Genomic DNA, 241651 nt, shown 5'->3' on the forward strand with positions numbered 1-241651 from the left:
CTATCTGTTTTTGTGTTGTATTCAGTCAGATGTGTTAACATGTAGAAGGCAAGCTTTTTTTGGGGCATTACATCTTGTTTTTTTACGACTGCAAAAAATTTTTTGCATCAAGTCGTTGTCGTCTGAAGACACATTTAGTTTTCGACAATAACTTTAGTTTAAGCGAATGGATTTCTATAAATATTTACCAGAAGTTTCATTACCACTAAAAAAAGGTTGGGATTGATTTTGGGAGTTATAGTCCCAATAGTTTAGGAATTGGGGGCCCAAAATAAGCATTTTTGTAATTTTCAAACAATAACTTGTTTTAAGTGTATGAATCTCTTTGAAAATTATACCACAAGTTTTCATACCATAAAGGGATGGTTAGTATTGACTTGGGTTGGGTTATGGCTCAAAATGTTTTGGAATTTGGGGCAAAAAAAGGGGAAAAACTTGGTTTTTCTGGTTAATGGACAATTAAAAAGCAGTGTGAGGGAGGTAACTTAAAACATTTAACATACAATGTAAGGTATGTTTCGCATTTACCTCCTTTACACTACTTGTAAATTATGTATAAAGAAATGTCAGGTTTTGGACTAATTGGGAAAAAAGGGGGGTGTAGTAGTTTTCAATTTTTTTTCCCCAAATTTTTGAAAAGTTTGAAGAAAAATCTTTAATTGCACAATATTGCGCAATAGATTTGTAAAATCTTGACATTTGTTTTGTGATAGAAACTCATATTATGTCAAAAATTTGATCACAATCCAAATTCAGAGCTGTATCAAGCTTGAATGTTGTGTCCATACTTGCCCCAACTGTTCAGGGTTTGACCTCTGCGGACGTATAAAGCTGCGCCCTGCGGAGCACCTAGTTTGTGTTGTATTTAGTCAGATGTGTTAACAGGTAGAAGGCAGAGGTTTTGTCCGGCATTTTATCTTGTTTTGTGTTGTATTAGGTAAGATATGTTAACAGATAGAAGGCAGAGGTTTTGTCCAGGCATTTTATCTTGTTTTGTGTTGTATTCAGTCAGATATGTTAACAGATAGAAGGTGGATGATTTGTCCAGCATTTTATCTTGTTTTGTGTTGTATTCAGTCAGATATGTTAACAGATAGAAGGCAGAGGATTTGTCCAGCATTTTATCTTGTTTTGTGTTGTATTCAGTCAGATATGTTAACAGATAGAAGGCAGAGGTTTTGTCCGGCATTTTATCTTGTTTTGTGTTGTATTCAGTCAGATGTGTTAACAGATAGAAGGTGGAGGATTTGTCCAGCATTTTATCTTGTTTTGTGTTGTATTCAGCCAGATATGTTAACAGATAGAAGGCGGAAGTTTGTCCGGCATTTAATCTTGTTTTGTGTTGTATTCAGTCAGATATGTTAACAGATAGAAGTCAGAGGTTTTGTCCGGCATTTTATCTTGTTTTGTGTTGTATTCAGTCAGATATGTTAACAGATAGAAGGCAGAGGGTTTGTCCTGCATTTTATTTTGTTTTGTGTTGTATTCAGTCAGATATGTTAACAGATAGAAGGCAGAGGTTTTGTCCGGCATTTTATCTTGTTTTGTGTTGTATTCAGTCAGATATGTTAACAGATAGAAGGCAGAGGTTTTGTCCGGCATTTTATCTTGTTTTGTGTTGTATTCAGTCAGATGTGTTAACAGATAGATAGCAGAGGTTTTGTCCGGCATTTTATCTTGTTTTGTGTTGTATTCAGTCAAATATGTTAACAGATAGGAGGCGGAGGTTTGTCCGGCATTTTATCTTGTTTTGTGTTGTATTCAGTCAAATATGTTAACAGATAGAAGGCAGAGGTTTTGTCCAGCATTTTATCTTGTTTTGTGTTGTATTCAGTCAAATATGTTAACAGATAAAAGGCAGAGGTTTTGTCCGGCATTTTATCTTGTTTTGTGTTGTATTCAGTCAGATATGTTAACAGATAGAAGGCAGAGGTTTGTCCGGCATTTTATCTTGTTTTGTGTTGTATTCAGCCAGATATGTTAACAGATAGAAGGCGGAGGTTTGTCCGGCATTTAATCTTGTTTTGTGTTGTATTCAGTCAAATATGTTAACAGATAAAAGGCAGAGGTTTTGTCCGGCATTTTATCTTGTTTTGTGTTGTATTCAGCCAGATATGTTAACAGATAGAAGGCGGAGGATTTGTCCGGCATTTTATCTTGTTTTGTGTTGTATTCAGTCAGCTGTGTTAACAGATAGAAGGCGGAGGATTTGTTCGGCATTTTATCTTGTTTTTTTAAATTTTAAATCGTTTACATTATTTGGAATTTTGATATTTTAAAACTTTGATCAAAATTCCAAAAATCTAAAATTTCAAAACTTTTAAAACGTTGAATTGATAAGTGTTACACGGACCGGTTGTGCCGCGATTCTAAAAACAGTATATGCTGCATAATTTAACAAGCAACCCTCCTTTTTGCGTGGATTTCACTGCTACTCGAGATAGGTCCGATGCATATTTATATATTTATATATATGCAGCCTATTCCATCCTTGATGTCATTTTTCAAATACAAACCCATATATGTAAAAGAACACATTTTTGCAGTCTTATTTAATTTTTCAATAACTTTCACAAAATGTAAGTGATGTGTTGTTATTCTTAAATTTAGGTTGGGATTCCACATTTATTTATTTAAAGTTTTTAAATTTGATAGTTTAGAAATTTGATCAAACTTTAAAAATACTAAACCGTCTAACGTGCAATTTTGATTATTTCACTTTTTGAAAGTTTGATTTTTTTATATTTTTGATTAAGATATCAAAAGTTGAAATGGGCGAAAAGAGGGGTACCTGTAAACAAGGGTCTGATTTCAATCATTCTTAGTTAGGAATAAATAGCACGAAATATATCGAATCATTTTTAATTACAATATCCTAACATGCCGCCATTTCCCATGCAGTGGTTGTGTTAATCGTCCACCTTTCATTTCGTTCGATCCATCTTGCAAAGGCTGGATTTATTGATTTGTTCATTCTGAACTTGGAAGTATTATATTTGGACATTAGAATACTTCCATGTTCGAAAAAAAAACAAGAATCTAAGAAAAGACAAAAAATAAAATCAGTGACATATATGTCCAGAGGGACCCCCCCCCCCCTTTTTTTCAGGGAAAAAATAGTTGGGTATATAGGGAATCACTGAATCATGACCGGAGCGGGGCCCCTCTTAGGCAGTCAGTGGGCTCCCACTTGGGAAAATTGCTGGATTCGCCACTGATGTCTCTGATAAAATGTCTATAAAAATGAAAGTCCGAGGTATAATTATCTATAGCTGATGTTAGTAATATGAGTCAATCAAACACAAATACAAACTCTAATATAGAAAGTGAAGAACTACACGTCTGTCAAATATAAACATAAATAAACATGTATTTATGAATGGTTATGACATGGATCTCATTTTCACAGTTCTAAAGATTGCTTTATAAAGTCACCAACTTCTGTCAAAAGCTCAGATTGGGGATTTAAAGGTTGTTTTAGCTTTAAAAGTGGTTCATAATTTGTATAATCAGGGTTTAATATAACTAATCTTTAAAAATAGCAATCTCTTAAAGTATTAGTCAATAATTTAGTATAATTCAAAGTACTGTTATAATATTAGTGGGTTTCTTGAACAATGAACAAAATTGAATAACTTATTAACCCGGCAGAACATTTTAACTTGTTTATTCCATAATATATTGCTGTCTAAAAGTGTAAGCTAGTAATGCACAGGAAACATATTGTGTCCGATGAAGAACTAACACCAATTTAAATAAAACTGAGTTACTAAATATATGAGCAATGATTGTTGAATTTGTGCATTTTCACTATGATGCCACTTTCTGGAAAATTCTTCTTCATACTTTAATAAAAAAAAATATGCCACACCTTCATTCGCAGATACCTCTCTATGCAACCATGCATATCAAAAATCGTTAAATTGGAAAATGTTTAAGATAAAAGACTGAAGTGTAAATACACTTTATAGTACACCTTCTAAAATTGTAATTTTTAATAAATTATAACCCGACTGTTTCAAGAAATCATACAACGGCGCTTTGATTTGGTATTGTTGACTAGCTGAGCAATAATTGAAGACTTAGAATTGACTACAAGGAAAACGTAAACTAAGCCCCTTGTACATGTGCTCGATTATCGCTAAACTAGTTTTCTATGTTGTGTTTTGTTGACTAGTGTTTGCCTTTTATTAATCATGGCGTTGTCTGTTTATTTTTTCGACTTATGGGTTTGCATGTACTTTTGCTGTACTTTTTAGCCTTATAAACAAAGTATACCTTTTATAGAACATCCGTACCAACCTGAGACCCAAGTGGAATCGCACGCAATACTATGCGTGATATTTAAAAAGCTGTATCATATACCTCAAGTAGTTGAAAAGGCCCCTCGAGTAAAAGTCCTCGTGGTAAATACTCTTCTTTAGATGAGCATGTGACTTCGGAAATATACAGACGACCGTATAGGGAACTTAACAACAACAAAGACTGCTAGTCAGTGGCTACAAGATGACACGGATACTAAAGGGTGACATGGGTTGAAAATCGGAAAATTACTTTCCCACCTCTCAAATGCAACACCATAGAACTTATGTCATGTATGTTTATTTGAAACTTGAATTCAATGTATTGTACTATACAAATCTTTACTGGAAGTGACTGAGCACCAATAATGATTTACGTTAGGGATAAACATTTATAGACATATGCAACAAATATTATATCTCTTGATATCCCTTAATTAAAACGAAATAAGTCATCATGCCCTGCATGATTATAGACTAGTTTGACATGTGCTATAATATGGTCACACGGACCGGTATGGGCCCCTCATATTTTTTTGGGGGGAGAGGGGGCTCGATGGCCGAGTGATCGAAGTAGTTTATCTTATTAGACAATGATTTCCTTGAAAAATAATTGTCTCTCAACGAGGACCGTGATTCGATCATAAAAGGGGGTACATCTTCAACACAGTTATAATTACATAAATAACCCCATAAATTACACAATTACTTAGACAAAATCAAAAAACCAACAAAAATGTAAACCTGTTCTCACAAATTGTTACATGGTCCCAAATTGTAAGTATAAAACATGAACCATAACACACGCGCGATGACGTAATGTCAAAGAACGTGATATCAATATCAATAATGAATTCTTTTTTTTTAACCATGCAATCTCGTTGAGATGATCAACGATAATCTATAATTATAGATATAATGTTCCCAGTTCTGCCTCGGATTACCAGGAACAGCAGGCAGAGAAGCAATGGAAGTAGAGGCAAATATGCAACCAATCGACCTCCGATTGGAAGAAATATCAGTCCGAGAAATAGCAAAAATTCAATCCAAAAATATAGCCGAACCAATTAAACAACAGCTGGAGGAGTATCTTACCAACAATGATACATATGAGCGCCAAGAATCTCCATTTGGTAAGGCTATTAATCAGGCTATGGATATGCTAAAGAAATCCAGGACCTTGTGGAGCAGGAGCGTTTATTTATACTGAGAACCAACAAGGAACTAGCCTAAAAAGACCAATAGCTAGCAGAGGCTCAATACTCTTAGTGAAACTCGTAGCTATCCTTATGGCCATAGAACACTGCATTTACACACTTAGAGAACAGTTCACTGTAATAAAGATCCTATCAGATAGCCAGACATCTTGACTCTTAACTGGAAGTCATCGAACTATATTATTATATCATAGACAATATTACAGACATCAAAGAAAGCATCAAGTTCGGACCCTCCTAAGAGGTGGCATACAAACGACCCTATCTTGTGAATCCCAGGCCATGCTAACATAGCCGGGAATGAGATAGCGGACCAGTTAGCAAAAGTCAAGATGCAGTACAGGAGGCCTCAAATCTAAATGACCAGTACAACGTCATAACAATGTCGGATGTGAAAAGTGCAGTGAAGATGTCAACCAAACTAAAATGGCAAAATAGATGTACTAGAAGTGAAACTGGGAGACAACTACACGAATTAGTTTATATGGTAGTCCATTGTAGGCAAGACCAATCAACTTTATTACCCGAACCCAACTATTGGGACTGAGAACTTCATGTCTGAATTCACTTAGATTGCAGAACCGGCTACAATAGGCTAAATAAATATCGCCATCAGATAGGCCAATCCCTCGCGCCACACTGTGAATGTGGTGAAGAGGAAAACACTGAACACTACATATTTAACTGTCCGATATACCACTAGGAAAGAGAACAAATGGAACGACAACTGGAAATACAATTAAAACATCAAAATAGATCTGCAAACTCTATTAGCACCAGCAAATAAGGAGACATACGAAAGAACAGCAGATATAAATGGAGAGTATTTAAAAGTTTAGGGCGATTTAAAGATTCATTTATCCCTAAACCCCCCAGATCCTGCGCATAACAAATTAACCAATTAAGTACCGTGTGAAAATACTAACCGAGAAATTTAGTACCAGGATGAAATAATCCAGCACAAAGAGAACAGTTGTGTCATAATATTGACCTTAGGATCAGGACCAGTTCCACCTGATACTACTATAAAACACGTATACCGTATGTATAGAGATCTAGTGTGGGTTTTTTTTTCTCGTTTTCATTTATTCAAATATTTATTTACTTTGTATACGGTCGCGTCGTATCTTTTCTTCTTTAAGTTTACCAGTCTTCCATCTGAATAAAGATGATTAATAACTGATCTTTTCAAGTTTTGGAAAGTACTTGGCAATCTTGTTGATTGGATAAGTAACGTAGACCTCATGTTTATGATAATAATTTTATAATAGCTTCCCCTGTTCACGAGAGGGCGCTTATAAAACCACTTCCTTCATGACATCATTATGGCGTCTGATTAGTCAAGTTACAACCCGTAACCACCTACGGCACATGAAGACCGGCTTAAAAAAGAAGTTTTGGTTGGTTTTAAGAAAATGTCAGTTTCTACAGGAATGGTAGAAGAGAAGTTAGACCTTCTCAGCTTAACAGACGATGAAGAAAACGAAGATTCGGACTACGAACCTGGCTTACCCGAGTTGCAGGGTGTTCTGTCAAAGTGGACTAACTATTTACATGGTTGGCAAGACCGATATATTGTGCTAAAAGAAGGAACTTTGAGTTATTATAAATCTGAAAATGATACTGCATTTGGTTGTAGAGGTGCTGTCAGTCTGTCAAAGGCTAATGTCACGGTAGGTTTACAAATTTCTCGATCACAAGACATGTTGTCATTTGTGATTTGGTTTGTTTACATGACGAATACACAAAAGAACTGAACTTTGTTTTCATTTGGAGGTCTTTGACCTGTTCGCACAAACCAGACGCAAATCACTCATTAATGCACATGATGCATAAGCTGAGAAATATTTTGTATGTTCAAGGGTTATTAAGTTTTGAAGCAGTTAAAATAATTATAGCTTCTGGCCCTTCTAAAAAGTAAAAGGGTGTGTAAATTAAGGCAGTGTCTGCACGTACCCGCATGCAGTATGAATAGCAAAATTGTCGTTCGTAGGCTACGCGTACCCACATCCGGTTTTATAATAAATTGCCATCGAAGCGGGAATTAAACGTAAAATATATACAGAAATTATCGCAATTAGTGAATAAAATTTATCAACTACTTATTTTAAATATTTATATATGTGTAAGTGAACAGTTTTTCTCGGTTAATAAATATTCTTAAAATGGGAAAAGAGTGATATACGTGTGGGGCAGACATTTCAAAGTTATCATGAATTGGAACAATTTGTTCAAAAGTATCAGTCGATTAATTTGATACAATTGTATATAAAAAAAAACTCGGGGTCAATTGCAGCTGCAGAGAAAAGAAGAACTTTAAAAGTTTTACAGAATAATTTTTTCCTGTATTCACGGAGGCAAAAATTCTAAACAAGTTCGACAGGAAAAATTAAGGCCTAAATATACATTATTTCTGATAAACAAAGGCCGATGCCAATAATCTTCTAAGAAAGCTTCGTTAATAAATAACAAAATGTTTGACGAAAATGTAAACCTTCAGCGCATCAAAAAATATTTTGCCTCTGAGGCGTGGAAGCAACTTAAAATTCGGATATTATATATTATAGGACTATAGTTTACAGGGACTGTATATTTCATTTTCAATCAGTGTGCATTTAATTTGCAAGATTTATTATATATTATTAACTTATAAATACAATTCGAAAATATTATTTGTCATACCCTTCACTCGTTCTACTCGAAATCCCCATATTATCGATAATTTCTGCATATATTTCGCGTTTAATTCCCGATTTGATTGCATTTTATTATAAAACCGGATGTGGGTACGTGTAGCCTATGAATGTCAATTTGACTATTCGTACCCACATGCATGTACGCGCAGACACTGCCGTAAATAAATCAGTCACAATTTGGTATCACAACTTACTCTGGATACATGTGTTTTGCAGTTACATTTATTACAGACAAATGTAAAAATTAAACAGAAAGTTTAAATTTGATTAAATTACAAAAAAATGTAAAACAAGATAATTTATTATGGGGACAAAGTCCCCAATAACAGTAGAAAAATCAATAATAAAAAAAAAAATCGGGGAAAATTTTCCCGAAATTTTCATTGTACTAATGAACTCAAAATCGGAAAATTTTGTCATGTTTTTAATTCCCACATCTGCGCAGAAATCTACAATGTACTTCCTTTTTCCGGTCTCGTTTGTGTGAAACTTTGAATAAATTATATATTTATCAGTCTAGTATAAGATAGGAAGGAACGCAATACCAATTTCATTTTTAATATAAATTCCTTGATATGAAAAAACGTTACCTGATGATAGCGTTTCTTTGTTTACATTGCATATGACGTCATAACTTAAATAACGTCACAACTAAAATCCCTAACAACAGAACCAAAATCGGAAACGTTACGGTATTTCCGTTTCTTTTTTTCAACAAATATTTAAGTTACAAAAAAATAATTCATACAGACTTCGTCCCCATTTACAGGTAATGCCTGCCTCATATTAAAAAAAGAGGCAAATTATGAGGGGGAGGACAGGGGTAAGGGAGACAGGGAGAAAGGGGGTAGGAGAAAGGAGAAAGGGGGTGGGAGAAAGGAGAAAGGGGGTAGGAGAAAGGAGAGGAAGGCTGGGAGAAAGGAGAAAAAGTTGGAGAAAGGAGAAAAAATAAAATATCTCTCCTTTTAAAAAATTTTCTAATATTTCAAGAAAAAATATCTCAAAAGGAGATGTTTTATTCTAATGGGAGAAAGGAGAACGGGGGTAGGAGAAAGGAGAAGAGGGGTGGGAGAAGGGTACCCCCCTGTCCTCCCCCTCAATTATTATATTAAAATTAATGACAGTTGACTTTTTGGCTCCAATTCTTTGTTGCTTTATATATAAAAAATCAAAGTTTTTATTCCTAATATAAACTATGTACCAATTGCAATTTTCTGGTAATTATTGCACTACAGATTTTCTTTTTAACTCATGATGACAAGTTTAATAGGCCTACAACAAACATAATTCATGTGTTTACACTAGGAATGTGCTGAAAAGGATAGGTATTATAATTTAAAAACTTTTTTAATCAGGTTGCTAAAAGGGAATCAGTGACTTTAACAGTGCTTGTTCCAAAATGGCATTAAAGTGTTAAGAGTAGGTAGGGTTAGCGAAAACTGAACATGCTGAAGCTAAATGTAATTGTTTTTAGTTAAATTCTGTTGACCTGTACAAATGATTTTTACAGGCCTGTGGCTAAGTGTGAAGACTGCTATCAGCTGAAATATGAAAATTACTTATAATACACAGTGGTACATGTTTATTTTATAAGAATTATTCTCTTTTTTATTGTTTGAAATAATAATTATTTGATTCCCAACTGCTGAATAAGTCATCTTCTTACTTCTTGCTACTAATTACTGAGAACCAAATAGTTGTTGTCATTGATGTCATTCTGCAGATAGTCCCTTAGTAAGTACTTTAGATTTTTGGCCTAATATCATGAATATGGTGTTTTCAATTTTTGTAAAAAAAAAAACTTTTTCACCTAAAGTAACTGACTCAATAATGTTACATGTACGTGTATACATCAACCAAAAGACTGCAGATGGAAAGTCCTTTAAGGGTAGTCTTGCTACATTTACACATTATGTTACACTCCCTTGTCAGAATCAGCACAATAATATACAAAACCCAGATGTACATCTACATAATATATATATATCTTAATTTTACTAAGAAAAAAAATAATTTATGTATTGTATATCAGTTAGAATGTCTGTTCTTTACAACACTGCCCATAACATGCATGTACATTAGAATTTTTAATGTCCAAAAGAGGTGATACAAAAATACAAATTATGTTGAAAGGTGGTTGTTACAGGGTGCTGATGTTAAAGTTTGGATATAGTTGAATTAAGGTTTGTTAATCTCCGGTACAGGTGAGAAACTGATCTCCAACTCATACATCAAATATACATGTACATTTTATTGTAAAATTGAGAAAGGAAATGGTGAATATGTCAAAGCGACAACCACCCGACCATAGAGCAAACAACAGCCGAAGGCAACCAATGGGTCTTCAATGTAGCGAGAATTCCCGCACCCGTAGGTGTCCTTCAGCTGGTATATATGTATTACTGTTAGATCTCATTCTGTATACATTTACTCTGTCACATTTATAATTCATGTGTGATTATAGATATTTAATGGACAGATAACAGATATATTGGTGTCATTTTATATCAGCATTGTCCATGTTGTCAATTACAACAAAATGATCACAGTAAATCCATCACCATAATAAAAATAATACATTGTTTTTTGAAAAATGAAACATGTTAAAAAAATTAAGGAATGTCATATACAATAGGTCATATGCATATACATTATCGGTAAATTAAGGCAAATGATAATGGTGAAACTTCAAAGATCCTAACGATTTTTTCATGTATACAAGTTGGAAACTGTTATGTTTAATAAATAAATGTATAAAAGTTAAAAGAAGTTTTAATGATGTTAAATAGGTTCCTTGTTGTTTACAAGTACAAATGTACAATGTATATGATTTTCAATGTGTTATTGTATACCTAATTAGTTCTGCAGATATTATGCATGAAGTTGTACTCATCAGTCGGTCAGTTTGGTTTTAGTAAGCGCTATGCATTAGTCAAGGAAGATTGATTACAACAGTGTCTTTTACTAATATGTATAAAAAATATATGAATATACAGAAGCTCAGTTAATGAAAAAAAACAACTCTTGATCATTATTTGTTTTATATAAAGTAAATACCCACTGAATAAAACTATAAATGGCACAGATGTAAATTTATACCCACTCAAAAACATTGTTTGCAGTTCAATAAGTTTAACTTTAAAGACTTGATACACTACATGAATGTATGTGCATTTTGTATTTTAAATCAAATCCCACACAAATAAAATTAAAAGACAACATTACAACATTATGATTTAAGTATTATATTCACCTTGAGGGTGTTAGCCTGAAGGGGTGTTTCTTATTTACACCAAGATATTATTGTCAATGCAGAACAATATTTTTCAATAATTTAGAAGAGGGTCTTTCAGTGATTTGACCATATGTCATAGAATTCAAAAAGCATGATAAGACAGTGTAATAATTCTTTTGAACGACTTCTTGGTGTTAATTTGAGATTCTAATATATATATCAAAATCTGAAAAGGTGTTAGTTTATATATAATTAAAGTATATCAAAATATAGGTTTTTTAAAAAGAAGTCTTAAAACATCTACTAAATAATTATGATTTACAATACATTATTTTATTTTGTCACATGCAGATATACTTATAATGTAAGTAAGTTTTAATAGGATACAAGTTACATTGTTAAATTTATTGTAAATGTCATTGAACTTGAGGTTAACCTCTTATCACTACAGCTGTTTTTGTGTGGGAGATTCTGAGTCACACTTGAGTTTGATAAGCAATTTTTTTTTATCTCAATGAATTTGAATGTACATTGTCATTTACCTTATGTTGAAGTTATGTTTGGTTCAATGATTGATGGAAAACTATGATGGTATCTGTTAGATTTTCTTAAGTTACACATACAATGAACCTACACACATACAATGAACCTACACACATACAATGAACCTACACACATACATGTACTTTCTTCCTTTGATGATTTCATAAATTCAGTCATCAAATTGATATGGGTTCTTAATTTAAAATAACTGAAATTGTTATGTTGACAAGGGCCTTTTATTTCCCATGTGTATATATTATAATTTTGGCAATATTGACAAGTCATATTTAACAACTTTCATTGTATTTACCTATTTCCATCAGTGCTTCAATTAATATTTTTTAATCAGAGATTATGACAATCCCAACTAGAAACCTACAAGACTTTCAGGCTTTAAGTGTCCTTGTGAGCTTGTAAAAAGTAAAATGTCAAAGCAAAATACAGATCATTGTAAAAGCTTGCTCAAACTATATTTAATTTTGGCACTATTATCAACAACTATGTCAAACTGTTTTGACTAGACAGTATGACTTCAAGCTTCAAAAACTTTGAAACATCTTCTTTGTGAATGAAGATAACACTGACAGAGGAACAAACTTTAACAGATTATCATTATTGATGAAAAAGATGTTGCAAAATGTCAGCCACTCAACACAGTATGAATCTTTGTACATGATTGCTCAAAAAGTATTCATATTACACTCAGGAGTGATATCTTTAAGGAGAAAACTGAATAACATTTATATTTACATGTAATATGCAGATATTATGTTAGATTACATACTCTTGATAAGTTATTACATCTTGTACAAACAAAATAACATTTAATCATTTAAAAATACATGTACGTGCATATGATGACCATGTACAATGTACTTGATATGAGTTTGTGTATAGGAGTGAAGAAGGCAGTTTAGAAAAAAAATTGTAATATTTTTGTTATCTCAACTGAAAAAAGTAGCCAGTCTTAACTTTTAACAAATGGTTTTGGTTTAATTTAAGGGACTTTCAGTTTGATTATAGATTGATTTATTAATATTACAAATTCCCTTCAAAAACGTTGTCTTGTGAATCACATTATTTTACAAAATAAGTTATGTTTTATTAGGCTTTTCATCTTACAATACGTAAGTAAATATATTGTTTTAACCCACTCAAATTGTCTCATGCAGTATATGATGTCACAAAGTCATGGAAGTGTAACGGATAAAAATTGTCAAATTTTAACTTTGTAAACAAACAATTAAAATGAAAGTACAAAATGTAGGATAGAAGTTTAATGATGTAAAAAACAGTGAACTTATATTTTTGTGTTACTGTATGATTGACAAATCCTTTTTTGGACCTAGTATTGTGGGGATGCTTGACAAATCTTTCTTTTGACCTAGTATTTTTGTGTATGATTGACAAATCTTTCTTTTGACCTAGTATTTTTGTGTATGATTGACAAATCTTTCTTTTGACTAGTATTTTTGTGTATGATTGACAAATTTTAACTGGGATTTTTTTTATATGATTGAAAAATCTTTCTTTTAACCTATATATATTAAAAGAAGATGTGGTATGATTGCCAATGAGACATCTCTCTTCATTATCCATTGTATTTCTTGTGTGATTGACAAATCTTTCCTTTAACCTATATGTATATATATATACAACTCGTCTAAACATCAACCCAACAATGTTAGGTCTGTAAATTTACTTTCGCAAATTTTTTGTTCTTCCCTCGCCGGGATTCGAACCCATGCTACTGAGATATCGTGACACCTAATCACCTGCACTGTAGCCGTCCTGCTAGACCACACGACCACCTGGGCTTCACAATTATAAAGCTTTGGTGGCCTTGTGTTACCTTTCCTCGTCAGTTTTAATCCAGCGTCGTACTACAGTACATGACATATAAGGCATGGAGATGTTATTGTTACAGATTAGCTCAATTATCTATAGTAAAGGATCCTACAAATTAATGCAAGATACAGTCACAGAAAATAATTATATTTATAAGTACGTCTGAGTCCTTGACAACTCTACAACAGATTTATTCATCGGATCACCAGCAATGATGGTGATACATGGCTGTGTACATTATGTATATACAACTCGTCTAAACATCAACCCAACAATGTTAGATCTGTAAATTTAAATTGTCCCGCTAGACATATATTGTATATATAAAAAAGAAGATGTGGTATGATCGCCAATGAGACAACTCTCTCCATAGTATTTCTTGTGTATGATTGACAAATCTTTCCTTTGTGATGTGCTCATAATGGAACAAATAACACATTGTAACACACACCAGTACAAAATTTTACATTGATCTGTTTTGAGTAATAAAATGACTGATGTTACCTCTCTATAAGACATGTTAGAAGTAGAATCTGTATATATACAGTAATCACCTGTAATGATATGTTTATTTAGACAAATTCTCTTTAATTTTCAGCCTCACCAGTTTGATGAGTGTAGATTCGATGTTAGTGTAAATGATTGTATGTGGTACCTGAGAGCTGCCAGTGAAGATGACCGTAATCGATGGATCAGCGCTATTGAATTACATAGGGTATTTTGTAGTACTGAGGTATTATAATGGGGACTCCACTGTCAAAGGAAAGCTTAACATAGATGTGCAACTAATGTGCTTTGATTGTATAAAAATCACTTGTTTGTTTCCTGCAAGCAATCTTTTTTTAAAGAAGTAAATATTCTTTCCAATATTCACATGAAAATTTCTGAAATTTTTACTCAGTGAATTAAAGTATATTAAGGAAAATAAGATCCCATAAGAACATTTCTGTTGATTTTTAGGGGCATAAAGTTTTTCCGTTCATTTGTTCGTCCGTTTGTTTGTCTGTTTGCCCCTATTCAGGTTTAAGTTTTTGGTCAAAGTCGTTTTTGATAAACATGATAAAGTTGAAGTCCAATCAACTTGAAACTTAGAACACATGTTACTTATATATGCTACATGTATGATCTTTCTAATTTTAATGCCAAATTAAAGTTTTGACCCCAATTTCAACTGATTGAGATATATAGTATTGAAGGTTGAAATGAAAGTTTAGTGAGATAAAGAGATAATAAATAATTTATTATTTATGAAATTCTTCCCTGAGGACAATACATTAATCAAATCTCTAAAGGAAATCTTAAAATTGTATGCTTGTTATAAGTTTCGAATCAATTTTCATTTAAGTATAATGTTAATTGGTCTTTCAATTTAATGAAACAACAAAACTGATTCTTTGTTCACAGAATATTTAAATGTTTGTAAAAAAAAGTATTTAACTGGACGTACACATTCCAAATATAATTTATTGATTATTAAAATCTTATTTAAGACTTTTCAAAGCATAAGGAAGTACAAATGAACCATTATCTTTGCTAAGGAAATGATTCTTATTCATTATGAACTAAAAGTTATTTTTAAATATGAGGCAATAAAGAATTTCTTTTAAAGTGGAATCTGTTAATTAACAGACAAAACCATAACTTTGACTTTAATCCCCAAGATTTCTGCCTGTTGCTTCATATATATATTATTTGATTTTTGTACTTCTTTGTATAATTGAAGATTAGGACATTTGGACAATTAACTGGTTGGTTAGTTATGAGAAAAACATCTAGAGTAGTTTGGACATAACAGGCTAAACTCTATAGTAAAAGCATGCCAATAAAAACTAAGATTGTAATAGGCTTTAACTTCATGGTCAAATGCTTTTTGAAATTGACAGCTATTCCCCTACCTTTTACTGTCTTTGTTCCTAATACACCAGTACTTATTTATATTCACATTTGTTTGGTTTTTTTTTGTACAATTTGTCAATCAATTTATGAGATATTGAAAGGATAGTAGGAATCACAAAAAATAACTGACATTAAGGATTATGTTTTCCAAAGTTTTGGAATCCAAACTGTGCATCAATCTGTCCTTTCTAAGTATAGAGTTGGTTAAACGTTGTTCAAGATGAAGCTGTGTTCTCGTCAACTTGAAAACAGCACAATATAAGAAAAACCCGGTAAAAATCAGTAGGAAAGGACTTGACTTATCAGATCAACATGAAGCACAACAAAACAAAAATTACTCAAATACCATTATAAGAATGCTTGTGTTAACTGAAAGCTAGTTTGTAAATGATTTCAAGATAAACAATTTATTCTTTCCCAGCTACAAATATATCAATGCCTGATTTAATAATATACATCACATACTTTCATTGAAACATCATCAACGTACAGTCAGGGCATATCAAATATGTCAAATGAATTGGAAAGTATACATCTTAGAAGAAGGTTTTTGACCCAGATTTCCTAGTTAACTGACCATTGAAATGTGATAATGAGAGCAGGGCAGGGTGTACTATGAACAAATATTCTTTGTTATGAAACTTGATGACGAAGAACAAATTTCTGTAACATTCTAATGAACCTCCTGTTTAAAGAAGTGTAGACCTCCCTTGTCAGAAATTATATAAACTCAACACTGCTCATCTTCTGACTGTTTCAGTAATGAACTATGTAAACCAGAATGGGTATTCAAACTACATTATATTCTTAATAAACAGACACAAACAACATCATTTACAATAATGTGGACTTTTGTATTATGTTTTTCAGCTCATGTCATTTCATATTTTTGAAATGTTATGCGAGATCATTGTTCAGTACCTTATGTCGATATTTTTTTTCAGCAAGCTGAATCTGGTTATGGTAGTGAAAACAATCTTCGAAGACATGGTTCCCTGTTGTCTTTACAATCGGGTACCAGTTTATCTACTTTATCAGCATCATCTTTTAAGGTATGTTTTTCAAAATTAAAACATTCTTGATGTAAATGAAACAAAGAGTGGTTTAACAAGACAGCAACCCAACAACCCAACAAAGCAAAAAAAATTACAATCAATGATCAAAACAAAAAGCGAAAAAAAGTTACTATTTGCTTGCATTAACATACAACGTATATTAAGAAAAGCAAACAAGATCATCTTTAAAAATGAAAATGTGTCCTGGAAGAAATACAAGTGTTTTTGTTAAATTCCCTATCAGCTAACACAAAATGTTGGGCCAAGCTGTCAGTATATGAAAGAATGTATATATGAATACAGGGACATCTTAGAGTAAAAAATACACACTCCAACAGTAGACTAGTTTTCATACTAAATACATTTTGTACTGACATGATTGAATTCTAATATCTTGAGTCTAGAAAAACTTTGTATAAATTTTACAGTTTCTTAAGTATTTGATAAAACTGTTCCCATTATGAATTTTGTTGAAAAACCTTCCATGAAGATGCAGAAAAATATACAGAACATGAAAAGTGTGTTGAAAAAATTCACTTACATGACTTACTGTTTGAAAATCTTATGACAACTGAAGCCAAATGATAATACACAGTAATCCCCCAAATTATAACCTGTATAAATATCCACTTTTACTGTACACAACTTACCACTGATTTGTTTCTAGAATCTTTGATTTTATTTTTCAGCGTGGAAGAGGTTTAAAAGAAAAATTGGCTGAAATGGAAACGTTCCGTGATATACTTTGTCGACAGATAGACACGTTACAGAGTTACTTTGATACATGTGCATCTGCAGTGACACATAATGTTGTACATGACTGTAAATATCTTTGGAATTATACGTGTTAGAGTTGGAAATGTTCCTTATGTGTTTTTAATTCAAGCATATTCAATTCAATGCAAATGGTTAAATATGATTCCAGGCATTTAGATGTGAAAACTTCAGAGGATGTAGGAAATGTGTTCATTTTACACATGGATAAGAAGTGTTGCTTTAAAGGAGTCTGTTCGATAAGGTCCTAAAATGGCCCCCTTTTTTAGCGTAAATTTCAAATTCGAATTTATTGACCAATATCACGATTAATTATAGCTAATACATTGACTAGATAGGATATAAGCAATTTTGTTGAAAATTTTACGTTTCTGCGTTTCATTATGACGTCACAAGTTGTACTCATATTGATTTTTCACGAAAAAATCAATGAAAATGGGCAAATTTCCAAAGATTATTTGACAGGAAACATAGAGCGCATACGTCGACAACAAAGATCTTTTAAAATAATGTTTGTGAAGACAATTAACATGTCTTATTTGAATATTAAGCTTGTCAACGCCTGCGCTCTATGTTTCCTGGTCCTTTATTTCATTAAAATCCAGCTGATTTTGTCAAATTTCACCAAAATCCCTTATCTTGACCTTTTTGGGATGTAAAAATCAACGTGTTAGAATAAAATTTTGACAAAAACAGCTCTGTTTAATTTTCTCACATGTTTTTAAGGCAACTTAAAACAATTATTGTCTTGTAACCATGAACTTTATAATTGGGGCCAAATATGGCACTTACCGAACTTACTCCTTTTACTCAATATCCATTATATAAATTCACATAAATAGATAAACAGAAATTTATATATAATTTAAAACAATTTCATATGACTGCCATTATAGTAATAATATAACTAAAAAGGGTGGTGTAAGTTATAAAAATTAATCGTTTGTTGAAAACATTAGAAAAGGTAATACTAAGATTTCCAATTAAAATAGCATTGGAGTTATATATGATGAAAAAAGAAACCTTGCTATTCTTTTACAAAAATATGTAGTGACGTTTAAAATGATGGTTACCTTCTCACTAGTTTATTAAATGTTTTTGATGTGTAAAAGTGATATGAAATAAAAGCATCTCAACTTTAAAGACAAAATACCTACTACTTGTTAACTGATAGCTGTGGGACCGTAGCTCATAGGTCCTTATGTGATTTTTGTAGAGCCTGCGACTTTTGTCACAGAAAGCTCGACATAGGGATAGTGATCTAGTGGCGGCTATGGCGTGGGCGGTGTTAGCCAACTTCTTAAAAGCTTTATATTTTAGAAGGTGGAAGACCTGGATGATTCATACTTTGTATATTGATGCCTCATATTACGAAGTTTCAGTCAATCAAATGTCCAATGTCCTTGACCTAATTTTCATGGTTCTGTGACTACTTGAAAAAAAAGTTAAAATTTTTTGTAATGTTAAATTCTCTCTTAAGTGATAGGATAACTATATTTGGTATGTGTTTATCTTGCAAGGTCCTCGTGCCCATCAGACAGTTTTCACTTGACCTAGACCTCTTTTAATGGATCAGTGAACAAGGTCAAGTTTTGGTGGTCGTCCATATTTCAGATACTATATGCAGTATGTCTAGTATATTCGGTGTATGGAAGGACTGTAAGGTGTACATGTCCAACTGGCAGGTGCCATCTGACCTTGACCTCATTTTCATGATTCGGTGGTTATAATTAAGTTTTTGTGTTTTGGTCTGTTTTTCTTATACTGTATGCAATAGGTCTTCTATATTTGGTGTATGGAATGATTGTAAGGTGTACATGTCTAGCTGGCAGGTGTCATCTGACCTTGACCTCATTTTCATGGTTCAGTGGTCAAAGTTAAGTTTTGGGGTTTTGGTCTTTTTTTTTCTAATACTATATGCAATAGGTCAACTATATTTGGTGTATGGAAGAATTTTTAGCTGTACATGCCTGCCTGGCTTGGTTCATCTGACCTTGACTTCATTTCATGGTTCATGCATTGGTCAATGTTTAGTTTTGTTGGTTAATATTAAGTTTATGTGACAGTTGTAATAAAGCTTTATATTTAGGACTATCAACATAATATCAATGATTAGTAAAGAAGGCAAGAAATTTCAGCGTGTGCACTCTTGTTTGACTAGTCCGCAAACAGTCAAAAAATAACATAAGGACCTATGAGCGACAGTTCCGCAGCTAGTTAACTGATGCATGAACTTAGAATTTTCAAATTCGGAGTATGAACTTATAAATTTTCTTCACACATTTCTCCAATACTTTTGAACAAAACAACTTCATATTTCATAATTAACAATGGTGAGTTGTAACTTGTGTGTGCTTTCAGAATCTGTCAGTTTTCCTATACTTTAAAATTATAAGTGGGGGTATGCAAGCATGACAACACATGCATTCTTGTTTTATTTAAAAAAAAAATATACTAGTTTATCATTGTATGAAGTGTTTGAATTAGAAAAAATACAAAACAAAATATAATTTGATACTGTAAGGATGTAAAATTTTGAAAAGTTTTATACATTTATAGTATCAGAAGAAGACATTGGTGACCCAGATGACATCAGTGACACTTCCTCTGAACATCCACCTAGCCATCATCATCCACATCATTTTAATGGACCAACAGGCACAGATTTAGGTAAGATTGCTGTTAACCTAGTAGGCTTTGACCTTCAATTAACCAATTACTGTAAATTAAGAAATTATTGCGTGCATTTATAATTGCGATTTTGTCATTTAGTCTAATATGCTATTTTAATTTTGGCGATATTGTGAAAAGTCCTGTTTAATTCATATAAAAAAAATCAAAATGCGAGTTTAAATTATTGCGATTATAACCCTGTTGCATTTCACAATAATAAAGACATTGTAATAATTTGTAAATTTCTAGTAGTGAGTTAGGTTAGTTACAGTTCAGGCCTTGCGGTCATAAAACTTTCGAGCACGGTTTTTGTACTCAGACTCAAGATTCAACCAATCAAAATGCCGGATTTTGTGTTTCGAGCATGATTTTTGTGCTCCGAGCACTGAGCAAAGTTTATATGACTTCAACCCCAGATTTACTAAGTTATTATCACCAATGTTTTAATGGACATTAATCAATTGCAGATTTATGCAAGATTTTGGCCTAACTAGCCATCTCCACAACATCTAAAAAGTAACAATTTTCCAGAAGTCAGAAAACTTGAAAGATCAACAAAATGTTCTGTTTTCTTTTCAAAAACAACGCTTAAAATATTACATAGATTTCAGATTGAATATTGAATTCAGAAGTTTTAGTATATGAGAATCTTGACCTCTACAAATCATATGTTGCATTACATTATTATAAAGAGTCACAATAATTTCATGTATAGCTTTTGTTTAAAAAAATAATGAATTGATAGATCATTTTTGGGTTACACTTTCTCGCATGTTTTAAAAACAGAGGTTGTATGTTTATATCAGAAAAAACACAAATGTACTTGAAGAAGAAAGTATAAGTTACTTATTGAGGATCCCAGCAATTTTTTATACTCGAATTATAGCAAAATTAATTGTTTGTATTGATTTGGTTTCAGCTTCCATATTACAGCAGCATGGAGGCCATTCTGTGGATTTTAAAGGAGAAGCCTTTACATTTAAAGCCACTACGGCTGGAATCATAGCTACTTTATCTCACTGTATTGATCTCATGGGACAGAGAGAGGAGGCGTGGAAGAAAAAACTAGACAAGGCAAGTAAAGGGCAGAAAGGTTATAGGAATCAGTATTTGAATACATCAGTTTGTGAATTATTCATTTATAGGTTGACTTCAATAAAAAAAAAAACAGATTATATTTTTATGAGACTTTTTTACTTGTCATCATAATTGCCAAAATTTACAGTGCATTTTAAAGCAGAACATAGCCAGTGTTCTCCCCAGAAATTTTGGATAGCATCACATTTTGCGTACATAAAAATAACTGTATTTTTTTTAATTTCATTCGTCGCGTCGCGTTGATGCTCTATTTCTTTAATATGTTTTAGTTTATATTGTTCAATTCATAACTGAGAATACAATTAAACTATAACCACAAAAACAGTTGTTTCAGTTTATGTTTTCTTTATTCATTTATAGTTACAGAATTATTTTTTTCCTCTTGTGCCAAATAAAAATAAATATGTGGTTTCAGTTACCCAACAATAAGTCAAATGAATGAATGGTTCATTATAGATCAACCTGTATATATACAAAACTAAATATCTAGTACACAAAATTAACTATTTTTTATAGTATATCAAGTAAAGATAAAGTAGCAAAAGTAGCAAAAAAAATCAATTTAAAAACTTTTTTTTATCATGTTTATGAAATTCATTGTTTCATGGCACTTAATGAAGTAGTTCCAGTTGTTTCTTATTTTTACATTAAAATGATATGTATTTTTAACAAAGTTATCTAACAAATAGTCTGTTAAAGTGTAGTTTTCTCTCTTGGTATATTTTTTCTGTCTACTGTCCATCTGTTGTCATTATCGTGAAAATGCGGATTTTTGTCATATCTGGTCCGGTTCCGATCCGTAGTTTACACAAAAATTTGCAATGGCGGCCGTAGAAAAATTTACGAAAATGAGTCCGAGAATAAACATTGTTTGACAAGAGATTGTGAATGAATAAGACGCTTTTAATGCATTAAATGGATTAAACATAAACTTCATCCAATTATGATAACTTTTTAAAGAAGTATTAAACTTATTTTAGCTCTAAACCAAAATCCTCGCTCTCATATTACCGGAAGAGAAAGAAAGTAATTTTTGGAGAGTTGCACAAATAAACGACATTTAAAAAAAAAAAAAAAAATCATTTCAATCTTTGAAGTTTCGTAATACAAAACGTAGATTTCGAATTGTTTTGTGATTGCATTTTTCCATGTTGAAATTGGTTATTGCAGACAATGTTGTATTAGTCGTGTCTCAAGTGTCAGCTTGGGATATTCGCATCCAAACAGTTATCACCCTGAGGGCAATTAACACCTAGCTATTTAATCTCTTAATTACCTTTAGTGTCCGACTTAAAGGGATTACAATTAAAGGTGATACAATTTTTATGATCATAATCGATAATAGATGAAAGTTCAAAATTGAGGACAAGTAAAATAGCATCTTCAAAATAAATATAGCGTTGCGGGAATTATTAAAGCATCACGGTGAAAAAATATAGCGTCGCGGTACCCAGCGCTAAAACGGCCTGGGGAGAACACTGATAGCAACTAACTCGTATTAATACAAGTGACTTTTACTTGTGCTTAATGTATTGTAAAATATAGAATTATAAGTATTTAGTTAAAAATATTACAGGAAAATGAACAACAGAAGAAAACTGAAGGATAATCTAAAACATTATTAATTATGAAATAATTAGTATTTTGTTGAATATTACAGGAAAATGAAAGAAGGAAGAAAACTGAGGAAAAATTTAAGGAACTCTCAGCAGAGCAAATGAAACAGCCACCGAGACTTGTAATAGGGGGACCAGATTTTGAAGTAAGCTTTAATTTTAACAAAACAAAGAAAGATAATCCATGATATTTTCATTTTACCTAGATACTCTGAAAATAGTATACTCTTTCAATAATGCTTAATACACTCTGCAAACATAGTTTGGGCAATATATACATATTAGCTGTCTATCGGTTCAATCTTTTGGTGTTAATTCAATATTCCTAAAATTTGCAAGAAAAAAGATCAGAAAATAAAAATAAAAACATTACCACATTTGTATTTAAAATTTTAACTCTTTTGAACCCACCTTGTCATTGCAAGTCCTTGTACATAGTTTATTATAATTTCCAAATAGGCACTACAATTTTGCATTGCAACCCTTCTTACATTGTTTTATTGCATATTTTCAGCTAACTATACTTGTGTTATTTGATAGTCTTTTAGTGAAATATTAAATAATAATATAAATATATGCATGCGAGTAGGATATTCTTGTTTACAGGAATTTTAGCCTGAATTGTGGATATTAATATAGCATATTTGACAGCTCTATTTGGGTATAATAAGTATATTGTCACTAATTTTAGGAAGGACCACACTGTCAGATAAAAGAAGATGAATTTTATGATGCTGTTGATGCTAGTCTTGATAAACTAGAACAGAAAGATGATGAGAAGGTACACTAGTTGTTCTGTCTATAGAATACAAACTTGTATTATATGTTTATATCAGCTGTCCGTAGTTGTTTCATTCACAGTAATTAGTGTGTTTTTTTGCAGATTTAATTACCTTTGAGAAAAGATTCTATGTACCATGTATATTTAATTGGCAGGCAGAAAAAATAATACCAAGTCAGAATCAAATAGGGATTTGGAAATTTTTTTTTCTTTATTCTGTAATTTCAATTTTAATAAAAGTATGTTTTGTCAATCTACAGTTAATTCTATATGAGATAAATTAAATATAAAATAATTTATTGAAGTTTCTAACTCTTAATCTTTGACATTGGTGGCATTATTAGTTATTATAGCTGAATATGGTCAAGAAACTATAACTTTGAACAAATAATTTGCGTAAAAATTCATACAATGATGAAAGTGAAATAAAAATTCAAATTTACCCACATAACAGGGAAAAAAACATTTATTAATGTTTCATACTTATGTCTAACATGTTTAGGATTGCACTTGATTCCTCTTGACATCTTATTTTAGTCATTGTTGATATTTTGAAGGTACAGATAGGACTGGTCAGTCAACCAAAGATATCGTTAGCTCAAAGTCACAGATTATATGATGAGGTATGTACCAATATTGATACAGGAAATCAAAGGCAAAAGTTTCTAAGATTTCTATTTCTGAGTTTACAACTGTTATAAAATTGATATAAAAGATTTATTTAATAGTCGTTGATAAATTTTATTAAAAAAAAAATATATATGTTTAAAGTGTGGAAATAGTCACATGGCCTGAATATTTTCAAGTTAAATGTTGTATTTTTTTAGAAACAGTAGCAAATATTACAAAAGTATTTTATTATGAAACCTGAATGTATCATTTCAGCTTGATGTTAGAAATTAAGGACAATATTATAACACTTTATTAATTCAGCAGACTCAGTAAATCATAGAAAACATATCAGTTAGTCCCGACTATTATATATTTCTTGTGTCTGGTATTCTTCAGATTAATAAGATTACAAATGAACATATAGCTAGAATGTCTGACCAATCATCAGATGGAGACAGCCTATGGAGATGTATAGCTGAGGACGGAGAACTAAAAGTATATACTAGAGAAATAGAAATAGATGGTGTAGTGTGTGATCCACTGAAGGCTTGTCATACTGTCAAGGTATGTTGGGAAAAAGAAAGGATACACTCATTAAATTAATCTGTAAGTAAAATAGACTATGCTGTACCAGAGGAATTTTTCTTAAGAATGTTGAGTGTAATGTCGATGTAAGCACTCATGTTTAAGTATATAGTTGTTTAATTAGTCTTTGTAAAGACAAAAGTCCTACTTTTTAAAAGTTACTCAAACAAAAAGAAAATGTTAACCCCCCTTTTTGATCAAATCCTGTACAGTGTACCTTATACACCCATCAATGTTAATCCTGGTTGTTTATTTCAGGGATTTACTGGTCATGAAGTCTGTCACCATTTCTGGGACATTGATGTAAAGATGCACTGGGATTGTAAGTTTATATTACAAAGAACTAGCTACAAGAAAGAAAACAATATATTTTATTCAAACATTCACTAATTTATCAGTTTTCTACATACTTGACAATTATAGGGAATATTTTGAAAAATATGTAAATAATACACATCATAGTGTCAAAATGTTTGAATTCTTTTTTTGAAAACTTTTGGTATTATCTATAAAGCATACCTGATGATGGTTTTTCTGGAAACATGTCCTGCACACACAAATTATAATGTCTGTTTCTACACAATGCTTTCGAAACAGGTTAAGACACTAGGCAGAATTAGAATAGGACATCAACTGGGAATGTAAGCTATATACCAGTAAAGATTCTTTTAAGTATTTTGGCCAATAAATTAAATAAAACAAATCTTAATTTTAAAGACTAAAGAATTATTAGCCGAAGAAAGACATAATTATGGTATGAATGTAGGGAGACATGGAGTTATCTTTTTGACCATTGTACTTTTACAGTAACCTTAGACTCAACAGTAGCAGTAGAATGGCCTTCAGAAGATACAGTCATTTTACACAATGTTATTAAACGGGTGTGGCCAGCCTCACAAAGAGATGCATTATTCTGGTCTCATAAACGACATTTACCTGGACAAACAGATGAAACACCAGATAGATGGATAGTTGTTAATTACAGTACAAAACATCCTAAAATATCTGTAAGTCTTACACATACTATAGTACATTCTAGAATAATATACAATATAGTACATTCTAAAATATCTTTCAGTTCAATATACATTACAACACATATTTAGATACCTTAGTACATTTATACAGTACAACACATTCTAAAAAAACTGTAAGAACCATATACTGTAAAATACATACTAAAATACCAATAATTGATATTGAGACAGAACAATAAGTAATTGTCATTTTTAGTCTCTCAGTACACTTTAATAAGATGCATCCACTGCAATAAATTAGGTACAGTTGCTTGTGTTCAATTAAGATCTGTTTAATCTATTTTTAGACTGTTCAGTAGATGTTATTTTCTGTGCAAAACTATAAATTAATTACCAGTTTGTAAATAAGAACAGTGCTTAATTGACCAAGTAAAATATCTGAATCTGTAAAAGACCATATTCAACATGTTTTTACTATAAAATACAAAATATTTAACAAAAAGATCTGTAAATAAGGATTCAAAGGACATATTGGTAGCAAATTTTGAATTCTCAAACATTTTAAAGAACAGCGTTTGTTGTACACTCTTAATGTCACCAGTTGCTACCTATTAGAATATCTCACTGTAGCCTTGCGGTGATGATGTGAACCATAGAAAATATCATTTAACTTTTGCCCTGATGTGCATATATATATATATATGTAACTTCTTCATTTTCACTTCTGTTTTTAAGGATGGAAAATATGTGCGAGTTACAATGAATGTTGGAATGATTTGTCAAACCATCATAGAGCCACCGTCAGAAGGGGAGATAACCAGAGATAATATAACATGTAAAATAAGCTACACAGCTGATGGTTAGTATTATTGTAATGTTTTGTTTTAGAAACATGCGCCTTAATATTTTTTCTAGTTTTATTCAGTTCTTTTAGTTTTTCTATGACCATTTTTTGCGGTCTTATATTGGTATCAAGTCGTCCGCGTCGTTGCCCGAAGACACTTAGTCTCCAGACATAACTTTAGTTTAAGTGAATGGATCTCTATGAAATTTACACACAAGGTTTGAAACCACAAAAGAAAGGTTGAGATTGATTTTGGGGGTTATGGTCCCATCAATTTAGGAATTAAGGGCCTAAAAAGATGTCCAAGTAAGCATTTTTCTAGTTTCCAGACAATAACTTGTGTTTAAGTGTATGAATCTTTATGAAATTGTACCACAAAGTTCCATTCCAAAAAGGAAGGTTGGGATTGATTGTGTGGTTATGGCTCTAACTGTTTAGGAATTAGGGGCCAAAAACAATACATTTCTAGTACTTTGTATAAATTGCTTATTTCTTGACCAATTTCAATTGGGTTCTTTAATATGCTAAATCTAACCATGTATTTTGGGCCCCATTTTTGATTGGTTCACATTGATGTCCAAAGGATCTCAAATAAAACTTTGTTGATTTCATCAAAAATTGGAATTATTGGGGTTTTTAGCTCACCTGGCCCGAAGGGCCAAGTGAGCTTTTCTCATCACTTGGCGTCCGGCGTCCGGCGTCGTCGTCGTCGTCGTCCGTCGTCCGTCGTCGTCCGTCGTCGTTAACTTTTACAAAAATCTTCTCCTCTGAAACTACTGGGCCAAATCAAACCAAACTTGGCCACAATCATCATTGGGGTATCTAGTTTAAAAAATGTGTGGCGTGACCCGGTCAACCAACCAAGATGGCCGCCACCGCTAAAAATAGAACATAGGGGTAAAATGCAGTTTTTGGCTTATAACTCAAAAACCAAAGCATTTAGAGCAAATCTGACATGGGGTAAAAATGTTTATCAGGTCAAGATCTATCTGCCCTGAAATTTTCAGATGAATCGGTCAATCGGTTGTTGGGTTGCTGCCCCTGAATTGGTAATTTTGAGGAAATTTTGCTGTTTTTGGTTATTATCTTGAATATTATTATAGATAGAGATAAATTGTAAACAGCAATAATGTTCAGCAAAGTAAGATCTACAAATAAGTCAACATGACCAAAATGGTCAGTTGACCCGTTTAGGAGTTATTGCCCTTTATAGTCAATTTTTAACCATTTTTCGTTAATTAAAGTAATCTTTTACAAAAATCTTCTCCTCTGCAACTACTGGGCCAAATTAATCCAAACTTGGCCACAATCATCTTTGGGGTATCTAGTTTAAAAAATGTGTGGCGTGACCTGGTCAACCAACCAAGATGGCCGCCACCGCTAAAAATAGAACATAGGGGTAAAATGCAGTTTTTGGCTTATAACTCAAAAACCAAAGCATTTTGAGGAAATCTGACATGGGATAAAAATGTTTATCAGGTCAAGATCTATCTGCCCTGAAATTTTCAGATGAATGGGTCAATCGGTTGTTGGGTTGCTGCCCCTGAATTGGTAATTTTGAGGAAATTTTGCTGTTTTTGGTTATTATCTTGAATATTATTATAGATAGAGATAAACTGTAAACAGCAATAATGTTCAGCAAAGTAAGATCTACAAATAAGTCAACATGACCAAAATGGTCAGTTGACCCCTTTAGGAGTTATTGCCCTTTATAGTCAATCTTTAACCATTTTTCATAAATCTAAGTAATCTTTTACAAAATCTCCACTGAAACTACTAGGCCACAATCATCTTTGGGTATCTAGTTTGAAAAATGTGTCCGATGACCTGGCCATTCAACCAAGATGGCCGCCACGGCTTAAAATAGAACATAGGGGTAAAATGCAGTTTTTGGCTTATAACTATGAAACCAAAGCATCTAGAGCAAATCTGACAAGAAGTTAAATTGTTAATCAAGTCAATATCTATCTGCCCTGAATTTTTCAGATGAATTGGACAACTGGTTGTTGGGTTGCTGCCCTCCAATTGGTAATTTTTAAAGAAATTTTGCCGTTTTTGGTTATCTTGAATACTATTATAGATAGCGATAAACTGTAAACAGCAATAATGTTCAGCAAAGTAAGATCTACAAATAAGTCAACATGACCTAAATGGTCAATTGACCCCTTAAGGAGTTATTGCCCTTTATAGTCAATTTTTAACAATTTTCATTAATTTGGTAAATTTATGTAAATTTTTACCAAATATAGTTCTCTGTTACTAATGGGCAAAGTTCATTATAGATATAATTGTAAGAAGCAAAATCGTTCAGTAAAGTAAGAACTTCAAACACATCACCATCACCAAAATACAATTTTGTCATGAATCCATTTGTGTCCTTTGTTTAATATGCACATAGACCAAGGTGAGCGACACAGGCTCTTTAGAGCCTCTAGTTCGTAAATCTTAGTAATCTTTTACAAAAATCTTCTCCTCTGAAACTACTGGGCCAAATTAATCCAAACTTATCCACAATCATCTTTTGGGTATCTAGTTTAAAAAATATGTCCGATGACCCGGCCATCCAACCAAGATGGCCGCCATGGCTAAAAATAGAAGATAGGGGTAAAATGCAGTTTTTGGCTTATAACTCAAAAACCAAAGCCTTTAGAGCAAATCTGACAGGGGGATAAATTGTTTATCAGGTCAAGATCTATCTGCCCTGAAATTTTCAGATAAATCGGACAACCCGTTGTTGGGTTCGTGCCCCTGAATTGGTAATTTTAAGGAAATTTTACTGTTTTTGGTTATTATCTTGAAAATTATTATAGATAGAAATAAACTGTAAACAGCAATAATGTTCAGCAAAGTAAGATTTACAAATAAGTCAACATGACCGAAATGGTCAATTGACCCCCTAAGGAGTTATTGTCCTTTATAGTCAATTTTCAACAATTTTTATAAAATTTGTAAATTTTTACTAACATTTTCCACTGAAACTACTGGGCCAACTTCATTATAGATAGAGATAATTGTAAGCTGCAAGGATGTTCAGTAAAGTAAGATGTACAAACACATCACCATCACCAAAATACAATTTTGTCATGAATCCATCTGCTTCCTTTGTTTAATAGTCACATAGACCAAGGTGAGCGACACAGGCTCTTTAGAGCCTCTAGTTTTATATGCCGAAACTAACCAGGTATTTAGATATTTAATTTTTGGTCCTGTTTTCAAATTGGTCTACATTAAGGTCCAAAAGGGTCTTAAATTTTAACTTAGTTTGATTTTAGCAAAAAATGAATTCTTGGGATTCTTTGATATGCCGAATCTAACGGTGTATTTAGATTTTGGATATTGGACCATAATAGGTAAATGTCTAATTTAAAATTTGTAAGTTCTTAGAGTTGTATATCAAGCTTGAATGTTGTGTCCATACTTGCCCCAACTTGTCAAGGTTCGACCTCTGTGGTCATATCAAGCTGCGCCCTGTGGAGCATTTGATGAGATACATGTCCTGTAGAAAAAATTGTCATTTAGATGAAACAAAGATGAATACACACACAAGATACCCTATTGATAGATTATGGTTGATATTTTGAATGAGATGGTGTTTCTCAGCTATATTTGAGGGATAAATTTTAAAGTACCGATAGTCTTACAATAAAAGACATTTATTTATTGCAAAGTTAGAAAATAATATAACTATTATGATGTTATTTTGTAAGACATTTGAAAGAACCTTTTATTTTAGAATAAAAGCCATTTCTTTGTTGTGTAGTTGAAACGCTTTAAATTATATGGATTATCATGATGTTAATTTGTTTTACAGTAAATCCAGGTGGCTGGGTACCGTCTTCTGTATTAAGAGCAGTATACAAGAGAGAATATCCAAGATTTCTAAAGACATTCACAGAATATGTTAAGAAAGCAACAGCTAATAAGCCTATCATGTTCTAACTCCACTACACCTTCATGTTTGGTGCCTTTTTAGAGAATATATTTTTATGGACAATGTCTAAATTTTATCAATGAAACAAATTGTTAATCTTAAAATGGAGTTATCATCATTCATGAACTTTATGTATTATTTTCCCTAGTAGAAATCCTTGAATTTTAAATACATAGTAAGTATTTTTGCTTTAAAATGATTCCTTATGTTTCCTGGTTAAACATTTTAGTTGTTGGATATATGATTTGATAATGACATGATTTGTTGTTCATTTCCAATCTTTAAATATTTTAGTTTGGATAGATTGTTGAAATGTATGGCATGTTGGTGCAATTTTTTATACAGCCTGGTATATATGTTGATAATCAAGCTATTTACTTAAATCATAGTAAAACAATCGTTGTTAGACAAAAGTTTGTAACTCCTGGTTTTACAGTAGAGAAATATGTTGTGTTAAAAAGTCTAATTGAATATTATGAAAGAGTGCAAATTACTAATTTTTATGAATTCTAGATTTTAGATTCAGTTTACTTTAGAAATTCATAGAACAGAAAAGAATAAATTGTTTCTATTTTAAGGTAAATATTGAATTGTGTTGAATTTTTCAGCCATATATTCTACTTACAGGGTTTACTATTAAATACTTAAGGAATATGAAGGCAGATGACAACAAAACATTAGAAAAAAAATGTAATGATATTCAACAGTTACTGTAAAGTATTTTATCTAATGCACAAATGGCTTTAATATTTTTACTGTGATTTAAAGTTATAAAAGCAGAGCACACATTTTTGGTCTGAATGCATGTAAACATATGTATCCAGGCACATGTTATACATGTAGATCTGGATCCCTGTTGTATCTCTAGGTTAGGATACATGTTAATCTGGAAAAATGTTATTCATATGGAAACAGTGATTGTGCAATAAAAATGCTACCCTTAATTGATTGAGTGAAATTATAGAAGTTTTGTTTGTTAATGGATATTTGTTAATGATAGGAGGAGATGTTGTGTATATGAGTATGTGTGTAGTTGTGTGTTATAAAAAGGTGTGTGTATGTATTATTGGATGTACATGTATGATTTGTGTATTCAAATAACGGCATATGAACTTGATAGTGTATATACAAAATTTTATTAGCTATTCCAATCTTGTACATTATTTAAATTCCTTTACTTGAGGTGGCATTAAGTTTGACAGGAAAAATATGACTGACAAATAAGAGAATATTTGTTATGAGAATGTCAGGATTGCATAATATGAAAATTAAAACCATTTACCATTAAGATTTCAGACTGGTATATATCAAATTAAAACTAGAATGTACTACTTTGGTAAAACTCGGTCCTTGAGTCATGATTTAAAATAGTTATGTTATTCTACACATTTATTTTTTTTAAAGGAATTTGGAAAATTGGAAACCGATAAGTCTTCAAAAATTAGGAAGATTATAAATCAATAAACAGAATTGTTTAAGATTGTTGCAGTATATTTAATATTTCTTTAAAATTTAAATCTAATGATTGAACAAGATTGTTTAAGCAAAATTACTTTTAAAGAAAGGGAGGGGTGTGGTATATACTAGTCTGAAGTTCCATTTATACTCATTGTGGTAGCTATACTGTGATGGTCCATATACATTATTAAATTAATATATTTATTTAATCATATGTTTATACTTTTGTACATAGCCAATATTTTCTACAATGCAATGCAATTTTATTTTTATTGTATATTTTGTATATATTTTATTTTGACTGCTTCATTGTAAATACAGCATATAAAAAGTAGTTTTTTAGCTGAAACAAACCTTGCTCACTTTTCATTCCTTTATATTCATGTCGCCAGATTTAGTCCTGATATTTAATGCAAAATTCAAGTGTTAATATAACATGGTGTCGATACTTATTTACTGGAAAATCATCTTCATTATCAGACAACTCTTGGGTATATTTAATACTATTTGACGATAGGATTGAATATATTCAGGGGATTAATCAAAAAGAGTTTGTTTATTTCTTACTATTTTTCAATTATCGTTCACATTTGTAATAGTTTTTTCATTATTTCATTTTGATTGAAAAACACTGACTGGGCATAAGTTTTCTAACATTAAAAGATTTTCTTATAAATATATATAAACTGATCTAACAATATGATAATAAACCAACAGAGAATTGCAAAAGAACAGCATTGTTTGAATACATAAAGAAAGTGTTTCATCAAAATCAAAATTAAACCCACCTGACATTTTCTCATATTTTGTTCATTTGTTCTGTAATAAATGTTAAACAGGCATGATATATTTGACATGTTTATTCCTTTGTCATTTCTGAAGTGTTGCCTACATGCTAATTTTATTTCTAGTCCAACCAGTTAAAGATTTGACAAATAATACTTGTATTTATTATAAAATTTAAAACTTTTAGACAAATTTCTCAAGATTTATTAGGTCACCTTAGTAACTCTTTTATTACTCAAAGGATACACTTTATACATTGATGTTAATTTACTGATATTAATTGGAAGAAGCAGACATGAAAAACAAATTGTGAAAGGCAGACTTTTTTTGTTAATTATTAAAATGAGGTATTTTTTTAGCTTGCTTTTTTTTCCCCCATATAAGTAATTGAATTAGTACATGTTTATTGGTTGCCTTTTCATATTGCAAAGTAATAAGTTACAAAAATGTAGATATGACAGGAGAATAATAGATGCATGTGCTGAAGGAAAAGTAAAAAGTGAACAAAACTTACCTAAAAATAAAAATAAAAGATATAACAAAAAAATTTGATTTGATAGATTTACTATACCATCCTACAAATTGCAAATATTTACATGTTTGAAGACATGATAATGCAAATTTACATTAATGAACATGTAGTATCAGAAAGATTAAAATTAAGAATTTTTATACAACTTACCTATGACAAGTTAAGTCAGAATAAATTGAAAATTTTGATCAGTTAGAGCGCCTTACGATGAAAAATACTAGACAAGTAGGACAGTTGCTGTAATATGTAGTGTCAACATTGCATAATTAAGGTAAATAATTCGCTTTGTGGTCAATCCTTTTATCAATGAAATATTATAATCAATTGGAAACAAAGCTTTCAATAATTCATGATTCATGTCTTGTTCTACAAGATGACTGAAAGATACATTTATTTCTCTAAAATAATGTAAGAAATAAGTGTGGTCTTTTTCTCCTATGTTGGAATATGTAGGTAATCTATATAGATAAATGGTTATCCTGCCAGTTAATAAGACAAGGTTGTTGTTGACTGGATACAGACAGTATTCTATACATCTAGTCCAGAAGTCAAAGATTTGTGATTTCTTTAGTTTACATTTATGTGAATATGTGTGTAAAAGATGTGTGATGATTCTACAGTAGGTAAATTTTCTCAGAAACTTGAAATTGAGTATTACTGGTAAAAAAAAAGTTAGTTCTTCAGGTGGCAAAATACTAAGTTTTCTTCTTTTTTCATCAATATATTAGTAGAGTTCATACATTTTTATATTTTAATTGGCATTGATATGAAATGAATGAAAAATATTAATTTATAAATGTCTTATTTTCTTCTTAATAATAGAAATCAAATTTTATCTCCAATTAAAAAACAAATCTTCAGTTATCATGAGAAAAGAAGAGCACCTTTTTAACCTTCAATTAATAATGCTGTTTCCAACAATAATTATTGAATAGGTTAGATGAAATCTATTTCAATGAATTATAATAAAAACAGGTATTTGTTTAATTTTTTTTTCAATCTACAAGCCACCAGATTTCAAAAACAGACAATTTAAAGACAGGGTATGTTTTTTACATGTATGTCATAAATAAAATGCTTTAATAATGAAGTTTTAAACATTTTTGATTTTTATAGAGTTATTGCCCTTGAACATTATGTAAAACCCTAAATATGTCAGCTTATTTAATGCACAAATAAGTAACTAACAATGAAATTATTGCTGCTGATTATAGAATGTATTATCTTTTATGTTATTTTATCTGTCAAAAAATAAATGATCAGATTTCATGAAAATAAAAGTAGCAAAAAAAATAACCAACAATCACTAGAATTTTTCTTAAATTTTAACTAAAATAAAATGATATTTTAATCAGCATACAATCTTAGCTAGATCTTTTATACATTGACAAGTCTAGCCTTATTGGTTTTGTATAACATACAGAACATTGGGCTTGTTATTTTGCTTTAAATTTCCTGTTGAATGAAAATTAAAAAATGTAAACTTTTAAGTTTGTAAGAAAAAGGATCATGTACATATGGGAAATAAAATAATTTCAATCTGAACAATATTCATTTTCTATATTCTCTACAATTTATTTTATAGTTTTAGATATATCCAAGTCCAATACTTTTACCAGGTCTGTACTTAATCATATTATAGAAAAATCTTCTTCTGAATCTGTGAAGAAAATCTCTAGTATAGTTTTCTTAAGTATTCCAGATGAGTATTTAATTTTGGGGTATCTCATAATGGCCACTTACAGAGACCTATGTCTTCACAGAAGTGATCAAGAGCATTTCATGGCTGTTAATATTTGTAAGACATGGAATTCTATTACAGGCTAAGTTGCTGTTATTATGCCACTGTGACAAAATGTATGGGGAAATAATCCATTCAACAATTTGTATGACATGGTATATGGTATTTTCTGCTTACTTCTAGTTTCATTTACACAAAATTTTATATCATGTAGGGTGTACATATATATACTGATGGTGTAAATATATAAGGATTTGGATTGTCTTTATACATTACCACAAATGATGGGTTGTTGAACTTTCTCATTTTATCGTAATATAAGGTGTACAAGGTACATGGCTTGTCCAGCCAATTCCTTCAACAATCTGTAAACTATTTGTATAAAACTTGATATCTCAAGGTATAGGAGTAAGTAAGTAAATTTTATTTATAGTCCGACATGATATGTACAATTCAACCAGGTAAACATGAGCTCCGTAGAGCTCTTAACTGACTTGATATTTAAAACAAATAACAAATTATCAGCACTTTTGACAACAAAACTACACACAAATAAACACATGCATAATATAATAGCTAAGCAAACATGCATAAATCAAAGAAAGTAAAAGCAAATTTTGCTTTAACTGGCTCAATGACATAAGCTAAGCAGATAAATAAAACAAAAGCAAACAATAAACAGAAGATTCCAGCTCTGAAAACAGCAAAGTAAATGTCTACATGAGCTACAGAAGTAGTTTTCTGAAGAACACCATGAATAAATAAAATGTTTGAACTGTTCCTAAGTTGAGAGGCTCCGTGCATGGTTAGGCAGGGAGTTCCACAACTTTGCTGCCTCAAAGCTAAAACTCCTTATACCTTGTAGTTCTTGGTTGGGATAAATCAACTGAGTTTATATCTAAAATTATACGAGTTATCTTTAAAATTTAATATATTGTGTAAGAACTTAGGACTGGATTTTGTCAAAATTTTGTAAGTTTCTAATGCCATTGTTCTCATGTGTCTGATTTTAGGAGTTGGTAGTTTAGATTTTTCAAGTAGTTGTTCGTATGAGTTATTGTAGTCATTACAGATGAATCTGAGTGCTCGTACTTGCAGTTTTTATGCAGTTAAGCTGCATTATGCGAGCGCCCTCGATTTGTGTTCTACCCAATAAATGCTGAAATACTTGCCATTGTTATTATCTAGCTCGCTACTATGTTATATATAACTAATTGAACACTTTTTAAATACTTTTTATTCTGGATTACAAAAAATATGACCAGAAAAACCTTAAATGATCGTCGATTTATCCAAAAGTTTTGAAGTTACACATAGGAAGTAGTGCTTATTAAGAATCCTTGTGTAGTTCATTATGACTTGTGCTTTTAGCTAAGATGTCAAAGAACAATTGTATGAAATATTTAATCGCCGAAAATCTCTTAAGGCAAGAAGTTTAGATTTCCCAAATGACAAAAGTCGTAGGGATATTGTTTGTTATCAATACGTAGTACAATTACGTCAGTAGTCTATTATAAAATAAGTTCAACTGTTCATGCTGTTGGCGGCAATTTCAAATTAGAAAAAGAAATTTTCGTAGCTTTTCAATTTGGAGGCAGGTGTGCAAATTAGCGGTGGTCCGAGGTCCGCGACCTTCCACTTTTGCAAGCGGAATTTCGTCTAGGATAGTTGGTTTCTAGCTACGCCCGACGTAGTCACCTTCCACTTGAAAGAAAATAAGAAGTTACTTTGCAAACCTTCCATGCAAGTCACCAAAGTCTCCAATTAAACGAGCTAGAAACTTATTTTTATCATTATCATTCATGACAGCGATGTTCATTTTGTTCAACCGCTAGCTTGATACAGAAAATCGCCGACAAATATTGTATAAATTCGAGTAAAATCGTATCTGATTGACAAAAATAACATTGTAAACACATAACAATGGCGGCCGTGAAGACAAAATTTTACAATATCGGATCCGATTCCGGAAGCGGATAAGGATAATTCCGGGTTTGGCGATCATTTATAAAATAAACCAAAGCAGGTGAAAAAATAGATTTATGCATGGTAAATGAATATAAACACTAGAATTGTAAACCAAAAGATATATGTAAAAGAAAGAAAAAGCAGAAAAATATTTTATACAGAAATTCAAAATTACTTTTTGACAAATTTTAATTTAAAAATCCAATACAACATGACAGCTGGCAACAGTATATCTAACAATATACATGTTCATGGTCACAGTCTAAATTTTCTTTATCAGTGATAAATGATGATAATACATGTGAGATGCGTTTAAAGTGTAAACATATTACTGCAATTTCGAAGGGTTATTAGTTTTTCTCAATTTTGAAGGGTCAATTAAAGTAGCTGAAAGTTTCTTTATTTTCACAAATAATGCAACTATATTATATATACCTAAATGTAAGTAAATCTTATGATATATAGGTGGCATTCTTTGGGCCACTCTACCCCCTCCTGTTTGATAACTTGGAAACGGTCGAGCTCCCCACCCCTAAACCAAATGAGGGGCAGATCCAGGATTTTAGGTTAGGAGGGGCACAAACTTAAATTTTCGCCGAGCAGAGCGAGGCTAAAAAAACATTTGAGGTAAAATTATCGGAACAACCCATGCTTTGCAAATTTAAGGGGGTGCAAGCCCGCAACCCCCCCCCCCCCCCCCATGAATCCGCCCCTGCATATATTCAAGTATAGGACAATGAAATATAGGGGGAGTCCCTGGAGTTACCCCACCCCCTCCTGTTTGACAACTTGGAAACGGTCGAGATCCACACCCCTTAACCATATATATTTATGTTTGTGACAATATGAAAAATCAAATGAAATATAGGAAGAGTCGCTTGGGGTCACCCCACCCTTCCTGTTTTAGAATTTAAAAATGGTCCAGATCCCCACCCCTAAACCATATATATTCATGTATGGGACAATATAACAAATCAGATGAAATATAGGGGGAGTCCCTAGGGTCACCCTTCCCCCAGTGGCGGATCCAGAAATTTTCATAAGTTGGGGCCCGCTCCAGTCACGCTTTAGTGATTCCCTATATAAGCAACCAAATTTTTTTTCCTAAAAAGGGGGGGCGGCCCCGTGCCCCCCTAAATCCTCTGCCTACCCCTACCTGTTTGAGAACTTGAAAACCGTTGAGAACCCCACCCCTAAATTAAATATATTCATATGTATGGGACAAAATAACAAATCATTTACATTTACTATGGGCAGGTCAGTCAGACCTTACCTTTGATCCCTGTTGTAGTGAAAATTTGTCTGATTCGTGTCTCGTAACTTTTGTTCTATAGAACACAAACTCAGTTTTCTTTCCAGGGAAACCAGTCCATTCATACTATTACATGTTCATACTAAGTCAACTTGAACTTCTAGCAGTCAAATAAAAACCAAGGTTAACTACCAAGTAGAACAACTGCAATCATTGGGAACTTGTACCACTGCAGACTCACCATAAAAAGATATACATTGATATATGCATTGCTTTTGAAACCTTGATAACATATAAATTATTTGCCTTAATAAATAAATCATTAGATAAACATGAATGTATACTATATATGAATGTTTAATGTTGACACAGTTTTCATAATTACGGTTGCCCTGGTTTTTGGTTAACTGCCTTCAGCGCTTACAGCGCTTTGATTCAATTTTTTTGGTGTTGCGCTCGCCACAAAAATGCCATGTGAGTGGACAGTAACTTAAATTTGACATAATAAAAGAATGGTAAATTGTAATTTTTGCCTGTTTGTTCAAGTGTGATCCAATTATTTTTAGAACATTTAACTGTCTTGCTGCTTTTATACGAAAAATTTGCGTTCGTATATTGGTATCAAGTCGTTGTCAACGTGTCCGAAGACAGACGTTGACCAGATAATAACTTTGGTATAAGTAAATAGAAATCAATAAAATTTTAACACAATGTTTATAACCACAAAAAGAAACTTGGGATTGATTTTGGGGGTTATGGTTCCTAGGGTTTAGGAATTAGGGGCCATATGTATTTTAATTGTTCTGAAATTGAACCACAATGTTTAATACCATAAGTAGAAAGTTGGGATATATTTTAACGGTTATGGTGCAAACAGTCTAGGAATAAAGTGCAAAAAAAGGACCAAAAACGCATTTTTGTAGTTTCAAGACAATAAATTGGAGTTATCTTTCTTCGTCCAGAATGGTTGTTGAACCACCTAAAACCAATGCTTTATGGAGTCTTCTTTTTGAAAATTGGAGTTATCTATCTTTATCCAGAATAGATGTTGAATCAACTTAAATCAATGCTATATACAATATACAATGAAATATTCACTTTACTACGAATTAATAGATTAAAGCAAGCTTAACCATTCAGTGATTACAAGCACTTTGAATACCATTCTAGGGTTATGCCCCTTTACAAGTTGAAAATTGAAGAATTCTTTAGTTTCTGTTCTCTTAAGGGTGTTCGCGGGTCTAAATCATTTATATAGGATTTCTCTATATTTTTCTATAAATGAACTTTATCTTATAGTAAATAGAAAAATAAAATAAAAAAGTGGGGTCACCGTTCATTTGCGCTCACAATCTGCCTTTGAAAGAAGCATACATTTTTGTAAAGGTGTTTTTTTTCTGTTGAAGTAATAGGAGAAATAAAGGTAATATCGAAATAAAAAAAAAGAAATTTATTACAGAAATCGCTAAAATTTTACAATAATTTAGTTTAAGTACAGCTTATATGGAAATTATCTCAAAAAAGATAGGTCACCGATGAGTTAAAAAAGATATTTCAATTTTAGAGCCAAAAAATGGCATTTTTCCACCAAAGGGAGATAATTTGGAACTTTTTCAATGATGTATTCATTTTGAAAGTCATCTGGGGCCAACACGAATTGATTGTTTTGAATGATTTTTGTACCATATGATAAAGTAACAACTACAAAAGGAAATGAATAAAATTTGTAATGAAAAACAAATGTTTGATTAATTTTAACAATGACTGTATGACATTTTATATATATTTTATGATGTATTTAAATAAGTAGTTATTGTTGCAAACTCAATTAGAAATTTTTGGAATAAGGGAACAGGGGAGGCGAGAAAAAAAGTTGGGGGGGGGGGGGGAATGTTTCATTTTTTCTCATTTCAGAATTCAGAAAATTAAAAGAAAATTTCTTCAATATTTTTTTCTTTGAGAGGATTAATATTCAACAGCATAGTGAATTGCTCAAAAGCAAAAAAAAAAAATTTATGTTCATTAGACCACATTCATTCTGTGTCAGAAACCTATGCTGTGTCAACTATTTAATCACAATCCAAATTCAGAGCTGTATCCAGCTTTCATGTTGTGTCTATACTTTCCCCAACCGTTCAGGGTTCGACCTCTGCGGTCGTATAAAGCTGCGCCCTGTGGAGCATCTGGTTTGCATATGTTAGATATGTGTTGGTTAAAGTCAAGTTTAAAATCAATGGTTACTCCAAGTAGTTTTACTTCATCATCGCATTTGCCTATGGTGTTTCCATTTAAGTTAAACACTATGTTGTTTTATCTGTTTTACTACCTATCGCTATGGCTATGGTAACCTGGATGTTTCATAATTCTTATACAGGTATGTAATGCTATGAAGTTTCTGTCTATTCATATGTCGATAATCCTTGAGCTGATCCCATTTCAATGGTTTTATTTGAATTTCTCACTTAATATGAGTAGTAGGATAATTATAGTTGGTATATGGGATCCTTACAAGGTCTACTTGTTCATCAGATAGGGTTCACTTGACCTCAATTTCATTTCATGGAATAGTGATCAAAGTAAAGTTTGTGAGGTCAAGTCCATTCCATAAGCAGAAGGACCTTTATTTGGTCTAGGAATTATTGTAAAGATTTGAATGCTACAAGTACGGCAGAATTCATCTGACCTTGACCTCATTTTCGTGGTTCATTTGTCAAGTTGTGCTTTTATGGAGACATTCATTTTTCAGATACTACAAGCATTGAATAGAATAATTTATTTGGTTTATGGAATGATTGTAAGGTAAACATGTCTGTCTGGCAGAGTGAATATGACCCTGACCTCATTTTTATTGTTCCATGATACGGTTTCCTTGTTAAGTATACATATAAAATGTGGCATATGATTGCCAATGAGACAACATTTTACCATAGGACAAAATGAAATAAAGTTAACAACTATAGGTCACTGTACAGTCTTCAACAATGAGAAAAACCCATACCACATAGTAAAGTATAATAGGCGGCCCTGTCACTGTACGAAACAATAAACGAAAAAAAAAACATGAGACAACCACTGAATTACAGGATCCTGTTTTGGGATAGGCAAATACAGAATCTTGCGGGGTTAAGCTTTGTTTGCTGGCGCCAAACCCTCTCTTTAATTTAGGAAAGAAGTGTAACAGTACAACACAAGACATGAACATACATCATTATTCATATGGGATCAAACAGAGGGTCATTTTCTCTTGGAAAGGCAACCATTAATAAAAACTTTAACTTATACAAAACAGTATGAAGAATAGGATTTATTAATTCTGAAGTGATTCAACGCATGTTGACAGAATGATAATAGCGAAAGGAAAAATACCCCGATATACATGTTTTATATATGAAAGTACAGTTTCATGAGCTTCTTGAAAGCGTACTAAACGTCACGCACGCTGTTCCTACAACCCCTATGATTTAAAACAGAATCTTCGAAATTTCCGCCGCAAAACAAAATAAAATGTTAACAAACACTAACCACTATAAAAACTAGTTCAGTATATGTTTTCCTTTATGTTCTTATAGATCTTGGTCATATGCTTAGTAATATCTAGTATATTTGAGGATTAATACAACAAAGCTATGTGAAAAAAACGGATGTCCAACGTTACATTTTTAAACAACTGTTTTATCTCTTATGTATAGTGATCTATTTCTTATTCTCTGATCTTCCCGAAACTTGGCAGAAGCAACGAAGTGTGTCGGTTCTCGGTTAAAGTAAAGCCGTTCTTTTGTCGAATTTCGTTTGACTCGGTGGCTGCATATTAAGCTGGAATAAGAAAAATGTCCAATGACGTTTTTCGTTGACTTAACGGCTGAAAGGTAGTTTTATAAGTAGACATAGCTAAAAATGACTAAAAAATGTGAGATAATTATAACATCTACTGAAAGAACAAACATTTGCCTCATTGTTCGTGAGTTCAAAAATTGTATATTCTATTAAACCATCTCTACACAGTCGTTTTCAAGCGGTAGCCATTTTGTCCAAGTTGATATTTCATTTGTCCAAGCAATTAATGCGGGTTTTTTACCTGATATTTCAATAAGTAATTTATAATTTACCAAAACAAAAGTTAGATACACGAAAAGTACATAAAGTCTTGATTCGTTTTTTATTAACTGCATGTTTGGGTCTTACAGGAATAAAATGCTACGAAACATTACAAAACGGTAGCAATTTTGTCCAAACGTCGAAAAACGTCGAAAAATCCAAACAAATTAACGCTTTTTTTTCGACGTTACATGTGTTTAAAAATTTGTTCCATTGTATATTCCTGATACTTAAAACTAATCGCATGGTGAAATTTGAGGTAGGGCCAATTTGCCGATGATTTTTTTCACAGAAGGGCCAATTTCAAAAAGTGCCGAAAGAATAAAATTTACTATAAAAACAAAAAATAAAAATGCTTTTTGATCAATATCTCGATTTACATATATCATGACATGTGTGATCAAAAGTTAATTTGACCCTAAAAAAGGATGAAAGTCCAATATGCGGATTTTCAGGTGTTTTTAGGTGTCAGACCACCAATTACTCCCTCAAATTTAGAACGTATGTAAAAGTAGTCCTACTCGGGACACAAAATAGTGCGTTTGATGTCATTGTTTACTTAAACTAACCAACAAATTTGCAGAAATGAAACTTTTGGTGAAAGAGAAATATATTAAGACCATTTTGAGCCCAAATTTACTTGTCTATGAGTTGAAATTAAAAATTGAGGATTAATGCGCTCCATAGTATACTAATTTAAGATTTCAAGAAAACCAGGGGTTATTTTTAGTGGTACATCCATTCGGAAGGTCTCTTCTTTCTTATATGGCTTTAAAGGTATGTCGAAAATTGGCATGAAGAAAGGTGATACATGTACGATTCAGGACATACCTGGTTTGTAAGAGGTTAAACTTAAGATAAAAAATTTAGAAAGCTATGAAAATTGCAAAATTTGGTTGAACAGATAGGGACTTTTAATTGGTGGTCTGACACCTTTAGGTGAGAAAAACAGGGAATCCCCTCAGAAGGACATTTTAAACCAAAAAAAAGTTATGCTTTTTATGACTGTTGTTATTCATACTACTTGTTCCCTCAAAAATGAAATTGGTTAAGAGTGTCCTTATTACATAAAAAACAACTTTTTAAAGAAAAAATTGTAACATCGATAAATTGCACCGATATAGCTGCTTAATAAGAGAGATATGTATAAGCATCGCCGTAGCTCCATTAGTAGAGCACAGAACTACTAATAAATGATGGTTTGAAAGAAAGGGTTAGAATCTCGCTCAGAATATTTGCATTTTTGTGTTGTTATATTAAATTTTAATGTTTCTATCATATTTTTTCGGATGTTTGCTTAATTCATAGTCATTCTGGTTCATTTTGACTATATAGTTTACTAGTTTATCATTTTACATGTATCAAAAAAAAAATAATGTATTGCTTTTTGTGTGCATTCCTAGACTATCCATACTCTTGACTTACTTTCTATCCATGTGGTTACATTTATTACATATATTCAAGGACCAACTGCCGTCAAACTGATGTAGGGGCCTGTACATAACCAATAACACGATAATTAATTCTATAGCAATGAAACCTACATGTTGCGGGTGTTATATACACATAACTTAAAATAAGGCCATTGTATACAAGTTTCAAAACAACACAAACTATTTTTCGAAACCTTTTTTGAACATGGTATTATATGTAACAAATGCAGTCAACAACAATTTTGTCGCCAATTTACAAACTGTTTAGATACTAGTACTGATATATTTACCACCGTCCCTACACCGGTACCTAAGTCATCAGAAAATAAAACAACACAACAGAACAATCAATTACACTACAAATCGTGATTGAAGGTAAAACATCAAGAAGCTGTTGCATCTGTATCACAACGAAGGTCCGATTTGTTAAAATGACAGAAAAGGCAATATAACATGTGTAAGTAACACAGGGTGATCTATGACCAACTGGCGGTAAAATGTTCTCAGGTTAAAATATATACATGTAGTATCTTATCTTATCTTATAGGCGATAAAACCTTAAAAGACCAGGAAAAGTACATATATACAGATATTTAGAATGAGAAAATCAAGATTTGAATTTGTTCCATGTTATTTGGCTCCTTGGCATGTTACGTGGTATGGCACCTTGCATAAAGGATGTTAATAATAAAATAAAATCAATATTAAAAAAATCAATAGCCTTGGCCTTGTCTTTGTAGGAATACCTGTTCAAGGTATGAAAATAAATGATGTGACGTATTTTCATGTACTATAATTAACATCTATCGGGCTATTTAAAGCATGATTTACCTATCTAATCGAATGAAACAAATCGCCGGCAAATTGGCTCTACCTCTTTAAAAAAAAATGCTGGTTGTCGAAAAAAAACACGGTGCATGTTGTGCATGATCGGAAGTAACTGAAAGACTTATCGGAAACAGCGACAAAAATAGTTTCATTGAATTAATGCAACCCCGTATTATACGGACGATTCAGGAGAAGATTAGTACATTTTAAAAGCAAGCAACTTCAAATGACTGGGAAAATAATTTTCAAGATCGGGTTGTAGTAATTTTATTATATTTTTTCGACAAGTTATGTGTCAAGCAAATTTTTAATACAATTCAATTCCAATTAATCAAGGGTAAATATGTTTTTATTTACTTGCAGAGTGTCGGATATATTTGTATCATTTAGAGTTGAATCAAGATATGAAAAATTTACAATAACAGATGATATGCACCATGCAATTTTAGCAGCCTGCGATTAAGTTTTGTTATAATTCATTTATTGAAAACCGTATACTTCTGTCCCATTTTGCCTTCCTTCAAGTTCATTATTTACGACAATACAACATTTTAAGGTGAATTAAGGATAAACATTATTTAATCGATTTCCACAACTTGAGGTAAATAAATTATTGGTAAATAGACATCACAAAATTAATAGAGACAGATTTAGAATCAACCAACAACATAAAAAAAAAGCAAATGAAACTTACAAATTGAATAAATGTAGGTCAAAAGTTTCAGAAAACAACGTCGTGTTGTAGGAACATCGTGCGCAACGTTGTTACTGCGAAACGGGAATATATGTAGCGTATCAAAACGTAGTGATCTTTTCTTCAAAACGGGACGTGCCCCGTATGTTTTGAAAACTCAACAACAAACGTAGCGAAAATTGAAACAAAGTAGAAACCTAGTTAATACGTATCAAAGCCTAGCGGAACGTCACAAACATCTATCTAATTTAAATTCTAAATTCAAAAAAATTTTCAAAATTATCTGATGAAATGAAATTTGTTTGGATTCTTTCATCTGAAGATTTGTTTGTTACTTCAAACTTATCTAATTTATTGCACTCCCCTTTTGAAGAACGAAAGAAAATTATAGAAAATATTGTTGTTAGATATATATATATAGGAAATAAAATTGATCAGGAGTTGTCTCCCATAGAACTAGAACTATCCTAAAGATTTATGTAATTTCTCCAGGTCACAGTGGCACCCATAACAACTATATTTTGTCAATAACTTGGTTTATATCAGGTTAATTAGTGTAAATGTGTATTCATGTGGTGTTTTTTGTTTAAATGTACTTTAATCATTCTAATCATTTTCTGTACTTTATTTTGTAATTCATTTGATTGTATAGCTCAAATTTTGGGCACCATGATTGGTTAATAAAATTATCTATCTATCTATCGAAACGTATCAATGCATGGTGAAAACGTGGTTCTACACGTACTAGTACGTAGCAAAACGTGATAAGAACGTAGCACAAACCTAGTTAACCATAGCTTTCAAAATAACGGGACATTTTTATTCAAAACGTAGTTGAAACGTAGCAATTTAATACGGAATAAAACGTGACAGTGTGACTGGGGCTTTACGTGTTATATATATATATATATATATATATATATATGAAAGTACAATTTCTAATGAAATTTGGTGTTGCATGCATATTGTGATATAATTCACAAACGCTTAAAGTAAATCAGCCAATTGTTTCATGGTAGTCCATTGTCAATCCTATTTCGAGTTAAATATATAAATTTGGAAAAAGAAGATTTGAATACTTGAATAAGAGCTTATTACGTCTGCTGGTTTGTAATGGAATTATAGTTACATCATTCACAGATAACAATCAAATCGTATAGCACATCTCTGGGACCAATACATATATCTAAGCACTATGCGTAATGATTGAATTATAGTTCTGTTATCGTTAACATCAAAACAAAAACAAAAAAACGCAAAAAAGAACTGATTTGATATTGATATATCATGCAAGAAATAACCAAAATAATATTTATGTTGACTACACGGAGATTTTGAAGAAAACGCAAACAATAAAAACACATCGGTATGACAGGATTGATGCTTAAAACAATTTAAAACAATTCAATTTTATTTATGTCATTAAACATTCACAATGTCAGTGGCAATACAAAAAAAATTATTGTACACACAAACCAACGACAACCACTGCGTTAAACATGCTATTGTATTGTATTGTATTGTAACAACTGTAAAGCCACGGTCCCGCGTTTTATGCTATTGTATTGTATAATATTGCAACAATTGTATTAAAAGCCACGGTTCCGCGTTTTGTGTTATTTTTGAATATCTTGCCTGCGATCGAAATTCAAAATATTTTGAAATATTTCGTATTCACGTATAAATTTATGATATTCCAAGTAAGGGACATCGTTGGTGGTTGCCTTTTGTTGTAGTCTCGATTTTTGTTTGTTCATTTACACAATATGATCTGAGTGCATGTCTTTGATAGCCTAATGACGATTAATAGGGCTTGACATGGGTTTTTTTCTGTTGAAAATTACATTTTGATACATAATAGACGTCTTTGAATTTTGTTATGTCGTTGAGTTGTCGTCTTATTGACATAAACTACATACACTGTTGTTCATACTATAAAGAAAGGAATCAAAATCAAATTAAGACGGAATACCGAAAAAGATAGATCGTCATAGCTAAACTTGCAACCTGAAATGTATTTGGATATTCGTCTGAGGACCCATTCGAGCGACAATGTTGAGTCCTTTGTCGACGTGTCGGAATACACAATTTAAGCATCACGGTATCTTTATTGTTTTTTTCTCTCTCATATAGACCCACTCAAATTTTAGTACATGTACTTATACATACTTTCAAATTTTTGGTTTTGAGCGTCATGGTATCTTTGATGGGTTATTTTCTCATGTAAACCCACAGTGCCACTCGAGTTTTAGTACTTATACATACTTTCAAATTTTACGTTTTGAGCGTTTATAATAAAAGCGTTTTGGGACAATAGATTTATAAAGGGTTCTTTTCATTATTAACATAAATCAAATACACAATAAAAAAATTAAAAAGTGATAAGCGAGGGCTATTCACATATAGTTTTTACCCCTTTAGTCGGCGTTTAAAAGTCCTACACCGCAACGTCATGCCGAATAGCCCCGAAAGACCACTTATACCGAAAGAACTTTACAGTATACTTTATCCAATTGAACGTTGAAGGAGGAATGCATGGTCATTACAAGTAGTGTATTGGACTATTTTAGTTACAACTCATTTTATATCCATACATTCAGTAAATGGGTCCCTAAATACCATATATGATTGATCAATTCACAAATTATCTTATAATTTGAGGACGGAACATTAAACTGGATAATTAAGATAAAATATATTTTCCCCGCCAGAAATTAGCTTCAATTTCCATTCGAGAACTTAATTCCCCTGATAATCAATTATACCGAAACAGACAATAAATAAACCTCCCTCCTATTTTTAATGGGTAATTGTTATTCCAATCAATGTGTCCAGTGTAATCACTATTATCATAGCCTTACATCCAGACGACAAGCATATGCCATCTGCAGCAGCAGTCAATATCCAGTGATGATCAGTGATTGGCTGAGGAAAGTGGATATGCAACATTATACACCTGCAAGATAAATACTTTAATCTCCTCTTAAGAAAACATCGTTAAAATTAGATTAGCATTTCCACTTACAGAGATGGCCATCTGGTGATTGGAGTACATTGATTGCCAGGATTTAAAGAAGTGTTTCATACCTTTGCGACCATGGTGAAGTTAAAAACTTTTGAAATTATTCTTTCGGCATCAAATGGATTTTATATGGCGGGAGAAATTTTACAAGGGTATGTGACAGTTGACTTGAAATACCCAATGAAAATGCAAGGTAAGTTTAATATTATATTTTAATCAATTTATTTGGCATGTTTTGGGGTTTGGTTTGAATCCAAACTTTACAATGACACGGATTCTATTACGATTATGGTGATTGTTTCATCTAAATTAATACTTTATATATAATAATCTAAAATAATAAAAGTATTATTTAATATATAGCCCAATTTATAAAAAAAAATCATCCTAAAATATCTACAATATATATTTATTGACCCAGCTCATACATTTTTGTAAAACGCCATCATGAATGTTTACTGTAAAATAAACACATTTAAATTCTTTCTGTTTTAAAACAATGAAAATTAACCCTGACGGAAAATGTCTGGACCAGAAATTAATTACTCACAAGGGGGATAAGAAAACGGTTGTACGATATTATTTATATAATAGGTCGCGTTGGTTGATCTTTCACTTTTAGTAATACTGACAGTTTGTCTTACACAAAGGGCTATCGTTTGACCACAACGTTAATAAAACCATATTTCTAAATTCAAATTGACAGTCATAATATCTTCTGTTCATAGTAGACATTTTTGCATGAATAGTGAAAACAAGTTATGTGATGTTATCAACACACGTCAGATATTGAGATCGTATCTAGAAATCCCATTGGTGGTATAGCCGTTAGAGTTTTACTAAACAGTACAAATATTGAAATATTTATACACTAGATACCGTAAGTCTGTTGATGGAATTTAATTCCAGTAAAACCAGAGATCTGGATCAACATGATCAATGTTGGGTTTAAAGGTGGAGAGAAATGTAAACGACTACAATAACACATACTTTTTAGATACTGTCTGCCATTGATAATTATATTTAACAACCAAATGACTTGATTCGAGGAGGAAAGACGTAAAGGTCGATGACATGACAGCAATAAAGGAAAAAAGGCAAAAACATCAAAACCAAGTAAAATTTTAGAGCAGGTTCATACTCAAAATCTCAAGGAATTCCATAAGAAATTCAGAGTAAAAAAGAATAAATTAAAAAATGCAAGAAAACATAACACAACCACCCTAGTTTGCATTGAAGGTTCCAAAAACTGAAATCGACATTTGAAAACATCCGATCTTATTTTATTCTCGAGATTTTATTCGTTGATGTATATAAAATGTTATATATTTCGTCCCATAGCAGTATTTTCATGCCAGTACAGTTTTTACTATACTGAGTGATGACGACTTGTAAACTAGTAAATACATTTATTTATTATAGATAGAAATTGCAAACTTAGTTTTCAAATAAATTTATGAATTAATTCTTGTCAGATTGCCCTGGAATTCTAACTTATTATACCGGTAGCATGTAGTTTCAAAATTGCTTCAAAATGATTTTAATTTGACTAATTTTCAAAATTATTGATAAAAGTTGTTAAACACATTACATTTAATTCAATTGATCTAGCTACTAAACACATAACATTTCATTCACTTGATCTAGCTATTAAACACATAACATTTCATTCGATTGATCTAGCTATCAAACACATAACATTTCATTCGATTGATCTAGCTATTAAACACATAACATTTCATTCGATTGATCTAGCTATTAAACACATAACATTTCATTCAATTGATCTAGCTACTAAACACATAACATTTCATTCGATTGATCTAGCTATTAAACACATAACATTTCATTCGATTGATCTAGCTATTAAACACATAACATTTCATTCAATTGATCTAGCTATTAAACACATAACATTTCATTCAATTGATCTAGCTATTAAACACATAACATTTCAGACAATTGATCTAGCTATTAAACACATAACATTTCATTCGATTGATCGAGCTATTAAACACATAACATTTCAGACAATTGATCTAGCTATTAAACACATAACATTTCATTCAATTGATCTAGCTATTAAACACATAACATTTCATTCAATTGATCTAGCTATTAAACACATAACATTTCATTCGATTGATCTAGCTACTAAACACATAACATTTCATTCAATTGATCTAGCTATTAAACACATAACATTTCATTCAATTGATCTAGCTATTAAACACATAACATTTCATTCGATTGATCTAGCTATTAAACACATAACATTTCAGACAATTGATCTAGCTATTAAACACATAACATTTCATTCAATTGATCTAGCTATTAAACACATAACATTTCATTCGATTGATCTAACTATTAAACACATAACATTTCATTCAATTGATCTAGCTACTAAACAAATAACATTTCATTCAATTGATCTAGCTATTAAACACATAACATTTCATTCGATTGATCTAGCTATTAAACACATAACATTTCATTCGATTGATCTAGCTATTAAACACATAACATTTCATTCGATTGATCTAGCTACTATTAAAACACATAACAATTCATTCGATTGATCTAGCTGTTAAATGCATAATAATTCATACTGTTAAGCATATAACATTTTATTCAACTAGTCTAGCTGTTAAATACATACATTTCTTTCAATTGGTTTAGCTGTAACACACATATTATTTACATTCAAACAATCCTGGTCACCGTTAAACATACAAACATATGATAGTTGAACGATTTACATTGATATGCTTAAGGCAACTTTTACAAAATCTTCTCAGAAACTACTGGGCAAATTTAACCAAACTTGGTCACACTCATTATTGGTGTATCTTATTTAAAAATGTGAATGATGACACCGTCTGCCAACCAAGATAGCTGAAATGGCTAAAAAAAATAGCATAGGGGCATAGAGGTAAAATGCAAGTTTTGTCTATCATTATGAAAACCGTTATATAATGAATAAAGAAAATCTGACAGGGACAAAAATAAATATATCAGGCCGGTTAGAATTGTAATACAATTGTCATTTTGGGGCCTTTTATGGCTAAATAATCTGTATAAGTTTTGCTCATTGCTAAAGGTCCGAACGGTGACTTTGGTTGTTAAAGTCTACGTGTTATTGTCTCTGATTTGGAGTTATCTCATTGGTAATCATACCACTTCTTCTCATCTTTATATCGCTTTGCATCAACACGCAATAGAACACCCATGGTCATGCTTATATTATACTTACAATAAATATGAAATGCTTATATCACATTTTCTGTTTATCAAAGCTATACTTTTCGTGAATCAAATCAGTTTATTCGTAAAAGGCGCATTGGCGGATCCAGGGGGGGTCCGGGGGTTGGAACCCCCCTTTTGTTTTGGACAATCAATGCATTTGAATGGGGACATATAGCTGGAACCCCTTTTTTTGTCCTGGGTTGGGACCCACCTCCCCTTTTAAAATTGCTGGATCCGCCCCTGAGGCGTACTATATATATACAATAACGTTAAAAGACATAAAACAGTATACTATTAAAAACGAATTTTGCGAGTAAGAAAGAGAGAAGAACAATAAATTCCACAACTACGTTACCAATTAGAATTAATAATACTTCTCTCTAGATCTAGACATAATAACCTAAACCTTTTAACCCAGAAATTACTTATTTCGTTTTGCTTCATAAAGCTTCAATTAAATGCATATTTACCGTCTTTGCTAAGCGTTCAAGCTGTGTTTTATACAGTTACATATAAACGCCGGACAGGGAACCTTCTCTTTAATTAGACTGTTACATATCGTGACAATCAACGCATAACGATCAATCTGTTTTTTACGTTATAATGTCAGGAACTACTGTGATATTATACAAATCTACATGAATCTAACATGAACAGACAGTATACTTTAGATATTGGGTATATTTTTTACAAAAATAATAAATTGACAAATACTAGCTGTTTTTCTTTCAAGTTGGTGGCAATATGCTTTCAAATGTTTGACATGAAGCCGATGTTCTCTAGATACAATAACACGAAAAAGACATTAATTAACATGTAAACAAGAGGTGAGAATCATAAAGTTTCACTTTGGAACACCTTAATATGTTAATTTTAAACCAAAATTTAAAAAAAACTACAAATTCTGAAACAGGCGATATTTTTTGAATGGCTTAGATTTAAAAACAAGTCAAAGTGAGTTTTGTAATTTATGATAAATGTTTACTTTCTACCCTTCGCTTTGGTTTATGACTGTGTTAAAGTTGAATAAAACATAGTATAAAGACAGTTTACAAGATACAACACGTGCATCGCACGCGATGTTGTTGATTTAAATCACAACTGTCAATTTCTTTTGATCTACAGATACTCAGACCAGAGTAATCCTTGTTTATTCTTCATTTAATTAACTTATCACATTTCCTGAGAGAAGAACAGGAACAAAAAGCTTTATATCTGATTTTGAGGCAATAGTATCAGATTCTACATACATTTTTGGTAAACCGGTTCGCCAGTCGTTATTGTTTGGCAGTAGTGACGTTTTACTACGACCCTCTGTCTTGGCATTTATGTTTCATCACCCAACCCGAATTTCCCGGGTATCATTCATCAATGGAGAACACTTTTTATACTGTACTTAACCGCCTTTAGCAAACATTCTTGGCGTACATTCAATCCTCTTTCTTGTTAGTTATGGGTTAATTTTTGTCCCGTTGGTGTACATACCCAGATACAATTTTATTAATAATTCTTTATTTACAAAACAGACAAAAACCTTGGTTATGGCAAATACATTGACAAAACAAACATGATCAAACATAATTTTATTCACATCTAAACGTGAATAATTTTTTTTTATTAAAGTTCAATATTTTTTGTTGACATCATCCTGTCTGCTTTGCATTGTAATTTCACATCTCACAAATATATATTTTTGTAAATAAGTATTACTAGGAGAGAATTGCTTATGTCAAACACGTGCTTTTGTAAACAAACTAGTAATTATTTGACCGTTTATAAGTCATGTAAGTAGATCAAACATCTGGAAATTTTCGGTAAAACAAAACCCAAAGTTTTAATAAAACACAGGTTGGTAGCCACTGACATATACACCTTTTGTGTTGTGTGCGAGTTGGGGAAGGGGCATTTGTTTTTTCTCGGTACAAACTATTGTTTCGCCTCAAAAACAAATACAGAACAGGAAAAATCATTTTGAACATGGATGTATCCTTTTCATATCAAATCCATTTTTGTTTCTGTCTCAAGAATTAAAAAAATAAATCTATTTAAAGAAGTATTATCATAAAAAAAAGAGAAAAAGTTAATACAAATTTAATTATGCCAACACGTACTCTTCCATCCGCCCACCAATAAAATTTGAATTTAATCTAGATACATTTCCAGATAGCCGAGAATGTTTTTACAATCTTTACAGATGTAACCTTGAATAATCAAGACATGTGGGTCTCTCATGTCGTCATAACCTAATATTATTCTCGTTCACAATTGTATTCAAATTTCTAGGCAATTGTTAACGTACGAGCTTGGCGAGACCGAATCCATTATTTTCGGGGCTAAAAATTGTCTTCAAAATGAAAATCTCATTGATGTAAACCCTTCCCCTTCTTCCTTTTTTGAAAGATTTTTTTCTATCAATCTTCTTCTACAATTCTACAAAAAGCCAAACTTCTTCGTTCACTATGGTTAACACTGCTTTTGTACCAGTATTATTGCAAAGTTACCATAATAGCGAATGTTGCATGATCTTACAGTCTTGTCCTGAAAACTCGAACACCAAAATCTCCGCTCCATAGACTCAGTATTCCAGGAACTATAACGATTAAAATGTACTCGCTATATCGACACATTAAAAGTCGATAAGAATCTACTCCGTATCGACACATTAAAAGTCGATAAGAATCTACTCCGTATCGACACATTAAAAGTCGATAAGAATCTACTCCGTATCGACATATCAAAAGTTGTTATGAATGTATTTCCTATCGGCATATTAAAATCCGACCAGATGTATTCGCTATCGGCATACTAAAAGAAAGGACTGAGCAAAATATACTTTGTATTGGCACACTAAAAGGAGCAAAATATCCTTTGTATTGGCACACTAAAATGAGCAAAATATACTTTGTATCGGCACATAAAAAGTCTGTAAGTACGTACTCGCTATCGGCAAACTGAGAATCGATATGAATGTACTTGGTATCGACACATTTAAAGTCGATAAGACTGCACTCTGAATCCATTCGGCATATCAAAAGTCATCAAGGATGTATGAATATACTCGGTATCGGCAATTTAAAGTCGCACACTTTATCAAAAAGACTGAATTACCCATGCAGCCTAGTCAGTACAGCACATATTTAAATCAAATTATATGTAATTTATGAGACAACAGCTGCTTACTTAATATAAGCAGTACATCTGTGGATTCAGTTAAAACTTTTGATGCTTTCTCCATAGCCATTTTAGTATGACAAAAGAATATCGATGAATAGTTTTTTTTTTGTGTGAGAAACATCTGCCTTAAATACGACGGGAATTTAGGTCAATATATCTGTCAAGACAATACAATAATTGACTGTTAAATACAGGAGGGATATGGGTGTCAGGGTAAAAAAAACATAGTTATTACATGGTTTGGCAATATTTAAGATATCACCAAAGCATGAAAAGGATTTCTATATTTCCGATTTCTAACTAATACTGAAAAACTAGTGGTCCTGCTTAACCCCTCAAATCTGCACCAAGCCTTCAGAGTTACTCAATATTGTATTTATGTTTCAACATGTTTTGAGTCTTTTTATACGGCCGCAAATATAATGGTATGAAGTTGTTGCCGTCGTCGTCGTTCGAAGACATATGATCACATTTGGTTCAGTACACATTTATTCTATGTCAAAAACCTCAGCTGTGTCAAATATTTAACCACAGCCAAAATTCAGAGCTGTTTCAAGCTTGCATGTTGTGTCCATACTTGCCCAGATTATCTATGGTTTTACAAATATAGTCTTATCAAGTTGCACCCTCCAAAGCATTTTTTTTAAATTTATATATTTGCGCTACCCTATTTTTGTGCTAAAATTACAATAAAGACAAATAATCTAAATTTCAACAAATTTCCTTTTTTGTCGTTGAGTTGCTGCATGTGTAGTTTTAAAGATAAAATTTCTTATATATATGTACTAAAAGGTTTCTCAGGAAAATTGAAAGAACCTTACATTATCTATAGAGATGATGTAATCTACTAATTTAGTGAATAGTTCAAATTTAGTGACTTTTTAACCACACTTATCCGATTGAACATAAACTTAAGGATATCGCATATACATCTCGTCTATTTATTTTCTTTCCATTATATTCTAACATTTTTAATTGATTAAAAGTAAGTGTCGAGTTAGACCTGGAGAGTCGAATTAGAACTAGACTTATGACACAAGAGATTACTTCAGATGTCTGAAGTATCAAATTGGTGCAGCACCTGCATATTGAGATTTTATCCTTCAGTTTTTTCGGTATTCCTGGTCTCAAATTTCCTGTCATTACGTGATTTGAACGTGAGTTGCTGTCTGCAATAGAGTCATGTCTTCGATAGTTCCGAGGACACCATCAGGACTTGGTTGACTGTTTTTCATATCACTAAAATATGCCACAGATTGACATGAACAACTCGACGGATGCCGCGAATGGACTGTCCATTCTTCCGGAGCACCTTTATTCCCCATGCAGGTTTTCGTCGGTTTCTTATTCTTTATTGTTTACTGTTTAGATTGATTGATTGATTGATAAATAATGATGTGTTTGGTTGTTCGCATAATTATCGTCCAGTTACAAATGCATTGACGTTACGCACGGTATTGGTGTCTCTTTGGAAATCATGCAAGCGGAGGTATCATTCATATATGGGTCCCATAGACACAACCCATTTATTTATTATGATCGTCACACTATTTAGATACAAAAGTTTTTGTTTTCTATATTATGTTTCTTCAGTTCGAACATTGTTATTATGGTTATAAAGAATAACAGACTGAACATAATAAAGTTTTCAATATGTTATGATGATATCTTGGGATTTGAAAAAATGTCAATATCGGAATGCTAGAAACTGTTTTTGAGCTTGACAAACGCAAAAAGAAGAAAATAAAAGCTGACATTGTCACAAACTATTAACGTTCCGTGTGCAACTAATTAGATTACAATTAACTATAAATCAATGAATTTAGTTTAACAGTAAACTGACGCAAAAATATATGACTACTTGATCGTACAAAGAGATGTTTTAGAATGGACCTGCGATAATCCTGGTGCAATTATTTATTGATTGCATTCGGCACAATTTCTTTCTTGAAAATAGATATTCCTAAAATATACCATACTCATTACTTCTCAACAAAAAATTTAATAGGCGATGGGTGGCGCAACATATAAAATCATGAAATAAGAATTAGATAGGTGAACATTTTTCAGAAAATATCCTTTCCCGTATAAGGCTATTATTGGGCTATATAGAAATGAAGCAGATATACAACTTTTTCTTATTTATACTTTCAAATATCACAAATTAAGCATTACACACAATTCAGATTTGTATATCTGATTAACAGTGAAATAACTTTAAAAATCTCTACCCCACCAGCTTGATATCCAGTAGAACTTATTATTTTTCCGGTTGCTGTTTCAATAACGTTAGCAACCCTCATTTTACTTAAAACTGCACAGTAGCTTGAAAAGTCTTCACAATCCGAACAGCGACATAAATGTTTCAAGAACTCTAAAAATATTAAAAACAAATCCTCGGACTATTTTCATTCCCAGTTCTTTGTTTGTGTACTTTATGACTTTGTAACTTATTATATATTTGAGTTATCTTATGTTACTTTCAAATCAAATGAAATTTTCAGTCTGAATTCTGTTACTTGTGTATCAAGTATTATTTTTCTTCAAAAACACTGCCTTTATATACCAATGTTTAATAGGGTGTATACATACGACTTGCTGTGTAATTTAAAAAAAAAGTAGTCATTAGGATTTTTGTTTTGTATAAGATAAGATAAGATATTTTTATTCCAATTAAAGGGCCCATGAAGAGCAAAGTAATTTAATACAGTGATTTTTAACCGGATTTTTGTGACAAAAATGTCGGTTATTGATTTAGGGATGTACGGCGGGCGGGCGGGCGGGCGGTCGGGCAGTCGGGCGGGCGGGCGGGCGGGCGGGCGGCAATCAAATGTTGTCCGTGCATTAACTCATGAACCGTTCAACCAAAGCTTTTAAAATTTTAATATGTTATTACTGACAACTATTCGAAGGTCAAGTTCAATAATGGCGATTTTGACTTTTACCGTTCAGGAGTTATGGTTCTTGAAAGATTGAAAAATGGAGTTGTCCGTGCATTTACGCATGAACTGTTCTACCAAAGCTTCCCAAATTTTAATATGTTGTTACTTATGAAAGAATGGAGGTCAAGTTCAATAATGACGAATTTGACTTTTACCGTTCAGGAGTTATGGTTCTTGAAAGATTGAAAAATGGAGTTTCCAGTCGTGTCCGTGCATTTATGCATGAACTGTTCTACCAAAGCTTCCGAAATTTTAATATGCTGTTACTGATGACAAAATGGAGGTCAAGTTCAATAATGACGATTTTGACTTTTACCGTTCAGGAGTTATGGTTCTTGAAAGATTGAAAAATGGTGTTTCCCGTCGTGTCCGTGCATTTTCTCATGAACCATTCAACCAAAGCTTTTGAAATTTTAATATGTTGTTACAGATGACAAAATAGAGGTCAAGTTCAATAATGACGATTTTGACTTTTACCGTCAGGAGTTATGGTTCTTGAAAGATAGTAAAATGGCGTTTCCATTCTGTCTGAGGTTGTTGCATTTACTCATGAACCATTCAATCTAAGCTTTTCAAATTTTTATATGTTGATACTGATGACAAAATGGAGGTCAAATCTGATATTGACGATTTTCACTTTCACCATTCATCAGTAATGGTTCTTGTGATATTGCCAGGACACAAATAAATGTTAATAAATCCGGTTTGCTGTCGTTGTGACAGCCTCTTGTTATAATTTTTACAATATTGTTGACGTAAATCATAAATATGAATTTAACTATTTCGAATCTACAGCCAGATCAGAGCCATACACATTAAAAAAGGCATAACGATATATCTATTATTAACAGGCAAATATTCTAACGTCTTAAATTAAACAACTATATTGTATATGTTATACCACATGGTACAAAATAATAGTGAAACAAACCAGATTGACATTTAATCAAGCTTGTTAGAGTAATTTGCATTCGAATAGTCAATCAAGTTATATACCAGAATTACTGGGGACGAGTAACAGCAAGATAAATTGTTATGCCATCGTTCTTTTGTTAAAGATGTAAGTTGCTCTCTTGATGTTTCCTTTTTATACGACCGCAAAAATTGAAATTCTTTTGGTCGTATATTGGTATGACGTTGGCGTCATCTTCGTCATCGTCCGAAGACATTTGGTTTTCGCACTATAACTTTAGTATTAGTGAATAGAAATCTATGAAATTTAAACACAAGGTTTATGATCATAAAAGTAAGGTTGGGATTGATTTTGGGAGTTTTGGTCCCAACAGTTTAGGAATTAGGGGCCAAAAAGGGCCCAAATAAGCATTTTCTTGGTTTTCGCACAATAACTTTAGTATAAGTTAACAGAAATCTAAGAAATTTTAACACAAGGTTTATGACCACAAAAGAAAGGTTTGGATTGATTTTGGGAGTTTTGGTCCCAAAAGTTTAGGAATTAAACTTTGTTTGATTTCATTAAAAAATGAATTATTGGGGTTCTTTGATATGCCAAATCTAACCGTGTATTTAGATTCTTAATTTTTGGTCCTGTTTTCATATTGGTCCATTATGTCGTTGGGTGGCTGTCGGATTGATTTGCAACCTCCACCCCACCACTCCTCCTTTAAATGATATTATAAATGCCCTTCTTGTTGATCTGCACCAGGAACATGTCGAACAAAGCGTTTGAAGCCTTAAAGATATAAAAATAGTAAAGGTAATAAAAGAAAAACAGGCAAAAAAACAAACAAAAAATAGAAAAGGACAAAGAAGAAACTTCTCAAAATCCTAAAACAGATGTTATGAAGTTATGTCTGGTAAATTTAATCATGTTTATTAAACGTTGAGTTTTCTTTGTATTACAGCAATTCGTGTTTTTGCCAAAGGAAAAGCTTTTGTACATTGGACAGAACAGAAAATGAGGGGACCAGGGCAATCTCGGTACAAAGACATTAAACATCACCATGCAACAGAGGAATACTTTGACTTCCATACCACCGTCTTAAAAAATCATGGTAAGAATACGTCAACTTCCATACCAACGTCTTAAAAAATCATGGTAAGAATAGGTCAACTTTCATACCACCGTCTTAAAAAATAATGGTGGGAATATGTCAACTTTCCTACCACCGTCTTAAAAAATCATGGTAAGAATAGGTCAACTTTCATACCACCGTCTTAAAAAATAATGGTAAGAATAGGTCAACTTTCCTACCACCGTCTTAAAAAATCATGGTAAGAATAGGTCAACTTTCATACCACCGTCTTGGAAAAATCACGGAGAGAATACTTTGACTTTATCTTAAAAAACACGGTAAGAATACCACTTTGACTTTCATGTTATTATTTTAGAAAGTCAAGGTGAGAATGCTTTAACTTGCATACCACTGTATTATAAAATCACGATAGGTCAACTTTCCTACCACCGTCTTAAAAAATCATGGTAAGAATAGGTCAACTTTCCTACCACCGTCTTAAAAAATCATGGTAAGAATACGTCAACTTTCATACCACCGTCTTCAAAAATCATGGTAAAAATATTTTGACTTCCATATCATTGTCTTAAAAAATCACGGTAAGAATACTTTGACTTTCATACAAACGTCTTAAAAATCACGGTAAGAATACGTTGACCTCCATACCGCGGTCTAGAAAAAAATCACGGTAAGAATACTTTGACTCCCATATCGCGGTCTTAAAACATCATGATAAGAATACTTTGACCTCCATACCATAGTCTTAAAAAATCACGGAGAGAATACGTTAACGTTCATATCACCGTCTTGGAAAAATCACGGAGAGAATACTTTGACTTTATCTTAAAAAACACGGTAAGAATACCACTTTGACTTTCATGTTATTATTTTAGAAAGTCAAGGTGAGAATGCTTTAACTTGCATACCACTGTATTATAAAATCACGATAAGCTGAATGCTTCGACTTTCATACTATTGTGAAAGATTGAAATTTCACAATTGGTAAGCTGAAATCATGTTTTCTCGCATAGCATTGTTCTCATCCGACCTATATTGTCAATTTCAAGATATGAGACAAACCTGGCTGTTACAGTATCTATGGAACTATTTATTAGAAGTTCTATATTAATCTATAGATGGTTTCAGCATACCGACCAAACTGAAGTGTTTAGGGAGAAGCCATCATCTACTTTTATATAATGGAACGTAAAGCTAGAGGGCGATGCTGTTTTCTTTTCATTCTTCCATTGAAACTCTTATATAAAGTTTGTTGGGCCCCTTCATTTAGCCAAGGCTGTGTTGAAGACCGAACTTTGACCTGTAATTGTTTACTTTTACAATTTGTTACTTGGATGGAGAGTTATCTCTGACATTTGCACTCATACCACATCTTCTTATATCTATATTTCAAAATCAAAGCAGTTACATGTGCCGAAAGGCAGGAATTCAATCAATGTTTCAAATGTATTAAAACATGAAAATATTACAATCTCATTTAAAATAGATTATTTTATCATTTGAATGGCAATAAAATAATGCTATTCTGGTATCATTTTTGTCTCTCACCTCAAAAAATGTTTATTTGTATATTAGACGTTGAAAATGCTAAAAAAATATATACTATCTGTAGCATTCAGCATACGTTTTCCTAAAATTGTTTTTAAATTGTTTTTCAACATCGGTTCAAGAGAATAGTTTTATATGTCAAACATCAGGGAGTATCAAAGATAATATGTAGTTCTGTGTCAAGTATCAAATATTAATGCTGTATAAACTGGTGACAGAATGTTGGCATTAGTCCAATACCCACAGCTAACACGCAGTGCCCTCAATGAATAATTCAAATAACATTCAAAGTGACGTATTTCATCAAATTAATCACAGTGGAAGACTATATTACATTGAAAATAGAAACAAAACATAAACGAAAGCAAAACAAAACAAACACAGTTTTATAAAATAAGCTAGCGTCACATACAAGACGTGTGGTATAATTATAATTACAGACTACATTGAGACGTTAAAAACATTATTTGATATGACAACAATGATGTTCCTTGATGGCAATGCTAATCTTGCATGAAGAAAAAATAGTTCCCTACATATGATAACAATTAATGACGATAGTGGTGTTTCTTGTATGACGACAACGACGATTCGTGTCTGACGACAATGGTGGTCTTTGTCTCACAGGCACTTGTCTCAGAATTTTTTTCCCTATATACCTTAATATAATACAACTCAACCCAGGTTATACCAAGATACTGAATACTACGACTGGAAAGCTATAAAACAGGTTACACCAAGATACTGAATACTGCGACTAAAAAGCCATAAAACATACACGTAGTTACTGAATACTACGGCTAAAAACCCATAATACAGGTTATACCTAGTTACTGAATACTACGGCTAAAAAGCCATAAAGCAGGTTATACCAAGATACTGAATACTACGGCTAAAAAGCCATAATACAGGTTATACCTAGTTACTGAATACTGCGTTTAAAAAGTCATAATACAGGTTATACCAAGATACTGAATACTACGGCTAAAAGACCCTAATACAGGTTATACCAAGATACTGAATACTACGGCTAAAAAGCCATAATACAGGTTATACCAAGATACTGAATACTACGGCTAAAAAGACATAATACAGGTTATACCAAGATACTGAATACTACGGCTAAAAAGTCATAATACAGGTTATACCAAGATACTGAATACTACGGCTAAAAAGACATAATACAGGTTATACCAAGATAATGAATACTACGACTAAAAACCCATAATACAGTTAATACCAAGATACTGAATACTACGTCTAAAAATCCATAATACAGGTTGTACCAAGATACTGAATACTACGTCTAAAAAGTCATAATACAGGTTATACCAAGATACTGAATACTACGGCTAAAAAGCCATAATACAGGTTATACCAAGATACTGAATACTACGGCTAAAAACCCATAATACAGGTTATACCTAGTTACTGAATACTACGGCTAAAAAGCCATAATACAGGTTATACCAAGATACTGAATACTACGGCTAAAAAGACATAATACAGGTTATACCAAGATACTGAATACTACGGCTAAAAAGCCATAATACAGGTTATACCAAGATATTGAATACTACGACTAAAAAGCCATAATACAGGTTATACCAAGATACTGAATACTAAAAAAATCCCGTTGACCGACTTCTGAGACCTGCAATGATAGTCGTGTCATATACCATTGTGTAGATAAATCAATTTAAATTTACGGCATATTAAGTTTAAGTAGGTTTGACAACCGAGAAATCGAAAAATAACGGGAATTCGGGACTGGGTGTCATTTTTCAAAAAATTTAGTTAAGTACCTTGTGTTATATTAAGGTATATAGGAAATTTTTTTTCTGAGACAAGTGCCTGTGCTTTGTCTGACGACATTTGTGGTCCTTGTCTGAAGACATATTGTTCCTTGTTGCTGACAAAATTATGGGCATTGTATGGCGACAGTCACACTGGTGTTCCTTGTATGACGAAAATGGTGTTGTTAATGTCTAGTTTCCATTTACATGCAAATAGGGTTCCTTATAGTTGAAAATGGCGTTCCTGAAAGATGACAGTAAAATTCTTGACTGGCAACGATGTTCTTTGTAGCCGATAATGTACGTGTCTATGTAGGCGACGAAGGTGTTCCTTTTATGTAGATGACTATGTGTGTCCACCAGTTGCACGACAACAATGGTGTTCCTTGAAGATGGTAAAATCTATAAGAGAAATAGAAGTTAAGCGATTAAAACTAAATGATGTTTGGTAAGACTAAACTTACTAGTAATAAGGGACTTAAAATATAAAAATTTTCGATAGTAATTTCGTTTTAGTATATAAACTTCTTATATGTATATATATATATGTCAGCTTGTAAACGACTAAAACCTGACCCAATTAAAATTATTTTATAGATAAATGTGGAAAAAAGTTTGTTTTACCAGCTGGGAAATATTCCTATCCTTTCCGATTCCAACTTCCCTCAAGTCTTCCGTCGTCATATGAAGGGGAATATGGATACGTTCGATATTATATCAAAGCAGCCATAATGAAACCCTGGAGAATGGACCATGTGACGAAAACAGCTTTCACAGTTTCAAGTGTTCTAGATTTGAACTCTTTGCCTCAAGCAAGTGTGAGTAAAATAATATATAGAGACATAACTAGTATTCGCATCTGCATGACAATGCAGTTCGACAAATTGTTTTAAAGACAAAATCGAGTGTGCAAATAATTATAGGTATGTTAAATTAAAACTAAAGTGATGCTGATGAGGTTTTTAATTTATGAGTTATTTTTGGAAGAACTATATCTTTCTATATTTCCTCGAACGCAGAAGTTTTTGGGGTCGTTCCCTGGTCAGATCGAACCGGAGATTTAAACATTGGTAGTTGCCACTTCGCTGCTTAGCCAGAGAAATTAATTGTCATATATATGTATGTCGGTTAAAAGTTGAACAGAGCTTATGTTGTATTGCTATATGTATACCCGACTTTTTTGTGAGTAAAGGCAATTTGTCAAAGACGGGTCGACTCGGAGTTCCGATAATGTGTACGGGTAGGCCGTGACATATCTTCCTGCGGACTATTACTTTATAAACCGTTAAAAATGTTGGTGTTGCACAGAGCAGGTATCACATATATTCATATCACAATACGATGTTTTTCTAAACCTAAAACAATATTTAGCATAATCATCATCGTTATCACCATCATCATCCGTTTTTCTTTTCTTATTCACATTTAATACAAAATAATAACTGTTAGAGAAAACAAGACCTTGAATTTAATGGTCCATGTTCATTGATTTACTTTTCTACATGTATTCATTATTATTTCTTTCAGAAATCCATTCAAAAAAGTGCTACAAAACAGTTATGTTGTTTGTGTTGTTCGAGTGGACCAATCACAACATTCCTTTCTATTGATCGCCATGGTTTCGTGCCAGGAGAACCAATCACAATAAACGCTGAAATAGAAAATTTATCTGGAAGGAAAATAAGATCTTCATCTGTAACCCTAAAAATGGTATAAAATAACGCTGAAAAATGTTAACATTCCTTTTCTTCAAATAAGTCGGTCGAAATTTCCGTCTTTCTGAATTTTTCCTTGTTCGCCTGCTTAAAGTATTTCAGTGGCATAGTGGTTCAAACTTGTCTTTTACTTTATTACGCAAAGTTGAGGTATTTGGGCCATATTTCGAAATTTGGTGGAATTTTGTGAACATTAACAATAGCATTGTTCAACTACATCTGAATATATTGAAAACAAGAATATTTGTAACATTTTCGCGTAATTTTAGAGATACAGGATATAAAAACATGTGAAATAGATCAATAAATGTATTCTAATGTACTTTAAAATAAGTGTGCTGTTTCATTTTTATTCAAAACTCTTTTGACGGATTTCCGAGAAAACGCTCTTTGAGGGAGGGAAATAAAAATACGCCGCTTTTTACGTTTATTCTATATTCATTTATAACCCTGTAACATTTATCAACGAGTTCTCAGTGTGAATTCATTTATATCCTTCTCTATTTCTCAAGTTCTCGATTTTTTTACAAATTTCATTATTTTCTACTTTCAGAAAACAACCTTCAACACGACCCAACAAACAAGAACTACATCGTCAGTCATTACACAGCTAAGACATAGCTGTATTGGTAAGGGACAGACAGACACATGGAATGGAGAACAGATGTTTGTACCCGCTATACCTCCCAGCTATCTATTAGGCTGTAATATCATTGAAATCAACTATGTTTTAGAGGTATATATTGCATGGTTATGATGATGATAATGCGATTACTTTTGTTTGCTTATAATTTCGTAAATGAATTGTTTCTCTTATGCTTTAGGTGTGTATATTTCAAATAAAGAAATGTGCATTTGAAGCGATATTGAAGATTGATTGGTTAATATAGCACAAACGACTCCAAAAAAATATTTCAAAGTGTATTTTGAGTTTTCTTTTCACTGGCAAAACAATATGTTGGATAATGCTTTTATTCTTTGTTAATAAGTCTACTTGTTTTTGCAGTTAGTATATTGTTGGTAAATTTTTATAGATCTCGCTTAAATTGTCGTCATTTGAAGACATGACTTCAAGATTTGGCTGATATTCTAATTTTCAAAATAAACCACTAAATGTACCTCGTTTTTTTAATGTGTGTGTGTGTTTTTTGTTGTATTTTTTTTTTTGCATGTACGTGATTGTGTTATATGTATCCTGTACATAGCATTAGTCAAGTTTGAACAGCAGTAAAAATGTGAAGCGAAAGTGCAGCTGAAAAGGAGCTATTGTGTAAATATATGCTTATGAAAACGGACTATTGTGTTGATATTAGCTTATGAAAACTGACTTTTGTGTAGATATAAGCTTATGAAAACTGACTTTTGTGTAAAAATTAGCTTATGAAAACGAACTATTGTGTAGATATTAAAGCTTATGAAAACGGACTATTGTGTTGATATTTGCGTAGGAAAACGGACTTTTGTGGTGGATATTAGCGTATGAAAACGGACTATCGTGTAGATATTAGCTTAAAAAATAGGACTATTGTGTTGATATAAGCGTCTGAAAACATGCAGACTTTTGTGTAGATGTTAGCCTAAGAAAACGAACTTTTTTTTTAGATATAAGCTTATGAAAACAGACTTTTGTGTAGATATTAGCGTATTATGGAAGGCAGTATGTTGTCATGTAGATTCCTATGAATTAGTTTTGCTGTCTCTTTGCCGTATTTATAACATCTCATTTACTTGTACTACACAATGTTTTCATTTTGTTTCAGTTTCGAGTTGATCCCATAGGACCAGCACTGGAATTATACATTCCTGTCAATATAATTGTAGGTACAATACCACTTAGTTCATCAGTCAACCATTACTTAAGGTTCCAACAGCCACATTCGTCAAATGGTTATGGTGCCACTAATAACATGCCAATGAATCGATTGAGTTGTAAGTATGATAATAGATTGACATTTGTAATTTACTACACAAAGAACTAGCTTGATTTAAAAAAATGTTTAAGCAAAAAGTGTGCATGGATCTGTCACTCCGGTCATGACAACGGGAATAGTTTCAACCAAGTTGTATAAAATTAAAAGTAACAGAAACTTATTCCAAAGCTTACATGCTTTCTGTTATTAATTAACATAGAGGCAAAAGAATCATACAACAAAACAAAGAATGTACATAAAGCTAGACAGGATGAAACGAACACTGTTTTCTGCTTTGCGTTTGGGAAATAAGACCTGATTTTAGAATAAATCAATATAAGATTTTGAAAGTATTGATAGCCTGTACAACGTCATTTTTGTAGTCAGTTTATTGTATAGCTTAATTCTTAAATTTTTAAATATTTTTTTATACTTGGTTGTCCAATATCCAATAACCAAGATTGCATTGACATCCAGACGTTAACCAATCAAATTAACTAGTATTATTTGAAATACACGATAACACCATCGTAGAAAATTATATATTAGAATTGAAATTTATTAAAAAAAACAAAAATCATTTTGCCATGGCGTTGTCAGTTTATTTTCGACTTCGGTATCTCTCTGTAATGTTATATCATTACACCGCTATGTGAGAAACGTCATCAAGTTTAACTGATATCAATTTACTATTGCAATCTAAATTGTTTTACTTTTATAGTGCAAACAGTTAATGCAGAATATATTCTGGGAAGTGTAAATATCAAGGAAGAAGACGATCCCGAATATACAAGAGGTCAACTTAATTATACTCCGATTTATACTTACTATATATGGGGAGGATGAAAGAATTATCACGCAAAGACAAATGTAGACGAGCTAAATAATAAAAGGGGCCAAAGTACATGATATAATGGAAAACGTCACTTTATTTCTTATATATATTTACTTGTACTATACTATTTAACAGATGAAAAGACATGTCAAGGAACGGTGAATTTCCACGGACAATTTTAAAATAAGTCCTTTTAGAAAATGATCTATGATACTTAATGAATGGCTGTTATTTATTTTGAATTTATTGAACCATAAAATTAATTTTTGACTCTTCACATTGAATAATCCGCAAAGCGGATTATGTTAAATGTGAAGAGTCAAAAAATAATTTTATGGTTCAATAAATTCAAAATAAATTATTGCCATTCATTATAAATAAATTTCTATCAAAAATAAGGCTCAAAGATATGTATTTAAATACGAATACGAATAACAACGTACACAGATGTTTGCGTATGAATACACAACGTTAGAGTGGGCGTGTCTCCATAAAAATTGATAACATTGAAAATAAAGCTAATTCTTTTAACCAATCAGAAGACAGTAAATACACCAAATTTATTTATTTGTTGGTGAAACACAGACGTTATTTGTTTTACAAAGCCATAGTTTTTAATGTGAAATGTTTTAATATTACGATTTCTTATACTTTGTTATGTATATTATTTTTTTTTAAATAAATCATATAAGTTAAATTTTGTTACCTACTTGGCTATCAGAATTATTGACAAAGACACATTCAATGACAATGAATACCTCGACTAAACAGACATAAAACAGGTAGTACCACGATACTAAAGTACGACTAGAAAGTCATTAGACAATACCAATTAAGTAACTGAAGGCTAAAAACTCATTAAACAGGTTATACCAAGATACTGAAGACTACGACTTAAAAGTCATAAAACAGATTATAATACCAAAATATAAAAACCCAAAAAACAGGTTACACCAAAATTTTGAATACTACGGCTAAAAAGCCGTAAATCAGGTTATACCAAGATACTGAATACTACGGCTAAAAAGCCATAATACAGGTTATACCAAGATACTGAATACTACGGCTAAAAAGACATAATACAGGTTAAACCAAGATACTGAATACTACGGCTAAAAAGCCATAATACATGTTATACCAAGATACTGAATACTACGACTAAAAAGACATAATACAGGTTATACCAAGATACTGAATACTACGGCTAAAAAGCCATAATACAGGTTATACCCAGATACTGAATTCTACGGCTATAAAGCCATAATACATGTTATACCAAGATACTGAATACTACGGCTAAAAAGCCATAATACAGGTTATACCAAGATACTGAATACTACGGCTAAAAAGCCATAAAGCAGGTTATACCAAGATAATGAATACTACGGCTAAAAAGTCATACTACAGGTTATATCTAGATACTGAATATTACGGCTAAAAAGCCATAAAGCAGGTTATACTAAGATACTGAATACTACGGCTACAAAGTCATAAAGCAGGTTATACCAAGATACTTAATACTACGGCTAAAAAGCAATAATACAGGTTATACCAAGATACTGAATACTACGACTAAAAAGTCATAATACAGGTTATACCAAGATACTGAATATTACGGCTTAAAAGCCATAATACAGGTTATACCAAGATACTGAATACTACGACTAAAAAGCTATAATACATGTTATACCAAGATACTGAATACTACGACTTAAAAGACATAATACGGGTTATACCAAGATACTGAATACTACGGCTAAAAAGCCATAATACAGGTTATACCAAGATACTGAATACTACGACTAAAAAGTCATAATACAGGTTATACCAAGATACTGAATACTACGGCTTAAAAGCCATAATACAGGTTATACCAAGATACTGAATACTACGACTAAAAAGCTATAATACATGTTATACCAAGATACTGAATACTACGACTTAAAAGACATAATACGGGTTATACCAAGATACTGAATACTACGGCTAAAAAGCTATAATACATGTTATACCAAGATACTGAATACTACGACTTAAAAGACATAATACGGGTTATACCAAGATACTGAATACTACGGCTAAAAAGCCATAATACATGTTATACCAAGATACTGAATACTACGGCTAAAAAGCCATAATACAGGTTATACCAAAATACTGAATACTACGGCTATAAAGCCATAATACATGTTATACCAAGATACTGAATACTACGGCTAAAAAGCCATAATACAGGTTATACCAAGATAATGAATACTACGACTAAAAAGCCATAAAGCAGGTTATACCAAGATATTGAATACTACGGCTATAAAGCCATAATACAGGTTATACAAAGATACTGAATACTACGGCTAAAAAGACATAATACAGGTTAAACCAAGATACTGAATACTACGGCTAAAAAGCCATAATACATGTTATACCAAGATACTGAATACTACGACTAAAAAGACATAATACAGGTTATACCAAGATACTGAATACTACGGCTAAAAAGCCATAATACAGGTTATACCCAGATACTGAATACTACGGCTATAAAGCCATAATACATGTTATACCAAGATACTGAATACTACGGCTAAAAAGCCATAATACAGGTTATACCAAGATACTGAATACTACGGCTAAAAAGCCATAATACAGGTTATACCAAGATACTGAATACTACGGCTAAAAAGCCATAATACAGGTTATACCAAGATACTGAATACTACGGCTAAAAAGACATAATACAGGTTAAACCAAGATACTGAATACTACGGCTAAAAAGCCATAATACAGGTTATACCAAGATACTGAATACTACGACTAAAAAGACATAATACAGGTTATACCCAGATACTGAATACTACGGCTAAAAAGCCATAATACAGGTTATACCAAGATACTGAATACTACGGCTAAAAAGCCATAATACAGGTTATACCAAGATACTGAATACTACGGCTTAAAAGCCATAATACAGGTTATACCAAGATACTGAATACTACGACTAAAAAGACATAATACAGGTTATACCAAGATACTGAATACTACGGCTAAAAAGTCATAATACAGGTTAAACCAAGATACTGAATACTACGACTAAAAAGACATAATACAGGTTATACCAAGATACTGAATACTACGGCTAAAAAGCCACAATACAGGTTATACCCATATACTGAATACTACGGCTATAAAGCCATAATACATGTTATACCAAGATACTGAATACTACGGCTAAAAAGCCATAATACAGGTTATACCAAGATACTGAATACTACGGCTAAAAAGCCATAAAGCAGGTTATACCAAGATAATGAATACTACGGCTAAAAAGTCATACTACAGGTTATATCAAGATACTGAATACTACGGCTAAAAAGCCATAAAGCAGGTTATATTAAGATACTGAATACTACGGCTACAAAGTCATAATACAGGTTATACCAAGATACTGAATACTACGGCTAAAAAGCCATAATACAGGTTATACCAAGATACTGAATACTACGACTAATAAGTCATAATACAGGTTATACCAAGATACTGAATACTACGGCTTAAAAGCCATAATACAGGTTATACCAAGATACTGAATACTACGACTAAAAAGACATAATACAGGTTATACCAAGATACTGAATACTACGGCTAAAAAGCCATAATACAGGTTATACCAAGATACTGAATACTACAGCTAAAAATCCATAATACAGGTTATACCAAGATACTGAATACTACGGCTAAAAAGTCATAAAGCAGGTTATATCAAGATACTGAATACTACGACTAAAAAGTCATAATACAGGTTATACCAAGATACTGAATTGTACCACTGATAGAAAGCCGTAAAACATGTCATCCCAAGATACTGAATATTACGACGAGAAAGCCTTAAACAGTTTGGTATTTCAGCGTTATCTGTCGGAGTTTTTTCCGACATCAAAAAACCGTGTGCCATGGAAACATGAATATTATTTAAATTTGTTTTACATTTAGATTTGTTGTCTTGATTTTACATGGAATTCATGTAGCGAAAGCGCTTCCAAAAATCAAAACGGCGTTGAGTTTGAAGACGATTATGCCATTTTGTGATCAAATTATCTAGAAAATTAAACACGAAGTTCGCTTAGTTATCTTTTGTAGTCAGCAATTTATCTTTAATTATGGTCATTATCATTTCTGTTTGTATAGATACCAGTCTTGATTAAAATCAAATCTTTCACTTTGCTCAGTTGGATTACAAACCTAAAGCAACAGAATGAAAGTTTTAATTTTAATATGATAAGTAAGATATAAATATCTTTAGCGACTGTTTTATGTATGACAAAAGTAGGGACCTTGCTTAATTTGTTTCAAAATTTGACATAAAACATGATAAATAACGTATTTAGAACTCTGAAATTAATAAATATATCAAAAGTAATCGACTTAGTACGACATTTTATTCTACGGCATTATTACTGTACGAGACTTTGACAGTTGTTTATAGCAGATATGTCAGAGATGTGTGTGAACGTCTGCTACAAAAGGTCAATAGCTTTTAAAGAAATTATTCTGTCAACAAAGCCTGAAAGGGAATATTGTCTTGACATCCTAGTGATAATATGTTTTTTTTTCTATGCCGTGATTTTATACATTATAAAGATAAAGAGATGTGTAATGATTGCCAATGAGAAAAATATCCCCCAGATTTCAGATGAAGTTGATGTAAGCAATTATGTGCCATCAGGGTTGTTTAAAAAATTCTTACTTAGATACAAACGTATGGTGTGGAAGTGTTGCTGTCCTTGCAGAATTATAAACTGGAGACCACATCCTCATTTCTACGGTGATGTTTATAGTGAATATTTATTTAGAAAAAGAATCAAAAGAGAAATCTAACGTCTCAATGAACGAAAACAAATACGACAGATAAGAAACAACAACAAGCACTGAATTACAGGCTCCTGACTCAGGACATTGAAAATGTTGCGGGGTCAAACATGTTAACCCTTTCCCTATCCTGTGACAGTGGTGACACACCACACTGTAATAATCAGGCTAAACACAATAGATCAGTACGAAGCACAAAAACAACCAAGATAAAAACAATAGACACAAACACTGTCATAAGAGTAATCACAGTTTCTGAAAGCAATAGGTAAGAGTCAATTACAACTAATATATAATTAAGTTCTCCCAGACTAAAGTATCAATTTAGGCGATTTTACAGAAGTTTCAACAATTTATTTCATGTTCCTCTCATTAATTATATGATTCAGTACAACTTAAACTGCCGAAAAACGGAAATAAGCACCATCTGGTACCTCGTGTGGAAATTATCTGGTGTGTTGGGATATATATTTACCAAAGTATTTGTTTCCGATGTAGCCTTTGACTTACAAATAGTAATATCATGTTATTAAATCTACCATCAGATGATAAGTAAAAATAACACAATTGTCGTAAATTGGAAATGAAGGTAAAGGCAACCTCATCTCTAAAACCTACTTAGTTAAAATTTGTTATCGTTTTACTCTCTTTTTGGATGGCAGAAACAAATAGGTACCTGTCATTCGATCATCAGGATCAAAATGTCACATATGTCAGAAGGACCACTGTTTGACTTTTGCATCCATCAAACTGGATTCAGAATATCTGGCTCTTTGAACATGAAACAATTTAATCAATGTAACCACAATCACCGAATTCCCTTATTCAAAAGTCTTAGTCATTTGATTAAGCATATTCAAAAGTCTTAGTTATTTGATTAAGCATATTCAAAATCTATTCCAATCAAATAATCACTCAATTTTTCATATTTCCAATGATCTTCCAATGTAAACTTCCAAACATTCAGTACAAGACGCCAAGAAATGTTTTTAAAAAGTAGTATCATTGACTCTATTTTTATCATCTCAAAACAATACAACGAGACAATGTTGGAATAAATCCAATGCCTGCAGCTTTTTTGGTTCATTAAAATTATATTAAACAGTCGTGGCTATGAATAATTGAAATAACATTTAAACAAAACCAATTTCTAAAATAAATCACCAGAAATGAAAATAAAAACGAATCTTTCCTGAATAGTTTGACAGAAAAGAAATTGAACTAAATTGAATGTAATGGCATTTTTGTGATATCTTACTTTAGGTACTTAAAGTTAACTTCCAATAAATGCCTCATTTTCTTTCGGTTAAATCATGATTGTTCCACAAATTTTTTTTAAATTTAAACGCAAACAGCGTAAACTGGTAATTAAGAGGATGGAGTTTGGACATTGGTCCTAAAGATATCATTCGGAAACAAAAACCATTCATAAATTCCATTTTATCAATAGATGTTGTGACCTTGACCTTTGAACCTTATTACTCAAATGCAGTAGGGATTTTTTTTTCCAAAACAGGTTTGGACGAATTAAATATATGATTTAAAAGAATATATCCGAGAACCAGAGTATTGTTCAATTTCAGCATATCAATTGCTGCTGCAACCTTGACCTTTAACATAATGCCTAGTAATCATTTAGGATGTTTCTCAACGCATGGGTCATTATCAAACCATGCAGGATACAAATTAAACATTTGGTTCAAAAGATTATATACAAAAAACCAAGTTTTATCCAATTTTCAGTCAATTCACAGCTGATATGACCTTAATCTTTGTAATTTATCGGATCTCTTATTCTGTTAACAAAGGGTCTTTCTTGCACAATGAGGCATTACCAAATAAAAATTTGGTAAAGATTATTGTTTACATCCCAAGAAGAAAGCAAAATGATGACATGTTATTGTAGCTATATCTACTAAATTTTTCAAAAAAGAAATTCTTTCCCTCAAGACATGGTTATAATTTCAATTCAAATTTCTAATGGAGTTAGTAACCGTAATTTAAATACATCATAACAGTCTTAAAATAAAAAATGACATACTTAGTCATGGCTAAAATTAATATTATTTAATAGTGACAGCTAATCACCTCAAGACAATGCAACATTTCTAAATACATGATTTACAAGCACTGTAAGGGAGGTAATCAAATATTTATAACATTGTTCTCTAAATGGATTTAGATTACCTCCCGTACACTGATTTTAAATTGTCTTAATTGTCAATTAACCAGAAAAAACTTTGTTTTTTGAGCAATAACCCCCCAAAGTCAATCCTTACCATCCCTTTGTATTATAGAAGCTTGTGGTATAATTTCATAGAGAGAAAATGCTAATTTGGGCCCCTTTTTTGCCCCCAATTCCTAAACCATTGGGACCATAACCCCCAAAATCAATCCCAACCTTCCTTTTTTGGTTATAAACCTTGTGTTAAAATTTCACAGATTTCTATTTACTTATATTAGTCATTATTTTCCAGAAACCATCCGCCTTCAGACGAAGCAGACAACAACTAAGTGATACAAATATAACAATTGTTTGCAGTCGTATAAAAACCAAGTTCAACAATCTATACTTTTTAATATATTTTTGAAAAAGCACATAAAAAAATAAAAATAATTAGAAAAAGTTTGAAAATTCAGTAACTCTGATTTAAATTTTATACATGTACCTCTATACTAACTTCTAAAGGGCCTTAACTCCAGTAAGAAGCAAAACTAACAATATCCTTTTTAATTCATGTAAAGATCATATTTTACTGAACACTTTTGTTATTTAAAATGTTTCTCTTTAATAATTTAGAAGATAATAGCCAAAAGGGGTAAACAATTCTTCATTAAAGGGCAATAAAAAAAAAGTTGCATAACAATTTCATTGATTTAACTGATCAAATCTTGTTGAGCAATTTTTGCTATGTGTTTTTTCTTTTTCTATTGTAGCTTTCAAGTAGCTACCAGAAATGCAGAAGTTGTAATTCAAGGGCAATAATTGGAGTTTGTATTTTTGTTTTGAAAAGTCGACTTACAAATGTAATTGTAGATCTTGGTTTGTTGCTCCATAATAAACATATTGAATCCAGGGAATGCACTTTGAAATCTCAACAATATGTAGGGTCAAGCAAAGTGAAAATGTTAGTGAATTATTATTTGCCTCCAGATGTGGTTACCTCATTAAGAAAATGCCTTCCCTTGGTACAATGTCAGTGGAACATAATCATTTGTACCAAATATGCTTTCTCTATAATAGTTTTCAAGAGAATTGCAAAAAATAGGTCAAACTTGTTATTTAAGAGAAGATTTGTTTAAAACATTCAAGATGAAATATTCCAATGCAATAGTGCATTTGGTCCATAAACCCAGGTGAGCAAAAATCAAAGTGAACAATTATTTAAGGATACTTAGGAGATACTAAAACACAGTAAACACTGCGGGACTCTATATTAACCTTTCAGATAAAAGTATGAAAAGCATTATGTGTATAGAGAGTAATTCTTTATTCTTTTTCATTTGAGCTGAGTATTAATGAGGAAAACTCACAGAGTCTAAATTCTGACATAAGATTTACAGTAAATCATTTACTAATTTCAAACAAAATGTATGAACCACTTCATCTGTTGATGTGAATGTCTACAGCAGTTTGATCATGCTGCATTACAATAAGATATTTTATAGTGTGTTTTTAGTATTGAGCTGTCATACTAAATCAATTCAGTATCATATTGTATTAGGTTATGAAAGTACATTTATTATTTGTATATGACAGTACTATCTTATAACCTCTTTGCTATTGTTGAATACCATAACTTGACATCAGCAATTTGAGGATACTCTATTAATAAAATTGTTCAAAACCAAAAATAAATTCATTTTTAACTTTCAATAACTTATCAAACACACTAGTATAGGTATCCCCTATGCTCATCTCTTAATATCTAATGAAATGATAGTGATCAAACAAGTAACTAGAGGCTCTCAAGAGCCTGTATCACTCACCTGACTCTACTCGGGTTTTTGAAATCATATAAAAAAAGATAAAATTTGGCTACAAATACAAAGTAACAACACTTGGCCACCACCTCATTAGGAAAGGATCATTTGTGCTATGTTTGATTTCATTCAATGCAGTGGTTCTCTAGAAGAAGACTTTTGTATGTATTTCCCATAGGGTCCTAGGTTAAACTAAGTCCCCCGCTGGCAGCCATCTTGGATGTTGGATCGGCTACAAAGTAACAACACTTGGTCATCACTTCATAAGGAACATTCATACAATGTTTGGTTTCATTCCATTTAGTGTTTCTTTAAAAGAAGTCATTTGTATGCATTTCCCATAGGGTCCTATGTTAAACTAAGTCCCCCACTGGCGCCCATCTTGGATGATAGATCGGCTACAAAGTAACAACACTTGGTCATCACCTCATATGGATCGTTCATACTATGTTTGGTTTCATTCCATTCAGTGGTTCTCTAAAAGAAGTCATTTGTATGCATTTCCCATAGGGTCCTATGTTAAACTAAGTCCCCCGCTGGCATCTTGGATGATGGATCGGCTACAAAGTAACAAAACTTGGTCATCACCTCATAGGGAACATTCATGCTATACTTGGTTTCATTCCATTCAGTGGTTCTCTAAAAGAAGTCATTTGTATGCATTTCCCATAGGGTCCTATGTTAAACTAAGTCCCCACTGGAGCCCATCTTGGATGATAGATTGGCTACAAAGTAACAACACATGGTCAGCACCTCATAAGGAACATTCATGCCATGTTTGGTTTCGTTCCATTCAGTGGTTCTCTCAAAGAAGTCATTTGTATGCATTTCCCATAAGGTCCTATGTTAAACTAAGTCCCCCGCTGGCGGCCATCTTGGATGATGGATCGGCTACAAAGTAACAACACTTGGTCAGCACCTCATAAGGAACATTCATGCAATGTTTGGTTTCATTCCATTCAGTGGTTCTCTAGAAGAAGTTCAAAATGTAAAATGTGAACGAGGACGACGACGTACGCCAAGTGATGAGAAAAGCTCATTTGGCCCTTTGGTCCAGGTGAGCTAAAAGGCTGACACTGCAAAAATTGTACATTTAATGTACAATGACATTTATATTTCATGGCTTAAAAAACTAGCTTGGAGTTTCAAAATGAGTTTTCCATATTTGTCTTTGTTTTGTAACAACGACCTTGACTTTTCGTCTATTGTCAGTAAATTCTAAGACGTCTTTAAGCAAGGGGAGGTCAAGTTTCAGTGAGCATAATACTAACAACAAGATACTGTAAATAGCTTTATTCCTTTATTGTTAGCACATGTACAACCCAATTATTCCTTTTCCACAAAAAGGTCAAAATTTACACAATAAATTATATTATAAATATTGCACTATTAAATGTATCTGCGAGATTCAGTCATCCTATGATTTCTGTTTGGCCTTCTCTACTTTAGTAACCATCTGGTCCCAATGTATAAGTTGTTTGGAAACTAAAGATACCTAAGTTTTAGTTAAGGAAAATGCTTTATTGTTTGTAAGTTTGAAGTTACCTCCTAGACATGGCAGTGAGTTTAAACAATTAATCCAGGCACTATGGCTTCCTCCACCAATAAAAACTGGCTGCCATGAAATAGCCCAAAAGTGGTGCTTAAAAGTGGCGTTGAAACACAACCAGATGCTCCACAGGGCGCAGCTTTATACGATCGCAGAGGTCGAACCCTGAACAGTTGGGGCAAGTATGGACACAACATTTAAGCTTGATACAGTTCTGGATTTGGATTGTGATTAAATAGTTGACACAGAATGAAGTGGTTTAAAAACTTAAACTTAAAAACTGAAAAAATATCTAATTTGACATTTATCTATTTATGGTCCAATATCCAAAATCTAAATACATGGTTAGATTCAGCATATCATAGAACCCCAAGAATTCAATTTTTGATGAAATCAAATAATGTTCAATTTTAGACCCTTTAGACCTCAATGTGGACCAATTTGATAACCTGGCCCAAATATTAAAAATCTAAATACATGGTTAAATTCAGCGTATATATTGAAGAACCCCATATATTCAATTTTTGTTGAAATCAAACAAAGTTTAATTTTGGACCCGATTTGGACCAACTTGAAAACTGGGCCCATAATTAAAAATCTAAGTACATGTTAAGATTCAGCATATCAAAGAACCCCAAGAATTAAATTTTTGTTAAAATCAAACTAAGTTTAATTTTGGACCCTTTGAACCTTAATGTATACCAATTTGAAAACCGGATAAAAAATTAAGAATCTAAATACACAGTTAGATTTGGCATATCAAAGAACCCCAAAAATTCATTTTTTTATCAAATCAATCAAAGTTTAATTTTGGACCCTTTTGGACCCTAATTCCTTAACTGTTTGGACCAAAACTCCCAAAATCAATCCCGACCTGCCTTTTGTGATCATAAATGTTGTGTTAAAATTTCATAGATTTCTATTTACTTATACTAAAGTAATTGTGCAAAAACCAAGAAAAATGCTTATTTGGGACCTTTTTTTGGCCCCTAATTCCTTAACTGTTGGGACCAAAACTCCCAAAATCAATCCCAACCTTCCATTTATGGTCATAAACATTGTGTTTAAATTTCATAGATTTCGATTTACTTTTACTAAAGTTATAGTGCGAAAACCAAATGTCTTCGGATGACGACGACGACGATGACGACTTCAACGTCATACCAATATACGACCAAAAATTTTTTGAATTTTTGCGGTCGTATAAAAAATCAAAATCAAATTAAAAAATAAATTAAAGTGGATTGTATGGAACAAAAAAAAAAAAGGTTATTGGTTTTGATCACTTGGTAATATAATGGAAGTAGAATCCTAGGTTTTTAGATTCAAACCTTTACTGGAACACCTGGTGTATGTTTTAAGGTTCAATGAAAGTTTAATTTATATGTGAAAAAAAATTCTTGCTGTTTTCAGTTGATTATACATTTTGTTTTTATTTTGAATTTTCCTAGAATATGTCTTTTCCCCAGAAATAATAGACCTTATCACTATTTTTTCGCCATTACTCGACATCACACAGGTTTCTGTAAAATTTTGATGTCATAAAAACTCATAATACAAAATATCTGACACCACAATGGAAAAGTGATTGATCTATGTATGACATCAATAATTCAAGCAGGACAGATTCTCGGGTCAGCTGGGAATAGTGATAAGGTGTATTATGACTAATTTATTAATGTATTACTCAAAGGCAACCAAAAATTTGAGAACAGGTCAGCTACAAATTGTCTTCTGATCCTAACCTCCGCACTACTATTTCAAGAAATGCAATAACTGCCAAAGTTTCATGGAGGCTGCATCCAATTAATACACAAATGTAACTTGTAAGAAAAGTAAAATAACATTGGACCTAAAATCATAATCATGAATTGGTCAGACACTTTTTAACTTGGCAAAAAAGCAATCACAGGCTTATATGTCAAAGCAGCACATAATAATGAATTTTCACTACTTGAATAGTCCTGGAAAAAATTATCCTTGCTGTATTTGGCAAAACCTTTTGGGAATTTTGGGTCTTCAATGCTTATATATCTTATTTGACCTTTTAATTTGTTGATTCATGAGTCCCTGATGACTCGTTTGTATACTAAATTCTCATCTGGCACAAAATTATGGGCATGGGATCATGTAACAAAATGTTTATAAAGGATACAATAGTATTATAATTCTCTAGCAGACCTCTCACATCATCTGTGAATAATCCTGTCTTATCCTGTAATGTATAATACAACAATATCTACTATCAATATGTAATGTTAAGCAGTTTACTAATCATTACTAACAACATGGATTTATTTGACACGAAATCAATTTAATTCTTTATAATTATAAATCTATATTATTTACTGATAAAACGAGGATTTCAATATTTACTGAGCTGAACCTTATGATCCTTATCTAATTTTTTTTTTATAATATTTATAATTCACTCAAGCCTGTGCTAGGGGTCCTCTTAAACTAGCAGTGAGGAAATAGTTTTTTATTTTTTGCCTCACTGTGACTTTAAGATGAAGATCAGCAATATATGCTGTTCCTTTGCTTTTTATTTTTACCAAAAATATCTTTTACCTAATTCTTTTAAAGATACAAAAATTAAGGTTCTGAAGTTTGTTTGTACCTGAACGCAGTACGCAGTACAATTGTTTGTATTCACTTCATTTGAACATTTGTGGATGGTTGCCTCATTTACAATCATATCACATCTTCTCATTTTTATATTATAGATATCGTTCTTGATTTTTCAGTGATGTTTGTAGTGCCTGTAAATTTTTAATAATTCCATGTAAAATCATAATTTAAATCAACTACACGGATTTGGCTATACTTTTTGGACCATTTGAATTATAGCTCTTCATCTTTTATATAAGCTTTGGATTTCAAATATTTTGGCCACGAGCATCACTGAAGAGACATGTAATGTCGAAATGTGCATCTGGTGCAAGAAAATTGATACTGTTAATTTTATTATTCCTATTCAGGAATCAGCAATCCAGTGGTAAACAAATTTAATTTCTTTACATCAGCACTTGTTTGATAAAAAAGCAGCAGTCTTTTGAAAAACTACCAGACTAGTGTCATTATCTAACTGTTTTTTACTGGAATAAAAAATTCTGGACTATAAATAAGAAATGTAAATCTAAACCTACCTGTTGGTCAATCTGGATTTTACTCAGTTCTTGCAGTTTTGATGAATGTGAAGGCATGCCTGTAAACAAGTCAACACAGTTGAGTATTTACAATAAACATTATTGGATTGTATGATGTTTTAGGTCAAATAGACTATCTTTCAACAACATTCAGAACAAAGATTTTGATAATCATGCAAAAAGTGAGATATTAACTGAAGAAGCAATTACTAGTAGTTAAAGGCCAGGGCTGACCTAGATAGAAATCCGGTTGGAGAGCAATTAAGCCAATAAGGAAATGGGAGGGGCCTAACTATCTAATCAATTATTTATAGAAGTCAGCATGGTTAAAGAAAACAAACACATGTGGAATTTACCTTTGTGTAGAAATTTATAATCCAAACTAAAATTAATAACTAAGAAATAACAAGATTATGATGATCAAAAATATTTGCATGATAATAGTTAACACTTGTAAATTTATTGCATTAGTGTATTATTCTGTTTTTAATAGAAACTAGAAATGTAGCGGTTCCAAATGTTTATCCTGTAATTATATGTTAGTTTTTTGTACATTTTCTTTCCTTTCTGTGAGGCTGGTGCATTAGGATTCCTTGATTTCCACACTGATGTAAAGCCTCTGTCCACATTCTCATTCCAATGGCATACTGCCAAATTTGATCTCAATTTATATTGATCATCACCAAAGCAAAATCTTTTGTCTTGAAATATGTTCACACCATTATTGAAACTTTCAACATAAAATATGTCTTTAGCAAGAATGTAATCTTGAGGATATTTATAAATAGTTGAACTTTTTATAGCAATCTCTAACATTTTTCTGGCTTTTAAATTTGTAAGTACAATCCTAGATGGCTCATAGTTTGAATCAAATCTGCACCTTGATGAATGATGACAATTTTCATGGTTATCACAATAGTGGTTAACAATGTTATCCAAACTTTCCTTCAGTTTTAGAGAATTTTGCTCACAGTTATGGACAGCCCAGTTTATGTGTGTTGCTAAGGGTTCAACTTTATCTCCTAGCTGTACACTCCAACTTATACCCTGTGAACGTTTGATACCTTTGGAAATCTTGGTGACAGCTTTTTTTACAGCCTTGACAGCATGCCACAAATCATTCTGATTGACAGTAAATTGAGTGTTCCTCACAAATTTATTTACAGCCAAATTTCTATCATGTGCATGAATTTTTATGGACACATTTTTATTCTCCATCAAGACTATATATATATATATATGTTTAACTCACCCTTTATATGAGCACTGTCTAAAATTTCTTTTAATCCTTCCATTTGTTCCAATCTATTTGCTTGCTGATTCAGAAAATCTTCCTCTGAAATAATATGATCATAGCTGTAAACGTTTTAAATATGATTTATTGTTACTTCATATAAGTAATACCACAATTGATTTTCCCCTATTACTTTAGTCTAGAGCTGTTAAATTGGCACTTTTCAAAACATTTTACATAAATTATCTCTGTTTCAAATAAAGAAATACTTGGCATCATGAGTAAAGTTTTTCCCTGTCCAGTACTAAAGTAAAAATTTCACATAACATTTCACTGCATATAAGATAAAATTACCGCACCAGAATAAACCAATCAAATTTTCACCCATTTTTTCCTCTTAACAAGTTTTAGAGACCATGTTACCTGAAGTTTCAAAAATGTTTTAAAGAAACTGTAAATGTACGTTTCGGACATATTTTCTGCAATGAAATGCAAGAATAATTTCCTACAACTGTCATAAACAAGGGAATATTTTTTTCATCCCCTTTTGTATGAAACGGGATGTGACATACTATGATTTGGTGGTATTACACCTCATTTGCATTTGCAAGTATAACATAACAGTTTAGGATGAGTACATATAACATTGCATAAATATGATAAGAATCTATCTTAATGTTTTATTTGATCGCCAACACTATGGTGAATATTAAAAATAACTGATAACATAGTATAAGAACACATCACCTGAAAAATTGGAAATCAGGATTTATAGGTCCCAGTCAGTAAAAATGATAAATTCATAAACACAAATTAAATGAAAAATTGTGCACAAACGGACAAAATATAGAGGATAAAATACTGTGAAAAAAGAATATTGGAACTTAATTTGGGACTGTGATGTCAGATTCAATGAAAAGTGTATCAGTGACCAAACATCGAGACTGGACATCAATCGGAGCCTCACTGCTAAGGGATGGATAATTGATGCTTTGTAATAGGCTGTGCCTAATCCTTAGTTTTACTAATATTACAAGTTAACATTGTATCATGTGTGTATTGTAAATATATTTTGATTGGTACAGCATGTAAATTTCTTCATTGATAAGACACAGTCAAGTTTGTTCCATAATTTCATTGTACTTTTGAAACTAAACCTACCAGCTAATATAATATCTGTAATAGCTTCATCTGACAAGGTCATTTCATCTGTGTAACCTGGATCTAAATACTTCCTCAATTCTGTCACTAAAATGAAAACATCTAATATTTTAAAAATGTTCTATTGCATGATTATCATTGCAACAATATGGCATGGCATTGTATGTATCATTTTTCAACAATACATGTCATTTTATGCATTCATTTGCAAAAATTATGTGTGTCATTCTGTGAATCATTTTTCAACAATACAGTATGCCATTTTATATACAATGTATATCGTTTTATATACAATGTATATCATTTTATATACAATGTATATCGTTTTATATACAATGTATATCATTTTATATACAATGTATATCATTTTATATACAATGTATATCGTTTTATATACAATGTATATCATTTTATATACAATGTATATCGTTTTATATACAATGTATATCATTTTATATACAATGTATATCATTTCATATACAATGTATATCATTTTATATACAATGTATATCGTTTTATATACAATGTATATCATTTTCACTCTTAAATACATATATATTTCCCCTACAGTTTGAACTACAATAGATATAAGAAGATGTTGTACTCATACAATTTATGAAACTACAAAATATTTATCTACATAATAATGAAACTTCATATTAAAAACATTTCTGAAGGAAGTTTGTCATGGAGTCCACTTGGATGTTTTTTGTGATGAATTATTTATGTTTGTAATATTTCTTCAATCACATTCATTACTGAATTGATTAGTTAAATAACCTTGTTAGTTGTAGCCTTTGTTAGTTGAATTGTAAATTGGGTTATTAACCAAACAATGTTTAAATAATATTCTGTCATTAAATACAGAAAATTGTACCTCTTATCAGAGAATAGTCTTCAGATGGAGATTTTCATTTTTTCTCTCAATTTTTTGTTTGTTTATAAAGTTTGATTACATTCTCCCCAATACCAGGAGAGATATCACCAACATCATATGGCATGTAGGTAACTACATGTATATGTTAATAAAGCATCTTTCATAGAAGTGAACTTTGATAGATGCTAAATAAATAAATCCTGATTTTTCTATGCCATATTTTAAAAAAAATTAAGGTTTTAACATTATTATATGTATAATCAGATTCAGTAGGTAGCGACCTCTGAATTTCAAGTCAAAATTTAAAATCATATGTTTGCAATATAAACCAGGTTTAATACGTAGCAGTTTTTCAAAACCCATATTACTACATGTACTAGTATTTCCTATATCTTACATCTGTTGTAGACTTTAGGAATAGCCTTCTTCCCTACTGTTGCTTTCTTTACTTCGGCATGAGCATTCAGTAGACTGTGTATACACTGAAATATCAAGAAAATTATATAATTAGTCACATTAATACTTTATCATGTTTATGCTATCAATATTCAACCACACTCAATATTTAGAATTAGAGATTCTGGTTTTTTTTTTAAATCAATCACATAAAGCAATGGTCAGCTAACTAAGAACAAGTTGAAATATAGAGGCTTTCAAAATCATAACTTGATAAAAGAAAAACTAAACAAAACAAATCAGAATATATATGGGCCAGTCCATCGAAAATTGCATATCAACATAAAACAAGAATAGGTGTTTATAGGATAACATACCATACTCCCAATATCACATTTCTATATTCAGGGACCAACAATTCTGGGTCAAAACTATAATTTGGCTAAGAAGTTTACATTATAATGAACATGATGAACATAATATTATGTTCTGTTCCAAGTTGACGGTAAATTTCTTAAAAACAAAAGCTTTAGTCTTACATGTAAATGGGAATAATGTTGAGAAAATATTTGATGTATGATCAGTCCTCATCATGCTGAGAAAAAATTACAGGGCAACATTTTTAACCTTTGACAAAACATAAATTTGATTTCATTAACACATATATTTAAACAAAACATGTACTAATTGCTAATGACATCAAAATACATGTTTAACCACTTAAACGACAGTTTAATTAAGTTTTTAAGTAATAGCTACATGTGTGCATGTCATCAGTTTGTATATTTATCACAGTGTCCTTTTATAAACATACCATACTTGTTTTAATATCATATATATTATATGTGGTATGTGGTTTTCTACCGGTTCAAACAAATATATAACATTTATTGTTGTGGTATATATACATGTATAGTGAATAAATTATAAGTTAAAATCAATACAATACCAAGTTCATTATAGTACATGCACTTTTCAATTGTAACATGATTATAAATGAACTACTGTGGCTTCATTATTATTTGTTAAATACCAATTTTCATGGATTTTGTAAATATTCAGTGAAAACAAATTATATATATGCTGGTATGCAGACTTTGACCAGCAAAACCCTGAAATTAAATATCCACTAACATGCAAGTTTCCTTAATCCACGAAAAATTGGTACCAAGTAAATGTATGAATGCACAGTATTAGCTATTTTACAAATATAAAGAGGCAGTTTTTCCCTCAAATATAATAACTGATAACCAGGTGCTCCGCAGGGCGCAGCTTTATACGACTGCAGAGGTCGAACCCTGAACAGTTGGGGCAAGTATGGACACAACATTCAAGCTTGATACAGCTTTGAATTTGGATTGTGATTAAATAGTTGACACAACATAGGTTTCTGACACAGAATGAATGTGGTCTAAGAACTTAAACTTTAAAACTTTTAAATTGAACATTTACCTAATACGGTCCTACATCCAAAATCAAAATACACGGTTAGCAAAATGGTTAGATTCAGCATACATTGTATCAAAGAACCCCATGAATTCAATTTTTGTTAAAATCAAACTAAATTTAATTTTGGACCCTTTGGAGCTTAATGTAGACCAATTTGAAAACATGACCAAATATTAAGAATCTAAATACACGGTTAGATTTTGCATATTGAGGAACACAGATAATTCAATTTTTGATGAAATCAAACAAAATTTACTTTCGGTCCCTAATTCCTAAACTGTTGGGACCAAAACACCCAAAATCAATCCCAACCTTCCTTTTGTGGTCATAAACCTTGTGTTTAAATTTCATAGATTTCTATTCACTTTATGATAAAGTTATTGAGGGAAAACCAAGAAAAATGCTTATTTGGGCCCTTTTTAGCCTCTTATTCCTAAATTGTTCGAAACAAAACTATCAAAATCAATCCAAACCTTCATTTTGTGGTCATAAACCTTGTGTTCAAATGTCATAGATTTCTATTCACTTATAATAAAGTTATTGTACGAAAACCAAGAAAAAAGCTTATTTGGGCCTTTTTTGGCCCTTAATTTCTAAACTGTTCTGTTCAAAACAAAACTCCCAAAATCTCCCTTTTGTGATCATAAACCTTGTCTTAAAATTTCAAAGATTTCTATACACTTATAATCAAGTTATTGTGCGAAAACCAAGAAAAATGTTTATTTGGACCCTTTTAGGGCCCCTAATTCCATAACTGTTTGGACCAAAACTCCAAAATCAATTCTTACCTTCCTACCGTGGTCATTAACCTTGTGTTTAAATTTTATAGACTTCTATTTATTTATACTAAAGTTAGTTTGCAAAAACCAAAAAAAAATGCTTATTTGGGCCCTTTTTTGGCCCCTTATTCCTAAACTATAGGGACCATAACCCCTAAAATCAATCCCAACCTTCCTTTAGTGGTATTGAACCTTCTTATACAATTTTATAGAGATCCATTCACTAAAACAAAAGTTATTGTCCGAAAACTAAATGCGTCTTCGGACGATGACGACGACAACGCAGAAGACGACATCATACCTTTATACGACTTTGCGGTCATATAAAAATTTCTCAATTTAAGGACCTTATGAAGAATGATATGCAATTGTATCTTTGAGTTGCTGACACCCAAGAGGCCCTTCATTCATTTTTTTACTGCATGAATAGATAGCTGTAAGGTTAGTGTTTGTTCAGCATTTATATCAGAATTAAAAGTAATAGATGGTATAAGCAAAATAAAGAACAAAGGATAAAAATTTCTCTAATTCTTACACACTAGTGGATAAATATAATATCCCACTTGATACAGTGATAGAATCTATATATATTTAAAAGGTTCAATGAATAATAAACCAGATATTTTCTGAAAATGTGGTACATATACATTTGTTTTCACTCTAAAATAAAAATATTTTCTGAAAATGTGGTACATATACATTTGTTTTCACTCTAAAATAAAACTATTCAAAATGTTTAAAAAGTATGTTTAAAAGTTTGTTAGTTCACGTTTCTTTAATGGAAAATTATCATATCTCACTACATGTAGTGGCAGAATCTAAGAATTACTAAGTTAAGTTCACCAACCACCACTGACCAACCATCATAAACTATTGTTTTCACTTTTGCTATTTGTTGTCACAGATATATGTTCTATCATGTCTATATCAGGTTATAACTACTTAATAACATGTAATATATATAGGAAAAACTGAACTATGATTATATTAAATTTTCACCCAAACCAAATGATTATGTACATGAACATGTGTTATAACTCAACAAGATTATAAAATATGCTTGACCCGATACATTAAAGGTATTTCACCAGCCACCAGATATTTTGATTATAATTTGTAACTTCTTGTTATATTATTTACCTGGTCTTTAGATTTTGAGTCCTGTGGAAAATAGAAAGACAAACATTGAATAACAACATGCAGCATGCAGAACATCTAGCATTCATGTGCTCAAAATATACATCATAAATAAAACATGTCATTTTGTAGTGTTTGGGGTAACTGTCAAGAAGACTTTATTATTAAGCATTATATTTTAGCTGGGGAAAATGTAAATCTATATAAATCTGTAATCATTTAATACATACAGTTTACATTGACTATGTTTCTGTATAACATGTATTCAGAATTTCAGACCATCTATTATTATTTTTAATTTTAATATAGTCAAAAACAACAGTTTCTTCCAAAGGTCAAATTAAAATATAAAATGTAAATGAATGTGCATAATGAGTGATAAACTACTAATTATATGAGCATAATAATGATATTAAAGAAGATTATCAGTTTGGTCATTTTGGTCAAATCTTAATTCTACATGTAAACCCTTTCATTCTGCTTTAAAAAAAAAAAGAAATCAGAATTTTTAATTTAAAACCCATTAGGCCACACCAATTTAAGTACTTGTTCGACGGACCCGCCCGCACCTATTTTTTTCTAATCAGATTTTTTTTTTTTTTAATATTCTTGCTTCCCGCATCCTAAAATGTAATCATGTCCATTTCCCGCACCTTTATTTTTATAAATATTATAAAAAGGTATTAACACTTGATTTTAAAATTCACAGTCTTACCTGTATATGGGCGTTTTTCAATAAAAACGTATTTTCTTGTCCTAGCCACTTAAAAAAAAATGTGTTTGGTCTTTGCAAGTAATTTTTTGTGCAGTCAGTACATTGAATTAGATTTAACATTTTAAGCAAAGAAACAGTTAATTTTTTGAAGAGATTGCTAATTTATTGATTTCTGAATGGTCCAAAACAACCAAAATGGCATATTCCTAGACCGCCTGTTCAACATTCATACTCTAAAATATCGTAAAAAAATGTAGAAATAAATGTTATTTTTACTTAATATAAGTTCTTTAATAATTCAAAAGTATGTTTAGAGCCAACATATTATAATAAACAGCTTTTAACATAGGATTTTTAAATTCAGAAGGTGTGTCCCTAACAAAATGTCCACTACGAAACGAAGTCATTAAAATTTGCTAATAAACCGTTTTATAAAATCAATGTAATTTTTGTTTGCAAGAGATATAAACATTAGGGTCTTACAAAAGAAGTGATGCTTTTATAACGGCAATTAAATTGTTGGTAAAAAAAATTGAGCACATCAAATTGACCAGAGTGATACCGTATTTTTGTAAATGTCCACTACAAAACGGGTCAAATCTCCGTCAGTATCTGGTTTTAAAATTATGAAAAAAATATCAGTGTACAGCTTAATACATGCTTTGATGAATACAATCAGTCTTGTTACTTTTACAATAAAGGGATTGTGGGAAAAAAATAAAACATGTGAATACGTCCCCTACGAAATGGTCACCTACGAAACAAGTATGGGAGAAAAACGTTTCGTAGGGGACACTACCACTACCATGCAGTCTTTTTGTACTCTTTTTTCAATTATATTCGTGCAAAGCAAATACCAAGGGTTAGTTTCATGTAATTTTTATTATGTTTTTATTAACATAGAATAGGGTTGATGTCAACTACGAAACTATTTGTCCACTACGAAACGGATTTGTCACCTACGAAACGCATTAAAATTTCCACTACGTAACACGAGTTGTACCCTCATATGTGAAGTACTGTCTAATCTTTATCGATAAAAAATGGTTCTCCAATTCAGAAAAACAATAGATTTTCCTAGTATACAAAGTAAACAAACATGAATGTCTATAGGTAACATTTAAAATTACAAACATATGCATGATATGTGTACTCAAATTTTGAAAAAAAAATATCATTTTAAGGAGTATTTAAGATTGCACTTTTTGTTTACAAACAGGTCTATAATAGAGGTGTTCAAAATAACTCTTGAAATTAAATTTTAGACATTGTTAGACAAGTTGATTTTCCATTTTTTTTAGGTCTGAAATATACGCTTTTATTGAAAAACGCCCATATAATGTTTTTAAACCTATATTAACTGCAAGGGTCCGGAAACGGTCATATATGCCAGTCTTGACCTAAACTGAAAGTAGTTTGTCCTAAATGAGTAATTGGGATTTAGGACAAATTTTATTTTTTTACAGAAATAATTTCGGTCATTCAATGTCATTTCGTTGAGATCGAGTTTCTAACATTGTCTAAATCGCCATTTTGAACTTATTTTTTGTTATTATCCTTTTCCTGTGATAAAACTGCCACTCCAGTAAAGTGTTATAATCCTGAGGGCCCTCCTAATAACTATAGTAATGCCTCCGGGAAATATTGGCTAATGATCACTAATCTCTTTACCTGTGTTTTTAATTAATTTTTTTATTGATCACCAGCTCAGAACTAATATTTTAAAGAAATCAAAAGTTCATAACAACTGTCTGCATTATTTAATTACTTTTCTCAGCCTAGACAATTGTCAATTCTGATTTAAAATTAAATTAAAATTAAATTAATTTACGTAGAACAAAATATTGTTTCACTACAAACACACGTGCTTTGTTTACTAATACGCATGCTTGAAATTCTCTTCCGCAAATTAGACACTAAATCGTAAATTAAAAATGATTTCATGCTAAATTAAACAAGTCCAACTATTATAATTAATATTCAAACACTATTAAAGGTAAAACAGTTAAAAAGCCGACGATTTCCTGTGAATTTGATAAACAAAACTAATCCCGGAAATGAGTCCGGAATTGGTCGTTTTACTATTGTCGTAAAACATCCGGTTATAATTTTGTCTTCAAAATCGAAACAAACGTAAGCGAAGTTTAAGAAATTTATTGTTTTGCGTCATTAAAATCATTTCATTTTTAAACTGGTGCCTTCCTTTTATTGCTCAAGATCGATTTTAAGGAACATGGTAGGGAAATTTCTGAAGTAAATGCGATGCAACAGTTAAACAAGTTCATTGATGCTATGAGTATGACTGTATGAGTATACACACAATCTTTGTTTAAAAAGGGCACCAACTTTTAAGCTATCCAAAAATGACCGAAATTAGGTGAAAAAATTTCCGGATCCTTAATAAGCACCCCACCACACTTTGTAAATATTTGATTAAGCATTACACCTATATATCCCAAGACGTAAGAGTGCTCCGATATTTTTATAACAGAGGAAAATACCTGTAGAGAACAGAACACTGGTTTTCCTCCCCCTTACTTACATTCCCCATCAAAATCATGCTGATTTTCGTTGTTAGTATAAAGTACACAGAACTTCTGAAGGAGAAGAGTTGCCTTCAGCTGCAATTGTATTGTATGTCTGTTGTTTACTCAAGATTGTTCAGTAGTTATCGTTTGTTGATGTGGTTCATAGGAATCAGTGGCATATATATCCAGAAATTTTCATAAGTGGGGGCCCACTGACATAAGAGGGGACCTGCTTTGGTCATGCTTCAGTGATTCCCTATGTAATCTACCAATTTTTTTCAAGGGAAAATATGAGCCCTTTTGTACTAAAAAATGTTTTTACAAAAAAATATATACCTTAAATTGAACCCTCATTAAAGGGATATTATAATATTGAGGGGTTGTTTCCAACCTGATTATGACTTTGATGGAGAATTGTCTCATTGGCACACATACATGTTCATGTACCACGCATCATGTACCACATCTAAATATTCATTTTTTAATGGTGAACAGGGCAAAAACACTTCATAAATTAAAGAAATGTCAAAGTACAAGTGATAAATCAAGTTATAAAATGTAATATATTGCAAAACCTGTTATTTTATGTTTAAATTTTAATTATGATCACTTGCCTTTACTTTTCAAGCTTTGCCTAAAAAATTCGCAATTTAAATATTTTTTTATGTATGTATGTATATTGAAAAAGCTCTTGATTTGAGAGACCACCATACCGTTTCATCAGGTAATAATCTTTTACAGTAGTTCTGCATATACATATATATTACGGATTACAAATGTGTCGAGGTTTGTGATTGGATAACAACACAGAGATGTCAGTATATATTCAGGAAACTGCCGGGGTATATACGACGTTTTTATCCCCAATTGGAACCTCAAAAACGTCATCATAACACCGGTTACTATGTGACGTAGTCAAAAGCTATCAGACTGTTACAGGCTCACAGAGGGAAAATAATGACGTGCTTCAGTCAATAATACATTTTTGATACAAAATCACGCATTTTACACTTTTAATACTTAAATTGAATGTTAAAAGTGTTATTATAAATTATTACATACACGATAAAATTATGTTCACAGCAAATTAGAAAATCCTTCACGTATGCCGAACATATCAGGTTGGGTTTTTCAATATATGTGTTGTCAACAAATACCTGCACTGGAAAATAACATTAAGTCAGGGGTAATCCGTAATATATGTGTAATTCAGGTCTCAGAAAGGGTATATACTGTGACATTCCCGGCTTAGGGCTTATATCCCCTTCGCCTTTGGCTCAGGGGATATAAACTCTAAGCCGGGAATGTCACAGTATATACCCTGTCTGAGACCTGAATAACATATAATATCTTATATTGTGTGTTTTTAAGTAAATTATGAAAATCTAGAATAATACTGATGTATAAGTTTATGGTATCAATATCAGTTTATAATGTAATGACATACATAGAATTGTCTTATGACTTGCTGTTACATGCATCTTTATTTCATTTATATGTTGTTTTAATATTACAATTGTCTGTATTTGATCACGCCTCTATTGTGCTCTTTCCAATAAAATATTGAATTGATATTTTTTTTTATAAAAATTTTGAAATTGACCATTCGCTCACCCCAATTTTTGAAGTCCAAAAATCTGTAGATCTGTAGAACAACAAATTGAATTGGTGTGGCCCTTATTTTCTTTATTATTTCTTGTTTGGCTGTCCAACTTGTCCATTGGAATCAAAATGAAAATGAAAGAAATTGAAAGTTCTTTAGGATTTTTTTTATACTAAATTGATCTACAAATTTAGCTTGGTTAAAGTTTGAACAGTTTTGGACATAATTACAAAATTAATTCAGATAATATCTATATTCAGTATATTGCATGGTAAACAAGATGTGTCCATAGTACATAGATGACTCACTCACACTATCATTTTCTATGTAAACTTCAGTGGACAATGAAATTGGGGTCAAATTTCTAATTTGGCATTTTAAGTAGAAAATCATATCATAAGGAACATGTGTTCTAAATTTCATGTTGATAGGACTGTAACTTCATAAAAAACTACCTTGACCAAAGACTTTTTAACCTGAAGCGGGACAGAGAGAAGCACTTAAGACCAGAAAACATAATGCACCTCTGCTATCGTAGGTGGGGCATAAAAATGTAGCTCATCACAGAGGCGGATCCAGCCATTTTAAAAAGGGGGGGTTCCAACTATATGTCCCCATTCAAATGCATTGATCGTCCAAAAAAAGGGGGGGTTCCAACCCCCGGAACCCTCCCCCTGGATCCGCCACTGCATCATGCCAATAATGTGCATGCAGATATACATGTATTTTGAGTGCTTTAGTTGGGCCCTTTAGTAACTCCTTTTATGAGATAGCATGCGGCTAAATACAATGTATAACATGCTCACAAATCTGCTTACTGCACTAAAACACTTTTCATTTAATCTGACCGACAGTGCATGGATGAATAAAGCATTGTAATTTTAGAGCTTTCCTGGAATGGAATAAATAGCAATTATGTGTATACAAGATAGATACCAGTATAATTATACAATATTTTAATAGGTCAATGCCAGAAAAATTTAAACTTTTTTGTATGAGGCTGAGAAACTGGGGATGGGGGAGGTTCTACCAAGCCCTTCCTCATTTTTGTGCTGAGTACAAAAGGGTTTCATATTTTTACGACATTGACCTAATATAATTTGTTTATATACTGCAACTGGATGAATATATTATATAATTCCGAGATGTATGAATAATATCATAATATGTGAGCTTGTTGCTTGACTAGAATTATGCCAAAAGTATTGAAGTAATTAACTTCATTAGTATGTAAAACTTTTTGATTCGGCATATTGAGTACTCATTACTGAGTTAAACTTCTATAATAACAGATCAAAGAAGAAGATTTGACAAAAGTCAAAACAAATTATTTACAAGTCTATCACCAAGTTCACAGCTTATTAAAACATCTCATGTTCATCAATATCTTGTCTTAACCGTATAGAATGAAACAGTTTATGAAGTCATACTTTGGGATATAGGGCATCTTTTTCAGAAGTCCCAAACACAAGATTTTCTAGTAAGGAAATTCTTTTTTCCACCGTTTCCAGATTTTCGTCGGCCATTTTTCCTTGTTGACTAGATATACCTAGTACAAAAATTTAGATATTAGCAAATATCTTAAGACAAATAGGTTCTGATAAGGCAAGAATTCCAAATTTTATAATGGGTATTTATTTTGCCCTCAAATTATTTATGCAAGGCATAAAACTTATGTATAAAAACAATCTTTGTACATGAACATTGTGTTACAATATGGGTCATCTCAAAGTAATTTACGTAGTAAATCGCTCATGTATTAACATAAACCACGGACGTATAACTAACATATACACGTCTAATATACGTCCTTGCATAAACGGATCAATCATAAATACTAATTTAATGTACAATCAATTAAATATGATGAAATTTGAAAAATATGGCCAGGACAGGAGTTTGGAGTGAAAAAAAGACAGGATGAGACCAGAGACATATATATTATAAAGGCTGGTCAGACGGCTGAAATATTACAACTAAAAAAAAAGGCCTTACAAAAAATGTTTTCCTTGCCCCCCAAACAATGATCAACAATCAAATGGTAGCTCCCTAATTGAGGTCTGGAGCTGGCAAGTCGGTAACTGCTAGTACAAATGTAACAGTCCTTAGTTTGCTAATTTTAATTTATGTACCATTGTTATTTTGCTTTATATAGTATCTGCTGTTAAGTATTCTAACCAGAGACATATCTATGTATCTATGCAAATCATTATTCTTTTGCCTTATTCATGTATACTCTGTATGCCCCTTGTGGGCCCTTAATTGGAAATAAAATATGTTCTGTTCTGTTCTGTTCTGTTCTGTATATACACATGTGTATTATATATATGTCTCTGTTCTTACAAATCTGATTGCAATATTGCGCCTGCCAGGAGTCTATGGCCTTCCTAGCGTTGTAGCGGGTTTTTTTTCAAAATTTTGTTCAGACATGTTTAGGAATTCAGTGCGACTTACATGATTTTCGCATAGCTAGTGAACAAAATTTGTTTTAGGGCCAGCTGAAACCAGCCTCCGGGTACAGAATTTTTTCACTGTGTTGAAGACCCAATGGTGGCTTTGTGCTGTTTTCTGCTCCTTGGTCGGGTTATTGTCTCTTTAACAAATTCCCCATTTCCAAAGATTCTCGATTTTATTTACAAGACATTACATTACTTTGAAACACACACACATTGACTGAGGCATTAAAACATATAAGATATAAACAATAACATATATCTATCTTTCCGTCGAGGAGTGCATGGACTCATTTTGAGTGTAGAAACTAAGTCTAGTGATGAACAACTTAAAACTGCCATGTATATATATGCACAGTGAGTTAAAACAATTGAATTATATATGCAAAGTTAAAATATAAGATGGTTAAATTAGATTAGTAGTGGCCTGAGTGGTTTCTACACGATGGTAGCTTGAATAACGTGTCGAAAAGGATCCACAGACGGGGAAGCTCGGAAACCTGGAGGTATGGTTTTGAGTATGAATATTCATAGTCGCAGGTATGACTATCAACAAAACAAAGACCACGTGAAATATAAAGAGCAAATCGATAGCATAATATTTACAAATTTTTGAATTTTTTGAAATACTAAGGCTTTTCTACCTCAGGCATAGATTACCTTAGCTGTATTTGGCAAAACTTTTAGGAATTTTGGTTCTCAATGCTCTTCAACTTCGTACTTTATTTGGCCTTTGTAACTTATTTGGAATTGAGCGTCACTGATGAGTCTTTTGTAGACGAAACGCGCGTCTGGCGTATATACAAAACTGATTTGGTCCTGGTATCTATGATGAGTTTATTTATGCACAATATGATAGGAATAAAGAAAAACAAGAAACTAATATAATTCTATCATGCTGAGTTCACACGTAATATACTAGTCAACAAAAGAAACGATACAAGACTTTTTTCAAATTTAAGATAAAGTTTTCCGTTTATAGGACCAATATAGAAGGTAGTAATACTTAATCATTATGGAAATATAAATCCGTTTAAAAAAAATATTTTTTTGCTTTCGTGATGTTTTTTGACGATTTTTTTTGTTTTTTACAAAATTGACATAAAACGACAATCTGAAAAACAAAAGTTTCAACTAATGATTCCAACCTCTCATTTAAAGGTAAAGACAATGTTTGCCATCAATTTGTTTTTAAAAATCATACAGTTTCTTCGTTTATTTGTTTACCAAAGTTCGGCCCCACGAGAAATCGTTAAAATGTATACATTATCAACTGATTTACCATAGACAGTATGTGTAAAGTGATATTCAAAAAGCGGTCACAATCTTAAAACTAATCCGAAATGATCCAAATTTACTGTGTGTTGTTTTCATACCCAAAGCATTGATTTGAGACAAAAATAAATTTTTTTTTTTTTGCATTTTTGAGATTTCAAAAAAACACTTTTTTTCCCCAAAATTTGAAAAAACAATATTTCAACCCACTAGTTACAACATGAAACACAACTTGATTAGCATATTGAATATTTTTAAACAAAGTTGAAATTTTATTTAGCACTTAGAAAATTACGTGTCGATTTTTTATTCAACTTTCCGCAAAACTTATTTGCACCCTATAGTCGTTTACAGGGAATTTAGATACTTTCCGACAAGTTTTGATTTTCATTATCACATGTGCATACATTGCAAATGAAAGCTTTTTAAAATGGTGTATTTCATTTTGTTTTATATTTAATACTTTTTGATAAATGTTATTTCAAAGTCGTGTATCGTTTCTTTTGTTGACTAGTATACGAATTAATATAGTTTAATTCGCATTCAAAACGTTTTACGTCCTAACGTCAATTCTAATTCGAATCACAATGCGCGTCAAATACTGTCCAAACGACGTTAACTTTTTTTTTTTTTTTTTTTTTAACAAAAACGTATTTCTGATTCGAATTGGCTGAATATCTCACGTGGTAAATAAGCTATGCCTTTGTATCTAAAATTATGTGCATCTTTTGAAAGGGCTTTCAAATTGCATACACAAAAAAATAATAAATCTGAGTTCTCGTACTGGTATTTTTCCTTTTTTTTGTGTTTATTTTTTCATTGAAAAAGTGCCATGAAATGAGGTTTATATGGATCAATGAATGTTAAATGTTAAATTTTGAGTTTCGAGATATGCGTACCAAATTTTTCAAATATCCGATCGGCGAGATTTGTGTATTGAAAAACAGTTTTATGCAGAGACAAAATTTCATGAAATATGATCTGAATATATATATATTTGGTATTGCGATATCATGGCTCAGTAGCATGAGTTCGAATCCCGGCAAAGGAAGAACAAAAATTTGCTTCCGCAAATTGACAGATCTTACATTGTTGGGCTGTTATATATCTAAATTACGAGTTATATATATATGTCGTGTACAAGTTGTAATTTTGTACAGGTTATAACATGTACAAAAATATTGCACATGTTATAACTTGTATAATGCAAAAATACAAGTTATAACATGTACAAAAGTACCTCATACATGTTACAACCTGTACAAAATATTGCTTTAAAATGGTTTTAACTTGTACAAAATCGAAAAATAAGGATATTTTTCTATTATCGCAACAGATGATATTGACCTCAACAACATTTTCATAACTTATTTATTATTCCTTCATGTTAGTGTGTTTTTTTCTTTTTTGGGACAGTTAATGTCCAGGAGTCGGTATTACAAAGCATTCCTGAGACCTTTCATAAGATATATCTTAGGACATGTCTTATGATCCTCTTATGACTATCTATGGACATATCTTTATTTGATGAATTATAATTGTGAGTGTCCACTTAGAAGGCAATAGTAAAATACTTTCATTCTAGTTGACACTAAAAGACATAAGAGGATAGCCAGAATAGATGTGTCTACAAATAAAATTGGGAATTGAAACGGGGTATGTGTCTAAAAGACAACAACCCGCCCATGGAGCAGATAACATCCAAAGGCCACAAATAAATGCTTTCAAAGTAGAGGATATATATTTAAAACATCAAAATGACATTTGCCTCATGCCATGATTTCATAGTTTATAAACAAAAATTGAGTTATAAATTTACATAAGTCATGCTGAAGGCCAAAAATGTTGAAGAGTAGATCCAAAGATATTGATAATGAAGCGTGGTCCGATGAAAACTATTTCCTCTCTCTCTTGCTTTTACATGGTAAGCATATACGACAATGTTTTAGTCTTTGCATGCTATAAAATTGAGAGGGAGGAGTATTTCCCAAAATTATTAGGAACCGTTCTTAAACTTTTTTGGAAGAATTAATTACTAGTATCTGATGTAACTGTCATTGAGGAATGCAAGCTTTTAGTAAATAGTTTCACACTTATTTAAGCCATAATGGGTATAAAACATACAATTACACGAAAACACATTTTGCCAACATAAGTCATGAAACATATATTTCTGAAACTTTTTGATCATTGTCCTCTAAAGAAAAAGACATGTTCTGGCCTATTTATTGTTGTTCTTTATGCATGTTATGCATTGGTGAATTTAAATGTATATTTTACTTCATTAAGATTTATTTTAAATTTTGTACAAGTTAAAACCATTTTAAGCAATATTTTGTACAGGTTATAACATGTATGAGGTACTTTTGTACATGTTATAACTTGTATTTTTGCATTATACAAGTTATAACATGTACAATATTTTTGTACATGTTATAACCTGTACAAAATCGCAACTTGTACACGACATATATATACGCAAATTATAGCCCGAAATCCGCTTACTGCTGACGCGAAGAGTAGACTGGATGATTGGCTGTCAGGCTTAGCCAAATGTAATTATGGATAATCTCTGACCTTTAAGGATACAAAATGTCATTAACATCACACTATCCAACTAAGTTTCATATGGACATTGTCCTACTCTAGAAATTATTCCCAAGACGAGGACAAACTATAATGATCATTAATAATTTTATAGAAAAAAAATACTTGATATATTAAGTAGTGCATCCCTACTACAAGACAAAAAGTTCAAATTAAGAAAATATTTTCATCGAAAAGTTTTTTTTAAGATGATTTTTACATAGCCTATAATGATGGATGCTAATAATATGCTTTTCGCCTATCAGTCAACTATCTGCCATACTGTATCTGTATCACTGGGATAAAGAGCATCATGGGAAATCTTTATCTGCGACGTTTTTTATTTTTACCAAAACTCACCACCGGAAACTATACTGTACAAATCCTTGACTGAGATTAGTCGAAGACGGTGACCTTAAGTTCGGTGAGCCCCGTCGTTTGGTAATAAGCAGTTTCAATCAGTGGCAGATTCAGAAATTTTCATAAAGGGGGGGGGGGGGCACTGACTGGCTAAGACTGAGGTGGACCGCTCCAGTAATGCTTCAGCCATGCATAACCTATATAATAAACCGGGTTTTTTTCTCATAAAGGGGGGAAGGCTGGCCCCCTGAAAACCCCTCCAAATCCGCCTCTGTTAATTGCTTTATAATATTAATACTAAAATAAAGTGTAGTTTGATTGCCACTGAATAAGTAAGCTATCCACCAGAGACTAAAGGACTCATAGGATGTAAACAACTATTGTTAACAGTTCTGCCGTTAACAATGATTGATTGATTGTTCATGGGTTGCTTAACGTCCAGTGGCAAATATTTCATGCATGTTCAGGTAAAGAACAAGTTAACAAGGAATACAAAAGGTAGGTCTTGTAATAGAGGGCATCCAGGATGATAGTCTGGGAAATTTGGACTGCCACTGCAAAGTAAGGGTATATTGGATAGGGACAGAAATTTTGCCTTCTAACAATTAAGCCACCTAAGGACCCCTCAAATAGCTCTTTAACAATGAGCACACCCGGCATGACAAAATTTGCCACAATTTAAAAAAAAGAGAAGAAATCCATCAGCATAATGTAAACAATAAACGACTACATTTAAAGACTGTGGCGGGGTATACAGTTTGGAACAGAAATTGTAAGGGAAATGCGACTTGTACCACATACAGCTAACTGCTAGAAATACATGCTTAGATTTCTGCGCTGCAGTGTCGAAGTAGGACGGTTTCACTGCTCTTTCTTGATTGTTGCAGAATGTTCATTTTCATCCTGGCTTGTGCAAATGTATCTATTTTCAGTACTTCATGACCCGTCCATTTTTTTTCCTTTTACAAAATTCTCCTCCACCTCGTACACTGAAAAAAATCAAATAGTCGTTCCCTCATACAGGGACTTTCTATACCAACTTACAATAGAAAGCTACAGTATCATGATATGTAAATTTTAACTTTTACATTATATTTGCCACGAATTTGTTTTTATATACATAATTATGTTGTATTTGATTATTACAATCTTGCCAAAGGTGATATTAGAACCGTGTCTTGACTTCACTGGGTTTGAATCTTTGCCCTGACTGGTGAAGTGAATTGATGGATTTATTGACCTGATATCTGAAGGCATTGTGGTTTTATTACCATGCATTTCAACAGTTAACATGTTCCTTTCAAATATGAAACTTATTTTATTTCAATAGCTAGTCCAGTTAAGTGACACGACAGTCCCTTCAAATCCAGTCCAGCCCAAGTTTTAAACTTTTGCACTGATGACTCAATACCTAATATTAAAAATAACCAATAATTATAAATAACCAATAATACGAATTATGTCCGCGTTTCTAATGCGGTTAATTTGTGACGCCACATTCATAAAATATTAAACAGAAAGATTTTATGAATATAAACAAACAAGATAAACAACTTTATGACTGATTATGCCCGGAGACTATATACGTGCAATGTCAAGGTTCTTACAATTCTTATCACAGCAGGTAAGCATATTTTAAAAACAAAGTTTTAATCTTATAAATCTGTAAAAGGACGATTAAATTCTTTTATAATAATTTAAAAACAAAACAAGCGAAGACCTTGAGAAAATATTAATTATTCTTTCTCGAATATTCATTGTAGTATATACAGAAGTTCTAGCAAGTGAGTCAATAGCCGTTCACTGAAATGTTGTTTTTTTTGTTATTTGTGTGTGGGTTTTTAAGGACATATCCTTTTGTATCTGTCAGATCAAAATAGTTGCTACAAATTATAGTTCTTAGTGGAAGCGTTACTAGTATTTAGAGGGGGCGGGAGGTTTACACGCCTTTTAAAATTTACAGCTTCAAAAAACAGCGGAAAACTCCAAATCGATAAATATGACATATAGTTGACCACTTTGCCATGCTTGGTATAATTGATTAAGTCCTCTTCATTTGAACTTTGGTGGATAGTTGTCGGTGGTTAACTTAAATGATAACGCCCCATCCATCACTACCGGCAAAAATCCGATCTTTTTTTAGCCCCTTTCCCCAACTGTGACAAAAAACCGCTTCATTAGGGGGATACCGAATGTGACAAATCCAGGCTCCATCGAAAAGAACAACTTTATCTGATTCGTTATTTGTTATGGGTAGGCCGGTACTTATGATTGCATAAACAATTATCATCAAAAGTTAATGTACTACACTCAAGAGTTTAAAGTTATGTTTCAAGTTCACTTACAAACCATGGTAACACACTTCACATATACAAATAAAAAAAAAATACCTTTAAATATGTTACATTTTTTCTATATGGTACTAATGTTTCTACTTATTTATGTGTAATGCTTTGCTTCTATACACGTGTTGCCACTGTATATAATCAGTGGTTTGAAACACAGGCACTCGTATCAGAAAAAAAATTCCCTATATACCTTTAATTACTCGTCTCAGAAAAAAAAATTCCCTATATATACCTTTATATAAAGGGAAATTTTTTTCTGAGACGAGTGCCTGTGGCTTGAAAGGAAAAGGCTGAGGTTGTTGTTGTTATAATGGTCAATAAATTTTTATTATTTTTATTTTGACAGCAAGTATCACAAACATCATTCCGTTATGATTTCATTTATGCTTATCTGTATATGAAACTCTCCCAATGGAAACTTTGAAACCGTCCTTATTTTTGTAAACCGGAAGCGGAAGACGATACCACCGACGTCATTTTAGGATATTTTAGAAGTTGGGAACTGAGGTCGGCAGTTCTGTGGGATTTCCTACAGTTTTACCACCTTGGCTTAAGTTGTGAAGTATAAAATATCCACCCAAAGACAATTAAGCAAGATTTCATCATGAGTGACTGTACTGTAAGTTCAATTATCCCCGAAATCCGCGAGGAGACTGTTCCAGCCTCTCCAGATGTTCAAAACGGTGACGAAAACGTGGTCATATCGTCTATTCAAAACATTCGACTGGACCAGTTAAAAGTTGACGACGAAGCAAATAGTAGTGTCTATACGAGCGAAGAAGAAGGTGGTAGTAGAAATGCGTCTGATGACAATGATCGTTCGAAATCACCTGAGCCAGAATTTATCGCACCAGACGATGAACTACGTGACAAAATAATAAAACAAGTTGAGTTTTACTTCTCAGATGCAAATATTCTGAAGGATGCTTTTCTTTTGAAACATGTTCGAAGAAATAAACAAGGATATGTAAGCATTAAACTAATTACATCTTTCAAAAAAATGAAATCTTTAACAAAAGACTACCGAGTAGTTGCATATAGTTTAAGACTCTCTGATAAGCTTGATGTAAATGAAGAGGGTAGAAAAGTACGCAGAAAGGATCCACTTCCAGAGTATGATGAAACAATACCATCAAGGTCCATTGTAGTTGTAAACCTACCGATGGAAAATCCAACTATTGAAAATGTGGCAGAAGTTTTTTCAAAATGTGGAGAAGTTTCATTGATTAGAATTCTACGTCCTGGAAAGACAATTCCTCAAGACGTAAAGAAGCATGCAAATAAACATCCTGAAATAGGAACAACAACATGTGCCGTAATAGAATTTGAAAAACATGAACATGCCAAATTAGCTGTGGAAAGATTGAACAATACTGATGATTGGAGAAAAGGGATGCGAGTTGTACTCCTTTCTGCTCAAAAGAAGAAAGATAGAAAAGATCAGAATGGTCAAGGTAATGATACTGGAAAAGAAGATGATGAAGAAGATTCCAAAAAACTAAAAAAGAGACGTGAACGACGAAAGAAAAACAGAATTGATGAACTTGCTAAAAACAATGATTCATCTTGTTACAGTAGTGGCTCAGAGGTTGAAAGTTCAGGACGTGGTCGTCAGTCGCATCAAACGTCACTGAGCCCAAATCATTTAGACGTTAATAAACTTAGTCCAGGTAATTCTCCAAGATCTAGTCCAAGGTCAAGTCCAATGACTAGTCCAAGGATGCAACGGAGTAAGTTTCAGCATGGTAAATCTCCATTGGCAGATAACAGTCCAAACTTGAGCCCTAGACATAGTCCTAGGAGTAGTCCAGAAACTAGTCGCAAACAATACACTGATTACTCTTCAGGTGGGGAGGGTAGTCCATCAAGTCCTTGGATCCGTAGGAGGATGTTAAAAGCCGCACAAGAAAAGAGTCCTCTAGCATCAAATGAAAGTAATGGACCAAAACGCATGCATGACATGGAAGGTGTGGTACGTCAACCTAAAGGACCAGATGGTACTATAGGATTTCATCTTGGTAGAGGAAAACCAAGAAGTAGTACATTCTCATAATTGTTATAACTTATAGGCATTATTAAATGTTTATTACATGTACAATGTATTAAGGCCAAATGAAAAATATTTTGATACAGGAAATATCTCAAAACCATTTATTTTTTCTTACTCTGTAAATGATAAAGTAACATGTACAGTTAACAGTGTGTATTTAACAAATTTTAAATTAACCACAAATGAAGTATTCATTACAACTGAACATGGAAACAAAGAAATCTTGTAAATGTCTTCACCATTGATGTACATGTAGCTTTAAGTACATTGTTAGTACATATATTTTTGATTTGGTCTTGAACAATATTAATTGTTGAACATGTTAAACTGTCCTTGTCTTTGTTGTGATTGAATATATATATAGATGCATTTGTTCATAGATATTCACATCTTCATAAAGTAATATTTTACCAAGTAAGGCAGGTTTTAATATAATGTCAGTTATTCATTAAATTATGATTTAACATGCTGTCATGGCTTTTGTGATAGTTTATAGTATAAATGTTTGTCATTTTAGATATCAAATCTTGTAGACATAAGTTTTATTTCAAACTTTTTATAGGGAGTCCTGTCAGTAAATATTATTCTGATTTTTGGCAGTATTGTCTGTAAATATAATAATGATTTGCACAGTTATCATATGTCTGTAATTATTATCATGATTTTTTATTGTGAAAGATTGTTGGGTGTTTGCATTGGGTCAAATAATCTTAAAATGAAAGAATTGTATTAATTTCTAATTTAAATTAGACATTTGCTTATTTAGGTCTGATTAACTTCTATGCATTAATACATGATGGTGTAAACAGGTCTTTAATTTAAATGCTTACTACTAAAGTAAACAGTTTGTGCCACATGTACAAATTTACAAATTCATGTACATGTACATTGTACATGTATTTTGTGTAAATATCATGATTTGTTTACTGAGCATGTCAACCCACTAATTTAATAAATAAAAAAAAATCAAATTGTCTCTTTGACTACAACAAATAAATGTAATTTAATTTACACCTTAATATAATTTTTATACTACTATAACTCAATTAATTATGATTAAATTGACAGCTGTCAGTCATTTTCTAGTAAATATAGTTTATTTATTCAATATTTGACAACTAATGATACCTTTTGGGATTTATCCAGACTTTAATAAAGATTAAAAATTACTATATGTCAGAAAACTTTTTCTAAGAATTAAATATTTTATTTAAAACATATTGTTTTTCTAGTTCCTCATAATCATAACTTATGGTATAGGGGAGACAACTTTGGTTACATCAAAACATGTATTAAAGTATATAAAGCTGTTTAAATGTTTGAGACTGATAAAGTTACCCGTATGTCATAAGCAAGCAATCAAACTTTATTTGTTTTATTATTATTTAAATTTTAAGAATTTCAGTTTTTTACACATTCAATCATGAATAAATAATTATGAAAATGAACACACAAAGTATATTTTTTAAGTTGTTTTATTTTATTAAGTTTATATATTAACCATGCTACCTTTTCTTTGAATGTTTGTACCTGGCCAAAATTCATTAAAATATCTTGTTCTTATTTTAATGAGAGCATATTTTTTAAATATCTTTTACATAATCATGATGAGGTACATTTGTACATTGTATGTTACACTTTATACTGTACATGTATCTTTACTTTTGAAGAAGTGATTTTCTCAGTTTTGTCCAAATTTTATGAAATGTATGTACAAAATTAATATAAACTTGTACTGTGGTAGGAACAACAACTATCACAGAAATGCTTCAAGAGACTACTGCCAGACAGGTATGACATGAAATGCAAGTCTGTCAGTATGCTCTTCAAGCATTTTTAATAATCATGATAATGGAAAAGAAATTTTATTTTTTTTGTTACCATTTTAATCTTTTCACATGTCTTTTTATGTCCATGATGTCCATTTACCATGTTTAATCATGCAATTTCTATGGATATCATACAGTGTTTACATAATAGATAGAATATTAAGCATTGTTAAGGGAAAAATGTAATTGAAATGATCACTAGGTCATTTAGGTATACATTTGCTAAGATCGTTACCAAGGATGTACAACAAAATTTGTATTTTACACATGTCTTAAGTGCTCTAAGAGATTACTTTATTAAACTTTTCTATTACATGTTTTAATTGTGTTCAGATTAAAACTTTGATATTATTATTACTGTACATTTTGAACATGTAGTTTTGAAATTATTGCACATATTTATTGATGCTTTCATTATTTGCATTAAATATTGTACAAATGTTTCAATAGGGCTGTTGAACAGAGGTTTCAATGTTAATTTCATCTAATATGATGGTCACCCTGTCCATTAATCCGGTGGATAAAAACATCACAAAGTTTCTGAAATTACAGTAGCACTATTTTTCAGACAACATACAGTGGCAGACCCAGAACTTTTTATAAGGGGGGTGGGGGTGGAGCTGACACACTTCACACTTACATAAGGGGCTCCAGTCATGCTTCAGTGATCTCCAAATTTTTCTGTGAAAAGGGGGGGGGGGGGGCTGGATCCGCCTATGCATTATATGACCATAATAACAGAACCTTTTTATCACATTTTTTTTTAAACGAAAGTCATGTTTTAGAATGGCTGATACTGCATGCCTGTCTGAATATTTGTTAAAGACTGAAATTGGCTTCCTGTGAAATTATATATCAATGTTCATATCAGATATTTATTGTTGTTATCTTCCAGTGTAGAAAATCACTAAAATTCTGAGCATTTATATTAATGTTTGGTTAAAAGTATTCAAAGAATATTGTACATGTTGCCATTATTGTTGCATACATTAACAAAGTGTTCAAAAGTCTATTTTCACTACTTGTAAAATGCCTTTAGAAATTGTGATGTCAAATATGTTGTAGATTAGTTGATGTTAAAGTAATGCATTGGTCATGTTGATAGTTAATATCAACTAGTAATGATATACAGGTGATAAATTGATTTTTTTTTTGCCATCTCTGGTCTACCCAGAACATAAGGGATCTCATGTAAATCTTTTCCTCCATGATTTTTTTTACACACCGGTACTTTTTCGAATAGAAATCGTAATTAATGCAATTTCAGCTGGTTTGAAAAGTCAACAAAAGGGACAGTGCAAAAAAAAAAGAAAACATGTTTGAAATTATTATTCAAGTTCATGAACAATTATTTCATCAAGAAAATTTACGCCAGTTATTCACAATTTTATACTTCTTTTTTTGATTTCTTAATCACAGCGTTTTAACTGATGTATAGTAAACAGAGGCGTCTAAAAGTGCTATTATGGAGAAAACAGTTAATACTGGTTTCTGCCCTGAAGCTCCCAAGATCATGTTGATACTTAGATCATTTAGATATTAAATACCATGTAAATATTGCAATTTACCATTCCAATTCATTGTTATTTTACTTTTTTTTTTTAAATGTTTTTTGAATTTGTTTATCTTGAATTATGTTTTATGACTGTATTGCTCATTTATAAAAACTGTCTACTTTTTATGTGGTAAAATCTTTTTCAATTACTTGTCCTAAGAAGACCATTTATCATGTTTATATCAAATATTGATCATATTATTTTTTTTTAAATTTATGTACATTGTATACCCTTTAATTTATATGATCTAAAAGATCATAAAATTTCATCAAAAATGTTTTTAATGTCATGCTTTGTAGAAATAAATGTAATGTGTAAGGCTGAACAAATACATGTACACTAGTTCACTACTTCATATGAACATGATGAAAAAGATATTTAGATATATTTCACAATGAATGTCAATGAGTGACACACATTTCCAAAAACAAACTCTAAATTTCTTTTCATTCCAAAATTTTAGTTTGACAAGATTTTAGAATAAAATGATATAGATAATTTGGAAAATAAATTTCCCTTGAGATAGACTTTAATAAGATTTTTAGTGTGACCAAAACTTTTTCAAGAAAATGGTTTGAGATGATTAAAATATTCATATGATAACAGACTTAATTTAGTCATAAGTTATCTATTTGACTTTTTGGGTGTATTTATATAAAGCAACTTTAAACTGTAAGAATACAATGATAAGTGATAATAGGATAATTCCATTCACTTAAGCAAAATCCATTTACTCATTTTTGTAACATACAATTTCATCATATTAACGTCTCAAGATATATATATTTTTTGGCTGTAAAACTGCCAAAGCTATTTATTTGTCAGGTCTTGTCTATGATTTCATACAAATGTTCATTCTAATACAATGTATTGTAAAAATCCCACCTTTCAAGCATATGTGATTCTTTTCTTAAAGCATTGTTTTGTAATAATAATGTATACATACATAAACATTGAGCAAAGTTTCAAAATGGCAATAATACAAATAATGTTTATGAAACAAGAAATTTAATGTTAACACAAATGTAGGATTTGTTCATGTTTAAGAACCCAATGTTCAAAGTAAGTAAAAGCAGTAAAATAGAGAATAGAAATGAGGAATTGTGTTGTAATTTTGTACTTTGACCTCAGAGTTTTTGTACATTTGCCTTTGTTTTAATTTGAATACAACATTTCAAATTAAATTGTTGTTAAGATCCACTTTTGGTGCAAAATATTCAATTGTTCAAAATATTTTCTACATTAGAGGAAATTTTATAAAAAAAACTTATTTTTATTTTTTACAAAAAGACAATGAACGTTCAAATTGCTTGTTTCCAACTAGTAATAAGTAGTTTATTGCTATATATTAATCTCTACAATGTAAACTATATGTGATCATGTGACTTTGTATTTATTTTGAATTGTTATAAGAGAGACTTATGAAACTATTTCAAAGTAAGGTATACTTTTTACACAGCAGTTTTGTTATTGTTTGTAAGTTTGATATGTTCATAGTCTATTTCTGTACTGAAGGTGCTGTGCATTTTTTGTTTCTCATTTTGCATTCCAAATGCAGAAAATCATGCATTTGAATAAAAAAAAAAAGTGGAAACCTAAACATGTGTTGTGCTGGATTGAACCTCATTTGTCACCCTGTTTGTATTTCCATCAGTTTATGCATTAAGCATATCAGCAAAATATTCCTGAGATGATTCAATAGATTTTAGAATAAGAAACATTATATATTACAATTTGGTAAATAAGTTCTGACACTTGTAGATATTGCCAGTGACACAATTTTAAAATAGAATGTTATGGAGTCTAGGTCCCTACCGACATCTGTCAATGTGTCAAATGAGTTTTCTCCACTTTTTACTTAGTGCTTGACGGTATTAATTTGATATTTGGTTTATTTTCATCATGACAAGTTTGAATTTTGTTCTGTTCTTAAGATTTTGTCCAGAGTTATTGTCCATAGACTTTATAATTCACTCAAATGTTACTATTCTGCACTTTTTTCTTTGTGCTTGAAGATATTGATTTAAAAATTGGTATAAAGTGAGGGCAAGTCACAGATATGATCACGTTCAAATTTTGTTACGATCTTAAGATTTTGTGCAGAGTTATGGAACTTGCCCTAAAAAAATTTGCCCAAATAATAAGTTTTCTACCCTTTTTAGCTCACCTGGCCCAAAGGGCCAAGTGAGCTTTTCTCATCACTTGGCGTCCGTCGTCGTCCTGCGTTATCTTTTACAAAAATCTTCTCCTCTGAAACTACTGGGCCAAATTTAACCAAACTTGGCCACAATCATCTAGTTTAAAAAATGTGTCCGGTGACCCGGCCAACCAACCAAGATGGCCACCATGGCTAAAAATAGAACATAGGGGTAAAATGCAGTTTTTGGCTTATAACTCAAAAACCAAAGCATTTAGAGCAAATCTGACATGGGGTAATATTGTTCAACAGGTCAAGATCTATCTGCCCTGAAATTTTCAGATGAATCAGACATTTCGTTGTTGGGTTGCTGCCCCTGAAATGGTAATTTTAAGGAAATTTTGCTGTTTTTGGTTATTATCTTGAATATTATTATAGATAGAGATAAACTGTAAACAGCAATAATGTTCAGCAAAGTAAGATCTACAAATAAGTCAACATGATCAAAATGGTCAGTTGACCACTTTAGGAGTTATCGCCCTTTATAGTCAATTTTTAACCATTTTTCGTAAATCTTAGTAATCTTTTAGAAAAATCTTCTCTGAAACTACTGTGCCAAATTTAACCAAACTTGGCCATAATCATCATTGTGGTATCTAGATTTAAAAATGTGTCCGGTGACCCGGCCAACCAATCAAGATGGCCGCCATGGCTAAAAATAGAACATAGGGGTTAAATGCAGTTTTTGGCTTATAACTCAAAAACCAAAGCATTTAGAGCAAATCTGAGAGGAAGTAAAATTGTTGATCAGGTCAAGATCTATCTGCCCTGAAATTTTCAGATGAATCGGACATTCCGTTGTTGGGTTGCTGCCCCTGAAATGGTAATTTTAAGGAAATTTTGCTGTTTTTGGTTATTATCTTGAATATTATTATAGATAGAGATAAACTTTAAACAGCAATAATGTTCAGCAAAGTAAGATCTACAAATAAGTTTACATGACCAAAATGGTCAGTTGACTACTTTAGGAGTTATTGCCCTTTATAGTCAATTTTTTAACCATTTTTCGTAAATCTTAGTAATCTTTTAGAAAAATCTTCTCCTCTGAAACTACTGTGCCAAATTTAACCAAACTTGGCCATAATCATCATTGTGGTTTCTAGATTTAAAAATGTGTCCGGTGACCCGGCCAACCAACCAAGATGGCCGCCATGGCTAAAAATAGAACATAGGGGTAAAATACAGTTTTTGGCTTATAACTCAAAAACCAAAGCATTTAGAGCAAATCTGAGAGGAAGTAAAATTGTTGATCAGGTCACGATCTATCTGCCCTGAAATTTTCAGATGAATCGGATAATCGGTTGTTAGGTTGCTGCCCCTGAATTGGTAATTTTGAGGAAATTTTGCTGTTTTTTTGTTATTATCTTGAATATTATTATAGATAGAGACAAACTGTAAACAGCAATAATGTACAGCAAAGTAAGAACTAAAAATAAGTCAGTCTGACCAAAATAGTCAATTGACCCCCTAAGGAGTTATTGCCCTTCATAGTCAATTTTTAACAATTTTCTTAAAATTTGAAGATTTTCAATAACATTTTCCACAGAAAGTACTGCTATAGATAGAGATAATTGTAAGCAGCAAGAATGATTAGTAAAGTAAGATCTACAAACACATCACCATCACCAAAACACAATTTTGTCATGAATCCATCTGTGTCCTTTGTTTAATATTCACATGGACCAAGGTGAGCGACACAGGCTCTTTAGAGCCTCTAGTTTGTTCATACCTGGAGACGTTGACTTTGTATTTGTTTTATAGTTTTACACCTTCACAAGTTAAAGATAAAGGAATCATCTGGTTTAGCGTTTTGTTTAAGTATAATGAAATTTTTTGTTCAAGTATAATGAAAATTAAACAGAAAAGGAGTTTTGTCATTGTCTGCATTGCCATTCAATGCTCACAGAAGAAAGGTAAAATCACAAAAATATTGCCTCAAGAAAATTCAGAACGGAAAGTCCCTAATCAAATCACAAAATCAAAAGCTCAAACACATCCAACGGATGGATAACAACTGTCATGCTTGTTTCATCTCAATTTTTATTAAAATTTGAAAATGAGGAGAGTTGGTTTGATTGCCAATGAAACAACATTCTAACAGATTCACCTGAGGTAAATATAAGGAGCTATATGTCACTGTACGACCTTCAACAATGATTAAATAGGAAGCTGGAAAAGTTAACTTCATGACAAAATGCAAAACAAATTGAACATGAACAGCCTGGTTTATTTACAAAACGATGAACAAAAACCTTATGATATTGACAGCCGCCAACCACTGAATAACAAGCACCTAAAAATGTGACAGGTTCAAACATGTTATTTATTATTGCGGTGTTAACGGCACAACATAAGACATGTTTTAAAAACCAGTTGAACAGGACTTGAAACATTATATATCATAGCAAAAAAAAAACAACCCAAATAAAAACATCAAGAAGGCAAAGTTACTATCTAAGAGAACTCGCAGTTCCTGAAAATTTGTTCAAACGAATTACAAAAAATGAATACATCATGTTACCCAGACTTAAATATTAATCAGTACACATCCAATGGCTTTAGTGTAAATACGTCATTAATCATCTGAGAGAATCATAACCACGACCATAACAAAATAATACGATGGCCAGGATGTAGGCCCAAGTATGCATTACTAAGGATTGTCTCTCTAATCTGATCGAAATATTTTCTAAGTTATCTTCATAAAATTGAAAAATTATACGTGGTAATGACACTGACTAATTGAAAAGGTCGTATGAGTTGGATATTTAGTGTGGGATAAAACCAAGTACAACCCACGATTTTTCTAAAGTACTGATACCAATGAAGGACTACGCCAGTATATTGCCAGTTGTTTACATGAGAATAGGTTGTTTTCTAAAAATAGCTGGTAACATATATTTAACATATCTTAAGAATACATGTAATTGCATTGAAGTTAAAGTCCATTTACTATTGGCTACTTCTACCAATAAGATGTCAATTATTTTGTAGATGCATCATTGAAGTAAACAAAATGATTTACACTAGTTGAATACAGCTTTACGTTTTAGAATGTAGAATACCTGGATGCTTTATTTCTGGTATGCAGATGCCCTATAATTACGATATTTCCGTCTGTCACCTGCAATTGTCCTTGACCTTATTTTCAATGGTTCAGCGATTACTAGAACAAAAGTTTTGTCATGTGAAGTACTCGCTAATGAGTAGCAGAATAATTATATTGGTATATAAATCAATTGAAAAGTCTACCTTCACGTCATCAGCATATAATAAATTGCACAAGTTTTCATAGATTTTTTCCATTATGCTGTCAAAGGACTTTAGAAATGTAACTTAATCATTAATATACCACTTGAACAAAATGAGCGACAAGGGACATCCTTGTTTCAAGCCACAATTTTTATCAAACCAGTCTATGCAATTATCGTTTATTCTTACAGAACTTATTTACAGTATAAATTGACTTATTTTTTTACATTTTACCTTTTCTGTCTGTTTGTTTTGTTCACACATCGTTGTAAATATAATGCAATGTTATGCGACTGTCATACATGTCAGAGGTTTATCTAGCTATGAAACCAGCTTTTATTCAACATTTTCTTCATTAAAAAAATGCCTGTTCCAAGTCAAGAATATGACCGTATTTGTCTTTTCGTTTGAGTTGGATGTGTTTGAGCTTTTGGTTTTGCCATTTGATTAGGGACTTTCTGTTTTGAATTTTCCATGGATTTCAGTATTTTTGTGTTTTCACTTAAATAGCAAAACCACAAGTTTGCGCAAAACCAATTTTATTGGTTTCTACGATAAAATATCTCTTAGTATAGTGTCTTTTAAAATTGAAATAGGCGCAAAAGGTTGATTTACGGTTTTTTTCTAACATCAATCAAATTATTAAGGATAGATGATTGGTCTATGTTGTTGCCGCAAACCATTTTGTTTGTCAGCCCGAACATTGTTATCATCTACCCACTGAGCTTATCTATCGCTCAGTATAAACTGTATAATACAGTACAATGTGTAAGACACTGCTGCAATGGCGATCCCTCCATAACAACGGGATCTTTTGCGTCTACCATGTTAGATCAATCAGGAAAAGGATTAATAATTACAGTTCTATTCCATAGATCGGGAACACTACCATATCTTAAACAAAAATCTAATAAATTGTTTAAAATTAGCGCTGAACTCTGCTAGCAGGTTAACCCCTTTTTGTCTTTTCAAAAGCATGGACTGACTGTTTCCTGAAATGAAATAGAAGCCGTCAACAAAAAATCATTAAAAGTTCCCTCTTCTTTTAACTTCGTACTTTATTTGGCCTTTTTAACATTTTTTTATTCGAGCGTCACTGATGAGTCTTTTGTAGACGAAACGCGCGTCTGGCGTATATATATATATATGAAAGCAAATTTACAGATCTAACATTGTTGGGTTGATGTTTAGACGAGTTATATATATATATATATATAAAATTTTCAACCTGGTATCTCTAATGACTAATGAGTTATTTTTCATACTGGTACAAGAATAACAAAACGGTAATCAAACTGTACTGCTGCTTAAGCAAGTCTGAAAACTCCTCAGATTTCCATTTACCAGGAACATCTGCTAATTCAGAACTTACATAACCATTATCATCGATTGCTTCCATTGGAATTACCCATTTATACGACTTTCAGTAATATTTATTTTACCAATCGTTTTCAAAACATATGCTGATTCTCACGATCAATATGTTTCCTCTTTTGTACATATATAGCTAAAAGCTGTTTCGGGGCATTTTATTGCATTTTTTCCATGCTTTTCAGCATAACACATCTCATACCATAATTTAGTCAAAGTTTCTTTCCACCAGGGTTTCTTATTCCGAACTTTTATTAAGATTGATTACCACCAAGTTTAACAAAAAAGTCTTACTTCGTATTTTGTCCGACATCTCTGATTCAACAGCTTCTTATACTTACACCCAGTCTATTTCATCCAAGATTTTCAACCACATGAGGGTTTTACAGGCCTTTAACATCAAAGATCTGAAATCCAAAACTCCGAATTGCTCATGTGCATCGTAACAATACCTTGGCAAAAATGGGAATCGTAGATACAAATTTCTTGTTTTGGGTTATAATTATTCTTATTTTGTGAAGAACCGCACTAAATCTAAAAGAAAATATACTGAAGATGATATTATCAAAATGCTGGACTTTTTGATCGACAATATACATTTGTTGAGTTTGGAAGATGGATATTTAAAAAAACCCAGCCGGTATTCAAATGGGTACTAATTGTGCACCCCTACTGGCTAATTTGTGTTTGTACTCGTATGAAGCAGAATTCATTCAGAACCTTCTAAAAGACAAAAAGAAAAAGCATCTTGCGAAATTTTTCAATTTTACTTTCAGATATATTGACGATTTCCTGTCACTGAATAACCCATATTTCAGCCAATTAATACTTACATCTAATATATCCCAGTGAAATTTACGCTAAGGATACTACTGGTACTAGAAGGACTGCTTCTTAACTTGATCTTTTCCTTAATATTAAGACAGTTGATCACCCCTAGTTTTTGGTAGGGTTCGTGTTGCTTATTCTGTATTTTCGATTTATGAGTTTGACTGTCCCTCTGCTGTCTTTCGTCCCTCTTTTGGACGACTTAACACTAAAATCTATGACACACGGGACGATTTCAACTTCCCAATTATCAATTTTCAATTTCCCAGCTGTAACATACCCTCTGCCCTATCGTATCGTATGGCGTTTACATATCTCAGTTGATACGTTATACTTGTGAATGTTCACATTATACGGACTTCATAAACAGGAGTGTGCTCCTTACGCAGAAACTGCTCCAACAAAGTTATGAGGAGGAAAGATTAAAAATGACACTCCGTATATTTTATGAGTACCATCACGAATTGGTTGATCCATACGATGTGTCTGTGTCTAAACTAACTAAGGACATATTTACCACGTCTTATATTGTGGTTTACTATTTACGTCGTCTGGTCTTTTAAGTACCGAGCATGAACTATTCCCGAGTATGACCGTTTTGTGTGTCACGTGTTCGTTTTTATTCTGCATGTCAAAATATACTATTGTATTGTTTATTTGTGTATTTCTCGGTCCTGAATGTTTATGCATTTATTTGTTCCTGTCATGCAATGTTGTTATTTTAGTGTTATATTTAACATTGCCATAAAAGCGCGAGGTTTAGCTAGCCATAAAACCAGGTCCAACCCACCATATACCAACTCCGGAAAATGGCAGTTGTTATCTTATAGTTCGTTTCTGTGTTTGTTGCATTGTCGTTAGTTTTTTTGTTGCACGTCAGTGCTTCTGTTGTTTCGTTGTTTTTTTTTTTTTTTTTTATAGTTGATGTGTTTCCCTCGGTTTTAGTTTGTGACACGGATTTGTTTTCTCTCAATCGATTTATGACTATCGAACAGTGGTAGACTACTGTTGCCTTTATTTACAAAAACATTGTACATATCATTTAAGGTAGCACAATACAAAGATTTTGTTACTCCCAATCAGACAACTTTAAACTGATGTAATTCATTTCATCCTGCTTTATATTTTATAAATGAGGTACCAAAAGAAAGAAGAAAGATTAATCTTTCAAGTTGTGATAATTTCATTATGACATAATTATTACATAATTAATTATTATGTAATTAGTTGCTATCTTGTGATGTCCACACTTGAATGAATTTAGCTTCTTTGTTCTTCATGGCATCACAAAATATTTTATATATTCTTGTACAACACAGCTTGACCTCCAAAACTGTGTCTCAGATTTCCAAAACATCAATAGAACAAATTTTATACCCAATTAAATTTAGTGGTCTCTTATGAATTGATGTTGCAAACTTCATTGAAGATTTATGAGAGAATGAAATACAATAGGAAAAATATGAGACACAGTTTTGGAGGTCAAACTGTGTTGTGCACGAATCTATAAAATATTTTGGGATGCTATGAATAACAAAGAAGCTAAATTCATTCAAGTATAGACATCACAATATGGCAACTAATTACATAATAATTAATGATGAAATAATTATGTCATAATGAAATTATCACAATTTGAAAGATTGGTCCTTCTTCTTTCTTTTGGTACCTCATTTATAAAATTTAAAGAAAGATGAGTGGAATTACATCAGTTTAAAGATGTCTGATTGGGGGTGAAAAATCTTTGTATTGTGCTACCTTAAACAATTTTGTTGTTGTAAAACAGTCATAATTAAGGCTATCTATAAATAAACATATCTTTTGGTTATTTTGGAATTTACAAAATTTGTTTTTGGTTGAAAGCCGCAGGAAATTCACATCAACAAACAGTATAAAATTGAGAGGTCGGATATAATTACCAAGGAGAAAAGAATCCACCGAAGATCAAAGGAGTCATTATTAAACAAACGCCAATACTTGATATGTCATCGTATCGAGCAGACAAAATAAAAGTAAAACGTTTTGACATTCAAATGTAGTTGAGTTACACTCAACTTACTGACGTTTGTTAAGGTTAAACGCTGTTGTTTTTGTGATTTGGTGAAATTTTAATCTGTTGTTTTTGCTGTTGTTTGTCAGCTGTTCGCTCCCACAAACCTTGTCTTATCTTTTCGATTCATAAATTGATTGTTGGCTTGCTTGTCCTATATGTCTTAATCCACTTACATATTTTTATAGATGACATCAGAAATCTCAACTACTATTCAGGATCAAATAAGTCTTATAGAAAGTAGAAAAAAAAATCACCGTTTACTGCAAAAGAAAATAACAGCGCAATCGGGCTATTGAAGATATTTTGTTTATTCATAGTTTTAATCGTTTATTTTAATGTATCCTCGTAGGCCAAGCACCATTAACACAGCCTTAGCGGTTTATATCAATTTGAAAAGTTTCACCCTTCCAAAAAAAACCAACATTATCGATAAACGATCAATACAGTCAGGATTCTACTTCGTCAAAATTATCTTCCCATTACGCCAGTTCATTTTCACAATCGTAGAAATGGAAGCCATTGTAGGGTTGACCCGCTGCCAATTTTGCTCTCCGAAACCGATAAATTTATCCACATTGCACCATTACGATCCTTATATGTCAGTTGTATTTTAAAAGACAAATGTATCAACTAGCTAATGAGCATCAGTTAATGATCTTGTCTGCATTGATTCAACTTAAAACTATTGTCTGATCGGTTGTCATGTGGAATTTTCGAAAATTCATAAACATTTAAAAAATTTCTAATTAAATATTTATGTGGAAGGGCAGACTAGATTTTTTTCGTGGGTGAAGACCATAAACCCTGGTTATCACACACAAAAAAATCATAATTTTTCGAAGATATGCATTTTCATCATCTGACTTGAAAGACTGTCGTCAAGTACTTTCAGCAAAAAAAAAATAGCTATTCGCACACACCTACTCTGATTTTGTGATTCATTAGATAGGTATTTCACTTGACCCGTATATTTCATCTTTTAGTACTGTGATTTTTTTTATGTTATAAAGTCAACCTGTAGCTTTGATATATAGAAATGATAGAATCTGAAGCGAAACGATGTATGAAATATTCTTGCTTTGTACGATAGCAAGACAAAATATTCAACTCAAACACGCCCTAACATAAAAAGGTGCACTCGATTCTCTCTTTTCGATACAATTGTTACCCATTTTTTGTAATTTTTTCTTGAGTCACATAATGGAAGGGCAGACACGAAAACTACTGAACTAATAGATTGATATGTTTTCCGTCCGTGGAAATTTTTTTTTAAATCGGAGGTTATGCATTTTCTCTCAGCATTTTCTACATCCAACTTGAAAGATACCCATGTCGTCGACTTGATATCTAATTGTTTTGCTTAACTATGTACTAGATAAATTGAAAACTTATGCAAATGGTGTTTTTAAAATAAAACACTTCGTAATTGAGAAGAAAATTGTAATTTTGTCTGTTTCTATTAACTTTTAATTTGTTTGTCACTATAGTAAACATTACAGACAGTAAGCATTTATCGCCTTCTCTAACAAAGAGCTTCGATTCTTTTGTTCTATTTAAATCGGGTTTCCAACTGAATAGATACTATAAATCACCTGTATCATATAAATTTATTCTACGACATATGTGTATTTTGTGTAAGTACTCGGTATTGTTAATTAATAATTATATTACACTGGTGTATTTAAAATAATGTAAAAATGTATATTCTATAAGCTGTATTGCATCTGGATTAATTATTATAATATATAGAATATAAATAAACTAAAGTCATTTCATTTTCAACAACAAAAACATAGACTGTATGCACTGTTTAATGCGTATTTTTTTCTGGCATTCCTCCCATTAAAGATTTTTATTAAGCTTGTTGTGCAGTCCTACTTATATTTCTATAATTTGTCTCAAATTTAGCCCAACAATATATCTATATGCATGATGGGAAAGGTTTTATTTTGCATACTAATCTGTTGCTTTGAGTAGATGACACAATTCATTCATTTTGTTTAAAATCCGTTCAAATGCAATATATTTCTTTTTAATCTATTATTCAATTTGAAAATGAAATGTACAATTAAATTTCAGGATCTGGAAGACTATGTAGATTACCCATTTTTAAATCTACAACATTTCGTATATTTTTTTAATGTTATTATCACCTTTTAATAATAGAAAAATAAAGAATTTAACTCACCTCTCTTTTCTCATCTTTTACATAAGACGTTAGAAAGGAAAAGGAAATTCCGAGATTACATGTTAGTGTTGTAAGCGTGTCACTGTTTGTTTTCATATCCTGTGGTGTTTGTCGTTAATGGAATATGTTCGTTGTTGTTCTGCTGTGTCAACTGTTTGTTTGAACGTTTCTTTGTGATGTATGTTTTTGCGTGTGTTTAATTGTGCTGTATTGCTGACACGCAGTGTTTCACAAAGAAACGTTCAAACAAACAGTTGACACAGCAGAACAACAACGAACATATTCCATTAACGACAAACACCACAGGTGTCATTTCAGCGATATTTATCAACACTGTCATAAAGCGGGATGTTTGGCTAACCATCAAACCAGGTTCATCACATTAATTTTTCTTAAAATGTCTTGTAACGATTCAGAAATATGGCAGTAGTTATCAAATTGTTCGTTTCTATGTATGTTGACAATGTTGTATAGTGTAGTTGATGTGTTTCTCTAAATTTTAGTTTTTAACCCGTATTTGTTTTCTATCAATCGATTTTTGACTTTCGAACATCTGTATACAACTGTTGCATTTAAATGACAATGAAAATTCAAACTGGAAAGACCTAATCAATTGCAAAATCAAAAGCGCAAGCTCATCAAACCAATGGGAAACAACTTGCATATATGATGTTATTTCTGACTTGGTAGAGACATTTTGTTCTGTAGAACATGGTGGATTTAGTGTGGCTTTATGGATAGCTAAAACCTCACTTGAATGTCAGTCACATAAAAATTCCATTTTATTGTCAACAATGAGTGAACAAAACAAACAGACATAATTTATTGTATGTATATTGAATAATTATAGTTTCGAGAGTAAATTGGTTTTAGTTTATACATAATGGTTTTGTTTGAAAAATAACACATTTATGTAATTGTGAAATGTCGAATATTTGGGATCAACGGTGTTCGTTTTATCGTTATGGATTGGCAAACTTCTACAAGAATAGACCAACAATGTTTGAAAAATAACACATTTATGTAATTGTGAAATGTCGAATATTTGGGATCAACGATGTTCTTTTTATCGTTATGGATTGGCCAACTTCTACAAGAATGAACCAACAATAAACATTATCTACCATCAAAGATATTTCTCAAAAGATATTGAAAACGAAGATTTCTCTCATACATTAATTTTTTTCTCCTGAAAAACCTTAATTTGTTGATACAATGATATACAGATACAAAGATACCTACATTATGATATGATAAGAATGGTAATTCAAAAATATTATAAACTGCATCCTTAATTGCAATTCTGTTACTACAATTCTATTGGACACTTATTATTCAATGAAAGTGAAAAGTCTTTATCGTTTGGTATTTTGATATTTTAATATTAAAGATAGACAAAATCCAATGGAAAAACTTTAAATATAATCCAGAAAAACTGTTCTTTAAATATTATCACTTTATAGTTCATAAATAATAAAGTACAGTTTTAATTGAAGCATAAGTTCCTAATTATTAAAGCAAAGTTTTAAATTCAGAAACGGTTTATCCATAATGTAGGATGGTTTTGATTTCAGCAATAGTTTATCGGTTATTTTAGAAATAGCAAATAAATAATGCAGCATATTTTGATTATATCATTATTTTTACATAGTGAAGCATACTTTTTTTTGTATTGCATTTATTCATTGTTATCAAATATGCAATACTAGTAATTGAAATATTCTAATTTTTGAGAGGGTATTGATTTAGAACCACGTAGATAACAAATCTAGGTGCAGAAGCTTTAAATAGAGAAGGAGACATTTGTTTTGTATCACAAATGTCATTTTCATTGCTTTACCTATTAAAAGATCCACCACAAGATAAATATACCAGTAACTGAATAATCTGTTTAAAGATTATCAATATATAAATAATTGTTTCTAAAATAGTAAATTCCACTGGGATCTACTTTGTTTTCACCATTTACCCCATATGTTGAAAATAACTATTGCACTCAAAAACAGATAAAGTGTCTGGTACAGGTACCCGAGTTTTAACTTACATTTATATGTAAGAATGCACAATGGCTGAAATAAAATAAAAGAATATATTGGTTTGCTAAAATTGATTTTTTTGGTGGTTTATTATGAATAATTGATAATGTTTTTCTTAAACGTTTAGTAAACACAGTAAACATAAACACTTTATTTGTCCGGATGAAAAACGGAAGGTGTAGGTGAAACAATCAAGCGTACTCACTTCACAAACTAAATTGTTAATATGATAGAAAAGAAAAATCAAAATACATTGTATTTATAACAATGATGACTTTCCTTGTATTTTACAAAACTTTGTCGAATGTATATGGGTGTTTTTTACATAGTGAAGCATACTTTTCTTGTTTTGCAATTATTCATTGTTATCATATATGCAATCCTACTAATTGAAATATTCTAATTTTTGAGAGGGTATTGATTCAGAACCACGTAGATAACAAATCTAGGTGCAGAAGCTTTAAATGGAGAAGGAGACATTTGTTTTGTATCACAAATGTCATTTTCATTGCTTTACCTATTAAAAGATCCATCACAAGATAAATATACCAGTAACTGAAAAACGTTTTTAAGATTATCAATATATAAATAATTGTTTCTAAAATAGTAAATTCCACTGGGATCTACTTTGTTTTCACCGTTTACCCCATATGTTGAAAATAACTATTGCACTCAAAGAACAGATAAAGTGTCTGGTACAGGTATCCGAGTTTTAACTTACATTGATATGTATTAAGAATGCACAATGGCTGAAATAAAATAAAAGAATATATTGGTTTGCTAAAATTGATTTTTTTGTGGTTTATTATGAATAATTGATACTGTTTTTCTTAAACGTTTAGTAAACATAGTAAACATAAACACTTTATTTGTCCGGATGAAAAACGGAAGGTGTAGGTGAAACAATCAAGCGTACTCACTTCACAAACTAAATTGTTAATATGATAGAAAAGAAAATTCAAAATACATTGTATTTATAGCAATGATGACTTTCCTTGTATTTTAAAAAAACTTCTAATTTGTGTGGGTGTTTTATAGGTACATCATTCGTGTAATGTATGTAGGTTTTATTGGTACATATACATCTCAGAAGAATACATAAACCACTTAAATTAATTTTTGACTTAATAAATCTTGAAGTTGAACAGTTATTGTTAAATCTTTCGTTGCATACCTTTAAACGGAGATGGTTTACTAATTTTTTAAAACCACTAGAGAGAGTAGACGAAAATAAGGTAAACGTAATAATATTAAAGTTAACTAATATGTTGAAATCATCTTTGTAAAAAGTTATATATTTTATAAGCAAAAATCTAATTAAAATTCTTATCTTATAATAGTTCTCGTGTGCTCGTATAGATATCATATGAGAATAACAAAACCAGATATCTATATTTCAATTAGATTGTGAATGCAAACAACGAATGTTCTTTGTGAAGAGAGTACAGCAGCGTTGAACTTTCAATGCCGGTCTTCGGACAGCAAAATTATCTGAACAAGCGAAAAATGTTGACATAATTATGGTTATGATAATTCGTTGAATAACATACCTTGCATGTCCACCTCTAAGTGTCTTTTGCTTATTTTCGTCTAATTGATCATCCATATATCCTTGCATTTATACTTATTTTCGTATCATGTAAACATTTGCAGTGCTATATGATTACTTATTCAAGACCTAGGTAGTGTTGATATAATATTTTTTCTGAAGAGGACATTTATATTTTCGTTAGGGTTAGTCCAGACAGATATGATTGAATGAACTTTAATTTACTCTACATAACATAAACAACATAAAAACTATATAAAACAAGATCACACATGTCTTGAATTTATACAAGATATAAAAAAAAAGAACGCAAAAAGATTGATATAAACATACAGACATGAATAGCAAACAACATATCCCAAGACAAATGCAAATATTTTACTAACCTTGATAACTAAGTTCAAATAGACAGAAAATACGAAAAAAAAATCAAATTAAAGAAAAATATTCGCTAAACAATCCCCTGTTGCCGAATATCCCTTGCCTTTCATCCTGGTCGGTATAACTTGAAGATTATATAGGTATTGTATTAATTGTTAATTTGTTAACGCCCTGAATATGTATGAACTTTTGGCACTGGACGTTAAACAAGCAACAATCGGCCAACCTATATCTTACGTTTACATTTCCTTATGGACCGGTCAAAATGATGTCAACGACCACTTTATATCGGAAGTGGTTTATATATCCCATTGAATATGTTATATAAAATTTAGTCCTGATATCTATGATGAGTTATAAACATTGTAAAAACTGTGTTGACTTATACTTTATTTACATGTGTTGATATTTATATTTCGTTTCAAACTTTAATATGATGATATTTATTCATAAACTGTTGTATATCAAGTTCATTAGACCGCAGGTATGATCATTCAAAAGGTTGATTGATGATAGTCGTGTGCTTCACGGCCTGTGACAAATATTTCATACCCATAACGAACGAAAACAAATTAACAGTATTAATACATATTAATATAGTTTCTGTTAAAGGATCCATGCTGATGGACAATGTGCAGAAAGCATGAAACACAAATTACAAAAGGTTGACTTTTTAACCCATTCTGACTTGACGTAGCTGTATATTGTATACTTATTGGCTGGGTATGAGTCGAGTAAGTTCATTGTCTCCCAAGGTGCAACTATTCCCCCGAGGCGTAGCCGAGGTCAATAGTTGTATTCGAGGGGACATTAAAAATTTACGATTTCACGAATTACCAGTCAGAAAAAGGAAAATCAAAAAAATACTGAACTCCGAGGTGTCTTATTATATTGAAAGAGACAATAGACACAAAGTTATGCCAAAAAATGAACGAGACAGTTGACCAATATTCATTTTGAAATTTGTAAAAGACAACAGACACATAGCGATGACCGGTAAAATAGTTCAACTTGCAATTGAAAAAAAGTGAAAATATTGTGTACTTATTTTATATAGAAATGATGACGGAGGTATAACAATTATGCATGCTGCACAGCCTTACGAACGCTTCATTTTACTGTTTTACTGCAAGACGGGAAGTATATAATGATGGCCATATTTTATATTCAAGTCTAGTCTAGTGGATGGGGGTTTCATTCAAGTGTTAATAATTGCATGTACATTTCATATGGTTCTAACCTCTGGTTATAAGCCGATAAGATTTATGAACCGCTGATTTATCACAAAATAAAACCCAAGACGATTGGAAATGGCTATATTTACTGCATGTTTGTTTGTTCTTCGCGATAAAGTATTTGAACACGAAGGAATATTCCAGTAACACGAAGCAAACCAAAAACTTGTTTGTTATATCCTGGTTTTAACACTGACATGTACTTCTATGAAGTTAAGGCTTCTTTTTGTTTTAATACAAAATTTCAATCCTGGTATATCTATGATGAGTTCATTTAAAGAATAAAAAATGTTGAACGTGCGTACATGATTTTGTATCAAGCGTCATCTAAAACATGATTCGGTAAAAGCTAATTTTATAATCCACAAATGTACTAAATAAAGCACTTATTTCTTAGACACAGTGATACATTGGTATATTTACACAATAATAACATTTATCAGAAAAATGAATCCTTAGTTTATTTTTTCCAAAGGGCCAGTTCCAGCTATTGTCACATTTGATATTCGACATCCGTTGAAAAATTAACCTTAGCCACAATCATCCTATGATTATATCGCTTTTTGGTGTTTTTGGATATTGTCTTATACACTCAAATATATAGAAAGAAACTTGAACAACAAGAAAAGACAAGGACGATACTAAGGGGACATTCATACTCAAAAGTAGAAAGAAATAGTACACTGCGGCCAAAAAACGAAAGACGACAAAGAGTCATAACAATACTACATACCAAACTTAGTATCACGACACGAACCTCACAAACAACTGGGTGATATCTCATGTGCTTCGAATGGTCAAGTAGATCCTGCTCCTCTAGTGGCACCTTCCATGTTGTTCATCGTTACTACATATTTGATAAGAAGAATCGTTTAGTGTGGTTAAATCGAGGAAGTGTGAACGAGATCGTGAAATCGACCATTGAATATATCCGTGTACATCTGTCGCTCCGAAATTCATTAACGGTAAACCAAACACATGATGCAGTGCTAAAAACTTTCTAAGGGATGACTTCAATTCTACCACTTGGAACCCTAACCATACAAAGTATGAATAATCCCTCCCTAAATCAAGATAGAAATAAAACAAAATTGGGCTTTTTCTTTCAATTAGTGTTGCATGTTTAGGATGGGTAACACTATTGTAGAAAGAAGACAGTCCAGTGTTTTTACTCTTTTGAAAGAAAAAAGAAACATATTGTATGTACTCTAAATCAAATCATCATTATTACCAGAATTTAAAAAAATCACCGGCAGACGTGTATATCGTTTGTTAATAAACTCATCATAGATACCAGAATTAAATTTGGTATTTACGCCAGACGCGCGTTTCGTCTACAAAAGACTCATTAGTGACGCTCGAATCCTAAAAAGTAAAAAAGACCAAATAAAGTACGAAGTCGAAAACCATTTAGGACAAAAATTCCGAAATGTTTTGCCAAATACAGCTAAGGTAATCTATTCATGAGGTAGAAAAGCCATTAGTATTTCAAAAATTCAAAAGTTTTGTAAACAGTTAAATTATAAATATGACTTTATTAATGATAATTCATGTCAGCACAGAAGTGCCGAGTACTGGGCTTGTGATATCCTCGAGTGGAAACCTCAACCAGTAGTGGCATCGACCCAGTGGTTGTGCAAAGTTTAAACAGAAAATATACTGAACTCCAAGGAAGTCATAACGGAAAGTATCTGATCAAATGAGAAATAAACTTGTTCGTTTTGGATTAAACCTGAAAACTGAAAATCTTTTTAGGTAGTTTATATGAAAATGTTTTCTAACTGCTGTATGTCTTTCTCTGTGCATTAAGTCTTTTGTGGGGGAAAGGGGGGGGGGGGGGGGGTAGGAGGGGTTCTGATCCCGAAATCCCGGGCTTAAAACACAAAATCCCGAGGTCCCGAATTTAAATAAATTTAAATCCCGACATCTCGAAATTCGAAAATAGAATTCACGGATCCCGAAAAGGTCAATCCCGAAATACCGAGCTTAAAAACACCCGATCCCGGAGTCCCGATAGAGGTTCTATCCCCCCTCTTTTGTATCCTGGGCAACTTTGGGGTTATTTTCGTTCTGTCCATAGCAGATGAACAGCTTGTCAATGTTTTTTCTTTTTTGTAATTGATGAGGAAGCGATGTATTACATATCACAAACATTAACTATAATATTTTCGTTGACAGACACCTGTAATTACACCTGTGTTATCTTGGAATGACGATGAAAAGTACATTGATATTTTCCCTTATATCTTTAGCATCGGTTTCTTATGCAGGTATGTAAATTAATAATGCAAGATGTTTGGATTGTAAGATTTACTTTCATCAAATACAGATCATTACTCCTGTTTGAGTTGTTTTTAATACATTTCTTGTCGGCTAAACGTCTACCGAAACTGCTGATTAAATTGGAATATTGAAACCCTTCAACAGTATTTTTTAAAAGTTTGGAAAGTGGTTAACATGTAAAGAATATATCCTTTTTCGTGACGTATTTAGATATTCGAAAATTGCATTTAGCAGATCAAATGATGCACATGGAATCCTTACATATGAATGATTATAAAGATCTGACAATCAAAGTGATCAAAATCGTCGATGGGAAGACTGAGACGTTGTGTTCATAATTTCAAAACATATTCTCAGGTATCACGATGAATAAAAACATCATTGATTTATCAATCTTGTTTAAATTCAGAAAGAGAATTGTTTTTTCAGTTGATTAAAACCAGCTAGTCACCCTAAATTTAGAAATAAATGGTTCGGAGATGCAATAGTTTATGAATAAAGGCAACGATAGTATACCGCTAATCGAAAGTCAGAAATCAATTGAAAGAAAACAAATCATGATTAAACCAAAACCGACGGAAACACATCAAATATAAGAGGAAACAACGAAACAACAGAAACACTAAAGTGCAACAAAAAACCAAACGACAATATAAAAGATACCTGAGGGACAGTCAAAATCATAGATTGAAAATAAACTGACAACGCCATGGCTTCAAATAAAAAAGACAAACAGACAAAGAACAGTATAGAAGACAAAACATAGAAAACTTAAAACTAAGCGACACGAACCCCACCACTCCGGAAGGGTAAGAGCAGACACACAGAAACGAACTATAAGATAACAACTGCATATAATGTTGTCTTATAATTTCCAGAGAAAGGCATCAAACAACAAGAATTAAAAAAAACTAATTATTATTTGAACTGTTGTTAAATCTCCATAAAATAAAAACCTGTCACTCAAATATAAATGTACAAATACACTTTTGAATAGCAAGAGAATGGAAAATAAACAAATAAATCTGATTGCAGAATATTAGCAGGTTAGAGTTATATGCAGTTTTGTTTATTGTTTCAATAAACATATCTAAAAAGCATGCACCTTAGCATAGATCCAGCAGGGCTGATTACAAAAATGCAAACTGATATTTAAACAAGTTTTCTTAATTAAAGACAACCATGCGCTGTAGAACGAGCTATAATTGCTTCTATGTCGCTTGGTTTCTGGTTGATAATCGTCTCATAGTCAATCTAAACCACATCTTCTTATTCGTATAATGGTTACTCTGATATAATGGTAATGTATTAAACGCAATTTTCCGTGACGTTTTCTATGTCAACTACTAATATTTTTCCAATCTTAAGAAAGTGTAGTCGGCTCTTAGCAGAATGTCTGCAATATTACACATTACAATATTATATATTCAAGATTTTTGCTATTGCACTTACATTTTCCTTATCCAAATTTGTTAATATAACGGAATTATTAACAACTGTGATACAAGTGGAATGTTGAGCCAGATATAACATCAGGTTAAACCCACAATTGCGTAAAAGGCTTATCAAGGCAGTAAGATAACCCAAGCAGTTGTCCATACGTTTTCCTGGTTAATAAAGTCTAACTTTTGAATTTATCAGTTTTTGTGACTTTCCCCTTTTTAGCTCACCTGGCCCAAAGGCCTATAACTCAAAAACAAAGCATTTAGAGCAAATCTGATGAGGTAAAATTGTTTATAAGGTCAAGATTTATCTGCCCTGAAATTTTGAGATGAATCGGACAACCCGTTGATAGGTTGCTGCCCCTGAATTGGTAATTTTAAGGAAATTTTGCTGTTTTTGGTTATTATCTTGATTATTATTATAGATAAAGATAAATTGTAAACAGCAAAAATGTTCAGCAAAAATGTTCAGCAAAGTAAGATCTACAAATAAATTAACAGGACCAAAATGGTCTGTTGACCCCTTTAGGAGTTATTGCCCTTTATAGTAAATTTTTAACCATTTTTCGTAAATCTTAGTTATCTTTTACAAAAATCTTCTCCTCTGAAACTACTGGGCCAAATTAAACTAAACTTGGCCACAATCATCATTGGGGTATCTAGTTTGAAAATTGTGTCCCGTGACCTAGCCAACCAACCAAGATGGCCGCCATGGCTAAAAATAGAACATAGGGGTAAAATACAGTTTTTGGCTTATCACTCAAAAACCAAAGCATTTAGAGCAAATCTGACAGGGTAAAATTGTTTATCAGGTCAAGATCTATCTGTCCTGAAATGAGATGAATCTGACAACCCGTTGTTGGGTTGCTGCCCCGTTATTATCTTGAATATTATTATAGATAGAGATAACCTGTAAACATCAATAATGTTCAGCAAAGTAAGATTTACAAATAAGTCAACATGACGGAAATGGTCAATTGACCCCTAAGGAGTTATTGTCCTTTATAGTCAATTTTTAACAATTTTCATAAAATTTGTACATTTTAACTAACATTTTCCACTAAAACTACTGGGCCAAGTTCATTATAGATAGAGATTGTAAGCAGCAAGAATGTTCAGTGAAGTAAGATGTACAAACACATCACCATCAACAAAACACAATTTTGTCATGAATCCATCTGCTTCCTTTGTTTAATATTCACATAGACCAAGGTGAGCGACACATGCTCTTTAGAGCCTCTAGTTGAATTTACCACAAAATTCCTTTGTCATTTGTTATACTTGTTTAAATTCACATGTTCCTTACAGAAAATCTATGTTGTTCTTACCCGTGTCAAAATGGTGGAGTGTGTCTAACAAAGGGATTTAATGATTATGAGTGTGATTGTACCAGTACTGACTTCTATGGAAGATATTGTGAAGTCCGTAAGTATTAACTGAGGTTTAAATACTTATCAAAGGTACCAGGCTTATAATCTAATACGTCAGACGCGCGTTTTGACTACATAAGACTCACCAGTGACGCTCAGATCAAAATAGTTATAAAGCCAAAAGTCAAAAAGAATTGAGGAACCCAAATTCCAAAAAGTTGTGCCAAATACGGCTAAGGTAATCTATACCTAGGATAAGAAAATCCTTGGTTTTTCGAAATATTCATACTGTTGTAAACAGGAAATTTATAAATATTACCACATAACTGATATTCATGTCAACACCGAAGTGCTACTGACTACTGGGCTGGTGATACCCTAGGGGACGAAACGACACATTATAGAATGAATTTGGTACAATGGCAATATAAGAAAATATCAAAGTTTTATATGCCACTGTATATAAGGCAAACAACTTTAAAAACATATTCATACATTAAATAAAAATATCAAAGGAACTACCAAAGTTTCAATAAAAAACACATCTAAGATGCATATTAAGTAGTGCAGGACTTTAGCTTTCGTTGATCTACTAGGTAGTTTAGTACAGAAGAACGACTAGTTGAACTGTTAAACAAATAGAAACGATATAATCTTAAATTAATAGACAGTTTGGAGTGCAAAGTTCTATGTTTTATCTTGATTATGCAATGTAAAATGTTAAATCCATAAAATTGTATGAGGGAGTTCCGATTTAGTACATTTACGAAGAATACAAATAATTTTATTAATTTTAGATAAGAAGCATGTTGCAAGAGTTGTATTGTAAATTTTTGTCTTTTATCTCCCGACATAAACTTGTGATTTGGCAAGTGGGTGTATCACTTTATTATTTTATTGTAGCATGTGGGTGCACCACCATTGTTCTGATTGTTACAAACTGATAAAATATTATACAAAACATATGATATAAATGCATGATTATGACAACAAAAATATACGTAAATGAAATCTAGGGATCAAATATAGACAAATGATTTTTACATATCAAGTTCGACTCGAGTTCAAAAAAGTTTTATATAAATTAAAAAAAGAAACTATATCATATATCTGGCATGAATATGGAACTTATTTGACGCAAATGATAAGAGTTGCCAAAGTATCGGCAACTACTAACGAGGCCTTGTATCAACATTACTGACATTTGAGATTTATTTCCCGCAGTAACAAATTATTCACAGGCATGTTTTTTGTTTTTGTTTTTTATAATCACCCTGAGACAATTTAGTTAAACTCATCATAAAGACTAGGCTTACAATGTTGTACACCAGTTAAACTCAAATAAAAATGATAAAAAGGCGGAATTAATAAAGAGGTTAATATAAAGGGCATTGTAGACCAAACATTCAGAAAAGTTTTGCCCAAAACATCTAACATAACCTACGGCATTCCAGGGTCGAAAATCATAATTTTTCAAGTTATGACCGTATCATTTAATAAACAATACATCTCAACACAGAAATGCTGATTACATAGCTGTGGATTCTCTCGTATTGAGTTTAATCTGGATTAGCATTTTACCATGTTTACTTTAAATAAAAGTGGTTACCTTTTTAAATGCAGATGTATTTGGTAAAACTTAGTTGCATTTTCACAGTTACCTATTTTTGGCAAATGAATGTAGCACAAGACGACAATATGTTGTGCACTATCTTAACTACCAAATAACTTGAACGTCTGACAAGTATTTTCAAAAATATTTTTAAATGATCTTTGACACACATCAAATTATTACATTTGGGTTGAGCTCTCATAAACATGTTTAGCCCCGCCGCAATTTTGCTCCTGTCTCAAGTCAGGAGCCTCTGGCCTTTGTTAGTCTTGCATGATTTTTAATTTTAGTTTCTTGTGTATAATTCGGAGTTTAGTATGACATCCATTATCACTGTACTAGTATACATTTTTTAAGGAGCCAGCTGAAGGACGCTTCCGGGTGCGGGAGTTTCTCGCTACATTGAAGACCCATTGGTGGCCTTCGGATGTTGTCTGCTCTATGGTCGGGTTGTTGTCGTTTTGACACATTCCCCATCTACTTTCTCAATTTTAAAGTTATGGAAAATACCGCACGATCTAAATGTAATTATTTAGAAATGTGTGTCCGCAGCAACTTAAATTGTTTGACTGATCAGATGTTGCATAAGAAAACATAATAAACTGATTAAATGTTACATATATCTTTCAAATATATTTTGAACAAGCACTCGTCATCGGATCAATACTTGTTGCTAGATACGAGCATAAACACCACAAATTCAATTCAAACGGGGATAATCGAATTTTCATAGACTCAACGCAAATTACAGTTATTTTTACATTACTATATTTGAAAATGTATATTGCTAATTTCATTTAGTGTATCAAACATAAAAGCCAGATGAATGGAATTTTAAGAACTATAGCATTTGTAGAAGCATACAAAATGCAGTATGCTTTTACGTATTTAATGCTAGAAGTGTTTGTTATTGCGTTATGAAGAACAATATGATGTTGCAGTATAACAGTCTGTAAAAAATACAGAATAAATTTGTATTCCTATAATCACATCAGTGGTTGACCGATGTTGAAAACTAGATACTCATGTTGAAATTTTTTAAACCAATGCAATAAATAAAAACATAAGTAATAGATCTGAGCCTACATCTCATTTCACTGGCAACAATGCTGACTGATTTACTCATAACTACTATGTACTTTTATCACATGATCCTAACTCGTAGTACATTGGTATTGCATCACATTCCCCGTCAGTATCTTATATCCATTAAGCATTCAAACGACGTATATATTTGGCACTGACATGAAATACGATCTTTATCACAGGGTATGGCTTTTTAAATTTATCATTGTTTCAAATGGAGTAGATTGATGACGGTCTAAGGTGTTCAGTTTGTTTTTGATTATTTAGATAGTTCAGACTACCGAGGGATGGGAGCTGTCGAATCGGTAGTCTAAGATAGGTATATTCTAAATAACATTATTTGTACAATTGTATAAACTAGTACATTTTTTTAAAGTATAATTTGATTACTTAAATGCTGAATCTTAGTTCACCTTTATTTCACACCAATGGCGTATGGAACATATGGTATGTTTTTAAAAACGAGGGGGGGGGGGGCATTAAAATTGGGGCTTATAAATACCGCGAGCATGGTTATCAAGAATCATTTATTCACGGTGAAGGGATATCTGTGTGTTGTTATAAAATCAATACTTTCAGCTACCTTTACAATCTGTGTGTTGTTATATTTAAAATTATCATTTTCAGCTACCTTTACAAAAAGAATAAAGTTATGGTTGAAGCCATCGCCATCAACATTACACAATCTATTGATAGGAAATAAATGGTTCTGGGACATTGTCAATAGTATACCCTTCATCAGGAAGTTTATCATGAAGAGAGTTTATACCAGTAAGTTAATTATATAAATGTTGGGGAATTTATCAATAGTATACATCTATTTATCGACAGGGTACAGACTAAGTCTATGATGATCTATATTTCACTATACTATCTAACAATAACTGCAACTGAAATAACTGTAAGAACATTTTTTCCAAATATCAATTATTTTTTGTTACTAAGGCAAATGTGTATCTCTAACTTTATATTTGAATCAAACGATTGTTAATGGTTTCCCGGACTTTATGATATGTATATATATGTATATGTCGTGATTGTTGTAATTCTCTTAGACCTCTTATTGTTTTTACAAACGTATAACATAAGACTCTTCAAAGCATAACTAATATTGTGCAACTTGGCATTTCAGTTAGATCAGACATAATTGATAGTCCTCCTACATATGACAACGAACATTCGTACATTACCGTTGATGCAAATTACAACCTATCATTTTTTACAAGAACATTACCACCAGTCCCTATTGAGTGTCCAACCCCTATGGGCGTGGCAGGACAGACAAAATTACCAGACATTGATGAACTGGTTCAAAAGTTATTTGTCAGGGAGACGTTCAAGCCAGAACCAAGAGGAACAAGTGCTTTGTTTAGCTTCTATGCTCAACACTTCACGCATCAGTTTTTTAAAACCGATATCAAACGCGGACCACAGTATCAATGGGGAGGTCATGGGGTAATTATATTTTTAAAGTTTGCATTACAATTTAATAGGGCTTTCATTTGTAGTTGACTTTGTTATTATTCTTTACCAGCCTCTTATCAATATAACAAGTGACAACGGTATTAAAGATAATCAAACGGGATACATGTATGAATAAGTAATCTTTTCTATTTTTGTGCAGTTTCAATCAAAACATTTTTTTCAAGTCTAAACATAATATTGTTTGCTTCTGCACAGAGAGTTACAGGCGTGTATACTGGCATGCAATTAACAGCAGTAAATAGATAATAGAAACACATGCATTATGTGTATATTTTAATGAAGCAATGGCTCATATGTTTATTTACAGCATATTTGTTACTGCTAGAGGGCATGTTTTGTTAGCTAATATTGCCATTCCCACAGACACCAATTGTGTCCCTTTTCTTGCCGCCTTGTTCTTTTTTTCATAGGAGGCAGACGTCATACAGGCCCTTTTTAGGCATTATGAAGCTAAGTAAGCATCAACCTTCAACTTTTTGTTCCATTATATAGATGGTGTCATCACACTAAATAATTCAAAGTTTTCGCAGTGATGACTAAGGATTTTTTCCTATTGTTCTTAACACCACATCGTCTTCTTTTCCATGGTTGTGACATTAAAGAAAATGTTAACTTGTTAAAAATAAAAATACAGATGCCTCGAGTGGATCAGGCTATATTTTCCCTTCTTGTGCAATGAGATTATTCCCAGTTAATCTTTGACTTATGAGTGCTGAAGTTCCACTTGGAACCCTCCGATTATTTAGTATAACACATAGTATGTGTAATTTGTTTGGTAAATTAGTGTCTTTGCAATGACTTTGTCTGTTTTACAGGTTGATATGACACATGTGTACGGGAAAGACAAACACGATGAGCATCTACTGAGATCTCATACAGATGGAAAATTGAAATTCCAAGTGAGTATATTTAGTATTTTCACTATCAATGAAAATGAAAATATAAGATTCATAAAACTAAAGATAAATTATTAATAAAAACGAAGATTTCTTAAACATAAAAAAAAAAAATCCCAATCACTAGAAATAAATATCTTATGCATAAAAAAAATATCAAATTCATTAAAATGAATATATCTTATTAATACAAATGAAAATATTAAATTCACGAATATGAGGATTTATCTTTCCTCCAATAGATTTATGGGGATTTGATTGAGTAATGGACTACACGTGGTGACTATGTATATTTGATATAGGGTGTCCTAAAAAATACCTGGTTAGTTACCATATAGAGTTAGCAACCATATGGGTTTAGTAAGGAGTTACTTCCCTTTCAGACAAATAAAGATGCCACACCTCTCTATAAAAACAACACAGTGTTGAGGGAAAATCTGAAAGGATTCAACAGACGAAAAAAATGATGATGAAAGATTGAAATAAGTTCATAAAACATAATAAAAGCTAACAAGTTGTTACTGTTGGCATAACGGAGTTACTTCCCTTTCAAAACAAAACAAAGAAATCTGAAAGGATTCAACAGGTGAAGAAATAAAAACATGTAATAAACGATTGATATAAATTCATACAACAAATTTAAAGCTAAAAAGTAGTTATTGTTGGCATTTGTATTCTGTATAGACAAATAGAAGTATAGGATCTTAATACTAAATATTGAAGTCTTGATCACTTTGATAGGCCGCTAGTCAAAATAGCACATGTGTAGATAGTCGGTAAGATAAATTCGTTACACGGTGTGCTCGTATTAGGTCACTAACACACCATTTAACTAATTATAATATAAATGAAAATGAAAATATTTTCTAATACAAATCAAGATATCTTATTCATGAAAAAAAAAATATATATAATATGGAGATATCTTATTTATAAACATGAAGATATCAAATCCATCAAATGAAAATATCTTATTTGTATAAAAGAGGGACGAAAGATACCAAAGGGACAGTCAAACTCATAAATCTAAAACAAACTGACAACGCCATGGCTAAAAATAAAAAAAGACAAACAGAAAAACAATAGTACACACCACATAACATAGAAAACTAAAGAATAAACAACACGAACCCGTATAAATTATCAAATTTATTGAAATCTATAAATATCATTAATAAAAAGATTGGTGAACATGATAATGATTCATATTTGACAATTATAAATGTGATATGCTAGTAAACCTACTAAATGTGATACTAATTCAAAATAAAAAATTCACAAAAAAATACATGAATGTGTTTTTAAATCCAGTTCTTTTTCCTTTACAATTTTCTTAATTAAAAGTTTTTCTTTAAAAAATATGGAAATGTTGTAAGATTATTCAAATTACCTTATCATTATCATTTTTTAAATTTGCTGTAAAAGGGGAACCATAATGATAAACAATTAATTACACTTTATCTAGCCTTTTAATCTTCAGTACTAACATTTTCGAAAATAATGGAAACTAATGAAAATCAGAAAAAAAAAGAACAAAAGCAAACCTGCAGGAGGGTCTTCTATTTATGGCATAAAATTGATTTGTTTTTATTTGTTGGAGATTTTGTTACACAAGTGAATGCTAAAATAAATAAATCTGTTTTAAATTGCAGACTATAAATGATGAAGATTGGCCACCATTTAATAAGGATGTCGGGGTTGAAATGAAATACATCCTGCCAGTCCAAAAAGACAATGACTTTGCCCTCGGTCACTCATTTTTTGGTAACCTTCCTGGGCTTTTTATGTATGCTACAATTTGGATGAGAGAACATAATCGTGTGTGTGATGTTATGAGGAAGGCACATCCAGATTGGGATGATGAAAGACTCTTTCAGACAGGAAAACTGATATTATTAGGTAAGCAAATACTTAAAGTTTTTGATGACCACTTATTTTAACTTCTGGTTTGTTTGATAGTCACACAAAAGTAGCATGTCTGAATTTATTGGTCAGTGTTAAAATAAAAATTCGTAAGGATTCCGCAAAAACCATTGTCTCGCGTACTTTTCCTGTTAGTTGTAAGTTCAACAAAAAGTGGGAAAAAATTATTAAACATTTTCCTCTACTAAGATACTTTCTTTTCATGACTAGATGTTTCTGTCCAATTTTGGTAAAAATCCAGGATGGTTTATGAATCTAATAAATGATTTAAAACGTTAACTGCACAATACATGAAATGGTAATGGGAAGACAATCAAAGTCCCTTAATATGTAATATACAAAAATAAACAGGAAATGCATTTTAACAAAATTTCCTTCTGGAAACGAGAGACCAAATGACACAGAAATTAACAATTATAGGTTAATGTACGGTCTTCATTAACGAACTATGTCCATAACGCATAGTCAGCTACAAAAGGTCCCGAAATGACAAATGTAAAACAATTTAAACGGGAAAACTAGTAAAAATCAAGGATAGTTTAAGAAAGTTATTAAAACTTTAAAATTTTTAACCACAGAGTGAATGTAATGTTAACTGGCAGAAAGTCAATTTAGAAGTGAAATACAGAATAACAGGATTTTTTAAAACTAATTTACTTCTGGATACTATCTTATGATCATTAACAAGCTTCTTACCAATTTTGGTAGAAATCCAGGAAAGTTATTAAAATTTCAAAAAACTTATACTACAAAGTGAATAATATTATGTATGGACGCCGCCGCTGCCATCGATGATGAAGACGCCGGAATGTACAAAGCTATATGTTTCTTTTTGTGTCAAAAGTCGCAGACTCGACAAAAATGATACAAAACATGTCTGCCTGGCAGCATACTTTCGAGTATCGTGATGAAGAGCGTCTTTAAAAAATGATATGATAAAAGTTAATTGGCAGAAATATTACTTGGTATTGGATCCAAAAAATGCTGTTTGTATACATGAAAAGTATCTATTTTCTTTTTATAAATCATCTATTTAAAAAAGAATGTTGGGTCAATTCAAAAGCAATCATTCTATCAATGAAACTAGCATTATACCGGTGGTTGAACACTGACCAAAAGTATACGAAATGTTTCAACATCAAGAATGCTTAATTAGAAAACACACAACAGAACAGATATAAAGAATGAAATCAATTATATGAACAAATATATCTCTTGACACTGGTTGTTCAACATTGTGAAAAAGGGAGGATAACAAGAGGACAAATAATGATATGTCAAGTGGGAAAGACATCGTGATTAGACTAAAATGAAATGAAGAACGCATAAAAATTTATCTACAAAACACTGCACAAGAAAATATTGATTGAGCAAGACGAATATCAACAGAATAGGGATTGTCAGGTGCCTCGTAAATGTAAACCTGATCTTCCAATGTCACATGATATACATGATAATTATAAGTGTTCATAGCTTATCGATTATGTTTAGATAAATGAAACATATACCCATTGTGATATACATATTTTATTAAAGCCTAGCAATTGACGATGGTGCCCTGTATACGTCCAAACTCAATTTTATCATAAGTAGCGTACCCTCTGTCATGAAACCTACACATTTTAAGACTTGTTAAAATGCGTAAGGGTTCAGCGGAACCGTGTGTCGCGTCTTCTTTTGCTGTTGTCTATTTTGTCAGTATGATAGGGGAATGCACATAATAGATTTACAGTTAATAACGTTATTATATTAATATTGTTTAATACAATTAACGGTACCAATTTTCTTGCACCAGATGCGCATTTCGACAATACATGTCTCTTCAGTGATGCTCGTGGCCAAAACATTTGAAATCCAAAGCTTATATAAAAGATGAAGAGCTATAATCCAAAAGGTCCAAAAATATAGCCAAATCCGTGAAAGGAACAACATTTTTAAAAATGTATGAAAAAAGTAATGTTTGTAAAAAATAAATGCAGAATGAAATCAAATTTATAGATTGATAAAAGAGTTGAAACATAAATTTATTGAATGAACAAGTGAAATTTGTGACAAAAGTCGCAAGCTCAACAGAAATAGTGAAAAATTAATAAACAGTTTGACAGCATCGTTGGATTATAAGAAGCTTCCGTATAAGTTTGTTAGACATCCAGGATGTTTTATGAATCTAATTTAAAAATAATATACCTGCAGACTAAATATGATTGTAATGTTAACTGAAAAAAAGCTATATCCCTATAAAATTGGGGATTTGAATGGGGAATGTGTCAAAGAAACAACCATGCATCCGACCAAAGAGCAGATAACAGCAGAAGGACACCAACGGGTCTTCAATGCAGCGAGAAAAAAATCGCACACGAAAGCGTGCTTCAGCTGGCTCCTAAACAAAAATGTATACCAGTTCAGTGATAATGGACGTCATACTAAACTCCAAAATATATAAAATAAACAAAAAGTAAAAATGATAAAAGACTAAGGCGCAAAAATGTGGCGGGGTTAAACATGTTTTTTTCTAGTTCTTAACCCTCCCCTATACCTCTTGCCAATGTAGAAAAACAAACACACTACAATACGCACAGTAAAGTCCATTTATCAGTTATATATGGAAAAACATTCCTGCCAGATGCTATTTTTTTTTTATAATAAACAAGTTCTGTCCAAAAAAGAGGGACGAAATATACCAGAGGGACAGTCAAACTCATAAATCGAAAATAAACTGACAATTCCATGGCTAAAAATGAAAAAGACAATCAGACAAACAATAGTACACATGACACAACATAGAAAACTAAAGAATAAGCAACACGAACCCCATCAAAAACTAGAGGTGATCGCAGGTGCCCCAGAAGGGTAAGCAGATCCTGCTTCACATGTGGCACCCGTCGTGTTAGTTATGTGGTAACAAATCCGGTAAATAGTTTAATTCGGTAGGTCACATTCATGAAAGGGAATGGGATTGTCGTTACTACGTAAGGAACATATCAGATATCATCTGTAAAACGGTTATTCCATAACGGTCAACTAACTCGTGAGGGCGTCCGTAAAATTAACGAAGGGATGATTTCAACTTCACCATTTAGAACTCCTGGTTTAACAGCTTCCTTGTGAGCAGCAACCCTCTATGAAAAACAATCATGATAGGAAATGTAAGCACAGGAATATCGTATCAATTGGGAGAAATGTACCTCGTATGCAGGTGCTGCTGGAATGTTGCTACTTAGAAATGGAAAATTCACAATTGGAAAGCTGAAATCATCTCTTTTGTCGTAAAGTTTTGTTTTTAACGTTTGGTATAAATCCGTGCTATTATAAGAAAGTTATTAAGATTTCAAAAAACGTTAACCATAGAGTGAATATTTGTGGACGCTACCGATGACGGAATTTAGGATCGCTATTTCTAGCGAAACTGTAATGACAAAGATAATTACCCATATTATGTATATCCATGTGAAAGTGTTGTTTAAATTTTTCTCGCAAATGTTGAAGTTATTCTAAATAAAAATTTGTATTGATTTTTAGGGTCTACAATAAGAATAACGGTTGAGGAATATATACAGCAATTGAGTAATTACAACTTCAAACTTCTTTTCGATCCTACCTTGTTATTTGGAGAACCATTCCAGTATCAGAATCGTGTTGCATTGGAATTTAATCATTTGTATCATTGGCATCCATTGATGCCAGATGATTTTAATATTGGAGGGACAAATTATACTATAAAGGACTTTCTGGTCAATCCGAAGCTTGTAATAAAACATGGAATGGCCAACTTTGTGGACTCCTTGTCGAAACAAAATGCTGGATCGGTTAGTATGAATAATTTAAATTTCATACCGTATCATAAATACGTTTTATGTGCACGGATAACGATATCAAAGAGAGACGAAAGATACCAGAGGGACAGTCAAACTCATAAATAGAAATTAAACTGACAACGCCATGGCTGAAAATGAAAAAGATAAACAGACAAACAATAGTACACATGATACAACATATAAAACGAAAGAATAAGTAACACGAACCGCATCAAAATCTGGTGTTGATCTCCTGTGCTCCAGAAAGATAAGCAGATCCTACTCCACATGTGGCACCCGTCGTGTTGCTTAAGTTATAACAAATCCGGGAAATAGTCTTATTCGGTAGGTCACATTCATTAAAGGGAAGGGGATTGTAGTTACGACATTAGGAACATATCCGATGACATCTGTGAAACGGTAATTCCATAACGGTCAACCAACACGTGATGGCGTCCGTAAAATTTACACGGGGATGATTTCAACTTTATCATTTGAACAAACATGTGCCATCTACGGAAATAGAAACTGTACTTTTATTTCTACATTCATTATGTTTTACTGTTTATGGTGGTAACATGCTACCCATAAAAAATGTTTCGACACAAACTTGATTACAATTATTCGGTTTGTCTGATCATAGATGCTCTTACTATTCCTATATACTTATACATCCCCGCAGACTCTCGACTGTTTAAGTGTAATAGTTCCAAGTGAAGATAAACCCATAACATTTAATGCACGAGAGTACGATACACGGCCACCAATAGAAAATGAATGCTTTACGTGTGTAATCCGTGTTCACGTCCCTTCAAAAGATAATTACATGCATTGTATTATTTTCATATTAAAATATGACTATTCGTACGAACGCTAATGTTTTATACTGTGTAAGATTCAAAATTGTGTAACATGGATTTCTCATTCATTGAGCATTAAACTCACTAGTAAAGTCATGTGTATTCAACTTTTGACGAACTCACTGGAAAGCGTTCTGTCTGATGGTTGCGTGAATTCAAAATACAGTTCATGACATTTTTGTATTGTAGATTACTGTGAAGAATCATGGAAAATATACATTGGCTGTTGTAAAGGAATTAATGAAACATGGCCGAACATTACGTTTACAATCGTTTAATAATTATAGAAAACGTTTTAATTTACCAGCGCATAAATCATTTCAAGAATTAACAGGTCAGTTTAAAAGTTTACATCTTTTATTTTTATTATTTGTGCTTTTTAATAAAAAAGTATTGTTTAGTATAATACCAAGCATTAAGGTAAGTTAAGTTAGTTTTTCATTTAACTATTGAAAGATGTATCCTCAACCAATATATATAAAATATCATCAAAACACATTTCAAATAAAACAAAAGGCACTGGCTATATCATCTATATCTCGAGCTTTAAACAATTGTTCAGTGTTTAACTCGTTCAGCAAATTAACAAATAAGATTATATGTCACAATCGGATATCGGAAAAACAATAGTCTCTTCAATATCGCAATCTGTACACAGGACACACTTAGAAAGTTGTGACTGAATGATATCGCATCAATAAATATTTGAAAATACTGAAAGTAACATAAAACAAACATGTGCAATACCGAGAGTAAATGTGAGCAGAATTCAATATATAGAAGAGAAAATAATTTAAAGGTTCAAACCGTGTAATAAAAAAACATGTTTTTTTTTTTTTATAAAATGATATGTAAAAAAAATACCAACTTAATAATGAAAGTAGATATGGGTGCGAACTAGAGCTGGTTCCTACTTCAAGTTTTCTAAGGGGAAACAGATACACGGAGACATTATTTTAAATATCGACAGCTATGATTCGTATTTCGATATTAGTTAAGGATGTATTCTTCAGACGTTTCAGTCTTATTGAAATCTCGTTCTGGAATTATTTCCAAAACATGTGATACAAGTGTAAAATATCAATGAATTCAAAACAAATCATAATCAAAATAACTCTGTGGAAAAAATTATGTATATAAAATGATTAGTTATTGAGAAATCTTGTTTTAAAATTTTACAATTCAGTCTTTTTAGCCAAAATTTTGATAAAATAGGTGAGGGATATAAATATAATTTTACAAGAATAATGCACATCCCATATCATTCTTGTCATTTCAAATTTCTTAAGGTAGATGGGGTGTTTAAATTATAATCCATGGATTTTTTTAATAATTTGCCAAAATATAGTTTATATCCTGCTTGTTTAAAAAAAATAATAAAAAGAATGGGTCACGGGACTTATTTTCACACTACAGGTTGTGCAAAATTGTCCGATTTTGTATAGATTATGCATGAAACCCCAATTTTCCGCCATAAAACGAATAAAATATGAGAATATAGCTCTAATATTATGCTTTCAGATAAGAAGAAAAAATGGGGTCACCGGACTCGTTTTCTTGCTACATAATAAAATGGGTAAATTACCAACACATTCTATTGTAAAGTAACACTATCTGAATTATCTGCCCTTGCATTTGAGTTGTCTCCCCTTATTTGGCAAAGTAGGAAAAATTTGATTCAAACAAAAGTATTCGTTTTTTCGCAAAAATACAACCATAAATATGATAAAACATTGCATTTTCTATATTATAATGAAAATTCTTACACATGAATTACCTACTTATTTCAGAATTTGCACATTTTATCAAAGATCTAGACCTTGTTTTCTGGTATTTCAAAATCCAAGATGGAGGAAGACACCCTATTTACCCTAAATATGTATTTTTTAATCATTTATAACAAAAAGGTTAAATAATATGCATTTGTTCTTAAAACTGAGAAAAAACACAAATTTGCAAAATTGACAGCACGGCAAATTTGACACAAAAAGGCACCAAAATATGATAAAACTTTCTTATATTTACACCTTTTTTTGTAAAGATAGATTTATTCAGATTGGTTTACTTCATTTTTATGGAAAGTAGGAAAAATTTAAAGTTTAATTGTGGAATTGTGATTTTTTTCACGATAAAAGCCCCACAAAAAGGTAAGGATTGATATAAAATGGAAAAATTATCAAAATTGGTTATTTTCAAAGGGCCATAGCAAAAAAAGAAGTGCACCACCATATGATTTTTTCTTCACCAATTATTTTTTTACAAGTTCATTAAAATGTAAGCATTGATTTCTATTCATAGGCAATAAAAAGTTAGCCAAAGTATTAGAAAACTTTTATGGAGATATCGATGCTGTTGAGTTTTACGTTGGACTTATAACTGAGAAACGTCGCCCAAAAGCTGTTTTTGGCGAAACAATAGTTGAAATGGGTGCACCATATTCTGTTAAAGGAATTATGGCCAATCCAATATGTAGTCCTAAGTATTGGAAACCTTCTACTTTTGGAGGAGATGTAGGTTGGGAAATAGTTAATACAGCAACATTAAAGAAACTGTTTTGTCAAAATTTAAAAGAAAATTGTCCTGAAGTGTCTTTTAAAGTTCCCAACTTTGTAGAAGAACAAGACAAACCTCTCGATTATTGTGATGGTGACTGTCAACAACATGGAGGTGAATTGTGATTATCAGACCCTTGTGGGGTTTTTTATACACCTATATATGAATGCATGAAGTGTCGCTTGTTTCTGATTTGAGCCGAATATTTGCATTTAAACATTTTGTCAAGTCTTGTTGCTTAAATATTTTATATAATGTGAATTCATTTAATTTTCTTTGTGTGAATCTTTAAATTATTATAAGATTGAGTCATGTTTGTTTCTACTATCAAAGGATATTTTTTTTCAATTTGATAAAAGAGTCCCAGAGGTCAAGCTCTGAAAAGTGTTATGGAAATAATTATGAAGGGTACACACATTTGTCATGTGACACTTCGTGTCTTAATATAACATAACACCATAGATCAAAATATCCTGTTTTACAATTTGTTTTAAAGAAAACAACATCTATATTTATCCAACCGATTTATAAATCCCTTAGTAGCAGCCCAGGTTGCATTCTGTGTATCCATGTATATATGCAATCCCTTGTGGTAAGTGTCATAGAACAACGAAGCATTACAGAAATATATTTGTTAATAATAGTACAACGAAGCATTACAGAAATATATTTGTTAATAAAGTGCTACCCAATACATTAACCTAAAAAGCTTTGTATTTGTCTTCTCGACTTCTGTATTGGTATCAGTCTGACATTAAGGATTGTTTTATTATGTTTGAAGTCTCTTTGAATTCCAAGTCTACTCGAACGAGTTTGAGCCTGCTTTGACTTTTCTTAAAACTTCACATTCAAACCTTATAGACAGTGGCCTTTTCATTCCATATTCTTTACCTTTCGATGAACAATATAAATAAACTCACATATTCCAGGATCTGAACAGAAAGTCCACATTGCTCATTGTGGTTTTGAAGTCAATTTCATCTCACCGTCACTTCAGGCGTGATAGTTCCATTTTAAAATAGTTTATATATTAAGCCATTTCTATGATTTATTTCATTGGTCTGTAAGTAAAAACCAAACGTCTAGCAGTATGGTATATGTGGTAAGGACTGTGAATAGAAAAGGGGAGTACTTCAATATATGTATATAGTAAACTGTTTTATCTAATATCGGTATAGTTTTGCAAATATCGTTGTTCAATTTGTGTATAGTTATCTATTGAATAAAAATATGGACTACTTCAATATATATGTATATAGTTTTATTTTATATCTGTATAGTTTTGTATATATATATATATATATACATGTATATGTGTGTGTTATCTATACATACTTTATTTATTTATTTTGATGTATAATAAAGTTCGAAGCGAAATCATCATTTATGTTGGGACCAGTATGTGATCAATCTGACAACATAAATAAATAATAATAAAAAACACCAAGAATATCATTTATTGAATTTGAACAATGATATCAGTTAAATTACTTATATTCTATTTTTTCTTGAAGATAAACAACATTTCCATGTTTTGATTATTCTTTTTAGTGGCTAATGGCAAATATTTAATGATTATAATAGGTTTATACAATGAGACAGCACCTAACGACAGATAAAAAGCGAAAAACACCAAAAGGATATCGAGATGTCAACATACGGTCATACATATTAAGGATAAGAAAAACTAAACACTCAGTCAACAATGTAGTTACCGCAAAGTGGATGACCCGGGATGAATGCGGAAATATATATAGCGACTGGAAAAGGAGAGTGTGTTTTAAAATAAAGAGTCTAAAATTTGCCTTCACCAAGCAAACGACAGTACAGTCAAGTAGTCACGCAAGGGTTTTTTTTTTAATTTCAAACAGGCAAAAAAGCGCCACCTTAAAGAAGTCGGAATATCTCCCCAGTATTGAACTATACTGTTAATTTGGGAATGACTGTGACGGGTCGGGAGTGTCGCAGTTATTTTCCGTTCGTTTTGGTGTATTTGAGCTTTTGATTTTGCCATTTGCTAAGGGACTTTACGTTTCAAATTCCTTTTGGAGTTCCTGTAATTTGCTATTTTAATTTTTTGCACTGCTTACAGACATACCATGACATACCGTATAACTACTGATTCCATTCGAGTTATCCATTCATTTTCTATCATCCGAACATAAGTGTTCCGTAACGTTCTCACCATTTTTGGTTGTGGTCATCAGGATATGATCGTCTGTGCAGATACTCATTTGCTTGTACTAATCCCTAAGTTTACATATGTTGTCAATGTACGCCAATAAAAGATATGCTTTCGTTATATATGACTTCCCACTACGAAGTTTCATTTCTTGCAAAACATAATTCCAGTGAGGAATATAACTGTCGAATAACCCTTGCACATACGTTTCTGCATGCAATACCTCACGGAGGAGTAAGATAAATTGTTGGCATATGAATATGTCACGCCTATCGGCGTGAAGATTCAATAAAAGGCAATCGGGTGAACAGCAACATTGATTAACCATGAACTAGTGGACAGGGCCTCGAAATGGTAACCAAACTGTGATGTACAGACAGTAAGCTCTTACATCTTATATGAAAAAATAAATGGGTGTTATGGGGCAAAATATCTTACCTTGTATCATATCTTACCTTGTATCATAGGGAAAAACACCGAGGAGTCCAAAAATCTGACACAAATTCCCCCAAAAAATCAGTACATCCTTAAGAAAAACATACTAAAGAAAATATACCAATTTCCAGACAAATTATTGAGTTATATAGAAAAATATTGACGGGATAGAATATTGTACCTGAAAAGGAAGGGTTTGGTAAAATATCTTAAAAAGTTAAATCCTTTTTGGAGGGACATGCTTCTAAATTTAGCAACAAAAAACACTAAACTTAAAATTTTCGGTTCAAGTTATTCAATAGAATTGTATACACCAACTCTTTTCTTTATAAATGTTAACAGAAACAGAAATGTGCACTTATTTTTACACTGAAACCAAGGAAAGATTTTTATATATAAATAAAAATCTATAATGACTGTCATTACAATCTGCCCTCAGTGATTTTAATATGTCATAACTGGTACGACAATTATAGTTATATTTTGTTTTCTGTCTTGCTATTTAGATTTGAAGTAATATAATGATATCTTTAAGACAATACTTTAAAATGTACACGTGTGTAATCCTGTCGCTCTGTCAAAAATAAACAAATTCCCAAAAAAGGTTTCACACTGGTACAACTAAATCGGACTTTGACTTCCAAAACACTCTACAATATGGTTATCAGCAAAACTTCTTTATGTCAATACGGTGTCAACCCCAAAAATAATATGCATTAAAGCCAGAATTGCTGCTAGAATATATATATACTAGTCCACAAAAAAAAATAAGATACAAAATTAAATTTTTCAATATTTCTATATTTTCCTCTTACACATGTAAAAAGTTTCTGTAAAAATTGTTTATTTTTTTTGTACTCAATAATTTTACCACTGCATTAGGTAAACAATTTGCCATTTTAGAAATTTGAAAACAAATCCAGAATTTGATGCCACGGTGACTCCAAAATGAGCGCGAATTAGCTGCTGGCATGGTCAACGTTGTAAATAATTGTCATGTGGCAAGAATAACAATATAAAGGCTAATGATTCGTCTAAGGTATACTGACTCACCAAAGGATATACCCCGTAACGGTACACCCAATGAGACGTCACAACGTCGAGATATGAAAGGCCGTTCATGTCAAAAACACGATAAAGTAATACGTTAACATTATACGCGGTACATACAGTAATTTATTACGCGTTATTGGATTATTTATTGCATGCGAATAGTGCTGACGAATATTCAACACTACAGTTTTAACTTATATGTGTGCTATGCCAAAGAAAATAAGCCAGTCATATATTTTTATCATAAACAGCATAGATGTAAACAAATCGACATCACACCCGCGATCTTTAACAATACAATTCGAAAATGACATAACGATATCATATTGCAAGCTATGAAAGGATTTGACATGCCAAACGCAAACAATCTCAAACGACCAAACCAACGTCTGTCATTGCTTTATGTACAAAACTGTTCTCTTCGTTTTACCCCCTAATCCCCATGTTCCGCCCCAATGACTCATCCTTGATTCCCGCTTCCCTGTACTTTGACTCTCGTTCACCTTTCATTTAGTCTTACATACTACCCAATCATCACCATGTTCCTTACTTCTATCCACCTCATCATTCTAATATTCTTACAAAATCAAGAGACAGTGAGAGAGAGGTTTGGCAGAAAACAATGCTATACAGTTAACTTTTGTTTGAGATTTTACTATAACTGCATTTTCTCGTTGTCTGTTCTCTGTCGTCATGGTTACTAGTCAAACCTGCAAAGTAGAAAATACGATATATGTAAGAGTGATACTAGAGTATTCAAACATTAACATCAGTAAGCGAAATTAATTAAATTTGAGAAAAAATAAGAGTAAATAGTAAATGACTTGACTATGCTCTGTTTTATTTTGCGAAATACACCTTAGGTAATCTATTTCTGAGGTAGAACATCTTTAGTATTTCAAAAAAGTTAAGTTTTGTTAACAGTTAATTCATAATAATGACGATTTCAATGATTTTATGTCAACACAGAAGTGATGAACACAGAAGTGATGACTACTGGGCTGGTGATACCTTTGGGGAATACAAACGCCACCAGCAAATGCATCGAATGGCATTTTTTAACTTTCGGGTTTAGGAAATAAATGCTTTCTGTCATATTGTCCAATATTTTTGAGTATGTCATTTGTTACACATCATTAGTTTAAATAGTGTATGTTGAATGGTAATTGCTTTTTTTTTTTATTAACTCTAAATGAAAAGTTTATCTAGAATTTCTGTGACTTTTTGTATAAGCTGCATATTCTTAATTATTTATTATTTAGTTATGTTATTTTATGTATTTGGTAGCAATTTCATTACTTACATTCTATGCTAATACAAAATGCAAAAACAAAATCAGTTTTATATAGCGATCATCAATTATAACATATCCTACCTGGATTCACATATAAATTCTTGGGGAAATGAGCAAATTCTTTTCTGGAGGTTATATCATTTAAAATCCCTCATATAACACAACTACCCAGTTGAATATTATCGAGTTGGTTCGTATCCCAGTAGTCAAATTTGTTTTCTTCTGTTGTATATCCAGATTGCCACACAAAATCATTACATTCTTTGATTCTAATCCGATATATGGATTCCTTAAACATACAACAAGTAGTAAAAAGAAAGCTACATATAACTCTAAATAAGTAACAACTCTACAACAGATCCATCAATTGGATCATCAGTGAATGTGATATACGACTGAAAACACCATTTATTTCCATAAATACTCTAAAAGTAGTACAACAATGTTAAACCTGCAAATTTGCAGATACAAATAATTGTTCTTCCCTCCCTGGAATTCGAACTCATGCTTTTTGGAAATAGAGACAACACCGCCTGCACACTGTCTATCGCTCTTGACCACTCCGCCACCTATACTGAGCTTAATAATTCAGATTTCGGTGGTCTAGTGTTACGTTTCCTCGTCAGTAGAATCTAGATATCTAATATATCATGTACTGTATAACAACTCTAGATTCAATTACAAAAACTGATAAAGCAGACTTGAACGATATAAATCAAACTTATATACTTAAAAAACATTTTTTGGGAAAATTAAAAAAAACTTTCAAAAAACTCAAGTATTCGCATTTCATTTCATATTAAAAATTGTGTTGACTGTGTGAACGAAACTATCACATTGAACTTAGACCTAACGAGACCAAATCGGTGTTTAATATGTTTGTCTTCGTGAGTTTGAATATCGCTTTGCTATATATTCTGCCTCCCTTTTAAACCGACAACCCTTTATCAAGGAAATCGAGATAGGAAATGCAATATCCGGCTATTGTATCAAATAGAATCTTATACTCAGGTGCTGTTTTAATATTGCTAGATAAACGTTTACACTTGAAACATGATATCCAGATATAAGGCACACTAATCTGTATTTATATATCTCGATTTCCTTGATAAAGGGTTGTCGGTTTAAAAGGGAGGCAGAATATATAGCAAAGCGATATTCAAACTCACGAAGACAAACATATTAAACACCGATTTGGCATGAAAGAAATATCGACACAAACTCATACCGCAGATGGAAACCACAACCTAGAAAGATAAAGACAGAGCAGCAATATCCTCAGCAAAGAGGGCTTCGTTAGAGTAAGCAAATCCTGCTTTACATGTGACTCCCGTCGATATCTTCAAATATCATACGTTGATACGTATCTGTTTACCCTTCCAGAGCACCTAAAATCATCCCCAGATTTTGGTGGGGTTCGTGTTGCCCAGTCTTTAGTTTTCTAAGTTGTGTCTTGTATACTATTTTTGTCTGCTTGTCTTTTTTCATTTTTAGACATGGCGTTGTCAGTTTATTTTCGATTTATGAGTTTGACTGTTCCTTTGGTATCTTTTGCCCCTCTTTTAAATCGTAGATAAGTAATATTATCTTATCTTACCCTATAGCATCATCCAAATACCAAAGTATTGACCATTTGAACATTCTGATTGAAAAAATGGACCGTCTGTGAGATATTGAAATGACTGAAAAAAGTATTTCTAGTATAGCTCCGAATCATTGTAGCAATTGGGAGATATATACTTCATATGCAGACACTGTTGGAATTTTCCTATAAAGAACTAGTAGAGATCGAAGCTTAATTATTCGATTTTGTCTTTTTTTTGGTTTTGATGTTTTTTTAAAGTTACATGTAATATTAGATCTAGCGTTTTGAGCAGTTATGTTATAAAAATTTCAATACAATGGTATGTATCTAATTTTAAGATCAATTGCTAACCAATTTCAAGCATAGCTGAACCAATGAAAATATTTTCTTCTTCGTTGTTTATTTCCAATAGAGTTCCAAACAAAGAAGAGCAAGACTCCTGCAAAACATGATTTGATAAGACAGTAAACCACGTTCTAAAGATAGTGTATGCATCACAAACACACATGTCAATCATAAAAACATATGTAAATCATCTATATTTTAAATCAATATTTCTTCGATTTTAATGTAAAATGTATAAATCTTTGAAATATCCCGTTAGTGTTGAATTAGAATATATATGCATAACGATTCACCTTTGCCTGTTCATACCCCTTTCTAGTTTTAACAAGTGTGTATGTGGAGCCACCGAATGAACGTATATACCCCTCATCGATACCATTTGGAAAACCTAAAAAAAATATTATAGCGACATGACATAATGATGTTTGATAGTATCGAAATGTTTTATCATTCAAGATATCAAGATGTATATATCTACATTAACCCTGTAATTGTTTTTAAATTCAATATTTTGTTTTTATTTTACTTCTTTCCAAGAATAGTTAAATTCGTTGAGGGTGAAAAATATGTTTCGCGGGTTTTGTGTTCATACTTGAGTACAATGGTAAACTGAAAATATAAATGATGTTCATTGCAAGACGTACTTGACGCAATGCTGATCATGTCTACTTTAGCCAATGAAATATTAGCCTTTAACTCTTTGAAGGTGTGTATTAATCCGACAAAACCAGATAATCTACAGAATTCTTTGAAACAGGAAGTAGAACGGAGAATTCTTAGATCCTTGTCACCAAAGTTTGTGCACAGAATCACTGATGAGTCTTTTGTGACGAAACGCACGTCTGGCGCAGATATAAATTCAATCCCGGTATCTATAATGAGTTCATTTAAGAAGATAGAAAAAAATGACTCATACATAAAGATCAATAAAAGTAGTCAAATAAAACACAAGTATTACATAAAGCATTCTTCGGACTCCATACGCCAGACTCTAAACAAGTTATACTGCCATCCCCAAAAGAGGATAACCAGCTGGGCAGTTCAAAATTCCTGTAATTCCAACATTCTGTTCCCCTGTGGTTACCGTTATGGTCCATTGAGAACAGGTTCTAGGTAAGGGATCTGGACACTTAACTACAGATACAAAAAAGAAGTAAAAATCATAAAAAAAACGAACTCCACAGAAAATTCAAACAAAACGTCCTTTATCAAATAGTACAAATAAAAAGTTCAAACAAATGAAATGAATGGATTTCCGCATGTAGAAAAACGGTGGATTATGGTTTTATGGGTAGCTAAACATCTCACTTGTATGACAGTCATATACAATTATAGAACATGTATATCGACAACGGAGTAAACAAAACAAACAGACATTACAGATAAAAATGTCAAAAATAGGGTTACAGCAGTGAACATTGTCTTATAATCTTATCCAACGTGCAGAGGTCTTGGAATTATATTGATGTCTCGGGTTGATACGGGTGTGCTTTTGCAAGGCCTATATAGTGTTCTCTCTATATATTCGCCCGATTTGAATCATACTATTACATGTACAACATTAATATCTGTTTAGAAATCAGTTAACAGTTACACTTGCATGTAGTTAAATCAAACCTACTTTCTATAATTCATATTTAGAAAAATAAAATCAATGACGTTTTTACGTGAGGTAAACCTGGTTTTATAGCTAACTAAACTTCCAATATGTATGACAGTTGTTTATGGTTCTGATATATTTACAACATTGGATAATCAACATGTGTTAACTTACCTAAAGTTTTTTTTCTTTTGAGACATGTTTTTCTTTTTACTGACATTATGTTTATAGATATAGGAAGATGTAATACATGTAATGTAATATATATTCAGTTGATGCGTACAAATGATTTGGTATCAAATCAGCCTGAGATATCAAAACTACTAATTTTTTTTGTGGCGATCAATATTTTGAAGAGAATAAAATGAAGACATGCTGGCATTACAAATTAATGCGAACAAAATCAATGGCAACAAAACTGGAACACAATGATTACAAATGTTTCTCTGGATCATTTTAGATTGCCAGCATGTCCTCTTTTTATTCAAACTATTGACTCGAAACAAAAATGTACTAGTTTCGATATTTCAGGCTGGCTCTTAAAACAAAATTATTTGAATGCATTACCCAAACCTGACAAAATTTCCACTCTATTATGTCAATATATTTTTTATGTCAGAATGGAATGTATAATACAGCAATATTATAACAAAACGATTACAAAATGTATGCTTGCATCAATTAAGAGTGCCAGCAAGTCCTCTTCTTATTAAAAATATTGATTCGCAACAAAATCTGTAGTTTAGATATACCTCAGGCTGAGTCGTATAACGACAAATATTTGACCGCATCAAACAAAACTAAAAAGTGTTTAACTTTATTTTGTAAAGGCCACATTGTAAATCAGTAATATGTTTACGTGAGGATAGATTGTATGATGCAAATGACGGCAATACTGGAACATAATGGCTACCAAATGTTACAAGGATCAATTAACAGTGCAAGCATGTCTCCATTTTATACAACATGTTTAATTTCTTAGTATATTTAATGGCATAAACAAAGCAGTAGTCTTGATACCTCAGGATTGTTCGTATCTAAAATAAATTGACAGCATCAACCAAAACAGACCATATTTGTACTGTAGAATTTATATTCAAATGGTCTCAAAATAACTCAAAAGGTTTTGTTATGTCAGAATGGATTGTATAATATGAATGAAAGCAATATTGGACCACAATAACTTCAAAATCTTGTCTGGATCAATTAAAGTACCAGCATTCCCTCCCAGTATTCATCTTATTGAACTGTCACTGAAGACAGTAGTTCATGATGGTTTGCAGAACAAAACTATTTGACAGTTTCATCCAAAACTATCATGACTTATTTCCTTTGCTCTTTATAATGAAAAGTATGAGATTTTTGTTTATCTGAGAATAGAATGCTGTTAGTATATATATATATATATGTATGTCGGTTGGTTGGTAGCTAAACGACCAGGGGCAATTCTTTCATTAATTTCGAACGAGTTTTTTCGGACGTCCCAATTATCATTTCTCTTAATTTATTAATCTGTCGAAAATGACGAGATGGTTTAAAATTACATTCATACACTGTACAGTTTTCGTGTGTAAATTTTGTCAAAAAGTTTAAACAAAATCGTACATTCAATTAAGGCAAACATGGTGAACTAAGGTAAAAAAAAAATCCGTGTAATGCACATAATTTTATTAAGGACGATGTTGTAAAAGATGAGGAACGAAGCAACGTCAATAATGATTTTCATATGAAAATATACGTTGAATTCAATAACCTTTCTTTCCACTTTTGAATTAAAGAAAACTTTTATTCTATTTTACAAAAGCTGCATGTTTAATTGTCGATCACATGTGTTTAATTTCATAGCCATTATTCAATATAAACTACTTTGGTAAGGGACTTTCTGTTTTGAATTTTCCGCGGATTTCGGTATTTTTGTGATTTTACTTTCTACTAGTATATAAGATATTTAATGAAAAAAAAATGTTTAATGTATTGATATTTATATAAATTCTAACGAGTATAGTATTTTCAATACCATGAATAAAAAACAATGCAAATATTGATAACAAAATGAAATATCTGGTCTAATATGAAAAATCGTAAACACGACAACAGTGTCAAATGTTTAACATGTTTAAGTTGTTGTTGTCATATATACGTCTATTTTGTTCTATTCTGTATTATAGTCAGTTGGTATGGTTTCTTTGTGGATTCTCAGGTGTATGGTTGACTTGTTGTGTCGTTAAAATAAAGGCTATACCCCTGCATTCTCTTTTATTCGCAAACATCTGGGACGTTCACTGGAAGCATAGACATATATTTATTATATGTCTCTGCTGGAAGGATTCAGTTTGAAAAAAGGGGTAAAAATTAAATGTAATTTCAGAACATTTATCATGTTTATGTATTCGTCCGAACATTAAAGATGTTGTAGGTACCAGTAATTAATCAACTAGAAAAGCTTTTAAGTATAAATGATTGAAGGGCGTATAAACATTATTATGATGGAATAAACTAAAACTGCAGACCCCCTGCCTTGGCTATAACAGAAGGCAAGCTACGTCACTTGTTTGCCTTTTATTGTCATAACTTTCATTTCAGGAATGACTGTAATATTTGTTCTGTCTATGAAGAAATAACATAAAAAATGTGGTGTACACTGAATAACCATGATAGTAGCCTACGTAGTGGGTTATTTATAACATGTATAAGTGGGCACAACATTTTTTTATGTTATTTTGAATATACAGAAAACGTATTACAGACAGTCACTTCTTATAATTTAATTACAGGGGCGGATACAGGATTAGACGTTAGGGGGCGCAGAATAAAATGTCGCCGAGCGGAGCGAGGCGATAAATTTTTTGAGGTTAAAATAATCAAAGTTATTGAAATATTCTTCTAGAGTGGGTGCAATGTAGATAGATATCTTGCCAAGCGAAGTGTGGCGAGAAACATTTGTGGTAAAATGAGCGAGAAATTAAAGTTTCAATCTAAAACCGCATAATTTTAATGACAATCTACATTAACCATAATGTGAAGAGTTGACAGATAGACAGGCGGACCGACAGACGCAAAGTGAGACGAAGCAAATGACGATTTTTCATCTGACCAATATAAGATTTTGAAAACGAAAATTATTACTGGTACAATTTATTTGTCAATTCCGACATAATACGTGTTTTTATTTTTGTTCTATTTTCGGAGGTCGTGCTGGACTTTTCAATTCTGTAAAAAAAAAAATTGGCTGTAACCACTAAAATCAAAATGAGATCCTTAAAAAATTGTGCTTATTTTCTTTGGATCCCATGTAATACTGTAGTACCTACGGGTTTGGTCCTTGACCGTTTATGCATGCTTCGGCAAAATTTACATGTTGCAAGTGAGAATCATATATTGTCACAGAGATATTAAATAATGAGTCAAATTAACAAACTAACCTCTCGCTTGAACCATAATCTTTATCTTTCCTTAAGAAAGAATCTAACTTAGACTGCTTTCTTGATGAAATAACCCAAATAGCGGGTAGGACACTTCCACCTTTTTCATGGGAAAGTGATGTAGGGATGTTTTTGAACTTCAATTATCAAAGAAATTGTTTATTAAAACTGCAACTACAATGTCACAATTGTTTTATTCTAACTGCTGAAAGCCTATGATATTTGTCATCAAACGCAGTACCGCGTTTGACACCTTCCTTTGAAGTGTAACATGTTTATAGAACTTAAATAAACAATAGGTCAGTTGATTAGTAATCACGTTAAATAATTCTGTTAAATTACTGTTTTATATAGTAATACTTGTTTGAATGTTAAAACAGATTTAATGCGACGACATTAGGCTAGCTTTCGTCGTCTCTTCGGATACTTATTACGTGCAGACAACCCGGCCATGCTTTGCAAATTTTAGGGGGGCGCACGCCCGCCACGCCCCCGCATAAATCCGCCCCTGAATTAGGAATTGCATTTAAGGATGTCTGCTGGTCATGTTTTTGAATTCTTGTCATATTTTCGATTTTCTCAGGTTTTATCCATACAAATGTATTAAAATATTTTTTACACGAGACCCCACTTTTGTCTTCATAAATCTGTTCAATAGATCATTGATGACCATTTGAATTTTTGTCATGAAATCCTTGTTATTTTTTCTTGGTTTAAAGGGTAAAAAACAATTCCAATGTTAACAAATAGTAAAGTCTGAAGAAAACCCTTTTCCCGCCATTTTCTAAATGTCTCGTATTTTGAAAACTACACACGAGACTATCGATTTTATTACTTCATTTTTTTTAAATATCAAAGTTGTTTTCATTTTAAGCAATCACATGAAATCCTTGTTATTTTAAATTAGAGCAGCAGACATCCTTAAAACCAGAGTAAATCTTGAAAAAAATGTGGATGACGTCAAGGTCACATGACAAAACTATGTCCATGAGCTGATAGATAAAACACTGTCAGCCAATCAGAAGACGTGTTACATTCAAAATTAAATTATAATACTTTATTTAAACGTTAAATTAAGAAAAGTGATAATAAAAAATGGCTGTTAAGTTTAAGCTTACTGATTTTATTTTTTGTTTTGTTTTGAGTTGAGGTTTATATAAGAGGAAGGTTTTCGTATCGTGATTTTAAAGATACAATTCCTTGTGTGGATTGAAATTTGTCTAATTGGCGATCATTCTATATTTATTATTTTTTATTTAAAAAAGGGAAAGAGGGCAAATATATAAAATACACATAAGATAAACAAACTTGAAAGATGCGCAAACAAATAAAATAAATGCGGAAATTTTTCGCTAAAGTAACCGGTATTATTTCAACTTTTAGACAACCAGGAAGTAAATTTTCAAGAGTTCAAAAACAGAAACGTTGGCTCTAGAAAAGACCCAAACAATAACAACTATTTGGAGAATGTCTGAGATACTAGAAAAGAGATTCCCAGCAGCTGACACAGTAGTTCTTTCACGGGGAGACGGATGCAATCTAGTAGTGCATTTGTTTGGTAACTGAATCTACGTGTCCATCTTTTAAGATTCATCATAGCAAATGGACATATAAATGTAGGCAGTGTCTGCGCGTACCCGCATGCGGGTACGAATAGCAAAATTGTCGTTCATAGGCTACGCGTACCCACATCCGGTTTTATAATAAATTGCCATCTGATCGGGAATTAAACGTAAAATATATACAGAAATTATCGCAATTAGTGAATAAAATTGATCAACTACTTAGAAGTTTTGTAAACATTTATATATATGTATATTAAAGTGAACAGTTTTTCTCGGTTAATAAATATTCTTAAAATGGGAAAAGAGTGATATACATGTACATGTGGGGCAGACATTTCAAAGTTATCATGAATAACAAAATGTTTCACGAAAATGTAAACCTTCAGCGCATCAAAAAACATTTTGCCTCTGAGGCGTGGTAGCAACTTAAAATTCGGATATTATATATTATAGGACTATATAAGGGCCTTTTTCAAAAAAAGTGGATTTTCTTGTACAATCAATATTTCTAAAAAAGTGTAAATATTTTTATCCAATTTTTAGATACACCATTTAGTTTTTGGTGTGTGTAACAAGTTCCAGCAAATTCAATATGAAATTTAGCTACAGAAATTGCTTCCAGTGGGTTTCAAAGGGTCCAAAAACCCCAAAATTGCTTGTACGAAATTGAAAAACTAGTCTTTTTTAAATGCTGGTTTTAATACCCAGCGGAAATTATTATTTTTCTTTTGTTATTATAAATATATAGGTATCACTGCAGGTATGTATACACAAATACAGGGAATTATTAGATTTTATTAGCATTTTTTTTTACTTTTCATTTCGTACTTAAAAAAATGTCAACTACATAACACAAATGAAATAACGTTGCCAATAAACAACTGATTATATCCCTTGTAACTAAGGAAGTGTTCTCTACTTACTCTTCATCCTCTGATGACGTGCTTAAAGTTACAGGATGACATCATTGATTCATTTCATTATAGATTAGTTTTGGTGAGTACAAATTACTCCGTAATTTTATTCTATGTCAACTTTGTAACGGCAAAAACATTGATAAATTTTGGCATAAATAATTTTTTTTACATAAATCATTCAAAGTCTATAATACTGACTCTAATTCAATAAAAACCATTTATCTGGTAGTATTAGGGTCAAGAAAAACATCCAAAAACCACAAATAGGTCAACTACATAACGATCAACTACATAACGCAGTGAGTCGTTATGTAGTTGACAAAAAGCGTTATGTAGTTGACAATGCTGAATTAAATTCACTTTAAAATATGTTTCTAAAAAGTGTTATTTTAACCATGTTCACTGTTTTGAAAAAAGTGTGATGATTTTTATTGAAATATATATCAAGCAAAATGTAAATATTATTAAAAAAAAAATAGGGACCGAAACTAAATCCGTTATGTAGTTGACATATGTCCCATACTTGTTTCTATGTTATTTTTTAAAATATTTTTATAGTAGCATTTAAGATTGCATATTTTTATTTCGTGTTGTATTGTTGTTAAACTATTCAATTTCATATATTAAAGTTGAAAATTGAATATTTTTTTGTATTGTTATTTCACAACTGAAATATCCACATTTTTTGAAAATGACCCATATAGTTTACATAGGGACTGTATATTTCATTTTCAATCAGTATACATGCATTTTTAAAATTTGCAAGGTTTATTATATATTATCAACTTATAAATACAATTCGAAAATATTATTTGTCATACCCTTCACTTGTTCTACTCGAAATCCCCATGTTATCGATAATTTCTGTATATATTTCACGTTTAATTCCCGATTTGATTGCATTTTATTATAAAACCGGATGTGGGTACGCGTAGCCTACAAATGTCAATTTGACTATTCGTACCCACATGCGGGTACGCGCAGACACTGCCATAAATGTATGGCCGTAGTGTCACCTCAAAAACTACTCTGTGTACAGACTTACCTGTGCTGTTTGAAAGTTTTAAGTTTTATATATCAAGTGCATGCCAGGCATTAAAACTTTTCCAACTTCACAGGTAAGTCTGTACTCAGAGTAGTCCAAATAATTATGACGTCTGGCAATGATATTTTATTTTTTTTCTGGGAAGGCAGGCGTCCCAGAAAAAATTAAAATAGCCTTTCCAGACGTCATAATTATTTGAACTATACTCAGAGTAGTTTAAATACAGCCATATTTGTTCGTTTGTTATGACCGACACATCCAGTACACTATCCTTTTGTTATGTTCTGAATAACTTAAAATATACATAAGAATGGCATGGAGTAAAAATAGATTCAACAAGTCAAATATCTGTAAGTTACCATACATTATGAAATTTCAAATAGTGATCTTCTGGTTGACTCGCATTGTCTAGGGAATCGTAGGGATTCATTATTATTGATTCCTGACTCATGACAAGTGCAAACAAATGCAGCAGGTTTTATCTTTTTGATAGGTACCAACCTTCACCCTTATCTGAAAAACAATTGTGTAACATTATAGTCATCATAACATAGAAAGACATATACTATAAAATATCAATTGAAATGGCTTAACTCAATCGAGACAAAAGTCATAATTTACATAAGTGAACTTACACTGAACAAATAAATTTGATCTATAACACAATACAAATACAAAATCAATAAAATAAGGGGTTAGATGGTAAACATATTCAGAAAAACAACCATAATCTTGAATGAAATGCTGCCAAATTGAATAATGTACACAGGGAAATAAAAATATTTTGTTGTATGGTATGCATCTTATAAACAATGATAAATGGAGAACAGAAATATTTTTTACAAAATAAATAATTTTGTTGTTCATAGTCAAGAACTGAAATGAAAATTTATAGTCATACCAAATGTGTTTTTTTTTCTTTATAGGTGCAACAGTTTTATCCTGGGAAAACCGTGGTAAAGAAATATTGTTCCTAAGGTAAAATTTCCCTCATAACGTCATAAGTCACTCTGACCAATACATAAATTAACATTTGATTCTTCTTTCAGCTTGAATATAAAAATGTGTCATGAATATATGTGTCATATCAAATTACATCAAGTAAATATTTCATATTCATAATTTTACAACTGCACAATGATCTATACAACCACACATTTTATTTTGTTTTGGCAATCTATCTGCCAGCCAAGGTCAAAGTGAATATTGACGTTTTCAAAATGCTCATACAGTTGCTGCTTGAATTGAATTCTTATAGAATGAAAATTCACCACCAAAATGATTTATTCATACCATTCTGATGTATGCTTGTAATATGAATAAAAAGAAATCATTGTCAGTGAGACAGTAACTTACAGCTCAAGCAAACTGTCAAGAAAGCCAACAAATGTTTGCCTTTATTGACTTACAAAAATAATACCAGGTTGAATAAAATATTGATGATTTCAAATATACTTGTTTCTCTAATTCTTAAAATATTTATCGTTTTTTTTACGACCGCAAAAAAATTAATTTTTCGTCGTATATTGCTATCACGTTGGCGTCGTCGTCGTCCGAAAACTTTTAGTTTTCGCACTCTAACTTTAGTGAAAATGAACAGAAATTGATGAAATTTTGACACAAGGTTTATGACCACTAAAGGAAGGTTGGGATTGATTTTGGGAGTTTTGGTCCCAACATTTTAGGAATTAGGGGCCAAAAAGGGCCCAAATAAGCATTTTCTTGGTTTTCGCACTATAACTTAAGTTTAAGTGAATAGAAATCTATGAAATTTTGACATAAGGTTTATGACCACAAAAGGAAGGTTGGGATTGATTTTGGGAGTTTTGGTTCCAACAGATTAGGAATTAAGGGCCAAAAAAGGGCCCAAATAAGCATTATTCTTGGTTTTTGCACAATAACTTTAGTATAAGTAAATAGATATCAGTGAAATTTAAACACAAGGTTTATGACCACAAAAGGAAGGTTGGGATTGATTTTGGGAGTTGAGGTCCCAATAGTTTAGGAATTAGAGGCCAAAAAGGGGCCCAAATAAGCATTATTCTTGGTTTTCACACCATAACTTAAGTATAAGTAAATAGAAATCTATGAAATTTAAACACAAGGTTTATGACCATAAAAGGAAGGTTGGGTTTGATTTTGGGAGTTTTGGTCCCAACAGTTTAGGAATGAGAGGCCCAAAGGGTCCAAAATTGAACTTTGTTTGATTTCATCAAAAATTGAATAATTGGGGTTCTTTGATATGCTAAATCTAACTGTGTATGTAGATTCTTAATTTTTGGTCCCGTTTTCAAATTGGTCTACATTAAGGTCCAAAGGGTCCAAATTAAACTTAGTTTGATTTTAACAAAAATTGAATCCTTGGGGTTCTTTAATATGTTGAATCTAAAAATGAACTTAGATTTTGATTATTGGCCCAGTTTTCAAGTTGGTCCAAATCGGGGTCCAAAATTAAACTTTGTTTGAATTCATCAAAAATTGAATAATTGGGGTTCTTTGATATGCCAAATCTAACTGTGTATGTAGATTCTTAATTTTTGGTCCCGTTTTCAAATTGGTCTACATTTAAGTCCAAAGGGTCCAAAATTAAACTAAATTTGATTTCAACAAAAATTGAATTCTTTGGCTTTTTTGATATGCTGAATCTAAACATGTACCTAGATTTTTGTTTATGGGCCCAGTTTTCAAGTTGGTTCAAATCAGGATCCAAAATTATTATATCTTAAGTATTGTGCAATAGCAAGAAATTTTCAATTGCACAGTATTCAGCAATAGCAAAAAATCTTCAAATGCACAGTATTGTGCAATAGCAAGAAATTTTCAATTGCTCAGTTTTGCGCAATAGCAAGAAATCTTCAATTGCACAGTATTGTGCAATAGCAAATATTTTCAATTGCACAGTATTGCGCAATAGCCAGAAATATCTAATTGCACAATATTGTGCAATAGCAAGAAATTTTCAATTGATTGGAGTTATCTTTCTTTGTCCAGAATAGTAGTTGAGTCAACTTAAATCATTGTTTTATACAATATACAATGTATATTCACTTTTACTACCAACTGATAAATTAAAACAATCTTTACCCTTTTGTTACATTTTAATATTTTATGATGTATTTAAATGAGTAGTTATTGTTGCAAACTCCATTAGAAATTTGAATTGAGATCAGTTTTGGTAAAAGGGAAAGGGGGATGTGAAAAAAAAATGGGGGGGGGGGGTTAAATTTTTCTCATTTCAGATTTCATAAATAAAAAGAAAATTTCTTCAAACATTTTTTTGAGAGGATAAATATTCAACAGCATAGGGAATTGCTCAAAGGCCAAAAAAAAATTTTAAGTTCATTAGACCACATTCATTCTGTGTCAGAAACCTATGCTGTGTCAACTATTTAATCACAATCCAAATTTAGAGCTGTATCCAGCTTGAATGTTGTGTCCATACTTGCCCCAACCGTTCAGGGTTCAACCTCTGCGGTCGTATAAAGCTGCGCCCTGCGGAGCATCTGGCTTGATCTGTTGACTATTTTTATTTAATCAACATGTTGTTCATTTGATCTCAGTTGTTCATTGGTCAAAATTTGATTGTGACGTAAAATTTTCTTGCCTTCCTTTGAAATTCCCATTGTGACGTCATGAAAAAAGGCCACCATGCCTGATGAGGTCACATAGAAAGTCCACCACCAAAGCTTGTGCAATATGATACTTATACTCTCTCAACAGTTTAATTTTGAATATTTAACTGTCTGAAGTGGATAAAAATGGTATCACACTTGATGCAGTGGTAGAATTTTTTATATATCAGACTCCATATCAGTGTTCTGTATGATTGTTACAGAGAAGTTAGGAAAATATATGTTTACTGTCTAATTCTGCATACTGTGGATTCATTTATTTTCGTGGGTACCAATTTTCGGGGTTTGAGGAAAACTTACATATTCGTGGATATTTAATTTCGTGGTTTTGGCAAATTCTACACCTATTCCTTTGGAAAACTTATAATTCGTTGCACATTTGAATTCGTGGTTCTTTTGTACCCACGAAATCCACGAAAATTGGTATCCAACGAATATTAATAAATCCACAGTATCAGAAATTAAGATATGAATTTGAAATTATCAAATACAATTATCTGCTTTGTTTTAGAAGGATATCCGTACCTCACATACATTGTATAATATTAATCATTTGCCTATGATGAAAAAATACTAGTATGATTTGATTTTCAGTGAAAATGCAGTTTTCAACAACAAAAAAGCAATAAGAGGTGGAATTCCAATTGTCTTTCGTAAGTTTATTTATAAATACTTTTTTTTTAATCTACAAGACTTAGTAATGCACATTTTTGTATGTTAATAATTATGTACAATGATGTATGTCACACTTTTGTTTAAGGGCAATAATGCAACAAAAAATACAATTGTTTCCTGTCCTCTGGCAGAACAAAATAGGCTAGATACATGTAGGTATGTTTTTAATTGCTGACAAGGACAAAGTTTAGTATTGCAATCATCCACTTTCAAATAATATGACGGATTTATATAAGAGCACTGCTCTTGTTTCCTTATCCCAGTTATTGAATCTTTTGTATATTTCGTATTTATGTCTTTACCCTTGTAGCTATATATATAATGATTTCTTTAATAAAATATGTTTACAGTAAATATTATGTGATAAACCAAAAACAATTATGCAGATTATATATTAAATATGTCCTTGACTAGTAATATTTTCCTTTTTTTTTAGCTTGTTTTGGCCCATGGGATAAAGGACCGCAACATGGCTTTGCTAGAATTAAAAGATGGCAAGTAGAGAGTCCTCCAAAGGTATGAAAGTCCATTGTAAAGAGAATCGTTATACATTAAAAAACACAGGATTTATATCTCCTTATGGCTTATTTAGTAATAAAAAGTACATGTTAGTAAGTAAGCAGATTATTTATTATAGTGACTTGTGAAATTACAGTAGTGTAGTTTAGCATTATATATACATAAATGTATACACCCGACCCAATGGGTCTATACATGTAAGTCACCTAAATATTAAAGTTCATATCTGTTTTGTGTCACAGACACAGATTTGATAATAAGTCTCAATAATCAAATTTATCTAACGGTAAACCAGAAAATAATTACAATATAATATATATTTATAGTAAATTATAAATATATATATTTAAAATAATAATAGAGAAGTAATATAATTAGAATCTGAATAAAGGTCATATTGATAGAAATAGAATAAGAATTGTCAAGCATGTTCAGGTTTTCTTTAAAGGGAGACAACTCAAATGTCTTTATTATGACACTCATATATAGATACACAGGGAGATGTGGTGTGATCTGCCAATTAGACAACTATCCACCAGGATGAGGACCTAAACAACTATAGGCCACAAAATTGAAAAAAATTCTAATAAAAATATTGTTGAATGGCTGTCTCTATATTATTTTCAAATTAATGGAAATAATTATTAAGGTGGATTTGATTCTGATTGTAGGAAGAGGATGGCAATATTGTTTGTTGTTTATCTTTAAGTGATGATGACGAAACAAGACAAATGTGGGATTATCAGTGAGTAATTATACTGTTATCAGCCCTTTACATGTTTATAATAATACAAGACAAATGGGGAAAAATCAGTGAATTTTTGTACTGTACTAGTACTGCTATCTGCCCTTTACATGTATATAATAATACAAGACACATGGGGAAATATCAGTGAATGTTTGTACTGTACTGCTATTGCGGCCCTTATCATGTATATAAGATTTAAAGACAAATGTAAAATTATGAGTGATTCATTGTACATACTTCTATTGGCCCAGTTATTCTGAAAACCATCATAAAATTGCTGCACCCATGTTACTCAATTGTCTATTGTAACCTGTAAGTATCTGAACTGGATGGACGTTCTTACTCCTTTGTAGTATTAGACATATGCATATTATAAATAGGTTCAGCAACTAGGGTCATATATTTAGGGGACACTAGTACTAACTTCAAATACCTTTTAATTTATTTTATTTTGTTTGTTTTCAGATTTAAACTTGTGTATACAATACAGCTAGGAGCATCATCGTTGACATTAAAACTTACAATACAAAATACAGGTAGGACAGTTACACATACACATTTTTTTATTCATAAATATAAATTTTTAGTCTGAATTCATATCTTATGTTTTAAAATGGAATGTGAAAAGATGGTGGTATGACAATGACAAAGATAAAGATAAGTGCTTAGTTAATTGATCAAATAACATGATATTATGCTGATATCTGATAATTTTTATAAATTTTTATATACCACTTATCTATTGAGAACTTTGCACTCTGCATTAAATCATTGGAGAAACTGAATGAAGGAAAAAGTTTGTAGCCTAAAATATGCCAAATTATTATAATGTGGGTGTATCAGGGGCTTTATTTCAGTAGTTAAGCAGGTGGAGGCATTTGTCACGGACCTCCCCTAAATATGCTTCATTACTTATGTAGTTTTAGAAGGTCACTACTTGTGTTTACAAGATTTCAGAATATCAAAACACAGTTAAATTTAATTGTCTCTTTATAGAAAATACTCGCCCCAATGCCAGGAAGCTTTTGAAACATATGTACATATGGTATGTGATTTTGGTTAGCATGAATATTTAATTGATGATTTTTTTTTCAGGAAAAAAAGAATTTGATTTCACTACATTAATGCATACATACTTTAGAACAGGTGATATTTCACATGCATCTATTTCTGGTTTAGAACAACTCACATATATAGACAAGGTTTGTACTTAACTTTAATTATTTAAATCTGCATTCAGAAATTTGATTAATTAGTATAGTATTAATAAAGTTAGTGTTATTGATAAACAATCAAATCAAAATCTGTGTTGTATGGAAATGTACCTGTTGTATATAATGTTTCAATGATATCACTTGCTTCAAACTTTTTTCAAAATGTTAACTGGCTGCATTTGGTTTATCTTGTGGAATAAGTTTACAAAACATAGATAATGACAAAACAATGAAGACCCACTGTATGAAAATAAGAAAGCAATCAAAAAACATAAATAACCAAAAGACATCCAGATGTTTTAAAATCTAAAAAAGTTGTAAATATATGAATAGAAAGCATCAAATTTGTGCCACCAATTCTTTAAAATAACAAAACCAATAAGATTTGATAAAACAACCACTGACAAAGTTCCTATTTTTCTGTGATTCATTGAAACAGGTAGCTGATGGAAAAGAAGAGGTTGAAAAAAGAGAATTTGTTGTTATTCCAGAAAACTATGACAGGCAAGTTCATTTAGAGTTCCCTTTTTTGGGGCATATTATATAGCACCTTTTTCTTTTATGAGATGTCTACAATTTAAAACAAAAGGATAGGGCATTAATGACACTAAATGTCTGAATGCACTTAGTCTGTTGGAAAAAACAAAAAAAAAACAGGTCATTCCATAATGTCTTGTTGAAATTTTACATTGACTGTTTAGTGGAGTTATTGCCCTTAAATAACTAACTTTAACCTGTAGTTGCATATTGAATGTATTCAGATAAAAAAAAATCACACAAATAATCCTTGGTGTGTTTAAAACTTCAGTTAATAGATAATATTCCATATGGTTTTCATTTTACTAATGGGAGATAGTTTAAAACATGAAGAATAAGTAATTTCTCTAACAAAATGAAGACTCAAATGAAAGTCCTATGGTTGATCTAAGTTAACATTCCATGTATAGCCTCATGTGCTGACACTACATATAATTGCTACCAATATATCAATATATCAATATATATTCAGAATTTTTATTGTAGAGTTTACAAAAACTGTCCAAGTGAAATAATAGTAAAAGGAGTTACAGAGAAATCTGGTGATGTTTTAATCAAAACTCATAATTTTCCTGACATAGGTAAGAAATGTAGACACCAGATTTACATACATGTAGAAATCAGATATACATGAATGATTTTTTTAACTTTTTTCATGAACTGATACCTTACAAATAGAATTTGCCAAACTTGTACCTATTTTTGAATAGAGTATAAAGGAATAGAAAATGATAGAACACAAAAAAGTAACCCATTTTTACTTATGGTTTTATTTAAGTAAAGTATACTGTATGAAAGAGGGACGAAAGATACCAAAGGGACAGTCAAACTCATAAATCTAAAACAAACTGACAACGCCATGGCTAAAAATGAAAAAGACAAACAAACAACAGCACACACGACACAACATAGAAAACTAAATAATAAACAACACGAACCCCACCAAAAAACTAGGGGTGATCTCAGGTGCTCCGGAAGGGTAAGCAGATCCTGCTCCACACCGTGTTGCTTATGTGATAACAAATCCGGTAAATAGTCTAATTCGGTAGGTCACATTCGGGAAAGGGAAGGGGATTGTAGTTACGAATCTAGTCTATTACATTCAAGGACAAAGGGAGACAACTCAATTCAAATTATTCTCTAATTTGGTTCAAAACCTTAATACTATGCAGGATTTAATTTTACATTGACAATGAAAAATGAAAACACTCTTCACTCCTTAGTGTTCATAAGGCTTTTATTTTATGATGCTTTTGTAAGAAACTTTAACTATATAATGCTAGATTATTAACAGCTTTCATAAACATTATTAAATGATAGAATATTTCCTATTTTTAGTGGTATGGAATCCTTGGGCAGATAAAGCCAAGGCAATGGGTGATTTTGGAGATGATGAATACAAGACAATGTTATGTGTGGAGGCTGGTTATGTTAGTAAACCTGTTACAATAGGTTCTGGATCTGTTCTACACTTTAGTCAAATACTGTCAATGCTTTAGTATGTATTTTGTCAATAACTAAATCAAACTGCAAACTGATGAGGGCCACATAGAATAAATCATTATATCTTTATCCTCTCATTTCCTTCCAACTATTTTAGGTCATTTTCTGTTACACTTTCCTAAATACAAATGTACTTTTCTAATGTTCCCATCAACTTTTGTGAAATAAAGGGATTCTTTGTAAATCCTTCTATTGTGGAAGAAATAATGGGGAAAAATCATTTTATTTGGCCTGAATACTATTTTTACTTGGCATTTTATTTTATATTATATATATATGCATGTTGGGACTTATTTTACATGTATTTTCAATGGTTATTTGATGCATTTATAAAACATTTGTATATTTATATACATATACCGTGTATACTAATGATCTACAAATATCTGTAGTATTTATGAACCTATATTAACTTAATTGTGGTTGCTATTTATATTATATACATGTATCATGTGAATTGACAACATTTTTTTGGGGGTAGCAATAATAAACATGATAAAAACAGAATTATAAAGTTTTTATAGTACAGTGAATCTTGTCTACCAGTAGACTCTTTCTTTCAGTCAATTCACTAGTTTGTAAAATTCGCTGATGGATAACCCTTAACTGACTAGTTGTGCTAGTGTAAAGTAGAAATATTCTAGTCATTTCATGAAATGCAAATTATACATCCTAGAAAGATAGTAGAAATGTATGCTTACATTTACATACATATCATATAAAAAAGAAGATGTGGTATGATTGCCAATGAGACAACTATCCACAAAAGACCAAAATGACACAGACATTAACAACTATAGGTCACCGTTCGCCTTCAACAATGAGCAAAGCCCATAAATAAAATTGAGAATGGAAATGGGGAATGTGTCAAAGAGACAACAACCCGACCAAATAAAAAACAACAGCAGAGGGTCACCAACAGGTCTTCAATGTAGCGAGAAATTCCCGCACCCGGAGGCGTCCTTCAGCCGCCCCCTAAACAAATATATACTAGTCTAGTGATAATGAACGCCATACTAATTTCCAAATGCATAGTCAGCTATAAAAGGCCCTGATAAGACAATGTAAAACAATTCAAACGAGATTAATGGCCTTATTTATGTAAAAATGAACGAAAAACAAATATGTAACACATAAACAAACGACAACCACTGAATTACAGGCTCCTGATGTTTGTTTATACAGTATTTTATACATCAGAATATAATTTAAACGTGTTTTCATGAAAATGTTTTTGCACTGATAGCATATGGAGTCAAGTTTGAAAAAGAGTCATTGGATTGTGGTATGTTCTACAGTATGTCATATAAATCAATGCATTCTGGTTGTAGATGCCGTTCATTGTTTGCCTACATAATCCAGTGGTGCAATGATGTACTAAAGGTAGAAAATTATCTTCTCTATGTATGTTATACATGTATACATAACATGCATAAGGGATAAGGGAAGGCTTTTTATGGCCATAACTAATACAACAGTGAACTACATTTTATTTTAGCTACATAACCACACAATTTGAACTTCATGACCTGCCCCCACCCATAATAAAATAGTTTAAGTGCCTTTCAACTTTGAGATGTTGTTAAGGAATACCCATCAATAACACAGCAACCTAAAGACACGCACACACAATATACACCTGGTAGTTAACAAAGTCTTCATAAATAGACAGCTGTGTATTAATGAATGCATTGTCAAGTCTATTTCATTTCATATTGACAGGTTGTGTACATTAATGTAATAAATTTTGGTAAAAAATATATATATAAACTCATTATAGATACCAGGATTGATTTTTTTGGTTACAGTAGGTACAATGTAAACTTATGCCAGTCATTGTCAGTTCAGACAAGATATCCCATAAACATGGACAGTATCACATGAGATCCTAAAGGTGATTGTCATAAGGGAGAGGGGAGGAGGGGCTTACAGTAAAGGGAGGCTAGTTTAGTTTATCCATCCTCTTGGATTTGCCCTGATTTTATCAAAGTTCGACCAAATATTGTTTTCACATTGCTATGTGCTCTGACAGATGAAATTGTTAAAATAATTATGCTTTAAGGATTTCTTTAAGATGTTTTAGATAAATGTATTTGCATGAATTGAACACACATATATATAAAATTGAGAATGGAAATGGGGAATGTGACAAAGAGACAACAACCTGACTATAGAGCAGAAAACAGCAGAAGGCAACCAAGAAAATCCTGCACCCAAAAGCGGGCTTCAGCTCGCCTCTGAACAAAAATGTGTTTTTGTATAGTGAAAATGGACATGAAACTAAATGTCATACAAATGTATTAGTGTTTATTAATTATTCAATTCTTAACAGTTTGATCCAAATTTATAATATTGAGACAAATGTTTACATGGTACGACCTGCCTTTGCAGTCTGATTGGCTGGTTAGTTTTGTGATTAAATTTACCACTAACACAAAGGTTTGGATCATAATTGGTAGTCACAACTGTTTCTGTGTTAATTGGAACATTAAGTTGTAAATATTCAAAATTGCACTTTTTCAATGGAAAAACATCAGACTTTTTATAAACAAACAAATCTCTGTATTGTTCTAAAGAATCCCATATATGTGTTTCATTTTCTTTAAATACAAGTATATCAATGTATGGCCATTGATAAGGTTCATCTTTTATGTCTGTACCATGTATAGAAAACATTTTCCACTGAGAATTTGGCTGATGGTGCAGTCCATATCCCTTTAGTCTATGGAATTCCTGTTTAAACTGTTCTGATTGAGAGCTATTAATCCAAACATCAATATCATCATCCCAAGGTATTAATCCGGCATGCCGATAGGCTCCCAACAAACTCCCTCCATATAACAGGTATGTAAGCTTCAAAGAATCCATAAATAAGGCAAATGTAGAGAGAATGTCTATCAATCTTTTCTTTTCTGTTAAATTCATTTTAACATTGAAAACAGACAAGTTTGATGTCAGTTTGGTATTTTTAATGACTTTTCTAAATTCAGTTTCTTTCTTGTCGAAATATTTGTTTGGATCTTTATGCATTACACTGTTTAAGTACAGAATTAGAAATATCAACACAGCAGCTAGCAGGAACAGGAAAGTAGATCTTGATTTCATTTCCACAATACATGTTTGCAAATCTGAAAAGATCAATCATTTCAATAGAATAAACATAGACAAGATAATATAACAAAACATAATGTGTATTTTCATGACAACCATAATTAGGCCTTCTGAAATACCGCTGTTCCCGCTACCCTTACCAACCAATATTTTAGAACCTTTCAAAATGATTGATTTGTTATTTTTGAATAAGTACTTTTGAACATATATTAAACTCAGGTGTGTTATTCCCATGTTGATCCATACCACTGAAAAACTTTTTAAAAAACCAATTATTTGGCTCAACTTACTGACCCTATTTTTTTTAGCATAATATTCAATTCAAAACACAAGTATTATTATTTAAGACCTTACATGTACTTGTTTGTCGGAGACACCCTCGTTACTCTTTGAACTCAATTTTCTATGATTTTGCAGTGTAGTAATAATCATCTCTATAGCGGACCTTTAGATGACTCGTGGTTCATTGTGTTGTTTTGGTTTGCTGTATGTCATGTATGTATACTTGAATTTCCCCATATCTCTTTTTGTTTATATTAAATAATAACACAGTCATTGACAGTCAGTCTTGAATTATTATCAATTAATAAATCAAATGTATAAAAAATGTTGAAAAAAAAGTTCACATATTAGTAAATATTATATAAACAACAGCCTATCCATCAGGTCAGGAATAACCATTAACATGATTAATTGGTGAATTGTATCTCAATTCAGGTATACTCCACCTTTGACATATATTGGGATACACTAATTGAGGTATAATACAGTTTTTATCCCAATTTTTTTTTTAAAGATATATTGGAGCATCTTTTTGCATTTACCATAACAAGCTTTGATGACCACTTAGTGATGACATGTAATTGATTTTGACACTTTATGCCTTAATTTGTTAGAGATCCATAAAAACTAATATGACACTTCTTTTCCTACTTAAAAATTCTGAGTTTTCATCTATTAAATCTTATTTATGTTCTGTAGTCTCTTCCTGTCCATTTCCATGACTAACAAATCTGAAAGTTGGAACTGATGCAGAGCTAAGAAAATCTATGTGAATATACATCAAGTGGTATAATTCACATTTTTGCAAAACGCAGCAGTAGAATTCAGAAGCAATTACAAAAGTAACATGTCACTTATGAATATTTATCAAAGAGTAAGGTGGTATGAGCAAAAAGATGCTCCAATATCTTTAAAAAAAAATGATAAAAAAACTGCATTATTCATCCATTGGTATATCTCACAATAACCTGAATTAAGGCATAATCCACCAATTAATGGCAATTCCTGACCTGTCCATATAGTATGTACACTGTATACTATACAATATTTACTAAAATTGAGAATGGAAATGGGGAATGTGTCAAAGAGACAACAACCCGACCAAATAAAAAACAACAACAGCAGAGGGTCACCAACAGGTCTTCAATGTAGCGAGAAATTCCCGCACCCGGAGGCGTCCTTCAGCTGGCCCCTAAACAAATATATATTAGTCCAGTGATAATGAAGGCCATACTAATTTCCAAATTGTACACAAGAAACTAAAATTAAAATAATACAAGACTAACAAAGGCCAGAGGCTCCTGACTTGGGACAGGCGCAAAAATGCGGCGGGGTTAAACATGTTTGTGAGATCTCAACCCTCCCCCTATACCTCTAACCAATGTAGTAAAGTAAACGCATAACAATACGCACATTAAAATTCAGTTCAAGAGAAATCCGAGTCTGATGTCAGAAGATGTAACCAAAGAAAATAAACAAAATGACAATAATACATAAATAACAACAGACTACTAGCAGTTAACTGACATGCAAGCTCCAGACTTCAATTAAACTGACTGAAAGATTATGATTTCATCATATGAACATCAGGCACAATCCTTCCCGTTAGGGGTTTAGTATCATACCATCATAACATATATGAGAAGAACATAACCCGTGTCATGCCAACAACTGTATTTTAGAATAAATGTGTTTAGTTCCGATGCAAAGACCTTATCAGTGACTCAATATTAACGCCAAAATATGCAATCTTTAATGACTTGACAACAGTATCGTAATTATATCCCTTCTTAATAAGTCTATTCAAAGGTTTTGTAAGTTTCTGAGGTGAATACTGACACCTTTGTGCTTTATAAAGAATATTACCATAAAAAATTGGATGTGAAATACCTGAACGTATTAGAAGTCTGCATGTTGAGCTATATTTACGAATGATGTCTTTATACCGATGATAAAATTTAGTAAATGTTTTGACTAGTTTGTGATATCGAAAACCCTGGTGTAATAATTTTTTAGTAATACATAAATTTCTCTCGTTAAAATCGAGAACATTGTTACATACACGAGCGAATCGTACAAGTTGAGATATATAAACACCGTAAGATGGTGACAAGGGAACGTCACCATCTAAAAACGGATAATTAACGACATCCCTTTTATCATAAATTTTAGTATTCAGCTTTCCATTAGTGATATAGATATCAAGATCAAGAAAAGGGCAGTGGTCATTGTTAGTATTAGCTTTATTTAAAGTAAGTTCAACAGGATAAATTTCATTAATATACATACTGAAGTCGTCATTATTGAGAGCCAAAATATCATCCAAATATCTAAAAGTATTATTAAATTTGTTTATCAGATGTTGTTTCGATGGGTCTTTGCTTATTTTTGTCATAAATTGTAACTCATAACAATACAAAAACAGGTCCGCAATAAGTGGTGCACAGTAAGTCCCCATTGGAAGTACTATGTACCAGATATGTCATGTAACTTGTTTTTTTTTTTACATTTTATAAAAATCAAGACAATATTGATAGTAATTTGATACTGAGATTACTAATCATGCTAATAGACATTTGCTATTTGCTATAGTATATATTGATCATATTAATTTATATGGTTATCCCAGATTGATAACAAAAATGCTAGGTACTAGGTAGTTGCAGGCGCGGATCCAGAGGGGGGGGTTCCGGGGGTTGGAACCCCCCCTTTTTTTTGCCGATCAATGCATTTGAATGGGAGCATATAGCTGGAACCCCCCCTTTACTCTGGGTTGGGAACCCCCTTTTTTTAAAATGGCTGGATCCGCCCCTGAGTTGTCCATTTGTTAGATTTGTTTTATCATTTGATTAAGGACTTTCTGTTTTGAATTTTCATGGAAGTTCAGTATTTTAGTGATTTTACTTTATTATTACATATATACATTGTAAATCATGAGATTCAAGTCATTGTCACATCATAGATGTAATGGGTATTACATCTATGGTATTACATCTATGGTCACATTAAGTTTACAATGTGGCAACAAAATATTCAATGTCATTTATAGTCCTATTAACTGAAAACTTTGTCATTCATACCTTTAACAATGTCATCAAATAATCATTTACTTGATCAAATTTTTCATAACATTTTCTGGTACCTTATACAAATTCTGCTCTTCTGTTGTTACATTCGAACAGCGAATCAGTTATTTCTAATAAAATAATGGGGAAAACCAACTATCCGCTAGGACCTTTATTTCCGGGATAGAACATCTTGACAAATCATGACTTTAAATGAAAGAAGAAAAGGATATTATTAGAGCAAAATTACATATTGGATAATAATATTTCACAGAAAAGCTGGGACATAATGAATTGACTATTCCCACAGAAAAACCACTGAGACTCCGATTGAAATTGCTCTTTTCATCTCTAATGGGAGATTTTATACATCAATTCCTGTATCACATGCCGTATGTTCATAATCAATCTATAAGTATACAAATCGATAACTGGGAACATCAATTGTAAAATTATTACATGAGGTCTTGCATTATAAAAAATCCGTACCTTGGAATCAAATCAAATTCAAACTTATAAAGGTTGTTGTGTTCTGCAAACGGAAATCAACCATTTGACCAGTCTATTGATATTGAAGACTCTCAATACCTGTCAACTTGCAATGACAACTGTTTGATACACTAATACATCCCATTCTTACATATGGTGTGAAATATGGGGTTTGGATATAGTTACATGCTGGAAAAATTTAACTACAGATTTTCCGGAATATGTTGACAGCTTAATCCTCGACACAAACTTTTAGGACATATAAAATATTAAAATACCTCAATAAAATTAAGAAAAGTGTGTTTTAAAAACAAACTTATCACCAATGAAAACAAACTAACACTATCCTGTATCAAATAATGTTTAACCTAAAATATAATTGCACCTTCAAGTGGATTGACTTGACTACCTTAAATCGATTTTAGGCAATTATGGTCTTATAGTTATGTTTTGACGCAGCAAATGCCATTCGATGTAAATCAACTGAAAACGTTCTAAAGTTCCTTCAAAAATGGTATAGTGAAATCGACAATTCGGCTTCCATAGGGGAATTTTACGGTTTGTTTAAACCAATTAATGTTTGGTTTAGAAAAGTATCTTGTACAGTTTTCACCAATCGAACGTGATGATACATTTCAAAATTAAGATTCTGTAATTTGAAAATTCTAGTAAGTTTTACTATAAATAAAAATCTCCCTATCAAAGTAAATCTTGTTTCCAGAATAAAAAAAATCTTGGAATTACTTTAAATTGACATTTCGTAAGCAAGACAAGACAAGACAATTTATTACAACTTAGGCACACGTATGGTGCTACAAGAGGATAACAATTATACATTAAAAATTACATACATACTTATACATTTACAAGAAAGTCACACAATAGATTAATAATTGATATCATACAATAAAACTGAAATATATTTGGTTTATTTGTTTGCAAAATTCTTAATTGCAACGTGGTTAGAAATTATTGTAACATGCTATGAATTATGAAAATATTTTTTCAATATGTCTTAGAAACATGCACACTTTTGTTAGCACTGGCACGTTACAGTGTGATAATAGACCAATAAATTTCAATTGGGAAGGATTTTTTATGTAATATGTAGGTATATACCTTTCTCTTAAAGACATAATTTGTTTATTGGAACATACAAAAAAATAATGATATTCGTCACCAATGGTATTTGAATCGCAGTGACAGCATATACGATTTTCTCTTGGTGTATTTTTCCACCGACCAACTTCTATAGGGATTTTGATGTTTGAACATCTAAATTTACTGTAGATGTATCGATCTGCCACTTTAAGATTGAGTAAATATGGCTCTATAAAACAAAACATTGTTTTGTATGAAGCATAAAACACACCTCTAGATGAGTTTGTCATATCAGCAGATAGGCTCTGTCCGAATTGGTCAACCAATCTCTGTTTTATTTCTTTTTTAATATCCGAACTTTTGATATCACCCTGTGCATTCCAGACAAAAGAAAATCCTGTGTCATCTAAAATTTGTTTCACGGAAGATAACCATTTAAATGAGTATTGGCCTGAGTTATGTAAGTTATACATTAACTGATACAAGATCCCAGATAATTTGTTACTACTGCTTTGCACTAGCCTTGACCAAAAGCATAGTAATTTAGTTTTGATATTAATTTTTAATGGAAATCTGCCAGTTTCCCCATAGACCATATAGTTTGGTGTTGTTGATCTAACATTCAGGACTCTTTTTAGGAAACTCAAGTGCACCTTTTCAATCATGTCAACATTTTCGTGACCCCAGATTTCCGACCCATAAAGCAAAATTGGAGCGACCATACAATCAAATAGTCAAAACTGCAGATCTGAAGGGATGCTTACATTTCTTAACTTATAGTATAATGCATACAGTGCTTTTTGTGATTGTTCAACAAGTTTTTTCTTTGATAAATTAAAATTACAATTGTATCTTATTAATAATCCCAGGTAATTATAACTGTCGGTGAGCTGTAACTCCTCGCCCCTTAGCATGAATCTCATATTTCCTTTACGCTTCGCCTTCTCAAACACCATTACTTTTGTCTTATCAATGTTTACATTTAGTTTCCAGTCAGTACAGTATTCATCAAACTTGTTTAACATTATTTGTAAATCGTTAGCTGATTCTGCTAATAATATTGTATCATCAGCATATAATAACAAGAAAATTCGAATATAAATGCCTAGTTCATTTAGACAGTATTCATTTACCTTTTCTAAACCTGTTATATCATGCTGAATAAAATAGCTTTCAAGATCATTAAGGAAAATAGAAAAAAGAAAGGGTGATAAGTTTTCACCTTGCCTAACTCCAACTTCGCACGGAAAGAAATTTGAACAACTCGAGTTATGTCTTACACATGATTTGACATTAGAATAGAGGTTATAAATAGACTTAAATATTTTGCCGGTTATATTACTAGAAATAAGCTTTTGCCACAGTCCTACCCTCCATACAGTATCAAAGGCTTTCTTGAAATCTACAAATGTGCAGAATAAACGTTTTCCAGAGAGTAAATAAAGTTGAATCAAACAGTATAAACTAAATATATTATCAAGTGTGGAGTACCCTTTCCTAAATCCCGCTTGGCATTTTGAGAGTAATTCTACTTCTTGGGCAAACTTGTCTAGTCTGTTATTTAGTATAGCTGTAAATACTTTACCTAAACATGATACCAGTGTAATACCTCGATACGAGTCTGGATCGTTAAGAGCTCCCTTATTCTTATAAATGGAATTAATTATTCCCATTGACCAGATTTCGGGTATAATCCCTGTGTCGAATACAAAATTGAACAGTTTTACATAAAGAGGTAAACATACAGACATGGAATTTTTCATAAACTCGTTTCTTATTCCATCATATCCAGCGGCTTTGTTATTTTTTAATTTTTTAATGACTTTGATAATTTCTTCCTCGGTAATAGGCCCATTTAAAATTTCGTCGAACTCATTTAACTCTAGGTTAGGTAATTTAAACTCTTCCTCCTCATTTGCCACACTTTCGTTAAGCTTCTTAAAATGTGCATACATTACTTCTAGTGAAATTGGACTTTCCTTTTTTTTGTTTCGGAGAGAATTTATTTAAAACGTTCCAAAATTCTTTTGGGTTATTTGTTGATATATTACGAAGCTCTTTTTCTGTCTTCAACTGATAGTTTTGAAAACATTTGTTTATTTCTTTTTTGTATTCCTTACTTGCTCTTTTCAGTGAATTCTTATTATTTATACTTTTCTGTTTGTTATATTTATATTTAGCCGAGTGAAATTGTTTTCTTTTCAGCTTACATGATTTATTAAACCATGGTTTATTCCTATTTTTGGCCCCATGATTTTTTTTAATCGGATTTTTATTAGCAAAGGTTCCAAAAGAATCCTTAGCTGCCTGCGAGTAAAAATTTGTTAAACTAGTTATAACTCTGTTAATATCATGATTATCTTTTTTTGAGGATTCTATTTCATTACACAAATCAAGAACTTTTTCCTCGTTCTTTCTTATATTTTCGATGAACTTGTGTTTATCCTTTTCAATCCATTTTATTGTCTTCCTTTTATGTGAACTTTTTTCTTTTTCTATAGTAGTGACTTCTGTTGTGAGTTTGACATGAATGCGCTTATGAACATCTGAGAATAATGCATCAAAAGGAATAATCTCATACTCTTCAATATATTTAAAAAGATTTGACGAGACAATAAAATAGTCAATTAAACTGTTGTCTTTCGTAGTAGCCTTACCTATACCCTTATCCGAACCTGTCCTACCCCCTGTAATATACAAATTATTTCTCTTACAAAACTCTACTAGTTTATAACCCTGAGTGTTTGGACGCATTTTATCTTCTGAACATCTTTTTAGTGGAATCTTTAATGAAATTAAATTTTGGTAATCATATAAAAAATCGGTTATTTCATCATTTAAATTTTCGTCTAAAACCTCTACCAAATTTTCATCTGGAATGACAAGGTCCAAAAGGGTTCCAGTTCTGGCATTAAAGTCACCAATCAATGAACACAACTGTTCATCATCCCTAAGTGTTACCATCTCCCTTTCTATTTCCTCAAAAGCATCTTTTGATGCATATTTGCTATTTTCTGGTGGTATATAAACACATCCGATAGACATGTTTGATTCGTTTGAAATATTTTTTAGTTGCATCCATTGAACAAATTCACAGTCGGTTTTGATGAATTTGATATTTCTTTCTATTGATTTACTGTAAATGACCGAGATGCCCCCAGATTTTTTCTTGAAATTTTTTCTACATTTTGAAAATGAAAGATACCCATCGGGTAAAGATAGCATATCAAATTCATCAATTTTTGATTCAATACATACCAGAATATCGTATTTTTGAATAGTTTCAATGAATTCGGGAATAATCAATTTAGATTTTAAGCCACACACATTAATACAAGACAATTTTAGCACCCCAGGTTCATAGTTCGAAAGTTCAGAAGTAACCTTAACTCTTGTAGCGGCGTTGTCCTACACATATTCGTTTTCTTCATAGTTTGTATCGGAAGATTGTGTACGCGTTCGTTTGAACGGTCTAGGTGGTACTGGAGGACTTGCACCACTTTGCTTTTGATTGTTTTTCAATAAGGTCTCTCTGTATTCAGTTGCTATATTCTGCTCTTCTTCTGTACTTTGATATTGTTTTCCATTAATAAATAGTTTGTCTCGGACTAATTTAACTTGTTTCCCTTCGTGTCTAGCTTTTTTAAGAACCGGGTACAATTTTTTCCGCCGAGTTTCAATCTCTTCCGGGAATTGTTCATTAACTCCAAAGCTCTTTCCTTTTAATTTGTTTGTGTTTCTAAGCACCGCTTCTAGTTCTTTTCTGTATAAAAACCTTGCCACAATAGGCTTTGCGCCATTAAGTCCTGGCTTTCCAAATCTATGGACATTTCCAAGTTCTACATGGAATTCTATTCCGAGTTCGTTGTGCATAAAGCGTCGAAGCTTTTCTTCACAGTTTTCATTTTGTTGAAAACCTAGCCCTGAGAAAATTAGATTGTTTTTCATTGATCTGCACCTTAAGTCAAGAAGGCTGTGTTCTATTTGTTTAAAATTTTCTTTCAGATTGTCATTTTCTATTTGCCTTTCAATTTCTGTGTTTCTTCTCTTCATATTCTCAATTTCTTTTTTATTGCTTGTACACCTTTCAACGACAGTGTCAAGCAACCCTCCTATGTCTTCCACACTTTTTTCAATAAGTGAATTTCTTTTGACTAAATCTGATATCGATGTTTCAATTTCGGTGATTTTGTTGCACATTTGACTAAGCGAGTGACTCATTTCATCTATCTTGGAGAGCTTATCCTCTAATTTCTGTTGCCGCACATCTATTTTTTCAAGGATCATTAAGATTTTATTCATATTTGAATCATTATCGGATTGTTCCATTGCTTTCTTACTTTCCTCGATCAGCGATTTTGTGTTCAGAGCCATGTTGTATATTTGAGGAGGTTAAACAATGGTAACTAACCTATTCCTCTATGACGACGTAGCGATCTTGTTATGTTACCGGAATCTTTTTAGTGACTAACGTTATCTCTAACAAAGTAAATATTTGGCCATTATTAACTGTTTTCGTCATTGTTCAGGTTGAAGTATGTCCTTATTTAATTCTCTAACAATTTTCTACATTCAAAACAGACGAAATATTACTGAAAACTCACTTTTTCGGGAGCTCCAAAACTATGCCTGTTGCCATGTTTGCAACCGGAAATGACTAAGGTAGCACTCCACAGTTAGAAAATAAAATTAAAAATGAGCCACAAAATGTTTTATCATCTCCTATTCCTGGATTTCTAATACATTAACCTAACTGTTTGTGTTGTACATGTGCATATGTATGTAATCAGTATATTCCATAGATTTGATTTTCAAAAGTTAAAAGAGTGAAAATTACTTCCTTTTATGTGTATCCATGGCAACATTCTGCATTTATTTACCATAAAATATTGCAAAAAGGGGGGTGGACATGTCACATATCCCCCCAAATTTTGGATCAAACTAGAATTTCAATGCCTTTGAGTGATACCTTTTTAGAAACTGTTTTCATAAATCTTCCTAATGATCAAATAAAAAATGGGTGTCTTTCGCCTCATTTTTTCGTAAAATCCAATCACAAAGTTCGTGCGATAAAAAGTTGGAAAAAAACATTACAATAATTGCCGGACCAATGTATGGTAGGGACATGCAAATACGGACTGTCATACAGAAAACAGCCTATATTACATACATTACATAATCTTGATGTTCATATAAACCCAATACAAAGGCTATTTTAATACTCAGCTATCCAAAAATGAATTTTATTGCACACTAGCTCTCATATTTGAAAAATCCACAGGGGCCAAAATGCGAAACTACACACCTAACTGTGGAGTGCTACCTAAGCAGTAGCTCCAAAAAAGAATTGGTTGTCGGAGAGAAATAGAGATAACATCAACGATACAAAATAATAAAAGACGCACTCAGAGGTCAACATCATGAACAAAGTAAGGTCTTCAACGATAGACAAATGTTATTCTCTTTTCTACTAAATCGCCAAGAATCTTTAAAAATGTGATTAAGACTAGTATTAAAGAGGTTTGTTTTATCCTACCTATGATATTCATGATGTTTGCATGTTTCGGACAACGACTCTGATGTGACCCGTTCCGGATAAAATGAAAATCACGACGTTCGGAAAATAAATATTTATGTAAATGGTAAACACTATGTGACTTCATGCCAATTTCTACAAATTAATAAATGATTTATGATCGAAATGATGTATCAACAATGTACATATATATGTTAGCGGCAATAAGTGAAATTAGGCATTAAGCTTAAATCCTAGGCAATAAGCTAACGCCTAGGCAGTAAGTCTATTGCCTAAATGATGTTAGGCATTAGTCTTAAATCCTAGGATTTAAGCTTAAATCCTGAAAAATGTGAGCAGGCATTAAGCTTAATGCCTAAAATGTAAATGCGAGTAAATAAAAGACATTTATTCATTTAAATTAAAATATTTTTGTTACATAATAATATTATGATAACTGTGGCCTGTTTATCGACACTGTCCTAAGATTAGTCCTATAAGATATTCTTAGGACAGAAAATATGATATAGTTTGGATCGACTTACGACATTTCTTAGCATTCTGCACATCGAAAGCTATCTGAGGATTTCATTAGCTGGGATGTCCTAAGTATTGGCGTAAAAGAAAATAGCAAATGAAAAAAATGAAATATTGTATCAAATTCGACCAAAAACATTAATTCACACACCGATTAATTATTAGAAAATAATTACTAGTTTTAAATGAAAGGTTATAAATATTTTTTATATTATAATTGTAGATCTAAACTCTTTGAAACAAAATATAAGTAAAAAATATAACTACGTTTTATATTAGAATTGAACAAAATAATTGTAAATAGTAAAAATTAAATATATAATCGGTAAAATCATGTTATGCTTTGAGGGACCTGAATTCGAAGCGTCACGGTTTCATACTTAAAAGTTCATAGGAAAATCTCGTGCATCTTCATATAAATACTGAATACTTCAACTATTTTATTTTATTACTGCAAATAACATACGTTTGAGAATGAAAAGAAGAAAAAAAATCAAATTTCACCGATTTTAACAATGCAAAAGTACAGGACCCAGTGTCATCCTAAATATAAAAAAGAAGATGTGGCATGATTACCAATATGACAAATCTCCACAAGAGACCAGAAATAAATTAACAAATAAAATATGTTATTTATATTAAAATGCATCAAATAATAATTTAGAAATATAAAAACTTGATAGAAATTTGTGTTAAAAAATCATTTTGTTATCACAAATTGTCGAACTATTATCAAAGACAATTTACTTATCCAATAAAAAAAAATAGAAAATGGTGTGATAAAAAAAAATCCAATCTTAATTTGGTCTACTTTTGACAAGTTCAAACCAGCTCGACTAATGAAGTGTACAAATTTTCAAATAAATATAATTATAATTATTCTATAGAATCTCCCCCCTTTTTCAATTGGATAGAATTACTTTTTTTTAAGTCTTTTTGATACTTATTTATACCACACAAACACGAAAAAAGTATGAGTTTATTCTGTTTTTCAAAATTACTAAATAAACTTACTAATTTTAAAGATCTGTCAAATGAATGTATATTTATAAATGTAGAATTAGAAATATAATAAAAAAACGACTCTTTATCAAGAATAAATCACCCAATATGCATAAATTCCAGAGTTTACTTATTGCCTAAAATTATCTTCGGCAATAGGATGAATAATCATCATCAGATTTCAGGCAATAAGCTTAATGCCTGAAAATTTCAGGCAATAACTTAATGCCTAGGCGTTAGCTTATTGCTTAGGATTTAAGCTTAATGCCTAATTTTACTTATTGCCGCTAACATATATATATAAAGAAAATGATGATTATCGAAATTACTCATTTCGGAAACATTAAAACCTGCGGATAACAACTCTTAAATATATGTATAAGAGGATCCATTCATCCTATATCAGTTTATATACACACACCCAATGACTTTAAAACGAAAGGAATCGTTCATTACTGACGTACGTACGTATGACATGTATAAGTTTACACAGAAATATAAACTTTCGGAAAAAGTTTATTTTTAGAATATTTCCCGTTTATTTGTTAAATGTATATATATATATAACTTTGAGAAATTGAACTATTTAATTCATCCTACAAAGGCTACAAAGGTAAGCACTATTGGTGTAATTTTTTTTTAAATGAAATGAGTGACAGTTAATGAAAGTTGCATTTTGCAAACAATGGTTTCATATTTTAGAATGTAAAATGATTGTGATAATCCATCATGTATCATCTAGAGAGATACAAATTCATAAGAATGGACTGCGAAAAAAAAAATAATATGCAAGAAGATTCATTTAGGAAAAAGCGAACAAGAAAATCTTTTTTAGTTAAAAAATAAGCATATTGATCAAATGGACTGAAACTGGTCTGTTAAGACTTATTAGACAAATCACATGTTTAGATCATCTAGCTGTTTTTTCTCCAACAATTTGACGATATTGATAGATTGTCACGTATATTTGTTCTGCCTAACAGAAGTTCCTTCGGAAATTTTGTAATAAACAATTGCATAATACTACTTGCTCCTGTTGGAACACATATTCAATATCATTTAGTTCGTAAGGAACATATACTGTAATGTTTTTTCCTGTGGAAATAGTATTCCAGAATGAATTTTCAATTTGGAACTTATATTAAGAAGGAATTAACAAAATAACGAAATAGATATAAAAAAAAAACAAGAAAAAAAGCCCAGTACTAAGTCTATATGCAGAATATGAATAAAGATTACTTCAATATTGAAGCTTTCTTATTTTATTTTCTCTTTTTTACCCTGGTATTACAGTGTCGCGAATTTGGCGTACCAGGACACTGTAGCTAAATATGAAGAAATAAAGTATATCCGGAAAAAGTGACTGTTCAAAATTCTGTTATACAATATAATTGATTTTCGAGAAACTGACTACTTCGGGCTTTTGCTTAGATCCATATGACTAATGATTTATTTATTTATATATTTTTATTTTTGATTTTTTTTTTCTGTATTATTATTGTTTTCTTTTTCTTCAATTTTTCGTCTCTTGATCCATATTTATATATATATATTTACTAAACAGATATACCATTCTATACATGCATGCTCATACATATATTTTTGTATTATATTGCTATAAATGTTAAATGGAGAAGACTTCATAAGTCTGTTTGACTTGTGTCTTATCCAATTTGTACTTTAACAAATAAAATATGTTTAAACTAATCCATATGACCAATCAAATCTTGATTTACTATGAAAAACAGATATCTTATATAGGAGGGGTATATATTTGCAAAAAAAAAGTAAACGGAGACAAGGTGAATTTTTTTGAGCCGCTGGGCGAGGAAAATTCCTTCTTAAGACTCAGTTTTCACGTTAGGACATTTTGTTAGATAAAAGACAATACACGAAAAATACACTGGTTTACCAACCAATTAACATCAAACATTAAATTTTTACATAACTCAACATGCTCAAGGTGTAATCATGATGTTAACCTACTTCAAAGATTTAAAAGTTACTTATTATTTCTTGGTACAAAACAATAATTATAGGTATGGGCATTGTATACATATCAGTGCTCTAGCTAGAAATCAAAAGGGGCAGGGTGCCAGTGGAGGGCAGGGCACTTTTTATGATAAGAAAAGGCACTGCTCATTTTTTTGTCTACGTTTCTTTGTGTATCACGAGTTAACGAATCTCTTTTTTTTTTTTACTGTATATGTTTTTTTTTTAAATAAAGATGCTTTTCATCTATAGTTTTATTTCATTGTTTGTGTAGTTATGAATGATATAGTACATCTTCATCAACATATTATGTTTTTACAGTTTAACTTCACTCTATCCATTATCAAAGAATATGTTTTTTTTTTGTTTTTTTTTTTATCTATATAGGAATTATAGCTTTTTATACATCATATAATCTGAAACTGAGAGCATTACTAATTTAACAATGTTTAGAACATGGATTGCTAAAAGTATAATTATCAAGTAGAAATTGCAATATATATTTTTTAATATGTTCAAAGACAGTTAATATCTTTAAGGTAACATTATTATGTTATTATATGTTCAATTAGTAATTTATTCCTTTTTTTGATACTAGATAATATTTTTAGAGCACAAATTTGTAATAAGCTAAAACAGGGGAAGTAACTCCAAAATCAATTTCCACCACGTTTGGGTTAATTAAAAACTGTGCTTGTCGCTAACAAGTTGAGATGGGAGGCATTTCTGTAAAGGCATAGTTTTATTTTGATGACTTAAATTCAATTCTAAAGTCATAAAAGTCTTTATTTATATACGCTCTTCCATTGTGACTTGGAGATCGAAAATGCCGACCCAAGCTAAACACACTCGCTGACACATTCATCAAAAGTATGACAAAAAGATACATTGTCCTAATTAAATTACCTAGTTATTAACACCTTTGAAGTCTTTATCATTGTAATTGATTGTAATGACATGATTAACCTGGGGGCAATCACACAGGTGTCATATATGTAATTAACTTGGAGATCAGAAATCGATGAAACAAAATTTTACCAAAACGGCACAAGATAATTTTGGAAAAAGACGTCAGGGCAGAAGGGCGCGGATGAAGGCACCCAGGGCGCGGCTGAGGGCACTCAGGGCGCGGCGCCCTTCTATTTTGGGCTAGCGAGACCACTGCATATGTATAAATTTAACGACAACAAATTTAAAACGATTCAAGTAATACTCCGAAATAAATATATGTGATAAATATATCAATAAAAAATGGTGAAGATGAAAACATCTATTTATGAATAAAAACTATCAATCATGATTCTTCCCCTTATACTGTTATACTCTCAATTTCTAATACTTTTACATAGTGAAACATCGAATGACTAATAACTAATCAATAGTATCGAAGTTAATATGTTCTCCCCCAAAAAATAATGCTTGTTCAAAACGCGCCGATTTTTTGCATTTCTATGACTTTTTCAGAAATTAGAGCACTTGAAGCACGGGTTATAGTTCTGTTGATTTTTTTTCTTTTTCAGATGTATAGGGATGTTCAAGAATATTTGTTTTCGTTATGTTTATTATTTTCTGTTTTAGATGGGATGTCCCAAAAGGTTTTTAGTTGTGTTTTTAGGGTTTTGCGGACTGTTACTTTCAATAGGATATCGTTCAGTTTTTGCAATGGTTATGGTGCATATAGTTAAACCAACACATTCATCAACAAATGATACGAAATCAGACAACTTATTTAAACATGTATGTATTTTTTTTCTTTTTTTCAATATTCCGGATTTGTAGAGACATGCCGCGAATAGTTTAAATTTTTGCTCTTTGTGTTTTAACAAAGGGAAAAAATCGGTTGTGTAACTGTTTGTTTGCAAGGTTTTTGTTTTATTTTACCATTAACCATACTTTCAAATAGCAATTAATTAGTCTTCAAGAGTTTTCCACATATTATATTATAAAAGATGAAACAATAACTCCTTAGTGTTGCGCAAGGGATATAGACGATAATGATATGTGGTATGATTGCAATGAGACAACATTCCAGCAGAGACCAAAGGACCAAAGTACAGGGATACAAACATACACAGTTCACACTATCCGTACGGTATTAAAGTTATATAAGTCACCGATATGATAAAATGTGAAATAATTGTGTTATGCCGATTACATGGTGAAAATTTTGAAATCTAAACAGCAACACTTAAACATAAATACCATGCAAAAGAATCAATTTCACTGTACCATGACTAAAAGTGCGCGGTTAAAAAAGTAAACCTTATGTGCCCATGCTAAAACACCTGAATGTGGTAGGATACTATAGGACCCTATGAAGTATAAGTAGTGAAATCAAGCTAACAATCGATGGAATTTGGTGAAAAATTAATGTTTCCGATGATTTTGTCGTGTTTATGAAACATGAAACAGTTAATCCCCCTACAAAAAAGATAAGTAATAAACTAAATTGCACCGAATGTAAGCATGATTTTACTTCTGAAGTTGCTCTTTCTTGGGCGCGTTCCAGAATGAATCCATTTTTTTTCTGTTTCTTTCGCATTAGACCCTCTCTTTTTGGCTACTGTATCTGCTCTTGATATTGTATAAAGCTTGGTGCCAATTAAGAACTTGTTTTTTAAAACTTCTAATGCATTCAAAATAATAATAAAAAGCCTTGCATATTCATATTTGTTTTATAAAATTTGTTTTTTGTTATTTAGTGTATTCCTCTAAACAGTAGCTGTAACTTATCTTTGAATTGGACAGTGGACGGAACATTATATCTAAATACGGCTTATTTTGTCGGAGGTTTATTCACGCAAGTACCAGGAGGAATTCTAGCAACAAGATTTTCACCAGTAAGGTTAGTAACAACAACAACAACAAAAAATAATGTATTAGAGTCTCAACTCAGTAAGAAGAGGAGTTTCGTTAAATATTGCGTCAGATCTTTTTTTTAAATTTAATTACACGGACGACTATTTGGTATTGGAGAGTGAGGGGGTTTCCAAGATTGATCATTCGTTTTAATCTGTTGCTACGCATGCTTGTTTTATTTCCACCTGTGTCACACATCTGTTTTCACAACTTTCCTTCATTTTATATAGCAGAATATTCATCCTGTCTTTTGTTTATACTTTAAATTAGTTTTTTTAACCATGCCAAGTTATTCATTTTTAAGACCCGCTCAACCCATTTCCCAGAATTTCAAATGATACCCTGACTGGTGGTACAAACAAAAAACAACTATCGTTTAAATATCGAGGATAAAATTTCAGACGGCATGTACACAAAAAAAAAAAAACAGAAACAGAGCCTCATAAACATCTTGGGTTTTCCTATGTATAGTATAATATATTATGTACATGACAAGATGAAGATGTAGAATATTTTAATTGTACCCCACGAAACGAGGTTGTGTAGATGACTACATGTCATGTTTTAAATCCGCGCGTTCTCGTCACGTTGTTGACGTCCGGATAGTGCCTTCATTTTTTGAAGGACCATCCTAAATCTGAATGAAGATTTCCCAACATCAAAAATCGTGGATGAGTTCGAAGAACAAACTATGAAAATCGGTTGAAAAAAACTTAACTTCATTAGAACGATACAAAGCAGAAAAAAACCATCTGATAAACGATTAATTAATTTTCAAAGATATTTGAACTAAACCTACACTTTGTTTTTCAAACACACACTTTAACAATAGACGAGTGTGAAATCGGAAACGGACATGCACAATTATAAAAAATCAGGAAACGCAGTAATGACCTAAATTTTGCAACCATTGTCAAAAGTTTTATTTTCCTTTACTTATATACTTAATAATGTATTGTTAATTGTTAATATTAACCCATGTTTTTGTAGTTTTAATTTAGATAATTTTGATAAATTTAAATATTTAATGAACTGTTCGGAGACTGATGTTCTCACCAGATTTCTTATATATATATATAGACAATTTTATTTTGTTTAAACATTCATCAGTGGGAATAATTGCATAATATTGAAGTGTGAGTTTTGTCTCTTGCTTGTTATAACATACCTGTCAACCTGTGACGATGAAAATGCAGGTCATGACCTGCATTGAAGAATCAAATCTCAGGTCATAACGCGTACGAACTTTTTCGAGCTGAATTTCAGTATTTATGGTACATTTTCTTATAATGTATATCAAAGATACCAAAACATCAATGCATGTTCACTTTGTTAAGTCATTTTAAATCTTATCAAATATTATTTCATTGCACTTTTAAAGATTTTTATAAATTTGTGTAACTCAGTCTTATGTGCTTTACTTTTTGAGAAAAAGTACTACAATCATCAAACACTACAATTTAATGTAATTCTTAAATGTTTGAGACTAATTTTTTTTATCTTTATAATTTTTGAGACTAATGACTAAGTAGCCTTTAACCATTATATTTACTATTCATTAAGAAATTAGACTATGATAAAATATAGTAATACAGTTAAAGGAAGTATAAATGTAAAAAATAAATTTCAACTTTAAAAAAAAAATTGTATAAAGGTATAAAAATAATGAAAATTTATTTTTTAATATGTATTTGAATTTTATATTCTTATGATTTAATCTTTTTCACCCATAAAACGTAAATATAAGGAATAATTTTGAATAGTGACAAATAAGGGGAAGTAACTCGAGGTCAGTTTATAAACTAATAGTGCAATTTATTTACGACCTAAAGCTAAGGTAATTGGTGTTAATTAACAGTGTGTTTGACACCAAAGCTGTCAAGTGAAGCCATGCACTTAATGGGTCACTTAATTTGACAGTTTACATAGCTAGATGAACTTCCTGTTCATGGGAGAATTACGAATTCGCCGGTATTTCAAAGGAATATTACTTATGAAATCAATCTCAAGGCTAAGAAATACGGGTGAAATCGGGTCATTTTCGGAATTCCCGGGTTATTTCAATGACCCGGCGGGTGTTCCGGGTGATCCCTCAGAATTGTGAAAATCTCGGGTCACACCCGCAGAATACGGGTCACTTGACAGGTATGTTATAAGTGTCAAAAGTTTTGGCTGTTATGTTTTATTGTTGTTTTGTTTTGTATATGTTTTTATATGTGTTCATGTGTTTCAGCGATGATCCTTTTGTACGGGATTTTATACTGAATAAAATTAGTTAGTTAGTTAGTTATAGGTTGCACTTTGTAAATACAGCTGTTTCTCAAAACACGCCTCTTTTGGGGAGATCTTGAATATTCATAGAAAATTAATTTTGTTTACATACTGGTTCCCAGTTATGCTCTCTGTGTTCCATCTCACAGAGACATAACTTGGGAATTTTACCAGTACATTTACATGTGAATATTATTTACATTGAGATCTGTGGTAACCTTTCATTCGAGGTAGGGGTAGTTAAGAAAATTAGTGTTAGTTTAAACTCTGAGAAGTTAAGGGCATATACACGTTGAAAATATGCTGCACAGCCCTATATTTTGACCTTTGAAAAAAATTGTGGTGCAAATGAACTTTCAATTCTAGGATAAGATTTTTTTCAAAACTTCATAGTAAAAGTCGTACAGTTTGAACCGTAAAAGGAGTTCCTATGGGAAATTGCATTGTCAATATTTACAGAAATGCAACCTTTACTTAACCTCCTTCCTCCATCCTACATTTATAACATCAAATAATATAATCCGTTTGTTGTAAAATATGCACTAATCTATATACCAATATAAAATAACATTGAAGCATATGACAGAAAAAAAAGAGTTGGAACATTGATAGATATAGGAAATCATGAGTTCTACATAGTGTCAACTTGATACAAAATTATCAAGGGTTCAATGCCAAAATTGTGATTGATTTTGGCAAATTTTGTGTATTTTGTCAAATCCAGAATAGAAGCGCAGCTTGATTCGGATAATGTGTTTCTTTGAAGTTCTAGTAAGAAACAGGATCTAAGGTACACCTGTTCAAGACTGATTTGTAATCTGTTCAGATATTACAAATTGTGCGATCAAACTACCATAAGGCCAAACACTCAATACATTATGTTCTCTATTCTTCTAAAGATACCATATCATTTTCATTTGAATTTTACAAAGACCGTCTGTGGCAATTGCTACGAATGAGAGATTATCGTTTCGGTATATTGGGTCCTCAATGCTCTTCAACTTTAAACTTGTTTTGGACTTCTAATGTTTTTGATCCGAGCTTTACTGAAGAGTCTTGTCAAATTATAATAGATATAGGAAGATGTGGTGTAAGTGCCAATGAGACAACTCTCCATCCAAATATAATATATGGTACCTTTGACAACTATTTACCGCACTGGGTCGATGCCAGTGCTGGTGGACGTTTCGACCCCGATGATATCACCAGCCCAGTAGTCAGCACTTCGATGTTGACATGAATATCAATTATATGGTCATTTTTACAAATAATTTTTAACTGTTCCAAAAGTATGAATTATTCGCAATTCTAAGGATTGTCTTATCCCTGGCATAAATAACCATAGCCGTATTTGGCACTACTTTGTGGAGTCCGTAATGCTCTTCAACTTTATTCTTGTTTGACTTTTTAACTATATTTAGATCTGAGCGTCACTTATGAGTCTTATGTATACAAACCGCGTGTCTTGCGTATCAAAATGTAAGCCTGGCACCTTTTATTACTATTTACATATTTGCCGGTGCTGGTGGACGTTTCATCCCCGAGGGTATCACCAACTCAGAAGTCTTCATCTTTATACTTGAGTGACTTTCTAACTATTTAGATATTAGCGTCACTGATGAGTCTTATGTAGACGACACGTGCGCCTGGCGTATCAAATGATAAGCCTGGTACCTTTGATAACTATTCAGCGTACTCACGTTTTGAACATGTTAAATTCTAAGACGTTAAGGTTTATGTACCCTTCTGTAGCAATTTTTGTACGAACTTTTCAAACTTCAATTGTATCAAAACTACAGATATAATAAATAATAGAGATAGGCCATATTGTACATATGCCAAGGGGAAACTTGATGCAAAGCATTATTTTTTACTGTTTCATTGCATTAGATAGAAAAAGAGGACTTTGTGGCAAATAAATCAAGATTTTTATAGAAAATCCACAGCCTTTATCCTTGTACTCTCATATTTGGCAATTTGATGACTGATAGACATAGGATTATTGCATGCAGTGCTAGCATTGATTTCCTTAAACCAAGTTTATAAATGTAGTTATTGGTTAAGACAAGTATAAATATGGCCAAAATCAAGTACACCTTTTAGGGTGCGCTCGACTTTAGTGACTCAGCACGAGGTGTTTTGGAATTTACAGGTTACTTAGAACTTTTTGTAAAAAATAAACACTAGCACATCATAGAAAATCAAGTGAGTAATTTATGTTTCAAATTTTATAACAAAAATCTCTGTATTAAAGGCTGTGGATTTTCTATAAAAATCTTGATTTGTTTGCCACAAAGTCCTCTTTTTCTATCTAATGCAATGAAACAGTAAAAAATAATGCTTTACATCAAGTTTCCCCTTGGAACATGTACTAAATGGCCTATCTCTATTATTTATTATATCTTTAGTTTTGATACAATTGAGGTTTGAAAAATTCGTACAAAAATGGCTACAGAAGGGTACATAAACCTTAAGATAAGCCTGGTATCTTTGATAGCCGTTTACACCACTGAGTCGATGGCAGTGCTAGTGGACGTTTCGCCCCCGATGTTATCACTAGCCCAGTAGTCAGCACTTTGTTGTTGACATGCATATCAATTATATGGTCATCTTCATGAATTAACTGTTTGAAAAAGCATTAATTATTCGAAATTCTAAGGATTGTCTTATCCCAGGCATAGATTACCTTAGCCGTAGTTGGCACAACTTTTTGGAATTTTAGGTAATCAATGCTCTTCAACTGTATACTTATTCGGTTTTCTATCTTTTGATCTGAGACTCTTGATGAGTCTTATGGAGACGAAATTCGCGTCTGTTGTATCAACTTATAATCTTGGTACTATTCAGCGTACTCACGTTTTGAACATGTTCAATACTTATGAAGGTGCATGATATATAAAGTAGCGCAAATTTAGTTCAAATATCAGTTGCTATATAACACATATATGTATGGGATTGAATAGAGTTGAAATTGCATAAACTGTCAACTGTGAATTGGTATCATGTGTTTTCGACAGATTAGTTTCAATCATCTGTTGTCTCTCTTGCTTCTAGTTTTGAATAATTTAATCATTTTGATTACAGAATATGTGGACTATCAGTGTTGTTATCCAGTATATGCATGGTTGTGCTTCCTGTATGTATACAATATAATCAATATGTTGCAGTATTGGTAGTACGGGCTCTACAGGGCGTTATAGAAGTAAGTGGTGTAGTCATGGCTATATGGACATTACAGCCAATAATAAATCAAAGTCACAGTAGTAATGGCAAATACCAATATAGTGTGCATGTAGCAGACACGACAAATTAAACTTTCACTTTACTGCAATCTTTAAAGTTATACTATAATACACTGCTAGTAAAAAAATCAATGCAGTAGTCATAATGATAGTTATATGGCATATATTTGTTTTCTATATTCACATTTTCACAATGTTAAGGATGCTCGTTGCTGAAGTGAGGATTTGTTTGCAAGATATTCGGAATACTCTGGTTTTAGGATAATGGTTGAACGTTTCTCTCGAATATATATTTTTGTAAAACAAATGTTTAACCAGTGTACATTTAATAAGACAAAGGTGGAAAACATACACTATTCAACAGATTTTTGTGTTTTTACTAAAATCCAATTGAGTTGCAATATGTAGAATTTAATTTCATTATTGATAGGGACCATCTGTACCTGCCATTAATGGTGTGATATCTGCATGGGCCCCAAGGTCCGAAAAATCCAGAATGATAACCATAGCGTATGCAGGTAGGTTAAGTAAATGTTAGACAAAGCATGATAATATAAACTAGAACATTCCTAATTGAAGAAATGTTACTATGATTGTGAAAATAAGTGGCAACAGAACTTGTACATATCAATATGACCGAGAGGTGCTATTTTTGACGGCGAATGAAGAAATATAAAGATGTTACTGAAAATAAAATTATAACCTTAATACTATATACTGCATCTGTGGTGTAGATGAACAATTCTTAAGTTTTGTTGTTAAATCCGTTGATATCAAGTTAATTGTTAATAAAATAAATACTAAAATAGTGACTTTAATATTTTAAAGATCATTAACGTGGAATTCACTTTCTAAATTCAATTCATTTATAGAAATAAGTTTTAAAAGAGGAACGAAAGATACTAAAGGGACAGTCAAACTCATAAATCGTAAACAAACTGACAACGCCATGGCTAAAAATGAAAAAGACAAACAGACAAACAATAGTACACATGACACAACATAGAAAACTAAAGAATAAACAACACGAACCCCACCAAAAACTAAGGGTGATCTCAGTTGCTCCGGCAGGGTAAGCAGATCCTACTCCACATGTGGCACCAGTCGTGTTGCTTATGTGATAAGGTATGTAGTACTTACATTTTGTTTGTAAAACATGTGTGAATAAATCATGTAAATGTTATGATTTCCGTTAATGGTTTTGTGTTATAGGTGCCTATCTGAGTCCTGCAGTGGCAATGATAGTTTCAGGAGCATTGTCATGCCATGTTTGTTGGCACGCTGTATTATATCTCTATGGTAAATATTTTCTACTACATTTTTTTCTCGGGTAGACTATAACTTTTGTCTTTGTCAAACGATATAGAATCTAACTGGTCAGAGCTGAAGGAGCAGCGATTTATTAAATGCATGTCAAATTCTTTGCTGAAAAATTTACAAAAAGTAAAGTTCATACTCCCCCAGTCCAGTTAACGATTACACATTCTTACACATTTGTTGGCTGTATATCCGACTATTTACAAAAATACGGATTGGTCTTTCTAATACCCTCATACCAAAGTTACTGATAAGAGTTATCCCAGGCAACAGAAAATTATGTTTCAAAACACGATTTAGGTTGAAGGAACATTCTATATCATATCAGGATTCTAAGCAACCATGAAGTGCTATCTAAATCGAGGTTTTCACGATAATGATTATTGTTTGAGGAAAAATTTAAATTGTTTGGTTTAAGTTCAACAAAAAGGTTTTTTGCCTTTGGTGCTAGTAACATAATTAAACACTGTTTATTCTATCAAAAATATAAAAGTTAGGTTATCTAGCATAGACTCTACGGTTATTATTTCTTTTTTGATAAATCTTTCTGAAAAACTGATTGACTGTATTTTCTTTTTGATATGATGTTGATGCATAAACAATACTAACATCTATATAAAAATAAGAAGATTTAAACTAATTGAACATCGATAAACCAATTTTGCCTTTAATTTATGATAAACATCATTTATCTTTTTATGTCTAGTTGGACTGTATTTTATAGTGAATAAAATTTATTTTTGATTTCAAGGTGGTCTGGGTATTTTATGGTCAATAATATTCATGATCATCGTTGTTGATTCACCAGGAGCTCATCCAAACCTATCGGTCAATGAACGATCCTTGTATGATAGAGAAGCTTCATCTGCTCAGAGGTCTTCTACAAGAACGGCAAGTTTGTTATTCATATAAAAACATTGGTCACTCACTGTACGACATTTTAAGCAATTATGAAAACTCATACCAAAAAGTTTAACATTAATGATCACATTAAACGTTTCTGTCAAAATAAGGAACTGATAAATAAGTCCTGAAAAGAGATAAGCCGTATCCCTTACTTAAGATTGACACGAGATTTTGGTTCAAATGAAGAATATGGTATTATGTTTTATCCAGGGAAAGATAACTCGCGTCAAAAATGCGGTCATTTTAAATCCTAGTAGTAAATATATTTTCGATAATATTCTTCTATTACATTGTACCAATATCAACTTATTCTTTTTCAGGCCAGCGCAATACCATGGAAACACATACTTACATCTTTACCCATGTCCGCCATATTTGTTGGAAGTTTTTGTAGAAATTGGATCTTCTCTATGCTTCTGACTGAGATACCTACGTACCTGCAGGATTCATTCCATCATCTGAGTATTTTTGAGGTACGGGGATTCAAAATAATATGAATGTCATTAACGAAACAAAAAACATCACCACAAAAACCCTAATAAAATATCTAAGTGCTTTGTCTATATGCCCTTTTCTCCTTCTTTGTTACACATTTGTTTGTCTTTGTGGTGGTTAAGATTGTGACACAGCGTTGACTGCTGTACCCCTATTTTTGAAATTTTGACCTATAATGTCTGTTTGTTTTGTTCATACATCGTTGTCAATATAATGGTACTTGATGAGACGGTCATACAAGTGTGAGGTTTAGTTAGCTATAAAATCAGGTTTTAGCCAACATTTTCTACATAAGAAAATGTCTGTTCCAGGCCAGGAATGTGACAGTTGTTACATATTCGTTTGATGCGTTTGATAGTTTGATTTTGCCATTTGATTAGAACTTTCCTCGGAGTTCAGTATTTTTGAGATATAACTTTTTAAATTTTATACATGTAGTATTAGTGTTGTTTGCTAATAATTATTATATTTATTTAAAAATTGCCTGTCTGCCTGACAAGTGTTTAAAAGATGTATCGAATGTGTACTTAGGAAATAACCATAGTGTAATTTGAGCTGTGTCCACTTTAAACGACGACTTTGATGTCGCAAGTTGTGGTTATAATGCAATGCGTAGCATAGCTCGGCTAACGTATTTTCTAATTCAAGACTTCAAAATGATATCTTCCTTTAGTTATAGACGGGTAAACTGTGTAATTAACTACTTCCAAATATGCAATCTATTTTAAACAAAATAGTCACTACAAGGATTTGTTTTACTTTTATGAAGGCAGGGGAAAGTTTGAGTAAATGGAAAATTTTTCCGAAAGTGGTGATTCAAAACAATTATAACAATTTCGAAAGCCGTTTTTATATACTGTTGTTAATATTACCTCGAGCAACAATACTTTTATATGATTGTCTAATGATTAGTTGATCATGCTATCTAAAATTTCCATACCTGACTAAAAGAGAGTGTATATATTATTAAAGAAGTTAGTTTTTCTATTGATGTTTCGTGTATTACTATATAATTCAATTTATTGAACGATTGAAAGCGTAACAATGTTCAAGAAACTATTTCAACTGGTCTTGTTGAATCTTTTCATTTAAATTCAATAGCATCAACGAATCGTAACTAATGAATCATTAGCTAAAGGTTTGTTTTAAGTTTTGAAATTCCCTATGCATATGCTTGGGCCGTTTTTTGTGCCATATTCGTTGATAATTCATGGACTAGATAAGTCTGTGACTATACCTACGACACTATAGAGCATATCCAGTAGAATCCTTGGAAGAAACTCACTCCAAGCAAAAACGTTTGAGGATTTTCTGAAAGAAACCGCAAGCGTTTAATGAGCCGAAAGACCGCCGTACGTAGCATATAATCACTATGCACGTGCTTCTAGAATATTGTTACATTTGAATATACATAAAACAAACGGAAGAAAAATATTACTAACTGTTCAATATAAAAAAAATGCTTATTACAATTTATAATGCATTGTTACGGTTTTAGATTGGATTATTGTCAAGCATATCAGAGGTATGTATGACAATTGTTACGGTAACTGGTGGAGTGTTAATAGATACCCTTATAAAGTCTGGTTTGATTAGTACGACAGTAGGGAGAAAGATGGCCCAGTGTTCAGGTAATAACTTAAATAGATAAACATATAAAATCCGTTTATTGCAGATAAAGAGATAGAAAAATAACGAAGAATTTCTCGAAGATAAATAGGTCGAATAATGAGGAATTAATTGAATACTTTACATTTGTCTTTTCGTTGTTTTTCGTTTTTTGACTCGTCGTTGTCAGTGTTATTTCAATATCTATTTTAAAATTAAAACAACACTGACAACGACGAGTCAAAAAACGAAGTATAATGATGTCTTTTTACATTTTCACTTACCGTTATATTGAAAAGTAGAATAAATAGACTTTCAACATATCAAATTATTGAACAATGTTTTTTACCTATGTGGACTTATTTCAGGTTTTGGTATTGAAGCAGTATGTATTATTTGTCTTGGATTCATAACACAATTAGAAATCGTTATGATAGTAATGTGTGTTGGTGTAGCCTTCAGTGGGTTGGCTATTTCAGGTAAGGAATATATTAAATTTCATTTAGATATTTTTACACATCTTAGTTTTCTCAAAAGATTAATTTAGGATTTCTATTTGAATAAATTATATTTTTATCTGTACACAGGTAAGACTTGAATTTGATTAGTTGCTGGGTGAAATATGTACAATGCGAATAGGATAGGTCACCGTACGGCTTTCAACATTGAAAAAAACGTATCCCGCATAGCTTCTTACAAAAATCAAATGTAAAAAAAACCAATTCAAACGGGAAAAATAACGCCTGATTTATGTAAAAAAAAAGGAATGAACGAATTATAAAATATGATATACAGCAACACACTATTTTCAATATAACACAAACTCTAAATAATTTGTAGTTTGATATTTGAATTTAATATCAAGGATAGAATTGAATCACGAAATTTGTATCCTCTGTTGAGTAATCTTTGGTGGCAGCGATACCAAAATATGTATCATCCGTCCATTAACCTTTATTGCAGCAGATACTTTTTTTTCACATTTGTAATCGACTTGTATTGACAGGATACCAAGTTAATCCTTTAGATCTTTCACAAACTTACGCAAGTGTTCTAACCGGCATATCTCGAACAGGTGTAATAGGAGCTATACTGAGTACATTAACAGCATCAATTCTTCGTGGTAGACCAGGGGTAAGTTGATTTACCGATTAATTATAATTGCATTATTATTTCACGGTACATCATCGAATGGTGAGTTTTTACTATGTTATCTTGAATAACTTAGTATATTGTTGTTCAATTTAATAGAAGATAAAACACGTATGTTATCTTGCAAACAATCGATAACATACTTTCTCAACTGCTATAAACTATTGGTATAATTATGTTAACCAATTTTCCATTTGTTGTCGAAGAGGTTGCTGTATTTTTGAAACAGGATTCATAAATATTTATTTGTTCATATTCCTACTGGAGGTTTGATGAATCTTTATTTTTATGAATGTTTGTTTTGTCTATTCGGTCAATTTCTACCTCAATCGTGTATCGAATAATATTTATAGTCATAAACCCGTTATGAAAAAATACACAATATAAAATTCTATTTTTCAACTAAACATTTTTTTTCTTCTGTAGATTCCGTATGAAAAGACGTGGCACGAAGTGTTCTGGATAGCTGGTGCCATACATCTAGCTGGAGTTTTATACTATGGCATATTTGCATCTGGACAAAGACAGTTTTGGGCTGATGGCCATTCTTTAGGAACTGAACGATTAGTTAATCCATCATCAGACCCAAAGTTTGCTCAAGTACCAGATGATATGGAACATGAACACTTGTTAAGTAGATCGATAACTTATAATTCAATCCCAAATGAGGACAAAGAAGAGGGTGATGATAGTGCTGATTGGTTCTTGCAGTCTATGTAGTATGTGATGATAGTCCTGATTGGTTCTTGCAGTCTATGTAATATCACATTTCAAACTTATTATTTATTGTAGTGATTTTGTTTTGTAATAAAAAACGAGCAAATTGATATTTGAAACTCTTAATCAAATTAGCATAGTAATTTCCAACTCTAAAGAGTTGATCGCGTATAAACTGTTGAATTTCAATTCAATGTATAATGCACAAGTTCAACAACAAAAAAGATGCGATTAAGAAACTGAATTTCCTGTAAATTGTCTTTCAATAAAAAAATAATAAATTAGAACTGTACATGTATATTAAAAGCAGGTTCCAAAAAATTGAAAACAACACGTTTAATAATTACATGCGTCCGAAGCGCTTTTCTGGATTTACCTTCATCAGGAACGCTCAAAGCCAAACATTTGAAATCCGGGGATGTATAAGTAACAAAACCGTTGAAGAGCTATATGACAAAATACCTAAATAAAAAGGCCAAATTCATCTAAAGTCAACTGAGCCTGAGGGAGTTGAAACCTTAGTTTCTTAATAATTTCAAAATTTATAAAAGTACAGTTTTAATAAAGTTTGTTAAATAATGTCTGTACTGAAGAACTTACTACTGAGCTGAATACAGATGATACCAAAGTATGCCAGTTTAAAACTGTTCATTCTTTCTTCCAAGGGAATTTCCGTTTTTTTCTCAGGAACTACAAATATTTTTTTAGTAATTGTTTTCTGAAAGATATGACGCTTCATTAGAGCATGTTATACCGTATCATACGTTTCCACATTCCTTTTAATCGATAGTGTATCACAATACATTTAATTGAATTCTAAAAAAAATTGAATAAGTTAGATAATAAATTGTTCAAAACAATACACAAGGTATGTGTATAAATACAAATGATAGTCTAAATACGATAGTCTCTCTTCTTTATATGTTTGTATAAAAAAACGTCTTCAACCCTTTCCTAGGTTACAATAGATCTTACTTCTGAAATATGACTGGACTAGTATTACTCAATCTTGTGTTTTCATAGTGTATTTAAAACTTTTTTTCTTTTTGTTTGTATTCTTGTGGTTAAGGCTGATTTTTGCGCATGGTATTGTCTAGGTTTTGGCCATGGTATTGTCTATTTTTTGGCTATACTATCATCTATCTGTTTGATAGGGTATTGTCTATCTTTTGGCTATACTATCATCTATCTGTTTGATAGGGTATTGTCTATCTTTTGGCTATACTATCATCTATCTGTTTGATAGGGTATTGTCTATCTTTTGTGGCAATGTTATTGGTTATATTTGGGCCATGCTATCTTTTGTGGTAATGGTGTTGTTATCTTTTGACCATGTATCTTTTAGACAATGTTATTGGTTATCTTTTGGTCATGCTATCTCCTGCGGCAATGTTGTTGGTTATCTTTTGGGTAACGTTTTATTTTTTGAAGCCATCATATTGCCTATCTTTTAGCTAGCGTTTTGCCGTTGTTTGGTCTCTGATATTGTATTGCTTTTAACTGTGATTGATTGGCCTTTTATTGTCTATCTTTTTGCCATGGTAATGTCAGTAGTGTCGCCCTGATATTGTTATCTTTTGGCTGGTATGTTTCATATTCTTTGTCCATGGTATAAAAGTCATAGATACATATTTAATTTTTTCTCTTGTTCTAAAAAGAGCAATTAGTTTTGGTAAAACGGGCTAAGTGTTATTATCTCAAACATTCTAGGTGCAGTAACACTTTCAGAAGATGTTTCGTTGTTAAGAATTTGAAATAAAATCTTAATTGCGTCTATTTTTCCTATTGATACATTATCACTGCCTTTTATTATGGCAACATGAATCTCTGCTCATCTTGTCTTTTCTGGTTAATTGCACTTTTTGCTGATAGTTTCTGTTGTTTTATACGCATTTTAAACATTAGAGTTGCCCTCCTTTTACCAGAAATAATGTTAGACGAGGATGTAATAAGTGAAAGCTATAAAAGACATCTTACATGACTACATGTGAATCAATTCAAAGAATCAAACCAATTGTTAATACGTTTAACAACAAACGAAAAACGAGTATGGATAAGAGCAACCAAGGACAACATCCTGACTTGGAACTGGCACGTTAACATTTTGCAGGGTTAAACATACCCCTCCCCAAACCCCAAAACCAATCCAACGCCCTTCATTAGTAGTTAACGTATGATATATGTTCGACTACATAAGAAAATTACTGTACCAAGTCAGGAATATGAGAGTTGTTATCCATTTGTTGGATGTGTTTGTTCTTTTGATTTTGCCATTTGATTAGGGACTTTCCGGTTTCAATTTTCCTCGGAGTTTTTTGTGATTTTACTTTTTTCTGGACAAAAATGAAATATGATAAAAAAGATTTAGAGATTTAGAGTTATTTCTGAAAATCCAGCCGTTGCATGAGAATTTTAACCGATACAACACATTTGTACATCCTTTTTTGAATTACAAATTTTTCATTCGTTAAAAAATATGAGAATCCCTTGCATATCAAAGAAACGATTTCAATTATATTACTGTGTGATTGAAAAATTTAAAGATTAATTAAAAAGGGCTCTAAGTTCAGTTATAGTGTAGTTCACAGTTTTCTAACAAACGATAAAAAATAAATTAGATTATTTAGTTTTGGTATTGGTTGTCTATAAATACATGAAACCAATTGATACGATATTCCCGGGCTTGTTTTTCCTATCATAATTTCCATGATAGAGGATTGCTGCTCATAAGGAAGCTATCAAACCAAGAGTTCCAAATGGTGAAGTTGAAAGCATGCCTTCGTAAATTTTACGGACGCCATCACGAGTTTGTTGACCGTTACGGAAGCAACACGACGGGTGCCACATGTGGAGTAGGATCTACTTACCATTCCGGAGCACCTGAGATCACGCTCAGTTTTTTGTGGGGTTCGTGTTGCTTAGTCTTAAGCTTTCTCTGTTGTGTCTTCTGTACTATTATTTGTATTTTTATTTTTTAGCCATTGCGTTGTCAGTTTATGTTCGATCTATGAGTTTGACTGTCCCTTTGAGTTATTTCGTCCCTCTTTTAAATTAACCATTTATAGAGATATTTTTACCTCCAAATTCTAAAAAAATGAATAAAAATGTTGCATTAAAATAATATGTTGCCCAATTGTTCTCATAGTGAAGTGAAGTGCTTCTTTTTGTAACTTCATTGGGGTGTAAAAGCGTTGACCGAAGTACATTTTGTATGAAGCGCGGAAGCTCTTCATTCTAAAAATGTGCGCACGGACACCGCTTTTACAACCCTATGAAGTTACAAAAAAAAAGCATTCAATACTTATAATTACATTTTTTAGCTATGATCATGAAAACACGAATTTTATAAGTTATTTTTATTTAATTCACCTGTGCACTTTATTGGGGAACCACGTGTTATCCTGAATGAAAAGTTTTATTAAGGAATGCACAGTTAGACAATCAGAATAAAGTATTATAATGAAACCATACATCTAATGTAATTATTCAAATAGAGAACTCTCTAAAATCAGGTTTTCTTACATTAATACTCATTTATCAGAATTATAGCCTTAAAGAAATCACTGTGTATACTTTTTCTTTACTTTAATTCTTGTCACAACAGTATCATCTGTAACCATATATCTGACACAATTTAGCTAATATATATACTAGAATTGTTCAAATAAAGCCATATTTGCAATAGTTGTATGTATGCAGATACCAGTCTGAGATTTAAATTCACTTAAAATGGTATAGAGATGACTGCTAACATCTGACTTTTGCATAACTTCCATGCATAGTTATTGTTTTCTATATCAAGAACTTTAAAATCATAAAATCATAGCATTTACAACTTAAATTATTTGTTTTATGACCCAGGGTGTAGGCAATTTTCTCTGTTTTTTTCCCCTGGGGCCTCAAATTTCCTAAATTATTCTGCTGTTCCTAGCAATTTGGAATATTTGTACATATTCAAGATAGAACACACTATTGTAACTTTTGTTGAGATATTTTTGTTTTTTTAGCTTGTATTTATTATGCCGTGGTGATAAAAAAAAAAGCAGATTAAGGTGTTGCGGCTTGCTTTTGGGTTATCGAAAGGATACAAACACACCATAAATAATATTCAGGAAGGATCTATGAGTTTCAATGACTATGAAGAGTAAATATAAGCACTTCTTAACAATTTAACTTACAAATATGCAAATATTATGAATTAATTTTGTATCTAGGACTTTAAGTAAACTATGCATACTGTAAACTGTGAATTTATGCTGAGTCATCATATTTAAGGCATAGGATTCTATCAATCTTCATTAAATATTTATAAAACTTCATATTTGAGTTCATTTCTTTAAAATCTGTGAAATAAACAAATTTGGTTAAATTCTGAATGTTCCCCCTTTTCACCCTATATAGGTTGCATTTCTGTGTCTCTGTGAGATGGAACACAGAGAGCATAACTGGTAAATAAAATTAATTTTCTATGAATATTTAAGATCTCCCAAAAAGAGGCGTGTTTTGAGAAACAGCTGTATTTACAAAGTGCAACCTAAAGGGGACAGAAGGCAAGACAACTGCAAATATGGACTTAAGTTAATATTAAGAAAAAGAGCAATGATCATTGCTTCATTTGCAATTACTTATTTTTTGGTTCATGTAAAATAATGATAAGAAAATAGGAAAAAGTTAAATCACAAAAATACTGAACTTAGAGGAAAATCAATTCGGAAAGTCCATATCACATGGCAAAATCAAATAACAAAACGCATCAAAAACGAATGGACAAGAACTGTCATATTCCTGACTTGGTACAGGCATTTTCAAATGTAGAAAATTATGGATTAAACCTGGAATCGAATGCACCATTATAATGACAGTAATCGCAATTGATACAACTTTCTCTCTCTCTCTCTCTCTCTCTCTCTCTCTCTCTCTCTCTCTCTCTCTCTCTCTCTCTCTCTCTCACACACACTCCACTGACATACATTTGATTAATATATTCAACTTCTTCTGGTAAAGAATAATTATTATATAATTTTTATTATCATTTATCCTGCAATTGGGTGTCCTACTATACAGATACAGCCCTACAGATATCGCTATGCTGTATCTGCATACTATACAGATATCGCTTTAAAGCTCCGCCCACTGCCGGACTGAGTATTGTTTGACCCTGTGTGACCTCAGAATGTGTATTCCAGTTGCATTCCAATGACGATGACAATTGTCGATTTCAAAACTTGAATGTGTATGATTGTGTTACAAAATCAACCATGTCAATTTCAGCATGCATGTTTAGTGAATGTCAAGTCTGAAGCGTAGGACAACTCGTACACTTCTGTTTCAAATTTTACAATGTTTTGATATTTGTTTTAACTGTTGAAATTAGTTGTTATGTTAAAATAGATAATTATTCACCTTGAGCGATGTATTATTGTTGACCATTCGAGATTCTTTTTTTGCGAACCCGTCTTCAGCGTAATGTGTGATTTTGATATTACTACGCGGGCCTCAAGGGATTACAAATCGAAAATAAATGCTAAATATGTTAGTTTTTGTGTCTTTCAAAACACAAACAATTAAAAAATTAATTGCAGGATAAAGACAATAACTATTTAGTGTCTTTAAATATCAGCTGTATTTTTACTCGGCTCGAAACAGGTGTAGTAGCTCGCTAAAAGCTCGCATACCCCTTGTTTCTTAGCCTCGTACAAATACAGCTGATATTTAAAGACACTAAACAGTTATTGTCTATATAAAGTTACCCCTATTGCAATATACTTTAACGGAAACTTGCATTAGTGTAGGAGTGAAATATATATTTGTTTGGAAAATTCCAATCATTTTGAATAAGAATTTGGATAATTATTGAATGATTTGTCTGTAATGACACAATCCATCTATTAACCTGATTCTATATCGTGTCGTGCAATGTACAGGTCTCATCATCTTCGTACTTATATGTCATTAGAAATATGATTGAAATGAAATTGATACTTGTAGTCGGTGTTTGTAGACATTAATAATATAGTCAGATCTAGCTGCAAATTTTTAGATAATTTCTCTAATACAATTGATAGTCAAGTACGAAATGAACGCTTCATTACGCTTTCAGTTTTTATACTCTTATATCTGTGATCATAAAACTGCGCCAAATGTGTGCATATTTTGTTCGTCATATTGCTGTTTGTCAATAATGCCACAACATAATAGTAAATGCTAATTATTCCGTTATAGTGTTGTCATATTAGTCCTGAAAATTACAAAACAGTGTCCTTTAGCAAATGAAGCACCATGCAATCTTCAGTTACCTACTTTAACAAAAGGTGACACAAATTTTAAAATATGTATGTCTGTAAACACAGTCATATCAACTTTTGGCCTTACATCAAGTCGATACTCATCTTTTAGTATTACTCAACGCTTTCTCTTAGTGTTTATAACGTCTTAAAAGTAAAAAAAGTGTACTGATGTTTGAGTCTGGGAAGACATGGTTTGTTTGTTTGTTTATTGATCAAAATTGGCTTTCAACTAGCTTCAGGTAATTGCATATTTTTTTGACCGGTACCTTGTAATTTCCTGTTTTACTGCTAACGTTATATTGTGTGGTTAGTGCCGATTTTATAAGTCAAACCTTAATGTTCAATGGGGTCTTACAAATGTATAACATACCAAACATGCATTTTCAAATGAGGATCATCATTTTCCACGTCAACTTTGTAATAAAGAAAAATGTCGGTCACTTACAGAGGCATTAAAACAATGAAAATATTTAATAAAAAAATACCCTACACATGATAGAAAAAGGTTTTAATTATACCGACCTTTACTTTTACTGATGACACGACATTACACCCACAAACCGAAGCCTCCGGCTTTTGACTGCTGCTTCAATTCTAAATTATCAGACAACTTATTATGTCGATGAAAATTTTTATGTCGCATACACACTGTCCACTTACTGGTAAAATTATATTAAGTTATTATTTCATTTGACATTTTAACGGAAATTTCATGAAATAACTTCTTGCTCTTTACTATTTTAAATTAAAAGAAATATTAAGAGGTTCTATGGCACAGTTTTTCTAATAGATAACAAGGGAGGGGGGAGTAAAAGTCGAGGGTTCCTTCAACATTAAACAATTTAGGGGTAATGGCAGATATTTGATGTTTAACAGGAATATGTATTTTATAGTCTTTATATCATTAATTCATAACTCGAATTATAACATAGCTTTTTGTATAAAAAACAATCGTCGAATGATAATAGTTTACTATGTATGTTAATTTTAAAACTAATACCCTAGTCCCACTAGGCCACGATCGCACTACGATCTGTGAAAAAAAAGGCAAATTTTGATGATCGTAGTGCGATCGTGTAGATCGCAGTTAGGTCGTATCACGGTCGTGGTGAGGTCTTCAAGATCGTGAAGAGCGTGGCCAAGTTTGAACATGTTCAAAACAATCGTGGTGCGGTCGTGGCGAAATCAGGGCGTAGTAGAAGCGTAGTGAGAGCGCACTAAGATCGTAGTAAGATCGCAAAGGTCGCTGTACAATCGTAGCGAGAGCGTAGCGAAAGCGTGATTCTATTCGGAGAGACTGCGCTACGATCGCACAGCGACGTGATCACGACCTCACTACGACCATCACGTTCTCACTGCGACTCAACTACGCTTCCACTACGACTATACCACGCTTTTCAAGACCATAGTACGATTCTAGCACGCCCTTGCCGTCCTCATCACGCTCTTCTTACGACCTGACTACGTTCACACTACGACCATCATTCTCATTGTCATTTTCACATAAAATATATAAAAAAAGCTCCATAGATTTTGTTTGTTTGAATGTAATTATCCATTTGCTCTAACGGCTCAACCATGATTCTCGTTTTTAAATAGATTAGACCGTTGGTTTTCCCGTTTAAATGGTTTAACACTGGTAATATTTTGGGTCCTTTAATTTATAACGTTCTGATTGATGTGAGCCAATTAAGGCTCCGTGTTGAAGGCCGTACCTTGGCCTATAATGGTTTACTTTTACAAATTGTTACTTGGATGGAGAGTTGTCTCATTGGCTCTCATACCACATCTTCCTATATATATATTGATACATCTATGTCATCTCTGCTATCGTTCACTAAAATATCGTCATTGAGCTTCATGGACCAGCAATAGGTTGTAATTTAGATCGTGTTGCAATCACCGCGCTTATTCTGCGACCTCACTACGATTATTAAGATCTTTCTACGCTCTTCACGTTCTCACTACGATCATACCACGAGTTATCCGATTGCAACACGATCTTACTGCGATTATAACACTTTCTTACCACAATTATACTATGTTCATAGCGCGATCTTTCTACGTTCTCAGCAATAACGTCAACATCGTGTTCCATATCAATACAGTTCAATTCCTTCTATTTCTGATTACATCGTAGATTTCTCGGAAACAATACAGTCATGCCACCAAAATCTACCAGAACACGTGGGCATGGTGGTAGGAGTTGATGTAGAGGCAGAGGGAGCAAAGTAACGAATCCTGATCAAGCAGAGATGTCGGACCGACCAATCCAACCTTAATTACAACCTATTGCTGGTCCATAAAGCTCACTGACGATATTTTAGTGAACGATAGCAGAGATGACATAGATGTATCAATATATATAGGAAGATGTGGTATAAGTGCCAATGAGACAACTCTCCATCCAAGTAACAATTTATAAAAGTAAACCATTATAGGCCAAGGTACGGCCTTCAACACGGAGCCTTGTGTGAAAATGACAATGAGAATGATGGTCGTAATGTGAACGTAGTCAGGTCGTAAGAAGAGCGTGATGAGGACGGCAAGGGCGTGCTAGAATCATCGTACTATGGTCGTGAACAGCGTGGTATAGTCGTAGTGGAAGCGTAGTTGGGTCGCAGTGAGAACGTGATGGTCGTAGTGAGGTCGTGATAACGTCGCTGTTCGATCGTAGCGCAGTCTCTCCAAATAGAATCACGCTTTCGCTACGCTCTCGCTACGATTGTACAGCGACCTTTGCGATCTTACTACGATCTCAGTGCGCTCTCACTACGCTTCTACTACGCCCTGATTTCGCCACGACCGCACCACGATTGTTTTGAACATGTTCAAAGTTGGCTACGATCTTCACGATCTTGAAGACCTCACCACGACCGTGATACGACCTTACTGCGATCTACACGATCGCACTACGATCATCAAAATTTGCATTTTTTACACAGATCGTAGTGCGATCGTGGCCTAGTGGGACTAGGGTATTAAGGAAAATTCACACGATTTTTTATGATGGTTTCATTGGACAATCTTCTGTATTTTGTTTAGAGTTTTGCTGACGTTGTCCTATTAGTCTCCTTCCTTTGGTGATGTGGTGGTCTAGTCGTCTCCTTTCGTTTAGGTTTGGCGTTGTCTGATCTTCTCTTTTTCTTTGATAATGTCGTTTTCTGACCCTCTCATTTCTGTTGGTAATGTAGTTTTTCTGCCCTTACTCTACTTGTGGTTTTCTTTATCATCCTTTGGCTTCTATTTTTTAAAATCTTTTTATTATAATTAAACATATTACAGTCGTGACGAGACACCATAAAACGAAGGATTCGATAGATCTCTTATCAAATATGACAGTCGCCAATGGCAATTGCTATATGACAAATCAAATAAATATAATTATAACTATTATCTGATAGAAACGAAGCCCGATTTATGCACTATATCAAGTCAACAATGCCAAACAAATCCTTTTAACTGTTTCAGTGCTAGAGCACAGATTAAGAAAGGTGATCGAGCACTGTAACAACTGATCAAAGAGATTTCGATAAATTCGGAGGTGGATCTGTTACTGTACCTTTGTCTAAATATTATTTATTAAATGAGCAAAATATTCATATATTATATGAAACTGCAATTTCACAACCGATTTAAATTATTCTTATAATAACAAGGTCTGAATCCAGTGTTATTGTAGTGTGGTTGTTTTTTTTTACAAATATCTCAATGTTTTTCAATATGTTTGCTATTCGGTTGTCCTTGTGAATTTTTTGGTGTTTATTGTAAACTATAATTGTTAGTCATTTTGTCATTTTATCGTGGTGTTTGGACTATTTTTTATCATTTCGTCTGTTTGTTGTATTTTGTAGTGATCCTTGATATATAGTGCAGATAGTTCCCCCTTATAGTCACACAAGACGCAAGAGTAAAACGACTCTAAATTAATTAAAAGATCCAACACAAAAACAAATCTCAAATACCTGTAAAATCAGTATATTGTCTCCAAAGACGAAAACAATCCTTACTTTGCTTCAACTGTAAAAGTAAAACTACAAAAATATCGAACTCCGAATTAGCATATTCATAGCATATTCACATATAATACATTTAAAATTAAGTGACTAAGTGTTTTTTTCTATATATATATATATATATATATATTTAATCGGTGATGACTAATGTAAACTTCGATACAAATCAGTAGACAATTATAAGAAAAAAACACAGATCAAAATAAAAAACAACAACATCAACTCAAAAATAAAAAAAACATAGAAACGGACTGTAGATAACAACTGCCATATTCCTAACTTGGTAGAGGAAATTTTAAGAAAAACTGTTGGTTTGAACCTGTTTTATGTTTTTTTTATCTGAGCTTCACTGATTAGTCTTGTGTGGACGAATGCGCGTCTAGCGTATTAAATTTTAAACATTGTAGCTTTTGTAAGCTATTAATCGTGTATTTCTCTGTCCTATATGTTCTCCCATTAATTTGTATTGTAGTCCTGTCATGAAATGTTGTCATGTTAATGTTATATTTAACATTGCCATAAAAGCGGGAGGTTTGGCTAGCCACAAAACAGGTTAAATCCACCATTTTGTTCTTAAAATGTTCTGTACCAAGTCAGGAAAATAACCATAGTTATATTATAGTTCGTTTTGGTGTGTTACATTTTAATGTTGTGTTTCTGTTGTATCGTAGTTCTCTTATATTTGATGTGTTTTCCTCAGTTTTAGTTTGTAATCAGGATTTGTTTTTTTTTTCTCAATCTATTTATCAATTTCGAACAGCGGTATACTACTGTTGCCTTTTTTTTTTATGGCAAGCCAAATATCCCTCTTTTATGGTAATGTTAAAAATACCGACGAAATGACAATACGCGACAGGAATAGCGTACAAACAAACGGAATAACACTCAGCACAGGGAAATGCATAAATAAAACATATTATAGTACATTACAACATGTAAACCAACTGAATAACAACAGCCATATCCCATGAATTTACGACACCACAGGGTCATGAAAAACCACTTCACAGCTGATAACAGGTAAAAGTGCATATTTGTTTATTTTGATGTAAACAAATGTTACATTTCTTGTCATTGAACTTTCTTTACTGGCGCTTGTTTCTGAAATGTGCTAGTAAAAGAAATCGTCTGTTTTTTTTTGTGTTTTTTTTTATCAGAAGTCAAACGTGATTTTTTCTTTTTTTTCTTTATACATTTTATGGTAACCATGATGATCCTCTTGTCTTTTATATGAACTAGGTCTTACAAATTTATCCATTCAGTTACTGTATTGAACAAACGTCGTGCCAATTATTACAATTAATTATATGCTCATTTTTGTACCAACATAATAATACATGTATTTGTACAGGAATGAACAAATCCAAACAACCTGTTCAAAATCGTTTTCCATATTGCATTTAATTTTCTTTATTTTGAAAGTAAAAGTCATTTAATTGAGATATTGTTCATTAAGACTTATAATGTAACGTCCCCGATGCTCCGACTGATAAGAGCGAAGGAATATGTCACATTTGAAATGAAACAGCTAAGTCACCAAAAGGAAAGGAAAATTATGTATTTTGTTCTATTTACGGCTGTATTTTACAAATAAAACAGATCATTTTTATAATTTAATTTTTTTCAACTTTGCCATACCAGGGGATTGAGTTGTCTAAGATGTAAGGAGAGCTAACTAAGATGAGTAACATTAGAATGTGCTGTAACTAACCTTCTTTATTATGCAGCGAGAAAACGAGTCCGGTGACCCATTTTTTTTCCTTTTCCTTATAAAGAGCCATATTTTATCTTATAATTCAATTATGGTCCCTTTTAAGCCATTGATGTTCCTTTTTCCTTTGCATATTTCGATAAAACATTTTAAACTCTACTAAGTATTTACTTTAAAAGTTACATTGTCAATGTACTGAGAAGGATTTCAAATATCGAACAATATTCAACTAGTGACCGAAAAAATTCGATTCGGACTGAACACTATGATAAAGAAGTTGCATAATTTCTCAATTTATTAATGCTGTACCAGGATTTCTCTATAACTAAATAACTGAACTTTATATATATTTTCTCTTGGTTTGCAGATTCAAAGTTTGAAGTGAATGCAAATACGACAGTTTTTAATGACAATTACCAATATTAAAACAATTATTTGCTGGCAAATCAAAGTTCAGTTTATACACTATATCCAGACAACAATATCAAACACATTATGTAAACTGTTTCAGTGATAGGGTACCTATAAAAAAACGAGAGCGAGCTCTTTGTTGAAATTCACCAAAGATTATACAAGTCTATAACGACGTTAAAATTAGCGTTTTTGGTACATTTACAGGCGAATCTGTAGCTTTAGTTAATTGAAAATATAACTCACAAATTACACGATCTATCAATCTATAATTAAGTTCAATTTAACAACAGATTAGAATTTTATGATGACAGTAAAGTCTGAATCTCGTGTACTTTTCGCTTAAAGGATATAATTCCAAAGGTAAAGCTAATGCTCGTTAACTATTCTAATACTTTAAAGTTCAAATTATCATACAAGGAAACTCAAAATAATGTACGAATTAATGAACGAGGTAATGGATAAGATGTTAAAGTGTCATCACTTGATTTCACTAAGCACATTTGATTGAAATTGTTGCATAATACATTTCGGATTACCTTTTTGGGGCACTACGGGTTTATTAAGGACTCTTTTAGACGATGTTCAGGGGAAGAAACGCAAATATGAAAGCGTTTATAAAAGAGGCTCAGCTTTCATTGAATTTACTATCTGTCACTTCATTCTGATATTTGTTTATTTTGAGATGCCCAGTTTTTTTTTTTTTTTATTGCTTTTTTATTGTTATTTTTTTTCTTCACTTTGCCTTTTTTTTGTTTTTGTGGACTATATTTGTTGATAATTTTTTGAACTATTCTTTATCGTGTGTTTTTTTTTTAGTGTCTTTCGTGAATTTTTGCCTTGTTATAGAGACTACGTCTTTCTGTTTGAAGATGATTTTGTCCGTCTTTCTTTGTCTCTGTTTGTTTGTTTTAACCCTGGATATATCAAGTATAGCTTGTTACCTCTGAACGAGTTCACGCGCGTCTGGCGTATTTTAAAAATCATTTTAAGCCTTTCATAACTATTCAGACAAGACACAATTGCAAAAAGGCTCTAAATTTAATGAGATGGAAGCAACACAAATATCATAATAATCTCAAAAATCAATATATCGTTTTCAACGATGAAGGATTCTTGACTTTGATTTAAGTCTATGATAGCATCTGCGCATATTATACATTTAAAGTAAGAAGACGCAATATTCTAATTTTCATTTATCCAATCACTGAACACAAATGTGCTCAGCGGTACAAATCAGTCGATTCTCATGTTTAAAACAAAAGTCAACAATAATATAACAACAAAGATTTAAAGCAAAATATAATATATGACTTCCTTAAAAAATATTTATTGTCTGCCACTTTGATCAATTTTGTTTTAGGTATAGGAATAAACAATCTGCTATAATACTTCTATATTGCATTCAATTTTCAATATTTCTAAAGGAATTTTGCGAGATATGTTCAATTTAAGACTTATAATATAAAGTTAAAAGTAACGTTCCTGACGAGTCGACTGAAAAGAGCAAAGAAATATTTTAAACATGGAATTAAACAGCTAGTAAATCAGCCGGAATCAGTACTAAATTCAATGTATGTTTACTCTACTACCAAACTTAACCGACGACGACAGACTTCAGTGAATGAAAAAATAATTGTAATAATTTCATGAATCATCTTTTCTTGATAGTTCATCAGAAAACATATTAAAGCAGCGAATGTATCAGATTAAAGTATGAGAAGAGCTATTTGATCAAATTTAAAGGAACCTTAATATTGCCAAATTCTTCTACGGTCAACTTTGCAGGAGACAGTTTGGCAACAGTTATTTTAAAGGATCATTAACTATAATTCATAAAAAAAATCAGGTATATGATTATAATGCTTTACGTATTAATTAAAGAGGATTTTTAAATAAATTTTGTTATCAGCAGTCAGCTTGGAACACATTTGTCAAGCTTAAAACCCTCGCTGATGTATTATTGACTTGCAAGTCAATAACTTAGCCTCATTGAATCCATATTCATTAGACCTCTAATATAACAACGTAGCAAAAGATTTGTTACAGGTTTAGAAGGCCTGTACAGCTATTGAAAGGAAAATATTTTGATACCGATTGTTAGCAGTGAAACAAAAATAAACACAGGTAAAATCGAGGATAACATATTTTAAACCAATAATATAAAGTAGAGAAAAAAAAATCAGAAACAGAAAAAAAAAAGATTTGATGTGCTAGCTATCTATTCATATATATATTTATCTTACCTCCTATACATTTCTAGAAATATGATTGGTAAAAGCGTCCGCGTGGAGGACGTGTATATTTCATATTAGGTTAGTATGGAGGCGGGGCTTATTTCATACACGGTTAGTAGTGGTGTATCGTCCCTTTATATTCCATATTAGTTAAGAAGGGAGGCGGGGCTTATTTCATACACGGTTACAAGCGGTGTTACGTCCCTTTATAAAAACAAAACGGTACTGAGAAAAAATCTTCAAGGTTTCAACAGACGATGAAATTGATGATTACGATGGAAATAAATTCATAAAACACATTTAAACCTAACAAGTTGTTATTGTTGGCATCAGTTTTGTAGGATCAATGGAAAAAGTTTCTTAATGCTTAACAGTATTGAAGACTTGCTCATTTTGATAGGTCACTAGTCTGAATTTCACACGTTAAGATAGTCGGTAAGATAAATTCGTTACATAGTGTGCTTGTGACGTAATACGGATTATATGGGGTCAGTAAATTCCATATGGAGATTCGAGCTTCCCTCTCACCCCATATGGTTTACTGACCCCATATATACCGCATAAGATCACTAGCACACTATGTAACTAATAATATTGGTTTTTATTACCTCCGGCATTCTGGAGGTCATCGAAATTGATTTAGAAGACATCTAAAGTAAAATTCACTCGGGAGGTGGATATATACTTTTGAGTCTATGCATTGTTAATTTTTTTGATTTAAATGTTAGGAAATTTAAATGTGCATTTGAGTATGTTATCAATCAAATATGAGAATTTTAGTCAAAGCTCTGAAAATGAATTTGAAAGCCAATGCTCCTTTTAAAAAGAAACGTTATTACAAATCAAGTCGGTATCGAAGCACTAACTGCTAAGTTGGTGTTACCATCTTGAACTGAAAATCACTGCGTTGTTTCCCCTTTCAGTCACTACAATTAATAGATAAAGGCAACAGTAGTATACCGCTGTTCAAAACTCATAAATCCATGGACAAAAAAATCGGGGTAACAAACTAAAACCGAGGGAAACGCATTAAATATAAGAGAAGAACAACGACATAACACTAAAATGTAACACACATAGACAAAATCCCACGAGAATAACAAATATAACATATATATAACATCAAAACCAAATACATGAATTTGGGATAGACAAGTACCGTGACACGTCTTATCGCAATGTGAATTTACACTAAAAAATAAGAGAAAACAAACGACACAACGTTATAATGTAATACACACAGAAACGAACTATATTATAACAATGGCCATATTCCTGACTTGGTACAGGGCATTTTTAAAGGAAAAAATGGTGGGTTGAACCTGGTTTTGTGGCATGCCAAACCTCGCACTTTTATGACTGTCCCTTTGGTATCTTTCGTCCCTCTTTTATGGCCATGTGAAATATAACATCAAAATGACAACACAGGACTACAATATAAATAAATTGGAGAACACAATTGACAAAGAATCACACGAACAATAGCCAACAAAAGGCAACAAGTTCAAAATTTTAATACGCCAGAAGTGTATTTTGTCCACACAAGACCTACGTGTGACGCCCAGATACAAAAGTTTGAAAGCCGAAACGAGTACAAAGTTGAACAGCATCGAGGACCAAAAGATCAAAAAGGTTGTGCCAAAAACGGCACGGGTTTTCTGTTACTTACCAGAAAATCCCTATAATTTAGAATAATTTATACTTTTGCAAACAGTAAATTTTATAAAATGAATATTCAAAAGATGTACATGATAAAACTGAAGTATTAACTAATAACAGGAAACAACTGAAATACATTTACATAACCAGACATTTGAAACACAAAAGTAGACACATTCGAATAAGTTTAAACCTCTACGCCAAGTGACGTCCTATTTGAAACTGAAAAATGACGAAAAATGACGTCATTTGAATTTGTAAAACAGATCATCAAAAAATGAAAAATGACGTCACATAAGAATAAATAAGATAGAATTAGGATTGATCTAAGATTATATATTTGAACTAAATACTGATATTGCATTTAATAACAAAGCACATTTTAATACTTATTAATATCAAACTAAGGTAGCAATTAACTATATTATAAAACTATGTCCGGTTTGTTTTGAATCTAACTTCAAACGTAATATCGTACTGATTACGTTGAACGAAATCAAATCTGATAAATGAAGGCGGTAATTAATATTCTTTACCATAACACATAAATATAATAGAAAAGACGTTAACACATTTGACAAAATCCGATGAGAATTACAAATATAACATTAAACAATTAAACATTTAAACTAAATACATGAATTTGGGATAGACAAGTACCGTACCACGTCTTATAGTAATGCGAGTTCACACGAGTTCACACTCGGCAAAACAGTCACAATCGGGAATAAGTCACGTTTGGTAATTAAAAGATTAGACGACATTATGACAAAACACAATCTACCATGTGGTAAAAATGTCTGTATGTCCACCAAATCGTGATGGTGTCCATAAAATTTACGGAGTGTCAATTTTAATCTGGCCTCCTCATAACTTTGTTGGAGCAGTTGAACTTGATGCAATCAATAATTCGTTAATTAATTGTTAGTTTTTCCTAAAAATAAAAAAGTCATGTATAACTACAAGAATGAATAACTACGAAGTAAACAACTAATACAAAGATTGGATTAGGAAACAAGAGCAGTGCAGTTCTATAAATACATTTCACTAAACGTATTTGTGTATTTCATGGTCATCATTTAATTCATTATGTTGACGTTAAATATATTGTTCAAATTATCCTTTTATTAAATCTACTTATGAGACGAAAAAGACAATACAAGGCTACTCATGGCTAGGTTTCACATCAAACAGATTCGATATCTATCTATCAAATACGCCAGTCTCTAACGATAATAAACAAAGGAAATAATAAATGAATTATTAAGAATCATACCTTTTATTTGATAGCAACACTAAGTCTGATTTATACAACATATTTGACAACAATGCCAAACAAATAAATGTTTCAGTATTAGAGCACCGAAATAACAAAAACGAGATTTAGTCTTTGTTTAGATTGACTATGCAATATACAATTTAGAAGATGTGGTATGACTACCAATTAGTCAAACATCCACTAGGGACCAAAACGACAAAGAAATTAATAAAAACTATAGGTCACGCATTCATTCTTCAACAATGACCAAACCCCATAACGCATAGTAAGCTTCAAAAGGAAATGACATATGTTTAACAATTTAAACGAGTTTTTTGTACAAAACTGTAAACGAAAGTCAAAAATGATACAGCAACAAACAGTAACCGCTGAATAACAAGCTCCAGACTTAACGTCAAGGTACCCAATTGCACCTATTTTGACAGTTTTTTAACCTACGTTTATTTATACTTCAAACAAAAGTTTTCATTATATGTTTATTTTGTAGATGTATCATTATTCATTATATGGTTTCACCAATTTAATTTTGAATCCATATGGAATCATAGAAAAATTGGTCTAAACTGACCTCCAAACCATCAATGATTCTGAAATGAGGAGTACCCAAATTGCATCCATGCTTAAATTCGCATCGTCAAAAGTATAATAACAGAGCTTTTGTTTAATTTTTTCAAATATTTTGAACAATTGGATATTAGTCCATGCTTACTCTTCGTTTTTTAAGAAAAGGATACTTGTAACATATTGTATTTGCTCATTTTAAAAAGATGACGTTTTGATGACGTCGCATGGTGACGTTTCAGTAGATTTTGCTTTTTTCAGTAAACACTTCATCTGTTGATAAATACTATGAACAATTTGTGCTTATCTAAATATGTTTACCTATGTTGAAAGATGTGCATAGTATCAAATTATAAAAATACAAATTGTTTAGTCTCTAGGAAATCTTGTAAGATTTCCGCTGCTCTTTTCGCTTAAAAGGTGCAATTTGGGTACTGTTGCAATTTGGGTACCGTTACTAACATTTACAAAATAAGAGGAGTTTAAACATATTTGCAAGCGCCAACTCCCTTCCTTAACCTGTGACACTAGTGTTATTGTGTAACATAAGAACTAACTATAAAAATTGGTTTAACATGACTTAAATTCTCAAATCAATAAAAAGCAAAACAAAACAAAACAAAAGCACAAAAGACACAAAATACCGATTTTAGAGTACTCACAATGGCATGTACAGTTATTAAAAGCTAATCCAAAGCTAATAATATGAGTAAATCTAAAACATTAATCAATAAAATAAAATAAGTCTCCTATTGGTTTAGGGAAAATATGCCAGTAACAGTCAAAACAATTATGACCTTGTGCAATGTCTAGATATAAGTATCGACGTGTTATAGGGCCATGAATTTACATATTAACGTGTATATAATCAGGAAACTGAAGATCAGTAGTTGTCGTATGTTGATGAGGTTCATATTTGTTTCTCGTTTCTCTTTTTTTATATACAGATTAGACCGTTGGTTTTCTCGTTTAGACCGTTGGTTTTTCCGTTTGAATGGTTTTACACTAGTCATTTTTGGGGCCCTTTATAGGTTGCTGTTCGGTATGAGTCAAGGCTCCGTGTTGTAGACCATACTTTGACCTATAATAGTTTACAAAGTATGACTTGGATATAGAGAGTTGTCTCATTGGCACACATGCAAAATCTATATTTATAACAAAATCAGTATTCATGCCAATAAAACAAAATGTCAAATCTTGATAAAAAACATCGCCGCATATATTTGGAGGCGCTATTCCGTTTGTAATACATTTTGCAATAAATTTGAGCACTGCCAAAGTCAATAAAAGAAATAATGATTTATGATTTTGGTAAATCAGAAGCAGATCTGTAGCTGTAGTTGAAATTAATGTACTAATAACGCGAACTACCAATCTATAATTAACTTCAATTTCTCAACCAATTAAAATTCCTTATAATGTAAAAGGTTTGAATCCCTTGTAATTTTCAATGTAAGTATATAATTTCAGACGCATATTCAAAGCACGTAAATTTTTGTGTTACTTTAAAGTTCAAATAATCATTTAGGAAACTAAAGATAATGTAGAGAAAATGAATGATGTAATAAAAAAGGTATTAAAGTGTCGTGATTTGATTTCACTACGCACATTTGATTGAAAAGTTACATAATAGATCGGGGATTACTTAACATGAAGAACTACGTGATTATTAAGGACTCTTTTAGACGATGTTCGGAAGAACAAATTACAATCAAATATGAATTGTTAACATGGAGCATTCAGTGTCTTGTCATTAGATATATTCTTGATTCCCCCCTGTGTTATTTGAGGCGATTGTGATGAACAGCCTGCAGTTTTTGTTGTGTCTTAAACTGAACAACATTAATTATTTTGTCTTTGTGTTGTCTTTGTCTTTTTCTTGTGTTTTATGAACTATTGCATATTTTTTGTTTTGTTTATGAACTACTCTTACTATTCCGTGATGTTTTTGTTGTTTATTGTAGATTATTGTCCACATTTTGTCTTTTTCTAGTGTGTGTCTTTTGTACTATTTTCTGATCTAATTATAATGTTTATCATTTCGTGTTCTAGACTATATGTCAACCATATTGTCTTGATGTTGTCTTTGTTGAGTTTGTTTATCTTTTTTTCTTCTTATTGTTATGTGTTGTTGACTAATATTTGTCATTTGGTATTATTGTTGGGTGTTGGGTGTTATCGATTATTATTTGTCATTTCGTCTTTTTGTTGTCATTAGTGAACTATTTTTTGTCATGTCGTCTTTTTTGTTGTGTTTTGTTAACTTCGATGCATTATTTTTTAGTTGTTTTTTTCAGCTTTGAACTTGCAGTCAGTAAATGCTCATATCTATAGTAAGTGTTCCTATGTTGTTTAGATGTATAAGAATCCTGCCACATTCACTCTGATAGATGTATTTCTGATTTGTATCGAGCAGAGGACTCAAGACTCAAGCTTTTTCAACTGATTTTTTATGGTTGGTTCTTGTGTCGTACTGTTACACTACTGTCCCAGGTACATAGGGTTTGGGAGTTTGGGGTGCTGGCGTGCCTTCAAACTGTTTCAACCCTGCAACATTCTTTATGTGTCTGTCACAAATCAGAAGTCTGTAATTCAGTGGTGGTCTGTTGTTACTGTATATATTATTTATTTATCGTTCTTTTATTTTGTACACCAATCAGGGCTTTAGTTTTCTCATTTGAAAATGTTTTACATTTGTCATTACGGAATTTATTTTACAGCCGACTGTGCAGTATGGGTATTACTTATTACCGAAGGCTGTATGGTGACCTATCGTTAGTAATTTTCTGTGTTACTTGGTCTCTTGAGGCAAGTTGTAGCATTGGCAATCGCACCACATCTTCCTATATTTGTCATTTCATCTTTTTTTTAATTTGTTAACTTTTATTTGTAATTTCGTCTTTCTGTTTTCTTTTCCGACTATTATTTGTAATTTTGTCTTGTGATTGTGGTTTAAGAACTACAATTTGCCCTTTCGTTTTTTTTTTGTTGTGTTTCGTGACCTATTATTTGCCATTTCATCTGTTTGTTGTGTTTTATTTACTATAACTTGTCATTTCGTCTTTTGTTTTGTTTTGTGACCTTTTTTTTTTTTTGCCAGTTCGTCTATTTGATTTGTTTTATGAACTTCATATTGTCATTTCGTCTTTCGATGTGTTTTTTTTAATCATTATTCACCATTTCGTCTTTTTTTTTTGAGTTTTGTGAACTATAATTTGCCATTTCGTTTTGTTGTTATTTTTTGTGACTGTATTTGTCATTTTGTTTTTTCGTGTGGACTTGGTAATGTATAAATTAAAAAAATAATGGTATGCATGACAATGAGACAACTCTAATCAGTATACCAAATGACACAGAAATAAAACTATCTAGTGGAATTACTAAAGTTTAAAAAAAGAACCAGACTAAAAAGACTAAATTGATAATTAGAAGCAGCACATAGAAATACTCATTATCCCAAAGATCAGATAATTGTTTAAATGACGAATAGATTCCATGCTTTCCTTCAATATTAAAATAGCGTCTTCACATATAATAAATTTCAAATCAGAAGATTTAATTTTATAACAACAATTTTATTTTCTTAGTATACTTTATCAACAGTAAATAAACAAAAACCAATACTAGTACTCTATTATGGATTTCTTAAAGGTAGTTTTTTTTTAAAATCTATATACAATAATTGGTCTATCTGTTTGCCAATGTCAAATGAAATCTATTCTACCAGTTTTTCATATCTGCTACAATATGTGTGATTGTTTTTAACACCTATATTCAACTCCAATTTCATATACAGTATTTTTTTTAATTGCTTTCCACTGTTTTATACAATAATATTTCACTAAAACTATATACATCATTTTTCATATGACTTTCATTCCCAACTGGTTGTTCAACTATAGCTCTATAAGATTTATCAATTTCAATTTTTAGGTTTTCTATGTGAACATTTAGTTTTGTTAAAAGATTTTCAATGCATCGTTTTTCAGCTCATCTGTTTCTTTCACAAGCTATAATATAAACGAGTTTAAATTGAAAACTACGTTCAAACCTATGATTGCATAAAAACCGCAATTTTTATACGTGTGCATGTAAAAAAAATCGTTGTAGAAGGGATTAAATACAGCACACACAACATTTTCCAAAAGACCAAAAAAGTGAAAAAGTATATTTAAACAAAACGCATTTGACTAACATGTCGAACAACTGATGTTTTTAAATCCTGCTGACTGCTAGTGGCGATTGCCAAATAAATTGATCACGAGATGTAACAAAATGGATCTATATATATAAGTACGTCTGAGCCAGTGACAACTCTACAACAGATTCATCCATCCGATTCGGATCACCAGCAGTGATGGTGATACATGGCTGTGTACATTATGTATATACAACTCGTCTAAACATCAACCCAACCATGTTAGATCTGTAATTTGCTTTCGCAAATTTTTTGTTCTTCCTTCGCCGGGATTCGAACCCATGCTACTGAGATATCGTAACATCAAATCACCTGCACTGAAGCCGTCCCGCTAGACCACACGACCACCTGGGCTTCATAAAAATGAAGCTTACGGTGGCCGGGTGTTACCTTTCCACGTCAATTTTAATCTAGCGTCGTAATACAGAACATGATATATAAGGCAAACTGGCTCAACTAATGGCAGACCCCGTAGCGACACAGACACCACGAGTCACATATATATATATATATATATAAAACACCCGGTCACCACAAGCTTCATTTTTATGAAGCCCAGGTGGTCGTGTGGTCTAGCAAGTTCCATCAAATCTTGTGGTCATTTTGCTTTTTTTTAATTGAAAACCAAAAATTAATATCAGTGATTGACTAAGTGAAAAGAAAATATAAAAAATACCGAGCTTCGAGGAAAATTCAAAATGACCAAATCAAAAACTCACTCAAACATATCAAATGAATGGAAATCAACTGTCGTATTCAGACTTTGTATAGACATTTTCTTATGATCAAAATTGTGAATCGAACCTGGTTTTATAGCTAGCTAAACCTCTCACTGTATGACAGTCTCATATGATTTCAGTCAACAATGTGTTATAATCGTAATTTCTATAAACACGAACACATATATAAACAAAGAAAAACAAAGGCATATAGACAAAGCATAACAGCAAAAACGAAAGACAAGAACATAAAAATGTACCATAACACAATAACACAATGACGGAATGTATACCGATAGACGTCAAATGGATATCACCAAAGATATACTAAACAGTAAAAGTAAAAATTTATACAGACAGATAAAAGAACAATTAACATGTAATAATTACATTAGATGTATGTTTCATTATAATACGCTATTCTGATTGTCTAACTACAATCTTACGTTATTCCTTAATCAACTTCATTACACAATAACATTTATCATTCATGATAACACCTATTTATCTTCCACAGTTTTCCATTTTATCTTTAATACAATGTAATAATGGTCAGACTCGACGGTAATTTATTTGTTATTTGCACATCTTGGTTTCTTTTCATGTCAGAAGATAGTCCATTTTGACGGTTCGTAAACATTGTTAATTTTTCATGATCATTTTATAGACAGTGAGATAGTTGCGGATATTGTTTTAGGTCTTCCTAATACAACTTGTTTTAATTCTGACAAAATCTGGGCGACTGAAGACTAGTCGGAAATTCATGTCTCAAAAACAGTTTCATGTATATGGCTGCAAATAATATTCATAGAATTTCACAACAAGGATTAACATTGATAGAATATTTTTATTGGTTTCAGCCTATCTATTTGTCTACTGCAAATATAAAAATAAGATTAGTATAATTTTCAATGCGACAAAGCTATCCAACAAAGTTGAAATTAAGTGTAACAATGTTAGCACTTGAAGTCAACCGTATGGCCTTTAACAGTGAGAAGAAGAAAAAACATACTGTTATAAAAGGTCCTGACATGAAAAAATATGAAACCACGCAATTGATAAAACTGAATTGATAAGGCTCCTGGCAATTTGGGACAGGTACATAAAGAATAAATTTTGTGAACTTTCATCCTACAATAGTGTTGTTACAGCATAACATATAAAAGCGGGCTTTACTCATTAGGTTGAAACGAAGAAGAAAAAACATCTATACATCCTTAACAACACAAAGGCACAAATACATACCTGACAGTACTCTCAGTTAATAACAGCCATCCAGTTCAAAGCCAAAGTACAATTAATAAAACAAAATCATGTATCTACCACTAAATTATCAATCAGCATGAACATACTTCATTAACAGAATGCGAAAAAAAACCATGACCTTGTGCAACGTCCAAATATAGGTATCGACTACTTGTAGTACCTTGCAAGTGCAAATGTTGATAAACAATAATATTTAGTATGATTTTAATATACAAAATCGAAATGTATAACATTACAAGCAATATGTTCAAAGATCATATTACAGTGCTCAATTGGTAAACTTTAGAATAATACTATTTAAAGGTCTGATAAGTTTACCAGGACCGTATTTAAATTTCCGGGCTCTGTATAGACAACATCATCGTACAATTAATAGTGTGCTATTATTTTTCTACAGGTACGGCAAAACCGTCGGACAATAGTGATAATAATAGGGACATAAAGAATTTCATACATTGTTTTCTCTTGTTTTTAGCGTAAAACTGATTCATTAGATCTAAGAACGGATATTTAATTTTGTTAATATTTGAACTATTTTAAGTGAGTTCCTTTTAGTAAAATTTAGCAGTATATTTAGAGAATTCATGATTATTTAAAAAGATATTATCAAGATAAGATGTAGTTGATCAAGTTTATTGAATTTAAATGGGTTTTTACTGCGTTTGCCCAGAAGCTGTGTTTATAACCGTACAGGAACAAGTCTGCTATCATCACGATAACCAGACGTGTAGTTGATCAAGTTAATAAACTTTATACGGCTTTTTACTGCGTTTGCCAATAAACTGTGTTCATAACGGCACAGGAACAAGTATGATATGAAAAAGGCACAATAAGAAGAAGAATACGTACAACTTGTAAAAGAACTGTATTGCCAAATGTACGTAAACGTTATCAAAGAGATAATTTATGGCTTTAATCATCTCATCACACCTCCAGTAAGTATATTTTGAATATTGGCCTTTCTCAGAATGTTCCTTGTGATAACTTATCACTGAAATTACAGCATTGATCTGATTAACAATACCTTAATGTATTGCACCAACGGGCAGCATATACAGATTTCGCCGTTCCAGAATCTACAGATGGTTATGTGTTTCATTCAATTTGATCGTTATGGTAGCTTTAACGATTCATATATTTGTAAAGTATTTCTTTAATTAAGCCATTATCATCATATTTTCCTCGTATCTAATTAAGAATCATTTCAAATGATATTTGAACGGATCCTTGTTTTTTGACAATAACAACGTTCGAAAAAAAATCATTTTGTATTTTTTCCTTACCTGACAGAGTAAAAAAAAAACAAGAGTAGCGAACATCCTTAATAGTTCAAGTACACGAAGACGTACTTTACATTAATTCATATATTTATATACATATATATTCATTTAATCTTATTTTATAAAATACCCAACGGCATGCAATCTTACATACTGAGTCAATTACTTAGCTTAATATACGTATAAATCTTATTTCACCTAGTTCCATATGAAAGAGTAGGAGGTTATATTGAAAACTAAGCTAAATTGATGATTTCACATTAATACTTTCATCTAAATTCAACTTGAATTAAACCGTCTATCGGTAGCAATTGATTATGATTAAGTGTGAAACATCAAAGCTTTTACTAAAACAGAGGTGTAAATTAAAATAAAATATGGCTATTCTTCAATTATAACATGGTACAGATATGCTTAACTTGTATTTATATATATAACGAAGTTTCAAACATTTATAATTTGAAGGAAGGCTAAATACTACTTGTCTGTATGAAAGAGAGGTTAAAATGGATAATTTTTAACCAAATAAATTTTTTTTACAGCTACATGTGCATTTCATTATGAAAAAAGATAAATGATATATGTCACGAGACAGCTTCCGAAAAAGTGACAATGAATTGAAAATGTTAGCTAGAAAGTTCTCATAGTACAATCTTTCATAAGAGCCAAGTTTTAATACAATACGGCATTGTTCCGAATTTCGGAAAGTTTTGAAAGAATTCAACCATTACCATAAACGATCTGAAATACGTATCAAGTTCAGTATAGAAATGAAACCCTTTACTGAACAAGAGATCAAGTTACACACATATTAAAACAAATATAGGTCACAATATGGTTACCAACAATAAGTAAAACTCTTAATGCATAATAAGCTATAATATATGGATGACCATTTCTGATTATTTTGTAGAGAAATGGTTTAATTCCAAATTAATTTTGAAAAATTATATTGCAAGATGACTTTCAAAATCTTGATCTTTAACACTAAATTTCAATACAATACGGCATTAAATAAATTCAATCTTTGCCATAAACTATCTGCCATCTTCAAATTCAGTGAAGACAAGAAACACTTCACAAAGCCAGCGAATAAATGACGCACATATCAAAACACAAATAAGTCACTATATTATCTTCAACAATGAGTAAAACTCACTCTGCATAGTAAGCTATGATATATGGCTGACCATTTCTGTCTTTTCTTCGAGAAATGGTTTTATTCCAAATTAACTTTAATAAATAATATTGCAAGATGACTTTCAAAATCTGGATCTGCTTCACCAATTGATCAGACATATAATTGATATAATTCGCATTTTTCTAACTGGAGTGGTTTAATGAGGGATTGCAGATACAGGATTTTGTGTTGCATTCGTTACCTATAAAAGAGGGACGAAAGATACCAAAGGGACAGTCAAACTCATAAATCTAAAACAAACTGACAACGCCATGGGTAAAAATGAAAAAGACAAACAGAAAAACAATAGTAAACATGACACAACATAGAAAACTAAAGAATAAACAACACAAACCCCACCAAAAACTAGGGGTGATCTCAGGTATTCCGGAAGGGTAAGCAGATCCTGCTCCACATGTGGCACCCGTCGTGTTGCTTATGTGATTACAAAATTTTAATCCGGTAAATAGTCTAATTCGGTATAAAGTATATGTGTAATTTTTCCTTCTCTAATAATGAACCTTGAAAGTCTCTTTCATATCCTAATGTTTTCTATACTATTGACACAGATATAAGACTTTAAACTAGAATCAATGACAAACGTGATGATATTCAAATTACAGAAACACAAGCTTCACCTTATCTTATCTCTATCTTATTTTATAACATCGAAACAACCAAATGATCACCATCGCGAATGGTTCACCGATACAATATGACTGTTTCTTATTATACTAGCAAAATGTTTCTTTTAATAACAGAATAGTCGTCTGATCTGTAATTTTATCGACTGTTCCCAATTCCCGTGTTTGCCAATTTGCATGACTGATGAAGCAAGCAGTGTTAAACACCCCTACTCTTTCGACGTAGCCAGTCATCTCGCTCCTTTTTAGTTCACGTGAACTCTGCAGGTTTATATTTTTAATTTGAATCGTTTCTTCCTGATTTATACGATTTGAACATCATCTGTACACTACTGTTGCCCTCATCTATATAAAAGGTTGTATTATTTCATATTAACGAAAAGATAGGCTGACAGAGCCAATTTGCTGTCTAAACAATATATATAGTTTTTCTACACATTATAAATCAATCTGGGATATATTAAAATTAAGAAAACCAACTATTACAGTTGAACAGTTTTACTCGATTTATTAGCGTTTCTTGATCATATAAAGCAAATGTCGTCATGGCATTGCCACTAAAATGTGCGTCGTAAGAAATGTCATATTATAAGTGCCAATCTTTCAACTACCAAAATATCGTTTTTACCCTAAGACAAGACATTGTATTGAGTCTCAATAAGTATGATTCATCTACAAATGAAACAAACAAGGTTTAAGCCACAATTTTCTACACGAGTAGTCGGGAATCGGACAGTTGTTTTCCAATCGTTTCATGTATTTGAACTTTTGATTTAGCCACTTCATGAGACTTTCGTTATAATTTAGACTTGGAATTCGGCATTTTTTTTGGTGTTTAAATGATTAATAAAGTTCTCAGGTAGAATTATTAATTTTGTAAAACTAATTAATTATGTTTTGGTCAACCAATTTAAGAATGTTTCGCAGTTCTTTGTTCGATATATTTCATATCTCAAAATCAGTGTTACTACGATAATCAAAAATGGACTTTGCATAATTAATCCATTTTAAAGCAAAATTTAATTTCTAGCAAAAGTATGTATAATACGTTTGATCGCTTCTTTGAAACTAGCGTATCAAATTATGAGCCTGGTACCTTGATATCTATTAACATGTATTCGTATCTGTCATCATATTATGTATATGATTGATACTTGTTGCATAACAGATACTTACGTTAACATTGTATAGGGTATGGGAATAATTAGACTGCACACAGATAGGCGATCTTGTCGGTTTTAAATTGCGTGTCCCAACTATGGTTGCGTTGTAAAAAATGTTAAAAAAGGTATTTATATCTCTTTTGTATAATGTCGAATGCAATGAACCCGGGATAAGTTGCACTAGCTAAGAAAAAGCAAAACATGTAATTGCATTGTTTAAATAAGCTAATACGATATTCCGAATTTAGAAGAAAAAAATTAAATAGCCTCCGTGCGTTTGATCACTCATACTGATCAGAATTAGACTTGCCGCGTTCGTGCTGTGTAATGGACATCATTTCCTAAAGATTGGAGAAATTTATTTTCCTTTGCAAATTAGAAGCAATTTATGGGATATGTAATTCCACCATCTATTCTCTCGTTAGTTCTGTGTCTTCAGTGATATTAACGAGTCGCAAGGGGTATATAGTTGTTACTTAAATGATTGTTGCCGTCTGTGTCGCTAATATTCAATAAGCTTTATTGAGTAAGAAGTGTTGACGGCATATTATAAAAGTTCCTAATATATTAAATGCTTAATATAATTTAAATTAAGTTATATTAGAAGTTCCAAGCCATCATTGTTGTCATGTATCTTTTGATAAAGCAAGGTTGGTGGGTTCGTAATTAGAAATTGTTTTGAATAGGGAAAAATTGTTTCCAAAAATTCAAGTTTGTATTACTTGATGACAACGGCACAAACATTAAAATCGCCTCGAATCGAGACAATTGTTTGATGTTGTCTGTGTTGAAATTACGTGAAACATGTGTAACTATATCTGAATCACCAAACTCTTTTTTTTTATTCTGATTGACATTTTTCTCTTCGTTCCTGCAGAAGGTGTAAAACTAAACTAAGTTAGGATACAATTGTTTAGATGATTCCTCTCAGGTAACAACTGCATTGAGTTGAATTGATTGTACTTGATTCGCATGGACAATAGATTATACACAATTATAAGTGAGTCAAAGGGTGTAACTAAGTTGACAGTATCAAGTGTTTGTTTAATTTTACACCAACAGCAGGAACGGAAAAAAGTAATACCATCAAAATCAAAAAAAAAATTTGTCTTTCTGAAACAAAAAATTCATTTAACTTTTATATATCTGGTGGATGCCAGGTCTTACATTTTTTAAAACGTCTGTTCTCACAGTATATTTAAAAGTGAAAATACATTCATTTGTTATGATGAACCCTAAATTAGTACGCATTTAATTCCAAAACACCATCAATGATTTCTTTGTGACTTTATTTAACTTTTATTTATGACTTTAATATGACAAGCAATGTAATTTCCTAGTGAGGATTTAATCTTTCAATTAGCTTTGATATATTATTTTACACTTCATATAGAAGCTTTATTTAAATCCTTCAATTAAGGTTTCGTGCTAGTGCTATAAGATGCAATGCTATGCAAGAATATCGTACGGAAAGTGATTTGTTTTATCGGAATTCGTTTCTAAACATTGGAAAAATGTATTGCAGACTGCGTTCATATAACTTGGTTAAACGAAGATTAATATAATTAGAAACTGAAAACTTTGTTTCAAACTTTTTTTAGGTTTGTTTGAATAATCTTGGGGATATAAAAGTGCATATTAAAAGTTGGCTATATATCATTGTAATTACAAACACATTATTTACAAAGAGTAAGCACATTGGATAAGCCAAGGAGATTCTTAATGACGTAATGTATGAAGGTACTCCATCAAAATGGCTTTCATGTAAACAAAAAGTCAAAAATAACAAAACGCATAATTTAACACCTTAGACCTCAGTTTTATTTACTCTCGTCATGATTTACAGCATTTCACACTAAAATCTATCATTGTCTTTTTATCAGAACGAGTTGTGCAAGTGTTATGCTTTCTATTTCAGTTTAACAAGTGAAAAGAAGGGTTAAATGCAGATTACAGTACAAGAACGAACATTTACGATAAAGGTTTTATACATATTATTCTTTGTGTTGGCCTCATATTGGGAACATGTTAGTACAAAGTGATACTGAATAGTAAGGGTAACACCAAAAACATGTCAGAAGAAGTTTCATGGATAGTTTTATTAACCTTTAGTTGATTTTGATTTGAAATATTAAAAGTTTAACTAGTTTATTTTTAACAACAGAGATATGGACTTAAACAAAATGTAATATTTTAATTGCGTTTTTCCACTCGGTCGGTATACGAACCACACCTGATGACTTCCGTTTTGAGACATAAAAAATATTCAGTTACAAAAAACTGTTAATTTCATTTAAATAGAATATTATGTTTTCAGTGCAAATCTAAACCATAGCTTGTTTGTTGGTCTTTTGACATTAAGGGTATATTTCTTATCTGATTATAAACATTTAGAATTTCAGAATGTAGTTTTGAGCATGACTGGCAAGAAATGATAAATTTTCGTGACACAAATGCTGCATTGAATGACATTGTTAAATTTGATATGTGCGTCTTTGTTGAATATTCGTTTGTTTTATTGTGATTAAGATTATAGGTGTAATACCACCAAATCATGGTACGTCACATCCGGTTGCATACGAAAGTAGGTCTAAAAAAATATTCCCTTGAATTTGACCATTGTAGGTAATTAATCCTACATTTTATTGCAGTAAAACTATTTCTGTGTCATAAACATATGTCTTGGGTATTTCAAAACACCATTTTTTTTTATTTGTGATTTCTATAGAAAATTTTGTAATCTTGAGGTTACATGGTGACTAAACGTTGTACACAGATAGAATAAGGGGAGAAAGATTGGTTAACTTACAATGAAGGTTATTTTCTTATATGCAATGAAATGTTATGTGAAACTTTTTCTATAGAACTGGACAGGATAAAACTTTACTCATGCCAAGTATTTCTTTATTTGAAACAAAGATAAATTCTGCACATTTTTTTGAAAAGTGCAAATTTAACAAAGACTAATAAGGGAAAATCAATGGTGGTATTACACCTTATAATGTTGACTACTGTACCCCTACTTTTGAATTTTTTACCCATTATGTCTGTTTGTATTGTTCACGCATCTTTGTTCACGTCTGTACCCAGTTAGGAATAAGCCAGTTGTTATCTATTCCTTTGATGTGTTTGAGCTTTTGATTTTGTCATTTAATTAGGGACTTTCCGTTTGGAATTTTCCTTAGAGTCTAGTATTTTTGTGATTTAACTTTTAAAATCAATAACGGTATCTTTGTCAGGTTTTATTGAACTCCCCCTTTTTGAGTTAACCTTGGAGTTCAGTATTAACCTTGGAGTTCAGTATTAACCTTGGAGTTCAGTATTTGTTTTATGTTTATGAAATAATGTGTTGAAAGCACCATTTAGACTGCAACGCAATACGAGAAATAGAAAAACACTTGTAAACGTCAACAAACAGTCTTAAACACAGCCAGACGTCTAGGTAATATACGACAATCAATCGAATCTAGTCAATGAAACGAAATGAATAAATAAACGTCAACAGAAACTATCCAAAATCTGCCATGTAATTGCACCACATTCTAAAAACAATAATAAAAAAAGAGTTGCTAATTGACTTATGTTATTACTTAAGCTAACGTGAAGACAATACTTAAAATAGTGACTTAGACAAAAACGATGTATACGTATTTGAAGTATTCGTACATTTATTTAATGTAACTGCAAGCAATAATTTTAGTTTTCCCCCAAAGCTTACTAATGTGTAAACTGCATTTGGGTTTACATCCTTTGACACATGCTTAACACGTATTTTGTCCAGATAAAATCCGATGGGCCTTACCAAGCAAACCGCCATTTACACCATCAGACGCAAATTCTCGTCTGCCTGATTGACACGCTTGTTCTCCGAACTCTTGATTTCCATTGATCTCTTTATTCAATATACTAAACTGACTCTTTTTAGATAGACAGAAATTATACAGGTTGTTTTTAAAGAACCTGAAGTGCAATGTGACATATTTAAAACAAGTACAAAATTCTTTTGTGCCTCAGCGAAGCATAATTGTGGTTGTGATTAATGTAAATTGAGTTAAGCTAAGCAGCAAAAATATGTTCTTTGTTTTTGCTTGATTAGATTTTTGTTTACATACAGGGCCATTTGATTTATCACCTCTATATATAACTTAATCAAAAATCCCTATAGATTTCATAATGTGTTTGCTCTTTGTAAATGGTGTCTTCTTTTAGAGAATGATAAACGGGAAATCTGCAAGCTTACACATTTTTCATTCATCTTCAAATGTACAGTTCTTTACTCATGACAATACAGGCTAGAACAAGTTTAATTGTCTGTGTAACATATATAAAACATTATATGAATGATTTACTTGCAAAGAATTAATTGTATCTTTGAACACTAAATCAAAAACGTTGAAATGTACTGTTATGCGCCAAAGGAAAACGAAAATATGCAGAAAAAAACCCCAAGTAAATTAATTTTGAACATAATCAGTCATTTTCAGCTGAACCAATCTGAATAGGTTACTCACAATAAACAACTATGTCTTGTTCTGGTATACAATACACTCAAACATATTCACTGAAGTGAATTCATAACTGTTAAGGTACTTCACTTACAGGGTGTATTAAGATTTGTTCAGTCTATTGTCAGACTGTTTACTATCTGTGCCAAATGATAGTCGCTTAAGTGCATTACAGTGAATATATAGTATGTGATTGGCTATATTATAGTTATTTGTGTGACTATTAACAGGATAATATTTGAAAAATTACTTTACCTCTTTTGGGGTTCTTATATAGATGATGTAAAAACTAAGATGAACGATTTAGACGATATTTCTTTAAATGTATTATTATGGTTTCGATGAATCAGAAAGAAATATAACGATATCGAAATTCCTTCAGTTTCTTTATTTATTCCCTTACCACTCAGTACCTATTCTATGTTTGATCATCCTTGGCTTAACCAGCTGATAATAATAGAAAAAAACCCCAAATATAAATATAAATATATACACAACCAGTACCTATACACTTATTGCTGCTTATACATATCTTCTCATGACCGAAGGGAGGCTAGCATCTTTAGAACGTAGAGTTATTTTTTTGTGCATCAGTAGATCTTTGGTAGAGAGATGTCTCATTGACGATGATACGACATCTTTATCTTTTTAGTATCACGTTAAAAGGAGTATTGTCCGAATTTGTTTTTATTAAGCTTTCCAGAGATTTTATGAATTTGTAATTATTCGAGTCTAAATCTTAAAATCTAACAAATTACAAAAATAATACTAATACTAACTATGAATATAAATATGAATTAAATCTGGTATAATTACGACTCACCGAATACAGTTTATTTTTCGTGTCAGTTTTATAATTCCGTGTCTATCTTGTAAGTCACATTCTACGCAAGGAAAATATATCTACTTTTAAACGAATAATATGTTGACAATTTTGATTTTAATATCTAAAAATTAAAGTTGACAATGGATATGGGGAATGTGTCAAAGAGACAACAACCCGACCAAAGGGCAGAAACAGCCTTTTAAGGGGGCTCGCGGGTCTAAATCGATTTTTTTTCTAAATAAAGGATTTTGCTATATTTTTCTATAAATGAACTTTATTTTATACTTAATAGAAAAAATAAAATTACGCTCACAATCTGCCTTCAAAAGAAGCATACATTTTTGAAAAGGTACTTTTTTTTCTGTTAAACTAATAGGAGAAATAGAGGTAATATCGAAATAAAAAAAGAATTAAATTACAGAAATCGCTTAAATTTTACGATAGTTTAGTTTTAAAGTACAGCTTATTTGAAAATAATAATAATAAAAAAAAATAGGTCACCGATGAGTTAAAAAAGATTTTTCAATTTTGATGCCAAGAATTGCATTTTTGCACCTAAGGGAGATAATTTGGAGCCTTTTCAATTATATATACATTTTAAAAGTCATCTGGGGCCAAAACAAATTGATTTTTTGAATGATTTTTGTACCATATGATAATGTAACAACTAATAAAGTAATAAATAAAATATGTAATGAAAAAAAAATGTTTAATTTTTTCTGAAATTTTCAAAAACCGCGAGCCTCCTTAAATGGAAAAATGCTCGTCGGACCATTGTACGTCTTTGATAACTCTCAGTCAATTTTGATACAGAGGTGAACCATGCTGACGTCCCATATCTGATAATAAGGCGGAATTTTCTAGAAGATCAAAATGATAAGATCTATTGTGTTATAATAACACCATTATGAATACAGTACAACACACTTCGTACTCGTTGCATACAATAATATACACTGATTGTACACACGAATGCAACACGTTTTTTTCTTGTAATTCACTTTTCCCCTAATCCAAATATAATTTGAAATTCATAAAATTATCACAACGAATAAACATATAATTTTCCTTTGTGCAACATTCAAAAATGATTTTTAGGGATCATTTGATAAATTACTTTGTTAAGAAATTCAACAAATGCGGTCAATCGCCTTAGCAAAATCATTATAGATCTAGCTTTAATATATTTATTAATTACTCATGACTGTATTCTGATTGCATAATAATATTAAACCCAATTACAGCTGCCTGCAGGCCAATATGACATAGTGATAATAACAAAACCGCCGCTAACAAGGGAAAAAGGGGAAAATCAGACCTTTTTTATTTAGTTTTCCAATTCTTCCGACCAATTCAATTTACTATATATGTGACGCATCTAATTCTATACAACTGCAATAGTTTTATAGTAATCGAATTTGAATATAAGTTCGTCCAGTGGATATAACTTAACTACGTGTTAAAGCAATCTTATTATCGTACTGATTACGTGAGATAATATGACATCAAGTATGTACTTATAACTTGTCATTGAGTATTTGTGTATCTAAACAATGTTGGTTTTCAAAAGAGATGCGAAAGATACCAAAGATTCAAACTCATCAGTCGAAAACTACCTGACAATGCCAGGACAACAAAAAACCCGAAAAACAACGAAAAGACAAACAACAGTATACCTTGTACTGAGCATAACATAGAAAGACCGAGTAACACGAATGTTGAAGCATTCTTGATTAAGGTATTTCAAACACGCTTCGGGTTCGTTATTCTTTTAAAAATTGGAATTTTTTCATTCAATTTTTAATGATTTTGAATAGGTTTTGTTTTATTGGCAAATCGGCTTAATAACAACATACTTACATTGAATAGGTTTACCGTCTAGAATATAATAGGTACGTCTAAAAAAAGTGACAACTCTACGACAGAATCAAGCATTGGATAACCATTGAAGGCGAAACACGACTGAAACACATATTATATGCATAATTACTTTAAATATCAGCACATCAATGTTAAATAGGTACATTTGCGGAAGCAATATTTGTTCTTCCCTCGACGAGATTTGAACTCATGCTAATGGGATATCTAAATAACACCGCCTGCACTTTGTCCTGCGCTCTAGACCACTCGGTCAGCTAAACTGTACTCAAAATTCAGCTTTCGGTGGCCGACTTTTTACCTTAGTAGAGTATAGAATTCTTACACAGTACATGATGTATAATCCATGAAGATTGATTGGAGATTATCTAAATTATCTATCGAAAAGAATGGTAAGATACAGTGTTAATGATAAGTATACGTCTAAACAAGTGGCAACTCTATAACAAACTCATCATAGATACCAGGATTAAAATTTTATATTTACGCCAGACGCGCGTTTCGTCTACATAAGACTCATCAGTGACGCTCGAAAAAAAAATGTTTAAAAGGCCAAATAAAGTACGAAGTTGAAGAGCATTGAGGACCAAAATTTGTTTACCAAATACAGCTAAGGTAATCTATTCCTGAGGAAGAAAAGCCTTAGTTTTTCAAAAATTCAAAGTTTTGTTTACAGTTGATTTATAATTATGAACGTATCGATGATAACTCAAGGTTAACACAGAAGTGCTGACTACTAGGCTGGTGATACACTCGGGGAAATAAATCTCCACCAGCAGTGGCATCGACCCAGTTGTTGCAAATGAACTCACCATAGAAACCAGGATTAAAATTTTATATTTACGCTAGACGCGCGTTTCGTCTACATAAGACACATCGGTTACACTCAAATTAAAAAATGTTTAAAAGGCCAAATAAAGTACGAAGTTGAAGAGCATTGAGGACCAAAAATTCCTAAAAGTTTTACCAAGTACAGCTAAGGTTATATATTCCTGAGGAGGAAAAGCCTTAGATTTTCAAAAATTCAAAGTTTTGTTAACAGTTAATTTATAATTATGAACATATCGTTGATAACTCAAGTCAACGCAGAAGTGCTGACTACTGGGCTGGTGATACCCTCGGGGAAATAAATCTCCACCAGCAGTGGCATCGACCCAGTTGTTGCAAATAAACTCAATATAGATACCAGGATTCAAATTTCATATTTATGCCAGACGCGCGTTTCGTCTACATAAGACTCATCAGTGACGATTAAATCAAAAAATGTTTAAACATATCCAATTGTATAAACGAAAGCGACTAGCAATATACAACATTATGATCTGGTTGACATTTATGAATATTATAGATTTTAATACATTTTGGCTTCAAACACCTTTGGTCACAAGCTTGGACCAGAGGCACATGTTGTGGGTACAGAATTCCTAAGATTTATAGGTGTTTTTTTCACTTGTCGTCCTCTTTTCTTGTTATGGTATCTGCGAATGTGATTAGTCATCAGGCATTTTACTTACCAAGGACAACAAGAGGGGTACCACCTGTAGAGAAAGAACTATGCACCTGAGTTTACTCGATTGGTGTTAGTCCGTTTGTCTTATTGTTTCTGTAGCTATGCTGTTTCTTTTTATTTTCATTTTTAAATCAATTATCAAACAAGGGACAAATTTTAACTAAAAAACAGACAAAAAACAATACAATTACTGAAAAAAAAATTCCTTAGACAATATATTAAACTAGTTTCAAAACAGGTTATGTTAACTCTGTCGTTGCCATTCATCTTATGCGTATATCTTTGTGTTATCTTATCAAAGGTTTGAATTAAACAATTAATAAATGATAAAATAGTAAATGAACATCAGACTGTTTTATTCAATTTATTTCTGATGGTTTTTTTTTATTTTGTGTTTTGTTTTATTACTTCAGACCATGTTACATTTGTCTTCCTTGAATTAATTATATACATTTACATCTAAAGTGTGCTTAACTCATTTCTTATTGAAGGTGTTATGCAAATAAAAATGTTTTCACTGTTTTTTCGCTAACTTCTTGTGATGATCAGTTAAGCTTGCAAGTTTATGACATAAAAATTATTATATTATACTTTGTTTATATTAATTATTGAATTATATGCAGATAGGTGTCAGACAAGTCGGAAACACTGTGTGAGGACTGTAAATTATTACAATGTTGTGAATACATGAAAATAGCCTGTCTAGACGAAACAAATAACAAACTTATCTTTTCAAAGATATTCTCATTTCGGTTTGAAACAAAAAAATTACTTGTGATCGGTATTTTATTGTTGTTGTCATTTTTATTGTTTTTTTTTATAGATTATATCGAAAGTAGCATTGATATAATCTGTAAAAAAAAACACCTTATTTGTTGATTGTTTCAGTTTTATTACATTTTTAACTGTAACACCATTATTTCACCAAAGAGGAAACGTTTTTAGTTCCACCAAATTCTTGATGTGTTTGTTCTATTTCACTGTTAAAATGCACTATCTGACTTGATCAGGACATGTAATGCTCATTCAATTTTTTTTTCACTTTTTCTATCATTAGACCTTTTTACATATTTAACTATATGGTATGAATGAGTTCAGCACATTGACGAGGGCAACACAGTCTCATGTAGCTGCTAGCATTCTTGTCTATTCGTCTTCGGTGAAGAGTTGTCTCACTAGATTTTCTTATGTTTATTGTCTGCGGTCAATGTTATTGGGCTTAACTATGGTTTTTTTTAGGATTGATGTAAACATGTATTAGAGAAACTTTTTTTAAGCAGGAGATTTTATTTCATAATGCTGTTTTCCTTTTTGTTATATCTGTATATATTTGGTACCAATAAATGAGTTTTCTGGTTTTTCTATCAGTTCATGTTTTATTGTACATTTTTCATGGATTTATATTTTGTTTGTTTCTACATATCGTCTTAAAAAGTAAAATCACAAAAATACTGAACTCAGAAGAAAATCCAATCGGAAAGTACATAATCACATGGCAAAATCAAATGACAAAACACATAAAAAACAAATGGACAAGAACTGTCATATTCCTGACTTGGTACATTAGAGAAACAGATTCAACGACCAAATTTCGTGCAATACGATATGTTTTAGTTTTAGTTTGTAACTCGGATTTTTTTTTCTCTATACATTTATGAGTTTCGAACAGCGTTATACTACTGTTGCCTTTTATGTATCTCCTCTCGACAGTTAAATCCTTAATATTTGCATTTGAAAATTTAACTTTGTCGAGTGGATAAATTTTGTATCACGTTGGAAGCATTGGTAAAATCTATATGTATTGGTATTGTACTGTAATCTTTAGGTGTCAATTAAAGATCAAACATCACGAATTACATGACGTTTAGTAACTATATGTATTTCCTGTTCCCAATATCTCTTGAAAGGGTTTTCAGGTATTGGTTTTATTTTTTTTTTATTTTTTTAATATATATTTTGTTCCGTTCAGAAGCAGATAACTTACCAGTCCTTTGGATATTTCAACTATATCGCATGTAAATATTGTGAAGACGTAATCGTAATGTAGATCTTTAAAGTTAAAACATTTGATCCAATTTCCTCATTTTTGTTTCAGAGTCTCAACGGACACGTAAAATGTTGAGTTTACATATAACATAGATCGAATATATAAGCTTTTATCTATATATGTCTTATGATTCTTTGTTTAACATATGTTTTGTGGAATTAGGTTTCACCATCTTTCAATTTGCTGTTTTAAGTATTTAAAAGTACTTTTAAGTACTACAATACTAACACGTGATTAGTTACATGTAATTAACTATTCTCTATCTTTTTAGTGGAACTTATAACAAGCAAAAATATAGATTTTAAAAGAATAAAGAAGACTAATGAACTTTTTTATGACACAATATATTGTACGTGAAACATTATGTCGTCCCACTCAATAAAACAGTATTATGACCTATCAATTTGTTTATTGATTTATTGATTACCGAAGCCTATTTCATTCAACTGTTTCCGTTTTCAAATGTTTTAATGACGCCATTATGAAAATGAGAATAGGCAAAATTCGACGTAGAATAATAATTATAGCAAAAAAAAAAAAATATAACGAAATTCTGATTTGTCATATTATGCTTATTTAGTACCCATGAAACAGTTCCAACACGTTTATTATTACAAATGTCACATATGTTTTCTGTTGTCTATTGTCGTGGTTTCTTTCTGATCTTTATCCATTTGTTAAAGGGCTATACGATACAGTTACAGGGGAGGTAATGACGTTCCTACCATAAAATGAAGGTTGCAGTGTTGTAATTGACTGCTCCATAGGCTCACATGCACAATAGCTGATCTTTGAAAATAAACAACTTAAAAATGCTACATAGAAAAAAAATCATGTTCATATCATGTATGTAGTAATGTGAAATTGTGATTTAATCGAGAAAAAAAGTGGGTCATGCCACGAAGAAGTCAAAATTTCTTTATTCTACTTTCTGTTTGCTGTTTTACTAGGCCACAACACTTCCTATAAACATGATATCTTTCCACTTTCCTGGATTGATATCCCAAAATGATGCAAGATTTTTTTCAAATCAGTATATATGTTTTAATTCAGCATAAACGTTTAGCACCACAAAAAAAATCAAAACATTAAAAAAAAAAATGAAATATATTCACCCCACGTTTTTATATGCACCAGAAGGAAACAAGCACCGGAAACTGGAATTGTAAAACAAGACTGGTACCTTAAATTATTTTTCGCAATGTCAAATTACGACGATATATATAGATTAAAGATAAAGGAGTAGGTCCGGTAAGGACCGATTTTGGCCTCAAATTTCAGGTTCATCTGACGAAAGATTTTGACCACTTTTTAAACACTTAAGTGTCTATTTCATTAGATTCAATTAGTGTAGGTGAAAGATTTTAACTCATTTAGTCATTCAAAACGATTCGATTCAAGCTCAAATATGAAAAATCTACCAAATATGCCAAAAAAAATCGTTTTTCAGATGGTTTTTGTCAAAAATGAAAGTGGCCGCATCCGTGTTCATCCTCAACCTTTATATATGTTATGCATTATCAATAAATACAACCTACATTTCAATATTAAGGATGAACACGAATGCGGCCACTTTCGTTTTACACGGAAATCATCTAAAATTTAACTAAAATGCTAGAATTGTGAAGATTTTAGTAATTTAGCATGACTTAATGGCGCTAGTACCCGATATATGTGCATTGTATTGTCAAAAACAGCCCACATTTGTGTAGCAGAAGCATTTAACTAGCCAATAAATAACTAAAAGTTTACATTTTAACAATTTTGTAAAACTGCTATATTTTGGGGCCAAAAAGGGGTCTTACTGGACCTAATCCTTTTAGAAAGATTTAAATTTAAATCATTATCTTCAAAACGAGGGGAGGGAGTATCGTTTTTTCCCCAAAACAAACATAATTGGACCCTTAATTTGATGGAAAAAAACAATATTGTGTTCAAGAAGATGACAAAAAAGAATCTGAATCCAGATTTTCCCCATACATTATACTACTGTTGCCTTTATTTAAAGTATTAAATTTCGAAAGAAAATTAATTCGATTGATAACTTCGAAAAAACTATATTAAAAAAACCCAACATTTCTACGAATAGAGAAGTGTTCTTTCATCATATATATGCATATTCACCCATGTTAAACCATTCAAAACTCAATAACCGCATAGCAATTAGTCCTCTAGAGATGAAATTCAATTTTTGTTCATAAAAACAAAACACCTGCGTTCATTGCTTTGTGTGTGACATTGCTTAACACATTGATTGTTGTTGTTAAATTTCAAATTACGTATGCTTTTTTACGATAGTGTGTGGGGATTTTATGATGTAATTCGTTCGAAATCGCATTTTCATACAGATTTCAGACTTAATGCATGTATCTTTCTGTAAAATCTTTAACAAATTTAGCTAATGCAATATTTG

General features: G+C 31.7%; 8 protein-coding genes and 1 long non-coding RNA gene across 15 annotated transcripts; 6 read left to right on the top strand and 3 right to left on the bottom strand.

The window, feature by feature from the left end:
* Positions 1 to 6805: 6805 nt before the first annotated feature.
* Positions 6806 to 35003, top strand: LOC139519139 (ceramide transfer protein-like). Of its 4 annotated transcripts, none has more exons than XM_071310957.1 (14): positions 6806 to 7191; positions 14439 to 14555; positions 16681 to 16788; positions 17481 to 17613; positions 20125 to 20235; positions 21158 to 21312; positions 22997 to 23098; positions 23644 to 23733; positions 24291 to 24356; positions 24742 to 24909; positions 25189 to 25252; positions 25738 to 25937; positions 26643 to 26766; positions 30563 to 35003. In XM_071310957.1, exons 1-14 carry the CDS (start codon positions 6934 to 6936, stop codon positions 30688 to 30690), a joined length of 1824 nt encoding a protein of 607 aa, XP_071167058.1. In that variant the 5' UTR covers positions 6806 to 6933; the 3' UTR covers positions 30691 to 35003. The 4 variants fall into 4 exon arrangements, with proteins under 4 accessions (XP_071167058.1, XP_071167056.1, XP_071167059.1 ...); XM_071310955.1 differs by having other exon boundaries at positions 6808 to 7191; positions 14439 to 14573; XM_071310958.1 differs by having other exon boundaries at positions 6808 to 7191; positions 24297 to 24356.
* A 13312-nt stretch (positions 35004 to 48315) lies between these two features.
* LOC139519140 (arrestin domain-containing protein 3-like) lies at positions 48316 to 67922 on the top strand. Its single transcript, XM_071310959.1, has 7 exons — positions 48316 to 48684; positions 59719 to 59868; positions 63789 to 64009; positions 64719 to 64901; positions 65460 to 65642; positions 66667 to 66835; positions 67538 to 67922. The coding sequence occupies exons 1-7, from the start codon at positions 48567 to 48569 to the stop codon at positions 67660 to 67662; spliced, it is 1149 nt and encodes a 382-aa protein (XP_071167060.1). The 5' UTR covers positions 48316 to 48566; the 3' UTR covers positions 67663 to 67922.
* Positions 67923 to 77779: 9857 nt separating this feature from the next.
* On the bottom strand, positions 77780 to 94641 carry LOC139519142 (dynactin subunit 3-like). Of its 2 annotated transcripts, XM_071310960.1 has the most exons (8): positions 94509 to 94641; positions 88236 to 88256; positions 84869 to 84953; positions 83595 to 83681; positions 82452 to 82535; positions 81200 to 81258; positions 80206 to 80265; positions 77780 to 77996 (listed from the first exon to the last, which is right to left on the bottom strand). In XM_071310960.1, exons 1-8 carry the CDS (start codon positions 94602 to 94604, stop codon positions 77919 to 77921), a joined length of 570 nt encoding a protein of 189 aa, XP_071167061.1. In that variant the 5' UTR covers positions 94605 to 94641; the 3' UTR covers positions 77780 to 77918. The 2 variants fall into 2 exon arrangements, with proteins under 2 accessions (XP_071167061.1, XP_071167062.1); XM_071310961.1 differs by lacking the exon at positions 88236 to 88256.
* Positions 94642 to 101328: 6687 nt separating this feature from the next.
* LOC139519161 (la-related protein 6-like) lies at positions 101329 to 109135 on the top strand. Its single transcript, XM_071310996.1, has 2 exons — positions 101329 to 101376; positions 102447 to 109135. Exon 2 carries the CDS (start codon positions 102705 to 102707, stop codon positions 104151 to 104153), a length of 1449 nt encoding a protein of 482 aa, XP_071167097.1. The 5' UTR covers positions 101329 to 101376; positions 102447 to 102704; the 3' UTR covers positions 104154 to 109135.
* Positions 109136 to 118782: 9647 nt separating this feature from the next.
* On the top strand, positions 118783 to 144637 carry LOC139519143 (prostaglandin G/H synthase 2-like). Of its 2 annotated transcripts, none has more exons than XM_071310962.1 (10): positions 118783 to 118870; positions 126804 to 126895; positions 129659 to 129775; positions 133046 to 133189; positions 133551 to 133873; positions 134719 to 134802; positions 136452 to 136698; positions 140242 to 140528; positions 141566 to 141710; positions 143675 to 144637. In XM_071310962.1, the coding sequence occupies exons 2-10, from the start codon at positions 126835 to 126837 to the stop codon at positions 144052 to 144054; spliced, it is 1788 nt and encodes a 595-aa protein (XP_071167063.1). In that variant the 5' UTR covers positions 118783 to 118870; positions 126804 to 126834; the 3' UTR covers positions 144055 to 144637. The 2 variants fall into 2 exon arrangements, with proteins under 2 accessions (XP_071167063.1, XP_071167064.1); XM_071310963.1 differs by lacking the exon at positions 118783 to 118870 and adding an exon at positions 122566 to 122695.
* Positions 144638 to 157222: 12585 nt separating this feature from the next.
* Positions 157223 to 168707, top strand: LOC139519144 (uncharacterized). The gene is made up of 10 exons (XM_071310965.1): positions 157223 to 157403; positions 160299 to 160350; positions 163599 to 163657; positions 164116 to 164195; positions 164870 to 164943; positions 165412 to 165482; positions 166042 to 166148; positions 166600 to 166664; positions 167184 to 167278; positions 168036 to 168707. The coding sequence occupies exons 1-10, from the start codon at positions 157313 to 157315 to the stop codon at positions 168194 to 168196; spliced, it is 855 nt and encodes a 284-aa protein (XP_071167066.1). The 5' UTR covers positions 157223 to 157312; the 3' UTR covers positions 168197 to 168707.
* A 1783-nt stretch (positions 168708 to 170490) lies between these two features.
* LOC139519145 (uncharacterized) lies at positions 170491 to 174858 on the bottom strand. The gene is made up of 2 exons (XR_011663526.1): positions 174674 to 174858; positions 170491 to 171328 (listed from the first exon to the last, which is right to left on the bottom strand). It is a non-coding gene; the product is annotated as an uncharacterized lncRNA (long non-coding RNA).
* Positions 174859 to 179656: 4798 nt separating this feature from the next.
* Positions 179657 to 180622, bottom strand: LOC139521282 (myosin heavy chain, clone 203-like). The gene has a single exon (XM_071314755.1). It carries the CDS (start codon positions 180620 to 180622, stop codon positions 179657 to 179659), a length of 966 nt encoding a protein of 321 aa, XP_071170856.1.
* A 3007-nt stretch (positions 180623 to 183629) lies between these two features.
* LOC139519146 (vesicular glutamate transporter 3-like) lies at positions 183630 to 199971 on the top strand. 2 transcript variants are annotated; one of them, XM_071310966.1, is made up of 12 exons: positions 183630 to 183915; positions 186873 to 187031; positions 187997 to 188139; positions 193509 to 193626; positions 194097 to 194184; positions 194879 to 194965; positions 195735 to 195874; positions 196210 to 196362; positions 197883 to 198015; positions 198361 to 198471; positions 198999 to 199126; positions 199571 to 199971. In XM_071310966.1, exons 2-12 carry the CDS (start codon positions 186873 to 186875, stop codon positions 199862 to 199864), a joined length of 1554 nt encoding a protein of 517 aa, XP_071167067.1. In that variant the 5' UTR covers positions 183630 to 183915; the 3' UTR covers positions 199865 to 199971. The 2 variants fall into 2 exon arrangements, with proteins under 2 accessions (XP_071167067.1, XP_071167068.1); XM_071310967.1 differs by lacking the exon at positions 183630 to 183915 and adding an exon at positions 184598 to 184646.
* Positions 199972 to 241651: the final 41680 nt, after the last annotated feature.

This window comes from Mytilus edulis, chromosome 4 (genome assembly GCF_963676685.1).
Source record: "Mytilus edulis chromosome 4, xbMytEdul2.2, whole genome shotgun sequence".
NCBI classification, from domain to species: Eukaryota; Metazoa; Mollusca; class Bivalvia; order Mytilida; family Mytilidae; genus Mytilus; species Mytilus edulis.

Bases quoted from the DNA above. Each gene is read 5' to 3' on its own strand.
- LOC139519161 (XM_071310996.1), top strand. From the start codon at position 102,705: ATGAGTGACTGTACTGTAAGTTCAATTATCCCCGAAATCCGCGAGGAG.
- LOC139519139 (XM_071310955.1), top strand. From the start codon at position 6,934: ATGTCAGTTTCTACAGGAATGGTAGAAGAGAAGTTAGACCTTCTCAGC. The intron at 23,099-23,643 runs GTAAGCTTTAAT...CACTAATTTTAG, and splicing joins TAGGGGGACCAGATTTTGAA to GAAGGACCACACTGTCAGAT. The intron at 24,357-24,741 runs GTATGTACCAAT...GGTATTCTTCAG, and splicing joins GTCACAGATTATATGATGAG to ATTAATAAGATTACAAATGA.
- LOC139519144 (XM_071310965.1), top strand. From the start codon at position 157,313: ATGTCTGAGATACTAGAAAAGAGATTCCCAGCAGCTGACACAGTAGTT. The intron at 165,483-166,041 runs GTAGGACAGTTA...TTTTTTTTTCAG, and splicing joins ACTTACAATACAAAATACAG to GAAAAAAAGAATTTGATTTC. The intron at 166,149-166,599 runs GTTTGTACTTAA...TCATTGAAACAG, and splicing joins AACTCACATATATAGACAAG to GTAGCTGATGGAAAAGAAGA.
- LOC139519140 (XM_071310959.1), top strand. From the start codon at position 48,567: ATGGTGAAGTTAAAAACTTTTGAAATTATTCTTTCGGCATCAAATGGA. The intron at 59,869-63,788 runs GTAAGAATACGT...ATTATTTTATAG, and splicing joins CACCGTCTTAAAAAATCATG to ATAAATGTGGAAAAAAGTTT. The intron at 66,836-67,537 runs GTAAGTATGATA...TTACTTTTATAG, and splicing joins GCCAATGAATCGATTGAGTT to TGCAAACAGTTAATGCAGAA.
- LOC139519143 (XM_071310962.1), top strand. From the start codon at position 126,835: ATGACGATGAAAAGTACATTGATATTTTCCCTTATATCTTTAGCATCG. The intron at 129,776-133,045 runs GTAAGTATTAAC...TATCATTTTCAG, and splicing joins TGGAAGATATTGTGAAGTCC to CTACCTTTACAAAAAGAATA. The intron at 133,874-134,718 runs GTAATTATATTT...TCTGTTTTACAG, and splicing joins ATCAATGGGGAGGTCATGGG to GTTGATATGACACATGTGTA.
- LOC139519146 (XM_071310966.1), top strand. From the start codon at position 186,873: ATGGGATGTCCCAAAAGGTTTTTAGTTGTGTTTTTAGGGTTTTGCGGA. The intron at 194,966-195,734 runs GTAAATATTTTC...TTTGATTTCAAG, and splicing joins CGCTGTATTATATCTCTATG to GTGGTCTGGGTATTTTATGG. The intron at 196,363-197,882 runs GTACGGGGATTC...TTACGGTTTTAG, and splicing joins ATCATCTGAGTATTTTTGAG to ATTGGATTATTGTCAAGCAT.
- LOC139521282 (XM_071314755.1), bottom strand. From the start codon at position 180,622: ATGGCTCTGAACACAAAATCGCTGATCGAGGAAAGTAAGAAAGCAATG.
- LOC139519142 (XM_071310960.1), bottom strand. From the start codon at position 94,604: ATGGCCGACGAAAATCTGGAAACGGTGGAAAAAAGAATTTCCTTACTA. The intron at 82,536-83,594 runs GTAGGTTTAGTT...ATATTATTTCAG, and splicing joins TACAGATATTATATTAGCTG to AGGAAGATTTTCTGAATCAG. The intron at 80,266-81,199 runs GTAGGTTTAGAT...TATACATTACAG, and splicing joins AAATCCAGATTGACCAACAG to GATAAGACAGGATTATTCAC.